The sequence below is a fragment of the Eutrigla gurnardus genome, assembly GCF_963514095.1.
Source record: "Eutrigla gurnardus genome assembly, chromosome: 16".
NCBI lineage: Eukaryota > Metazoa > Chordata > Actinopteri > Perciformes > Triglidae > Eutrigla > Eutrigla gurnardus.
This window is the reverse complement of record NC_139927.1, coordinates 15081512-15356394: the sequence shown is the minus strand read 5'-3', so window position 1 is coordinate 15356394 and position 274883 is coordinate 15081512. Positions and strand designations below refer to the sequence as shown.

At 41.7% G+C, this 274883-nt stretch overlaps 4 protein-coding genes, 1 long non-coding RNA gene and 1 pseudogene across 8 annotated transcripts; 2 read left to right on the top strand and 4 right to left on the bottom strand.

Annotated features, from left to right (window-relative positions):
• Positions 1–12: 12 nt before the first annotated feature.
• Positions 13–4626, top strand: LOC311026790 (uncharacterized protein; the record flags this gene model as incomplete). The annotated part of the gene is made up of 8 exons (XM_084030488.1): positions 13–156; positions 1830–1916; positions 2707–2847; positions 2954–3090; positions 3661–3797; positions 3906–3999; positions 4341–4440; positions 4538–4626. Exons 2-8 carry the CDS (start codon positions 1835–1837, stop codon positions 4624–4626), a joined length of 780 nt encoding a protein of 259 aa, XP_083886614.1. The 5' UTR covers positions 13–156; positions 1830–1834.
• An 8286-nt stretch (positions 4627–12912) lies between these two features.
• On the bottom strand, positions 12913–14794 carry LOC311026835. 2 transcript variants are annotated; one of them, XR_014598530.1, is made up of 5 exons: positions 14656–14794; positions 14469–14562; positions 14121–14274; positions 13651–13715; positions 12913–13134 (listed from the first exon to the last, which is right to left on the bottom strand). It is a non-coding gene; the product is annotated as an uncharacterized lncRNA (long non-coding RNA). The 2 variants fall into 2 exon arrangements; XR_014598531.1 differs by having other exon boundaries at positions 14469–14788.
• Positions 14795–68840: 54046 nt separating this feature from the next.
• On the top strand, positions 68841–74574 carry LOC311026789 (protein unc-93 homolog A-like; annotated as a pseudogene). Its single transcript, XR_014599342.1, has 6 exons — positions 68841–69012; positions 70384–70613; positions 72551–72676; positions 73044–73255; positions 73985–74113; positions 74336–74574. The product of XR_014599342.1 is annotated as a protein unc-93 homolog A-like (transcript).
• Positions 74575–76411: 1837 nt separating this feature from the next.
• On the bottom strand, positions 76412–132120 carry ncoa1 (nuclear receptor coactivator 1). The gene is made up of 22 exons (XM_084031128.1): positions 131492–132120; positions 113270–113514; positions 101707–101809; positions 99299–99465; positions 98779–98885; positions 98504–98681; positions 96868–97047; positions 95845–95937; positions 95322–95462; positions 94217–94364; positions 93145–94132; positions 92763–92990; positions 89870–90338; positions 89229–89411; positions 88687–88801; positions 88031–88199; positions 87394–87714; positions 86990–87091; positions 85897–86320; positions 85115–85283; positions 84802–84991; positions 76412–83800 (listed from the first exon to the last, which is right to left on the bottom strand). The coding sequence occupies exons 3-22, from the start codon at positions 101790–101792 to the stop codon at positions 83618–83620; spliced, it is 4641 nt and encodes a 1546-aa protein (XP_083887254.1). The 5' UTR covers positions 101793–101809; positions 113270–113514; positions 131492–132120; the 3' UTR covers positions 76412–83617.
• A 4595-nt stretch (positions 132121–136715) lies between these two features.
• On the bottom strand, positions 136716–138024 carry ptrhd1 (peptidyl-tRNA hydrolase domain containing 1). The gene is made up of 2 exons (XM_084030351.1): positions 137795–138024; positions 136716–137365 (listed from the first exon to the last, which is right to left on the bottom strand). Exons 1-2 carry the CDS (start codon positions 138002–138004, stop codon positions 137195–137197), a joined length of 381 nt encoding a protein of 126 aa, XP_083886477.1. The 5' UTR covers positions 138005–138024; the 3' UTR covers positions 136716–137194.
• A 1035-nt stretch (positions 138025–139059) lies between these two features.
• On the bottom strand, positions 139060–255315 carry fam184ab (family with sequence similarity 184 member Ab). 2 transcript variants are annotated; one of them, XM_084031129.1, is made up of 22 exons: positions 255080–255315; positions 210038–210157; positions 208561–208719; positions 207214–207453; positions 207010–207093; positions 206011–206262; positions 202285–202420; positions 197116–197297; positions 192329–192514; positions 185433–185555; positions 184256–184417; positions 183366–183487; positions 173745–173895; positions 168380–168592; positions 161394–161547; positions 159371–159498; positions 156415–156599; positions 153341–153487; positions 145361–145478; positions 145152–145256; positions 143735–143991; positions 139060–140109 (listed from the first exon to the last, which is right to left on the bottom strand). In XM_084031129.1, the coding sequence occupies exons 1-22, from the start codon at positions 255239–255241 to the stop codon at positions 140028–140030; spliced, it is 3468 nt and encodes a 1155-aa protein (XP_083887255.1). In that variant the 5' UTR covers positions 255242–255315; the 3' UTR covers positions 139060–140027. The 2 variants fall into 2 exon arrangements, with proteins under 2 accessions (XP_083887255.1, XP_083887256.1); XM_084031130.1 differs by lacking the exon at positions 143735–143991 and having other exon boundaries at positions 255080–255303.
• Between the last annotated feature and the right edge of the window lie 19568 nt (positions 255316–274883).

Genomic DNA, 274883 nt, shown 5'->3' with positions numbered 1-274883 from the left:
CAATTAATAAATAAATGCCCCCTAGTGTTGGTGAAAATTTCCAGAGTTATACGACGTCGTCGATTTGACTCTGGAAGGCCCCGCCCACCTCGTCCTCGTTGTTCAAACCGGGAAAGATTTTTCTGGAGGCCATTCTCTCCCCGTCGAACGGCTGCGGTAAGTTTCTTATTTTCACATACTAACCCAATTTTATGTTGGCATTTCAACAGAAATGTTGTTTTAGAAGAACATTGTGTTGTTGGTCCCCGTATTTGAGCGGGTTTTGTATCTTAACAACGAATTAATTAAAGACGGCTAACGTGACCGAGTGAATACCTAGCTTAAAATGCACGCGTGTCCAGCTTGACCATGTCCGCAAAAGGTAATAAACTTAGCAATATGATGTGGAAAGATAGTTTTGTTTTATTAAACATGACTTAAATTCTGTTGAAAAATATAACGTTAACCCCCACAGTGGCTGTTCAAATCAACTGTTGAGCATGTCTACTGTATTTTGTGTATATTTTTATTTATTTTTATTATTCACATTGTATTGTATTGTATTTGTTTTACTGAACTGTACAGCACTTTGGTCAACCATTGGTCGTGAAAAATGTGCTTTATAAATAAAGTTTGATTTGATTTGATTTGATGTGCGTTTTTTTTTTTTTTTAATCAGCATTTTCCTGTGTTGGTGTGGGGAGTTGCTAAACTAGCTAACGTTCGTGTTAGTTTAACCTTTATATTAGTCTGAAATTACTTTGCTGCATAGCTTTAGACATATATTCTGTCTACGGTAAAGGATGTGATGTAACGCAAAGTTATATTCGGGTTTTGGGAAGCAGTTTGCACATGTTTGAAAAAATTGACAGCGTGCCTCCCCTTCGGCTTGGTCTGACATCAGACAGCTCGTAATGTTGTTTCAGCAAAACGTAACGTGGGACCATATTTGTTGGAGTGATTTTTCGTCTAGCCTCCGGTAACGTTAAAGGATAACTACCGTTTTTTGCAACCTGGACCTTATTTCTAGCATAAAATATGATCATGTACTCATCCAGATGACTTTGGTGTCATTTGGAGTCGTTCGGACGAAATTAGATCCAGTGGAGCGCCGCTATATCCATATAATGCGAGTGATCGGGGCACTGAAGCGCAGCCTCTATATAACGTGTTATCTGCTGGAAACTAGTTCATTTCACCAATATTTTGTTATGATACTCTAGTGCTAAATGAGTAAATGATCGTATTTTTTGCTAGAAATAAGGTCCAGGTTATAAAAAACGCTAGTTATCCTTTAACACCACAGACTCGGGTGTTTTATTTTGAAGTAGAAAGGGAAGTAGTCCGTGTGAAATGCTGCTAACTGTCGCAGTGCGTGATGTACCGTCAGCCGTAGCAGCTGGTGTCTCCGACTTTGTTTTCTCATTTGTGTGCTCTGAGGCACGTTGCTGAAATCACAGACGTTGTCTGTTTGAATTGTTACAGTGGATGCAGGTGACGTGAGTCCCAGGCCAAGCTTTTATGATGTGATTTGACTAGTTCATAAGCTCACGTGATTAAACATAAGTAGAACTGATCCCTGCTTGTCATTTCTGCAAAGAGTTTTTCCTCAGTCGATGTGAGGGTCTAAGGGCAGAGGATGTTGTTATAAATTAAACTTGCCTTGCCTAGCTGTCATTTGTTTGGTGGCCTGAAGCACACAACTTATTAACTTATTTTCAAATTTAACATTATTCATAAAAGTTGGTCTTGTTGGCTGCTCTGTTGAAAACCATGCACTTGCTGTTATATTTGTGTTTTTGCTATAATAAGCATACTCCGTTGTGACAATGACAAATTATTCTCTGCAGGAACCATGTTGATCAAGGCCAGGCTTGGAGATATCCAAAAATTTGTGCGAGTAACAGAGCCGCATCTGAAGGAATTTTTGATTGCAGGTAAGAAATTGTCATTGGAATTAGGTTTTCCACCAGAAGCTTTAAGGTGCTAAGAGTAACTGTAATGGTAACTTTTGAGTACAAATGTTACCATCTCACATTGAATTACTCTGAATGCATGCTTTGCTTAAAACGTAGTAATGAGTAGTTTTATTTCACACTAATTTATTTATGTTTATTCAAAAGTAATGTTCAAGATTCATTGAATATTTGTGAGTATTAGGCCAACATGAACTAGGGATGCACACGATTATCCGTTTAACCGTTAACCGATAACAAGAACTTTTGACCGATTTTTTTTATGTCGTCAACTCATGGGGGTGTGTCAACACATGCAGACTTCCATGTGCCTTCAGTCATATTTCCCAGCAAAAAGTTACACAGGAGGACTGACAGTAGCCTATGTGCCGTGCAGTCTCCGTGAAGGAAGATCAGACAACAAATGTTCACCTCCACCTCAATCTGCTGTTCCTCTCTTCAGCCTGGTGTTTGGCTGCACTTCGTATAAAAACAGTTCAACACTGGACGATCTAACCTCCATATGAGCGTGATCAGCTGAGGCAGAGCACAATGGATGTGGTGCTGATCAGCTGTTGCAGCGCACTGTCGCACGTGTGTTTAACGGCAAAAAAAAAAAAGTGATCGCCCCTGCAAGCATTGTAATCTTGTCAGTTAACGGTTAATAATTGGTTAACGAGCGTCCTTTATTGGTCAGAAAAAAATTCAAAATGTGCATCTCTAACATGAACTCATGAGTCTGGTTTACACAAGCATTTGTCTTTTCCTCTAGCATTTGCCAAGTTTGGTGTGCCAGCTGTGACAGAAGGTGTGAAGGTTGTTGACAGTACGGGGACTGAGTTGGATGACGACGTATTTGAGGATGTTGTTAAGGATCCTTCAGTGGGAGTGCTAACCATCAAATATGACACTGGTTTGTCTCAGTTACATTTGTAATTTATAGTACAGTATTTTAATGGACATACTAGTTCCTTATGGTTAATGTTTTTCCTTTCATCTGCTTCTCCTATCGTGATCAGAAGAATCTGTCTCCATGGCACAATCTCCTGAGCAGTCGGACCTACTATCCCTTGATTTGTCTGATTCTCAAGATACAGACATCCTTTCAGAGAGTCCTTCCGCTAAACGGCAGAGGCTGGACACGGAAGCCAAGAACGTAAGAATTAACACACAAACACCAGAGCACAAAGGGAATTATTTTTAAGGCCACCAAGGCTGTAAAAAAGAATACAGTGTCATTTTAAAGGGACTACGAGGAGTTTTGGAAAGTGAAGTGTTTACACTACGATTCCCATGAGCCTCCGCGTGCACGGTCAGTGAAATTCTTGGACCGGTGCAAGACAGGTGAAAGCATTTGCATCAAGAACGAAAGTCAGAGGTTCAAAGACGATCAGATACCGTTGTAGTTCTGACCATAAACGATGCCAACTAGCGATCCGGTGGCGTGATTCCCATGACCCGCCGGGCAGCGTCCGGGAAACCGAAACTAGGAAATGCTGGGTGAGTCAACCACTAAATAATAACAAAAATAACTATAAAGACAAAACAATATATTTATCGAAAATGGATCCATTAACAAGTGTGGGTAACGTAGATTCATCCACATTAATATGAGACTTTTGTATAACCAAATACAAACTCCTCAGGGTCTCTTTAAAGACCATTTGTTTACTTATTAATGTGATGTATTCTCAACATGCTAAATTGTTTTGCTTTTTGTCTGAAGTTGGTGGAATCCATTCTTACCAAGAAACCTGGTGGGGAACGCATAGTGAATGAATACAATCGAAGCAAGTCCCTGACAGATGAAACCAGGAGGAAAATGGTGAACATACTGGCAGCTGACATGACGGAAAAGAATGGGTAATTTGTAAATAGTTTTTAGTTTACTCACTGTAGCTTTTACATTAAATTCAAAACTTTGTTAAATCCAGTGCATATAAGAAATCTTTACCATTTTATATCTTGCAGTACATCAACACCCAGACAGGTGAAAGAAAAGTATGCCAGAGGAATTGTGAGCTTATTCCCCTACCTCAGTGATCCGTTCTCCGGGACTGGTTATGTAAGTCACACACTATAATGGCTGTGATAATGTTAAATGCGACATCGAAACACTTTGATTTCTTCTAGAGCATATTTTTAAAGGTAATAAATAAGTGATATAATTGCTCTGCATACATGAGTCCTTTCAAGTTGCAGTTGTGGAACTATGGCTGGGATGGTGGTTTTTTCACACTCTTTTTCAAAAATGGGGCTACAGGAAGAACGAGGGAGGAGTGGTGAATTCATATTCAAAATGTCCTTCTTATTTTGTTCACTAAAATCACTTGAGTGCACCTTAACTTTAAAAAACAACAACTCATGAATGGAGTGTCTGTTTTTGTTATCCTTTCACCCTCCAAGGAGCATTATTATGATGAAGAGAGTGGCACTGGGTACTTGGCCTGGAGGATTAAAACTATTCAGAGATCCACTGCTAGAGACAGACGATCATCGTATGGAGGTAACACAATAATAATACTAGAAGATCTGAACTGAATTTTCTTTTGCCTGTATGTTTATATGGTTCTCAAAATATGGTATTTTTCCATATTGTGCAGCATCATCTGAAGGAACATCTCGTGAAGATATGGACTTGGAGGACCAGCTGCCAGACGAGGGACCCAGTTTGTTCCAGAGACTGTCCTGAGCGAAGATGAGTGTAAAGGCCCCTACACATCGCCCAGACGTCCAACTGCCTTATCCGACCACTCTCCGCCCACTCTGTTGGCTCTCGTCTGACCCGTTCGGCAGAAAAGTTGCGTTTTACACACCGCTTCGACGTGCTTCCGACACCACAGCAGCGTGTACGTTCTGCGCTTGCGCGAGATGCAATAAGCCTCCTTAACAGTGGGTGGCGCTAGTCTCGTGCCAGTACTCCAAAACAGGAAATGACGGAACGGAGTGCAGATAAAAACAATGCACACACAGTCTTGGTTCAGTATTCGTTCGACTCGAGAAGACCTTTGTGGACTAAATACTTGGCATTTCTGGAAAGATGACTCTGGCTAGGGTGACACTCGCGTTGTGTGCTCTCGGGCTCATTATTTTGGGAAGACGTCGTCTCAGTAGGGAACGAGTAATACGGAGTTTACCATCGTCACTTCCGCCCCGCCCACACACCGCCATTGGATACTCTGATTCGCTAGCACACCGCCAATCAGAGTATCCAATGGCTCAGACGTCCAACAGCCCACCTCCTCAGACTTCGCATGCTCAGTCTGATCAGACAACGTCCGCGCGGCTCCGAAAGCTTCCGACGCAGCTGTACACACCAAACATATGTGTTCCCGACCTCGTCCGAGCCTCTCCAAACGCTTCAGACGTCCAACGGTTGGGCCGGTGTGTTCCTGCCTTAAGGAAGCAGTTGCACTGATGAAACATTGTCCTGATGAGGACACAATCAAGAAGAAGATGAAGCTGACATTTGACTTCCGCCGCAACATGGTCCTCGACCCGCAGCAGTCAAGCAATGTACTGTCTGTCTTTCCACGTTTCAAAGACGTCAAAGGCTTGGTAATTGATTTTCATTATTTTGACAGTGTTTTGACAACTTCATAATTATTTAAAAAGTATGTGTGTATTTTAGTAACAGTCAAACAATTAACACAATTCATCTGGCTGTGAAATCTTGAAGTTCTCCATTATCCTCACCCTAGATGGAACAGGATTTTGTTCTGATGTTTGGGGAGGATGTCTCTGGCAAGTTTCTGGAGAAATGGACGACCACATTCAAGAAAAAGATCATCCAACAATGCAGAAAGCTTCCATCCACCAGTGAGCTTGAAGATCTCCTCCTGGCAGCTGATACTCCTGAGGATGGCACTGAAGTGGATGACGACATTGGTAAGTATGAATTGCTATTGAAATAGCAGAATCACTGAATTTTGCTGATGGTCCATATAACATTAAATTTGTGTATTTACAGGCTGGGACAGTGACCTCATTGATTTTGCTGCTGTTACACCTGATTCCCCCCTCTGCCCAGGGTCGTAAAAGACCAGGAAAGGTGTCTGCTTCCCAAGCAGAGAAGCATCTCGTGGTCTTCAAGAAGGTTTGTATTTGTTCTTAATTTTATTTACCGTTTTTTATTCAAGGATGTTTCACTGAGGGAGCCTCGGTTTTTCAGGTCATGATCACATACACACACAGTTAAATACTATACAAATACACATGGAAGCTGATTTTCTTGTGCAATATTACCACCATGTAATTGTAATAGTCTTGCCATGTGTTTGTGTTTTTTGTTTTCTCAGACAGGAACCAACATCCAGCAACATCTTGATTCCATCACGACAAGCACACAACCCTACCTCCTGGCTTTAGGACGAAAGAAGTAAGAGGTCCACCAGTTCTTTGTCGTACTTGACAAAAATGCCATCAGTTGCAGGTCGGCCTCCTCACTTGGTGCCTTCGACGAGCTGTTTAAGGTGCATTACGTTTTTGCCACCACATACAACCCCATGCTGAACAACATGTTCACGTTCATCCAGACCACTGTGTATAACATAGATGTTGGCAAAGTGAAGGAGAGTCCCCGTGTCGCAGAAGTTCGAGCTAGGTTGCTTCATTAGTACTTGAACAAATCTGTTTGACATGAAGTGTTTTGTTTGTCAGACTGAGTTAACTTGCGCAAATACACTTGTTAGGCATTTACGGGTAGTTCATGGTTACTTAGATGGAAAAAATCTTCGCCTTAAATGTGCTCAGTCTGGATGTGGCCGTGTGCTTGGAACCTTTTCTGGATTTAGGAAACATTTAAACACCAAACACACTGACAATATCGACCAACAAGTTAATAGGAGTCAATCTATGAAAAAAAAGGGCTTAACCCCCAAAAAATTGATACAAAAGGTTTTTCAATGGATTCTAGTAGTATTTGGTGTGCTGAAAAACATACTAAAAGTATACCAAAATAAACCTCCCAGAAAGCCCTAATTTCCAAGATGGTGACCGAAATGGTGGCGGGGAGCTTGAAACTGCTATATCTCAAATTGAAAAAATGTTGCAAAGGAATTTTCAACTGATTCTGGTACCTCTGGACAGGGCTTGACGCTTAGCATTTTCCCAAGTAGCACGTGTGCTACTAAGTTGAAAAATCTAGTAGCACACAAGTAATTTTAGGGGCACAATGAAAAGTTACCAACTAATGTGTTTTTCTTTAATAAAGTGATATGAGGTCAACGAGAAGGCATTTATAAGCAAAACAATTAAATTCATAGCTTTTTAGTTATATTCTCTAAAGAGTGCAGAGAGAATAATACTGTAACAACTCATGTAGTTATTTATTGGTGCAAATCTGCACAGTGCAACTGAGACGGTATCAAAACAGCAAGTAAAATCAAAAAGTGCATAGAATAATATTGTAACAACAAGTACTCACAACAGACTTGAACTTATTTGGCCTGTGTATAACATATAACAGAACATTCACAGAATGTGCTTGGATTTTAAATTAAATTAACCAATTAGTATCAAAACAAGTAAAATCAAAAAGTGCAGAGAATAATACTGTAACAACAAGTACTGACAACAGACTTGAACTTATTTGGCCTGTGTATAACATGTAACACAGAACGTTCACAGAATGATTGAAATTAACCAATTAGTTACAACCCAGTAGTAATGCACAATCAAAGTCTGCTCAGTCTCTTTAAACACAAAGGATATCGTCCCAGCAGCTTTTGTAATCTGGTCGTCTGGCCCGTTTGGAGGTCAGCCAGCGGTCCACTGCAGGAGTTGGATCGAATTCCTCGACCGAAGGCCCCTCCAAGCTGATCCTCATCAGGTCTTCAGTTGTCGAGACCGCAAGGCTGCTTCTTTTGGAATTCTTGATCCGGTTTTGGGCTGAAAAACCTCTCTCACACTGGGCAGCTGAGATCGGCAGCACCAGCATGATCTTTACCAACTCCAGTATGTTCTAAGGGAGAAGATAACATTTTAAATTAATTTCAACTCACCTTTAATTCATCAAAACCAATATGCAACTATACAATGCTTAAATTGTGATTTTGTAATGTTTAAAGGATGTGTTTTTTTAATCATCTTCTAAAAGTTCTCTATTATGCCAGAGTGCAATGAAATGCCTATTTTTAAATTAGAAACATAATGTCTAAGAATGAATATGTCTGGACTATCCGGCCTTACTTTGTATTCTTGCTTGTAGGGGTCCTTCGTTAGCAGCATCTGCCACAAGCCAGTGTAGGTTTTGTCCCAGAAGTTCTGGCTTACCAGGACTTTGAGCTGTCGCCATTCATCTTGTTCTGCAGCTGTATTGCACCGTGCATTGAAGGATAGAGCAGAGCAATTGAGTTTGCACGTATGCAACACGTATTTCAAATAACAATACAGTGTCTTATCAAATACATTCTTACCCTGTTAGAGGCTTCTCAAAATGCCCCAGCAGCTCTTCCACGCTGTCATCCCCGAATGTGAGAAGGTTGGCTGGATCTTCTGGCCATGTGTCAGGGTTTAGGACTCTGAAGCAGTCCAGTGTTGTATGGATGGCATCATCCTTCACCAAACCACCGAACCTGGCTTTGATAGCATCCACACTGATGTTCACGGCAGCTTCCACGTGATGCTTGAGCTGTGGATGTGTGAGGCTGATGACATCCCCCTTCAGTGTCATTCCCTTCAAAAGACAAGTACACACTTGAATCATGGCTGTGATGTCATTGGTATGTGCATTTCCCTAATGCTCAAACCCATCTTCTATATATCCAATACACTGATTCTGAAGGTCCCTGCCATAATCCTTAAGACACACACCACACTGATTTATGCTAAACACACCTGGAATCTCATCTCATCTCCCTGCTGCTGAGCAAAGGCAGTCTGGATCTTCTCAAGCAAGCCACCTGGCTTTGGCTTTGTCTTGAGTGCCTCCAGACTGGTTACAGTCTTTTTCAAAACTGTGGTGGCTTGGGGGAGGATCAAATCATTCCTCTGTAGTGTGAGGCTGAGGGTGGCTAGCTCCTCGAACAGGTCACAAAGAAAGTGGGAAAATACACAGAAAAGTGTAGTCTCCATTTCTTTCTTTATCTGTTGTGTAGTGAGTAAAGGAGTAACAATACAAATTTAGTTCAAAATATACTCATTGGCCATCTGTTATTGATTATAAAAGTTAAGTGTGACATTTGCACCTCTTCTTCTTCATCTAACTTAACTTTAAGTTAATTTATGTACCAGTTCAGCTGTGGCTAACAATCATCACCAGAAAACAAACCTTTTTTGCCCGCCCTTGAACTTCAGCAGAATTGGACTGTGAGGCTGCCACTTGCTCCATATGTTGAAGTACCACAGAGTATTGATCATGGTCACTGGCGAGGTCCTTTCCCGGTCCATGTCGCAGGAACACCTTCAATGCTCGGTGTATGTGTGGGATCCAACGGGTTCCCTTGACACCGCTGGGACTGCACATGTTCACTCCAAGTAGTTCTCCGAGAGCATAGAGCTCTCGTTTTAACTTGCCACTCATGTGGTAGGTCTTCCAAATAAGATGAAGGAGATCATACACTACTGCCACTTTAGCTTCCTTCTTCTGTAAATTGAGGATGGCCAATTCCAATCTGTGCAAGAACCAGACAACATTGATTGCACAGTTAATAATCCTACATATTACATAATCTCTCTCTCTACTCATTCACAAATACTGTGTGTGTTGAGAGACAGACACACACTGAGCAGATGTTTTTTTTTTTACTAATTTGGTGAGAGAAGCAACTAACTAATGCTAATAATACAATCTGAAGACTTCAGCTATCCTGCTCAGCTTGTGTTCCATAACTCCATTCAGTTCTGTATTGCCTTTTATTCCATTCAGTTATATATTATTTCTATTCAGTTAACTGTGAGTAGGAATGCTGCATTTAAATGTAACTAGTTAACTTGTGATTACAAACCTGTGTGGCATACAGTGGATTGGAATGATGTGGCTTCCTGCCTCGTTTTGCAGGTGGGCAATCACACCATTACGGATGCCCATGTTGACGCTGGCCCCATCAGCACCGAAAGCGACACATTTCTTCATCCATTCATGTCCTGGGCAGTCTACTGCATCAAAGGCAGCCTTGGTAGCATTCAAGACTTCTGGAAAAACCATAATTAAAAAAGACACTGAATTCTCTTAATAAAAAATGCTATCATATTTACAGCTTTACAATGTTACACGAAATTGATAAAATAATTTCTGAAATTTCTGAAAAAGAGAAACAACTTTCTTACCAAGGGCATGAGAATGTTCCAGTGTCTGTTGGCCAACCAGAATGTTAGTTGGCTTGCCATTCTCTAATAGCCGCACATAGACAATTTCACATTCAGTGTTTGAGATGTCGCTGTCTCCATCGATCAAAACGGCCAGGTACGGTGCTGCTCTCAGAGTCACTGCAAGGCTTTGTTTCATCGTGTCTGCAATCTGTCCTATCGTTTCTGCACACCTTTTGTCATTGTCATATGTTGGATTGATGTCCACTCGTTTTTTTTGTGTAGGACCATCAGCGGATGAAACTTCACAAAGGGCAGCTCTTCTTTGGCAATATGAAATGCAATGTTAAATTTGATCTTGAGCTGTCTTCTTGTATCCTCTTCAGAGAGCACGACCTGTCTTCTTACAGCCGCCTGCAAGGGTGTTTGTTGTGACGCTATGAATGCGTCTCTGGACGCGGTATGCCGATGCGATTTACTGTGCTTTACTACAGTATCTCGTTTAAAGTTTGCGTTGCCTGTAACAAAAACGGACTTGCCAGCGACTTGCTTCTGCGCTTTGCAGTACTTACAGTACATTAAATCATGTTCAAAAAGGAGCCACGGGAATGTTTTCTGCCAGTCCGAGTTGAATCTGTACTTTTTGCGGCGGGGAATGGCAGCGCTATCACCTTCTCCTCCGGTTTCTTCAGTCGCGTTCTCGTTTGCTTCTTCATCCAACTCTTCCTCATCCTCGTCCTCGTCCACCATTTCGGCCTCGGTGCCTGGGTTAAGAGCTTCTGGCTCTGTCGCCCTTTTAGAATATTGACTAATACGCTTCATAGTTATACCGTTGTGTGGTCTTTGTTTGATTGGCGCGTTACCGTTACCATGGATACTCCCCATGGTCTTTAACCGCCTTCCGCACTACGTCGGCAAGCACGCTCACTACGTGAAATCACGTGGGGGTTTTTTTTTCCCCCCAGCTGAGGCTGCATTCAAGTGCACAACCGGCCGCAACCTCAAAACATCAGCAACACATCATTAATCATTTATTGAATGGTAAAATTCGGTAGTCGCACACGTGCTACTAATTGCATTTCACAATTCGCACTGGACTATTTTTAGTAGCATTTGCGACGAGGTGCTCGCACTGTCGAGCACTGCCTCTGGACATGCTTACGAACATACTAAAAATCTAGGAAAATACACCTTCCGGAAAGGCTTCATTTTCAAGATGGCGTCCAAAATGGTGGCCGGCCAAGCTTAAAATGGCTATACATCTCAAAAGAAAAAGATTATTCGAATGATTTTTCACTTGATTCTGGTACCTGCAAATATGCTTATGAACATACTAACAATCTAGGAAAATATACCTCCCAGAAAGGCTTCATTTTCATAATGGCGTCCAAAATGGCGGCTGGGAGCTTAGAATGGCTATATCTCAAATGGAAAATGTTACAAAAGAATGTTTCAACTGATTCTGGTACCTCTATAAATTAAGACCGTGCGACAAATCTAGGTAAATATAACTGCTAGAAAGGCATCATTTTCAAAATGACTGCCTGTAAGCTTACATTGGTTAAATGGTTAAAATTGGTTACTATATAAACTAGAAAGGTGGTGTTGGTGTTGAACAACATAAATGCTACACTTATTGTGGTCTTTATTCATCATCATCATCTTCGGGCTCCTCTGGAAGAAACTTGTTATGTGGATTGTCACATTCCTTAAATTGACATGGTCCACAGACAGTAGTACAAGGTAGTCCATATTTTCTGCAAGAGCAGCGGAGTGTCTCGCAGGCAGTGGTACAGTTACAATGAATGACCTTCAAGAGACTGTCTGGAGCAACATTCATTGTTGACATGAGTGGGACGAATCTAGAGTCCTTAAGAGAGAGAGTGGCGACAACGGAAGTTCAAAACGCCGGCCGATCACGTGGTCCATGTAGCCTCCAAAAGTTCCCGGAAGTGCTTGGCGGGCAATTGAAAAACACTAGGAAAACCACTACGATCGGTAAATAATGGTCAATAAATGCTTTGCGTTGCAACATGTATATTCTTGTGTTAATTGATTTGAACTCCGTTAAGTTTATCAACTTAACTTTACTGTACAGTCGTTGAAAAGTCGTTATATTTTCTCTTTTTCTTAACTTTCAGATTTGAGTGAGGAGAAAGGTGACTAACAAAGATTTGCCCATTGACTGCACATTAGGTCTGGACTCGTAACAACATTATGATAACTGTATTCTAATATGAAATCCATGGCAAATAAATTACACTTTGATTTGAATTCACTATAAATCACTATTTCTATCACTATGTGTTAACTATTCTTCCTCATCTCAAACTTACTCTACTCAGTGATGCACAATAAATCAGTAGCACAATAAATCACAGTCTTGTTTTTCCCAAAAGCACTTAATACCACAATAAATTCCTTAAAACAGTATGTAAAGAAGTGAAACAGATCAGCATGTTAAGCTGTTTGTGTCCTTTTCACTATGTAGTCCTTGACAGTCTTCACGATGGTGTGCTGTGCTGCGTGGGGATGCTCCAATCGCTCTGAGAGGGGTGTCCGCATGTATGGCTTCCCCAAAGACAGGGACTGGCGAAAAGCATGGGTGGTTAAAGTTGGAAGGAGCCATTTAACCACCTACAAAGACACTACTAACAAAAAAATATGCGAGGTAATCATATTCAAACAATGCATTTGCACTTTCGCACACTTTCAAATACCACACCACTGGGAAGTTTAAGATGTTTTTAATTAAAAACAGAACAGAGAACAGGAAAAACAATGCAAAAACCAAGGGAAGTTACGTTGTAAATATAACGGGGAAGAAAAAGAAAATGACAGGAAAAAACACTTGAAGGCCATCTTGGAAACAAGACCCAAACCAAGAAGGTGAACATCGGGCAACCCAAGAACAGCTGAAGGTGCTTCAGGACAGTGCTGGACAAGGGTAGAGCTGAGCACAGAGACAACAAAAAATATTTTAGCTCCTAAAAGAAGTCCCACTTCAAATTCTCTCTTTTTCTGTGTCTGCACTCTGCCTTCCTCCTGCAACCTGGGAGGGTGCAGTCTAGTGCAGGAAATGCAAGGCAGAGGGACCTCATACAACAACCCAATCACTTTCAGTTATAGAGATTCACATTTTCTAATCATCAACAGCTTTTCCTGCTCATGGTTAATTAAGTATAATCAGCCACTGATGTGTTACACATTTTGTCAAGTTGCCTCAGGAACTGGATGTGTTTTATGTGTGCAAAGATTTGAAACATATCTACTAAGTGTAATGTGCCATCTGATAGTGTGTATTCAACCACTATGGGATATATGCTAGACATGTTCATAGTGCCGGATACAAGTGAGTTGTTGAGTGCGAGAACTAAGGTGAAGTCACTCTGCAGGCACATTTTGAGGCTGACCAGTTTTTGAAGACCAGCAAGGGCAAGACTAGGCTGAGAGAAGATGCGATACCCACCATCTTTGTGCATCGGCCAGTAGTCAGAAAGAGGAGGGCCCCTACTCCACGATGCCCCCCTTCACCTGCAAAGACAGGGTTCTTAGCTGCAGATCACAGCTACTGTATTTTAAATGACACAGGTAAAATGTATATCAAATCTTGATAAATATACCAATATTTCTTATTTAAAGTGAAACTCTCGCTAAATGCAACCTAGGCTTTTTTGTGAATGTATACGAGTCAAACCTTTGTGTAAAAGCATAATTACGATGAAAGAGGCCCTTTTAAGATTTACCGTATTTGCGTTTTTGGTTCAAACTCATTTTCAATGGGAGTGCTACAGACACTTTCACACTAGCATCAAATCGCTATTTTTAAAACACACGCAAGACTTTCGCCGTAATTATGCTTTTGCACGAAGGTTTGACTCAAATTATACATTCACAATTCAATATTTGAAAATAAACAGTTAAATGGCTTCTACTTACACCAGATTCCAAGACTGAGGAAAGAAAGGATGAGCAGAGTGAGAGAAGGGAAAGTGAGATAGAGGAAAGAGAGGACATGGCAGATGAGGAGAGACAGGGAGAGCACACATCAGCCATGCAGAGCAGGACGCCACCGCTGACAGAATCACAGCTCCTAAAACAATTGAAACGACAAGAAAATCTAATTAAAAAAACCAGGGCAGCACTGAGAAAATTAAAGAAGGAAAATGCAGTTCTGAAGAGGACAATGAAAATTAAGGACAAAAACATCAAGAAAATTTTAACAAAAGATCAAATTGGAGCATTAAGCAGGCCAACCACAAGAGGGATGAAATGGAGCAACGATACCGTCAAGAAGGCGTTAAAACTTAGGTTTGCTGCTGGTTCCTCTGGCTACAAGGCCTTGCAGGACTTGCAGATTCCCCTGCCAGGAATTAGGACCCTGCAGAGAAGGATGCAGTCAGTTAGGTTTGAGCCTGGTATTTTGACAGAGGTGTTTGACTTCCTCAAACTGAAGGCAGATGGCTTTACAGACCTGGAGAGGGAGTGTGTGTTGACCCTGGATGAAATGGCGATAACACCAAGTGTGGAGTTACACATGCTGTCAGGAAAGCTGTATGGGGATGTGACCTTGCCGGGTCACACAGGGGTAGCAACACATGCGTGTGTGTTCATGTTGGCTGGAAACATTATGGCTTTATTATGGGAGTCATAGTAGATGCTGCTGTGCTGGGGGTGCATTATATTCATCAGTGTTCCTGATATTTTCCCCTCTCCATTAAAATACTATAAGGAAAAATATACGGTAAGCAACAATTGTTGAGATAATGCAGTCCAGCACAGCACCACAACCTACAATAACATACATACATACAGAATGAACATACAGAATGAACACCTCTGATTATGTCAACAAAAACTGAACATGTATAAGATTTATAAAAGCAGAATTTATGGCACAGCTGTTGTACTGCACTGCACGATGTTGCACAGGTGTATCAAATAATATGACTAACAGCAATAGTTATGTTTAGTATTATTCCTTTAGTAATATTGCAAGGCAATACCCATCTAGTATAATTTATAATGCCTGACTATTGTGTTTTCAGTCTCACTGTGGTCCACTCAGTACTCCTGGCCTGCAGCATCACTGACGCTCCACTACAAAGTGCTCCTACTGTAGGTTCCCAAATATACGCAAGATGATATCACCTGTTTGATACACATTTGTTTAGTATGACTGCTTGAAAAACATCGCATTATGTCTTTTCAGTCTCACCACTGTCTGCTCAGCACTCCTGGCCTGCAGCATGCAAAATTAAGTTATGAAGAGGCATCACTGCTTCTTGACCACACAGCACCAAGTGCAGGTAACTGATATACACTGATATAGTAGATATATCGACATACACATACATGTATGAAGAGACTGCTATGGTGATCATTCGCTGTGCATGCAGGGCCCCCCCACACCCCTGGCAAATAAATAGTGGGGGTTACTTTTCCAAAATGTGTAAACACAGGTCAAAATCAACTGGAACCTAACTAAATAAACTGGTAAACAGTGGCTACTTGTAGTTTATTCTTACCTTAACTCCAAACGCTTAATTTCTCCTCACTTTTCCCTTTGCCTTTTCCTCTGCTCGACTGCTCTGAACTAATTAATCAATTAGGGACCGCTGCAGCTAATCGTGGCGAAGGATTGAGTGGAGAGGAAAGCTGCGTGCACAATGAATGATCACGTCAGGAGTCAACATAATACAGTCTCCACAATATTCACAAGGAGAATTAGTAACATGATACATATGCATGAAAAATATAACCATGCCGGTATAAACCCAGTTTGTGTTCTCACCGTCCAAAATCACAACAGTAGACGCACCAGCTTTATAATATACACTATACTCCTATCAGCTTTTTGAAAAAAAAAAAAAAAATCAAGTTGCCCAATACACACACGGTAATTATATTAACACAACCAGAATAACCCCGGTTTTTTTTTTTATTATTATTATTTGCAAGAAAGTTTACCACCATCAGGATCGGCGGATGCAGCTCAGTTTGAATTTAATATTCAAATGTGAACTTTTTCACCCCGCACTCAAACCTATATATATATAGCCTCAATTATATTAAATTGATGTTTATCTACAATCACACTCCCTGCACATTAAGCTGGCTATTGGTATAAATTGACAGTGTTCGATTAAGTTATATTTAGTGAACAGAATTTACATGCGTCCGCCTGTTGCATGTGTTGCTATCGTTATCCAGCGTGCTAGCTTAAACTTTTATCCGTTAATATTCTCTAATCTTCTAATCTAGACGGGGACAATCCGCCAACATATTTAATATAGCTAATTACTCATGTCAATTTAATTCCAATGAACTACTGATGTGAAAATGTCATTCTTTAAACATTTTACCTTGATCAAGTGTTGCTCCGACCGTGTGCTCCATAAGAATTACGTTGGGCGGAAGTTAGCTTTTGCTAACTTCCGGGAACTTTTGAGGGTCTCCATGCTCCGCCATTGCTGTGAAAAAAATTAACCATTGCAGTAAACGTAGGTGGCGCCACTCTCTCTCTTAAGGACTCTAGACGAATCTATTGTCCTGCAGGCTCCACCCCCAGTTCAGGGCATCCATACCATCTTCTGTTCCCATCCAGACCATGACCTGGTAGTATGCTCTACGACAGTGAAATTTGGTCGCAGATTCAGTTGGTGGCAGACGTTCAGGCGTTACAGTTGATGAAGCTGAGACAACCTTCTTGCTGAAAATGTTATATCGCATTGCTGCAAGGGAATCTGTGCAGTTTCCACCAAAGAGGACAGCCATTACTTGGCACCCAAGGTCATCGATCACCTCTGTGGTCTTGTTTGGGACAATGAATGCATTGGCACAAGATCGAAGGACAGGATCCCCTTTTACAAGCTTCTGGAAAGCAGTCTTTTTGCCAACCCCGAAGATCCGAGAAGTTGTGTCACAGCCAGTAAGAGCATGGATGAACATCAACTGAGAACACACATCATGTCCAAGTACTTCTTTTAAATGGTTTACGGCATACACTTTAAAACTGCCATCAGCTTTTGACTTGTCTGATCTGAAATAAACACCCTTACTATCTCTCTGTGCATAGTGAAGTAGTAAGACAAGGAGATCTGTATCTTCTCCAATCAGCGTAGTGGTGTGAAGAGGAGATGATTCCACTGCGGCCCTTACAATGTCTACATCAGCATCTCCAATTGAATTGACAACAGTGCAACCCCTTTCTTTCAGTTCATCGATTATCATTTGGATCAGCCTCGGTTTATACAGATCTCTTGACAGGTACTCCTCCTTCTTACCTGAGAACTCTGTCTCAGCAGTGAAGTTGACAATGGGATGAATATTGTTTCCTCTTCTTTGATGTGTGTTGTCTTTAATGGATGGCCCATCCCCATAGCCATCGAACACAATGGTTGTAGCTGAGCCATAATGCTGGATGGTGAAGTCTGCATATGACTGCGCAATTTTACCATAGCTTTGTCCGTGCTTCCATGGTATTCGGTGAAGGAGTGAACCTCCATCAAGAACATAATGATCTGTTTCTGGTACAGTATCTAGGATTGCATCACTTGCATGATCACAGATTGCGTGTGCAAGTTGTGGTTTATCAGCCTTGCGGAAGATGTTTCCAGCTTCAAAGAGGGCCGGAGGGAAAGGACTGAGTTCGTAACGCATAACCTCCTCCAATGATACCTCTCCAGTTTGGGAGACAATCGGGAAACGTTGAAAAAGAAGTGCAGAATCAATTGTTCGATCAGGAGCAACCTTGATAGACGATTTTTGTCCAAGGGTTATGGCTTTATCCTTTCTACTAAATGAGAATGTGAATGCAGGCTGTCCAATCATTTTGTGCATGATATTGCGTCCAACAGAGTCATAATCATGCACGTTCACTCCGTCGTCAGCAACAACACCTGTAACAACATTCCTTAAAGAAGAGTCTGGAGAGAAAGGTGACCATATAGCAAGTTTTGAAGTGATCTTCTCCAGGGCCCTCATTTATAAAGCTTGCGTACGCACAAAACGGGGCTGGAAACGTGCGTACGCCACTTTCCACGCAAATGTTGTGATTTATAAAAACCAAACTTGACGGGGAAGTGTGCGTACCCGTAAGCAAACTCTGAGGCATGCGTACCGGTACGCACATTCTGGAGACTGGAAGGGAATCAGCGATACAGATGTCAGATTGTAGGAAGTAAACGTGAGAAGAACTATTATAGTTTTGATGACTCGCACACATTTAATTTCACTCCATATCATACGTTAGATCCGCGTTATCATGAGGAACTCCAGCAGTGTTTTTGACGCTTTTACCGAGTGATATTTTTTCATAAACACCGTCTTTTAAAATCCAACTCGTATCGTAAATCCAAATAATTTCGAAATATTGAATCAGCGCTGTCACCGCAGGAGGAGGAGGAGGAGACGGCCCGACTGCATGTAATACAGGATACAACACTACCCCCCATTAGATCACTGTAGAACACAGCGGGAATAACTTAATATTCTCCTTATTTACTATGCATATGTCATCAACACATAAATACAGCCACTACGCCATCGTATAATTGTTACACTTTATCCTCGTTATCAGTCCTTACTATAATTCTGTCCATAACAAACCGGCATGAATAAACGTGTTCGCCTATTAAACTTTTGTTCAAATTGCATCTCGGGGTGGGAAATACCACCAATTAATTGGCAAGGTGTAAACAATCACTGTAATTGCTGTCAACCTATAAATACTACGGCGACCCCCCGTGCGTAATGCTGCATGATGGCGTTGCTGGCACTGCTGGAGGACCATGCCAATGGCAGAATCAGGAGAGGACGAGTTTTCAGGGACCGTAATGACTTGCTGGCCCATGATGATGACTGGCTAATAAGCCGTTTTAGATTCCCTAGAGCCTTGCTCTTGGAACTATGTGCTGAATTGGGCCCAGTATTAGAGAGGGTGACACGCCGGAACCATGCCATTCCGGTGCAAATTCAGATCCTGACGACTCTGGGGTTCCTGGCAACCGGATGTTTCCAGCGGGAATTGACAGACAGGTACGTGTTTTACATACATATTATATATAATCAATTTCGTTAAGACCTTTTGATCTAATATATTTCTTTTTTATCCAATTCTATAGGTCTGGTATATCACAGCCCTCCCTGAGCAGATTAATGCCTGCCGTTTTGGACGGAATTAATAATATGAGTCATAGATATATCCGGTTTCCCTACACTGTGCAAGAACAGGCCGAAATTAAAATGCAATTCGCAGCAATGTCCGGTTTCCCTAATGTAATCGGTGCAATTGACTGCACTCATATTGCAATAAGGGCTCCATATGAGAACGAGTTTGTGTATGTTAATTGAAAAAATGTACACTCGATTAATGTACAAGTCATATGCGACTCGAATATGACCCTAACCAACATTGTGGCATGCTGGCCTGGCTCAACACATGATTCATTCATTTTGACACACAGCAGTGTAGGGAACAGACTGCAGGCAGGCGCAGGACGTGATGGCTGGCTTCTTGGTGAGTTTAACATGAAGAAATTGTAACCCTTCGTCCTGATGAACCCTATATTTATGCATCAACTGTAACCTGCAGGGGACAGTGGCTATCCCCTAAGACGCTGGCTCCTCACCCCGTTTTTAAACCACCAGAGAGCAGAGGAAATGCACTACAACGAGTGCCACGCTCGTGCGCGCTCAGTCGTGGAGCGTGCCATCGGCCTCCTGAAAAGCAGATGGAGAGCGCTGGATGCCTCAGGAGGCCGACTACTCTACCACCCTGTAAAAGTGTGCAAAATAATCAGGGTGTGTGCAGTTTTGCATAACTTGGCCCTGAGGAACGGCATCCCTCTTCCTCCTGACCTCCCCCCTCCCCCCCAGCATGATGACCCTGAGCCACAGCCCCCTGCAAGACTGGAGGGGTATCAACGGGGCGCAAGAATCCGCGAGGATGTCATGCGGCGTTTGTAAGGTAAGGAAGAACAATCTATGTTTATTTTTTAACGGATTCTTTTATTAACATGGCAATTTCTTGTAACACACTGCGCATTTGTCGTAGCTCATCAGCAACGTTGTTAATTGCAGTTGTTGTGTCTTGCTGCATTTGCAGGACGGCATCAGTGAGCACCCGACCGCGTGTGCCATGCGCCCGGGGTGCGCTGCTGCTTGGCACGCTGTTTTGTGCCGGACCCGGACGCTGTGCCGAGGGCTCGTCACCGTCCTCGCTGTCACCCTCCTCACAGTCACCCTCCTCTACGCCCAGCGCTGCAAACGGAAGGACAAACTATTTAACGTTGTGTGTTTTTTATTTACAATAAAAGTATAAAAACTGTTTACCCTTCTACCTCTGGTCTCAGTCGCGTCTGTGTCTCCCTCCTTTTCGGACACAATCCCGGACACGCTGGCCTCCCCAATTATGCCAGCAATTGTGCGGTGGAGTGAAGTGAGCGCAGGTGTGCTTGGCCCCCCACCAGTTGCAGCCACGCTCCTTCGGTTGGAGGACAACATTTTCTTGGCTTCCACCTTGCATGAATGACATTAATTCTCACATTTTAAATAAATCGCATCAAAGTCAAACTTCCTCAAATACTCAAGCAATACATTTAATACATGTTGGTAAAGGAGCAGACAGATGTAATTTACCTTCAGATCGGACCACTAAATAAAATTATTTTTCGGGCCTCCACCTCCCCAACAAGTGTCTCCATTTCAGCTTCGGAAAAGTTACGCTTCTTCGTTTTCCTCTGACCTGTCGCCATGATTCACCACACAAACGATTGCATGCCGGCTCATTAATATAGTAAGAAGTGGGCGTGTACAGGGCGGGAACCCAGGTGCGCACACTTGTTGGTGATTTGGGGTTTATAAAGGGAACATTGCGTACAGCTTGCGTGCGCACAGTTTTATAAATCAGATTTTTTTTTGGCGCACGCAAACTGACTTTTTGCCGTACGTACACTTTTAGTAAGGATCCTACGCACAGTTTTATAAATGAGGGCCCAGGTCAGCAGCATCCCTTTTCATCCTTGCCTCTGTTGAGTCCTTGTGCTGTTCTGATGTTGTGTATGTCTGGTTTGTGAACTCCTGCATTGCGGTGTTGTACTCTGATGTTATGCACTTTGACATGGTCCAAAGGGCTCTCTGATTGTCAGTCATTCCACTTCCATGCGTCATACCACCGGTAGTCTTCAATGACCTCATCAATGTCGTCTCGATGACAAGATCTGAGCTGAGGCCTGCCCATGACTGGCTGCTGCGACGGATAACATGAAAACCCATTTTGAATTTTCTGAACACATCTGGGTGGTCGATGTGAAGCTGACTCATCTCTTGGACATAAAAGTGTACCGATTTCAAGTACTTGTAATGCCCAGCCGCAGCGAAAATCGGCATGCAGTCAGAAACAGCGCGTAGGTGCAAAAGCCAAGAACCTGTGCGATCTGCCGTTATCAGTGACCTAGCAACTTCTAACATGTTTTGGTAATTTAGCCACAACTGACTTGTCTTGGATCGAGCACACAGTTCCATCTTCCTTTTCCCCAGCTCTTCATTTATTCTAATGAGGGTCTCTGATATAAACACTGTTTCTAATGGCATTTCACCCTTAACTAGTGAGGTATACATAGCTTCAGACTGTTCAACCATTGTTGCGAATCCATGACTATCATCAATCATCTCTGACACCAGCATGTGGTTAAGACATTTGTCTACAAGAAGATGGCCACGGAATGCTCTCTGAATTGATTTGCCAGTCATCATATGGGCTACTGAATTCTCCCCATAGACTACTCCTAGAATTTCCTTAAGTCCTGTGCCATCCATCAATGTTCCAATCGCTCCTAGCAAATTCATAAATGTGTGAAATCCTCCTAGGAGCAGGACAATGGACTTGAGGTGACTACACTGTGGTGAATCTATGATTATCTCTGCTGCTTTCCAGTACAGCAGCTGGTCGAAGGTAACTACTGGGGCAAGGTGGTGCTTGGATGCAAGATCACAAATGAACTCCAGTGTTGAAAGAATGCATGTTTTGTCTCCGGAGTACATGTCTATCATGGGTAAGTATCTCACTGAAGACTGCCCTGGATGTTGATTTCCCTTGTGCACAATGTGCATCATCCCCGGCCAACTTGGTGTGGCCTGTTTGAAATTGAATGATAACTCCCAAAGCAGATCAACCATCTTGTTAGATTCTGTGAGTCTTGGAAGTTCTTTAAATGTTGTGTCTCTGCAAAAGTGTTTGGCAAAGTGATAATCTATTATCGCAACTTTTGAGCTCTGTACAATATTCAGTTCATTCATTTTGAACCTCGGGATCCTTTGGTTTGTCTTCTGTCCTGGTGTCAAGGCAGCTATCATGCCCATCCCATGAAATGTCCCCTTCCCATCAATTGTTAGAATGTTGTGATCTACACTGTCTGCTGCAAATAAGACGGTCGTGTTCGACACATCAATATCGTTACCAAGCATGTTGGGAGCAGTACAATTTGCAGCATTCGCTTCAAACCTCTGCAATTCAGCATAGGAAGAGCAGAATCCCATCTTATTCAACGTATCTAAAATGAACCTAGATCGGTTTAAATGGTGCATTTGCACTGCAAGGCCAATTTGCAAAGGGGCAAGTACAGCTCGCGGTCGGGCTGCTTGTACAATTGCGTGGCCAATGCTAGCAATTTTCTGCTCTGTCTCATTACCGACAAACAAAGCTTTTAACACAATATGGAGTGATTTTGGAATATAATCAAGGGCATTTTGGAGTGTGAGTGTGTCTGTAGTCGGGTACTCATTAACAGGTGGGACATTTGTCATTATGTCACTTTGCAGCTGTTTTGCAGCTGTTTCAAGTAAGCGTCCCTTCTCAGACTCTTCTGTTTCAGGTAAGCGTTCATCCCTGTTTTGTTTTGTGTTGTTGAAGTAGGATCTGAGGATGTCTGATGTTTTCTCTGTTATTGTAACAATACAATCTAAGCCATCTCCTTCTGCAATAAATATGCTATTCGCATACCGTTGCATCAGCAGTGTTTTTAGGTATTGATTACCGTATGGGGTGGAATCAGCATTAGACAAATACTCTTGCATTTTACACCTAAGTGCAGAAACAGTCAGCTGTCCATCATCATTCAATTCAAAGTAAGCACACATTTTTGAGAATGCTTGTTCTTGGTCCTCATTCTTTGGCCTTCCAGCCTTCCTCCGCTTTGGATGACAATCAGGTTGAAATTGCGTGGGAACATCACGGTCTGTGAGGGCCGCAGTAGCAACCGCACACTGAGTAATGCGCAAAGGCTGGTAACTCCATCCATCCATCCATTTTCTACCGCTTATCCTGTATTTAGGGTCACGGGGGGGCTGGAGCCGATCCCAGCTGTCATGGGGCGAAGGCAGGGTACACCCTGGACAGGACGCCAGTCTATCACAGGGAGACATGTAGAGACAAACAACCATTCACGCTCACATTCACACCTACGGGCAATTTAGAGTCACCAATGAACCTATCCCCATCCTGCATGTCTTTGGACTGTGGGAGGAAGCCGGAGAACCCGGAGAGAACCCACGCTTACACGGGGAGAACATGCAAACTCCACACAGAAGGAACCCGGGCCGACCCGGGAATCGAACCCAGGACCCTCTTGCTGTGAGGCGAGAGTGCTACCCACTACACCACCGTGCAGCCCGGCTGGTAACTCATTTAGTTTATTTACTTGTTAAAGTTTCTGTACACATTTATCAAGATAATTAACTGGACACAGGTTTTTAGTTTCATACAACACTTTTTATTAGTAGTTTTGACAGAATGGTTTCCTTTTGTAGTGCACACATTTAGGTAACTTTTCTTTAGTCAATTTTGCTATTCGTTTCAATAGTTCATGAGAAGCTAACATTGTATTCTTTGAGTTACCAGTTCCTGGGAGTTGGAGTGGAGTTCCTGGCTAGCCAGCAAAAGGAGGCCAATCTGGATCAGCTGGGCTTAAATAGTGCTGTCTGCTAATTGGACCATACCATGGGCCTCCTGCATCATGGGGGAGTCCTCTGCTTCATACCTTAGATTGTTGCACTGCATTTTAGTCAATATTATTGTTAATAATATTAATGATGATTACTTTTCCCCTTAAAGACCAGGTAGACTAAATAGTTTGATTTGTGTTTCTTTTGTAGTCTTGTTTAAGTGGTATGTCTTTGTCTATCCCCCAGTGTGTCAAACATGGCCTGATCAGCCACTATATATGTGAAACCCGTATGTCTCAGTTGTTGGTTGGTTGTTTGTTAGTCTGCCCTGAGCTACGGTTGATCTGGTTAGCATTAAGTTCTGTTTAGTTAACCTATTTTAGAGGCCCAGAACTTTATTAAATGTTTTGTTAATCAGGTATTTTTCATTTTTTGTTAATAAAACTCACTTTTTTGGAAATTCCACTGTGCCCTCTCATGCTTGCCAGCTCGGTCCCTGACATATGGTGGCAGTGGTGGGATCAGCCAGTAGAGAGCACAGAATGTTTTTTTTCTCCTTCACCCTCGACCCCAGTATATGAACAATGCAGCGTGGCGCTCGAGGGGGTGTCAGAGGTGGAAAAGGAAGAGGAATTCAGGTGGAGCCTAGAGAGGAGGACCAACTAGATGACACGGACACTGGAGAATTGGACCCGGGAGACTCGGGAGGGATCACAGGCACTGAGGGTGGAGGCAGCAGAGAACCGACAGTCGCAGATCTAGCTGGCATTCTTCGTGCCCACATGGGCCAGCAAGATGCCCGGGATGCTCGACTGAGGGAGGAGTCTGAACGCCAGGAGCAGCGGTTCAAGTCGCTATATCATCAGTTCCAGATGCTGCAACTTGAGGTGCAGGCTCGCACATCCCCAGTCCCCGAACCCACTATGGCTGGGCTGGACACCCTGGGCCTTGGAAGTCTAAACCCAGAGGAGGTGAATGCACCAGCTCAGGCTGTACAGTTATCCGAGGACTCTCCAGCCATTTCCTCTTCAGGTCAGTTGCGGTTCTCCCGAGAGCCCAGATTAGAAAAGCTGACGGAGACTGATGATATTGAACACTTTCTTACAACATTTGAAAGGATTGCAGCAGCATGTAAGTGGCCTCATGGTGACTGGGTTTTTCGCCTCATTCCATTGCTTACCGGGAAGGCTAGAAGTGCATATGTGCATATGGACATGGACGATGCTCACAATTATAATGATGTTAAGAGTGCCATTCTTAAAAAATATGATATTAACCCAGAGACCTATAGACAGAGATTTCGCTTCCCAGATGTTGAACCTGGTGAAACTCCCAAGGAGCTGTACGTGAGGCTGAAGGAGCTGTATGGCAAGTGGATCCAGCCTAAAGGTAAAACTGTTCAGGATGTCGGTGAAATAATTATCTTGGAGCAGTATCTGCGAATGTTATCTCCTGAGCTTCAGGTATGGATCCGGGAACATGATCCAGCTTCGGCGGCAGAGGCTGCTTCGCTGGCAGATGTTTGTTGCTGCCCGTAGAAAGGGACAACCATGGAGCTATACGACCTGGAAGGCTGCAAAAGACACCCGCCGGCCCACAAACTTCCAACCCCAGAGAGGGACACCAGGTGTGGGTAAGGCTCCCATGAGGGAGTACCAGCCAGCTAATGCACCAACAAAGCCATTTAACAGAGTGCCCATTTGCTACCTATGTGGACAGGAGGGTCATACGAAACCCATGTGCCCAAAGAACCCCCCTAAGCTCACTCAAATGTGTGTGGTACCCCTGCAAACCGACTTTAAACCTGAGAATATGCAATCAATGAAGCTAACGACTGTTAAAATTAATGGTAAATCTCTAAAAGCCCTAATTGACACGGGCAGCGATCAGACTCTGGTGCACAGGCAATTTGTGCCCTCTAATGTGATCTGTACTCAAGAGACCATCCCCATCTGCTGTGTGCATGGGGACAGAAAGGCTTACCCCACTGCGGACATCTACATTGAGGTACAAGAGCAACCATTCCTTTTGAACATTGGCGTTGCTGACAATCTTCCTTATCCAGTGGTGTTGGGTAGTGACCTGCCAGTCTTGTTTGATTTAATACCCCAATATCAACGTTGTAATGTTGCAGTAACTAGAGCCCAAGCGAAGCTGGTGGATGAGCCCTCTGTAACCCTCAGTGCCCTGCCTTTTTACGAGGCAGTCCTGGATATCCAGCCTGAGAAGTCCCGGAAGACACGCAGACAAGGGAGGCGGGAGGGATTCCAGCATAGTGTGGTAAAACCATCGGAAGTAGCTCCAGAATTGCCATTGGGTTTTAAAGTGCCTGCAAATATGGTGCAGTTGCAACATGATGACCTCAGCTTAGCCACTTTGTTGCAGAATGCTAAGGAGAGGGACGTGGAGAGTGAGTTGGAGGACAGCTGCGGAGAGAAGTATTTCCTACGGAAGGGTATTCTCTACCATCAACATGGTCCAGCTATGCAGCTAGTGGTTCCTAAGGTAGCGCGAGACACGGTGCTTGTCTTGGGCCACTCTGTTCCCTGGGCTGGCCACCTAGGGAAACACAAGACTCTGGCTCGCATTAGACGACACTTCCACTGGCCCGGTTTGCGTGCAGATATCGCCCAGTTCTGTAGGACGTGCCCTCAATGCCAGAAGACCTCAGGGAGAGGACCCGCTAAAGCCCCGCTCCAGCCTCTTCCCATTGTCAATACGCCCTTTGAGCGTCTGGGTATGGATATAGTTGGCCCAGTTGAGAAAAGTAAAGCAGGAAACCGCTATATGTTGGTGATTACAGACTATGCTACTAAATATCCAGAAGTGTTTCCCCTCAAGTCTGTCAAAGCAAAGACTGTAGCTTTCTCATTGGTGCAGTACTTTTCCAGGGTTGGTTTCCCCCAGGAAATTTTAACTGACCAGGGCACTAACTTCATGTCTACACTGTTAAAACAGGTTTATCAACTGCTGGGTATCAAGACTGTGCGAACAACTCCTTACCATCCACAGACCGACGGCCTTACGGAGCGGTTCAATCAGACTCTCAAGCAAATGCTCCGTAAGTTTGTAAACGACACTGGTTCGGACTGGGATCAATGGCTACCCTACCTACTTTTTGCATATCGGGAGGTACCTCAGGCCTCAACTGGGTTTTCCCCTTTCGAACTTTTGTATGGTCATGAGGTGAGGGGACCTCTGACCTTACTGAGGGAAACCTGGGAGGGGAGCCAAGGGAGGGGGGAAGATGTTAACGTCATATCTTATGTTGTTCAGATGAGAGAGAGGTTACAAAGGATGACTGAGCTGGCCCAGCAGCACATGGCAGAGGCGCAGGAGTACCAGAAAACCTGGTATGATAGGTCAGCACGGCAGAGGACCTTTATACCAGGTCAAAAGGTCCTAGTCATGCTGCCCACCAGTGACAGCAAGCTCCTGGCAAAGTGGCAAGGGCCATTCGAGGTGCAGAAACAACTTGGACCAACCACCTACCAAGTTGCCACACCAGGGCGACCACGTGGGAGCAGGGTGCTGCACGTGAACCTCCTCAAGGAGTGGGCTGAAAGACCTGAGAAGGAAGTGGAGGTTTTGCTGATCAGAGCGGTGGAGGAGGAAGAGCCCGTAGAGGAATATCTTCACCTCACCATCCCCCACCGAACTCGATCTAGGACATCTGGCAGCCGATCAACAGACTCAGGTGAAAGCTTTATGTGATCCTCAAGTATTTCAAGAGTATCCAGGTCGCACAGATATGGTTAATCATAAGATTGTGTTAAAAGATGAAGCTGCAGTGAAACGGATGAGTTACAGGATACCAGAACGACTCCTTGTGTCCCTGAGAAAAGAAGTGGACCTGATAATGTCGCTGGGGATCATCGAGTGCTCGACAAGTGAGTGGTGTAACCCAGTGGTTTTAGTCCCCAAAAATGACGGTACAATCCGGTTTTGTGTTGATTTTAGATACCTGAACTCTGTGTCAAAATTTGATTCCTATCCCACACCACGGATTGACGATATGCTGGAGCGCCTGGGTAAAGCAAAATATCTGACCACCATTGACCTGTGCAAGGGCTACTGGCAAGTGCCTCTTTCCGAGCAGTCCAGGGAGCTAACTGCCTTTCGGACTCCTTGGGGGCTATTCCAGTTTTTAGTCCTGCCATTTGGTCTTCATGGGGCCCCGGCAACCTTTCAAAGACTTATGGATCAGGTATTGAGAGATTGTGATGACTATGCCTGTGCCTATCTTGATGACATTGTTATTTACAGCTCTGCTTGGGAGGAGCATCTCCAGCATCTAAAGGAGGTTCTGATCCGGGTCCAATCAGCTGGGCTAACCATCAACCCGACAAAGTGTGCCTTCGCTAGGCCTGAGACTGAGTATCTGGGTTTCATTATTGGGAATGGAGTAATCAAACCACAGATCCATAAGGTTCATGCTATTGAGTCCTGTCCCCTGCCTCAGACCAGGAAGCAACTGAGATCCTTCCTAGGCATGGCGGGTTTCTATCATCGATTTATTCCTAATTTTTCAGCCAGAGCTGCGCCACTCACGGATATGATTGGATCAAGGTGCCCCAACCAGGTCCAGTGGACAGATGAGGCAGAAGCAGCATTTCGGGACATTCAGCATGCTCTGGGTAAGGACCCAGTCCTTTATAGTCCTGACTTTGATAAACCTTTTATTCTACAAACGGATGCCTTGGAGAGAGGTATTGGAGCGGTCCTTTTGCAGGGCCCATCAGAGGACCAACATCCAGTGGCGTTCATCAGCCGCAAGTTGTTTCCAAGGGAGGTTCGTTACTCTACAGTGGAGAAGGAAGCCCTGGCAATCAAGTGGGCCCTTGACTCTCTAAGGTACTATCTCCTGGGAAGGGAATTTACTCTGCAGACTGATCACAAGGCTCTCCAATGGATGCAGCGGATGAGAGACACCAATGGCCGCATCACACGATGGTATCTTGCCATGCAACCCTTCCGCTTCACAGTTGAACACATTCCCGGCAGACTCAACGTGACGGCAGATTACCTCTCTCGCTGTTTCAGCGAGAGTTCTGAAGGGGGGGGAGTATGTGAGGGCCGCAGTAGCAACCCCACACTGAGTAATGCGCAAAGGCTGGTAACTCATTTAGTTTATTTGGTGGAAATGCTTTCAAGCATTTCCAACCTATGTTATCCTAATCTTTATTGGTGGAAATGCTTTCAAGCATTTCCAACCTATGTTATCCTAATCTTTATTGCAACCTATGTTATCCTAATCTTTATTATTATTTGGTGGAAATGCTTTCAAGCATTTCCAACCTATGTTATCCTAATCTTTATTATTTTTTTTTTTCTTTTTATTATTCTTCTTCCGTACGTTTTTTGGTCGCCTCTAGCTTCTGCATACTTTCAGCTACAAAAACCATTCAACTATAAAAATGTTCAGCTTTTTCAGCTCTTTCCGGGACATCTTCAACATTTTTTCAGCCTTTCATACTTTTCATATTATTCAGCTTTTTCATATTTTTTTTTTCAATGCATTCCTATGGAGATCAGCCTAAAAACCTCTTTAACATCATCCTCTTTGAACTCCGACTAGTTTCACATACTTCCACCTACAGACTCCATTTAAACTTTAAACAATCTACAAGACTTTGAACTATAAAACTCTTGCTCAGTTTTTTGATATCTTTTACAGTTTTTATATAATCACAGTTTATGTTTTATGGTTTTTTCAGACCTCATTAGAGTTTATAATGGGTGTGTATTGCGCCTGCTAGAGTGCGTGACATCATCGTTAGAGTGTGAGAGCTCCTCGTCATACTTCAGATTTTTTTCCTTTCCAAACTCCTCCCGGCCACAATTTTCACTCTACACACGTGATCTTTTCCAATTTTGTAGACAAACTTGTCTTGTCTCTCACAATGTGCTCAAAAACTCTGTGACAGTTACAGAATTTGAACTAGCAACCTCTAAGCGCGGCCAAGTCCATTTTTTTCGTCATCCGCTCCAATGTTAATTGAGAAGCAGATTTTCAAAGAAACCTGAAACGAACAGCATTTCTAACTCGCCCTAGCGTCCACATTTCTGACACTAGGAAAAAATAAAAGTGATCAGTGTCTTCAGCAGAGTCTTGTGGCGCTAACGGTGCGAACATTTTGGCAATACGACTTTCGGTGTGAGCGTGAGAAGCTTTTGTTCGGACCCTCCGAAATGGAGGAATAGAGACAGGCTCTAGGCAGTTACACAGGCGCGTAGATGGCTTTGATCTCTGTGGCTTTGATCTTTAGAAGTGACAGCAGGTGTGCTCTGATTGGCGGAAAGGAGCGGCAGACAGGAGCAGTCAGTGGGATTTGTAGTTTTTTTTGTCAAACATCGTCTGCTCAAACATACTTTCACCTAGAAACTCCATTTAAACTGTAAAATGTATACACAAGTCTGTCTATCTCTCTCTGTCTCACTCTCTGTCTGTCTGACTACTACTACTACTACTACTTCTACTACTAGCCTACTACTGATACTACGTCCACTTCTTGTACTTGTACTAGTACTACTACTACTGCTACTACTAGCCTACTACTGATACTATGTCCACTACTTGTAATAGTACTACTACTTATACTACTAGTACTAGCCTACTACTGATACTACCTCCACTACTTGTAGTAGTACTAGTACTACTACTACTACTACTACTTCTTCTACTAGCCTACTACTGATACTACTTCTATTACTTCTACTACTAGCCTACTACTGATACTTCCTCCACTACTTGTAGTAGTACTACTACTACTTCTACTTCTTCTACTACTGGTACTACGTCCACTACTTGAACTTGTACTAGTACTACTACTGATACTATGTCCACTACTTGTAATAGTACTACTACTACTACTACTAGCCTACTACTGATACTACCTCCACTACTTGTAGTAGTACTAGTACTACTACTACTACTACTACTTCTTCTACTAGCCTACTACTGATACTACTTCTACTACTAGCCTACTACTGATACTTCCTCCACTACTTGTAGTAGTACTACTACTACTACTACTTCTTCTACTACTGATACTACGTCCACTACTTGAACTTGTACTAGTACTACTACTGATACTATGTCCACTACTTGTAATAGTACTACTACTAATACTACTAGCACTAGCCTACTACTGATACTACCTCCACTACTTGTAGTAGTACTAGTACTACTACTACTACTTCTTCTACTAGCCTACTACTGATACTACTTCTAATACTTCTACTACTAGCCTACTACTGATACTTCCTCCACTACTTGTAGTAGTAGTACTACTACTACTACTACTTCTTCTACTACTGATACTACGTCCACTACTTGAACTTGTACTAGTACTACTACTGATACTATGTCCACTACTTGTAATAGTACTACTACTACTACTACTAGCCTACTACTGATACTACCTCCACTACTTGTAGTAGTACTAGTACTACTACTACGTCTACTACTGATACTACGTCCACTACTTGAACTTTTACTCGTACTACTACTCCTTTTGCTACTAGCCTACTACTGATACCATGTCCACTACTTGTACTAGTACTAGTACTACTTCTAGTTTACTACTGATACTACCTCCACTACTTGTAGTAGTACTAGGACTACTACTAATAGTACTTCTACTTCTACTACTACTAATACTACTAATACTTGTACTAATATTACTAGTACTAGTAGTACTTCTACTTCTACTACTACTAATAATACTAATACTTGTACTAATATTACTAGTACTACTGCTAATACTACTGCTACTACTAATACTACTACTATTACTGCTACTACTACTACTACTGATACTACGTCCACTGCTCGTACTTGTACTAGTACTACTACTACTGCTACTACTAGCCTACTACTGATTCTATGTCCACTACTTGTAATAGTACTATTACTAATACTACTAGTACTAGCCTACTACTGATACTACCTCCACTACTTGTAGTAGTACTAGTACTACTACTACTACTACTGATACTACGTCCACTACTTGAACTTGTACTAGTACTACTACTGATACTATGTCCACTACTTGTAATAGTACTACTACTACTACTACTAGCCTACTACTGATACTACCTCCACTACTTGTAGTAGTACTAGTACTACTACTACGCATACTACTGATACTACTTCTAATACTTCTACTACTAGCCTACTACTGATACTTCCTCCACTACTTGTAGTAGTACTACTACTACTACTACTTCTTCTACTACTGATACTACGTCCACTACTTGAACTTGTACTAGTACTACTACTGATACTATGTCCACTACTTGTAATAGCACTACTACTACTACTACTAGCCTACTACTGATACTACCTCCACTACTTGTAGTAGTACTAGTACTACTACTACGTCTACTACTGATACTACGTCCACTACTTGAACTTTTACTCGTACTACTACTCCTTTTGCTACTAGCCTACTACTGATACCATGTCCACTACTTGTACTTGTACTAGTACTAGTACTACTTCTACTTTACTACTGATACTACCTCCACTACTTGTAGTAGTACTAGGACTACTACTACTAGTACTTCTACTTCTACTACTACTAATACTACTAATACTTGTACTAATATTACTAGTACTAGTAGTACTTCTACTTCTACTACTTCTAATAATACTAATACTTGTACTAATATTACTAGTACTACTGCTACTACTACTGCTACTACTAATACTACTTTTACTAATAATACTAGTATTACTGCTACTACTACTACTACTCATACTACTCCTACTACTTCTATTAGTACCCTACTAATACTAAAAACAAAAAGAACATTCAAATATTAAAATGTTCAGCTCTTTATGGACATTTCAACATGTCTTCAACATTTTTTTGCCTTTCATATTCTTTTCAAATATTCAGGTTTTTCATATTTGTTATTATTATTTCATACATTTGCAGATATTAAGCTTTCTTAATATTATTTTCAAATATTTAGCTTTTTTCATAATTTTGCACATATTCAGCTTTTTCATACTTTTCACATATTCAGCTTATTGAATATTCTCTTTAACTATTCAGATTTTCAAACTTTTTGCATATTCAGCTTTTTTTAACATTCTCTTCAACTATTCAGCTTTTTCAAACTTCTTGCATATTCAGCTTTTTTAATATTCTCTTCAAATATTCAGCTTTTTCATACTTTTGCACTTATTCAGCTTTTTGAATATTCTCTTAAAACATTCAGCTTTTTTAATATTTTCTTCAAATATTCTGCTTTTTTAATATTTTCTTCAAATATTCTGCTTTTTTTTCAGTGTTGCTTCAGCATTAAAGCATTTCCACGTATTTCCGCAGGAAATGCATTTTCTAGTTTTTTTATTATTATTCTTCCGTACGTTTTTTGGTCGCCTCTAGCTTCTGCATACTTTCAGCTACAAAAACCATTCAACTATAAAAATGTACAGCTTTTTCAGCTCTTTCCGGGACATCTTCAACATTTTTTCAGCCTTTCATACTTTTCATATTATTCAGCTTTTTCATATTTTTTTTTTCAATGCATTCCTATGGAGATCAGCCTAAAAACCTCTTTAACATCATCCTCTTTGAACTCCGACTAGTTTCACATACTTCCACCTACAGACTCCATTTAAACTTTAAACAATCTACAAGACTTTGAACTATAAAACTCTTGCTCAGTTTTTTTATATCTTTTACAGTTTTTATATAATCACAGTTTATGTTTTATGGTTTTTTCAGACCTCATCAGAGTTTATAATGGGTGTGTATTGCGCGTGCTAGAGTGGGTGACATCATCGCTTAGAGTGTGAGAGCAGCCCAACACACTTCAGCTTTTTTTTCTTTCCAAACTCCTCCTGGCCACAATTTACACACTACACACGTGATATTTTCCAGTTTTGTAGACAAACTTGTCCTGTCTCTCACCATGTGCTCAAAAACTCTATGAGATTTACAGAATTTGAACTAGCAACCTCTAAGCGCAGCCACGTCGGTTTTTTCTCCCAATGGGCTGCCATACAAATTGAGAAACAGATTTTCAAAGAAACCTGAAATGAGCAGCATTTCTAACTCGCCCTAGCGTCCACATTTCTGAGACTAGGAAAAAATAAAAGTGATCAGTGTCTTCAGCAGAGTCTTGTGGCGCTAACGGTGCGAACATTTTGGCGATACGAGTTTCGGTGTGAGCGTGAGAAGCTTTTGTTCGGACACTCCGAAATGGAGGAATAGAGACAGGCTCTAGACAGTTACACAGGCGCGTAGATGGCTTTGATCTCTGTGGCTTTGATCTTTAGAAGTGACAGCAGGTGTGCTCTGATTGGCGGACAGGAGCGGCAGACAGGAGCAGTCAGTGGGATTTGTAGTTTTTTTTGTCAAACATCTTCTGCTCAAACATACTTTCACCTAGAAACTCCATTTAAACTTTAAAATGTATACACAAGTCTGTCTATCTCTCTCTGTCTCACTCTCTGTCTGTCTGACTACTACTACTACTACTTCTACTACTTGCCTACTACTGATACTACGTCCACTTCTCGTACTTGTACTAGTACTACTACTACTGCTACTACTAGCCTACTACTGATACTATGTCCACTACTTGTAATAGTACTACTACTAATACTACTAGTACTAGCCTACTACTGATACTACCTCCACTACTTGTAGTAGTACTAGTACTACTACTACTACTACTACTTCTTCTACTAGCCTACTACTGATACTACTTCTAATACTTCTACTACTAGCCTACTACTGATACTTCCTCCACTACTTGTAGTAGTACTACTACTACTACTACTTCTTCTACTACTGATACTACGTCCACTACTTGAACTTGTACTAGTACTACTACTGATACTATGTCCACTACTTGTAATAGTACTACTACTACTACTACTACTAGCCTACTACTGATACTACCTCCACTACTTGTAGTAGTACTAGTACTACTACTACGTCTACTACTGATACTACGTCCACTACTTGAACTTTTACTCGTACTACTACTCCTTTTGCTACTAGCCTACTACTGATACCATGTCCACTACTTGTACTTGTACTAGTACTACTTCTAGTTTACTACTGATACTACCTCCACTACTTGTAGTAGTACTAGGACTACTACTACTAGTACTTCTACTACTACTAATACTACTAATACTTGTACTAATATTACTAGTACTAGTAGTACTTCTACTATGACTACTTCTAATAATACTAATACTTGTACTAATATTACTAGTACTACTGCTAATACTACTGCTACTACTAATACTACTTTTACTAATAATACTAGTATTACTGCTACTACTACTACTACTGATACTACTCCTACTACTTCTATTAGTACCCTACTAATACTAAAAACAAAAAGAACATTCAAATATTAAAATGTTCAGCTCTTTATGGACATTTCAACATGTCTTCAACATTTTTTTGCCTTACATATTCTTTTCAAATATTCAGGTTTTTCATATTTGTTCAGCTATTTAGCTTATTTCATACATTTGCAGATATTAAGCTTTCTTTTATATTATTTTCAAATATTTAGCTTTTTTCATAATTTTGCACATGTTCAGCTTTTTGAAAATTCTCTTCAACTATTCAGCTTTTTGAAAATTCTCTTCAACTATTCAGCTTTTTCAAAATTCTCTTCAACTATTCAGCTTTTTGAATATTCTCTTCAACTATCCAGCTTTTTCAAACTTTTGCACATATTCAGCTTTTTGAATATTCTCTTCAACTATTCAGCTTTTTCAAACTTTTGCACATATTCAGCTTTTTTGAATATTCTCTTGAAATATTCAGCTTTTTTAATATTTTCTTCAAATACTCTGCTTTTTTAATATTTTCTTCAAATATTCAGCTTTTATTTCAGTGTTGCTTCAGCATTAAAGCATTTCCACGTATTTCCGCAGGAAATGCATTTTCTAGTTTTTATTTTTCTTCTTCTGTACGTTTTTTGGTCGCCTCTAGCTTCTGCATACTTTCAGCTACAAAAACCATTCAGCTATCAAAATGTTCAGCTTTTTCAGCTCTTTCCGGGATATCTTCAACATTTTTTCAGCCTTTCATACTTTTTCATATATTCAGCCTTTTCCATATTTTTTTTTCAATGCATTCCTATGGAGATCAGCCTAAAAACCTCTTTAACATGCTCCTCTTTGAAAAGCATGGCAGTCTGCATACTTCCACCTACAGACGTCATTCAAATTTTAAAACATTCACAAAACCTTCAGCTATTTAGCTATTACTTTTCATTGTGATATCTATTACAGTTTTTAAATTATCAGTGTTTAAATATGATGCTGTTTTCAGACTTTTTTTGAGTTTTCAATGGGTGTGTATTGCGCGGAACCTTCTGGGCTAGAGTGCGTGACATCATCAGTTAGAGTGTGAGGGCTTCTCAGAGTTTTTTCCTTTCCAAACTCCTCCCGGCCACGATCTTCACTCTACAGACGTGATATTTTCCAATTTTGTAGACAAACTTGTCCCGTCTCTCACAATGTGCTCAAAATCTCTGTGAGTTTTACAGAATTTGAACTAGCAACCTCTAAGCGCGGCCAAGTCAGGTTTTCTCGTCATCCGCTCCAATGTTAATTTAGAAGCAGATTTTCAAAGAAACCTGATATGAACAGCATTTCTAACTCGCCCTAGCGTCCACATTTCTGACACTAGGAAAAAATAAAAGTCATCAGTGTCTTCAGCGGTCCGAAAATTTTGGCGATAGGAGTTTCGGTGTGAGCGTGGCATGCTTTTGTTCGGACCCATGCGCAGAGGGGGAATTGAGCGATAGAGAGAAGCAGAGAGACGCTCCAAAGCAGTCATACACACGCAGCAAGGGCCGTTGCCATGGTGACAGCACTGTGTGGCACTGATCTTCATAACTGACAGCAGGTGTGCTCTGATTGGAGGACAGGAATGTACTAAAACTACATTAGTAGTGGGATATGTAGTTTTTTTAGTCAAACCTCTTCAGCTCAGCCATACTTTCACCTAGAAACTCCATTTAAACTTTAAAATGGAGTACTCGGTAGTACTTGAGTGACAGCTGAGTTCAGTGACCTGTACCTAGTAGTTCTCAGTACTTGAGTCTCAGTAGTACTCGCTAGTACTCGGTAGTACTCGGTAGTACTCGGTAGTGCTCGGTAGTACTTGAGTGACAGCTGAGTTCAGTGACATGTATTGGCTAACAGTTGAGTGCGAAGCACTCAACTGTTTTACAATACATTGTACCTAGTAGTTCTCAGTACTTGAGTCTCAGTAGTACTCGGTAGTACTCGGTAGTACTCGGTAGTACTCGGTAGTACTTGAGTGGCAGCTGAGTTCAGTGACATGTACTGGGAAACAGTTGAGTGCGAAGCACTCAACTGTTTGACAATACATTGTACCTAGTAGTTCTCAGTACTTGAGACTCAGTAGTACTCGGTAGTACTTGGTAGTACTCGCTAGTACTCGCTAGTACTCGGTAGTACTTGAGTGACAGCTGAGTTCAGGGCATATTTTCACCTAGAAACTCCATTTAAACTTTAAAATGGAGACACGAGTGGTGTGCTCTGATTGGTGGACAGGAATGTACTAAAAACTACATTTAGTAGTGGGAAATGTAGTTTTTTTAGTCAAACGTCTTCTTCTCGTCAATACTTTCACCTAGAAACTCCATTTAAACTTTAAAATGGAGACACGAGTGGTGTGCTCTGATTGGTGGACAGGAATGTACTAAAAACTACATTTAGTAATGGCAAATGTAGTTTTTTTAGTCAAACGTCTTCTGCTCGGTCATACTTTCACCTAGAAACTCCATTTAAACTTTAAAATGGAGACACGAGTGGTGTGATGAGCTGTGATGAGTGGCTGGTGAGATCAGCCTAAAAACCTCTTTAACATGCTCCTCTTTGAAAAGCATGGCAATCTGCATACTTTCATACTTTTCACATATTCAGCTTTTTGAATATTCTCTTCAGCTATTCAGATTTTCAAACTTTTTGCATATTCAGCTTTATTAATATTCTCTTCAAATATTCAGCTTTTTCATACTTTTGCACTTATTGAGCTTTTTCAATATTCTCTTCAAATATTCAGCTTTTTCATACTTTTGCACATATTTAGCTTTTTCAATATTCTCTTCAAAATATTCAGCTTTTTCATACTTTTGCACATATTTAGCTTTTTTTAATCTCTTATCAATAGGAGTTTCGGTGTGAGTGTGGGAAGCTTTTGTTTGGAGGGTGCGTCGAGCCAAAATTCTGACAGGATTTACAGTCACACAGACAGAGGGTGTGGCTTTGATCTTGAGAAGCGCAGCAGGTGCGCACTGATTGGTGGACAGGAGCAGTCAGTAGGGGTGGAGTGCTTAGCTATTTTTTTTTAACTCTCTGTCTAATAACAATGACTGTCAATAATAAAGTTTGAATGTCGGCCATTTTATCCTTCTCTGACAGAAGACAGACAGACAGACACACACACACACACACACACACACACACACACACACACACAGACACACACACACACAAACAGATAGAAAGACAGACAGACAGAGAGAGAGAGAGAAAGCGGGACAGACACAGAAAGAGATAGGGACAGACAGAGACAGAGGGACAGACACAGAGACAGAGGGACAGACAGAGAGACAGAGAGAGAGAGGGACAGACACAGAAAGAGATAGGGACAGACACAGAGACAGAGGGACAGACAGAGTACGTGATGGACAGATAGATGACATATGACATCATGACATATGACATCGTCAGCGTGATGGACAGATAGAGAGAGGGGGGGACTGACAGACAGAGAGACAGACAGACAGAGAGTGAGTGAGACAGAGAGAGACACAGAGAGAGAGAGAGACAGACAGAGAGTGAGACATTAGAGAGAAAGAGAGAGAGAGAGGGACAGACATTCAGCTTTTTCATACTTTTCACATATTCAGCTTTTTGAATATTCTCTTCAGCTATTCAGCTTTTTCATACTTTTCACATATTCAGCTTTTTGAATATTCTCTACAGCTATTCAGCTTTTTAAAACTTTTTGCATATTCAACTTTTTGAATATTCCCCTCAGCTATTCAGCTTTTTCAAACTTTTCAAATATTCAGCTTTTTTTAATATTCTCTTCAAATATTCAGCTTTTTCATACTTTTGCACATATTCAGCTTTTTTAATATTCTCCTCAACTATTCAGCTTTTTCATACTTTTGCACATATTCAGCTTTTTTTATATTCTCTTCAAATATTCAGCTTTTTTAATATTTTCTTCAAATATTCAGCTTTTTTAATATTTTCTTCAAATATTCAGCTTTTTTAATATTTTCTTCAAATATTCTGCTTTTTTTTCAATGTTGCTTCAGCATTAAAGCATTTCCACGTATTTCCGCAGGAAATGCATTTTCTAGTTTTTCTTATTTTTCTTCTTCCGTACGTTTTTTGGTCGCCTCTAGCTTCTGCATACTTTCAGCTACAAAAACCATTCAGCTATCAAAATGTTCAGCTTTTTCAGCTCTTTCCGGGATATCTTCAACATTTTTTCAGCCTTTCATACTTTTTCATATATTCAGCCTTTTCCATATTTTTTTTTCAATGCATTCCTATGGAGATCAGCCTAAAAACCTCTTTAACATGCTCCTCTTTGAAAAGCATGGCAGTCTGCATACTTCCACCTACAGACGTCATTCAAATTTTATAACATTCCCAAAACCTTCAGCTATTCAGCTATTACTTTTCATTGTGATATCTATTACAGTTTTTAAATTATCAGTGTTTAAATATGATGCTGTTTTCAGACTTTTTTTGAGTTTTCAATGGGTGTGTGTTGCGCGGAACCTTCTGGGCTAGAGTGCGTGACTTCAACAGTTAGAGTGTGAGGGCTTCTCAGAGTTTTTTCCTTTCCAAACTCCTCCCGGCCACGATCTTCACTCTACAGACGTGATATTTTCCAATTTTGTAGACAAACTTGTCCTGTCTCTCACAATGTGCTCAAAATCTCTGTGAGTTTTACAGAATTTGAACTAGCAACCTCTAAGCGCGGCCAAGTCTCTTTTTTTCCTCATCCGCTCTAATGTTAATTGAGAAGCAGATTTTCAAAGAAACCTGATATGAACAGCATTTTCTAACTCGCCCTAGCGTCCACATTTCTGACACTAGGAAAAAATAAAAGTCATCAGTGTCTTCAGCCGAGTCTTGTGGCGCTAACGGTGCGACAATTTTGGCGATAGGAGTTTCGGTGTGAGCGTGGCAAGCTTTTGTTCAGACCCAACGCAGAGGGGGAATGGAGCGATAGAAAGAAGCAGAGAGGCTCCAAAGCAGTCATACACACGCAGCAAGGGCCGTTGCCATGGTGACAGCACTGGGGGCACTGATCTTCATAACTGACAGCAGGTGTGCTCTGATTGGTGGACAAGAATGTACTAAAAACTACATTTAGTAGTGGGATATGTAGTTTTTTTAGTCAAACGTCTTCTTCTCGTCCATACTTTCACCTAGAAACTCCATTTAAACTTTAAAATGGAGACACGAGTGGTGTGCTCTGATTGGTGGACAGGAATGTACTAAGAACTACATTTAGTAGTGGGAAATGTAGTTTTTTTAGTCAAACGTCTTCTTCTCGTCCATACTTTCACCTAGAAACTCCATTTAAACTTTAAAATGGAGACACGAGTGGTGTGCTCTGATTGGTGGACAGGAATGTACTAAAAACTACATTTAGTAATGGGAAATGTAGTTTTTTTAGTCAAACGTCTTCTGCTCGGTCATACTTTCACCTAGAAACTCCATTTAAACTTTAAAATGGAGACACGAGTGGTGTGATGAGCTGTGATGAGTGGCTGGTGAGATCAGCCTAAAAACCTCTTTAACATGCTCCTCTTTGAAAAGCATGGCAATCTGCATACTTCCACCTACAGACGTCATTCAAATTTTAAAACATTCACAAAACCTTCAGCTATTCAGCTATTACTTTTCATTGTGATATCTATTACAGTTTTTAAATTATCAGTGTTTAAATATGATGCTGTTTTCAGACTTTTTTTGAGTTTTCAATGGGTGTGTATTGCACGGAACTCTCTGTGTTAGAGTGCGTGACATCATCGCTCAGAGTGTGAGAGCACCCCAACACACTTGAGATTTTTTCTCTTTCCAAACTCCTCCTGGCCACAATTTACACTCTACACACGTGATATTTTCCAGTTTTGTAGACAAACTTGTCCTGTCTCTCACAATGTGCTCAAAAACTCTGTGAGATTTACAGAATTTGAACTAGCAACCTCTAAGCGCGGCCACGTCGGTTTTTCTCCCCATCGACTTACAATACAAATTGAGAAACAGATTTTCAAAGAAACCTGAAATGAGCAGCATTTCTAACTCGCCCTAGCGTCCACATTTCTGACACTAGGAAAAAATAAAAGTGATCATTGTCTTCAGCAGAGTCTTGTGGCGCTAACGGTGCGAAAATTTTGGCGAAAGCTTTTGTTTGGACCCTCCGCGAAGCCGAAATGGAGCGATAGAGACAGGATTGAAGACAGTTACACACGCGCTTAGAGGGCCGTTGCTATGGTGACAGTGGGCTTTGATCTTGAGAAGTGACAGCAGGTGTGCTCTGATTGGCGGACAGGAGCAGCAGACAGGAGCAGTCAGTGGGATTTGTAAACTCCATTTAAACTTTAAAATGTCTGTCTATCTCTCTCTGTCTCTCTAATACTACAACTGCTTCTACTACTAGCCTACTAGTGATACTACGTCCACTGCTCGTACTTGTACTAGTACTACTACTACTTCTACTACTAGCCTACTACTGATACTACGTCCACTACTTGTACTTGTACTACTACTGCTACTACTAGCCTACTACTGATACTATGTCCACTACTTGTAATAGTAGTACTACTACTACTACTACTACTACTACCACTACTAGCCTACTACTGATACTACCTCCACTACTTGTAGTAGTACTAGTACTACTACTACGTCTACTACTGATACTACGTCCACTACTTGAACTTTTACTCGTACTACTACTCCTTTTGCTACTAGCCTACTACTGATACCATGTCCACTACTTGTACTTGTACTAGTACTAGTACTACTTCTAGTTTACTACTGATACTACCTCCACTACTTGTAGTAGTACTAGGACTACTACTACTAGTACTTCTACTTCTACTACTACTAATACTACTAATACTTGTACTAATATTACTAGTACTAGTAGTACTTCTACTTCGACTACTTCTAATAATACTAATACTTGTACTAATATTACTAGTACTACTGCTAATACTACTGCTACTACTAATACTACTTTTACTAATAATACTAGTATTACTGCTACTACTACTACTACTGATACTACTCCTACTACTTCTATTAGTACCCTACTAATACTAAAAACAAAAAGAACATTCAAATATTAAAATGTTCAGCTCTTTATGGACATTTCAACATGTCTTCAACATTTTTTTGCCTTTCATATTCTTTTCAAATATTCAGGTTTTTCATATTTGTTCAGCTATTTAGCTTATTTCATACATTTGCAGATATTAAGCTTTCTTAATATTATTTTCAAATATTTAGCTTTTTTCATAATTTTGCACATGTTCAGCTTTTTCAAAATTCTCTTCAACTATTCAGCTTTTTGAAAATTCTCTTCAACTATTCAGCTTTTTGAAAATTCTCTTCAACTATTCAGCTTTTTGAAAATTCTCTTCAACTATTCAGCTTTTTGAATATTCTCTTCAACTATTCAGCTTTCTCAAACGTTTGCACATATTCAGCTTTTTGAATATTCTCTTCAACTATTCAGCTTTTTCAAACTTTTGCACATATTCAGCTTTTTTGAATATTCTCTTGAAATATTCAGCTTTTTTAATATTTTCTTCAAATACTCTGCTTTTTTAATATTTTCTTCAAATATTCAGCTTTTTTTTCAGTGTTGCTTCAGCATTAAAGCATTTCCACGTATTTCCGCAGGAAATGCATTTTCTAGTTACTTGTTAAAGTTTCTGTACAGTTTTCAAGATAATTAACTGGACACAGGTTTTTAGTTTCATACAACACTTTTTATTAGTAGTTTTGACAGAATGATTTCCTTTTGTAGTGCACACATTTAGGTAACTTTTCTTTAGTCAATTTTGCTATTCGTTTCAATAGTTCATGAGAAGCTAACATTGTATTCTTTGAGTTACCAGTTCCTGGGAGTTGGAGTGGAGTTCCTGGCTAGCCAGCAAAAGGAGGCCAATCTGGATCAGCTGGGCTTAAATAGTGCTGTCTGCTAATTGGACCATACCATGGGCCTCCTGCATCATGGGGGAGTCCTCTGCTTCATGCCTTAGATTGTTGCACTGCATTTTAGTCAATATTATTGTTAATAATATTAATGATGATTACTTTTCCCCTTAAAGACCAGGTAGACTAAATAGTTTTGATTTGTGTTTCTTTTGTAGTCTTGTTTAAGTGGTATGTCTTTGTCTATCCCCCAGTGTGTCAAACATGGCCTGATCAGCCACTATATATGTGAAACCCGTATGTCTCAGTTGTTGGTTGGTTGTTTGTTAGTCTGCCCTGAGCTACGGTTTATCTGGTTAGCATTAAGTTCTGTTTAGTTAACCTATTTTAGAGGCCCAGAACTTTATTAAATGTTTTGTTAATTAGGTATTTTTCATTTTTTCACTTTTTTGGAATTTCCACTGTGCCTTCTCATGCTTGCCAGCTCGGTCCCTGACACGGTCACACCGGAAATGTGTGCTACAAGCGTTATGATACACGCAGTCTGCAGCATGTAGATCACTACGATAGTATTCAATTCTACATTTGACTTTCAATGACCACTCATCATTTCGTTTATCACAGCTTTGCAATATAGTCCAGGCAAAATAGCGTTTTTCGTAGAATAAATTGTAAAAGAATTTTTTTCAGCTCAGATAATTTCTATGAGGTGTCCAGAACAACATACTAAAAGTCCTAAGAAATCCTAGTTGGGGAAATATGTTTAATTCTCATCAATCCGAGATGTGTGCCAATAAGGCGAGACATCAATACACCCCAATGGGGCAATTTTTTCCTTTAGTCCTATCAAAATGAAACTTTACACAATGAAAGTAACCATAAAAATAAACATTTTTCGTATTACAAGTTTCTTTGAAAATACATTTTAATATGCAAATGAGCTATACACTAATCGTACATGCCCACAATACACCCAAATAGGCTAATTTGTTTTCCTTTGACACTCTTGCCCTGGTCACCTATCTAAAACAGAAAGACCCATTCACTGAGAACCCTTCCCTGCACAACATTGCTAATGGTATGACAGCCCAGCAGGGAGTCAATGTTGAGAAATCAAGGGAAATTGGGTGCAAAATTTTGGAGTCTATGGTAGGGAAAACAGTGGACGAATTCACCTTCAGGAAAGCTGACCAAGCAGTGACACTTGCATCTAGATCAACTGTCAAGATCAAAGGAGAGACAGTGGTAGTGGATCCACAGCTGTTATTCCAGCGGCTTGTAGCAGTGGGAGACCGTTGTGAAGATTTACCATCACTGTTCCAGTATGAACTCTGCAGTCACCCGCCTGCTTTGTTTGAATCATCCTTCCTCCCCCTACAGGCAAACAAGGCAATTCTTGCCGATGTCCTCTGGAAATCTATTGAGCAGCAGCAAAGACAACCCAGCAGTGATGTCCAGCATGTCCTTGATGGGGGTGCATTACTACATCGTTTACCATGGCCACACGGGTCCACTTATGACAGTGTGTGTGACATGTATGTCAGATATGTCACACAGAAGTATGGTATGGCTACTGTCATAGTCTTTGATGGCTACACAGAAGAACTCACGATAAAAGACGCCACTCAACTGCGTCGAACAGGTGTTGCTCCCGGTGTGACTGTACACTTTTCTGGTGACATGATCATCCAAACCAAAAAGGACCAGTTCCTCAACAATAAGGAAAACAAACAACGGTTCTTGGTTTACCTCAGGGATAAACTTGAGAGGGCTGGGTGTATCACAGACCATGCAAAGCACGATGCAGATGTGCTCATTGTCCAAACTGCCATTACCTCTGCCAGAACAAGAGACACAGTCTTAGTAGGTGATGACACAGACTTGTTAGTACTCTTGTTGCATCATGCTGATCTGAATGCACAGGAGCTGTTTCTGGCACCAGAACCAAAGAAAGCAACAAAAACAAGACGGATATGGTGCATAAAGCAGACGAAGGAGTTACTTGGTCCCAAGGTGTGTGACAATCTCCTCTTTCTCCATGCCATTTCAGGCTGTGATTCTACGTCTCGTCTATTTGGCATAGGAAAGGGAATGGCACTGAAAAAAGTAAAAAATGACACTAGCTTTCTCGAACAAGCTACGGTGTTCAGCCAGTCAAAGGAAAATGTGGAAAAAGACATAATCTTTGCAGCAGGTGAAAAAGCTCTAGTAGCACTGTATGGGGGCGAAAAAGATGAATCACTGGATATGCTGAGATACAGGCGATTCTGTGTTAAAGTAACTCAGAACTCATCTCCAGTGGAACCTCAAACTCTCCCCCCAACGTCAACCGCTGCAAAGTTCCATAGTCTTCGGGTCTTCTACCAACTGATGGAGTGGAAAGGGGGAAGTGAACATATGGACCCAAAAGACTGGGGGTGGCATGTTTTGGATGGGAGATTAATGCCAATAATGACCGATCAGCCTGTGGCACCATCAGAACTACTAGATGTAGTCCGCTGTAATTGCAAGAAAGACTGCAGCACAAATAGATGCACATGCAAAAAACATGGACTCCCTTGCACTTCCATTTGCGGAGAATGTCGTGGTACAAGCTGCACAAACTCACAGTTGCCTGATTTATCAGATGAATATGACCCAGAGGGGAAGAACTAAGCAAAGAACAAACCAGGAACTGATATAGGGGGTTCCAGAACCAAGAGCCATAGAGAAGGGGTCGAGGATCCCGGCTGGATTTTTTTTTAACTTAAAAAAAAACTTTAAAAAAAACGTAAAAAAATAAAAAATAAAAAACACCAACAAAAAAAATACCTCCCCTGTTGTTGCTACCTTGTCGTGGTGGGGAGGCTTGTGTGCCTCCGTGACCCTGAAGACTATACTGGCGGGGGTTATACCCCTGGTAGGTGCTACCAAGCCAGGCAGTTTTCAGGTTAGAGGCCAGTCTAAAAGCAGCATTGCATTGGCAGTAGGATGATTGGATATTCAATGAGTATGGAGCTCATGTACATATTCAAATTCATATCAAAACAAACTTGTAATACAAAAAAGTTACTTTTCATGGATACTTTTACTATGTAAAGTTGTATTGTGGCAGGAGTAAAGGAAAACAAATTTGGGTGTAATGTGGGCATGTACGATTAGTGTATAGCTCATTTGCATATTAAAATGTATTTTCAAAGAAACTTGTAATACGAAAAATGTTTATTTTTATGGTTACTTTCATTGTGTAAAGTTTCATTTTGATAGGACTAAAGGAAAAAATTGCCCCATTGGGGTGTATTGATGTCTCGCCTTATTGGCACACATCTCGGATTGATGAGAATTAAACATATTTCCCCAACTAGGATTTCTTAGGACTTTTAGTATGTTGTTCTGGACACCTCATAGAAATGATCTGAGCTGAAAAAAATTCTTTTACAATTTATTCTATTTTTGGCCCCTAAATGCCTTACTTTGCCTGGCCTAATATAGACTTTGCAAAGTTGTCTGTTTTCACATAACTGTTGTCGGCACTTCATTCATGGACATTTGTGCCGCAGAAAAGGCAATCAGGAATCACTGCTCTCTTTCTTCTGTAAATGTAAATAAATCTGTCGACTATTTGTGTACAATCTGCGGCACTCTGGATGTACTTTCATGCCAGCAGTAACAACAATACTGTCACCTCTTTTAACACTAGCTTCATTGATTCCATCAGCACCCTTCTGACGAATCTCAACTAAATCACTTCCATCTTCCAATTTGCAGATGGGACAGATCTGGTCACTGAATGCACTCATCTTGAACCTAGCGATAAAGCAAGGCAAGGTCTTGGACAAAATCTTCTCTCTAAGTGAAACTAAGCTGACTCAAAGTAAAATGACCACCCCTCAAAAGAAATAATGATAATAATAATTAATGGGTTCAGTTAATTGACACCAATGTAAGTCAATCTACTGTTTGGAAGCCTTTAAAAAGGCTGTTTGAATTAATCGAATATGCTGCTGCTGCTCAAGTTACAAGTTAGGTCTTTACTCGAAGTAAGTCTAATGGGAAATGAACAGAAAATGAGAAGCAGAGCAAGTCATATAAAGAAGACACTCCCCCTTCCACTGTGTGTGTGTGTGTGTGTGTGTGTGTGTGTGTGTGTGTGTGTGAGAGAGAGAGAGAGAGAGAGTGAGTGAGTGAGAGAGAGAGAGAGAAGCTGTGTCCCAATTCAGGGTCTGCAGCCTTCGGAGGACCCAGCCTTCGCGGTCTACGGAGGCGACACCTTCGGAGACTCCTCCGAAGGCTGGGTCAACCGTCGGTAAATGGGACGGTCTAACCTACGGAGCATTTCCTGATTGCGTCGCAACGTCATCACTTCTGCCGGCCAAGCCCGGGAAAAACACCGGTCAAAACAAAAATACGACAGACGAACATGATGGAGAGTTTTTAATATATATATATATATAAATATTTTTCTTTTAATTTAATTAAATTTTTATTTTTTTGAGCAAGAGGAGAGGCGGCTGCGGCGACACCGACGGCTTGTTTATCTCCGGCTGGGAGCGGTGCATCCTCTGAATACGGGGGAAAGGAGGACACATTTGGAGGAGCCTTCGAATTAAGACGAATTGGGACAGCCTTCGCGCAGCTCTGTGACGTAAGCGGCCTTCAAATGCAGCCTCCGAAGGCTGCAGACCCTGAATTGGGACACAGCTAGAGAGGGTGCTTTTCTCGCACAAAGCACGGGAACCTGTCCGTTCCCGCATCCAAGCACGGGAACCTGTCCGTTCCCGCAGTCTAATGGCAAATGAACAGAAAATGAGAAGCAGAGCACGTCTTATAAAGAAGACACTCCCCCTTCCACTGTGTGTGTGAGTGAGTGAGTGAGTGAGTGAGTGAGTGAGTGAGTGAGAGAGAGAGAGAAGCTGTGTCCCAATTCAGGGTCTGCAGCCTTCGGAGGACCCAGCCTTCGCGGTCTACGGAGGCGACACCTTCGGAGACTCCTCCGAAGGCTGGGTCAACCGTCGGTAAATGGGACGGTCTAACCTACGGAGCATTTCCTGATTGCGTCGCGACGTCATCACTTCTGCCGGTCAAGCCCGGGAAAAACACCGATCAAAACAAACATACGACAGACGAACATGATGGAGAGTTTTTTATATATATATATATATATATATATATATTTCTTTTAATTTAATTAAAAAATTGTTTTGAGCAAGAGGAGATGCGGCTGCGGCGACACCGACGGCTTGTTTATCTCCGGCTGGGAGCGGTGCATCCTCCGAATACGGGGGAAAGGAGGACACATTTGGAGGAGCCTTCGAATTAAGACGAATTGGGACAGCCTTCGCGCAGCTCTGTGACGTAAGCGGCCTTCAAATGCAGCCTCCGAAGGCTGCAGACCCTGAATTGGGACACAGCTAGAGAGGGTGCTTTTCTCGCACAAAGCACGGGAACCTGTCCGTTCCCGCATCCAAGCACGGGAACCTGTCCGTTCCCGCAGTCTAATGGCAAATGAACAGAAAATGAGAAGCAGAGCACGTCTTATAAAGAAGACACTCCCCCTTCCACTGTGTGTGTGTGTGTGTGTGAGAGAGAGTGAGTGAGTGAGTGAGTGAGTGAGTGAGTGAGTGAGAGAGAGAGAGAGAGAGAAGCTGTGTCCCAATTCAGGGTCTGCAGCCTTCGGAGGACCCAGCCTTCGCGGTCTACGGAGGCGACACCTTCGGAGACTCCTCCGAAGGCTGGGTCAACCGTCGGTAAATGGGACGGTCTAACCTACGGAGCATTTCCTGATTGCGTCGCGACGTCATCACTTCTGCCGGCCAAGCCCGGGAAAAACACCGGTCAAAACAAAAATACGACAGACGAACATGATGGAGAGTTTTTAATATATATATTAGGGCTGTCAAAAGATTGATTTTTTAATCGCGATTAATCGCATTTTGTCCATAGTTAACTCGCGATTAATCGCAAATTAATCTCATTTTTTGGCAAAAAATGTTTTCTTCTTCTAAATGTACCTTAATGTATTTTTTTCATATTCTTGATACTTTTAACAACATAAGGGCAAATATACTTGATTTATGAAAATGTTTATTTAACACTTCAAATATCCCCTTACCAAAACATGGGATCAAAACAGGGTTATAAGAATATATCACAAACAATTAAAGTGAACATGTCACAGGAGATAGTGTAACAGGAGATAAGTACAGTTAGGATATAAGTGCATTGGCTTGCAAGTGATATCTCAGACTGGACGTGCTTCTATGGTAGCTCATTTCATACCCACAGTACGCGCAGATGACTTTGGTCTTATCGACTGAACCATCTGGCAGTCTTTTGAAGGTGAATTTGCCGTTCACAAATCGATTTTAAACGCGTGTGGACGCGCCGCTTCCCAGTATTGCACGCTTGGTGGGCTGCCACTAGAGGATGATTGACAGGCGCTCTCCTTCAAACAACACATTTTTGCGAGCGTTCGCGAGCGTTCGCGAGCGTTCCCGAGGCGGCGAGTCGAGCCCGGCGCCTCTGATTAGCATAAAGTAGATTCGACTTATACTTTAGGCAAATGAGGAGCGGCCAACTCGCGCGCCGTCTCTCGACATTCGCCGCAACGCCACCAGAATGCATTGCACGGCTTTTCACATAGACAATGAATGGGACGCGGGGAAACACCGCTGCCTGTGGACAGGCACCTTCCCTCTGGATCAAGACTACAGGTGCCACCGACGGCCATAAATCATACAATGCGCGTTTTTTTTTTTTTTAAATACCGAGCGTTAATCGCGCGTTAAAAAAATTAACGGCGTTAAGAGGATGTTGCGTTAACGCGTTATTAACGCGTTAACTTTGACAGCCCTAATATATATATATATATATATATATATATATATATATATATATAAATATTTTTCTTTTAATTTAATTAAAAAATTGTTTTGAGCAAGAGGAGAGGCGGCTGCGGCGACACCGACGGCTTGTTTATCTCCGGCTGGGAGCGGTGCATCCTCCGAATACGGGGGAAAGGAGGACACATTTGGAGGAGCCTTCGAATTAAGACGAATTGGGACAGCCTTCGCGCAGCTCTGTGACGTAAGCGGCCTTCAAATGCAGCCTCCGAAGGCTGCAGACCCTGAATTGGGACACAGCTAGAGAGGGTGCTTTTCTCGCACAAAGCACGGGAACCTGTCCGTTCCCGCATCCAAGCACGGGAACCTGTCCGTTCCCGCAGTCTAATGGCAAATGAACAGAAAATGAGAAGCAGAGCACGTCTTATAAAGAAGACACTCCCCCTTCCACTGTGTGTGTGTGTGTGTGTGAGAGTGAGTGAGTGAGTGAGTGAGTGAGTGAGTGAGTGAGTGAGAGAGAGAGAGAGAGAGAGAAGCTGTGTCCCAATTCAGGGTCTGCAGCCTTCGGAGGACCCAGCCTTCGCGGTCTACGGAGGCGACACCTTCGGAGACTCCTCCGAAGGCTGGGTCAACCGTCGGTAAATGGGACGGTCTAACCTACGGAGCATTTCCTGATTGCGTCGCGACGTCATCACTTCTGCCGGCCAAGCCCGGGAAAAACACCGGTCAAAACAAAAATACGACAGACGAACATGATGGAGAGTTTTTAATATATATATTAGGGCTGTCAAAAGATTGATTTTTTAATCGCGATTAATCGCATTTTGTCCATAGTTAACTCGCGATTAATCGCAAATTAATCTCATTTTTTGGCAAAAAAATTTTTCTTCTTCTAAATGTACCTTAATGTATTTTTTTCATATTCTTAATACTTTTAACAACATAAGGGCAAATATACTTGATTTATGAAAATGTTTATTTAACACTTCAAATATCCCCTTACCAAAACATGGGATCAAAACAGGGTTATAAGAATATATCACAAACAATTAAAGTGAACATGTCACAGGAGATAGTGTAACAGGAGATAAGTACAGTTAGGATATAAGTGCATTGGCTTGCAAGTGATATCTCAGACTGGACGTGCTTCTATGGTAGCTCATTTCATACCCACAGTACGCGCAGATGACTTTGGTCTTATCGACTGAACCATCTGGCAGTCTTTTGAAGGTGAATTTGCCGTTCACAAATCGATTTTAAACGCGTGTGGACGCGCCGCTTCCCAGTATTGCACGCTTGGTGGGCTGCCACTAGAGGATGATTGACAGGCGCTCTCCTTCAAACAACACATTTTTGCGAGCGTTCGCGAGCGTTCCCGAGGCGGTGAGTCGAGCCCGGCGCCTCTGATTAGCATAAAGTAGATTCGACTTATACTTTAGGCAAATGAGGAGCGGCCAACTCGCGCGCCGTCTCTCGACATTCGCCGCAACGCCACCAGAATGCATTGCACGGCTTTTCACATAGACAATGAATGGGACGCGGGGAAACACCGCTGCCTGTGGACAGGCACCTTCCCCTCTGGATCAAGACTACAGGTGCCACCGACGGCCATAAATCATACAATGCGCGTTTTTTTTTTTTTTAAATACCGAGCGTTAATCGCGCGTTAAAAAAATTAACGGCGTTAAGAGGATGTTGCGTTAACGCGTTATTAACGCGTTAACTTTGACAGCCCTAATATATATATATATATATATATATATATATATATATATATATATATAAATATTTTTCTTTTAATTTAATTAAAAAATTGTTTTGAGCAAGAGGAGAGGCGGCTGCGGCGACACCGACGGCTTGTTTATCTCCGGCTGGGAGCGGTGCATCCTCCGAATACGGGGGAAAGGAGGACACATTTGGAGGAGCCTTCGAATTAAGACGAATTGGGACAGCCTTCGCGCAGCTCTGTGACGTAAGCGGCCTTCAAATGCAGCCTCCGAAGGCTGCAGACCCTGAATTGGGACACAGCTAGAGAGGGTGCTTTTCTCGCACAAAGCACGGGAACCTGTCCGTTCCCGCATCCAAGCACGGGAACCTGTCCGTTCCCGCAGTCTAATGGCAAATGAACAGAAAATGAGAAGCAGAGCACGTCTTATAAAGAAGACACTCCCCCTTCCACTGTGTGTGTGTGTGTGTGTGTGTGTGTGTGTGTGAGAGAGTGAGAGAGTGAGTGAGTGAGTGAGTGAGTGAGAGAGAGAGAGAAGCTGTGTCCCAATTCAGGGTCTGCAGCCTTCGGAGGACCCAGCCTTCGCGGTCTACGGAGGTGACACCTTCGGAGACTCCTCCGAAGGCTGGGTCAACCGTCGGTAAATAGGACGGTCTAACCTACGGAGCATTTCCTGATTGCGTCGCGACGTCATCACTTCTGCCGGCCAAGCCCGGGAAAAACACCGGTCAAAACAAAAATACGACAGACGAACATGATGGAGAGTTTTTTAATATATATATATATATATTTTTTTTTTCTTTTAATTTAATTTAATTTTTATTTTTTTGAGCAAGAGGAGAGGCGGCTGCGGCGACACCGACGGCTTGTTTATCTCCGGCTGGGAGCGGTGCATCCTCCGAATACGGGGGAAAGGAGGACACATTTGTCGGCCGCATTTGGAGGAGCCTTCGAATTTAGACGAATTGGGACAGCCTTCACGCAGCTCTGTGACGTAAGCGGCCTTCAAATGCAGCCTCCGAAGGCTGCAGACCCTGAATTGGGACACAGCTAGAGAGGGTGCTTTTCTCGCACAAAGCATGGGAACCTGTCCGTTCCCGCATCCAAGCACGAGAACCATGCTCCCCTATTCCATCAGGCACTCATTTTGAAAATGATGCCTTTCTAGCAGTTATATTTACCTAGATTTGTCGCACGGTCTTAATTTATAGAGGTACCAGAATCAGTTGAAACATTCTTTTGTAACATTTTCCATTTGAGATATAGCCATTCTAAGCTCCCGGCCGCCATTTTGGACGCCATTATGAAAATGAAGCCTTTCTGGGAGGTATATTTTCCTAGATTGTTAGTATGTTCATAAGCATATTTGCAGGTACCAGAATCAAGTGAAAAATCATTCGAATAATCTTTTTCTTTTGAGATGTATAGCCATTTTAAGCTTGGCCGGCCACCATTTTGGACGCCATCTTGAAAATGAAGCCTTTCCGGAAGGTGTATTTTCCTAGATTTTTAGTATGTTCGTAAGCATGTCCAGAGGTACCAGAATCAGTTGAAAATTCCTTTGCAACATTTTTTCAATTTGAGATATAGCCATTTCAAGCTCCCCGCCGCCATTTCGGCCGCCATCTTGGAAATTAGGGCTTTCTGGGAGGTATATTTTGGTATACTTTTAGTATGTTATTCAGCACACCAAATACTACTAGAATCCATTGAAAAACCTTTTGTATCAATTTTTTGGGGGTTAAGCCCTTTTTTTTCATAGATTGACTCACCTATAATAATGATGTCAATATAAGCAGAGCAGATCTTGGTGATGCAGGAGAGCTGGTGACGGCTAATGTAGAGGAGACAGCCACAGCATCTACCCAACTGACAGAGTCGAGTAGCAGCATTTTAGATATGTGCGCTACTGCTATTGCACAACTCAAAGCAGCTGGATTAAGTCAGTCTAATGTTAAGAGGTTTGTCTCATCCATGGAAGAAGTGATTTTTGAGATTCACAATCGGGCTAAGGATGTAGCTTTACAGTGCTTGTCTCCACAGGATACCGTAAATAGGAACAAAATAGAAGAGTCCTTCCAAACTTTAGAAAATCCATTCACACCTTTAAATTCAGAAGCAAAACTAAACAAACACATAAGAGAGAAATGGGGACTTGTTGAGCCTGTTCAAAAAGTGCTTGGCACAAGATTCGACAGCAGAAGAAACAAAACTACTGGGACATATGACCAAGTCATTGTAACCGATATGTTTGCATATGTTCCAATTTTGGAAACACTGAAGAGTATTTTACAAAAAAAAGAATTTGCAGACATGATCAAGCCCAGGTATAGTCCCAAGGACGGTGTGTATGCAGACTGGAGAGATGCCAGCTATTTTAAAGAAAGTCCCCTATTTTCTATTGAAAAAGATGCCTTGCAGATTCAGCTGTTTTATGACGACTTTGAAACTGCAAATGCCTTGGGATCCAAAAGGGGTTTACATAAATTAGGTGCTATATATTTTACTTTAAGAAATTTCCCCCCAATCTTTAATTCATCTTTAAATAATATTAATTTGTGTGCTCTATTCCATGCACAAGATATAAAGCGATATAGTTTTAATTTGATACTTGAACCACTTATTAATGATCTGAAAGTGCTTGAGACAGAGGGACTTCAAATTCCAACTTTGGAACATGCGATTCATGGTACTGTAGTTCAAGTCACTGGCGACAATCTTGGTTTGCATGGTCTATTTGGCTTTGTAGAGTCATTTGGGGCACGATATTGCTGTCGTTTCTGTCTCCTTGAGAAACACTGTTTTCAAACTGTATTCTGTGAAGATGATCCAGAAGTTGTTTTAAGAACTGTTGATGCACATGCACAGCACTGTCAGACTGTACAAACAGATCCTAGGCTGCCTCATGTATATGGTGTGAAACGCAGTTGTCTGTTGAAATCACTGGAGTATTTCAAGACAACCAACAACCTCTCTGTAGATATAATGCATGATATTTTAGAGGGGGTTGGTCAGTTTGAGGTGAAACTGATTCTGAAGTACATTCAAGGCAACTTCCTAAGTGCTGAACAAGTGGCTGGTAGAATACATGCATATGACTATGGTTTCAATCAGCAGCGAAACCGTCCACCTCTGCGAACAGATAAGTTGATGGATGGAAGTAATGATTTGGGGTTGAATGCCATACAGTCTTGGTGCTTGTTACGCAATATGCCTTTACTATTTGGTGATTTGATCGAGACAGATGATAAACACTGGCATCTCCTACTTTTGCTTCTACATATTGTTAACATTGTATTTTCACCTGTCCTGTCAGAAGGCATGACCATATACCTCAAACATTTAATCATTGATCATCATCGGCTGTTCAAGCAATTATTTCCTGAAATAAATCTCTTGCCAAAGCATCACTTCATGATACATTATCCTCGTAGCATAAGGTACATTGGTCCGATTTTGCATACATGGTGCATGCGTTACGAGGCCAAACATAATTTCTTCAAGCAACAATTAAAAAGCTTTTAACAACATTAGCCAAAAAGCATCAAAATTATATGGCAATGTATCATGAATCTTTTAGCAAGGAAAAATGATGACACTTTATGAGTTAAAACAGGGTGCAGCAATTGCTGAAAAACTTGGAACTGTTTTGTCAACCAGTGTGTTTTCTGCCAAATGGATAAAATATCACGGTACAGAGTACCGTTGTGACTTCATTATTGAGGTAGCATGTGAGATGCCTGTGTTTTGTAAGATCAACACAATTGCTGTAAAGGATGACTTTGTTTTGCTCTGTGGACAATTGATGGAAACGATGTGTTTTGATGACCATTACCACTCCTTTAAGGTCAAGCTACATCCAGACAAGGTTCTAAAAGTGTTGCACATAAATTATCTTTTTTACTCCAAACCATTTGATGTTCAAATGAAGTATGGTACGACAGATACCGCCTTATATATTGTTCCATATTGCCATTTTATGCAGACTTAGGGTCAATGTTCTCAAGTGGTGGCGTTGTTAGGCTGACCAAAAGTTAACAGTTGTTTTCTATGTAATGTTTTTATGCAGTCTTGAGATCAGTTGCTTGGCACGGCAGGCACACTTGCAACCATCTACCTCATGAATGTTGTATTTACAGTTCACTTGGAGCCCTGTAATGGCACGGCAAGTACACTGTTACATGACCTTACTGTAACTGTTAGATTGTGGCATGTTTTTCCAAAAGTGAATGTTGTTGTGTTGGGGTGCCTGGCACGGCAGGCACACACACACCCATTGCACAACTATTCACTTTTTTTTTTTTTTTTCTAAAGTGCAGAACGTGAACAGTTAAGTGCTCTTGTACAACTAAAGGTTGATTACAAATGTTAAATACATCTTCAAAAGGTGCTTTTGTACAATAAAAAGTGAGTTGTACAATAAAAAGTGAGAAGTTAAATGCATTTTTGTGGTAACTTGTTTTATTCAATGCTACATTTTCAAAATATTTAATTATTATGGATAGAGGCAATTTGACACTACACAAGTGTAAAAATAACACTACATATTTATCTGTGCAGTGTTAGGAATTGACTGAGTTGTTTTTTCACTGCAACAGAGTAAATCATCAACACATTAGTGTGTAAAATTAACACTTTTCTGAGTTATATTAGCCTCCAGTGTTAACCTTCAATAACTCAATGCAGTGTTAAAAAGCGTTAGAATCAGAGTTAAATTGTCACCACAGTAGAGTAACTTTTCTACACTCTCCAGAGTTATTCAACCTGTAGTGTTAAGTTTCATTAACACTGTCCAGTGTTAGCCAGTGTTAATTTTTTACTCAATTTTGAGTTAATTTTACTCTGAAATTTTAACACTATGGAAAGAGTTAGTTTAACACCAATTCTGATAAGGACCAAATACACTCGGACACAGTGTTAAATTTAACTCTTTAAGTGTTGATTTAACACTGCAAAATTTACTGTGTAGTGATGGTGTGTTTACTTTATGTAGAACACAACACACACACCTGCACCTGATGTAGCATCTTGTTTCTTCTCATTGTTTTCTCACTATTGTCTTAGAATTTTAATTCAAAACACGGTATTGATCTAAAGAAGTCCACGTTTTCTTTTTCAAAACGGTGTGTTGTTAGAAAGTGTCATAAAGGCGTGATTGTTTAAGGTATAATGAGTTGAATGCTGTTATTATAATAATTATGATCTTGCAAAAACACAGATACATTCATGCATGTCTCATCTTGTTTCTGTAATTTATTTACTCCAATCAGATTCATCACGTGATGTATGCATCTGCTCTCATGTGGTCCACTTCAGGTTTGACCCTTTTCCTGATTCAGCTCCTGAAAGCATGACTGTCAGTTTGTTCTGCTGCACCCTCAGGTGGTGGTTGACTGCTACTACACCTTCCTCAAAGACGAGACTGGAGGTCCACTTTGCTCCATCCTCTAGAGACATCCCATCTTTCTCATAGGATTAGTATGAAGCCCATGCAGTCATGGTCACATTTACCTGTTGAGGTCACATTTACCTGCTGCCTCCAAGTTCCCATAAAAAGAACACAATCATATTGAATGAAGGAATACAGAAGAGTATTTCACCCTACATGAATTCAAAGAGACAGGATAATTATACATTGTAAATATATAGTTCAAAATCGGTGAAGCCACTCCTGAGGGAATTCTCAGCCAGGGTCAAAATTGTCTCGAACCATACAGTCATGAAATATGAACAGTATGGAAGGATTAAGGTCAACCCATTACCCTGATCTTAATGAGGATCTTGATTTCAGTCATTTCCTGTAAGATTTGTCCACTGTTATAGAGAGATATGTGTAGCTATAACATCACTGTCATTTGATGAGGTAGGATGTGTTTACATGACATTTAAGGTGTTCTTTCTGTACCTTTATAATGTACATTCTTTGTCTTAAGAGGTCATTTTTTTACTTTTGTATTTACTTTTGTTTCTTGGGACGTCGCCCCCTGCTGGCGACATTAATTAATTGAAAAGGCGTAGACTAGATGACATGAAGTGAACACTTTCTCAGAGTGGTTGACTGATTGTCTGCACCTCCTGATTTGCTCACACCTGCTGTAGAAGATATTTTCACGACATGCTTCCTCTGTAACTTCCTGAAGAAGGCTGGATGCTGAAACACATTGAGGTATTGTTTGTATTTATTTTCTACCTGTGGGGGATGTGATCGTTTTAATAAAGGCATTTTAAAACCTTCTTGGAGACGAGTGTCTGGGTTCCATTCACCACCGCTGTATTTGGGTGTTCTTGTTGAGATTGTTTTGTGCATCAAACTGAGAAATGTGAAGAGACTTCAATGATTTAGGCTAGAAGTCAGATGAAGAACACATGAAGTTTCATGCAGACTTTTACTGTTTAAACCCACTTCATCACTCAGACGTACTGCAGTGGAGACAGAGATTATTATTAATGTAACTTCTACCATTACTATTCTACTAAACCATACCACTGTGATGTAACTTCAGATGTGACACACCTTTGACCTTTTATACTTGTAGTATGGGATTAATCCTAATTATTGTTGGTTAGACAGAACAGATCACAACAAACACACAGTGGTTCAAATGGACATTATGGAATCAGTTTTCTCCAGATGTGCAGAGAATCAACACAAACACACAATGTCGCTTCATGTTATTTTATTTTATTTATTTATTTATTTATTTCGAACAAAAATAAAAATAATTGTAAAAGAAATTAAACAAAAAAAAGAAAAGAAAAGCATCAAAAATAAAAGACATTCACAAGTCACAGAAGTCATGATACACACATTCTAATACTCAAATAATAATAATGCTGAATTAAATGAAATAACATGTCCAAAAAGGAGGAGGAAGAAGTGTAAAACTTATTAACTCCTAACCCCTGTCACCCACTTTAAATACCCATTATAAAGTGCTTTCCTATTTATCAAGTTCATCTGGATTTTAACCAGTGAAATATACATATTCATACACATACACATACATACACATATAGCCTACACACACACACATACATATACACAAACATACACACACTATTATCATTGGGTTTTTTTCTCAGTGCAAAATTTAAACTCAAAGAATACTCACACATACATACCCACATACAACACACGTATATACAAGCATAAATACACACACATATACATATACGCCTACATACACACATGAAACAATGAACAGCTGGTGATATTTAAACACCTTCCTCACTCCTATATTGTATACAAATATATTCCTTGTATTTCTTTTTGAACTGTTTTATGGTTGTGCATTCTTTTAACTCCACATTCATACAGTTCCATAGACTTACACCAGCAACAGAAACACAAAAACTTCTCATTGTGGTGCACCCTCAAAGTTTAAAATGATATTTTCCACTTAAATTCAATCAATCAACTGTATTTGTATGGCACTTCAAAGTGCCTTACAGAAAATAAAATAAAAACAAAAATGAGGAACAAGGAAACAAAAAACCCAGACGTCCCACCCCCACAAATATACACACAGAGATACACCAAGACATACACACCCACACACATACACTAGCTGTTGCTGAGGAGACATGGCTGGGCACCGAGATCTGAGGTGAGGAAGAAGCTACCTTTGGGGGTCGTGCACACCGAGAGGAATCATGGTCCATGACTGCAGGGGGCGCCGCCACAGGGACCACCCCAGCCCAGGCAAACAGGAGGCTCCACACCACGGTGTAGAGCTCTCCAACCACCCGGGCCATGGCCGTCCACAGGACAGCGCCCCCAACGGTGGACCAGAAACAACTCCTGGTGTGGTAGACCCCCAGGAGGAAACACTGGAAAACCAAGGGGCTAAAACAGCAAAATAATATACAAGGTAGAAGCTAAAAACTGAGGGAATAAAAACAGTAAAATGTATCAAATTAGTAAAATAGAACCAGTAAATGAAACAAATAGAAGAAATAAAAAATAAAACAATAAAACAATAAGACAGGATAAGCTGAAATAAATAATATAAAAATGAATAATAATAAAAAATGTGAGAAGCATAAAATAAATTAGAAAACATGTCAGTTAAAAGCCTGATTAAAAAGGTGGGTCTTGAGCCTCTTTTTAAAAACATCAACATTCTCTGCGGCCCTGAGGTTCACCGGCAGGCTGTTCCACAATCAGGGGCCATAGTAACTGAATGTGTTTTAGTTCTCACCTGTGGTATGGTTAAAAGGCCAGCACTGGAGGACCTCAGGTTCCGTGAGGGTTGATAGGGTAAAAGGGTAGGAGATAAATAAGAAGGCCCAAGACCATTAAGACATTTAAAAATTAGTAAAAGAACCTTAAAATCGATCCTGAAACGCACAGGGAGCCAATGCAGCGATTTTAAAACTGGTGTAACGTGCTCCCGCCCTCTGGTCCTCGTCAGCGCGCGTGCGGCTGAGTTCTGCAGTAGTTGTAAATTGTATATGTTCTTTTTGGGAAGACCAGAGAGCAGGGCATTGCAATAATCTAGGCGACAGGAGATAAAAGCATGCATCAGCACCTCCGTGCTGGCCTGAGAGAGGAACGGGCGGAGTCTCTATAACCCCCTTCCCTTTCCGTGAATAGTTTTTGAAGTTTTTCCGATAATAGATTATGCTTTGCTTTAAATATTACTTGTGCTGTTTGAAATGCCACTTGGTCTATGAATTTTAGTAGTTTTGACTGTAGGAATAGTGATGTTGATCATGTGACGACATAGATGATCTTATTGGACGGATTCATCCATTATTGACTTCAGGAACTCAAGAGAGGTCTGGTCTGGTCTGGTCTGGTCTGGTCTGGTCTGGAGTGGTTTCTTCCTCATTTCCTCTCCTCTCTCTAAGAGACAAAAAAACAAACAAACAAATAAACAAACAAACAAGAGGAGACAACAGAAAATGAACACATTTGGCAAAATTATTTAACTATAAAATAATTCTGAATATAAAATGAGAGTAAAGTTACCTTTTTAGAATGGAGGGGTCTCAGTGCATCCTGTCTCCTTTGGTCATCTGGTCTGGTCTGGTCTGGTCTGGTATGGACTTGTTTCTTCCTCGTTTTGTCTCGTCTCTCTAAAAGACAAAAAAACAAACAAACAAATAAACAAACAAACAAGAGGAGACAATAATTAATGAACCAAATCAGGAACAAACAAATATTTAACTGTGTAAGAATTCTGATAACATAAAAATTGTATATTTGTCTTTTTAATGAGAGGGTTCCCAGTCCATCCTGTCTCCTTTAGTTGTCTAGACTGGTCTGGTCTGGTCTGGTCTGGAGTGGTTTCTTCCTCATTTCCTCTCCTATCTCTAAGAGACTAAAGACAGACAAGAAGAGACAACAGAAAATAAACAAATTTGGCAAAATTATTTAACTATGAAATAATTCTGAATATAAAATGAGAGTAAAGTTACCTTTTTGGAATGGAGGGGTCTCAGTGCATCCTGTCTCCTTTGGTCGTCTGGTCTGGTCTGGACTAGACTGGACTGGAAGGGTCTGGTCTGGTCTGGTCTGATATGGACAGGTCTGGTCTGGTCTACTCTGTACTGGTCTGTTCTGGGCTGGACTGCTCTGGTCTGGTCTGGTATGGACTGGTCTTGTCTGGTCTGGTCTGGTATGGTCTGGTCAGGTCTGGACTGGTCTGGTCTGGTATGGACTGGTCTGGTGTGGTCTGGACTGGTCTGGTCTGGACTGGTCTGGACCGGACTGGACTGGTCTCGTCTACTCTGGACTGGACTGGTCTGGTCTGGTCTGGATTGCTGTGGTCTGGTCTGGTCTGGTCTGGTCTGGTCTGGATTGGTGTGGTCTACTCTGGACTGGACTGGTCTAGTCTGGACTGGTCTGGACTGGTCTGGTCTACTCTGGATTGGACTGGACTGGTCTAGTCTGGACTGGTCTGGACTGGACTGGTCTGGTCTGGTGTGGTCTGGTCTGGTCTGGATTGGTGTGGTCTACTCTGGACTGGACTGGTCTAGTCTGGACTGGTCTGGACTGGTCTGGTCTACTCTGGATTGGACTGGACTGGTCTAGTCTGGACTGGTCTGGACTGGACTGGTCTGGTCTGGTCTGGTCTGGTCTGGTCTGGAGTGGTTTCTTCCTCATTTCCTCTCCTCTCTCTAAGAGACTAAAGACAGACAAGAGGAGACAACAGAAAATAAACAAATTTGGCAAAATTATTTAACTATAAAATCATTCTGAATATAAAATGAGAGTAAAGTTACCTTTTTAGAATGGAGGGGTCTCAGTGCATCCTGTCTCCTTTGGTCATCTGGTCTGGTCTGGTCTGGTCTGATATGGACAGGTCTGGTCTGGTCTGGTCTACTCTGTACTGGTCTGTTCTGGTATGGACTGGTCTTGTCTACTCTAGACTGGTCTGGACTGGACTGGTCTGGTCTACTCTGGACTGGACTGGTCTGGTCTGGTCTGGACTAGACTGGTCTAGTCTGGCAAGAGGGGACATATTTGTGATATTTTAGGACATCTCAGTTCAACATGAACACAATCTATTTCACTTGTAGATTTCCTGTAAAGGACGACTTACCAATCAGTTCACTTTGGTGACGTTTCAGTGCAGAGCTGATCTTTAAAGGTCAGAACATTTGGCTCCCAGGTTTTACTTGTCCTGCCTGTCATTGGTGGATCAGTTGGAGGTCTAACTCTGTTCCTGCAGCTCTAATGTTCCCTAGTTTGAGTCAGCAACATGAAATCCCGTTGGTGGTGTTTCAGTTAGGGAGTCCCCCTGCGGTCCCCCGTAGCTTCACTGTGTCAGGTCCACAGGCCAGCTCCAAGAAATAAAGAAATGTGCAAGACGCACCAAAACACTGGCCTGTGTGCTGAATCCACCATGAATAAACTATTTACAAATGTACAATATTTACCCCTCAGACACCCATATCTTTCATATGGTGCAGTATGTCCCGGGGCCCCGGTGCAAGACGCTACCAGGGGCCTCACCGGCCCAGCCAGACGCACAGGCCGGCTCTGAGGAGTAAAATCCAAATGTCTCGTATGAATCCTCCCAGCAGGAGGATAAAAAGGTGGATTCCCCGGTGCAAGACGCTACCAGGGGCTTCACCGGCCCGGCCAGACGCACAGGCCGGCTCTGACCAATAAAATCCAAATGTCTCTCAGCGAGGATAACGCGGTGGACAGTCCCAGGTGCAAGTCGCTTCCTGGAGGATCCTTTATAAGAAATCCCTTCACGCCATCCAATCACAGTCTGAGGCATTTCTTTGCTGGAGACAGATGGCTGCTGCTGCTCTCCTCCTCACGGTTCTTTCTCTTTCGTCCCCGAGTCTTTGAACACTGAGCAGACTCTTTGGTGAACCGACAGAGGGCTGACATGAGGACTTGTCCATCTGCCTCGTAGTCGCTCACCCTCCAGCGGTTTGTCAGCTTGGTGCTGGCACAGCGGTAAACTGGAGAGATGACTCTGGTAACAGTCCTGCCATCAACCTCCATGCGTCGGAGACAGTTTCTGAAGTCCCCCTTCAGGGCTCCCAGGCTCGCCTTCTCAGGAAGAGGTGGAGTCAATATGGGACGAAGAGAAGGAATGGAACCTGCAGGGGGCTCCACCAGACCTGATGGTGTGATGCCCTCTTTCTCCTCCTGCTCTGCATCGTAGAAGAAGGGTGTGGCGGTCAGCTGGGAGCGGAAGTTTCCCTTGTAGTGGATAATAGGGAAATCTCTGGAGCCTGTGATGAGGTTGTGGTACAGGCTCAGGATGGAGACCCTCATGGACTCGATGCTGGAGCTGCTCAGAGGACGGTTCCTCATGTTCGTTAGGATGAGCTGAAGGTCTCGTCCTGGCCGAGGCAGAGCAGCTGAATGGAGGGTCAAGAACAGGAAAAGGTTAGTGACATAATCAGGATGACATGATTGGACTCATTAAGACCAAGATTAACGAGTCAAAATAGCTTTAAAGACACACAGAACAACATAAAAGATTCTTCATGAGGAAAACCTTATTTAAGATGATTTATGTGGTTTAAGTCCAGCATGAATAATGTAAAGACTTTACCACACTACATGATGTTAAAGAGCATCCTAATTCTGGTTATTACAATTCAAACTAAAAACGGAGATTATGACGCACACACACGCACACGCACACACACACACACACACACACACACACACACACACACACACACACACACACACACATGCATACACACATACATACACACGCACACACACACATACACACACACACACACACACACACACACATACATACACACACACATACATACACACACACATACACACGCACACACACACACACACACACACACACACACATAAACGCACGCACACACGTACGCACGCATGCACGCACACACACACGCACACACACACACGCACACACACGCGTCCGTCTCCATGGCGCGTGCAACATACAGAACTTTTAGCATTTTACAAACAATGGCGCTGGCGCCGTCCTTGTCCTCTACACTCAACGTTAAGTTGGTCTATGCTTCCCCAATAAAAACACTTTCTCTCGGTCACAACTTCAATATTCAAACGTATTCGTTCACTCGGTAAAATCCATCGTCTGTCGTGATTTTATATGGAGATAACAACTTTAATAATTGTATTCTGACATGGTCATGTTCCCTGAGTCTGTGCTGTGATTTACCATCACGGTCATCCAGCAGGCGGAGGATGCTGGCAGTCAGCAGGTGCTTCTCCCGCAGGAAAACCATCGTTCACTCTCTGATGTCAGGAGGTCAACACAGATGTTTTACGTTCACAAAGTTTTCTCTTTCAACAATTCAGCACTGGCTCGTAACAAGTTGAACTTCACTGTCAGCGTCCAGGTGCAGAATGTAATAGAACGATGAGGCTTCAGCTTTTAAATGAGCGGCGGAACGCGTCATTACGCATCACCATGACTACCAGTGGAATATTAAGGCTTTGTTTTTTGTTTGTTTATTTCTTTCAAACCAAACCCTGATTATATCAGAGCTGAAACTATGATACTCATGAAGTGAGCAGGAATCAACAGAAATGAATCGGTGGATGAAATAGGTGAAATATTCGTTAACGTGTAGTAAAGCTGCTGACTTTGATCACGTAGAGGAAAAGAGGTCTGGAGAGTTACTTTATGTATGAGAAAAGCTCCGTTCATAAAAGGCTAGATCTATAGTTATAGAATAGAAAGACCTTCATTAAATCAAGTCGGAAGACTTCAATGAATTCAAGTCCCCCGCAGTGACAGCGGTATACGTCACAATATCACAACTGACTGCAGATATAACATATTATATAAAACTATTATTAGATACAACACATATTATGTAGATATAATACTTTTTATGTTTAGATATAACACATATTATGTAGATATAACACTTTTTATGTTTAGATATAACACATATTATGTAGATATAACACTTTTTATGTTTAGATATAACACATATTATGTAGATATAACACTTATTAGATTTAGATATAACACATATTATGTAGATATAACACTTATTAGATATAGATATAACACATATTATGTAGATATAACGCTTTTTATGTTTAGATATAACACATATTATGTAGATATAACACATATTATGTAGATATAACACATATTATGTAGATATAATACATTTCAATGCTGCTGGATGCTTCTATATGGATATAAATGTGTTCACCAGAAAAACAGATCGATCAAAGTTAAAGACGCATCGAAAGTATTTTTTCCGTTTGCGGAGTTTGCGTCCAAACTACAATAAATACTTTTCGGTGTACAAATACACACGGAGGACACTCGGGTCTCCACAACTTGCCTCGTATCATCGCTTTATTAGGTTGTCTTTATTCTTTCTGTCAAATTAAGTATAAGTTAATACATGAATAGATCTTGAAACATATCATATTTAAATGAAAAATTAATTTAAAGATTAAATTAATTTTCATTAGAAAATAAATAGGTTTATATATATACATTAATATACATTAACATACTTATGTTATTATTATTGTTATTATATTATTATTATTATTATTATTATTATACATTAATAAATAATGCAATTAATAAATAAAGGTTATTAATCATGAAACAGACATTCTCAACTCAACTCAACTCAAACTTTATTTATAGAGCACATTTTTCACGACCAATGGTTGACCAAAGTGCTGTACAGTTCAGTAAAACAAATACAATACAATACAATATATGTGAATAATACAAATAAATAAATAAAAATATACATAAAATACAGTAGACGGGTGTCATGCTCAGCCTGAATTAAAAGCCATGGAGAACAGGTGGGTCTTCAATAGGGACTTAAAAACCTCTAGGGTCTGGGCTGATCTAATATGCCAAGGCATGCTATTCCAGAGCCTCGGGGCCGCCGCCGCAAAGGCTCGGTCCCCTCTGGTTTTAAGTCTGGTCCTAGGGACTTTCAGGAGCAGTTGATCTGCCGACCTCAGCGCTCTGGCTGGATTGTGACAGTGTAAAAGTTCAGATAAGTATAGTGCTGGTGCCAGTCCATTTAAAGCTTTAAAAACAAATAGCAAACGTTTAAAATCAATCCTGAAGCGGACAGGGAGCCAGTGTAGTGAGGCCAAGACTGGTGTAATGTGGTCGCGCTTTCTTTTTCCAGCCAGGAGACGAGCGGCAGCATTTTGCACGAGCTGCAGGCGACGGAGCAACGACTGGTCGACACCAACATACAAAGAATTACAGTAATCTAGCCGTGAAGAAATAAAGGCATGGATCACTCTCTCTGGGTCTTTGGGAGGAAGATAGGCCTTCATCTTGGCTAAGAGTCGAAGCTGGAAGAAACTCGTTTTGACAACAGAGCTGACCTGCCTGTCAAATTTAAAAGCACTATCTAGTGTTACTCCAAGGTTCTTGACATGAGTGCGGGAGTTTGGTGCATTTTCATTTTTATCAGAAAATAAATAAGTAAATACATGAATAGATCTTGAAAGTAAAAAATGATCTACTTAATCAAAAATTAATTAATTTTCATTAGAATATATATATATATATATATATATATATATATACATATATATATATATATATATATATATGTAATCTATTTTTATATTAATCTACTTACATATTTCTGTGTTTACCTTTAACTAATCACTGTAAGGCGGGACCAATTGGGCTCTGTTATTGTTATTCTAACACGTTTCGTCTGTTTTACACATGATGGCAGCATCTTGTGGTAAAATTTAAAAAACAGCAATCTAGTAAAAAAATACATACAATAAAAAGCAAATTCCCATTTAATTTCCAACAATTTCCATGAAAACGTAATAATAACAGGTGACCTTAAAACATAACGAACCATCAGGTATCGCTCCTCATTCAGTCCATGTAGTGATGGTGTGTTTACTTTATGTAGAACACAACACACACACCTGCACCTGATGTAGCATCTTGTTTCTTCTCATTGTTTTCTCACTATTGTCTTAGAATTTTAATTCAAAACACGGTATTGATCTAAAGAAGTCCACGTTTTCTTTTTCAAAACGGTGTGTTGTTAGAAAGTGTCATAAAGGCGTGATTGTTTAAGGTATAATGATTTGAATGCTGTTATTATAATATTTATGATCTTGCAAAAACACAGATACATTCATGCATGTCTCATCTTGTTTCTGTAATTTATTTACTCCAATCAGATTCATCACGTGATGTATGCATCTGCTCTCATGTGGTCCACCATCACCTTCAGGTTTGACCCTTTTCCTGATTCAGCTCCTGAAAGCATGACTGTCAGTTTGTTCTGCTGCACCCTCAGGTGGTGGATGACTGCTACTACACCTTCCTCAATGACGAGACTGGAGGTCCACTTTGCTCCATCCTCTAGAGACATCCCATCTTTCTCATAGGATTAGTATGAAGCCCATGCAGTCATGGTCACATTTACCTGTTGAGGTCACATTTACCTGCTGCCTCCAAGTTCCCATAAAAAGAGCACAATCATATTGAATGAAGGAATACAGAAGAGTATTTCACCCCTACATGAGTTCAAAGAGACAGGCTAATTATACATTGTAAATATATAGTTCAAAATCGGTGAAGCCACTTCTGAGAGAATTCTCAGCCAGGGTCAAAATTTTCTCGAACCATACAGTGAAGTCATGAAATATGAACAGTATGGAAGGATTAAGGTCAACCCATTACCCTGATCTTAATGAGGATCTTGATTTCAGTCATTTCCTGTAAGATTTGTCCACTGTTATAGAGAGATATGTGTAGCTATAACATCACTTTGAAAAAATAAGACACGGTGTGTCCACATAAAATTATTATTTTATATATTTCCACAATAAACTGCATTCTTGCACTACTGTTATTTTTTTTTTTAAATCACCTTTCGCTTCACTTGGCAGCACCTGGCATTTTAGCCTTAAAGATGGGGTATGTAATCCTGTTCAGAAGCACTTTTTGTTATACTGGGTGAAATGGCCCGTCTAATTTCAGAGGGATCAGTACATTATGTCATCAGGAAAAGGAACGGAATTAAACAGAGCTCTGTGGCCGCCGTGGGACTGAGAAAACAAACAACCAATCTGCGCCCCTCGCACCGAAGGGCCCCGCCTAAGTGCGAGTGCACAGCCTTCACGTCTTGCTGATTCTTCCGGAATCAGCTTGGACGGACTCACTGACGGGGGGGGGGGGGGGGGACTTAGAGGAGGCAGGAGGAGGTGCTATTTTCAAATCTTGCTAGCTCTCTTGCTAGCTTTCCAACATTACATACCCCAGCTTTAAATCTTTAATCACCTTACCTCTATTAGCACACAACATAACATGACACGTCAGTTTTAGTTAAATGAGAATAACGTCTGACTGCCATGTGACATGTTATTGTTATATCATTATGTTTTAATGAATGTTTACGCTACAACTTGATGCTACTTCCTGTCATCGTGAACTGAACTGATTGTGAGTCCCGCCCCCGTTGTGTGCAGAGCAGTCTGAATGCAGAACAGGGGATGGGTGTGGCCTCTCTGACCGTCATCTACGCCTCCATCATCATCCCCTCCATGTTCCTGCCTCCCATCATGATCAAAAACCTGGGCATCGTTGTGGGCATGGCCTGCTACGTCTCCTACTCCTTTGGAAACCTCTACCCTGGATGGTAATCAATCAGCCAATCACTTCAATCCTCAGGCTCACTGTTTGTAGGCAAAACTATCCTTTCAGATTGTATTTGATAACAAATGAGAAAAAGTGAATAATGATAAAATGAAGACCAGCTTAATATATTTGAATAATACTTTAGCGCAGTGTTTCCAAAAACAGGGATGAAAACCGTGGCACCTCCAACTCATGCAGGCTTTGGTTTCAGGGTTTGGGTACATTTAAACCTCAGGTCAAAACACAGCGTTGCAGATGAATTTAGACTTTAGTAAAAGTACTAATAGCACACAGTGATAGTACTTCACTACAAGTAAAAGCATCCAAAACTACTTCAGTAAAACTATCATCAAAATGTCTTTAAAGTGTGAAAAGTAAAATTACTGATTATGCAGGAAAATGTTCTCTGTCAGTGTTTTATTGTAGCGGCTTTTAACTCCTATATATTCTGTTGGGAAGTTGAATTAACAGCAATGCATCATATTCTTTCAGATGAGAAGCACGTATCTCTAAAAGGAAAACGTTTCATCAGCCCTGTTTTCAGTTTTGATTTCTACAATACGATACGACGCGCATCACATGATGCACGATATAATACGATATACAATATGATACGATACACAATACACTATACATGATGCACGATATAATACGATATACAATATGATACGATACAAAATATGATACGATAAACAATACACTATACATGATGCACGATACAATATGATACGATTTATTTTCCAGCTGATCAAAGAGGATTTTTAAAGCAGTTATTTAGCCTAAGAAGAAGACGAAGGATTTTCTCAACACATAAACTTCATCCATCAGTTTATCACACATCTGGAGATACGTGGTTTTCATTGGACAGGAAAGGGCTGAAACATTACTCAAAATGAAATTTTAAAAAAGTAATTAAAGCTGTGGAGTGAAAGTAAAATATGTATCTCTGAGATGTGAGTAGAAGTAAATAGGAGGGTTAAAATACTCGAAATGAAGTACAAGCACCTCCAGTTACTGACATATTGTATTTGTCGGTATTACTGTATTTTGTTCCCTTGTAACCTAGAGGCCTTATCAATCAAAAGCTTTAAAATACTATTATACTATAACAGCGTTGCAACTAATGATTTTTTTTTTCATTCAGAAATAACCTAATGATCATTTAGTTTGATAGTTAATCCATTTAAAACTAGAGAAAATCATGTAAATTGTCCACCACAGTTTCCCCAAAGTCCACGGCGACATTTTCAAATTATTGTTTTATCCAAAAAGCATTTTTTTTCATGGTACTCACAGTCGCTTTACACTTTAAATTGTTCATATTTTTCCATAATAAATGACTGATTTGATTCCCCTTTGCCGTCACCCTCAGGTACACCCTCATACCCACCTCAGTGATCCTGGGTCTGGGTGGCTCCCCCCTGTGGTCGGCCAAATGCACCTACCTGACCATATCTGGGAACAAGCAGGCTGCCATCGATGGCAACAGGGGATCCGACGTCATCAACCAATACTTTGGCATCTTCTTTTTCATCTTCCAGTCGTCGGCTGTGTGGGGAAACCTCATGTCGTCGCTGATCTTCAGACAGGACGCCACGATAGGTAGGAAGACTGCCAAAACCTGAGTCAGGTAGAGGACGTGTCACTCATGGATGTTAGTTAAACTTCGAGTCATCTCAGAAATATTGTACTTTTCACTTTGAAAGAACACAAATGCAGCTTTGCACCTCTAATCCACTCAATACAAAGTACCTAAAATCAGCTTTCCCCCCCGCAGCTCTCCACAGTTACCAAGCAGTAAAATCTTGTTCCTAGTTCTTTCTTTCCTCAGTTAAGCACCTGAGTACTTCATCAGTCAATGGACTCAGTATTTTAAGACGAGCCAACAGCTTTTGAACGTAGTGTCACATGAAACATGACTGAGCAGCTGCCTTCAGAGCTGCAAACAACAACAAACGAAGAGTTGACATCTCCAAGCACAGCTTATCATTGGCTGTCACCTCCATGCATGGAACAAAGATGAACTCTGACCTTTGAGTTGGCTGATGGTCGCACCAAATCAGGAAGGAAATGTGACGTGATCGTGCCATTGGCTGCGTTTCGGATCGCATGCATTTGCGCCTATGCATGCACGAGACTTGAGAGGATCCACCGGAAATCGTCATAAACACGTCAAGTTCCCACCACGTCAAGTCGGACACAGGTGCACTTCACGGACTTTGCACAAAGAATATGGCCAGTGGGCTGGCTTTCTTCGTCATGGACGAATTCGAGGCATTGGAACTCCCCTTGTTGATGGAGGCTGAGGAGCAAAGGTGAGGAATTTTCTCATGTGGTAATTCTAACCAACTAGGGCAACGTTGAGGGGAGTGTCTTATGTCCGCACTTATTTGAGACCATCTGCACAGAAAAGCATGCGGAGGGAGGTACCCTGGAGATCCCGCGACATTTAAAGCCATGTGACATGTCGCAAAGGGAAGTTATCACCAGCATTTCTGACGTTTTTATCCCAGAATGCCTGGTTATGCAAGGCAAATGCATGCGCATGCATGATTGGAAACGTGCCTACTAAAAAAAAATAATTAAAAAAAATTGACACTTCACTTCCTGGAGAGCTTCTTTTACTTCCTGGTCCATCTTCATTGGGGCTGCACTGACCAATAGAGTCACAAACATGACAACAGCCCCGCCTTTCTGCCTTTTCCTGTCAAATCCAGCTGCCCATTGCTCCACAGCTGACGGCCCATCGGTTTAACGCCCCCTGTTGGAGAGTTCGATATCTAAGAGTTCAATGAGCTGCTCTTTCTGACTGAATCAACCTATAGACAAAAAGTACTCACTATGCATAATAATATATATTATACTATTGGATTATGATTATTGATGCACTATGTTTGTTGCTTTAATGTTACAGCTGATATGCACAAACCCATCACTGGTCTAACTACTGGATTACAGCCCTTTTATGGGCTCAATTTAAAGGGGCGTGTGCAGTATATCATTTTATTGGTGTTAATGCTCTTCAGGTTATCAGTTCACATGACAACGGACACTTTGGAAACATTTCCAGGAAAAAGAAGAACACGACAAAGCTGTTTGTTCCATTTTTGTTTCTGTGCTGGTTCGAGGTCAAAGTGTTTAGATGCTATTTTAATTATGTTTTGTTATTTTGAATTGTAAAAGCATGTTTTCTCTTTTATAACAAAGAAACACTTGCAAGAACATTATATTATATATATTTACCGATACAACAATCATTAAAAAATGCATGAGAATCCAAAAAATGCATTAGAAATATTTTATACAGAATCATTTATATAAATTCGATTTTTTTTTCTTTTTTCTTTAATATTTTTAGTATTGTTTTATTTTTTATCGTCATGCTTATCATCCTTCACAAGGGCTGAAATACATTTTGTCATTTTGGTGGGAATCTTTTGTCTTCAAAGGGGCATCGGATACTACAAATAATTATTAATTATATTTCTTTTCTTGTTGAAGAGATGAAGCATTGTTGTTGTTGTCTTCCATTCTGACAGCTTTCATCCCAGAGGAGCAGCTGCAGATTTGTGGAGCGGCTGACTGCGGCCTCAACATCAGCGTCAACAGCACGACCACCAGACCTGCTCAGGAACTGGTGTGGACGCTCGTCGGATGTTACATCGGTAACGTCGCTGCTTCCTTTGGCATCAGTGACCCATAATACTGTGGAGCTTCAATTTGATGCATTCGATTTGAGATTTATGCAAAAAAAGTGCTACAAAAATGGATGTAAAACGTCATCATTCAAGTACATAATAATTGGCGCTTCTTCCACTAAACACCTTCTGCTTTTTATAAAAGTAGCTAATATTGTTTCACACGTTTTGAGATTCTCTATCTGATATGCTGGTACATTATTGAAAACAACGCCATGAGTTGCCTTTAACAGCATCCAAAGGGGAAACAAGAAACAGACTCCCAAGACCTTGAACGCACCAGTGCATCCCGCCGTTGCTGCTGTCTAACAGTCAGTGTCGGTTGTTGTGGCAGGCGTGGGCGTGCTAGCCATGATCATCGTGGCCGTGTTTCTGGACAACATCGACCAGGAGCAGTCCAGTCAATTTCGAGGGAACCGGGAGCCGTTCTGCCAAACCTTCCTGGCTACGTTCAGACTGCTGAAGGACTGGAGGCTGCTGACCCTGATCCCTCTCACCATGTACAGCGGCTTCGAGCAGAGCTTCCTCTCCGGGGAGTACACCAAGGTGAGGAGATCACCACACGGGAATTAGTGACACCCTTTTTACCGCAAAGAATCGCCAAAGCTCCTCCTGACCCTTCGCTAAGCCCCGCCCCCAATGCCACACCGTCACTAATGGCCCTCCCTGAAAAGATTAGAGAGAAGGATGTAGCCATGAAAGCAAATTAAAAAGATAGAGAGAGCTAAGATAACAGATAACGGTGTAAAAGTGAAACATCACCACATGAAGATCGATGAAATGAATTAATGAATTTACACGACAATGTATTTAACGCAATCATTTTAGCGAGACGGTTGTCGTGTGAACGTAAACGTAGCCTAAGGAGCAGCGTCGTTATTCACATTCAGTATACCCTCTGTAGCTAGCATAGCATAGAAGCGCTAACTCTGTTTTTGCGCAGAAAAAGTTTTACAAACATTTATCTCCTTCCAACCTCTCCGGGTAACGACTATGTTCCATGCGCAAACCGTGAATAGCTCGAAATCCACAAAAACAGCCTGAAAGTGAAATAAAATCTGAGTGTACAGAGCTAAGCCGGATGCCGCGCTATGATTGGCCAAATCTGCATTCGATTGTGGGATTAAGAGTGGGGCTCAATTCTCGCTGTCCTTTTAGACGTTTGTTTTTTAACTCTTAACTAAAACATCTGGATATGCGTAAGAAATTTAGTATTTATTCATGTTCGAAATATTTAAATAAGTAGCTAAATTAATCCAGACTGTTTCTTTGCAGAATTACGTGACGTGTGCTCTGGGGATCCAGAACGTCGGCTATGTGATGATGTGCTTTGGAGCCAGTAATTCTATTTGCTCTTTGCGAGACTCGCTCGTTACACCGGGAGAGCTGCACTCTTCTTCTTTGGTAACGTCGCTTAGTAACTTAACTTAAACTGTCAAATAAACATAGTAAAAAAAGGTCACATACACAGCGGAGGATTTATGAAGTAGCATATAAATGTAACTCAAATTTGTACAGCACAATGTACTTAATTACATTGCACTGCTGCTTTAATATGAATAAATATACAATAAATGGATGCTAAACATGAGTCTGATCTGCCGACGTCTACCCGTTGATCTCCAGCTGCACTGGCCAACTTCGCCTGCATCATAGCGCTCTTGTTCTGGAGGCCTCATCCCGATGATCTGCCCGTCTTCTTTGTGTTTCCTGCTCTGTGGGGCATGGCTGACGCTATCTGGCAAACTCAGACCAACAGTAAGGAACTCCCACTTCATGCTCCCCAGTGGATGAACCCTCAGTTAGCTTCCCCCCAGCCTGTAACGCCAAAATCACTCCAACCTGGAAACCGTTCAAACGGATAAGAAGAACATAATTCAACAGACAACATTTTAGAGGCTGGATTTTGTGATGCAATTGTTTTTTCGCCCCGGTCCGCCGTCCTGGAAATTATGTGGAACCTGGCAAAATCTTCAAATTGTATTGCCTCTTTCACGTTGTTTTAAGGGAAGCAGCATTGTATCGCGTCTTTATAAATATTTCTCTACCGTAACTGAAAATCATGCTGTAAATTTAAAGAGTTGAAAAATGCTAAATAAATGTATTACTATTTTAAGCTCTGTCAGAATGCTTTACAATTCTCCGCATGCTTTTGTCGAACATACAGAATATTTTATTTGATACTACCAGTGGTGGAATATAACTAACTACATTTACCCAAGAGCTCTACGCCAATACAGTTTTGACATACTTGTACTGTATTTGAGTACCGGTATCTCCATTTGATGCTAATTTATACTTTTACTCCACTAGATTTTGGAAGACAACATTGTTCTTTTAGCAGATGCTAAATTTTAATGCAAAAATACAAATCAACTAACAAATGATATGTCTACCTACAGAACTGAGTACTTATTCTGCTGCACTAACAACTGCTGCACTACAGTTGTCTCGAAGGACCACTGCAACAAAGTGCTTACTTTACAAAAGTAGAAGTAGTCAGCATGTAAAGTGGTCCTTTCCAGAATAATACATATTTTATATTTGTACACAGACAGTTGAGAAGCTTCATCTATAATAATATATCCATGTTTTAGTTGACTTATATTTAGAATTAATAATCAGACATCAACTTTGTTAAATAATAAGTAGTGATAATGAGTCCTGCATTTAAAAATGTATTGTTTTTTAAGTAAAAGAAAAATGATATGCAGGAAAAAAAAACTTAAAATACTAAAAGTAACCATTATGCATCAATGTTTTCATCATTTTAATGCTGAAGCTGGTAAAACATTCACATTTCCTAACAACAATTTGTTTTAACATATAAAACATTTTATCCTGTAACCAGGGATGTGCTGTCACAACGCTTCACACTATATTTCAAATTATTAGATCATACAGTGTTTTTTTTTTTTTTTTTAATTGACATTCTCTCTTTTTATATATTTAAAACTTCTGGTAATGATTGTTTGGATGAGGATCTGGAGTTAGATTTGGTGTTTTACCCTCTGTAACCCTTGGTTTGCAACAGGTGACTCATAAACAACACCATCATCTGCAAAGTTGTTGACATCAACAAAACCTGACATCGACAAAACCTATCACCAAAATTCAGGGTAATAAAGGACGTACAGGGACATCACGATGCATTTCAAATGGTGCTTTTATTGCAATGTGTTGCATTCCCACATTCATAGATGTTATAGATTTGTTAGTCAAAGCATCATTTCCTCAAGGTTGGCATCCTCACCTTGGAAAAAAAAAAAAAAAAGCAGAGGGATCAAATGCACGAGGTGTTTGTGTTTTGAGTGTAGTAGAGAAGTGTGTGTTTCTGTGTGTGTGTGTGTGTGTGTGTGTAAACTTGAGCAGCCATGAACATATAAATGAACAAACCTCAAAATTTAGACTTTCCAGTAGATGCAACTAAAGAGTTTCTTAATCGTTTGTCTATCAGCCTACAGGGCTCTCACTCCCTGCAGGGACTGGACCCGGCCCGAGACTGATTGTCTACAACATTCCAACGGTTGATTTCTTTATATTTCACGTTACACACCTGAACAGGGGGGTTGGGGGTCATTAAAAGAGACAGACAGAGAGAGAGAACGAGAGAGAGATAGAGAGAGAGAAAATATAACATGCATAAAATTCTCCCAGAACATTGTCACTCATATTGTCTTGTAATAGCTGCTCCGATGCCTCTTTTAAAAACAAACTTTACATGAGTGTAATATACAAAACTGGACAAAAATGAGTAAAATGTATAATATATATTTATATATTTATTTATATTAATTTGTACAAGGGAGAAAGTGGAACCTTGGTCATTTTTCTCTCAAATTCTCCAGAAAAAGCATCACCGCCCCCAAACAACAACACAAAGTGGTGAGTTAACAACAAGCCTTCTGGTAAAGTCTCACATCCAACCTCAGTCCCGATACGGCAGCACATACAATACTTAACTGATGCTGTTTACATAGAGATTAGTTCTGAACACCTGCAATTAGGAATGAGTGGGAGATTTGAAGGACAATGGAGAGTCTTAGCTGTGCACAAATACCAGTTTGGACCAATGACGAGCTAGCATGCTTCATATTTTTGACTACGCTTCAAAAAAAAAAAAAAAAAAAAAAGACAAAAGCTGATCAAACTGTATCCTCCTTTCTTTTGTGGAATATGCTTCATTCTTGGGCTTTTCTCCCCAGGCATTGCCCCAATCCTGCACCATGCATTGGCCCTATCCTGCACCAGGCATTGCCCCGATCCTGAACCAGACATCTGCCTGATCCTGCACCATGCATTGGCCCTATCCTGCACCAGGCATTGCCCCGATCCTGAACCAGACATCTGCCTGATCCTGTACCAGGCTTTGGCCTTGTCCTGCTATCGACAGCGCACCACAACATATTCCACAAGACAAGCAAAACAGAGAAGACGAGCCACACAGCTGGTGTGTTGTTTCTACGTCAGTGCACACATGTTGCTAGATTGCAGAGATTAAGTCTCACACAACCAGAGTTTTACGAGTAAAAAGCGAGTGTCCACCTTGGTTTAAGGAAAAACACGTTCAAGCTGCGGGGAAAGTGACAGCCGAGCGGTGGCGACGGCAGTTACAGAGCTAAGTGTTGACGGTTGCTAAAACTGCGTTGTGAGCAGGAATGTTCTGAGAGTTCAAGCTGGAGGTTTTTTTGACAGTTTGCCAGGTGTCAGCTGACAGCGCAGAGAGGAAGAGGAGGAGGGTGGGAGGGGCATCACCTGAAGAAGATTGGCATAGTATTTATACTGAGGATCGGTTGGTGTAGACAGAGAGACATTACAAAGAAGGTAGAAGGTGTGTACAATTTGTAGTCGTCGTTTGGATGATGGGTATCTACTACTGTCAAGCTCTTCATGAAGAACCTGAGCGATTCATTAATTTTCTTGGTACATTCAGGGGACTTATTCTATCTCCAAATACAATACTGATCTGATTGAGACAGTTTCTGATGGCCTTTTCACTCCAAGTAAATCTGATATAAAGTGCAAAATTAGATTGTATTTGCAAATTCCTGGAATACTTTGATTAATCTATGTGTGTAAAAAAGTCATTTAAAATACAATAAACTTCTTTTTTTTTTTTATAAAGGTGAAAAAAGGTTTTAAAAAAACCCTGGTTAACAAGGTTATTATTGTTAAACAGCAAAGGAGCAATCTTTACTGCAGAAAGTATATACACGAGGCACCTTAAGTTTGGTATAAAGTATTCAGTTAATGGAAAAACAAAACAAAACAAAAAACCCTTTTTCTTTTTCTGAGAATGAGATTAAAAGGCTGAGAGAGGTCATCAGGTATCAACTAAATTCACTAGACTGATGGGGCTATTTTTTTATTTTATTTTTTAAAATAATTTGTGTTGTGTATAAGTAACTATAAATACTTTGCTTATGAAATTAATGTTTTCGTGTTGTTCCAGTGTTAATTACACATACCCAAGTCAACGGTAGGAAATGCTTGTTTCAGTAAGGTGCATAGCTATCGGTTGCAATGTTTTTCTTTTTCTTCCTGTAAACGAGTGATAGCACTTCAGGCACACAAAAACAGAAAAAAAAAAGAAGAGAGACGTCTCCGAAGTGTCCCGACTTCAGGCCACTTCAAAAGGACAGATTGTGTCTGGAAAATAGCGAGCGAGGAGAGACGAACACGCGGAACAAACCAACAGTCACCGTGTGAGAAATCCAAATCAACAACCACTAACTAAAGGGGGGGCCGCTACATTATGTCTTGTCCAGTGATGAAGAGGTTTTGCATATGATATCCATCAAACATCTCAAAGCTTTGGTCATTTACTATTGACAAATGCAAAAAAAAAGAAAGGCTACATCAGACGGGCAGTTAGAAAATAAAAAGCCCACTCATACACGACACTAACAACAACAACAACCAGGCAATGCTTCTCCATAAAACCAAGGCTCCACTCTCCCAGATCTGCTTAAACTTTTGACAACAGAGAAAAAAATTAAATAATATGGCCTTTTTCTTTTTTTCCTTTTTTTCTCTCCATTTTTTTTAAATTAACCCGTACAAAAAAAAAAGCCAGTCCACACTGCTTCTCTCTCAGTAAAATCACATTCAGCAGTCGCTAAACCATTCTCTGGCATAGTTATCTGAAACACCCACAGGTACTGTGCAGGGTCTAAAGAGTAAAAAGAAGAAAAGAATCAAACCAGGACATCTTCCACTTTTCCATCTTAGAGAACACCAGATATACAGTATTAATCACTTACACACATACATACGCACTCACTGATAGGAATATACATACATACATCATCGGAAACATAAAAAAGTAGAAAAATCAAAACATAAAATAAAAACATGACGGAGGCGAGTAGTTTTTTTTTCTTTTTTCTTCATTTTTTTCTCTTTTTTTTTTTTTTACCACAAACTCGGAGCACTACTTTTTTTTGTTGATTCTGAACAAATACATATTCACATTTCTCTGTTATATACATTATGTTAACATCTCGAAACCAATGTTATAAAAGAACCTTGTACCTGTTAAATGTAGTGAGGAAGGAGGGACTGTTTTCCATTGAATGGCTGTTCCATTAAAAAAAAAAACATTACATTGGTTGTATTTGGCATGTTTTATAAGCTGACAGTTGCCGTTTCTGTAGTTAACAAGAGTTGTAGAGGAAAACCGTTTCCATAGGAATGCCTATTCCACGCAGAAAAGTGAACAGGAAGGAGGGTTGTCAATACTGCATGTGTGAAATAAACAAGTAGGAGGCTGAAACTGGCAGAATCCATCCAGAAAAATACATTCTTCCACTTTGTGCAGCTTCTGGCTCTTCTGGAGTATTTTACATGGAACCAAACTGTAGCGTAGGAGTGTCGGACCGGTGAATTCACACTGTGAGAGACATGTTTAAAAAAAAAAACAAAGCGGCAAGACGGATGATTTTTACGTTACTCTTTCCCTGACTGATGGCCTTTTTTCTTTTGTTATCAGAAGTGCTGCCTAGTAAGTGCAAAATCTACATAAATCTAAGTGCAGGCAATCAAAAGCCTCACGGTCTCCATCGATTTTAGTTCTGAACAATATCGTAAACGACGGCTTTCTCTGGGTCTCTCAACTCTTTCCTGATCCTCAAAACGGGGCACAAACGATAAAAACCATAAGTGGTTTTGTCTCTCTATTTAAAAAATAAAATGCAGGTAGGATTCAGTTTACTACTGCCCTCTACTGTTCATGGCTTATTTTGATTATCCACAATGCCAAGTGTAGAAATGGAAAATCTCAAAAATCTTAAAACTGATCTAGAGTAGGGAATCACTGATGTTTTATTTTGATAATACATGAATGTCCTGTCATTTTAAATGAAATATCTTTTGTTTTTTGGGGGAAACTGTAATGGACCTTTCTTTAGAGACATTCTACAGTTAATCAAATTGACACAAAAGAGAATCAATGGATTATATAATGGAGATAATGTAAACCGTCTAAGCCTCCGAATACATATTCTATAAAACGTAAGTGCTTGAAAGCCAGGATTGTTGAATCAACGATGCCAAAAGATAAAGGATAAGTGAAGCAGAAAAACATTTAGGATTTTTCTGATCAAACAAGCTCCTTACAGTGTGAAAACATGGTCAAAAAAGAAAGATCATCAGACAGAACTCTTGTCTGATAAAACAGCAATGAGGTAATAAAAAGGTGCTCTACTGATGGTTACTAATAAATATACAGAGAGAGAGAGAGAGAGAAAAAAAAACACATCTCAGAAAGTCTCGGTAAATCAGAATATGTTTGAGTCCAGGATAGAGTTTCCTGCGTTTCGGACTCACTATATTATAAAGATTTAAAGATGGCGACCGCTCCAGGGCCTGTTCGGATACGTCATCATGTCCAAATACACTCACTGAGCTTTTCAGCTGAGCACAAAGTGGTTCTCACATCATACAACGGAGGCATTGGTGGGTGGAATGTTGACCTTGCATACAATCCCTCTATATCTGTTGCATACGGTGAAGTATCGCTGTGAAAAAAATAAACAACAAACAACAACAACAAAAGTACACAGGAAAGCCCTATTCCACTGAAGTAGCATCAGACTGTAATGGTGTTGACCTAATGTGAGCGATGAGTTAGGTAGTTGCATTTATAGAATGGGTAATGAAACGTCCTGATGTGTGAATGTGAGGTCTGCGATGTGTGCAAAACGAAAACAAATCAATGAAATAAAAACGCTCCACAGATTCCACTGCTGTCTCAAAAGCTTCCAGGACACAAGGAAGATTAAAAAAAACAAAAAAAAAAACAACTAAATAAAGGATTCACACCGGAGCAGTTCTATAGGGGAACGCCTGATGTTGTGCTGGAGTTGAGACGTGACGAATCGCTGGACGTTCCCCCGATGAACTCGATGAAGTGACCTCAGTCCTTAAAGCATCGTACACTTCAAACCTCTGGTTGTAGCGCGGCGGATATTTCTTATGCTTGATAATTCATTTAGTCGTGTGATGATAGTAATATTTAGAGGCTTTACTTTTTTTCTAACTTCCTGGTAACGTGCACTTCAAGCAGCACATCTTGGGGTTTTTTTATGAACAAAGGTCTGTCATCACTGAGAGAGACAGTGTCTGACTGAGCAACAGTAGTCAACAAAAACTGTATGTGTGTTTAGCCAGTGGAGTGAAGTTTTCATCAGGGGAGGTGGAGGGAGAAGAGGGTTGTCCCCCACCTCCCAGAAAGAACACTGATGAAACAATTTTGCAGAAAAAAATAAAATAAAAATAATGTATTTTATGACTCAACCCATCCTGTTTTTGATTTAATTTCATGACAGCTTTTAAATGAATTATCCATCACATCTTAGTTAGGAATTTCTGTTACTAAAGCCTCTACGTAAATGTCATTATATAGGAACAATATCCAAAAAGCGCGTCGTGTTTTCTTCCTTTTTTTTGTTGCTGTGACAACGGGTACGAATGTCGATGCGGCCCAGTACCGTTAGCATCAATAGGTCACGTCATCACAGCAAAGAACACGGATTAAGGTATTATTATGCTTCTTTTTTTCTTAAATACAATGGTTACAAACACATGTACTGTCTGAAACATTTTCTTTAAAGTATTGTACATACATAAGAATTTTAAAAAAGGAGGAGAAAGCAAGAGAAGATGGCTAACTAGCTCCCTGGTAACCACAAGAGAAAGCAAAGAGATCAAACTCCGTTTTTTTTCCCCGTTCTTTTTTCCCCCCTCGAGAAGTAGTGTGGCGTCTTGGAGCGCTGAATGGGATGCCGAAGGGAGCGTAGATTTCTAGCTATAGTTTGCGATCAATTGCTTTAAAATTTCTTTTCACATTTCAGAGGATGCAATAACTTCCTCCTCCACTGCAACATGTAAAAAAAAATATATCTCCCACGAGCTGACATTATCAGGATTTAAAAAAATTTAAAATAAAAAACCTGGATCGAATCACATCATACATAAGTCTTGCTGTTCTGAGTAATTACACTTTTTCCCCACTTTAAAAAAAAAGGAAAGTAGTTACAAGAGAAGAGTGAGCTCATCCCCAAGTCTTTGTCCTTCTGTACTGTACAATACTACCCGCCTGCATGGTGCACATGGCAAACAACACTGATAGGCTGAGAGATAGCATGAAAGATACACAGAGAGAGAGAGAGAGAGAGAGAGAGAGAGAGAGAGAGAGAGAGAGAGAGAGAGAGAGAGAGAGAGAGAGAGAGAGAGAGAGAGAACCCAACAGGGCTCTGTATTCACAGCTGCTGAGGTGAGGGGTAAAATGTGACGGACAGACAGTTAAATAATCACAACAGTCTCTTTTTTTTAATACTTTGAAAAAATTGAAAATAAAAACCTCCTCCCGAGGGGAGAAAGACACATAAGTTCCAAACTGAGCAGCATCCCGTCTGTCTCCCATCCATCAATCCATCCAATCCATTCTGACTGTTGTCAAAGCTTGTTCTGATGATCATGAAGATGACGATGATGATGATGGTGAGAGCAGAAGATTTTAAACAAAACAATTCAACAACAACAAAAAAAAACAAAAAACAAGAAGACGTTAATAGAATAATATGTAGAAGAAGAAGCAGAGCTTGGGAAAAGCTCAAACTTCCACCAGGCACTGTAGCTGATAGAGAGAGACAGTCACAGAACCAGCTGATACTGAGCTTCTATCCCACAATGCCACAGAGGTCTGAAACCTTAACATTCCCACATCGCTGAGAGACAGGTAGAAGAAAACAAAAACAAACCAAAAAAAAAAAAAAAAAAGCCAGAGGTGCTGCTGTGTGGGATACCCCCACACTTTAATGATGAGCTCAGCTGTATGCTGCAGCTCATGCTCCCAAGATGCACTGCTGCTGCATCGACAACGGCCTGACAGATAACCGTCTCATCAGAAGAAACCAAAAAAAAAAAGAAGAAAAAAAGAAGAAAAATAAAGGAGGCCGGCCCTGATTTGACAGTGACGACAACTTGGCAAATCTACAATGATGTCGCAGTTGTTTTCTTGGGTCAGGAAGCAGGAAGTAGGTCACCAAGGAATGAGCAGCAAGACAACACTGCCTTTAATAGGCTGAGGCAGACAGACAGGTTGTCAGACAGATTAGACAGGCAGGTTTAAATACACTGCTGCTCTGACTTGAGTCTTTTCTTTAAGTACTGGGCGGTAAAACAACCAGCCCCGAAATCCCCTCCGCACGGAGGCGGTTCGGCTGTGAAACTCCACCGGCAGCCAAACCCCTCTGCGCCTACTCATGTGGTCGTCCAAACATCCATCAATCCATCCAGAACAGGTGAGACAGAGACAGCAATGGGTCTGGTGCACCGACCTCCGTGGAGGAGGCGTAGAAGTGAGAAGTAGAGGGAGTATAGGAGAGCTGAAGGGGCCGTGGGTCGTCACTCGGTGAGCAGCTGTTGGAGGAGGCTCTTCTGCTGGGCCTGGTTGTTCTGGGGGCCCTGCGTTCCGCCGGGGCCCTTCTGGGAGGCGGTGGCTCCGATGGAGCCCTGGTTCAGGTAGGAGTCACTGCCAACCAGGTTCACTGTGCACTGGACATCCGCAAACACCTGAACCTGCTGTACCTACGGCAACAGACGCAACAATGACACAAGGGCCTAAGAGTGCTAGTTGTTTTAGGGCCCTGGCTGCATCAGAGCCCACAGATCCTGGAGTTTAGAGGCTGATGCCGATAAACATTTTAAGCTCAGCCAAACCACATTAACAAAAAAGTATAAGGGTCCCTTATCTAGAGTTGTGATTTATGCACAAACTGATCAATTCCATTCATTTGAGACACATATATTGAACGGAAACGTTAAGTTATTATTATAACCACCATCAACTCACACACTCAAACGTTTTGGTGGCATCTTAACAAGCTGATGGATGTGTTTCTTCTTCTTCGTCTTTCGCAATACATATTTTCACAGTCTTATACCTCAATGGTTACATGAGAATATTGGGATCAAACCACTGAACATTGAGTACGGTATGTATTTTTCACAAAATAATGTCTCTAAGGGACACCGGAAGGGGCGTAACTTAGCCTCTCTATAGTCACTGTTCTATAGATCTGGGCACGGTAAGGATAAAATGCGGGTTTCGTTTGACCGGATTAAATTGGACACTTATTGGTGGTGTTTTTTTTTTTTGGAGTAACAATACCCGGCCCTATTAAAATCTGTAATTTCTGTACTGCAATTTACTAATCATCAGATATACACACAGATACTAAATATTTATCCAAAAGAGAGACCCAGAGACTGGGTGTCTGCTTTTAAGAACAAAAAGACCACTTCTCATTAACCGTGGTAATAATCATAATGCATGATAAAACCAGAGAAACAGAGAAGTCGGTGATTCATCTAAATAACACTATTCTTGTTTATCAAACAAACAAGCAGATGCCACTGTAGTGGTGTTGTTTCCAACATGGCATATTCCCAGGTAGGATAAAGGATACAATAAAGTCTACTTTATATTTTACTTTAAACGTCACAGAAACGCACCACAGAGTGAGGTGGAAAACACAAGACAGCAACCCATCAAGACGATTAGGTCCTGGAGCTTCAAAGTGACAAACCTGCTGGTCGCTGCACACTGAACCGACGTTGCTGAGGTTACTGTTGCTCATGCTGACCGGCTGCCCCATGGGAGGTAACGAGCCGACACTCCCCGAGCCCCCGGCCATGGAGACGGTGATGCTCATGTTGTTGTAGACCCCCTGCTGGCCAAAAGCTTGGCCTGCACTCTGTCCTGACTGACTGAACAGGCTGTTGTATGCAGAAACAATGACAGAAGACAGAACGTTACACCGGGGACAAGTGACATTCAAACGCAGCTTTCTACCCAACGGAACGTTTGCATAAGCTTTACAACTGTATTCACTTCCTCACCTGTTGCCGCCAATGCCCGTCTGTTGCCAGCTCTTCATTTCTGGTGACTGGTAGCCAGGGGGTGGGGCTTGCTGAAGCAGAGGACTCTGGGAGGTGGGGTTTTGAGGTGACAACAACGGGCTGGTTGGGCCCAGCTCAGGAGGGAAAGCCGGGTCTTGCTGGGCGACAGCTTTTGAAAGAGGACAGGCGTAACAGTTAATTGCTAAATCCTTGCAGAGATAGGGTTTTGGTGAGTTTTATTTCCGCAAAAAGCTCCGAGTGAATTTAAGTGACCTCTCATAAGCAGTCTGGGGCTTTTTTTGTGTACGGTAAGAATGGAAAGAGTGATGCTGCCGGGAACAATAAAGAGTTTGCTGTCTTGGTTCAGACGTACTGAGGATCCGTGTAATTACTTATAAATTCAGGTGCAACGCATAACCCTCGACTACAGTACCGTAGTGCCATATTTCACTGCAGCCGCACAGAGATGCAACTTATAAACAACACTTATTAAAACAGCATCATTACTATTATTACTTATAAAATATAATAATTAAAGGTCAACGTTACAGCTAAGTGTGAAAGTCATCTTAGTAGCAACCTGCATTGGTAGCTTTATGATCTATTTCACTCTAAATGGACCGTGGATCGTGCCGAGGCACCGGTACAGATCGAATGGCCCTGGTGTGAGTGCGTCCGTAGACTTCCATGCTATCAGACTTGCAACTAGAGATGTCGCCTCCTGATGGCCAGCAGAGAAAATGCAAGTATAATGCACTACAGCGTTGTTTCCTTGAACGTACCTGTCCCTCCAAACTGCTGAAACAGGCCCTGCTGCAATGAAGAGTCCACGGTGCTGCTGAACTGGCCTTGCACACCACCCATCAGCGTCTGGTTATTCAAGGCAACTCTGCCGGGCAGCTTGTTGTCCAGAGGGCCCCCGGTCATGGGGCTGAAGTGACTTGGTGAGGTAGGGGATTTTCCCGTCAAAGGGTTGTACCCTGGTGGGAAGGTGAACTGCTGCTGTTGCTGTTGCTGCTGAGGCGATGATGGTGGACCTTTTGGGAGTCTGGCCGTTCCGGTGGGCCCCACGGCTCCGGTCGGAGTGCCTGCCATGTTCTGTCTCATCAGCATGACCCTCTGCTGGAAAAGCTGGCGCTGGCGGTGCTGGATGCTGTAGAGTTCCCTCTGACGCTGGGCCAGCATCTGGGCGTTCAGCGGAGGTTGCTGAGAAATATGATGTAAGAGAGCATGTTACAGAGAACCTGCTCATTTTTTAAGGTTACACATTTACAGTACAACAACTACAATGCACAACAGTTGAATGTGAGTTTGTCCTATAATTGGAAAAAAAGCAAATAACTTCAAAAGTCTATATTAAATAGTCCAATTCATTTTTAAATTAATTCATTTCAATTTGATTCATTCATTCATTTGTGGCCACTTGCCACAGCAACATTTTGCTAATTTCTGACCACCCGATAAATATGGAGTCATTAATATTTACTCTCTTTGCTCTGTTTTTAGTCTAAATCAACTCCTGAGGGAAATATCTGACCTTTTTTTTTTTTTTTTTTTTACTGAAATCAACCGCGTGTGAATGCTGGAAATGACGCAAATGACGGGCGAACCAAAACATCAAAACTGCAGGCTGTGAAGAGCAAACAACAAACTAGGAGATAATGAAATGCTCGGTAGAGCTGAGAGGACACAGCTGATAATTATCTTCCTGCACATAGATATTTCATCCATTGAGAACAGAGAAATGATGATTACAGAGGCTTCGGGCACTGCTTTGGCAAAGTGGTTGAATCCACGTAAACAAATTATTTTGGTCCTCTTTCCGGCTCGGCAGAAAAACAGCAGGGATTCTCATTCGCTTCTACAGTGACTCACCTGTGAGGGCATTTGAGGTTGTTGAACCCCCTGACGAAGCCCTATGTTCACATGCTGGGCTCCTCCAGGAAACGGATTCATCCCCGCCATCCTGTTCTGGAGCTGAGACAGAGGGATAGAGAGAGAGAAAAATAAGCAGAGGTCAGACAGGTGTTGAAGGGTGAGCGGGTTGAGGATGATGATTGGGTGAAGGGAGGGCAGTTTTTAATAAGACAGAGGGAAAAAAAAGGTTCATTATATCTGAGGGTTCAGACGAACACAGAATGCTTCAGGTCAATACTGTGCTCTTCTTTACACCTCCCAGCACTTTCACAGTCAGGAGCAATGAGTAGAGATGCACTGATGGCAACTGATTGGACAAACCAAAAACAGACAAAGACAAACCACCACCTCCGTGTCCTCACCTGCTGCGGGCTCTGGAGCCTCTGCTGCAGCTGCAGGCGTAGCTGGTTGGGTGGCAGTCTGAGCTGAGTGCCCATCCCCTGCAGTCGCGTCATGCCCGGCCTCAGCCCGATGCCCGTCGTCCCCCCAGGGAAAGCCCCCCGGGGTGTTCCAAACCCAAGACCCTGTGGCCCCACCACCGTTGCCAGCTCTGGAGGAAACTGAGCTGGTGGAGCTGGTGTAAATTGGGAAGGGTACGAGGGGAGTTTAGGGTCCAAGGATCCTGGGGTGGCAGTGGATGGCTGGGTTGGGAGGTTCTGGGGCCCCGGGTCAAAACAGCCACCCTGGGAAAAGGCAGATACAAATAGGACAAAGAGATATCGATGATTGGTCTCTTTTCTTTTGTATAAGTACACATTCTGAACAGGCTGTGCTCTGAAGCTAAAATACAGTTGGAAGAGTTGTTTAAAAGCACCTCGGGTTTAACAGGAAGGCAGTCCAGCAGGCTTTTTGCTACATGCAGCTTAATGATCATTCCCTAATCTTAAAATAAAAATATGAAGAGCCATTTCCGAACTGCACTCGAAACACCCTTCATACTTTGTGATACTCCGAGAGAGCCGGGCAGCGGATTTGCACAATCTTTAATCACACACTAACCTGCACCAGTTTGTCGATACCCAGGGCCTTATCCAGCTCTGCCAGTTCACTCTCATCAGTCCCACTGAGGAAGGAGACGAGCTGCTCTAACAGAGCCTTCTCATCGTTTCTGCCCTCAGGTGTGGTCGGAGGACCCAGCACTTCATCCAGCGTACAGGGCACACACTGCCTGTTCACACAGAGAAACGTTGTACATTACCAGCTGCATCACACTGGCGTGTCAGCGTCACTTTTTAAAAGCATTTTTCTTCCACAACTTCGAATTTCTGTACAGTTGGTGGCTGATTAGCACATATTTTTGCTGACTGAATCTCATAACGGCTCCCGTATGATCCAAACATTTCTAATAAATCCAGAGAGCTGTAAAGTAGTTTAGTCTTTTAAAAAAAACATTTTCACTGCAATCAATTAACTGTATAAAGGGAGGCACATACCTGTATTAACATGTGGTCTAAATATAAATTACATTTATATAGCAGCAGCAACAAATAATCATTTTAGGGTGGTAATGTCATAAAATATGACGAAAGACATTCAAAGCTTAATTCGAAAACCTCAACAGAAGCTTTGAAAAGAAAGAAAGAAAAAAAACTGAAATAGGGAACAGCCCTATAATGACTGAATGGATTGGGCATTGATGGTACAGTGATGCTTACTCTTGTGGTGATGCCAAGGGAGCTTGTAAAGACGTTCCAAGACCATCAAAGGACAAAGTCTCAGACAGACTCAGTGGCTGGAACTGGGAGTCTCCCACATCCATCTTGGATAGGCCTGAAATACATTTCAGTAGTTATATTGCGATTGAAGCCCTTAAAAAAAATCTATTAACACTAAATTTGGACTCAAAAAGATAAAAAAACAATTTAATGTGCGTAGCACTTCGCTATATATTTAAACAATCATTAAACATCAGCTAAAAATTCAGCTTATGCCTTTTTTAAATGTTTTACCTCGCTTCAATGACTATTGATTAGTAAGAGATACTGCTAGTTATCACGTGTGGGGTCATATATGTAACGCAATACAATCTGAACACACCCAGTGGTGATATGCGTGTAAGCATTGAAACTTGTACCTATAGAGGTCAGCTCAACAATGCTTTACTGCTACAGAAGATTCCGTGTTGAGTTACGACCAGAGTTCCCACAGTGGTCATTTTCTTTGAGTGTGTGTGTGTGTATTGTGTTTTCTTGTATACCAGTGCTTGAGCTGAATGGGTTGATGACTTCTGCCTCTGGGAAGAGACTGCTGTCTTTGGATGTCTGGAAGGGGTCTCCCTGTCCCTGGTTTTGTGTCTGGCTTGGAGTGGGGGGACTGCAGAAATCAAAGGATGACTGACTCTGGAGGCTGCAGCCGGATGTTGGGCCGCCATCGATGAGTCCTGGAAAACAAACACAAGCACATTAAAACATGATGAACAAACCTTTAGTATTTAATATTGATACACAGACTCATAGTGAAACAGTTGCAGTTGTTGAAGTATTTTGGTTTAGGTATGTGTGGTATGTTGACACTGCAATGCCCCCCTACAGCCACTAGGGGGCACACAGACTAACAATGTGTAGGTTAATAAATTAATTAATAAATAAAGGGAGCTTTCTGCATCATACTACTAGACTGGATACTACTAATGACGAAAAACACAAATTTGTCATTTCTGGATATATATGTACAAGCACTCATCAGTTTGAATTGAATATTGCTACTTCACTGAGGTATCAATATTAGTGCCAGGCATATGACATTTTTTGTTTTTGTTTTTACATATCGAGAAGAAAATCCAAATTTTGGGAATGAGGTTCTACGAAGGTAGTTAATATGCTTCCCTTGAAACTGTACCTCTGTTCGGAGTGCCGGGAGGCTCTCTCTTTACATTTACGTTACGGGGAGTGCTGGCCTCGATGGGTTGGAGCCGAGTGGGTGACTGCAGTTTGAGCTGAGGTGAAGGGGAGTGGAGCTGGGGTGACGGTGACTGCAAATGGGGAAGGGACTGGGACAGGGGGGACTGGAGCTGAGGCATTGGAGACTGGAGCTGAGGCAGGGGAGACTGGAGCTGAGGCAGGGGAGACTGGAGCTGAGGCATTGGAGACTGGAGCTGAGGCAAGGGAGACTGGAGCTGAGGCATTGGAGACTGGAGCTGAGGCAAGGGAGACTGGAGCTGAGCTGGGGGCTGGGGCGCTGGTGAGTGCAATTGGGGGCCTCCGCCAGGGGTTGTTGGATCCTCGCTGCCCTGTTTGGCCCCACTCGGGCCTCTCAGGCCAGGCAGCAGCTGGGTGAGAGGGTCCATGTCAACAGGGCCACTAGACATCTGAGGAAGGGAAATGCAGAGTGGAGCAAAAATAAATGAAAAGGGATAGAGATGCGGACACAGTCGTGATGGAAGAATAAAGGGTGTAATGGCGTGGAAGGGTAAAGAATTAAAGAATAATGGGTGACAGAGGATCAGTGACAGAGAGATGGAGAGAGACAAAAGGTCAAAGGCCAGTGAGCTTCAAAGGCTGCAGCTGGTAGCTGAGCCTACAGTCAAGACAAAGTCCAAGAAAATAAACATTAAACATGATTTACAATGGCTGTCAGGCAACTGCCAATGCAGGAGCAAAGCTCACTAAAGGAATGCTTGATTGTAAAGTATTCGGCCTGTGTAAACGGCAACCCTGAAACAGGACACACATTTTAATAATTTCAGTCATGAGGTGGGTGTCACAGTTGGACAGAATCTGGTGTAGTCTGAGCCTGTTGCTGGCTGTTGACAGCTAGGATGGTCAGCCAGGTCTGCTGAATACAGGTTGAAGCTATTTTAACTAATACAGCACCGCTGTCACCAGTTATTTGCTCGTCACATTGGTGTGTATGAGGAAACAGCTGTACTGGCGAGACGTTATTGTCCTTCCAAGGATGGAAGTGTTGCTCAGTGGCTCAGTTCAGATCACTTTAGTCTGGTTGTGAAGATCAGCAAGGCCCTGACGAGGGTTTAAAACTCTCGCTCATCTTTCTCCCAAACTGATATACATCCCAATCCATACTTAATGCTTGGGTTGGTTATTGTTTTACAAATTTAGATTATAGGATATTAAAAGGACACAATTTTGCTACAAGCAACTTTTTAACTGGTTATGTAACTGGTTATGTAGTACTGATGCCTCTATATTAGGGCTGCAGCTATCGATTCTTTTTGTAATCGATTAATTTAGCACTTTATCGATCGATTAATCGAGGAATCGGATAAAAAAAAATTGCGTTTTTAAACAACCACAACAAATAATGCATAACGAAAATTATGTGGCTGTAAAATGATCAAGCATTTCTAAAAAAAATAAACAGAGGTATTCATTCCAACTACAAAATTTGGCTCCAAAACTAAGCCCATTTATTAAGTGCCAGTGAGAATTTAACAACAGTACAGTTAAATCAACTTGGATAAAACATGGATAACATTTAATTTACGTTTTGTTTTGCCAGCAATGGCCCTTTCCTCTCCCTGCCCTAAATATGTGTGTATATAGTGTACTTCTTCTGTGCCATTTATGTATTTAGCTTTCTCTATCACTACAGTAACTGTTTGACCATTCTTTTCTCTGCTTTGAACTCCTCCGTCCGTTTGGGCAAACACAACAACTCACAGCCAAGCGTAAATCAGGCTTTCCGATTGGCTGTAAAAGCTGCTACGGGAGCCAATACGAGCGTCCGATGCATAAACGTAACTCTATACGTCACTCGCAAGATGGCGGATGAGAAGTGATCGATATACAACAAAACGGATAAATGCGCCACGGAGACGAGGAGACATCTAGTCACACATTTTACAACTTTACGCATTCGTTTTGTTGTCAGAAATAAATCGCTCACATGGGCAAGCAGGATACCGTTGTTTAGCCCCGATACTCTCTGTCGTTTACGGACATTCTGAGTCTGACTTTCCACCATCGCGCCAACTAAATTCAGAATGAATGACCGTGTATGACGCGCTGGTGTGCTTCCTGAACAACGGTCCGTGTGGAACAATCGGATCCCTGCACGTAGGCGCGTCATAGGAATTTAACGAGGCTTCGAGGCAGATGTTTTGCCTCGAGGAATTTTCATAATCGAGTTAATCGAGTAACTCGATGAATCGTTGCAGCCCTACTCTATATGACATAATCAGTTAACGACACCATCAGCGAGAAAATTGGCTATTTCTATTTAGTTCTTCTTCTTCGTTAGTTCTTTAGTTGTTCTTTCTGAGTCCAAATGACCTATTACCCCCCCTGGCAGAGGACTTCGCCTCACTGTACTACCGGCCCCCGCTAGGAGCCAACACCAACACCAAACTGCTGGGCCCGCTGATGGAAAGGAGGGCATGGGATAACCAGAACCAGGACTGGGGTAAAATAGGAGAATCTTTTAACAGATTCTGGTGCTCAGAAACACTACCACTTTTGTCCACAGGGGCCGCCAAAATCAAGGAAATAAAAGTTACTTGTAGTGGCTTTAAATGAAAAAATTGATGAGGGGGGGTTAAGGGCCTGCATATCCTGACTAGGGCTTCTAGTTATACTGGTTGATATGCGCTATGGTATCAGGAGAGTCCAGGAGAAGCCAATCTAGATAAAAAAAAAATAATGCTGATAATGGCTTCTAAATGACCTCAAACATATTCTGCCAAAAAGAGAACATTTTTCGAACTCTTTACCGGGATAAGCAAAAGATTCGGCCTGGTTCGAGGTATTATAGATAACCATGGAAACAATCGTACCGTGGAGTCCCGGCTGTCTCTTCGGCTGTCTCGGCGGTTCTCGCCGACGGGGCTTGCTTTGGGGCTGATGCAAGCTGAGCTGTTGCAAACTCCTAGAGGTTTGGATGCACCTCCTGTTGCAACGGTAGACACGGCACAGGCCACTCCCTCCACGCTGGCTCTCTTCTCCACTTTCACCCTCACTGTCTGCAGGCTGAGAGCAGATGGAGGCGGCAGGTCTCCCAAGTCCTTCAAAAACAAATTACGCTTCCGTTTGAGTTTGACGGTGAGTCTCATTGGTCAAACAACATGCATTTTAGTACTTTTTTACAGACTGAAAATAATGACTCCTAAATACACACAAATGAAACACATAAAAACTTAAGGACTGTTTAATGGTAACCTTTTCATCTGTGTCCAGGAGGAAACGGAGTAGTTGATGGTCCTGTGGCTCTCTGGAGCTGGACTTGGGAGGTGCTGCGATCAGAGCCGGACTGGCAGGCGGCTCCCTCTTGATCTCAACATTGTTTTTGTTTAGTCCTTCCTCGTTGGTGGCGGAGGCATCGTTGGGACTGGTGTCCTGGAGCAGCCGGTGTAGGATCTTATGCCGTTCTGTTAGAGTACTGTGAGAGGCAGGGCACTGAGGGGCAGGATGGGGGTTAGGGGGATGAGGTGATGAGGTGCAGTGGATTCTGTTTCTGTTGTTGTTAGATTCAACTCCTGTCCCATTGCTATCCAGGAGCTGATTGAGTCTGTTACCACCCAGCTGTGAGGCAGAAGGAAGGGGGGCTTTAACAGAGTCCTCTCCCCCTCCTTCTCCTTCCTCTGGCGGCTTTGCAGATGGAGACCATGTAGAAGGGGCGGTGGGTGTACTGGCTTGTCTCTGAAGGACAGGAGACGACAGGGAGAAGGACCCCGTTGACCCACCGCTGGCGCCACTACTGCCGTCACCGCCAGACTGCTGCCTGTTGAGGCTGCCTCCACTACTTAGTTCCCCGGCTGGGGAGTGGAGACCTGGTGTGGAAGGAGAGAAGGGGTTCCCCGGTAGCCGAGGGCTTCCCCCTAACCCAGGACTGGCCTGTGGCATCCTGGGTGACATAAAAGAGGTAGGGGTGGCTGTGAGTGGGCTGCTCAAAGGAGAGGGGCTGTTGACCTGTTGAGGACAGGTCCGATTGGGCGTCAGGTACCCTGTGGGTGTCGCTGGATTATGTCCGTGGGGGGAGGTGTTGGTGTTGTTGGTGTGGAGGCCCGAGGTGGCGAGGCCTGAGCCTTGGGTCCAGTTGCTGCCGGGAGGAAGGGAAGTGGAGCGGGAGGGAGTTTGGGCAAGGCTGCCAAGGGTCGGTGGAAGGCTGGGGTTAGTGTTTTCCTGAGAGCTAGCAGTGTTGTGTTCCCTGGAGGAAAAGAAAAGATAACTGTGACCTGAGGAGACCACACGGTGGAGGAAAAACAAAAACCTGCTCCAAAAAGGATCGTACCTGTCAATAGTGTGAATGCCCATAATGAAGGGCTGAACATCAGGGTTGGGGGGGCAGCAGAACTTGCAGCGTGTTTGAGCGCTGAGCGGGGTGGAGTCACTTAACGTGAAACGGTACAATGGGCTGATAGCGGTGCCATGGGTCATCACTGATGGGGATACCAACACACACACACACACACACACACACACACACACACACACACACACACACACACACACACACACACACACACACACACACACACACACACACACACACACACACAGAGGGAAAGAGAAAGAGGCAAAGACAGGGTTAAGAATTTGCTCCTGTCTCTTGTTTGTTTTCTGCCTTTTTGCTTTCACAGATGCATCCAGGCTTAAAGAGCTCCGACTCCCCCAAAGGACTACATTATACTTCAGCATCAATGAATTGCGTTAGCAACTAGGGATTCCAGTGGCATAATCCAATACTGGTCTGTCAATTTACCCTATTACCTACACATAAATCATGTTATTATCCTCTCACAATCACCTTGTAAACCTGAATGGTAAAAAGAGGGTTAGAACTGAAAGAGCTTACCTAGAAGAAGTCTTTTGTTTTTCTACAGCATTACAGAGAGACAAACAAATGTGTCGCAAGAGAAGATCCTCATTGCTTAAAGTCAAAATATATATATTTTTTTCAGAATTTAGATTTTTTTATATACTGTTTTATATATTGTTTAATAGGTGCACAATGTGAATGGGGATGTGATCCAACAGGGTTAAAAATGACTTTTTTATAATATTTTATATTTCAGTTTGACTTGACCTTTGGTTTGGATTGACAGGATTCATATCTGACATGATGTTAAGGGATAAAAACTTTAACTTGAGAACATAAGATTTTGATGGCAGCGAGCCAGTAAATAGTGAAGCTGTTTGTTTCATAATAAACAAGCAAATGTAAATTTGATGGTGACCTGCATGAGATATAATTATCATCCGCTTATAGTGACCATTTGACCCGGACAGACGTGATCACTGTGGTTGCTCAAACTCTGGTAACCACGACAACGCTGGCAGCGAGTGTGTCAATGATTTCTGGGAGTGAAGCTGAACAATCACTCGTGGCTACTCACCCTCATGCAGCAGCTTCTTGGCGTGGGAGGGCTCTTTGCCCTGCGGCTGAAAAAAAGCGTAGATGCACTTCCTGACCAGGTCCTCCCAGCCTGGTCGGCCTGTCGCTCGCAAAGCACTAGTTTCTATGGAGATGATCTTCCCTGGAGGAGACACACACATACAAACACACACAAACACACACATGGTCAGTCGACATAGGTTTCAACATCCACACACGGATGAAGAAGTTGTTTCTTGAGTTGGAACGTTAGCTAAAATGCATTTAAATCCTGCTTTTCCAGTTTTCAGGCCACCTGGACATAAATGTTATATAACACAATACAATCACTATTTAAAGTATGATACAAGTATGTGTATATTCTGCAGCTTTCCTGTACGTATAATCAATTTGAGATAATTGTACACCTCTCACAATCCCATCCTTTTGCCACAATAAATTTACTTTTGGGAATCCCGACTTTTATAGTACATCTCTGTTTGTGAGTGAGCGTGTGAGTGTGTGTGTTTGCGTGAGTGTCCTACCTGTGGGGTCCTGCTTCGTGATGAAAGACTCAGTGCTGAAAGGCTGGGCGCGAGGTATCCGACAGGCAATACAGATCAGGCAGCTCTGCAGGTCTGCAGAAAGAGAGGACGCAAGTGGTGAGGTGTGTGTGTGCGTGTGTGTGCGTGTGTGTGTGCCTGACACTGTATACCACAATGAAAGAAAAATAACAGTGACAAAGAAAGGGGGGGAAAAGGTAACAACAGATGTGCCTGTCAACGCTGCGATGGAAAAGATGCACAAACAAAAATCGAACCTAATTATTTGGTTTTGCTGTGTTAACGAGAAGCTGCAACAGCCAATCAGAGCTGGGCAATGTGTGCATACGTAGTATACTGTGAGTACAATTCTACAATATGCAAGAGCCAGTTCTTATCAAAATCAGTAAAAGCAAGCAGGACTCAGCAGCACAGCAAATACAATGCAGGAACTACATCATACTGTTTTATCAATGCCATCGCACCAAAAGTCTAGTCAACTGGTCAGATAATGGAAGTTGTGATTGTGGAAGATTGCTTGGATACTATTTAAAACTTTCATTTAAGTAAAAAGGCAACTAAAATAGTCAAGTTGCAGTTGAAATTGTCAGTAGCATATGAATACTTGAGTCCAAAGAAGTGCTTTGTGGGGTCACAGTGACCTCTGACCACCAATATCTAATCAGTTTATCCTTGTGTCCAAGTGGACATTTGTGCCAGTTAAAAAAAAAAAAATAGCTCCAGGTGTTCCCGATAGATCGCGATGACAAGAACAGACGAACGGTCAAACTGAAAATATAATCTGTCGTCAGCAAGGAGGCATGAAAAGTGAGAATATTTATGAGTTATTCACCACCCTTTTAAAAGGACACAGCTCATATTTACAGTACACAGAAAATATTTTCTATGTGATAAATATACAGTATTCATAGGCCTTAACAAAAATAATGGTAAAAAAAGGTAACATTGTAGATCAATCATATTATAATCAGCCGTGTGTGTGTGTGTGTGTGTGTTTGCTCATACCCTCTCCCTCCTCCTGCATGGTCCGTGGTTGGGACACGGTGAAACACTGCATGATCTCATATTGCTGCCGAGCCTCGGGATTTTCTGAATCCAACTCGTCCGGTGGCCTCTTCAGCATGCGACAGTTGAAGGTGTGGCTGTTCCTACGGCTGGGTTCCTGTGGCCACGGCACACCGTTCACTGGACGAGAGGACAGTAAAACACAGAGGTTAGCATCGATGTGATCAATCATATGTTGTCATTCACACCAAAAAGTAACACATCCCTTGGGAAAATGTTCCCTGTGGGTGTGGATTATCGTTCTTTTAGCCGGTCAGTGTTAATTTTTGAGTGAGGCAATAAACATTATGACTTAAAGGCTTGAAAACGTTTCATGAGGGCAGACAGGGAACTAATTCATGTGATACCTTGATATTAATCGAGTAGACAAGACCACGAACCCCAAAAAGAGATCAAGATTTAAAATCTATTTTTTTCTTGATTTAAAAGAATAAACTTTTAATTCAATAATCCATTTGCACTCTAACCTTTCTGGGTCTGTTTCACCTAATTAATTAGTTACATAAGATAATCTCCCCGTGCGCTCCTTTTGAACACAAAGCTATCTTTCTGTGCCATAGAACCCAGTCCAACACGGTTCTTGCCAAATCATCCTATTGTCTCATTTTCTATTTTTTCCTCACAGCTGCTGGAAGATGACAATCTGGTTGAACGAGTAATCACTCCAGGATCATACTGAAAGAAGCAAATCTGCTTGCTATGTGCTATATGCTACAAACAGTATTATGAAAAGTGTGTTTCCCTCATTAGAATGGTCCTTTTTGGGCAGTTATAGCACCCTAAAATCCCACTCAGGCCCTCCTAGAAGAGAAATCTCAGGTTGCTAAAATGTCATTTGCATTTAGTTTCTGGGTCTAAAAAGAATAACTATATCAGAACAGAAAATACAACTGCTTTTACGTGTCGTCTATGCACTCCTTTTCTTTGGTTCTGATAAGAAGCATCTCCATTTTCATTATAAGCTCAAAGTTGTGACTAAAGTTGTGATACACTGGGTAATCAAACACTGTCATGTCTGAGTTCATAACATCACCCAGAGGTGATCACTGCTAGCAAAACACACTTCAGCTGGTTTACTACAGTGTTATGAAGCCAAAATTTACTATTTTGTTGCAATTCAATTGCAGAAAACGGCTAAAAAGGATGGAAAATATGCATAATTGGCATCATTCACACTGCCCGACGTTCCTTTGCGTCTTTGCATTAACTTTGTATTCAGTGTCGCGAAAAATTTGCTTCACGTTTGATGTCAGTACACCTTGATGCTACCGTTCCTTCCTTATCCTTGCACACTTTGTAGCTTCATGAAGCAAAGAAACTAAGTTGATTCAAAAATGTCCATAGTTCGTCACTCTGCCTTTCTCCATGGCTCTAGCTACAGGATTTTCATGTATGACCCAGGTTACTCTGTACTGACGATTGTACTCTCATTTTACTGCCAACTCCTTTTGAAGATACTGAAAATAAATGTACTCAATATCTTTTTAATAAAGAACAATTTGCAACTTAAACCTCAGATGTAAAATGTTAGACAGCAGATGCTTGCACACTCAGTTTAGAGTCCCAGCTCACTCACCCAGGCTTTTGGGCAGCAGATTGCGAACAAATTCATTGTGGTCTCCCACGTGGAGCATGCTGTATACACTTGAGGTCATCAGCTCCCCCTGGGCATATCCGAGGTAACTTGTCACGTTCTCTGAGACAAAGATGATGCGGCCCTCCCGGTTGACGACAAAGAAAAACCCATCAAGGGCCTAAATGAGGAGAGGAGTAAAATCAGATCAAATTGTTGGCGGAGCTGGAGTAAAAATCCCAGATGTGGAAATGTGTGATTGTGTACGGGTAGTTCACCTCTAGCAGCATGGGCCCCAGCGCCTCCTTCTCTACCAGCCCCTGGCTACTGGAGGAGATGTCGCTCTTCTGTACCTCGTCGTCTGGAGACAGAAGAGCTGCTTTCTCTGTTAGGAGAAAACAAGTAAAGCTCACATTCAGCTCACTTTTTTCTGACCTCTAAAATTCCTGTTGTGAGTCGGAATTTATGCAATTTCAAGACATTTTTGATAAAAGATTTGTCCCCGACAGAGGTGCACAAATATGCAATTTAAAAAAAAATGTTTATGCGATTCATCATAAGTTTAATTAATTATTTTTTTTATAGTTTGCAGGTGGAAAAATATTCAGTGAAGAATGTTCTTTGTAGCGCAACAAAAGCAAGCCAACTTCTTGACAGCAGAATATCTGGTTAAGGTGCAAATCAATGCATCTACGTGTGTGTGTGTGTGTGTGTGTGTGTGTGTGTGTGTGTGTGTGTGTGTGTGTGTGTGTGTGTGTGTGTGTGTGTGTGTGTGTGTGTGTGTGTGTGTTCCCTCACCCTGCTCACGCCGTTTCATCTGCTGGATTTGGTCCACAGTGCTCTTGAGGATGTGGCACTTGTCAGGCTTGACACTGAGACTGGCAATGTCGCCCATGTTGGATGACAGCAGCTCAGCCAGCTCCTCGATGTAGTGGCACTCCAGCTCCCGTCTCCGCTTCTCCACACTGCAGGGAGAGACATTTGGAGACAACCGAGTGTGAGTTTTAGACACTAAATTTGCACTTGCATTCGGTCCTTTTGTTTGAGCTACACAAAGAAAGTGAGTGATTCCACATTTCAGGGTTGCAACTAATGATTTTCTTAAATGTCTCTAAATCTACTGTTTATTTTCTCAAGGAATCAATTAATCTCTTGGGCTAACTTACATCAGAAAACTGTGAGTGCCATAAAACAGATATAGATTGACAGTGAAATCGATAGGCCTAATCATAGAATTTAGTTGATTTATTTTTTAATTAATCTATTACGATTTTACAGGTCCATGCAATCATTTTTAATACGTGCCATTCTTCTCAATTAGCCATCTGTACATTTACATTTGTAGCCAATAACAAGGCATCACTCAGTGAGACTCTGTAAATAGTACAGAAAGGAAGGACATTATTACATACATACTGTAATTATAGACCTAACCGTATTTTATAATAAAGTCAAATAACATTAGAACAGAATTTAATTTCTTTTCAGACATGGTGAATTTATGAATATTATTATATAATTCTATTCTACATAACATTTGAAAACAGATCTACTTGTGTAGTACCTGATTCAAATGTTGATAAATAGATTTCTTACTTTTATTTACTACGCTAGTCATCTCAGTAGGTATTAGTACTTAATCGATCTGATATTAACGAGGGATAAACGGCTGTGCATCAGGGATGTTCATTCATGCACAAATTTGCTCTTCTAGCAATTTATAGATAAGTCCTTTTGGGATTTTGGTCAAGTTTGAGAAACACTGGTTTAAATGGTCGAGCCAGAGGTGGGAAACATTTAAGTGACATCACAAAGTGCTGTGTAAGTGTGGTGGTTTTTCACCCAGCTGCATGTAATAAGCTTCCGTTATATGTAAACAAGAAAACTGCCACAAGTCATTCACACAAAATATTATAAAAGCAACTTAAATCTGCCTTTAACTTGAGCCTCTCCAGAGTCAATCTTATTCTTCAGATTCATTAATATACTTTCAGACCAACCAGCAGCAAGGTATGTGGTAAACATGAAAAAAGGAATGTGTGTATATGCGAGTGTGTGTGTGCATGTGTGTGTGTGAGACGACAACAGCAAAAGTAGGTCAGTGCATTGGCCAGCCAGAAAACACAGGCGTGGTGACCGAGGGAGGGAGGGGTGAGGAGGGGGAGGACGCTGCTGTGTGAATGCGCAGGTCGGTGGCTCAGTGTAGTTGCTGTAGAAATGTTAGCTGGGCTGTTACATCAGCTTACATCAGCTATCAGGCCTAATGGACCCACACACACAAACACACAAACACACACACACACACACACCACTGACTACATTTGTTCCTTCACCATGACCGCGACCCACCTTAAACCTGACCCCAACCTAAAACGTTAACCCTAAATCACAGCCTTCTAGACCCGGAGGATTTTCTTTTTTCTCATGACAGTGGAAGAAGTACTCATGTCCTTTACTGAAGTAAAAGTACTAACACCACACTGTAAAAATTCCCTGAAATTCTCTATGAGTAAAAGTCCTGCATTGAAAATGATACTTAGGAAATGTGTGAGAATATTGAGGAAAATGTACTCAAAGCAGAAAAAACATCCTGTGAAATTTCTCATAACTCGGGGCAACACTTTCCTTGTCATTATATTATCTAATAATGTTTGGATGACATAACTAATGATCTTTGATTTACAGAGCTAATAGGTTTGTTTTTTTTCCTTTCGATTAACCTGCTGATCATTTTCTCCATTAATAGATAATTTATTTGGTCTCTAAGAAACACATTTGATGTTTTATTTTGACCAGTAGTGCAAATTGGCATTTACAATATAAATAGCAGTAAAAGCTTACATTCAAGGAGAAACATGGGAATGTTTTGTGAGAGAAATCACTTACAATTAATGATCAAAATAGCAGGCAATCAATTTTCTTTATGATCGACTCAATTACATGATTGTTTCCTTATTTGGGTTAAGATCTACTTGGCAATCATTACTGATGACCATTTATATTAATCATTTATGCATCAAAAAACACTCTGATTTCTGTTACATGGCTATTTTGTCACAAACATGTACTTTTCTGAGAATTACTCCTGCATTGGCGCTTGGCAGGTGTTAATTCCGGACCTCAAATTCACATTTTAGAGTTTGATATCTGCAGTATCTTTTTGCCCAGTAATGTTATGTTTGTCATCGACGTGGCAGGGTCTTTACCTTTGCCCTGATGTGTCGCATGGTGAGCCCTTCCTCTTGCGAGACTCTGTGGCAGGGTCCAGCAGGTTTTCCCCCACTGCACTCATTTTCAGCTTTGACTGACCTGTAGACACGGAACACAAGGTAAAGAGAGAAAAGGTCATTAACAGAACTTGTGCAACTTTTTTAAATTTCATTAGAACAAGTGATAATGCTGTTTGCCAAAGCCTGAAACCCAAGTGTAAAGTGGCTCCTGGAAAACGACACTGCCACCAATAAAACTCAAGTGATGCTTAGTAATTATCCTTTGAATACATTTGATGTGAGGCAGGGTTAGGTTCACAGTCATCACTTGTTTAACAGCTGTTTCTGCCATACAGTGATTGTGACTGCATTTTATTATGTGGCATAATGCCCATGGTGAGGTTCGCAAAATTCACAACTCAAATGAACCTCAGTTTCCTGTTACAGTTGGCACATGGACCACCACTTTACAAGAATTACATGAGAGACAAAAATATTTGCATACAGTCCATACTTTTACAAAACATAAATGCAGCAACAAATAAGTATCCCCATAAATAAGTAAAAACATCACAACATCTATTTAAGGTGATGATAAAATATGATGATAGAAATTCACAGCTTCCTTTGAAAACCTCAATAGAAGCTTTGAATGTAAAAAAGAGGCTTTATGGTTAACATTTAAATTTTGCTTTTCATTTGGATGACCACATAAGGCATCACAAATTGACATACGGTAAATTCCTGTACAGCTCTGCAACAAACCAGCCTCCGCAGCAATTTTTCAACGCTGTAGTTTGTGGTAATATAGTTGCAGATTTTCATTGTGTGAAAAAAAGGCTCCCTAATATTTTGTCTTTTAATGTTTCTGACATCTTCAGTTTCCGTTGATGAACTAGTGCCTTGTTCTATATCTGCGAAGGCTACTGCCTCCACCTCTCTCGCTGCATCGGAGGGGTAACCATGGCAACAGGAAACGCTGCAACATTTGCTGAAGCACAATGTGCAAAGGCACAGGTAACAGGGCTCCTGCATGATCTATTAGGCCAAATATTGAAGTCAAAAACCCTTTGACGGTATCACAATTTGAATTGAAGACCACCCTATTGATACAGACAAAGCAGCATAAAGCAGCAAAGGATGTGAATTTCTGTCATTTTTAGCAAACTGCAGAGACAGGCAGGGTTTAATATTGTATTACTTACCTGTATCTGAAAACATTTTAAATAGATTTTTGAGAACTGTACACGTTAAGGTACACAGAATCTTTAAAACCATATCCATGCTGCATCTAAATAACAACCCCTCAATCATGGACTTACACATACAAGCTACAGAAACACACAAAGTGTTTTAAATCCATGGGTAAACCACAAAAAACAAGCAGCCATTGTAACGGTGTCGGGTGCTGCCGCAGGGCCATGCAGCTCACAAGATGCTAATCCTTTCTGACTAGCCTCGTTTACATTTCACCTCAAATCACCCCCGCTCTTCCTCGGCCCTCCTTATGTTGCTCACACGCAGCACTTAAAAAGATCCCTCCGTCACAGTGAGAAAGGAGAAACCTGCTCCGCATCAGTGAAAAGACAAATTAGCCTGGTTTCTCGGGACTGAATTTAGCATTTGTTTAACAGCCGAAACTGTAGAGTACAGTAAAGCCAAATTATTACTTGAGAAAAAAAACCCTGATTTATCATACAAGCTGTGCAGGAAACCACATGCATCACACATTTTTTTCTCACAAAGAGAACCTGGGGTTTACATGTATGTGTGTAAATGTTCAGGCTTGTGTGCAGCAGGAAATAAAGTACTAACCAGCAACATTTTCATTAAACCAACGGTTGTTTTGACAGTATGTGTTGCAGTCCAGTGTTCCCCACACTCATAAGACAGAGCAGCAACTAGTACTAGTGATGTGTATTATTACACTACCCCACTTTAGATCATATGGATATATTACAATAGCTCTGAAAATAGCGATAAGGGACACCAAATTTACTGTTTAACGGACCACTAATGAGACAAGAATTAGCTGGCTAGCACCCCGCAGTCCTTCCATCTCATTCCCCGGTTTTAGGAGACCATGCAGTTCGCCAGGACGAGTGTGGTGGGCAGCGCCATAGTCTCCAAGAGACAGAGGAACCCTTTAAACCAGTTCCTGCTTCTGCCCACCAGCCTGGCTCATGCTCTGTAACTGTTGTAGCAGGAAAGCATGGTAGAATTAGCAAGTTGCTAACTTAATGCTTTATCCGCACGGTGTTCCTCATCACAAGGAACATCCAGGCAGCAAGTATTAGCCAATCACAGCACGACTGACTACTGTGGCTGCTGTGTCAGGTTTTCGTCACATGGAAGAAGGCATGGTTTCATCTAAATAACAACAACAACTAAAAAACAATGGCGGCGACCTGGTGAGCACATCTCCTCTCACCATTACAAAGGCTTACAAACCTGCAGATATTCACTTTAATATCACTGAACATGTAGAAACCAGCAAATATTAACATCTGAAAAACTGGAACGGAGAACTATTTAACTTTCTTAAAAAAAAGAGGATTTGTTTTCTGTCCTTGCACTAATCTTTGTAGCTCTAATGTGAAGTGACAGACGCTGTAAACAGCCGAGAGTGGCTACATATTTCCCGAATGACCTTGGCATCATAATTCTGCTCATTTATGATGTTGACGAGTCTAAATTACGCCTGTGCATTTGTGGCAATAAGTCAACACAGGTATCAGCTTATTGATGCAAGAGAGAATAACAGTACATCAGTTGTATTTCATCACGCACCAGGCAACACATCTGCTGCACTCTGACCCTATATTGTATTTATATATTTAAATAAAACACTCTAGCTGTGAAAACAAGCCAGACAATCTATTTAGCTAAAAGCAACAAGGGAAACCTGGCTGAATGAAGTGTGTGCTGTCAATAAGCTCGGCAGCCGTGCAACACGACAAGACATTAACAGTCAGCACTGAAGAGAATAGAAAGAAAAAATGCCCTATCAAGAACATAGATGATTAGATGAACTTAATGAGTTCAATAACATATAACAGTACAGTCCACATGGATACAGTTGGAGTCTGGCATTGCAAATGACAATAAAGAAAAGTCAGTAGGTTCCCAAAATAATACACTAGCACATTGCTACAGGAACAATATAAAAATGTAAGATATAAAGATATTAAAAAATGTTTGGACTCTGTCACCTAACTTTTTTTTTCTGTGTGTTGGAACATTTCAATTCTGTGGAACTTCTTTGTTGATACTCCTGTGGAACGGGTACATCGTGTTTTCTAGTCAAATATTGATTTAGATTTATTGTATTTACACCGATGCAACAGTTGCCCTGCCCTGCCCTTCCACCTTATTTGCACTTGCACTAGTCTCTTTGTGCTCCTTGGATCTAAAACTGTAGACGTTAGTTAAAGTAGTAAGTCCTGCATTCCATTTTTACTTAAATAAACGTAACATCTGTTCAAGTTTAACCTCTCAACTTATAATGCTGTGTAGTTCAATGAATTATAATTATTTTTGTTGATTTCGTTTAGTTAGTTAAATCTAAATCTGCAATGTAAGCAGTGTCTCGTTTCAGCTAAATGTAGTTAAACAGTATTTTCATATAAAGCAGAAGTACACAGTAATCAGTAAGCAGTTGCATATTTACAAGTACTTTGGGGCCTTCTGTAAATTACTTCAGGATAAAACAATTTAAAATAGTAACATAATTCAATATTTTCTCTATCTAAATCATACTAAATCTATATCTGCCTCTGGTGTTTTTTCCTGTTCAAGCGGTTCAATAAAAGCAAAGGTAAAGATGAGTGAGGATAAAAAATCATCACAAAAGGTTTAGTATTATATTTACTTAGCTTTCCAGGTACACAGATGTACCGTTTCACCACAAACTACAAAGCAAGGTATTGAAGTGTCGGCTTTTGCTGATGAAAACAAAAACAAGATGCGAGCCGTCGGTATCCAGTTACATTCATTCACTCAATGCAGTCTATGTATAATTTGCTGTTCTGTATTTGTGACCATCTGCCTGCAGTCTCTCACACAACACTGTCACTGTGAGGGGCCCTGCTGTTTTCTGCTCGGCGACATTCGTTTGCTGTGGTGACGCTAATGTTCGCAACATTTGTGCTTTGTGCAACATGAAATGCATAAAGAATAAAAAACACAAATGCGACTTCAATGTGAAGGCAGCTGTCAGTCTTTGCTATAAAACCTCACTGGAAGCGGCAGTTAAGTACAAAAAGCACTGCAGGAGTTATGAGGTCAAGTGGTCACAGAGAAGAAATATAAATAAGCAAGGTACAATGTTTAAATGCAAAAGGCACAGATGATGTCTTCTCCAGTGTGTACCTCTGACCACGGTAGCACAAAAGCATGATGGGCCCTAATCTTAACTCCAAAAAAAAAAAAAAAAAATCATGCATGATAAATTACAACTGCAACCTCTAATAAACGAGTTGAACATAATGGCATTTCCTCATGACTGAGGTAATGTGCACTGAACTTAAGAAAAGTTCAGAATCATTGTATCTTATTTTCTAAAATGGGCTCTTTTCACACAGATGAACGAATGCACTACAAAGGGAAGGCCAGCACCTGCTCCACAATAGCTGCCGTTTCAGTTTTCACAATTTATACTCAGTAAAGTGTGAACTTTCACACACACATGAACAAATACTCAGCAACCCATGTACACAAACATAAATATCTCATAACTAATCGTCTCAACAGCCAAATACTGAGCGTGTCGTTTTTAAGTGCGCCTCCTCTATAACTATGACTATGATCACTATTACTATACAAAAGACAGCAGCCCCCCCCCCCGAAAGCAATGTTTAGGTCAAGCCTGGTGGTACCATCCATGTAAAAGAATGATCCCATTCACATCCACACAGTGAGGCATGAAGTGTATTAATTAAACACTGGTATGGGATTGGTACTGGGTATCCGCCAATAACCAAAACCCAGGTATCAATATCAGCCAAGTAGTAGAGTAACACGTGAAGCTTAATAAACAATCTGTCGCAAAATTGACATCCTCAGCTGATATATTTGCATGACCATTCAAAAAAAAGTATGCACACAAACCACAAGACATTAGTATTTAAAAGACAGAGGGCAGCTTATTATAACATTTGGTTAATTTAACATGTGACTCGTGTGACTGATTAAAGCTGTTACCGCTGCAGTCACACATTCACATGTAGCAGCATGAGCATAAAAACAATCTAATCCACACACCTGTAGACCACCAGGTCAGCCTCCTGCACCTTCTGACCTTACCCGCCTCCCCCTCCCTCTCTATCTGACGTATGGTGGAGGGATCGAGCCTTCAGTCGCCAAAGAGGAAGAAGGAAAAGCAGCATCGACAGCGCAGCAGAGCCAGACCGCTGAGAAATACAACACAATGCCTCCACAGGCTCTCCATAACAACCGCCTGCCGTCTCGATATCTTTGGGGCTGTCTTTTTTTTCCCTCTCAAAGCTTTCTCCTCCTTCGGTTTCTCATTCCACAAGCTATACTGATACACATGGAGGAAGAGACCACCAGGTGGGGAGTAGGGAGAAAAGGATGTGGATAAGCAGGGGAGGGAGGAGAGAGTAGGCCTAAATGGGGGAGGGGGGAAGGGACCAAGACAACCTCAGTCAACCCTAATGTACATAAATATTTATATTCCTTTCCATTTTTTATTATTTGGGCTTCTTTAAGAACCCAGATAATTTTGGGATGAATGTACAAAACACTTCCTAGATTATTTCCAGAGCTCCACTTCTCAGACTTCATATCTTCGTCAATAAAACTACAAATTCTCAAGCAAAATGTCCCATAGAAATTCTACTTCTCCAGAGATTTTAAACATTTTCACCAATTTCTCACTCTTCAATATGGCAGGAATGTCATGACTAAGAGGAAGCCCTTTGAGGGTGGAGTATTCACCGCATAAATAAACAGCTAAAAGGTTAAAACAATATATAAATATAAACAATATGAACATTTATAAAACAGATATCAAAAACGAAACCTACTGATAAATGTTTATTTGGGACTCATTGTTACCTGACAGATTTTTTTTCTTAATGTGTGAGGAACTTCTTTGTTTCATCCTGCAGTGGAATGTGTTACATAATGCTTTCAAGCTAAAATAATGATTGTTATTTACAGCAATGCAAAAGTTTCGCTGCCAATTCACCCTATTTAATACGGGAATATTAGTTGATATTTAATGCTGTGCTTGCAAATATAATGTTAGTTTTAGCCCCCTGTCTTTAATAATAGGTAAAACAACTCATGCAACACAGCATGGCCACCCCTCTCTGCTGCGCTGAGTTGGTACAGCCCATGAGAAGCTGCTCAGTCACTGTTGCTAAGGCCCACCCTCTTGAATATAGGACATGACCAAGAAAATGTACACAGCTTCAGTCGAGCGGGGCTACAATGCACCCACTGACTGCTGGGTATATTCATACATGTTGTGTGACATAGTATTAACATAAGAACAGGTAGCATCATGTCTACCAGAGGCAAATGCTCATTGTTGGAAGTGTGCAGCAGTGGCATCCAGCTTAGGATTGTTCCTCTTTTGTTATGAATCTGTCTGCATGTGGTTTAAACATGAGGTGCAGTTAGCCTCAGTTTACTCATAATCAAATCAATAAAATTACTCCGCTCTTCATGCGCCTCACCACTTGCATCACTTAATGTTTATCTACAAATGTAAAAGCCAGCAAGCAGCACACTTGTTTATACATTTTTTATTAAAATATTATTAATAGTATTAATCATCTGCAATCTGAGGATATGATTCGCGAATGATCTCTTCTCAAGTCTGTAAAATATGATGTGTATGCCAGGACATCTCTGCCGCATCACAGCATTTCATTTAAAATTTCACCTTTAACAAATATTGCGCCCCCTGACCAATGTTGCAATTGCAATAAAATTACATTATTATTACAATTGAGCAGACCTAATTCTGACATTACCACAGATTCTATTTGCTTGATTTGCCGCAATATGACTTTCTAAAACAAAGTTATGGCCAGTCTGTATGCGTACTCTATCTAAACCCAATTTATCCAATTGGATTTAACAGGAGTTTTCTCTGTTTTGGTTAGGTTCAAAAGTGAACAAGGTTTACAACTTAAGTTAGAATGCAGCCTCAGTTATAAATAATTTAACTGCTTTCACATTGTTTCTTGGAGAAATTAGGACAGCAGAAATGGGGAAACATTTTCCACCTCTGTGCATTTTGTTGCACAAAAAAGACAACAATTTCCACCCAACTAAAACACACAGGTGCAACCGTATGTTTTATTTACCCATGAACCACATCAAATGATGTTTCTCTCAGTCTCAACAAACATATGCAGAGTTTCACTGCTGTGCCATCTTCAGAATACTGCTGCAACAACATCCCACGCTGCTGTATCCACATTTATTCAGAAAGGGTGCTCCCAAATTCTGATTTGGCCAGCAACACTACGAAGCAAACAACAACCACCAAAACAAACCAATTAGACCGAATTAAAGAACCACAAAATCCACCATGGAACAGTTTGAAAGCATTACTTATGCATGAAAACTCTCACAACACTCACATCATCAACAGTATTTCAAACCGCTGTCAATCACTTTAATGGTTTCTGCATCTGCCTCACCTTAACGTGTCATTGTTGGGTATTAACACAGACAGGGCAGACTCATTTCAAAGTCTGAACGCAGTAACAAAGACGTGATTGGGGCTGCAACAAACAGTTTCATTATCAATTCATCTGTTGTTTTCTTGACTCGAATATTTGCCTTTGTGTCTCGAAAATAACTTTAAAGATAACTAGCAAAAACTAACAACAACTACAACAAACAACTATCCAAAATAGTTAAATGAGAGTCCAAGGTGTCATCTTCACATTTCTTGTTTTGTCCAACTGTCCAAAACCCAAATATAATGAATTAACTGCTCTATTCGCACGGGACTAGTATTACCCGGGGACTTCTAGTCATTTGTAATAATTCCGAAGGACGTCTGGGATTTTAATCCTGTGCAAATCGGCCACGTCTGTAATTCCAGCGAAAATTACCTCCCATATTTGGGCAAACAGTGGTCATCTGATAATTCCAGTCCTGTGTGAAACGGCATCTCAATAATTCGGGGTCGTTTTCATTTTCATGCCCTTTTCCCAGTTAAAAATGATTGAGACTGCACTGGAAACTATATAGAACAATGTTTTGAAGGCATTTCAGGTGCAAATTCGGGAGGCTCATCTCGCCAACATGGAGACCCACAAACAGACAGAGCAAGCTCAAATCCATCAAAAGAGTGAAATCTGATGATAGGATGGATAACATGCATGGCAGCATGGGATGAGAAACACTTTTCTAACTTTCAACAGGCTCAATAAAAGCACTGTTAGTGTTGAGTTATTTCTGTACGTGGTCGCCTCACGTCACTAAAGAAAAAAGAAAGCAGTAAACAGGAAACGGATGTTACGCTGGCCTTGATATTTTCAATCATATCTGGGGGCAAACATCGGTAAATTCAAGTAAAATACAGGCTTTGCTTATCAAAATGATAAACATTCAACTATTGCTCTTCGACCATAATTCTTACTTAATCCGACAATGTTGAGGTAAATTAAATGTTTAATTTAATCCATAGATGCACTTGACTTCAGTCGAGCATTGACAGCATACAGTTTGACATCAATTGTGGTCCATTGATCTTAATTAACCCGGCTAACCTGGCTAAACCAGATAACATGCTACAGCTCACAATGACTGGTGCGCTGCAAAAACCTACCGGGTAAAACTTGCACTTGATACTATCTCATCCATCACACGATCAGGCAGATCACATGCTGAGGTGGCCTGGATCACAGTGAGGTGAGGACAGCATGTGTTTAAAAACTCAACATTTTGCTACAAATTACATAATAATGGGGGACAAATTATGAAGAACTGAATTAGCGCAGCTTTGTTAGCGATTCTTCAATAAAACAGGTCTTCTAAGCGGCAAAAAGAATGATTTGATCACAAAATGTATCGGCTCACTATCCGATCAGGTGGGTCTCATTGCCCAGTGTCAAGTGTGGACACATAGACACAGCTGAGGTCTGATCACAAGAGCTGCATTATAAGTGTAACCACGGCCGTAATCTATAACTCTATAATGGATCGTCTCCAACTCTGGTCGTGACATTAACAGGAATCAACTGCAGCTTGGAAAAAAAACACTACAAAATGCAATGTAAAACATGGTAACGTATGTACACTTGGACTTGTAAACATGCAAAAGCACCGTTGTGGTCCTTTAAGAGACCTCGCTTCTCAACTGAAAACCTGTTAAGTTCCAGTCCATTGTTTCCAACCATCTGTGTACACCCAGATCCAGGATGTTTACCAGGAGTAAGAAATAACCTTGGACTGCTCACACACACACACACACACACACACACACACACACACACACACACACACACACACACACACACACACACACACACACACACACACACACACACACACACACACACACACACACACACACACACACACACACACACAACCATACTGCTTAGTGTATATAATACACAGCCAGTGGACAGCTGCCCAGTCTCACTTTTCCCATCTGGGAGCAGAAAAGTGCCATCTTGTATAAGATACAACCCACTGGAAGGGGAAAATGTGTCTAAATCCTTAGAATAGAGACAATATATATATATATATATATATATATATATATATATATATATATATATATATATATATAAAATCTCTGAATATTGTTAAGATAACACAAAGTGTTTGAAGTCATCCGTTTAGACAGGCATATCTGCCTCTCTCAGTGCCCATGTGTTGCATTGCTCACCTCATTTTTCACTGCCGAAGTGGTAATTTGCACATGAATATTCATCATTTATTGAACTCAACTGGTCTCAGTGTAATTTAAAATGTGAGCGTGGGTGTGTGTGTGTGTCCTCATTTCAACTCGTGAGACGGCACAGGAGGCCGAGTTAGACGTGCTGGGATGTTCAAAGCCATGCAGCGGGTTTGGGAGTGCAGAGCGCAGGGGGGTAGTACATAATGGCCAGTGAGAGAGAGAGGTATTATCTTTCTTCTCTCTTAACTGGCCCTCTTCAAAAATGAAATTGAAAGACTATTAAGTCTTTAATGAGACCGTTTCAAATGCAGCACTTTGCAGTTTTGTGTGCTGAATAACTACAATGGTGTATGATGACAATTGATGGTGTTGTCACTGTAGATCTCACAATTTTAATTTGCTCTGCAAAATGCACATAGGGGCAAATTAATGTTGAACACAAATACTAAATACAAGGTCCTTTTTACACCATTTACTGATCCAATACCAAACAAATATATATATATATATAATTTAATATTATTATACTAACCCTGTGTGGATGTCATACGATTGCTATCATTGTTGTATGGCCTCGTTCAGGTTAAACCCTTTGTAAAACATAAAGAAACACAAACTGAGAATGAAGCTGTTCAGCTTTCCTAAAATCTATTCTGACAGATTTTCCAGTGCAAAATATTGCCACGTTGCTGACATTTTGCTCGCTCTGGTTAACGTGACACTCTCTGCTAGCACATACATAACACATGCCCGCTCTGCCCTCCGTGTGCAGCTCTCAACAGAGATGAGAATGAAGCGAGACGTCTCATTCGTTAGCTACATCCATCACTTATTCGAATTTCAACTACGATGGCACTGACTTCTCGTGGCACTTCTCACACGTTTGCCTGCTTCTGGTCTGTTTCAAATTAATTTATCTTCTCTTTTAACAAGCTGCATTTCGGAAAAGTCATTATGGAAATATCTGCAAACCCTGAGGGTAAAAAAGAAAAAAAAAGAAACGCAAATTCAAATTAAGTTTAAATTTGTGCAGAGGTCCGGTTAGTTACTACCAATGTACACAGGGTAGATGTTAGTATATATTGATGGTGGCATTGATAAAAACAGTCAAGGGCTAGCTATTAACTACCTGATTAGTCAACAGAAAATCAACTTTGATAATAGACTCATTTGATAAGCCTAATACCAAATATTTGCTGGTTCAAGCCTCTCAAATGCAAAGATGTGCTGCGCTTGTCTTTTATTTTAATGTAAATGTAATTATTTGGGGTTTGTATTGGCGGTCTCAAAAAAAACCCATTACATATGATGCTGTACTTCACATTTGCACTATTTGTAGACTAGACGATTAATCGAAATGGACAGAATAATAGATCAGAACAATCGTTAGTTGCAGCCCCATTGGCAACATTGTGAAACAAGCCTGGAACCTGTCCAGGCACATGGAGCACATTAAGTCCACGGCTTAGTTTCAGCTCAATACAGCAAAATTAACCAGCTCCCGTGTCTTGCTTTATTGCTGAATATGAAATCTGCATGTATAATAAGCATGGCCTTAAGCCTTAGTGAGAGGCTCGACATAAACACACAACAATAATAAATGTTTTTTTCAGTGGATAAACGAAAATAAGGTCCCAAAACACAGTCTTAACTTAAACTCACTTGATCTAGGGCTCCAGTGGGAGAGTCATGTGGTTGGATGTGGTTGGACTTGTCCAGGGCTCCGAGCAAAGATTAAGATAGGAAGTGGAGACTGGGGTGGGTGAGGTGAGATCTCAGCGGTGGGCAAACGGCTTGGGGGCGAGGTGATGGAGCAGTGGTGGTGTTGGCAGTGGGGTTATGGCTCCACGGCCCCTCTGTCACATGGTAACATCCTGGGGTGCAGGGAGAAGCCTGTTGGCTTCTGTCTAGGAAGAGTTAAGAAACAGAACAATGTTAGGATGCAATGCACTAGACTTGTTTTCATTATCTGACATTGTAAAAATTACTGACAAGATTTTATTCATAATGGAAGTTACCAACAACAGTCACACCGGCTCTATTTTTCACTTTTCTATCATGATAGGAAGCTACCTCGCCTTTTCAAGTCACTCGTGATGATATTTACAATCAACCCTAAAATGAAAATTCACTATGGTCAACTTTAAATTGCACTTGAGCTTCCCCCATATAAACTACATGAAAAGCCCAAGGCATAACGTATTGCTCTAGGTCAGCGATCTTCAACAGGGTGTCCCCTAGGGGGTCCGCAGAGTTACTGCAGGGGGTGGTGAGGATAACGGTGCAATGAGGCGTTTGCGATTTCATCAAATATCTAAACTCTAACTTGCTCATCATATGGCGATTGCCGGCTCACCTGAAGCACATTTTTATTAAATGTTTTGCTTTCCCTTTTCTTAAGAGACTGAATAGGTCTAGGGCGTGTGGCAAAACGATAAAATCCTTTGCTTGGGTTCAGTTTAAAATAAATATTTATATTTCCCTGCAAAATGCGGTAGGACTAAAACACATGTTTTCAGAGTAGAAAAGTAAATCTCTACACCACCTGCAGGTAGGCATATTCAAAACACATTGGCACGTTTTCCCGTACAGCCATAGACTGCCAGTGCTGGATGTTTCAACAGAAGAGCACGGACTTTAATAATAAGCTGCAGCACATGCTTGTGTTTCTTGACGAGACGTCAGCCTGTAGGCAACCAGCTAGTTAGCCACCCAGCAGGTAGGGACACACTGAACACTAGGGGTGTAACGGTACATGTATTTGTATTGAACCGTTTCGGTACGGGGTGCTCGGTTCGGAACGGAGGCGTACCGAACGAGTTTCCATACGGACATATTAAGTAGAGGACCGCATTTGTGGAGCGTGCTGCAGCCGCACATGCGCAGTTGCGCACACCGCGACACAATAAACAGCAGTAGTAGCGGACGTCATGGCTAATGCCGCTAGCGTTGGCAACAAGCCAGAGTTGGAGGACCCTCCCGCGACATTAAGGTCTCCCGTTTGGGAACACTTCGGCAAAGCGGTTTGCCGACATTGTTCATGTGAGGTCGGGTATGTTTCTGGCAACACGTCAAACCTGTTGACGTATTTGAATACGGCACCACCCCCACGTGAACATCGCTACAACGGGGAGAAAGACGAGCGTAACGTTAGTGCAAACACAGCTCCCCACCGCATTTAAACAGCCTCTCCCTGCCCTGTTCAATTTTGCACATCAGATGGAGAAAAGATTTGTTTTTAAAAAAACAGTCTGAGCCTTATTCATGTTATTTAATCTGAGCAACAACTTGAAACTATTTAGTGTTGCAACTGTTCAATTTTGCACATCAGATGGAGAAAATATTTTTTTTAAAGAAACAGTCTGTTATTTTTATTTTTTAAATAAATATTTTAAATACTTGTATTTATATTTTTGAGCAGCATTCTAGCTCCAGTGCATGTTCCTACTGTTAAAAGCACAAAAGTAATAAACAACTAGCACATTTATATTTTGCATTTTGTTTTCTTACTGTACCGAAAATGAACCGAACCGTGACCTCAAAACCGAGGTACGTACCGAACCGAGATTTTTGTGTACCGTTACACCCCTACTGAACACAGTAAAAATCTACACTGTTCTGTCAACCTCTGTGGCCTCTCTAATGAACGCCAGGACCATAAGGACGGGTCTCACTCCAGATGTAGACATACGCTCAGGAAAAGCAGTGTGGACTGACAATATATAATTCCATCTGTCCTTCAGTGAGTTTGGTCCAGCCGCAGCCTCGGCTTCAGTAGCCCAGCTGACACCGGCTTGTTTTGGAACAGTCGGACAGTCTTTACGTCGCATCTATCAATGCTTGTAAATAAGAACAAGGACTATGTGACAAATGGTGCAGATGAAGGAAGGTCAGCCAGATTACACAAGGGCATGTTATAAGCCGTATGTTTTTTTGTATTACATATTACAGTATCATATGTTACAACTCTCCATACTAGGGGTGTAACGGTACATGTATTTGTATTGAACCGTTTCGGTACGGGGTGCTCGGTTCGGAACGGAGGCGTACCGAACGAGTTTCCATACGGACATATTAAGTAGAGGACCGCTTGTGTGGAGCATGCTGCAGCCACACATGCGCAGTTGCGCACACCGCGACACAATAAACAGCAGTAGTAGCGGACGTCATGGCTAATGCCGTTGGCAACACGGCAGAGTTGGAGGACCCTCCCGCGACATTAAGGTCTCCCATTTGGGAACACTTCGGCAAAGCGGTTTGCCGACATTGTTCATGTGAGGTCGGGTATGTTTCTGGCAACACGTCAAACCTGTTGACGCATTTGAAACGGCACCGGCACCACCATCGCTACAACGAGGAGAAAGACGAGCGTAACGTTAGTGCAAACACAGCTCCCCACCGCATTTAAACAGCCTCTCCCTGCCCTGTTCAATTTTGCACATCAGATGGAGAAAAGATTTGTTTTTAAAAAAACAGTCTGAGCCTTATTCATGTTATTTAATCTGAGCAACAACTTGAAACTATTTAGTGTTGCAACTGTTCAATTTTGCACATCAGATGGAGAAAATATTTTTTTTAAAGAAACAGTCTGTTATTTTTATTTTTTAAATAAATATTTTAAATACTTGTATTTATATTTTTGAGCAGCATTCTAGCTCCAGTGCATGTTCCTACTGTTAAAAGCACAAAAGTAATAAACAACTAGCACATTTATATTTTGCATTTTGTTTTCTTACTGTACCGAAAATGAACCGAACCGTGACCTCAAAACCGAGGTACGTACCGAACCGAGATTTTTGTGTACCGTTACACCCCTACTGAACACAGTAAAAATCTACACTGTTCTGTCAACCTCTGTGGCCTCTCTAATGAACGCCAGGACCATAAGGACGGGTCTCACTCCAGATGTAGACATACGCTCAGGAAAAGCAGTGTGGACTGACAATATATAATTCCATCTGTCCTTCAGTGAGTTTGGTCCAGCCGCAGCCTCGGCTTCAGTAGCCCAGCTGACACCGGCTTGTTTTGGAACAGTCGGACAGTCTTTACGTCGCATCTATCAATGCTTGTAAATAAGAACAAGGACTATGTGACAAATGGTGCAGATGAAGGAAGGTCAGCCAGATTACACAAGGGCATGTTATAAGCCGTATGTTTTTTTGTATTACATATTACAGTATCATATGTTACAACTCTCCATACTAGGGGTGTAACGGTACATGTATTTGTATTGAACCGTTTCGGTACGGGGTGCTCGGTTCGGAACGGAGGCGTACCGAACGAGTTTCCATACGGACATATTAAGTAGAGGACCGCTTGTGTGGAGCATGCTGCAGCCACACATGCGCAGTTGCGCACACCGCGACACAATAAACAGCAGTAGTAGCGGACGTCATGGCTAATGCCGTTGGCAACACGGCAGAGTTGGAGGACCCTCCCGCGACATTAAGGTCTCCCATTTGGGAACACTTCGGCAAAGCGGTTTGCCGACATTGTTCATGTGAGGTCGGGTATGTTTCTGGCAACACGTCAAACCTGTTGACGCATTTGAAACGGCACCGGCACCACCATCGCTACAACGAGGAGAAAGACGAGCGTAACGTTAGTGCAAACACAGCTCCCCACCGCATTTAAACAGCCTCTCCCTGCCCTGTTCAATTTTGCACATCAGATGGAGAAAAGATTTGTTTTTAAAAAAACAGTCTGAGCCTTATTCATGTTATTTAATCTGAGCAACAACTTGAAACTATTTAGTGTTGCAACTGTTCAATTTTGCACATCAGATGGAGAAAATATTTTTTTTAAAGAAACAGTCTGTTATTTTTATTTTTTAAATAAATATTTTAAATACTTGTATTTATATTTTTGAGCAGCATTCTAGCTCCAGTGCATGTTCCTACTGTTAAAAGCACAAAAGTAATAAACAACTAGCACATTTATATTTTGCATTTTGTTTTCTTACTGTACCGAAAATGAACCGAACCGTGACCTCAAAACCGAGGTACGTACCGAACCGAGATTTTTGTGTACCGTTACACCCCTACTGAACACAGTAAAAATCTACACTGTTCTGTCAACCTCTGTGGCCTCTCTAATGAACGCCAGGACCATAAGGACGGGTCTCACTCCAGATGTAGACATACGCTCAGGAAAAGCAGTGTGGACTGACAATATATAATTCCATCTGTCCTTCAGTGAGTTTGGTCCAGCCGCAGCCTCGGCTTCAGTAGCCCAGCTGACACCGGCTTGTTTTGGAACAGTCGGACAGTCTTTACGTCGCATCTATCAATGCTTGTAAATAAGAACAAGGACTATGTGACAAATGGTGCAGATGAAGGAAGGTCAGCCAGATGACACAAGCGCATGTTATAAGCCGTATGTTTTTTTGTATTACATTAGAGTATCATATGTTACAACTCTCCATACATTTCTAGTCACACACCTTATTATTTAACAACCAAACAATGCCAACATTCACACCCAGGGGGAAAACCAGCTTGATCAGTTGCAGGCTGCAGATTTATGACAGCATGGGACCGGCACAGAGAGATCGTTCCCTTGCTGCTTTTTACATACTTGTCGTGTATACATATATACACACTATAAAATTGCATTTGATTTGCTGGCTGTATTTGAAAAAATGTAACGCAGTCTTGGTCTTCTTATCAACAGCATGCAATTAGAACACATTAGTATGTTGAGGATCACATCCACTGGTGACCCTCAAGACAGCAGATAACAATTAGCTACAACAACATAACTGATGTAAACAACCGTCCACAATTCAAATCAACCCCAACATGCAGAGATGTCTGCGGTGTCCTTAGCTCAACCTGCACTTGACGCTTTTCTCGAAATGTTGTAAATGTCATTTTGTAAATCCACAACTTGGCTTGCAGTTAGCATGGAATCTTTTCTAATCGACTTGGACACTGGTTGTGCTGAAAAACTGGTTGCAAATTACATGTTATGGCTTTCCAGCTTCTTGAAATGATGCTGTACTTCAAGGTAACATTCTTGTTGTGTGACAGCTTCAATCATGTCTCAGTTAATTATAGCTGATTGCGAGTTGAATAGCTCAATAATTTCAGGTATGCGCCACCGTGCTGCTGGCTCTTGCTTTCATCGGGAAATTCAATGGACCCCACCTTATCTTTTTACATTTGTTTGTTTAAACATGGCACTTGACACTGGATGTTCGGCAAACATTTAAAAAACAAAACAAAATACAAAGTGCAAACATGCACACAAACACACTCTGCACTATCCCTCTGGTAAACAGAGTCATAGTCTTCCAGGATGCATTTTAAGGACATCAATTTGACTTCTTTAGACTCGTGGGGGTCACAAATAGTACAACAAGCAAACACAGTTATCTGAAATGTTACGGTGGCTCCCTGTTACACTTCTTGACTATTTGATACCTAAACACAGAGTTTTGGCTAATGGAGAGTAAATTATAACGTTTTGTTACCGTCAGTTCATCAGTTACGTACCGACATTCTACCTGTGCAAGTTTGATTCATACAGTTTCAGAAGGTTAATGAAATTGCGTCGTTCAAGTATATGATTCAATTTTAAAATGAGTAATGATTTCAAAGATTTAATAGAACCTAAATGAATCTGAAATTATTCGATTTACATTTTTAAAACAATTTTAGCCATTAATTGAGACAACAATGAGCATCGCAATGCAACCATAATTAAAAAAAATGTAATAAAAAAATGAAAATGCAGCCCTAAGTTTAATGTGGAATGCTGATATCTGACAGATGCGAGAGCAGTTCAAAATCAGCGTTTTCACTGTGTGCTTAAAAACACTTAAAATGTCACTTAAACATACTGGTATCTGTTTTCATGTATCTACCATGATAGCATGTATGTATATATATATATATATATATATATATATATATATATATATATATATATATATAAAATCAAACCCATGCACACATGCATGGATTCTCCCATTGGGTTAAAAATCCTTGGATAATTAAAACATTCAATGGGATCTCTTAAAATCAAGGTCAAAGTTCTGTTGATAATAAGGTGAGAGGAAACGGAGAGATCACTCACCAACGGCGGGTTAACTGGGGATTAAAAGTATTCAGACCCTTGCAGAACAGGTAAACAATATCTCTCCTCGTCCCGATTTGACAAAGTAAAGTGCTCTCCCGTGTGCAGACGGTGACATGATTCCTTTTGTGTCGACATTGCAGTCATCACGAGCTCTATCGCTAAACCAGTTTTTACATATTATTTACTTGTTAAACGCAGCCAAAAACGCTGTGGTGCCAGCGGGCTGGTGAAAACCACACCTCAGTAATCCCAGTGTTAAATGAGAGTACAGGAAGGTAGGACAGGGGATATATAAAAGCTAAATATATAAAAGCAACAACACAGTGCGCAATTGCATGTAATATCTAAATACACTCGGGTTCATATTTTACCTTAATGCGCTCTCTGTCCTCCATGAGCAAGATGCTTCATTTCTTATTCAGCATATTACAAGAGTAAATAAATACACAGAGGGACAACAGGAGGAGACAGAGTCACTGAGGGAAAAGACTGGACTGAAATGATCAAGTTGAACTTTCACTTTCACAAGAAACAGTAACAGAAGTAAAGCCTAAGTTATGCTTCCGCGTTGACACAACGCAAGGGGGCTTGCGGACCCCTTACGTCCTTGCGGACCCCCCTTACGTCCAATGCAAGGGCCTGACGTGCACCTCCCAAAAATCCTAGATGCGCGTCGAGGCAACGCAACACCAACGCAGTGGCATTGGCTGTGATTGGTCCGCTAACTACTTCCGCTGGAGACCGCTTTTCAGGTTTCCACTCATAAACACCGCCATTTAAACTTTTAATAGGCTGCTTTTATTGTTTGCACCTTCTTTTATTGTTTGCACCTTGTCGCTTTTGCACAAAGAAATAAAAGTTCTGAAAAATTGTGGATGTTTAAAGCTGGAAGGTAAACAAATACGCTATAACGAGGCTAACGACGAAATACGTCAAGAGTCTCGGGCGGTCGGTCAGTCTTTACAAAAAACATAGCGCCCTTTACCGGTGTGGCATTGAATTGCATTTCGACACTTAAACCCAACGCAGAACCATCACGGTCTCCAAGCAACTGCTTGGCCATTGCGTGGCCGTTGCGTGATCACTACGCGGAAGCATAACTGAGCCTTAAGTCTTCAGTCACACTACAAGTAACGGTTACCATCTTAAATGGGTCATTCCGTGTCATTTAATCAAATTTCTGAAAATCTTCCCACCTGACCATCTCAGAATGTCCTGAAAAAATTCAAGTACAAAGACACACTTGTTAATAGGACAAATCCAAAATATTAGGTCTCTACTGTCAATAGTTTTCTCATGAAACATCATTGAATGAAGGGTAGTTTAGACGGTTTTTGGCATCATGCTCTGAAAAGCCATTTTTAAACAGCAATATCTGGAAAACTATCTCACCTGTGGCCTTCAAAATTTCTACAGTGTATACCTGTTACTAATAGCCTCCAGACATGGAATATCAGGGGTGTCGCTCAATGATAACCTAGTATGGTAGGTACTTAAAATGTGGCTTGTTGAAATAAAGTAGTACATTTGAAGAGTGGCTGAGCTCCCATTTTTGCAGATAAAAGACTTCTATCCCTTCTGCCTCTATCTCTGGTGTTAGCTCAAACATTCTACAAAATATGGTTTCTCTCAGATGATTAGTTTCACAGATATTAAGGCTCAAAAATGGAAGTAAACACATCTTTGCCCAAATTCAGAGCCATATTCCAAAAAACTGACAAGTATCAGGTCCAAATGTACTTTTTTTGAAAGATCATATTCTTGTTAAAATCATATTAAAAAATCAGGAGGGTGTTTTGCCTCATTTTGTCGCAGTGATTTTTTAAAATCCTGATATTGGTGGGATTTTTGTGGCCGTTTTTGGTACTGCATGTCCTAACAGCCCACTAGCAAACATCACAGCAGGGCAATTCAATTGTGTTTTTTTACCATTTACCAAAGACTTACATGTGACTAAATGCTACTGATAAATTTAGCCTTACGAAAACATTAAAATATAGCACAGTTGTAGATACAGAGGCAATTAGTCCTTGAATGTGAGTTAAACATGCTGAAAGCAGCTTTTAATGTCTGTGTGTCTTTGTACTCAAATTTTTTCAGTACATTCTGATGGTCAGGTGGGAGGCATTTGATGAAATGAATGACCCAAAGCTTCACAGGTAACATTAGCTTATTGGTAGACCTGTCACAATACTTTCATTGTCTCAGAGATAATTGAGGCAAACAATATAATTGTCATTTTAAGACCACTTGATGAAACCGATATTATACAAAAGCAGTAGGCATGGACGTGTGACAATTATTACTGGCCAAAAATAATTCTTCTTCTCCTGATAACCACCAAAATATGCTTGAAACGGTTAAAAGTGGTACTAAAATATACTGGAATCAATTTAAATTTAGTTAAGAAACAATATTGTTATTGTGCCACAGATAAAACACAATGATCATAAATCATAATAATCAAAAACGGGATACATTAAATTTTTTTAGGGGCGTAACAATACATTTATAAAACAATACGATACGTATCATTTTCTATGGTTCCAATATGATTCAAGGACAATATTTGGCTTTCTAGAATGATACGATACAATAATTTAATTGAAATCGATACAGTAACTTTTTTTGGCCAAAAATTAGGGTGGGCAGAAAGATAAGTAGTGTTGCGGTTGTATTTGATTTCACAGCGACATTTTCTACAAACAGCGATCGACTTGTCCAGAACATCTCCTTTTTCCACACGCTGGATCTTAAAGGAGTCATCACCTGGAAATCGCAATTTCTCTTGTTAAAACATGCATATCTGTGTTTGACCTCAGTTGAAACTTGCCTGAAAGGCTGGAGTTTGAAAGTGGCGCCGTTTTTTCGCTTCTGCTCTTTTTCCGAACAGGAATAGCACACAAGGGTGTGCATTCCTAAAGCACGAGATTTTGATTCTGCGCCTTCGGTGACGTCACCGTGGCGGCTACTTGCATAAGCCCAACCCTCTTTCACCACCCAACCCCGCCCCGTCCGCTACCTGAAATCGCCGAAGCGCCGCCATTATGTTTTGGAGTCTGCATGCAGGCAAGCCCCCCCGGCTCTGTCCTTCCTGCGGCGAATCAACGCGCGCCTCATTACATATTATACAATGCACATCCGGACCAGTCAAAACCTCGCGCGTAATCTCGCGTGATAAAATCGCGGTACGAAAAAGGGTCAGAACAAGCTCAATGTTTGATTAAAATTTTTTTTTTTTTTTCTAATAAGTTTTACGAATTGATCCAAAGCGATCCAAGGGGGGCTGGATACGTATAAAACCAGGTGATGACTCCTTTAAAGGTGGATTAAAAATCTCTCGCTCTTCTCCGTCATCAGCCCAGTCTATGAGCGTAATTCGAATATTTATTATTTACTAAAGTATAAGTGCTAAAAATACATTCATATGAAATTCTTGGTGCTAAAATACAATGTGCAAATTGTTGATATTGATACAATCGATTATTACGTTGCAAATCGATTTCATATCAATATTTGTCCCCAGTTTAGGACAACATGCCGAGCACCTAGCGATGTAGTTGGATCGGAGGAATAAAAATTGATACATCAATATAGTAATCTTTATTTTTGTATCCTGTATTTTCTTTAGTCAGGCTCTATTTTTCATTTATCTACCATGATAGAGAGTTCAACAGCTCTGCTGCTGGCATGGCTAAAAAGCATCTTTATTGTCTGAGGTGGGTTCGGGCAGACCAATGCTCAACATTTCAAACAAGCCAATTGGATTCTCCACAGTGAGTCATCACCAATAATCCCCACTGCAAAGTTATTCCTGTAAAGCAGCTGCACAGTTGTTTCTGACAATTGTTGTTGGCTACTCCCATTTTCCGGCAGCTCTTTGTGTCTGTGGTTTTTCTTCCCTGGTTCAACTTGGGTTAGGCAGCCATAAAAAAAAAAAAAAAGGTTGGGTAAATCCTTGCCATTTAGATTTGCATAAACTGGTGTTTACACTGAAAAGGATGCACACAATCAGAATACTGGTGTGAAAACATCTGATGCATGTTGCCGTGAGCCTTCAGCCAGCATCTGAATAGCAAGACCACAAACAGTAGTTCTTTGAGCCGCATTAACCTACACACGAAACAACACGACCACTTCCTTCCCTCTTTGCGCATTGTTTCCCTCCATCAATAGCCACAGTCTAGACATCACTGATGCAGTAGGTGTGCTGCTTTGCAGCCTTTCTGCTGGGCAATAAATCAGGCTGCTTTCGCTCTGACTCCTGAGCGAGGCAGAGGCCTAACGCATGGTGTTCACCAGCACTGATGATTCATGTGGCGACACCCAGAAGACAATGTACCAGTCCTGAACCAGTAGCGGATCTCAGAGACACTTTATATGAAACGAAAGTGAAACCGACAAGGATAAGGCTTGTACCATATTGTTGCACAGTCTCACAATCCAGTTCAAGCAACTTCAAAAGGAATCCCTGAATGCACAAGGGGCTACCACGACTCTTTGAAGCCGTACAATGTGGGAAACAACACATAAAGAACATATTATCCATGTGAAACGGTGCTAAATTAACTGCAGCTAAATTATACCTGCATGAGAGTAGCTTTCAGGTGAAATGGAGAAGTGAGAATTGGTCCGATTTGTTATGGCAGCACCTGTACAGTATCCTTCAGGTAAGCTTGATTACAGCAAAAATAATTAAATTGATTACTTGTTGCTCTTTGAAATTTGAAAAACCCTTTCCACTGTAAATGTCTAGCTTCTCCATCTGAATCGAAAAACTCCAGAAAAACAAACTGTCTTACACAACAGTGCAAGCGTAATACCTTAAGTTAAAGCATTCTCAAGTGCAGAAAATTCTTGCGTTGTCACAGGAAAACTTAGAAAGTTTCTCAACGCCCACCCATTTAAAACCCAGACACCTTTCCGCTCCACTTCACAAAAGGTGTTCATACCACCATATGTTCATATCACACCTAAGGTGAGATACCCACGACTTTTTAACTTCCTCTAATTTACCTGACAGTGTCCCCTGGGCACAGACACATCCAGTCACAGCGGATCAGAGGATAATTAGGGCCCTATGAAATCCGTTTATATTGTTTCCAGATTCCATTTTATTTTTTCTCGTGGTTTTAATTTTTTCCAGGTTCAATTTTATTTGTACCCAAGGTTTAATTGTTTTTCTAAATTCTGTGTTTTAGGATTTAGAAGCATTTTTTTTTTTATCAGATTTCGTAATCATGTGGTAATCAAAATTTACCAACCCAATAAGAATACATGAGAAATGTATTGAATAAACATACTAGTAGTAATAATCTTTCTTAACCTTCAGAGTCCTTCAAATATGAATAAATATGCAAATGTATGACTAGGGCTGGATGATCATGGGAAAAAAAATAATCACGATTATTTTGATTGACATTGAAATCACGATTAATAAACACGATTATTCATTGATTTCAAAAAAGTATTTATTGAGCCACAAAATCTCAACTTTAAACTCAACTTTTAGAAAAACAACCAGAAATAAATTAATAAGTAAAAAAGTAAAATTATAATAATATAATAAATAATATAAATAAATGATGATAAAAAATAAATAAAATAAATACCCAGTGTACATGCACTCGACTGTTCTCCCTGCAGTTTGCTTCCTACAAACTGAGGTTTTTGGCAGGAAAACCAGTCTTTTCACTTCAGGCTTCAGCGATAAACGAATAATAGCAATACCAATGTAAAAATAATGAATACAAATAAATAATACTCGGCAGTGGAGACAGCGCAACAGTGTTGACCGGTGTTACAAGCCTGGTTGCTAACTGTACTGATGGGGCACAAGTCCTTAGCTAGCATGAATGTCGCAGCCTCCGTCATCGCACGCTGACACCGGGAGCCGGAATACGGAGCAGCATCGTAAAGAGTGTCCTCAATGGAGGACTGGGTTGCGGTGGCTGAAGTGGACGCTCTTGCACTTTTTGGGTGTTTTGCTCCTTCAATACTTTGTCATAGACCACTTTATGGCGGAACTTTAAATGGTTAAATACCGTTATCGTGTTGCCCTGGGGTGCAGACACGACGGCGCAACAAACTTTGCAAACAATCTCCTTCTGCTCCACGTCCGAAGATTTGAAGCCAAAATGTCTCCAAATGACAGTTGTTGTTGTTGACGAAAGGCTCAGGCTGCTTTTCTGCCATGTTGTCAATCACTCCTTCCTCGAGGTGTAACGATTCATTCAATGCATCGATTGTCAATCCTATCGATTCAACTAAATAGATCGTTTTGGCTTCACCTATAATCGATATAAATGCGTTTAATCGTATGAATCGTGTTTCTTAATTATGATTAATGTTTTAATATGTTTAAGACACTCTCTCCCCTGCCAGCATGTAGTCTATTGAAAAATGTTAAAAATAAAATTTTTGTATTCAGCATAAAATATTATGCAGGACTACTTTTTTTATAAACATGTTACATTTCAGAAGAATACAGATAGTCTCACTCGCATTATTGCATGTTATTTCATGGATATAAAATTTTGGTTACAAGTTACTGAATCGAATCGTGGTTTACAGAATCGAATCGTTCCAAAAAAATGTCCTTGAATCGAATCACCATCTACTGTATCGTTAATTGAATCGCTGTGAAGCCAAAGATTCACACGCCTACTCGTTACACAATGACACACACACACACACACACACACACACACACACACACACACACACACACACACACACACACACACACACACACACACACACACACACACACACACACACACACACACACACACACACACACACACTGCTGCAGCTGCAGGCGACAAAGGTGCGTTCACTGTGCTTTTACAGCGCAGTATTTTGCATACACGCTGCGCGGCGGCACATTAATCGATTTTCTTCGATTACAGTGTTTTCATAATCGTGAGAAGCCAAAATCGAAAACATAAATACATTCCAATAGTATTAAAATATGCTACTATTTTAATAGGGGACAATGTCCCTCCTATAAATTATATCCAGATTTTGACAAATAGAATAAATTGCTCGATTCTGTCTGTTTTCCACAAAAAAAAAGTTCTCTCTGTTGCTTCCCAATTTTATAATACTGCTAACCAGGAATCAAAAACAGCGACAAAATCCTGACATGAAAGTAAAAGCCGGTGCTCTTGACCTTGCTCAGAAAACTTGAGGCAATGGGACTCGACTGTTAACTCAATCACAACACCACAACAACCGCTCTCCTGGCTCTGCTTTCTCGCTTGCCTTTCAATTTCCTCCTGTACATGGTCTTTCTGTTCCTCTCATTCTTCAGCCTTTACCTTTCTCTATTTCCTCCCAAACTCTCACAGTCTGCTGCACAAGCCTTTTTTTTCTTTTCTTTTTTTTTCCAGGCGAGAATGTAGGCCATCGCTGTGACAGCAGGAAGGCAGCGAGGAGTCGAAGCAACGCTGCTCTTCTCTTCTTCCCCGCATTCTGCTCGCTTGCAGCAGCTGAAGACGGTACAGATGTATGTGTGTTGCTGGCCCGCGTTGACTCAGGGCGCCGGAGTCGAGGAATGGACCACAGCATGCAGCGGCCCACACTGCACAGGCTAAATCTGGCCGACCTGTTTCAGCTTTGCAGAAATGAGAGCCCCGAGATAAGACTGCTCTGGCCAATCGGCCAATGGTTGTTTTATCGGTAGACTCTATAAGGTCGATCAGATGAGGCATCAATTCTGAATTTAATTAAATTGAAATGTCTCCAATACTCATACAAGTTTTATCGCAGGATCACTTGTGTTTATTCAGCTATAAGTGCCAATCATGGCTGAAATAACCTCTATTGCTGCTTTGTACATGTTGTGAAGTCTGCGCCGGATAATCGAACTGCATCCTGTCTGAGTTCACAACATCACCCAGAGGTGCTCTGTGAATTTCACTGAGCTGCTTTTTCTTTGAATAGCAAGACATACCTGGTTTACTACAGCTGGATGAACCCAAAACAAACTATTTTGTTGTGATTAATTGAAATAAATGGATGCCAGAGTAACTAAATAATGACAACGATTTGCAGGGTTTCAATCCAAGATAAGCAAATAACTTTTAAATTACTTGTTTTCTGAATGGAGTTTGGATCGATCACAGCTAGGCTATGCTAACATTGTAGCCGCTCCACCAACACTTAAAATAACATCATATGTTTACCACTGAGCCAGCACCGAGTCTGTTTAATGCAGATTCAGTGTTTTCTATAATTTGGTCAGCATAGAAAGACAGACCAACAGGGTTAATGTCTAAGGCAAGCCTATTATATCAAGACATCAAGACATGAAATGTCAATGCTATTTATTAGAGCTGGTTCAAATACGTCAGGCAATATTAGCTTACTGCAGAAAAATATGCATCAGTAAGCACATTGGCCAATAAAGAACAAGGTATGTCAGTACAGAAATGCCTCATGAGTTTTTTTTACTTGTATATCAGTATCTTTATCTGTAGTACAAAAATACTGCATCATATCATTTTAAGCCACTTTTTTTCAGCATATTGTTGAATCCCACTGATCCCTGCTCCAAGCATGACAACATGGCTGATGGCTTGACAGTGATGTTAAATTGCATCTTTAAAAAAAAGCTTCAGTTTGGCTCCATTTGGGCTGCACCTAACGATTATTTAACAATTGTTTTCTTGTTTTTATTACAAAATTAATCAAATGACACATTTTTCAATTACACTAAACTATAACCTTTACCAAATAAATACAAAACAATCGTCACATAGATTTAATCTAATCATTGTATGTCATAAGAACAACCCTGAAATTCTCTGACTTGGAGAAGCAATATTTTGATTGATGAACTCAGACAGGACGCCAGGCCATAATCTCATTTAGAAATTTGATAAAGACAAAATTTACGAAAATGTTGAAAGATTTAAGACCCCTCCCCCCCACCCCAAAGAGAGCCAGATGCTGATTTATAGATTTAAAGAAAGCAATGTTACGTATCACATCTTGGTGTTTGAGTAATAAAAGTTCCATAAGAAACTTCGTGCTGCTATCAGAGTGAGATTTCACAAGAACACTAAGATGCTGCCAGACACTCCCAACTGCATGTGCCGAGACATTCATGTGCCGAGACATTCATGTGCCATCCTCCTGAAGTAGTGGTTGTGGCAGGTGAGCCTCACTGATCCATCTGCCACCACACACAACACTCATCAGTGTTTGCTGGGTATTCTGACCCTCAATCAAAAACACCAGAGTAACATGTACACAGGTTGGTTGCAGGTGTCCTTTTGGGGGGGGGGGGTACACATACAGCAGGAAAACCTACCACAGCTCCAGCAGAAGAATGCTGTGACAGTGGCAGGCAAGCTGCAACAGTGCTGAGGGCTAAAATGGCTGCTCGTTCTCCATACAGACGCAGAGCTTAGCTGAGAGGAGGGCTCCCACTCCCAACAATTTGCCTCGAATGTGGCTCATCCCTAGGAAGGCTTAATAGCTTGTGCGTAGAGCTAATAAAGGAACTACCATTGCCCTATAATTAATATAATCCAGATGGCATTATACACTAATCAGAGACTTATAAGCAGCAACAATCTCCTCCGTCATCTTCCCCCACATCCTCATCAGTATGCACAAACACTTTTTTTTACTAGAGGTGAAGGTAACTACAGTGCTGTTCACCAAATCTGTTTTTCTTTTTGCATTTTGGGTGTAGAGAAACAGCATCCATCATTGTGTTTTGCACGCATTTTTTTTAAATCTGTCTTCAACACAATTAAAGAGTGTGTGGAGAAACGATGAAACCGTTGTTTTGTTGTTTACAGTTAGGTTGCATTCGGTGAGCCAGCGGAGTCGCAAACTTTGAACTGAATAACTGAGGCCTGCGTTGAACTCTATAATCTGGCTCTTATCTGGGCTACATCTCAGCCTAAAGAGGCCCCCGCTACAACGGCAAGGTCTGCAACACCAATACTACACAAACATACCGCACGCTATCATCTAGCATTCTCAAGCAAAACAATGTAGTCAGTTGCAACATACATAGAAGGTATATTGGACTTCAAGACTCAATTAAACAATTAAAACAACGACAACAACAAATATGATACACATCATTTCTGTCACTTAAGACTGCACAAAGCTTACTTTTATATTAAACATTGTGTGTTAAAATGATAGTTTGATAGCAGTGATGTCTGGGCATCATCTATGTTTTTAAAAAGTGAAGATTTGCCTGTCAGTATCAATAAAAACTCACCTAATTTAACATTACGTAAGGTCACATAGCTTTGAGTTGTTGCTGCAGTTGCTTTGCGCTAAATTGCATCCCGATTCACAGACAATAGAAAAGCCTAAAAGAAACTTTACTGTGTTAAAACAGGTTCCACTGAAATACCTTCCTCCTCAATCGTAGACGAAACAGATTTATGTTGTTTCAGCCTCATTATCAGAGTTTTTTGTTTACATTTCAAAGCCGGAACTCTTTCACGTACGTGTCCACCATTCACCCAAAAAAACATTCCGTATGACCCTGTAGCACATCTCTCCCATAATTCAAAGTAACATTAATGCATACGGCCTTTATAATCTACAGTACCAAGTCATTTTGTCAGTACTAAGTCATTTTGTCATTCAAGGCTATGCACTGAAAACAATCAATAAAATCATCTGACATTGAACATTCAGACTAACTGCCAGAGTTTAAGAACTGTTGTTAGCTCATAATAAGTCCTTCGTATAGGAAGCTGGTCCTCTATATGGAGCCATGTTTCTACAGTAGCCCAGAAGAGACAGATCAAAGATTGTCTCTACAGAGAGCCTTTCCCATTGTTACCTTACAGGAGGGCCACCACAGCTCTACGACACGCTTGTGAAACTTCGGTAATGTGACCGCAGAGTGCAAAAACCGCTGTATCTCCAGCCACAATCTGACTTCTGCTCCTAAAAAAAATACTATGGTATGGATGGTATCCGAACAAGGCAAACGGGTCTTACCACGATTACATACCAAGGTTTTATGTAATCGCAGTCTTGGAAATGTGGGATTGAGCAGAGGGGAGGGATTCAGTTGGTTGCAATCTGCAACCACACTGCTAGATGTCACTAAATCCTGCACACTGTTCCTTTAAGATTTGTTTTTATATTGTGTTTTTCTATTGTGTGTGTGTGTACACAAACACACACAGATGGATAGAATGCTGTCAACAAACACTTAATTACCGAAACGATCACTGCTTTTACTCAAAAGGTGTGTGTGAATTTTACCAGAGTATTTAATGCCTGCAAGAGCACGGGACAACAACAATGGCAAAGGAAACTATAAAACGGGGTCAAATAAGGTGAATTTTGTCCATTATTCAAAAGGTAATCATGTATGTTCTCTGGTTTGAGCATTTTTTCAAAACATGTTTACTCATAATACCCTAATGAGTTGTGTGTGTTATTCATGAGGTCATTGTGTCCTCTAAGTTTTCGCGTGGAAGGGACGCAACTTATATAAAACGAATGAACTGCAGCGACACCTAGAGGCCTGTTCACGACGTCTTACATAAGCAACAGCCTCGACGCGTTTCTACGCAGGTGGCGAAGGAGCTCCATGTCCCAGCGAGCACTGCACGCGTTGTGTGCGTTTTCAGCTAGAGAAGATGGTGTCGGTGGGTTGTAGCAACGTTGTGTGGAAAAATCAACAATGAGTCAGGGATGTTTGGAGGCCCTCGGCATATTCTCCGCCGCGGCGGCCAGTTAGACCGTGGTCTGCGTGGATGACATGTTGTCACGCGTTTAACACCAACGGCTTCTCGGTTGACTTACCTGTTTCGTCGCCCCTTTAACTTGTGAATAAAAAGATCCTGCCCACGGGGTCCCGCTGCGAGTTGTCACGCAGGACGATCAATTCCCATGCAGTTAGCTAACTTTAGCTAACCAGCTTAACTTGCTGCCTGCTCGCCTCAGATGTCATGACTTTTTTTGTTTTTTTACCTCCGTTACTTTGGATTAATAATTTTGCGGTGAGCCGTGGCTATCATGTTGTGAAGCCGAGTAGGTTAGCTCGTAAATCGTAGGGGGTAGGGGGGCAAAAAAGTTGTGCGTTAAGGTGGCTCGCTGGCAATTTAACGTCAGCGTGTGTTGACAAACAAGCCTACGTAGTTAAACAAAAATCAAACACACGACTCGAAGCTAGCTAACGCCAGGCGGCTAGCGCGGCTAGCTTAGCTTAGCTAACCAGCTCGCTGAATCCGATCCTCGTTCCGAAAATCCCCCTTTATCGCCGCGTCCGACTCGTGTCCCATCGGTGGAGGCGAGCCGCGGGCAACTGCGAGAGCCAACTCGTGGGTGGTATCCGCGTTTCAAAGACGGTGCACTCGCGTTTGCAAACCCAAGTTATCGCTTTGGTCTCTGCTCTCCGCCATTTCCAATCTCTCAACACAAACAAACAGGGCTGCTCGTGCGCACGCCGGAACGTCGAGGCGCGTTCACGGAGGGGGAGGGCAGCGGACACCGGCTTCTGCTGTGTTGATGGAAACATTATCATCATTATGATTATTGAGGCGTTTGTATTATCATGTTGACGACGCTTTAGAGAGTAAATGGGTTAAAACTCCGTGTTAGTGTTGATGCACTGTGCGGAACCCATAATGTGTGGTTCATAGTGATGCATACAGTCTGATGCTACATAATTCATAAGGGTACAGTATGTTTATTTATCACTAGGATCGTTGGCGTCGTAGAAAACACAATCCTTTAATGAATACCTTAAAAAAAAAAAAATGAATACAGTTATAAACTAGAGCAGACACTGAGGTGATGTCCTCTGATTTCCTGGAGAATTTTGGGGGGAAGTTTCTTCAGTTAAAATATTACATGTTTTATTATTTATTTTTAGTGCGTTTCTTTTCCACACCGGTATCCAATATTTTATTCTAAGCAAGGTTGTAAATGTGGGAAATAAAATGGCAACACTGTTAGAATAGGCTTTTACTTTGTTTACTTTAGACTTGCACTTTTTCAACTGAACTCATAAATCACTGGTTGTGCTCATTAGAGCAGTGTGACATGTTAACCTGATAAGCAGGAACCCGTTGTATCTTCAAGGCCCTCTTTGATCTTACAGTTAGATTTGCTAGAATACACGCCTGAAGGACAACATCCATACATGTTTCATATTACATTTTGGTAAGTTCACGTCAGAGATAACTGACCTGTGAGTGAGAAAGTGCGTGAAATTCTGAAGATTTGCTGCTTAATATGGGCTGCACGGTGGTGTAGTGGGTAGCACTCTCGCCTCACAGCAAGAGGGTCCTGGGTTCGATTCCCGGGTCGGCCCGGGTTCCTTCTGTGTGGAGTTTGCATGTTCTCCCCGTGTAAGCGTGGGTTCTCTCCGGGTTCTCCGGCTTCCTCCCACAGTCCAAAGACATGCAGGATGGGGATAGGTTCATTGGTGACTCTAAATTGCCCGTAGGTGTGAATGTGAGTGTGAATGGTTGTCTGTCTCTACATGTCAGCCCTGCGATAGACTGGCGTCCTGTCCAGGGTGTACCCCGCCTTCGCCCAATGACAGCTGGGATCGGCTCCAGCCCCCCCGCGACCCTGAATACAGGATAAGCGGTAGAAAATGGATGGATGGATGGATGCTGCTTAATATCATGATTGATATGAAATTTTCTTCAGGCTTTGGGTCACAACCAAGCACATTTGGGGAATTGCGATTGGTAAATTTTGCAAAATTTTGACAAAGTTGGGGACTAAATGGATAATCGGTTAATCAGAACAGTGGTGCTCAGAGAACAAGCTGCTCAATGTCAGTAAACGCAAGGAGCTGCCAGCGGTGAGACCCGGAACTGAAGCATGAATGTATTAAATAAAAAAAACGTATTTATAACTGAATGAAACCAGTTCTTTAAAAACAAAAGTAGTATCGGTATCCATCAGACTAATATTGGTGACGAGAGGTGCCTGCGAAGAGCCCAAGGGCTATTAAGGCCAATCCAGACACAGCATATTCACCCTTCTGCCGTCTGGAAAGAGATACAGAAGTATCAGCTGCTGAATTCAGAGCAGCTTATTTCCTCCTAAATCCATCCTCCACCCTCCATCATATATAATATATAGGCTATAACATAGTTTGGGTTTTTTTGTGTGTATTTCTCATGTAGCAAAACATTTTTGGGCATCTGTCAACTTATAAATATCTCCTGAATGTATTGTTTTCATTTGGGTGTTGTCAGTTACCAGTAGAGGTTTGACATCTGATCGCATCATGCCTCTTTGAAGTTCAGTTAATGTGGTGAGAACTATTTCCTGTTAATACATCCAGGAGTTGGCATTTGAATTGCATTCCTTTAACTGCCGAATGTAAACCACAACATTCACTCTTCTATTAGCTCCATTTTGGTCTCCATGAGCTCCTGGGAGAAATATCTGGCTCTTTGCTGCAAGATGCTTCGCTATGTTAAAGTTCGCCACCTTTTACGAGGATGTCCATCAGTGTTGATGGTCGTCAACGGAGGCAATCAATTACTTCCTGAATGATAAAGCTGCAAAATAAGTCTTGGCTGACTCTGTGGACGCCAAAGTAACGCGGCGGAGAAAGGTCGGGCCTGCAAAGTTGGCAACACAATCGGAGAGAACGAGGAAGTTGTGTTTTTGAGTGGCGTCTAGAGCGCGCCCTTCTGCAATCCTTTCTCAGGAAAGCACCTGCCGAGGAATTTATTGCCTCATTCGACTAGCTGATCGGACATCCTCATAAAAAGGTGGCAAATTTTACCTTCAACCAGGTAATCGCCAACTTTGAGACTGAAATCTCAAAGGTTGACGGGAAAGACCTCAAAACCCAAACACAGGTGATCATTCTCTGAGTTCATCATCGCAACACACAACTTCCACATCAGACATTATTTTAACCATGAAATATTGATGGGTGCAGCTTTAATCACACAGTGCCTTTTTGGAGATTTAGATCCTGCTGTTTGCTCTTCCTGGAATCTCTGTGACGCCTGTCAGCTGCAAGCGTGTACTATAAACGTTGTATACCCCCTCAGCTGCAGTGTAACTCTTCTTGTGTACATCACACCCAGAGCATTGTGACGGAATTACATTTCGAGAAGGAAAGTAGCGTGAGTATGGGCGCGTCGGTGGGATGTATTCTGGGAAATACTCCGAGAACTAATTACATTGTGTGTAATAAGTTGATTGGTTGGTTGCATTCCTTCAGAGCTTTGAGAAGTCTTCAAAGTTCAAGGTAATGACTCATGAGAGCAGACGCTTGGATCTATGGGAATGCTGATTTATTATTGTTTGTTTGGGCTTTGTTTTCTCCTTCAAATGTAATAATTGTCGGTAAGCACCTCATTAAAGCATGCCTGGGAAGGGTGTTGTTGAAGCTGAAGATGAGTCACACATGGTGTTGGAGGCTTAATTTAACTTAACCGCCCAGATATACTATGTGAATGCTGGTTTATTCAAATCACCCACAATTAATTTGGTGCCACTGTAATCACAGTTGACTCGACACCAAGATATTTTATGTCAGAGCTGAGATAACTTGCCAGTCGAGGAAACGGACGAGAAAATACCTTCTCAGTGAAACAATAGAAGAAGAAATCCCCCAAACAAGTGAAGTCGGCTTTTAAGACAAATTGCTTTCTGTCAAATGTAATTTGTCTGTAAACTCAGCCAGCCATCACACAGTGGCGCCTGTGAAGAAAGGGCAGCGTAGCATGAATAAATCCGCCTGCCATTTCGATAAAACTGCACCCAACCAGCAAACGCACGCTGAAAATAAACACAGCACAGTCGCGTTTGTGTTAAATGTGGAGCTAGAGCGAGACGGCACGACGTGACCTTTTCGGTTATATCTGCATTTGTAGACATTTGCTCCTGTTCAGAGCTCAAAGCAGCCGGTTGAATGACAGCCAACATTTTGGCTTGTCATAGTAGGGAATGCACAGTCATTTATGAGTATATTTATTAACACCTGCTTGTCAAAATGAATAGGTTGTATTGTTCTCTGATGTGACAGCTAAATCACTATTAACATACATTAGGCTTCAAGAATTTATAGGAGACATTTCACATTTTTCTGACATTTTACAGGAAGAACCAGAAACCCACTTTTATTGCAGATGTAGTTGGCCTTTGACGTGTACAGGATATACGTGTATACCTTACACAAGATAAGAAAACGTCTAAATTAAGTATGTTCTGTGTTAGATTTATCTTAATAATGCCCCACTGGCCCTACATGGGCAGTCATGTCTTTCCTCCTTCAAGCTCGGGTCCTCTACCGGTATCTTAGCTGCTCCTAGAACTGCCCGCTTCTGGGCTGAGATCTTGCATCTTGATCCTGGACCCTGCTGGAGCCACTGTCCCAGTGTGGGGGCTCCCAGCCCCAAGTGCTTTGATTGCCACCGGTACCACTGATGCCTTAACTCCCCACATCTTTTCTGGCTCCTCGTCCCACCCTCGGTATTTCGCTTCTTGTGTTCCTTCCTCCTGTCTGGTAGGGTAGACCCCGGCCTGCATCTAGGGTCCTGTCTGGTGGGGTAGACCCCGGCCTGCATCTAGGGTCCTGTCTGGTGGGGTAGACCCCGGCCTGAACCGTGGGTCCTGTCTGGTGGGGTAGACCCCGGTCTGCATCTAGGGTCCTCCTCCCCCTCAGACTTCTGCTTTCTGGGTTATTCACTTAGCAGGTCATCACTTGGGGCCATCTTCGTGACATGCTCCTGGATCTTGTTGGTTTCATCCTGGATAGTGGCTCACGAGTCCTCAGCCTCCCTCCTTCCGCTTAGTGTACAATCTCAGTGTTGAAACCCTCCATGCGGGACGAGGTGAGGAGCTCCCTTGTACTTGTTGATGGTTAAGGTCTTCTCTTAGAGGATGAAAGAATTTGGAACCCTTTATTGTCCCTCATAGTCTCTTTGGGTATAGTACCCGAGGAGTTAGATGGCAGAGCCCTTTTGATTTGTATTCATCTCAATATCACTGTATTTCTCACAGTTCTCTATATTTGTCCCTCCATTATTTGATTTTCCCCTTAGTGTGTGTTTAGAGTCCTCATTTGTTGCATTTATCACTCAGTGATGAAAAAAAGGTGATACGTTGTATTATTGATGCTCAATAAAATGTATTAACCAAAACATGCTAATATCAATGTATAGCACAGGTATGATTCTTTTCTGTATGTGTCAACAAATTATTAAGTTAAGAGCTGCAATACATTTTCTGTGACTTCTGTGAAGTCAAACACAAGGCTAATTGTTTTATTTGCATTATTCAAATGTTTACTTTATTGTGTCAACACACTTTGGCAAAATGAATTGCCAAAGCTGTTTTAACATAATTGCAAAGCAAATGCTACCGTTGTTTTTCATTCTACCACGTGACCAATGTAACAGAAAAAAAAAAACATTGTCTCTTTCCGAACATTAATCTTGGACTTTACAGGTGTTTGGATAAGTTGAGAGGAAGAGTGCAGTTACACTGACATGCACTGTAGTGGTGGACAATGTCTTTCAGTCATTTGAAGAGTTTGAACTTGCGCATCAGCGGCTGGACAGCCTCTTTAGGACACGGCTTCAGAGCCAAGCAGGTGGGGATGTTCTCTGGTTGTTCGATCCAAAGCTTGTGGGCCACACCAGCCTGTGTGAGAGTGTCTGACAGTCCGGAGAGGGCGGCCTCGTCTGGAGCCTAGAGAACAGTTAGAGATGAGTACAGTAAGACAGGCTAATAAAGATAATTTACCATCCAAGTCTGGGCCACAGCTGCAATAGTAAATCAATAAATTTTCATTATTCAAGTAATTATTGAGTATTAAAATGTCTACTATGTCCTATTTAACTGGCAATAATTAAGCAAGGAGTTTTTCAAATTATAATACATTATACATTATATTTTAATTTGACCCTAAATAAAAAAAAATCTCTTTTGAAGTTGCTCTGACGTTAGAATTTAACACATTATATAAAAACATTTAGACTGTTAGTGTTCCCGAATAAAACCACGACCCACAACAGATTTGAATATGTAGTTACATACGCTGTGATCAACGATATAACCGCTGTACTACCTAAAGTGACACTTATTTGAACGGAGTTTGGCGTGACTCGGCTAGCTCACCCCTAGCAGCACTTTGTGCATGGAGTCCAGCTCGGCCAGGTACCGCTGTGTGTCCGGGTCCCCGTAGTTAAGGTGGATGGCGGCGGTAGCGGCATGACAGGCCTGAGTTATGACGGCTCCCAGGGGCCAAGACAGTTTATGAACCAGATCCGACCGGACAACAACATACTGGACCAACCGGCCAGGAGTTCCAACTCCCGGAGCCGCCATCTTTCCCCCTTCCAGTTCCAGGAAACGATTCGTTTGTTTATTTTCCGGTTCAGCCGTTTAGCTTATTAGTAAAGGATTGTATATGTTACCGCCCTCTGCCGGTCACTGTTAAAACTACATGGCCTACTTGTGCTTTCAGCAAATAAGAGTCTCTTTTAATTTGAACAAATCCATCACGTGGTGTATATTCTGTTAAAACGTTTCAAAAAATTAAGGAAACGAGCCATGTTCCAGCTTCCATCATCATCCATCCAAAAAAATAAAAAATAAAATAAAGATTAAACTGTAATAATAAAACAACTATAACTTTTTTTTAATGTTTTAACAGCTGTTACACCATTGTTGTTTCTGTAACTTCTCTTTCCTTCCTTCATCTGGTTCTTCGTCATCGTCATCATCTTCTTCTTTTATGCTTCTCTCCTGGCTACCCATTGGCCATCAGTATTTTTCATTCTGCCAACACTGATTCATAAAAGATCCAATAAAACATGCAATAATGATTTAAACGGCCTGTTGGGGATTCCCTATTCACTTCCCCATCACCAACCACTGTTATATTTTATATTTTGAGTCATCTTGAATAAAACAGTCTGTGTTTATAACAATATATTTCTTTGTAAATCATGAAATGTGTTTTAAAGTAGCCCACACTAGCACTGTAGAACAGAAGCACTAGAACTTAAGCATGTGTGAAGGAGCTTCAAATGAGAAATAGAAACAATTCAACTCATCTTTTTATTAATCTGCAAATTAACATTTGAGAGCACTCAGATATACATGTAAAAAATCCTTAAAAAGAAAATACATAAATATGAATATTGAGCGATGTTGTGTCGCTACTTATTGAGAATTAGGGCTACATTTTTAAAGCTTTGTACTCTCAGGAATTACTTATTGGATTTAACCATAAAATGAAATGTTAACCCGGTTGGACTCATCTTACTAGTTTGAGCCTCTTTTATATGCTGAAAACACTCTAACCCCTTGGTCAAAACTGTGACAAACAAAATGTAAACCGCAGTTTCTTCCAAATAAATGACAAACACACGCAACTTAATGTCACAATAATTATTTATTAAGCATACACATTATAATATAAATATAAAATATGCTATTTTTGTTTTTAAAATTGGTGAGACATCATTATATCTGTGTTGAGACAGACAACCATACAAACAGGTTTTAATATTCTACCAAAATCTGCTATGCAGCTGTAACAAACTTGCCATGATGGTGCCGTCCTAAAATCAGAGCCTGTATTCATGGAGCACATCAGACAGGTGTGACTGATCTAGGATCAGGTTTCATGAAAATGTCACCATAAATGAGGAGGCAAACTGGTCTTAGATCCGTGCTCCTAGTCTAAGATGCTGTATGTAGTGGGCCCACGTACAGAGAGAGAGCACAATAAATAACCTACCTATATATTTCTTTGTATATATGTATATATACACACACACATATATATACATATTGTATATATATACGCATATACATATATGTATATATATTTCTTACTGTAGTCCAACAATGGCAATTAGCAGCATGATGACGCATCACTCATTATTTTTTTTCTAGTTCCAAGAAACTGCAAAATAAGTCAGGAGGTAAAGAAATTAAATAAACATCAAAGATACCGATCGTCACTGTACTAAGAGAGAAACTCGTTCACAGCGAAACAATCAGAGAGAATCAAACAATCAAATCAGATCAGAGTGATGACATTTTGATGGTCAGGATTCGGGTTCAATTCAGTTTGAGCTCTTGGTCAACAACAGTAAGTGGATAATCATTTACATTCCCCCCCAACAACGACATAGAATTCATTCTCAAACCCTGAAACACAGCTTCCAGTTGACTGAACCGAAATTGAATTGATCCTCAGACCTCTCAATGACAATAAAGAACAAATCGTTTTTTTCTCTTCTTTTTTTTTCTACGTTTTTTTTGTTGTTGTTTTTCTTTTTCTTTTAAGTTTGGTTGACATGCTGACTCCTTGTGTTTGCAGGTGGTTTGCGGTCAATCAGAAGGAGAAGTATTGAGCGAACCACTCCTGGCGCTGAGCGTCCGGCGACACGATGGCGGAGTCCTTCGTTTCAGGAGGGCTTCAGGACAGGAAGCCCAAAATAAATAAATCATAATCACCACAACAAATATAAAAAAAAGAAATAAATAAAGACAGGAAAATGTCAGAGGAAGAAGCCAGAGTTTGTTGCAGCACAGACTTACTAACGTTACAACAAGTAGATGATGTTAAAGCACAAACCGCCGTTCTGTGGGACCGCATGTCTTTCTGCATTAAGTGCACATGACATAAACACAGAAAGAGATGCATTGATGAAGCTCGGCACACACATCAGTTACAACTCAAGCTGGGTTTTAAATGAAGGACTAATCCGTTGTTCTGACCACAAGGGGGCAGCAACGCCATTGTCAGGATCCAGCAAAGCACTGTGTCCCGATTCCACACCACACAGTCATTGTGTGTGTTCTGAACTCATATTGATTAGTAATGACTCAACAGATTTATTGGTAATAATGCTGAGATGTGGATGGAGGAAATAAACATTGTGAAGGTGTCGCTCTGCGTTTTCTCAATCAATCAATTGATTATTGAAGGGAAGAAAAACAATCAGAAGATTAAGCCATAATACAAATTATGAATGGTTAGTTAGCTCCGCCTGCTGCTTTTACATGAAAGCACTGAGGCCAACAGGGTATTTTCAGTGTGGTATTAGTACTTTTACAGAAGTAACGGATCAGAATACTTCCTGCACCACTGTGTTTTAGCTCGACAAAGAAACGATGCGTGTACTCGTGTTAAAGGACGACCTCCACCAAACCTCATTAACCATTTAACATGTTTTGTTTGGTCATTTACAGGAAAATGCCAATCATGTGTGGTGTCTGTACGACGGGCTACTTCCACACTCGTGTCCTTCACATCATTCCCAAAAGTTCAAACTAATTAGTGTTGGCGTCTAGCAAAACAAACACCCGTTGGAGCTACTTCTGCTTTCGTAATTGGCTTTTTCCTAAAAGTCCTGTAACCCCCAGGTGACATTTACATTTTGAGATGGTGCTGCCATTGTTGTTGTTTTCTCAGCCCCAGAGAGTCAATTACCTCCCAAAAGGGTTCCCTTGTAAGTGTGCAACATGATAGATCATGTTTATACTGTGCCTGGTTACAAGTTCATCAAATATTAATTCTAATATATAAAGTCGTTTGCATGCAACACGTAGCCCGTGATCATTTGTGGTCTGCTGACCTTGATCCATGAGGGAAAGTTGGGTTGTGACAAAATGTGACAAGTATTCATTAAAGTGAATAACGTAAAGAATATTGATCTGTCAGAGAGGATTATGGGATATGGGTAGATGGGTGATGAGAACAGAGGGAGGAAGTCAATGAACACGCATGCGTGTTGTGATCTTGAAATAGGGGATTCGGGGGACGGAAATGTGATGGCGAGGACACGAAAACAGGATGAGGTGATGAATGGAGACGAGGAAGCAAGGAGACGAGAGAGAGATGCAGGAAGGAGAGGATCGGAGGATGTGAGGCAGAACCAGAACCAGGTCGTCTGGCCCAACAGTCCCATCAGGATCAGTAGAGGAAAAATGTGTTTTATTTACATTGTGCTACTGGTTTCACCCCAGTATGTTCATTTTACTGTATATTATCCTGATTAATCCTCTACAGAAAACATATGATTAAGCATTATTAGCTGCAGTAACAAATCTAAAAGTTAAAATTCAGAAGGTTGCCTCCATGCGTCAAAGCAGCGGGATTTTGTTGTGCGGATCAAAAATGACTGATTGGGATGCAAATTACACATTTGTCTCGTTATCGTTTGGGTGCAAAGACTTGAAACTGACTTGTGACTTGCAAAACTATGACTCGGTCCCACCTCTGCCATTTGGTATTCCGAAACAACTGGAATATTCCTGTTTGGATTCATGCCAAGAGTTCATTTTTGCCTGATAATTGTCCGATTTTGTCTTTAAGACATAATATCACGGGACCCATTGGTTTAAAGGGCTCGGGTTCACAGATCGCTGCTCCGTCCAACTGCAAATGTTTGTCAAGAACACAGAGTGCAGAGGAGAGACACATCGTTTAATAGAGTCTGAAAACATTTCAAAGCAGATCTATAATATCTGTCCTCATACTGTCATTGTTTGGCTGTGTGTGTGTGTGTGTGTGTGTGTGTGTGTATGTGTGTGTGTCTGCACTATTGGTGCTCCTGCCATCCCATAATAACAGGTTTGTCCCAAAGCTTTTGCAAAGCAGCCACCACATCTCATTCTTTAAATAAATGGCAGCAGAAACATGCAGCGAGATCCAAAATAACCAAATCATGCTCACACACATACACACTCACACACACATACACACACATGTACACACACGCTTAATACCGGAGAAACACATTTCTTGACATGCGACAAACTGCATGTATACATGATAAAAGCATGTTACATAATTCATCATCATATCGTTTCACACCACAGCGACCAATCACAGCCGCCGTTGAGAAACCAGAGAAGCATTTATTGGCCCGTAGAGTTGAGGAGTAAAGCTTCACCGCCACACACAGAGAGGACAGTCCACGACAGAGGAAGACAATATCTACTTCATTATAAACGGAGACGCCAAAAAGAGTTCTATCTACTTCCGAGCGGAGGAGAATAAAGTGCAGCCGTGTGCAACATGCTGTAATTCAGATGAAGATGAGAGAATGAAGAATCACAGAGTGAAAAATTGCAAACAACAAAAAGGCCACAACAGATATAAACAGCAAGTTTTATAACTTCCTGAACAGAAGAAGGAAACCTGTTGGCATGCACACGGTGTTCAAACTGACGGACACGTGGAAAGGACGATAAAAAATAAAAAAAATAAAATACAAAATAAAAAAACATGCCCCTTTTGCATTCCAAGGCCATTCTTTGAAGCTTCAGCTGGGACTCTTGTGTTCGTGTTTATGATCATTTCTTAATATCCATCACTGCGATGCTGCTGATGTCTCTCGGTTTAAATGTTAAATGTCCTTTAATCTCACACAGTCATTGCTTGAATCGCAATCGGAAACAGGACACGTAAGCGAGTAAAGAAAGTGTAAAGTACGTATTAAATAGTGTTTATCTGCTCGATATTTATGTGAGACACCCTAAAAGACGTTTCTTATCATAGTCATAATCGTAGAGAGTATTTCTGGTATTTAGTGCGACAACATTTTGTGGAACATTAGCAGCTCTGTTGTAATCTGGTTTGGATTCGGGGACGTTAACGCTCTGTTACTTTGAGATGGCGCTACACACGGGTTAGTCCTCATCCTTAAAGACTTTTCTCTTTTAACGTTAAAAGTAATACATCGGTAAAGAAAACCTGACAGGCGTAGCAACATGAACCTGAAGGAGCTGGCGAATAGCAACACATTAGAGTGTTTGAAAGCTTCTACTTTACATTCTGCAGCTCGGGATGACAATGATTTCGGCTCGGCAGGGAGGAAAATGTCAAACAACCGCTGTTTCTTTTCCACACTTCCGGTGGGTTTGCCTTAAAGTTAGAGGCTTTTATAGGTGAACATAAAATACATCTTCTACATTGCCCTCTATTAAAAGTGCTTTAACCCGCAGGATTTTCCAATCAAACCGAGCCCTGTGATTGGATGACTGATGCGTGGACTGACCAGCTGCTGCCCGTCAGGGCTGAAAAGGTCTCACCTCATGAATTTCTTGGGTTCGGTGGGAGGGGTCGGCGGGGGAAGAGGTTTGTTGGAGTTGAGTTCAAGGTGGTGGAGGGGGGAGTTGGGGAGGGGCTCTAGGCGGCTGGGCTGGGCTGGGGGCGGGGGTGGGGGCAGTGGGGGCTGCCCACTTCCTGAACCTGCCACGCCCACGCCCATACCTGCTGCCTCCAGAGCCCTGACATTAGGAGAGCTGCTGAATCTGCTGGCTGCTGTTTTCTCATTCTTTTTCTTTTGCTACACAGAAGAAAAAAAAAAGAAAAGGAGGGGCACGGGGGTCAAAAAAGGGAAGTTTGAAAGAAAAATAATGAGAAAAGATAGGAAGAAATGGAGGGGAAATGGAGAAGAGGGAGCGCCCTAGAGGTCGCGACAGTCCACCCAGCGAGAGACAGGAAGAGAGCGGCGTGCTAACTCGTTCCTATTTAAATGTTGATCGAAGCGGAGTGAATCTGAAGGCCGGCAGCACTCAGTCTCGGCGTTTAAAAGCAGCATTCGCTCGGAGCAGAATGGAAGTTCAGATGAGGAGAGATGTGTCAGAGCAGAAAACATCTCCCACTAACAAATGGCTTGGAAAGCAAAGGAGAGCTGGAGGGGAAAGAGTCAGGAAGAACAGTCGGACCGGGTGGAACACACAACATACACATGTACAAATACGTGGGGAAAAAATACACGGAACAAGAACAAAAAACAGCGGAAGTTATAGAACCCGAGAGATGCTGTCGTGACATAGTGATCATGCAGCGGGGGCCATTCAACTCAGACGTACTGTGAGGAATGGATGTTTTCCAGGAGCACTGGATGGATCGTGAATGAACACAGTTTCACTCCAAGAGATTCACTTCCATTTCACTTCAACAAACAGAAAAAGTACTTCAATCTAGCGGAATCGAGCGTTGGATTTTGGGCGGTGCATTGAATTTAAGATCACATTTTGACCCTTGGTTTAATTGCTGTAAAGAAATGAGACCTGAGTATGCCATTTCCAGTGGTGCTGGAAAAAAACAAAAAGAATGAATCAATCCTATTAATCACGTTGTTCCTGTCCTCTTTCATCGTCCTTGGACACTTTATTTGCACTGAAAGGAACAAACTTGTTAAAATTGATTTTCCCCCTCCACCCATTGCTGTAAACCTTCACCTGATGTTCAACCCCGTCCAGTTGAAACAGAACGGCCTCATTTGTTTACAGCGATCACACTGATAATAATGATCTAAAGTGGTCGCTACGATGCAACGGCACCTTATTTGCGGGACTTCTGATCGATCAGCACTGATGGATATGAGATGAGATGGAGTGGATATCATCTTTGCTACGTCGTAAGAGTAAAGCGGTGAGGAGCTCATCACAGCGCCCCCGTGTGTGCCGTGTGGTGCGTTGCAGGACACCGGGGGCCTACCTTGATGAGCGGGTTGATGACTCCTACGTTGGGACTGGCGTTGAACACTTTGTTGAAGTTGGTCTCCCTGTTGACGAGTTCCAGCTGGTAGAACTTCTTATCGTCCTGGAGGAGAAAACCGTGTTACCCTACTGAAGAAACGCAATATTGCATCTGAAAGCGTATGAAGCATATGTAGCACACACTTTACCTCATCAGCAGTTACCTACCACCAGTTTCTTGACGAGGGATTCTCTCTCGGACACCATGTCCTTCAGCTCGGCGATTATCTGCAGATCCTCGATACGACTCTCCCTGTTCCTGAACTTGTCCTCTGTTCCTTCCAGCCTGTCAGACAAAAACATGATAAAACCATAAATGTTTTGCACCAGAGACCCACTGAGCACCATTCAGGCGTACGCCCAGTCCACACCGCCTGTGTTAGCATGGCTGCATCTCTAAACGGTGGTTTCCACAGCGACGGTGTTTCTGCTGCCAGACCAAAACATCTGACTTTTTACTATAATTTCAGTTATATTTATTATTATTATTTATTATAAGAGTTTGGTCATTTGTTAATAATAATAATAATAATAATAATAATAATAATAATAATAATAATAATAATAATAATAATAATAAAGGCAGAGTAGATCATTTGGAAAAACCACAGAGATTTTGACTTTGAATGCATCGCTGAACCGAAAAAGTCCCGCCCCCTTCGTTCAGACCTCTGTTCAAAGCCATACGAGCTCGAGATCGGCAGAGTGCGCGCAATCAGGAAGTAAGTATTGACAGACAGGCAGGCCGTCCACATTTTTTTGTTTGGACAAGGTCTTTGCAGTCCTGCCACGGCCACAGATGAGATATTTTGTTAAATGTTTTATGTCAGAGCATTTAATGTATTCATTGCTATCGGTATGTTACGAGGATTTCAAGTAATATAACAGAAAGTGTTTCTGAATAGAATCACCTATTCAACCTTTAAGCTGAATAAACAGACATAATGCAGCAGTAATATGAATCCAGAAACATATAACAGTAAAACATTTTACTGCACAGTGAATACTTTTACTTGTACTTGATACTTAGGTGCTTTTTTCTGGCAACACTTTCACTTTAGTAAGACTTTTAACTTGAAGTAGAGTATTTGATTAATTATTCCATCATGTCTGAAAATGTAAGAAAACACTCCCAATTTCTTCCTGGGGGTAAAAGACCAACGTCCTGTATGCAGTTTCATCAGCATAAAATATACAACATCAAATATCAATAACGCATCAAAAAAGCAGGTGAACTTGTTAGAACCTGCACTTTGTGTATTAGATGGAACAATTTATGAGTTCAGAGAATTAAAGTCATGTACTATAGGGAGCAAAAAATATGAGTGATGAGGCTCTCTTTTTTATTAGCTTTAGATCAATAAAACAGTCATTGTCCCTGGCTCCTTCCCTTTCCTGCTCTCCTCTCTTCTTATTAAGAAAATAAGTGGTAAAAACAAAAAAAACACACAGTTCCTCTGGAGGTTGTTTTTCCTCTGTGAGTTATGAGAACTTTCAACAACAACAACAAAAAAAAGTATAATGGATTTTTGTTATTTTATGAATGCTGAGTTCTCCTCAGAGAAATCACCACTTGAGTAAAACCTCTAATTCATTTCATATTTGGTGACGTTTTCTCCAAACGCATTACATTCATTAGTTGGTTCAACCAATCACAGGTGACACTGTTGGAGGGAAACTTAAAAAAAAAACATGTTTTTTTTACATAAAAGAAAAGTCTCCAGAGAACATACAAGCTATGATGTTAATGTATACTGAGCAGTTAGTTTGGTGTATCTATCTTTTTTATAATTATATTGAAATCATTTTTAATTGTGGTAATTGCAATAGATAATTTGTTTTTTTTTTATCACCCCCAGAGATCCAAAAATATAAGTTTAAAAACAAGAAAACGACGTTTGGAATCTCAGTGAGTTTCTGTAAAACACAAAACAGTCCCTGACTTCAGTTACAAGTGTCATCGCTTTAGATGTTGGAGAGATTTAGAGATTTTATAGTTTTACCTTACATGGCAGCGAGCTAAACGGCCTTTCGTGTCAATGCCACAGTACAAGCCACTGAGGGGTGACATTCACGCCACACTGAAGTCACATTTGGCGAAGGCTGAGCATCTCCCTGATAAAACGGCGTTCTGTCTGAGGAGGGTTCGCTGCAGTTCGCTGCTCAGTGACACTGATACATACTGATCTGCACTTTCATCAGATAGATGACTGATGCTGTGCTGCTGCTTCTGCTCGCCTCGGACGGCCGATTCATCGGGCTCCTTCTCTTTGTCGGACATTTATTGTAGCCCAAGTGTCAGTGTGTTTGGCAGGAACTCAGTGGGCCAGTGGAGTAAGATTTCCATGTTTAACTATTCGATGTTTCTGGATTCATATTACTGCTGCATTATTGTTTTACTGCTGTAGATGTTAACAGTTTTGCTTCTCTTAAAGTGATGGATCGGAGTAAAATGCACCCTAGGTAATTTCCACCAAGATATCCAGCCAAATACCCCCTTGGAAGCATTTTTAGCGATGGTCAGCATTGGTCAAGATAGGGCTATCAGCCGAATGGCTTAGTACTAGCGCGATGGTACATCTTGATTATCTCGTAAATGTCCCCACTAATAATGCATGGAATGTTACCAAACTTCTGCAGTAGTACACATAGGGTCTGTACTCACAAAACGAGGCCTTTTAAAGTTTGTAAGTACACCAGGAGTTTATTTAAATGAACACTTGCCTGATAGCTTATATCCTCGGCTACTAACACTACCGCAGCGTGTTTACCCAGCCAATTCCCGCAATAGTATGAAAAAGTTTCGCTGAATTTTTATAAATGCTTGTATTATCAGGTCAACACATTTTTATAAATGCTTGTATTATCAGGTTAACAAGTGTTGACCTGATAATACAAGCATTTATAAAAATTCAGCGAAACTTTTTCATACTCTCGCGTGAAACTCGCGTCACGGCATCGGCTGGGTAAACACGGAAGTGCCGTCTACGCTGCGGTAGCATAGCAGCCGAGGATAGAAGCTATCAGGCAAGTGTTCTTTTAAATAAACTCCTGGTGTACTTACAAACTTTCAAATGCCTCGTTTTGTGAGTACAGACCCTATGTGTACTACTGCAGAAGTTTGGTAACATTCCATGCATTATTAGTGGGGTAATTTACGAGATAATCAAGATGTACCAATCGCGCTATTACTAAGCCATTCGGCTGATCGCCCTATCTTGACCAATGCTGACCATCGCTAAAAATGCTTCCAAGGGAGTGTTTGGCTGGATGTCATGGTGGAAATAACCTAGGGTGCATTTTACTCCGAACCATCACTTTAACCAGAATCCACATTACAATCATCTGATATGATTTTACGCACTTCATATATACAGTCTATAATTGACAAGAGGATCTGACACTAACACGTCCAGAGAGCTCATTTCTTCAGTAAACTCCACAAATGGAGGCAAGACAAATCATATCTTCCCTCGTGGAGTTCATGACTGGATCCAAATATTCAGATGGTTATTTTCTGCTTGATGTAGGACGTGTTGTTGCAGCAGATATTTATGTATATTCGTACTAGCTGGTTGAACTTTGGCTGAATTTCCTCTGGGCAGGAGCACACTGGGGCCAAATGTTTGGTGTCCAGCTATTTTACGCTTGACTGCTGCAGCATCAGCAACCCTTGGCTGGGCAGGAAGATCCTGTGTGTAACCCAGCTGTGTCTGGGTATCTGGTGTCACCCATGGCATTCAGTGAGTTTTGTCTACGATCACTTGAAGAGAATACTTCCAGGGTTTGGACAAATGCGCCTGCTATTGCTCTGCTTACATGCAAGACACCACACCGATTTCTTTCAATAAAACCAATAAAACATATACAGTGTGTGGTCAAGTTAATAAGAGTAATCGGACCACTACATCCACTTTTTATCTACAGTCTATGCTTCAAACAAGTGCAAAGGTTTAAACACAGCTTTTCCATTGATTAAGTGAGTTGTCTCATAAGTGTGATAACGAACTCCGAGGTGTACAGGTAGAATAAATAATGGACAATAATGGATGGCGGACTGTCCCCTGCCAAGTCATTTGCTTTCTTGTAATAGAAACCTCATTATGCGTGATGACATTAGGGGATGATTATCAAAGAAAATGGTGGTGAAAGACAAAAGTAGACGACTAGAAAACAAGAGAAAGAAAGCTGTAAAAGGTCACATTAAAATTATATCTGATGGCATTTCTCACAATACACAAACGTCAACAAGAAAGTTCAGTCTGCATAAAGACTATAAAGGCAGCACAGTATTATCTACACATACCAGGGACGGCGACATCCTTCAAAGGGCTGCGTGATTTGTGCCGTGGGAGAGTACTTCGTAATAAAGAGAGACATAACGCTTCCTTTAATTTCCATTACTGATCCATCACTTTCTTTGTTGAATTCTGGCTCTTGGACTTTGCCGTCTACTTCTATTTAAGAAGAAAGAGGTGTTTTGAGTGTTGCAGAGAGTCTTTTTTTGCGGGGAAGCATTGCTGCAATGGCTACCTGCAGCATGATATACCAAACACACCGATTTCAGAGCTGTTGTTAATTGTGATTCAGGTGTCTGGATGTAGAATTTAAATAAACACTTGCAAGTTGGAACATTGCTGATGTGACGCAACGACAAACTACATCTCTCATTGGCACGATGACCAAAACCCAAACAAAACACAGAGACACGCACACAGGACCAACCAATGGGGCACAGCCGCAGGACAAAATATTTAAATATTCATGAAACTTCAATGATGGAGCATTCTCGTGGCTGCTCGGGGAGAGGGATTTGTAGAGAGGCTGTCGTCAGCGCGGTGATTAATTGGGAGGGAAGAGACAGGGCTGGTGGTTAAGACAGATCTGTGTTTTAGTTAATTAGACGGAAGACGATGAATTATCTCTGGGGACAGCCGCAGTAATGCCTCTTTCGTGTGTAGAGCGAAAAAGCAGTCACAAAATAAAAAATGCTGACCATTGCAGTACATTTGTCCCAGAAAACTGGTAAAAATAACACAGAAAGTAGACTGTTCAATGACATGTTTCATCTGGAAACGTCCTTCTCTGTACAGACTGTAACAGAAAAACTGCTATTTGTAACATGATGATGGCGATACATGAAAAGTTCAGTGATCAACAAATTCATCCAGAAGGAGCAGAGCTAACAGCTAATGAGACTTATACGGCTAACAGAGCTAACAGCTAATGAGACTTATACGGCTAACAGAGCTAACAGCTAATGAGGCTCATATGGCTAACAGAGCTAACAGCTAATGAGACTCATATGGCTGAGGCTCATACAGCTAACAGAGCTAACAGCTAATGAGGCCCATACAGCTAACAGAGCTAACAGCTAATGAGGCTCATACAGCTAACAGAGCTAACAGCTAATGAGACTCATACGGCTAACAGAGCTAACAGCTAATGAGGCTCATACAGCTAACAGAGCTAACAGCTAATGAGGCTCATACAGCTAACAGAGCTAACAGCTAATAAGACTCATATGGCTAACAGAGCTAACAGCTAATGAGGCTCATACAGCTAACAGAGCTAACAGCTAATGAGGCTCATACAGCTAACAATGCTAACTGCTAATGAGGCTCATGCAGCTTACAGAGCTAATAACTATTGAGGCTCATAAAGCTAACGACTAATGAGGCTCACACATCTTACAGAGCCAACAGATAATGAGGCTTATATAGCTAACAGAGGCTCATACAGCTTAGAGAGCTAACAACGAATGTGACAGCTAACAGAGCTAACGGCTAATACAACTAAACATACAGCAGGACTGACTTTTTCTGTTCAGAGGAAACATTAAAACAGTCAACATGAAGCGTTACAGTGAACTGCATCTGTTGAACCAGATACATGAGTGGAAAACGTGGCCGGCCTGCGATCTAATAGGGGGACAATGGACGTTTGAGTCCACTTTTCTAGTTACGTTGTATATTTAGGACTCCTGTCACATTCTTACACATTCTCCTTAAATTGTGCAAATATAACAAAAGAACAAAAAAAGAATACACCCCAAATCTATACTCATTGTATCAGCATCTGTTCATTTGCTTTACCGTAGCATTTTCTTTGTGTATGAAACGGCCAACAAACATGCTCTATTTAGATTCACTTCCTCTTGTGTCCAGCAGGTGGCGCTTTGCTTCCAGCTAATACAAACTAAAAAGGAGGTCAGCTCTGAAGAAGCAGCTCACACACACACACACACACACACACACACACACACACACACACGGCTCTTCTTTCTTTATCTCATGCTGTTTTTATCCGTCGTCTTCTTTCTCTCTCAGAAACTGTACTTGTAGTTTTCTCTTGAGCTTTGGTTCATTTCCCTCATGACTTAATATCCTCCGCTGCCCACCGGCAAAAATAAACCTTTCAACTCCTTTTGCTTTTCTTTCTCTGTCCATCCCGTCTTCACCTGCGGTGGTTCATGTCACATCACAAACACTGTCTAAACCTTAACATACCGCATCTCCTCAGCTTTCCCTTATATTCCTTCACTCCAGAGAAACACTACAGCATTCGCTCGCTGCACTCTTTCCGTCAGTAACCTCACTGCATGTCATCAATAATAAAATATCCCTCTTCATATCCAGTAATAAAATACTTTTCATCAGTACTTGCTGAGCTAAATGTCTTTGATCCTTATTTCACATATCTACACATCATCTCTGAGCCCTGCACGTTCTCTTACCTAAGGATATGTGTGGACTGAAGTTACTGCATAGTACATTTGGGTTGAGCTCATATTGTTGTTACTGATACCAGTAGAGTTGAATTCAAGACTTTTAGATGTTGGTAGAAACTAGCTGATTTATTTAAAGGTGAATAACTCTGATGTTCTCGCAACGGCCTTCACAGGAATACTGGAATAACAAATGACGATCCCTGCCTGGCATGCTACATAATAAAATAATATTCATGCACAAATGATCCTGCATAAGGAAACCATTACCATTTTAAAATACTTTCAATCCACTAAACAACTGAGACAGCGAAGCAAATCATGCACACCGACCAGTTCAATCAATGAGGCAGAACAATGTAACTGATTCAGCACCGAGGTCATATTAAAGATATATGACATATATGAATATTCTTTGTGAGAACAGTTTCAACTTCAGTTAAGATAACCTGTCCATGATAATGTTCAGATGAACACATCGGCTTCTGCACAACTTCTTACAGCATGAAACTTCACTCATACAATGAAAGCTTTTCATATAAATCTTCTCTGTCTGAAAAACACCTACTTGTCACACAAGTGTGGACAAAATGTATAAATGAAAGACTCCATACTGCAGAGCCATTTGCATCAGAGCATGCATAAAGGCACATTATGCCACATGAATATGTATTGAGGAGCATGAGGCAAGGCTGGCATTTGTGTCTCTATTTGTTTTAAATCTTTATTTCATGGAGTAATTTTCTGTTTTTCTTTGCTTTCTAAAGGGAAGCGCATTGTTTCCGGAAAAATGCGGCTCAGGTACAGATTCGGGGTGCCGCGGTAAATCTCTGTTGGTGCTGCCTTTCATGGTGAGCCAGTTTCGTTATGCACCGTCGTGCTCGCTGCAGCTGTTTATAACGTACGACACGGGCGATGTGATTAGCTGAGAAGAATATAATTCATCACGGCCGCCTTCTATTCACCTGACGCACACGAAAATTAAAATAGTCTGCGTGGACGTGTCTGCTGCTGTATGACTAACAGCGTAAAAGTGCTGTTTAGATATGCCCCAATTTATGTGGTGCAGTGAATGTGTAGGTTATCGCGTGGAGAAAAAGAAAAGCACAGTGTTTAACTTGTTTCTCACATATTTGATCATCTGCTAAACCAGAAGACCTGAAGTGCAGATGATAAAAAGAGCTAAATGTGTAGAATCAGGGATGTGAAAGCATCATCTGTTACTCTCCCCAGGGAAAACCTGTCGTTGCTTTAAGCTTCCGCTCGGCACCTGACGACACTCAATTACATTATCTAGGGCGGATAAGTTGACCTGCACACGAAGCAGTCACGAGTTAAGCGTTATATAAATGTTATTCCTGTGTCAGCGTTGATGCATAGCTGTGTGAAGACCACGTGGTGCGTTTACAGTGTGTACATACAGGATCTGAAGGGCGGAGATCTTGTCTTTGAGGACTTCCTGGGCTTTGTTGAAGTCCGACAGCATGTTCTGCGTCTCTCTGCTGTGGACGGAGATCATCTCGGCCAGCTCCCTTTCGTGCCTCTTCGTCAATTCTTGTTCATGAGCCCTGAAGACAGAAAAGTTCATCACTTAACTGGACACCTCAAAACGTGGTTCTGGTTAAAAAAAACAACAAAAAAAACAGGTTAAATTGGCTACAAACCATCAGATCTAGGACAGAATGAACGACGATGTAAACACAGCTGGCTGTGGTGTGACAGCGACAGCTGATATGGAAAATAAAAGTCGATGCTGTGCAGTGAATAAGCAATCAGATCCTTGACTTAGTTAAAAGTAGCAAATCAATAATGCACTCGATTAAATATTACATTTCCACAAGTACAGTAAGATTATTGTTGCTGAGTAGAGATTTTATTTAGTGAATTATAAATTAGCATCAAGTACAGGAAAGTATTTTCACTTAGTTTCAACCACTGACGCCTTGAGACAAAAGTTATTTATCTGTATCTTACTTTTTATTTTTAATATGAGGACACATTGTTACATATTCTACACCCCAGGCTATAAGTTGCCATATTTTTGATGAAAGACTAATATTTATATGTGATGTCAGGTCAAATCACAAACACAACAAAGATCCTTATTCATGAAACCAATGAAGCCTGGTGTGACAGCACAGAGTGAAGCATGTTGAACACACTGCTCAAGAATAACACTTTTTTTTTTTTTTTTTTAAATAGGTGACATTTCCCTTTAAGACTTAATCAGGAGCTGCAGACTCTCCTCTCCCCGTCCCAGGAGAAGCGAACATAATGGATCGCTCTCCACAGAGAAAACGTTGGCGAGATAAGAAAAAGGGAGATAGATGCCCAGAATGAATTCCTCGAACATAATTGCATGAAAACATAGTGTGAATGTAATTATAATAGAAATGTGACTTTTGCACAGAAACAACAGGAGAACACAATAAAGCAACACAGAAATGCACCATACTGTGCTTATACTTGATGTACGATATAATGTGAATCATATGCACATAAAGTGTGTAATTAATTCTGCTTCTTATGAAATGTGTTCAGTTTGCACATGTAGAAGGTTTGGTATGGGAGGGAAGCAGCTGAAGAAAGAGGAGGAAGAGGATGGAAAATGGGAATAAAAGCTGATCATAATTAAATGAGGAGGAGAAAAAGAGGCTGATGAAAGGGACGAAGGAGAAGCGTGGATGTCTGTCTGCCTCTCACTCTGACTGGGCCGACTCTCCCCGAGGGCCACACATCTTATCTCTCTCTCTCTCCCTCTCTCTCTCCCCCCTCTCTCTCTCTGCTTCCTCTTTATTTATTTATTTATCTGCCTATTTTTATCCCTGTGACCAGGATTCAGACGGGGAGTTACGTAACGGGAGGGAGAAATGTGCTGCGCATTGGCCTGCCGGCAGAGAGAGAGAGAGAGAGGGAGAGGGAGAGAGAGAAAGAGAGAGAGAGGGAGAGAGAGAGAGAATGCATATACAGAGAGATTGAAGCACCATAGCAGCAATCATCAAACATACACACACACACACACACACACACACACACACATCTTTGATTGATTCTAACGAGTAACCATACAGCACTTTAAAAAATTCATAACATGCCGAGGGGAACAACATGATTATAGATTCCATCTTGCTTTCACCCTAAATAACCTTCAAGCTGATCAATGGGCTCCTGGCACTGTTCCAGAGAGAGAGAGAGAGAGAGAGAGAGAGAGAGAGAGAGAGAGAGAGAGAGAGAGAGCTTTTCTTGACCTCTCCTTAATCTGTGTTTTCGTGAGGACTGAAAACAAATTCCGCAACATGGGGTGACGTGACACAGAGAGCCGATTCGCCTAAAATAACCATTCAGCGATTTGGGGGAACACTCTCATTGGCTTTCTGTCTCAGAGCGAGATGAGAAGACGCCACACTTGTGTCTGTTCGTTACTTACGGAGCTGGAGCCAGGAGGTGATTAGCTTAGCTTAGCATAAAGACTGGAAGCAGGGGGAAACGACTAGCATGGCTTGAGAGTTACCGATGCAACAAGAGAACAAATGCGTGTATGCTAGAAGCTCTCCTGCCACATAACATGATGGATGTCCTTTGTTTTAATCCATAAACAAACAGTCATGTAGAAAATGACAACCAGCACTAGAGCAACAAGCTAGCTGGATGGTTAAACAGTTGTTCATCAAGAGACTTTCCCGAAGCAGCCAATAACCAACCGTGCAGATGTTAGCTGTAAGCTAGCTAGCAACTCACAAGGAGCTCCAGTTCTTCCTGCTATTTCCCTCCAGTCTTGAATTTACATCTAATCTTGTCCTCCCATTAACTGCTGATACAGTCACGCCACCTCTAAAATGTCCCTCCGGATTGCTATTGGATTTTTTATTTTTTTTTACTTCCGACACAACAAAGCTAGCACTTCCAGTTATGCTAAGCTAATCTTGTGTTGAAGCATTCACTTAACAGAACCAAAACCTAAATTCATGGTTCTTAAAAGAGTCAAACTTTATCAACGGAAAAACGCTGGATGACGTAAGTTAAAGTAACAGTAAATGGATTTATTTCCCTCCCTATCTGCCTGCCTTTCATTGTGGACAAAGAGGTGATAGTGTTGTGCTATATCTTAGAGATAAGTTTTGATAGGAAAAACGGCCAGAAAGAATAAACCGTTGAAGATTTTGAGGGACTTTTTCCCTCAAATTTTCCAGGTTATAGTATATTGAGATAAACTGCATTGTGATCTGGTCTAGAACCACCAGAGATCATGAATATTTATAATATTTCAGGAACCAGATGTGACACACAGAGAAGGAGATGCATCTCGTATCGGACGTGGATAAGAAGGAATGTGTCCGTTTGGCAGCTGCTAGCTTCAATTGCAATAACTTGCAATTCAACTTGACATCTATAAAACAAAATGACACTTACTGTCTAGTCTATCATCAGAATATTCTCTTATGAGCTCACGTTTGCTTTCATTTCGGCATTGTTTTGTGTCGCGCTTCGGTCATACCTGATCTGCTGATTGGCTTCGCTGCGGATCTTGAGCACCTCTTTGCCCTTGAGCTCCAGCTCTTTGGTCAGAGTGCTGATGTTCTCGTTGAGCGTGTGGATCTGGTGGTCCAGCTGAGCGATGTGGTTCTTCCTCCTGGAGACCTCCTCCTGCAGCTCGGTGATCCGGCCCAGCAGCTCACGCTCCTAGAAAAAGAAGGGGGGGAGTCAGTCTTCAACTTCATGGTTTACAGAGTTGATTTGTTATTTGCCAAGTAATGATTTCTAATTAAATCTTGACTACTGAAATGTATCTTTCTCTGTAAAAACTGGTGTATGGTATAACATATTAATGCTGTGAGCATTGTGAGTCGTTTAAACACGTGTTGGGCTGTAACACATTACTGTAATATAATTACTTTCCCCATCACTTTCACAACATATTAGGTGCAGTTTTGCCAGAAATGTAGAATCCCAGATTCTTTTTCAATTTATTAACGGAGGTTTAAGGACTGAACTGCTGTTAATAAAATCTGCAAATACGATTTGTAGCTGTGAAACAACTTTGTTGATATATTATCCCAATGTTCAAACCAACTTTATTAGTCATTAGGGTCGGCCCTGTTTTTCCAAATTGATCATAATGATGAGAGGCTTAAATGAAGAGGCAAAGGTGCAATCTGAAGACTCCTGGTCTAGGACCACTTAACTCCCCCACAATCAGATTTAATATCGTCCACTAATGATTCGCCACAAACCTCATCTCATCTGCCCCAACAACAAATGCTTCATATATCCAGAGGCCATAATCGTGTATAATTGCCTCTCGGTCACAACCTCCTGTCTATGTGTCCTCCATCTTAGTCTCCCTCAAAATCTTAATTTAACGTCGTCGGATGATTATTTAGCTGTCCATAAACCTAGCAGCACAATTAAACACAATGGAGGCAGGGTAGATTAATCTTTACTGACTCATTTACTAAATTCACTCCCCATCTCGTCAAACTGATTGCTTCGTTCTGGACAGAGAGAAAAAAAAAAGAACGGAACAAAAGGAGAAAGGAAAGCCTTTAGATTGCATTCAGGATGATTTGAAGCATGTGTTGCATGGGGGTTTGGGTTTGGTTATTAGATGACAGATTTCTGTATTTCCTTTCAGTATGTGCTCTCCTCACTAGTTGTGGGTGGACTTTTTTTCCCCCTGAGCTTTGCCTCACAGCTACTTACAGTCCACTCTAGCTTCTCATTGGAGGTTGTCAAGGATTCATGCAGCCCGAGAGGGAGACGGCAGTCATTCGCATTATTCCAGGTAAATATCCCCCCCACGTAATTGGAGGTATAAAAACATTATTTAACACAGCGTGATGACTGTCTGCAGGTGAGCTCTTCCACTCTGACGACTCATTTCCCTCAAATTTGTTTGGTGGGTGATAGTTTGTGCTGTGAAATCTGATGGATTATTATTAATGCACAAAGGGAGATGGTAAAATGGACAAACTCTTTCAAATTAGGGTGAGTGAACAATGACCTATCCTGCCCGAGACACATAACATAACTGCAATGTTCTCAATCCTTTGATTCTCTGCTGTACCTGATCAAATCAGCCTAAAAAACACGTCCGAAATCATAAAAAAACGTTGCTTTTGCTGCATTGTTCATTTCTGATGAGAAAAAAAAGCCAACACTATAAATTTACACTTGTATAGTTTAAATATAAACAGTCAGCCTAATGCTTTTATTTAATTATTCCAACCCACACACACACACACACACACACACACACACACACACACACACACACACACACACACACACACACACACACACACACACACACACACACACACACAAACACAGGGAACAGAAATACAGATTTCTTCCCCCATCACTGTTTTTCATGCCTTCCTATATAAACCTTCCAATATTACAGTTCAGACTTATCGATACACACAGTCAAATTTCTTATATCTAGACAAACAGAAACAATGTGAATCTACTTGGGGGTCAAAAAGAAGCCATAATACTGGAACTGTTTCCACTGTTTCTACTGTGACTGACAGGCAGGTCAGAGCATAACACCCGACCATTAGCTCGTATTGACTCCCGATTGCCTTGGCAACTAAAGATGAGAGGGACTGACGGTGGAGTGTGTGTGTGTGTGTGTGTGTGTGTGTGTGTGTGTGTATAGGGAGGGTGCGGGTACACACTACCTGCTGTGTTTCTCTGCTACAACATCTGTACAACAAGGCAATGAGAGAGGAACACATGGAGTTTGGGGTAATTAGGATGATTTACAAGAAGATGGTAAGAGGGTATCCTGCCGGGTGGTGTTTGTGTGTATGTCTGTGTGTGTGTGTGTGTGTGTGTGTGTGTGTGTGTGTGTGTGTGTGTGTGTGTGTGTGTGTGTGTGTGTGTGTGTGTGTGTATGTCTGTGTGTGTGTGTGTGTGTGTGTGTGTGTGTGTGTGTGTGAGGTGGTATTTGAGGCACGCTGGCTATTTAATTTCTCTGTGACAGCGTGACAGCCGGCACAGAGAAATCTTGAATACAAATAATGAAACAGGACAAATCTAATCATCTAAACAGTTTTTCCTGTTTAATCTCTTGCTTTTTGATAAATACTAAAAGCTTCGCCTCACAAGTGCAAGATTTTGTCTTCAAACAGCTCCATTTGTTTCAAAGTCCCAACAGCCAAAAATGGTTGTAGATTCATTTTCAATTGATCAAACCACACTAGTAGCACCTCTGACTGAATGTACTCAGTGTGGGAGAATGTGTTAGTAGAGATGATAACAATGTGTACGCGAGGTCCTTGAGGCCTATTCAGTGTTGTGGATTAATCTTAACCACAAGATCTCACATTTGACTAGAAACTCATTCATCCCAGTAGATTGATGGCGACTCCACGGCGTTATAGTTCATTCTAAAGACACAAGCTATATGCGTGCATGATGATCCAGATGCCAAACGGGTGTCCTACCTGTAGCCGGTTGTTCTCCAGGGTTTTCTCCAGCTCCACCTTGGCAGCAGCTGACTCCTGTTGGTGGGTTTGTCTCAGGTGTTCGATGGCCGACGCGTGGATGTGGTTCAACTCTGATCGCAGAGAGGCTGATGGTAAGAAAAGGACGTCTTTCAGACTCAGTGGTTTTAAAGCTGGTTGAAAAAAGCTTATTTCAAGTCCACTCCCAAAAAAAGCTCATTAGAGGCATGTCTTTTTATTACTAAATAAATAAATAAAGTATTTTTTTCGTTAAACCTAGCACATAAAGCGAGAGTGCTTCAGCTGCCTTTGCCCAAGTGGCCTTTAATCCTCAATCCGATGAACAACTTTCATTGCAAACAGTCTAATGGTTTAGAGAAGCTCATAGAAGGAACACACACTCTTATTAGCTCTTCTACTCGAATGTGAGACACATATATAATATCAGAATTAAGAAATACAGCAGAGAACCTGACCACTGCAGGGTTTTTTTCTTACTTAGGAAAATATCAAATAAGAAAAAGGCATAATATTCACAATTACACTCCCACATGTAGGTAGGCACACATTCACACACAAGGAGAGGATGAAAGGAAGTGAGAGTGGGAGAGAGATAAAGAGAAGAGAAAAAAAGGGTAATAAAGGGATGTCAGGATGTGGGAAGTGAGAGATAGATGGGAGCAGCTCTCCAGTGTCAGGACCATGACATGAAGGTTAATGGAAGACCATTTATCACAGCACAGTACTGTGTGTTTGCACTGAAAAAAGAAAGAGCCTATTTCTGCACTTTCCAGTGTTGGTCTCTCGCTCATTGTCCGATCTGCTGTTTCTACATCATATTAATGTATAAACTATACTATTAATTATTAATGGAGGGAAAATAGAGAACAAATGGTATATACGTTCTCTGTTAGACAAAGGTGAGGTGTTGTTGAGGGTTACTGCTTTGGGAAGGAAAGATTTCCAAAAATCGCTCCTGCTGGAGAAGGAGCACCGCAGGAGGTGGAGAAGGAGGTCAGGAAAATCCATGATGACAACTTCAAAGGTGGCCGGTGTCGTGCCAAGTACAGAGCCGGCCTTCTTAATCAGTTCATTAAGTCTGACGACAGCGTAGTATGGAGACCTGGACCCAACAGGCCGATAGAAGACTACCAACAACTCACTGCACACAGCTACCTCCGGAAATTCTGAAATTAGCCTCATGGCGTTCTTGCTTTTTGCTCGTCGCCAGCAACCAGAATTGACACGAGAAGCGTAGAGCTAAGATAAACAAGCGCTGAATAATCTTTACAATTAACTTTCCTGGACTGAAATGTTAAAGTCGTATAGACGAAAACACGGACAATTCCCAGAAAGGACAATGTTGTGGTCGCGGCCTGTCAATCACAGGGTAGCCCCGCCCAAAAGCATCCCCTGCTATATGGTCTGTTTGACTTTCAATGGACCATCGTTTACTCAATGAACATCATGCTGGATTGAAGAAGTCTTGAAACTAGAGATTGAGACCACAAACTCATGTGTACAATGTTTACCGAGATAATACATCAAGAGAGAAGTAGGGTCAATTCTCATAGACTTCCATGCAATCAGACTTATTTTTGCAACCTTAGGAGTCGCCCCCTGATGGCCAGTAGAGAGAATGCAAGTTTAAGAAACTTGGCTACACTTTTCAAATGAAGCAGGCATGTATTAAGTGAGGGTGCTGCCTTGCCTGGTGCAAAGTGATCAGGATAGATAACTCATATACAGAGTTTCCCCTCAAGAGAGATAATGCATCAGTAATTATATTGCAATAGTAATTATTCTGACGTTGGTCATTCTCCGTGAGAAACACTTACTTTTGATACTAAATATATTTTGGTGCTTTCTTTTTTGTAATTTCACTAAGGTTACATATTTAATGGTGGACTTTTACTTTACACACACACACACACACACACACACACACACACACACACACACACACACACACACACACACACACACACACACACACACACACTATCCCCCTCTAAGTCCTTACCCAGCATGGCTTTGCCCTCGTCCTCCAGCTCAAAGCGGAGTGTTTGCAGCTCTTGTTCAGACTGCTGTTTGAGCGTCTCGATGCTGTGGCGGTGAGCCTCTCTGAGAGACTGCAGCTCTGCATGGTGATGATGGCGGAGACGCTCCTCCAACTCCTGGAGAGACAGGGGGGGGGGGGGGGGGGGGGGGGGATGAGAGAGTGTAACGGTAAGGAACAGAGATACAGGAAAATAGGCAGAAAAGGGGGATAAGAGAGTAGGAGGGGATTTTAATCAAAAGTGTGTGTGTGTGTGTGTGTGTGTGTGTGTGTGTGTGTGTGTGTGTGTGTGTGGGAGGGGTGTGAAGAGAGGGAAAGAAAGAGGAATGGATGAAAAGTTTAAGATGTGGAAGGAGATGATGGAGTGGGATAGAAAAGCAGTAATGGAAAAATGAAGCAGGAAGAGGGAGAGAAGTATTTGAGCATCATTTTAAATCCTCTATAAGGGCTGAAGGAGAAACCACACTGACTATGACTGCACTGAGATCAGTCAAGAAGAGAAAAATAGCCATAAGATCACTTCCTACGTCAAAGTGCATTGAAATACTCATAAAAAAAACTCAAAAGCTTTGCTGGCAGTTTCAATTCATTCCTGTGCAGAACGACCTCAACTGTGACGGAAATCTATTGAAAGACGTTCTCACACCTTTTCACCTTTCATGTTGTTTCGCAGAAGGATGAAATTCTAGTGGATTCCTGTTGAGAACGGCCTTGACTGAAACTCATTATAAATTAAATTCATCCTGACAATTAAACAAATTAAATTCAGATTGCTTTTACAAGTTTGTTTCGCAAGGTCGTAGTTTCAGCTGCAGAGTGAGACCAAAGGTGTTGGTCCAGTAGAACTATAGAAAGGGCTGGATGGAGGAAGAAAAACATGATATTTAGGTTTATAATGGGCAGATGTTAATCATCATTATGTGCTCAAAGTTTCCCATAAGACAGAAAAGTCCACATACAAGTTTTCCGTCAATTAATAATTGTGTTTGTTGATGAATAAACTACTTTTTATTAAAAGAAAAAGTGTATTTCTTCCTGTAAAGTTCTGTTCAAGCACTCCTATACACGGTACTATCAAGTGTCTTTTTGCAGTGGGCTCATCGATCGGACAAAGTTGGCCATCATCTGGCTGGTTGGCAGAGAATGTGAGACCAACATTACATTTGACCAACAACTGTAACTAATATAATATAGCATCATAAAATCACTATAATACTGTAATTGATTGATTGATGATTGATGGGCTCGTCCCCCATGATGGAGCCGATGCATCCCGACAGACGGCTTCTGAATGTGGAGGTTAAATGAGAACGCACCCAACATCTCTTTGGAACATTTTCCAGGAAACGACAAACTCTAAAATATTAATAATAAATTGCAGCCGTGAATCACCTGTGTATCTAAAATGACATCCAGATAAATCACAATCTAATTCCGATAGCGGGTCACACACGCCTTCGCAGACTGATTTATCGAATGAAGGAAATGTTGCATGTCAAAAGGAGAAGACGAAGCTGCTATTTCCGTCGGCTGATCTCATTTTCATTATTACCCGAAAGCAAGAAAACGGCTCTTCTCTCTTTGTCGGTAAAATATTAAGATACCATTTTGCAATCTGTGCAAGGACCATCTAAAAATGATATTCATGTGGAGGTTGACTGCAACAACTGTGGCATTTTAATTCCCCAGTATGTAATGCATTAGGGAGATGACTCACGGAACTGAAGAGAGCCCTGAATATTTAAATGAACCTGGCTCCGAGCTGGTGGACGGCACTCTCACATGACGAGGCGACCTTGCTGTTTTTATGGTGACACTTAAAACAAAAGTGTTAGTTTGTTATGACTTTGTGAGCGGGCGGATAATAATGTTCACACATTATGTATCTGTGTGAAGCCACCAAGTTTTACAGCAGGCCTGAGCTGCACTCGTTCCCGCTCAGCACCCCTTAATAACCCCCAAGTAGAGTAAATACACACCTACCCCTCAGCCTTGTTTCCTCGCCCCATCATAAGCGCTTTGAATCTCAGAGGCAGGAAAAACTACATTTTTAATCCTGTTTGAATTGTTCAGTCATTATTTGTTAAATGGTAATGTTCAGTTAATGAATTCCCTTGAATTTGAGGGTGCAAACATATATATTGAATCACAGATGATTTGGGGCTACGAGCTACATCTGTCAGTCATGTAAAAAGTTTGTGAGGCGTCGTAGATAGAAGAGCAACACTACATTTTGGATGTCAGCTTTGTAACTTTGTAAGCATTTCCAAAGAATGTGGTTGAGTTTGATTCATTTCACCCCATTTCTCCTTGTGTTGAATGAACAACGCAGCGGGAGGTGAGCCCTGTAAAGCTCCCTATGCTGCTGCGTTTACGAGGAATCCCCACAGAAGCTGAGAGGACTCTTAATGTCCGCAGCCCACATTCAGTTTGTAAAAGTACAAGTAGATGTTTGTCCAAACCCCTGTGGGAGGTTTTATCGCAGTATGAGGAAGTGGGTTTTAAAAGCCTCTAATCTCTTTTCTTCATTGGTTTTATTGATCATTGGTCTGCTTTGTACCGCGGGTTGGTAAAAACATTGTATTTCATTGTATTTAATTTAACGGAGCACATTAATTACTCCTAATCGCAGGGAGTTCTATATGTACTGTATTGTTGTGTGTGGAGGCCTGGTAGTTCAGTCCTTATTCCATTACTGGGCGGTCAATATGTGTTTGTGGTGGTGGGTGAATCCATTTAACTGGGTAAAAGGGGGCAAAGGGATGCACACACAGAGACATGAGGTGAGACGGTGGCCCTCAGGTCCTCTGGAAGGCTGATCCAGTTGCTTTAACACAGATCTTAATCCTGACTCGATGGCAATATTAACGTAAAGCGGGTTACTGCACTCTTGCAACAATTGCCGCATTACGCCTACCTTTCGTTTACATCAGCTCTGGTTCAGCACACATGAGTCATCAGCGTAGATACACGCTGTCGAAAATGATCCATTTTAGATTTTTTGGGGGGATTTGATTAAGAATGTAACTAAGGGGACTACTCCCGTCTCCCGAGATGTTTCCGTAAATTCAAATGCACCACAACATTTAGACCAATCACAGAACAGTTTTCTCCCCGAATCGGGACAAAGCAAACCCACTACAGGACTGCATTCGCCCTTTATTCCTACAACCTGCATTTATCGCATCGACTTTGAAATAGGCGTATGCCAAAATGAGAATCAAGATTATTTAATCATGATAATCATACATTACAATGTTTAATTTAACTTACAATGTTTTATTGCGCTTCCACGTTTAAATTAACAGCTCTGCTTTCACTTCCATCAAAATAAGACCTGAAATCAGCTCATTCTTCACTCGTGTGTTTTCGTTTTGCCCGTCTTCTGTTAATATATACTTATCTTGTACGCTGGACTGCAGCCGCAGCATTCAGGAACGTGTCAAATGTGATATTTCAACATCTCGGTCTGTTAGAAGACTGCACACTGGCGAGATTCCACAGTGGGAATTTTAGCGATCGTTTATTTTTTTTTCATGTGGGCTTTAAATTCAAACGGATGATAAGAAGGAAAATATAGCTACATTTTGGCTTGACGTGTAGTGCTTAAGATTTCAAAATTATTTATGGCCGATTTGTAGACTTTATCCATTAGTATTTAGGTTTTATTACCTCATAAAGAATTAACAAAACTAATAGTCAGCCATGCTGGCGGTTCTGGGAATCTGCTTACATCAGCAACATGCTGATACGAACGCAGCAAAAATGTTTAACAGGCTTATGTTTCCATCTTAGTTAAGCATGTTAGCATGCTGACACAAAGTGCAGCTGAGGCTGATGGGAAAGTCTGGGTCAAAAGTCATACAGGTGCATCCTCTGGGAACTATGAACGCCTGTACCACATTAATTGCCCATCCATCACACAGATGTCAAGATATCTCACACGGAAATGAAACCTCGGACCTGCTGGTGGTGATATTTTGGTCTCATGGAATATTCAGATAACCTGATAGTCAGGGGGAACAGGAAGATGATTGGCGAGGAGTAATTAAAGTTAAAAACGTAAAGCCATTAAGCAGCCACCAACCATTATGATCACTGATACCAGCATGCCTATAAGCGATTCAAACATTCCTTTTTATATGAGCAGTAAAACAACTGCAATTGTACTAATTTGCATCATCTGAAGTTTTCAGCAAGACCATTCCTGTTTCATTGCCTTGTTTCTTAAACCTATTGGTTTCATCTGTTTGATTTAGGTCACTCCATTTGAGAGTCACTCTTTCTAATAGATTTGTTAAAAATGATATTGATTCTCTTAATTAGCTGTTTTGATGTGTCACAAGATAAGATAAAAAATACTAAGGGAAAACATAATATAATAATTCAAATAAAACACACACATATATATAATACTATATTTACATATTTATATATGCATATATATGTATATATAAAGGATTCATCCCATGAATGTCCGTACGACATGCATTGACCCTGATTGTTGAGATATTTCTGTCTGGACCAAACACAGCGACCCCTGCTGGCCTGCAGCAAAAACGTTAAACATACCATCACAAACTGCACATTTCTTTTTTTACGCCTGTAATCTTGCCATTGCTTTGACATTTTGTTTATTAATATGTAGAGTAGGCAAAACAATTCTTGCTGCAGGCGAAAGAAAATGAGCTGGAGTCTGGAAGCAAGCAAGTCCAAAGATGATCAGCGAACCAATAAGCTGTCAACTGCTCCACGCGCGCTCACTGCTTCCGCTTGGAGCTTTTTGGTAGCGAGAAGCCGGAGAGCTAAATTAGGTTATGTGAGCGCGTCAGTGTAGCGGGGATTTGTACCAACTTTATTACTCCCTGGATGTAAATGTGTGCGAACAGATAACACAACAGCTGAGACAATCTGAATGTACCTCCCAAACCCATAAAAAAACCCACACATAAATCATCCCACTAATGCCTCCACTCTGGATAATTGAGTTTTCACTCCCTGCAATGATGACAGAAATATATACACACAGTGATGCCATAAAAGCCCTCTGTGAAGCCTTTAACACTTTACTCCCCGGCTTATGAACCACGACTGTGAGTTTTTGACAGAAAGGGCGCTGTGAGTGGCGCTGCTGTGTGCGTTCGCTTCAGAGAGGAAACAGGTGGATGAGGAGGGGAAGATAACGGGGAGGAGAATGTTTGTTCCAGCAGTCGGCTTGGTTTACAGGAGATATAATGTGTGTGTGTGTGACTCAGAGGTGAATTTATTTCTCCACGCAAGCACACACTCGCCCTCGTACGCATTTGTACTCAAGCATTGGCCAAATATGCATCATAAGGAGGCCGTTTCCTGACCTCCATTCTGCCTAAAGCCTTAATACAATTCCAGCGTCCAAGTCAGGAAAAAAAAAAGAAGGGATTTGGGGATTGTGATGTATGGCTGATCCAAAGGGACCTTGACTGTGAAATGGGAGGATTAGCGTTGAAGAACATTTTCTTGGCACCTCGAGGGAGCGCGTATGTTGGTTTGCACGTGCATATTTTGACATTCTAAAGAGGAAACACAGAGCTGTCAGCGCAGCTTGATATAGAAGCTGTCTGCTGTCAGCGAGTGAGTGGTGACGGGGTGATGACTCACCGCCGGTCTAACCTTGACTCTAACGACAGGCTCTAGTGCAGAAAAATGTCATGGGTGGCTTCACCCGAGGAGCTTCTCTAACCATCAGAGAAGATGACATAAACGCTGCAGCTTTCAATAATGATTTAATCACACTCCAGCTTTGTGAACTTTTGCCTTTTGCAACGGGACAATGTATCGAGGGAAGTAATGTACACTGGGATGAGGGAGGTGTTATTAAATATACAGGAAGTTATGTGAAAATGTTGTGATACAGCCGACCTCTGCACCACGTTCGTTTAAATTTAAAACCAGCACGATGTACGATATATAGACATGGGCAGATTGTGTGCTGCTCCAGAGGAGGTGCAGGCGGTTTAACCACTGCTGCGGGTGGGAGTGGGCAAACCAGAAGGATGGAGTCTATAAATGAAGTTGAAAAGAAGATTAAAGCTCGACGCCAGCACAGTCCCGCTCAGAGCTGCCGTCTGTAACTCCGTTCAAAATAACAACGCCGCTCTAATTACCGACAAAACAATTAGATTCACCATCTTTTCAAAATCTGTTCGAGCGTCTCATCTCCCAAGTAATTTGGCAAAAACATAATCCATCAAAGAGCATGTGTTGAAGTAGTATTTTAAATCTATCTGGATTTCACCTCTCTTCACACCCAGACACCATCCTGTTTCTCGTCAACGTGAGACCGAAGTCACAGACACTACTTCTACACGTTCTACGGTTACTGTGGTGCCTTCCTCTTTTTAGCAGCTTTTCCCTAATCAACTCCTCACAGGACTTCATCTGAATTTATTATCATTTAGTGTTTTTTTTTTGCTTTTTTGGCAGGCGCTGCAGTACCTCTCTCCGCCTGAGCTGTAACTGAAAGGCCGACAGGGGAGCTGTTTTACAAAAAAAGGACTTACTAACGCTGATTAATTAGGTGACTTGATTGAAAAAAAGGAAAGGGACATTAGATTACTGCATACCATGAACATTTTTGAATCAATACATGTTTACATTTTAACATTTATTAAAAAAATGTTTTACTTACTGCAGATGTTTCAGGATGATATACTCCCATATACTACCAATAAATAACAATACTTTGCGAGACCACAGATATATATATATATACTGAAATACTGCCCGTTATCTGATTTTTTTAGATTCATAAAAAAATGCCATAAATTCACAAATTCATGAACCGAATTTGCCCAAAAAAATTGGCAGTAACTTCGAAATATTTTAAAAAGTCTTCACAAGAAGACAGCACAGGGCAGATACTTTTGAACATCTTGAGACCGTGCTGTGTATAAATGTCCGCCACCACCGACCTTGAGGTCCCTCTTCCTGGCGTGCTCCATGTCCTGCATGGAGCAGCAGTGGACCTCCTGCAGACGCTGCTGCCGCCTCTGGTGCTCCGTCTGCAGCTCGTCCAGCTGCATCCTCAGGTGCTCTCTCTCCTGGCTGAACTGGTGCTGCAGCTGCTGCAGCGATGACTGCGACTGGGACAGCTGCATCTCCAGACTCTGCTTCAGCAGGGAGATCTGGAGAGGAACCCACAAAATGCTAAACGTCAGACTGGGAGGGACACCCTTCCTCGGGCACCTCTCCATACATACATCTATTATACGTATTCAAAGTAAAAGTGAGCGGATGTTGAGGAGAAGAAGAGCGAGGAGAACCAGGATGTTTGCGGCGTCTCTGGGGAGCAGCATCTTTATGCAGCACAATAACAGAGAAGGGCAAAGAAGGAATGGTAATCAATTAAGCTCAAACAACGTTTGCCATATTAAGATGTTTGGAATTCCTTAAAGCCTCGAGCAATACTGCATACTTACTTTTTGTGAATAAATTGTTTGCACTTCACTGCAGTACATAATGAACTCTGGCTAATGGTGTAGTAGCACTAGAATTGATTGTGGGAAGGATGCAGCATGATTCACCAAAATAGTTGGTCTAGACGACTTAAAAATAATGAGTACAAACAAAAGTACAACCATGTACAACTTGCTTTTGATGAAGAAGCTCAATAGAAGACTTGAGAAGATAGAGGACTACATGCGTTATTTGGAGAACCTGTGATGTGAAGTTCCCATGTGTCCTCTCATGTCTAGAAACGGCAACACTCGTTGTCAGGATGCAGAGTTACTCTGGAACGGTAACCTTGTACTGTTGAAATCCCTCAAAAGGAAACCGACAGGTGAGACCAGCTGGACCCTAAATCATTTATTTTATTCCCAAATAGCTGGAATAAATAAATGAATTACATTTTGGAACCACTTGCAGATCACCATCTGAAGGATTGCTACGCATAACAAATAAAGATTCTCTGTGAACCAAACGGCTCAGTCTCAATAGCTGCATCCTAAATGTGGAAAAGGCATTATGACTCAGATATGAGTCATACACCGTGTCCTATGTTTGGAAAGCTTTATTAACACAAAAACATATGGTTATATATGCTGAAGGAGGAGGGTGACTGTTATTTTATGATATTATATATTATAAGTGGGTGACACTGGTGGGCTTCACAGCATATTCTAGTGGTCAGTACAGCAGATGATTGATATGTTGTGTTTGTTTTCCCATTTTAAACCGCTTTTAAACCGTCTTATAACTGCACATTACATCTTTTTAACCATTTTTAACTTCACAGTATATCTTTTTAACGCAACTTATTTCTTAAGAATAGCCTGCTTGTTTTTAATGCACGCACTTGTAGCCTGCCTGTTTTTAATAGTACTTGTTTTAATTGTATTGATTTTTTTATTATATGTAAAGTGTCTTTGAGAATCTTTTAAAAGCGCTATACAAATAAAATGTATTATTATTTATTTGGGAAGGTGATTTATTTTTAACAATCGTGAGATACAGACAGGAACGCAGTGCATGGAGTGCTTCTTGGGTGTTGCAGAAAAGTGTATCCCTCAGGTGCTCTTCAGTTGGGGAGATCCATAAAGAGTGGGTTGCAGACAGAAAACCGTGGCACTCGTGAGGGTACGACCAATTAAAATGCCTTTATTGGTACATGGCTAATCTATTAAAAGCGAGTCAACGCGTTTCAGCCAAACTGGCCTTCATCAGGACAAAAGTGAAATGTTTGTCAGTCTCAGTTCACAGTTAAGTAGGTAATTGCAGACAGCTGCTCAGTGTGAGCAGGTAGGAGGTCACATGACCTGAACAGCAAGACCTGCAAATGACAAGCAGACTCTGTACAAAAAAGAAAAAAATAATAAAATCACAGAGTCAATAAATCAGCATTGCACATTACATAGGCTAATCAATTAAACAAATCAGAAATGCATACAATATAAGTATTGAGCCTAATAAGAGACTGAGGAAGCATCATCAGAGTCAATCTTAAAGGACAACAAAACACACCAATAGTCACAAAATACACTCACAGAAAAGGAGAAAAATCGAGTTCTCCATTCAACCCTGGATACTGAGTGGCCTTTAATGTATAAATCCAGAATGACTCTCTTTGCAGGAGTATTTTGAGTCTATCTCCTCCCCTGATAGAGTCTTTAATATGTTCTATGCCTGATATCTTTAAAGAGTCGCAACTACCATGACTTACATCTTTGTAATGGACAGCCATGGGGTACTGTGGGTTACTAGTTCTAATGGCATGCTGGCATTTATCATATTGCTACAGTGATTGCAATGTCCACACCTGTGATTACCCTTTAAGGTTGAAAGCCAGGTTTTCTGTGATACAGGAGGGAGATGACTCTTAACAAGTTTGTCTTTCAGAGTAGGAGCTCTTCTAAAGCTAATAGTTGGTGAGTCTGGAAGGGCTTCTCTAAGAAGACTATCACTTTTCAAAATGCCCCAATTGTTTTGAACAATTTGTTTAATTGCATTTGCATGGTCACTGTATTGTGTCACAAAATATACCTGATCAGAATTTTGTTCTTCTTTCTGTTTAGGGGCTAACAGTTGTTCTCTAGGGAGACATTTTGCTTTGTTGTAAGCTCTGAATATAGTTTTATGTTGATATCCTCTTGCCTTAAATCTCTGGGTCATATCTAAAGCATTTTTTTCATAATCTTCTTCTGAATCACATATACGTTTAAGTCTCTGAAACTGACCAAAAGGAATATTATCTGTTAACCAAGGAGGATGAAAACTATCTGCTCGAAGAATTGTGTTGCGGTCAGTTGGTTTTCTAAAGATGGAGGTATGTAAATCTCCATTGCCATCTTTAGAGATTTTTAAGCGTAAATTGAAGGCAAGATTGGCAGAACATAAGCATGCCATTAGAACTAGTAACCCACAGTACCCCATGGCTGTCCATTACAAAGATGTAAGTCATGGTAGTTGCGACTCTTTAAAGATATCAGGCATAGAACATATTAAAGACTCTATCAGGGGAGGAGATAGACTCAAAATACTCCTGCAAAGAGAGTCATTCTGGATTTATACATTAAAGGCCACTCAGTATCCAGGGTTGAATGGAGAACTCGATTTTTCTCCTTTTCTGTGAGTGTATTTTGTGACTATTGGTGTGTTTTGTTGTCCTTTAAGATTGACTCTGATGATGCTTCCTCAGTCTCTTATTAGGCTCAATACTTATATTGTATGCATTTCTGATTTGTTTAATTGATTAGCCTATGTAATGTGCAATGCTGATTTATTGACTCTGTGATTTTATTATTTTTTTCTTTTTTGTACAGAGTCTGCTTGTCATTTGCAGGTCTTGCTGTTCAGGTCATGTGACCTCCTACCTGCTCACACTGAGCAGCTGTCTGCAATTACCTACTTAACTGTGAACTGAGACTGACAAACATTTCACTTTTGTCCTGATGAAGGCCAGTTTGGCTGAAACGCGTTGACTCGCTTTTAATAGATTAGCCATGTACCAATAAAGGCATTTTAATTGGTCGTACCCTCACGAGTGCCACGGTTTTCTGTCTGCAACCCAATCGTGAGATACAGAAGGTTGAGAACCCCGGATCTAGACAATTATAGTTTCTATTCACCTGTATGAATAGGTTTTTATTTACCTGCAGTTGTTTCGGTAAAAATGTCAGTGAACAGAGTGCTTATTCACACATTCTGCAGATTGTATGCAGCGTTTACATGAATTGATTATAATAGAGTAGTGCGGTGCCCGTTTGGGGGCGCCAATTGGAGCACATGCCTGTTGGGAGTGGGGTGGTTACTTGGCATCCTGAAAAGCTTTGTCGAGAACCGAGCATCCCTCGTTGACTCCGGGGAAGACATTCTTCTATAATGCTGATGATAATGAAGTCTATAACTATATTCAATGATGTCCCACGGGAAACATTTCCTCTTAACCTGCTCAATGCTTCTCTGTGTTCACCAGCTTGTGCTTAAAGTCATCAGGGATGTGTTAATATATTGATCAGTGTGGCTTTAATAGCTACAGGGACGGTGGTGTTTAATGCATTGCACATTCATCACTTATGATGCCACTATGGCACTAATATTTATGGACATGGTTTGACTCTTTGAAAACATACTGTGAGGTCTCAGTCTGTAAGCTTCATCCACATCAAGGCATCGCGGGCACAGGGAGACGATGGCATCTTAAAACGCAGGCCATTAGGAAACATGATTTGATTTCCAAACAGCCATCTTTTCCCGCAGCGCGAACCAATCATGAGGTTGACCGCTGCTCTGATTTGACATCAGAGTAAATACATGTGGTTCTGCTGATTGCCTAGGCGTGAAGCGGACACATTAATCACCGGGCTGGCAGCTGATGGGCAGCGTGGCGACGGCCGGCAAAGGCGGCGTGCAAACAGTGAACACCGATGAGGCCGCTGACACTGTGCGTTCGTAGGTGAACACAGGAGCACTTGGTCACGCTTGGTTGATATTACCGGACCGGTCATTAGCAGCAGCTGCCAGCTCCCGTGGATCCACCAAATAATAAACGTGTGAGCGAGGAAGAAATAAGTCAGCCTGGTGTAGACAGGAGGTATTACAAGGAGGGCCTCTGTCATCCACCCTCTCCCTCCCTACTGCTGTCTTACTGCTAGAATTACAGCCGCTCCATGATTTAAACCACCTTTAACCAGTTAATGAGGGAACCTCCCCTTATTCTCAGTCTGACTGTAACTCAGTACATTTACTAAAGTACAATAGTGAAGCACAATGTTGAGGTACCTGTACATTACCAGAGTATTTCCATTTTATACTTAATACTAACTTAAAACTACATTTCAGTTTATTTATTAAGTCATTAATAATAACAATAATAATAATAAATATATAACATTTATTTAACAACATGAATTACTTTGCAGATTCTATATATATTATGATATATTATGATAGATTACTGTAAACAGTACTGGATGGTTACTCCTTAACCAGCTAGCAACATTAAAGCGATGCTTGCACATTAATGCATCATAATTTAGTATATCTAATGATATCATATAAGTTCAGCTGAAATGGCTCTTTGTGCTTAATGAGCACTTTTACTTTTGGTACTGTAAGCACTTCTTTTACACTGTGGTTTTGCTAGTTTTACCGAAGTTAAGAGATCTTCTTCCATTACAGCTTATCCTCTACATCCTGGACTATTGATAAGCTCTCTTTGCTGGCACTTTTTGAACTTTGATTTTGTACATTGTATCTTGTATTCCCAGTAATTTGATTGCAGAGAAAGACCAGGAGGGAGGCTGGTCGTCACCAACAACACTCATGCAGCCAACACACCTGTTCCAGCAGGTCCTCCACTTTCCTCTGCCAGCTCTCCCTGGCGTTGCTCATTTCCTGCTCCTTGCTCTGTGCCAGCTGGTTCAGCGCTGAGGCCTTGTCCTCCGCGTGGTCCTCTCTCAGCTCCTCCCGTAGCTTCTTACACTCCTGTCTACAACACAGAAATCAAATAATCAATACATGAGAAGAAAGAAGGTGATATATTATTCATGTGTGGGTGACGTGTTTGTTCAGGTTCACTGGGCAGCAGACATCAAGGTCTTAAATTAAAGTAGGCTTTAAAAATGATCTACAGAAGTGTTTTGCTTTTGCTGTAATGCCTGTAGATTATATATATATGTAATTTAAAAAAAAGCATTAACACAACATATATTCATTCAGTGATGTGTAGGAATCAATCAATAAATCAATGTATGACATTCCATTTGGGAGTGAATGGATGAACCTGGGTCACTTGGGTTGCAGAGCTCTGAAACTACATATTCACCACTGAAGTTTGACATATTATGGCTTCATAAAATTGACATCGCTAATGTGTTAGAGCTTCATGTTTCATGTAACCTGATGAAGACCAAGATGAATTCTCCTCAAAGGGCCAGTAGGATTTAGGAACATCAATTGGCAGAAATGGGATATTATATTCATAGGTATATGTTATCATTAGTGATAATCACTTGAAACTAAGAATTGTTGGTTGTGTCATCAATACATATACATATTACATACACATAAAAACATATTGTGAGCCAATTTGTTGGAATCTCAGTTCCTCTGTTAAGCATTGATGCCGCGTTTATGGCTTTAATTGTGAAAGGTAAGAATGAAAGAAGCGGTATCTGCTGTTGTTGTCAATGTGGAGATAAATGTGCTGGCATGAACTGAAACCACTGGCTTCCAGACAAATACAAATAAATCAATCTTAAAAGGTTATGGTGTGCTTTGTAAAAATAGCATAACAATTTAGAGTCAACGAGCTAATCTCCCCAAAACGTTGTTGTTCATGCCTGTATTTGTTGACTCAAGGTTTTATTATAGCTCACAAGCACAACAACAATATCTGGTGAGAGAAGAGACTCATTCAAAGGGAGATGAAGGTAATTCAGAGAGCTCCATATTCGCCTCGAGGGGGAAAACAAATGGCCCTTTATCATACCTCAACACTGAGCGACCATCACTCTCATCACACTGCTGCTACCAGCTGTTTGCATGGCTGTGTGTGTGTGTGTGTGTGTGTGTGTGTGTGTGTGTGTGTGTGCTGTCAATGTAGCTATGTAGGAGTTGAAATGGCAGCTGTTAAATGAACTATCGAAGCATTTTTGTCACTTCAGAAAGTGTCAGACTGAAGGCGGACCTTCTCACACACACACACACACTCTCTCTCACACACACACACACACACACACACACACACACACACACACACACACACACACACACACACACACACACACACACACACACACACACACACACACACACTCTCACACACGAAGTAGTGCAGTCACACACCAGACATGTTCCTCATCAGCATCATCATTCATGTCCTCAAAGCATCCTGATAAAACGTGGGCTAATTGGCTGGATTCTACCATCTGTGCTATGAGATATAAGGCACACGTGTTCCTATAAGCTGTGAAACTTGCATGTGCCATTATGCTTATTGACTTAGAGCTTTGGCTAGGCAACACTGAAGAAATCAGTAAGAGTATTTTAGGAATTATACAACTGAATAACCCGGCCCGGTTTTCACAACTCTTGATTGCCATAAAAGCAACTTGCAGCACTCCACCAAAAGTCCCTATATCTAGCGAGAAAGTTGCCAAGTCGGCAACACTGACAGCCTGTCCATTCAGGTCTCCCTCCAAAGCCACTCTTCCAATATGATCATTATGAGTGTTAACAATGAGCAGCGATTGTTAGTACTCACAGCTGTCAAGCTAGCGGCTTGTGGAAGACTCTGCTGCCGAGCAATGAGAGCACAGATGGAGTCGGCGCAGGCTGGCAGGTCCAATCATTTCATGAGGGATGAATAAAATGGAGGGTTCGGTATAGACCTGGATAGACCGCCAAATACCAGATTTGTTCCCCCTTTGTTGTCATTTGATTTCTTAATTGCTGTTGGAATTTTCTAAACTACATTAGCAACCCTCCATTCATCCCCCATCCATCCATCCATCCATCCATCCATCCATACATCCATCCATACATCCAACCAACCCTCTATCCATCCATCCATCCCCCATCCATCCATACATCCATCCATCCATCCAACCAACCCTCTATCCATCCAACCAACCCTCCATCCGTCCATCCAGCCATCCCCCATCCATCCATCCAGCTATCCATCCATCCCCCATCCATCCATCCATCCAGCCAGCCATCCCCCATCCCCCATCCATCCATCCATCCATCCATCCATCCATCCATCCATCCCCCATCCATCCAGCTATCCATCCATCCCCCATCCATCCATCCATCCATCCATCCAGCCATCCCCCATCCATCCATCCATCCAGCCAGCCATCCCCCATCCATCCATCCATCCAGCCAGCCATCCCCCATCCATCCATCCATCCATCCATCCATCCCCCATCCATCCCCCATCCACCCATCCATCCATCCAGCCAGCCATCCCCCATCCCCCATCCATCCATCCATCCATCCATCCATCCATCCATCCCCCATCCATCCATCCATCCATCCATCCATCCCCCATCCATCCATCCATCCATCCATCCATCCCCCATCCATCCATCCATCCAGCCAGCCATCCCCCATCCATCCATCCATCCATCCATCCATCCATCCATCCATCCATCCCCCATCCATCCAGCTATCCATCCATCCATCCATCCATCCATCCATCCATCCATCCAGCCATCCCCCATCCATCCATCCATCCATCCAGCCAGCCATCCATCCATCCATCCCCCATCCATCCAGCTATCCATCCATCCCCCATCCATCCATCCAGCTATCCATCCATCCCCCATCCATCCATCCATCCATCCATCCATCCCCCATCCATCCATCCATCCATCCATCCAGCCAGCCATCCCCCACCCATCCATCCATCCATCCATCCATCCATCCATCAATCCATCCATCCATCCCCCATCCATCCAGCTATCCATCCATCCCCCATCCATCCATCCATCCATCCATCCATCCATCCATCCATCCATCCATCCATCCATCCATCCATCCCCCATCCATCCATCCATCCATCCATCCATCCATCCATCCCCCATCCATCCATCCATCCAACCAACCCTCTATCCATCCAACCAACCCTCTATCCATCCAACCAACCCTCCATCCATCCATGCAACCAACCCTCCATCCATCCAACAACCCTCCATCCATACATCCAACCAACCCTCTATCCATCCAACCCTCCCTCCATCCATACATATGTATGCACTGGACTTCAGCTCTCTGGACCACCTACTGCTGTAACATGTTATGTCAAATGTCACAAGTAAAAGAAAATGTTATGTCAAATGGAAAATGCAAAAGATAAGATAATACTATGATGACGATTTTATCCTGTGGGTAATGGGGGCGGGACTAGATAAGCCTTGGCTTCTCCCGCTTTCCCTTTCGGCCATGTGTATTGTATTATTTAAACAAAGATGTGTGATGATGATGATTTAACTGACCAGCCCGAAATAAATAAATAAATACATCCAACCAACCCTCCATCCATACATCCAACAACCCTCCATCCATCCAACAACCCTCCATCCATACATCCAACCAACCCTCCATCCATCTGTCCATCCATTCAATGATCCTACCGTCCATCCATCCATCCATCCATCCATCCAGCCATCCATCCATCCATCCATCCATCCATCCATCCAGCCATCCATCCAGCCATCCATCTGTCCAGCTATCCCTCCATCCATTCAACGAATCGTCCGTCCATCCATCCATCCATCCATCCATCCATCCATCGCCCTCCATCCCACCATCCATCCATTCATCCATCCATCCAACCAACCCATCTTGGGAAATAAGTATTCCAGACGTCCCTCTCTCCAGCATGTTTCCAGGTCTTGCCCGAGGCAGTCCCAGGCCCAACTATATATAAAATCTCTCCAGTGCGTTCTGGATCTACCCGAGGGCATTACCACTTGGATGTGCCCAGAAAACTTTGTTTTAGGGAGTTGTACGGCTTGACCCTTTCTACTTACTACTCCTTTCTCTAAGGCTGAGCTCAGCCACCCTATGAAGGGAGCTCATTTTGGTTGCTTGTATCTGCGATCTCATTTTTCCGGTCACTACCCAAAGCTCATGACCACAGGTGAGGGTCTGAACGTATATCGACTGGTAAGATGAGAGCTTTTCATTCCGCCTCAACTCCCTCTTCACCACAACAGCCGGGTATAACGCCTGTCCATCTCACGCTCCATTTGACCCTCACTCGTGAACAAGACCCTTAGGAAATCCCTCCCTTGAGACAGTAACTCACTCCAAACCTGGAGGGCACAAACTGCCCCAGTACATGCTGAAGTTCTGTGTTTAATCCTGTTTATAATATAAGCCAATCAGTACCATCATCAGTACCTGGCAACAGCATGTGCTTTTAGTGAATATGGGTGCTACAAAATAAATTGCATATTAAGTTTACAATTTGTCTAAATCTGCAATTTAAGAAGCTTTTCAAGATTTAAAAAACCCACAGCTTCCTATGTTTTGTACTTTAGTACACTGTCTACTTCTATCCTTAAAAATAACATTTGACTTGCTCTTTGTCACCAATGTTCAACAGGATTTCAAGGACTTACAGTCAGAGCCTACTGCATGCGTGCCTTATCACTACAAGTCATTTTATATTAATTTATGTTCTTCAGGGAATATTTTTTGTCAATGTGGCTAATTTCCATGTAAGTCGATTCTTGCTTCTTAGAATTCTTGGTGCTTAGAATTCTTTGACAATAACTATTTCCAAGGTCAATGACGAACCTTGAAGCCCACATTTCCGCAGATATCTTTTGAATAATAATATTTTTGCAGCAACCCTAAAAATGCATGACTCGGAAATCATGTATCGCAGCATCGTGGTGCAACTTTAAAGGTGAGACATCAAAGTTCAAAGTTACTCTGCTCCAAACACTAAAATGGGATTAGAGTAGACTGTACGTGGTAATGAGGGTAATTAAATATTAGCTGTCTGTCTGATATTTACCTTGTCAATGTCAAATTACAGGCACAGTTTAGACACATATTCCCAAATGTAAATATCACTCCACTGCTGGAGGCTTTTTGTACAAACTCTGTTGTCTGCGGATAACGCTACTGGGGATACTGTTGGATTACCAGGGTCATTTCATCCTCTGGGGCTCACGAGTGTACGGAATTTCAAGGTAATCCATCAAACAGTTGTTGAGATATATCAGTCTGGCAAACTAATCACCAACCCCAGATCCACGGCGCGAGGGAAGACACACACTAACTGTTACACAGCGACTGACTGCCTCAAGAGGCAAGAGAAATTCCCTCTTGCACACTCTACAAGGTCTTCTGTAGGACCAGGACAAACTAGCGTAGTACTGTCCCCGCTTTAGTCTGCTGATCCGCTCAACCTCCTCTGTTCATTTGGTAATCCGGGGAGCTCTTTCCATGATTATGCTATCACAGAGAAACCGTCTGTTTCCACTGTGAAACAGGGATTAAAGCCAGCCTCCTTAATTCAAATGGCTCAATAACCACAGTGTACTCACCCCGGCCACCAAATGAATAGACGTTCTCCTGAGAATAAAGAGCTGTGCGCAGAAATACAAAGGAAGGTGAGTGAATGCTATTGAAGAGGAGTCAGAGAGGAGGGGAAGAGTACACGAATACAGTGTCCAGAGTATGGGGACCTCGGCTCCCAAGACCAACTCATGCAGAGTTCTCAAACAGTACTTGAATTAAGTTTGACCTCAAGATTACTTGTGTTATATTTGCTAGACGCACCAGGGAGTCTTACGACTTGTAAAAAAGCCCAAAGTCATGGTTTGTTAGGTCTGTTTCCAAGACGATAAGCAATCCACTTACCAAATAACAGGGTCAGGAAACAAACAAAAAACAACTTTTTTTTAATATCTGCTATTTATTCAGTTTCTCTTTCAAACTCTCAGTCCAGAGCTGATAATTGTTGGAACAATGGATTAACCAAGAGGTTTTGATGAGCTTTATTTTGTTTGAATAAAAAGTGTTTTATTGCATTCTTTGTTCATGTATCATGTGAAACCATGATCGAGCTTGTTACGCAACGTTGTTGTGCTTGTTACATTACCTAAAGAAGTTCGCTAAGTGCTTTTTCTTTCATTTTAACCATGTGGCATGGTGTGTTTTTGCAAGCATGATATCAGACTGAATGAGATACGTATGCATTTATTCCGGGGACTGTTTTCTTTTTGTACGGTTAATTTTGCCTCATGACCCTCTCATTTCCAAGTTCAAGGAGAGAAAAACTCAACAAAAATAGAGGACCAATAAGTGTCAAGTGTTATGTCAAATAATGAAAAGAATTGATGTTAAAATAACAGGAAGCAGTTTGGGAACCTTTAGCATCCCTCTCCTCCTATCTCGGGAATCATCACAACCTAAATCTGTCAGCAGCCTCTCTCTCCCCAGACGGTTGCTTTCTTTTTATATAACTCCCTAGAAGTATAAAGAAACACAGACTTCCTTCTACCAGGGACACATTTGGCCATGCAAATGTGTCTGAGTTCACTGCTCTACACTTAATATTTCTACCATTTCAAGCAGCAGAAATATGGCCCGTAGCGTCTAATATTTTATCAGCTCGGAAGTGTTTTGAATTAAAAGTGACAAAGACCAAACATGAAAGACAATGACGTTGTGACATTAATGACTAAAAAAGGCAGATTTGGGAATGCCTGTAGTAATTGTTCTGTCTGCCGTGCTCGTTGTGAACGAGGCTACAGAAGGGCTGGACACAATGCAGGACACCGGGCTTGAGACAGGCGGGGTTTATTCAAACGAGCAGAGGTCGGTACACAGGTGATCAGTCAGCACAGGCAGAGGTATCCAAAAACGTGAGGCAAAAAGGCGAGGTCGAGGAAAGGCAGGCAAGGTTCAAACACGGCGTGACTATGACTATGAAAACGCTGGGACGAGGACTTGACATACAACGAACTGGCGACGACACGACATGAGGTTAAATACAAGAGGTAACGAGGGTGATGGGAAACAGGTGGGGATGGCAGACGATCAGACCAGGGGAAGCACACGAGGAAGGGGGTGTGACCTGAGAGGAGACGAGAGGTAAGTAACACAGTAAACGGAAAATTACATACGATATTCATAAAATAAAGTAACAGGGGCAGCCCTCCAGACCGAGACATGACAGTGCTGACAAGCTGAGTGTGGCTAATTCAGTTGAATCACTAATAAATCGCAGTCCCAATAAAGCCCCTTTCCCTCTGGACATAAAGACCTGCTAACATCTGGCTGCTGTCGTCAGTGGGAAGGTTACAATCAGCATTCGCTCCTGATGGGACAAATGGCTCTGCAGCAGCCAGCTCCAGCTCCAATCAGCAGTGATGGAAACATGCCACCCATGCTAATATCAGTCCCTTTTCCAACATGATGCTTTGGGACAGTTTTGTAACATAGAAGACATGCTCGCCCTTAAAGCCACCAAACTCCAGACAAACCCATCATATCTGTCCCGGCCTGACTTTCCACTGTTCCAACAATCAACAACATACTTTAAATTCACTGAGTTAGATGTGGAAAGAAAAATGTGTTCATGTGCTTCTCAAAGCTACCAAACTCCACTGACTGAGAAACATTGTAAAACAGGTGTGAGTCAGAACCAACTAATACAAAGATATTGCACTGAAGCACAAAAGAGAGATCAAGGCGTGACCTTTACAAAAAGCAGAGGCATTAACTGATTAAACAAAGTTGTGGATTAAGATGAAGCTAGAGCAGACTCGAAAAAGGCCCTAAATGTAGAAGTCAGTGTACGTGACAAGAGAAAGCAGCACAATAACTTCATTTTTCCATCTAGATACTAAAATCTCATAATGATATATTCTTACATAATAACATTATTTCTTGATAAGGCTCCTTTAATATGGTCATTAGATTATTATGATCAGGAAATTAACTGAATGGAATATTATATAAAAACAACAATAATAAGCAATGTAATTATTACATTGTTTTGGCATTTTTATACATTGCAATTTATTTTACTTACCAATACACAAAAAATATCAACTGACATCAAGCTGACCAATTTATTATTCATCATCAAAGATCAAATATGAATGACTAAGATACCAATACTGCAACAAGAGTTGAGTATTTTGGAGGAGAAACATCAGACACTCTGTGCATATATTATAGATTCATCTATTATATATTATATACTGCATAAGTGACTGAAAGTGAAAAGTTTGATGTCAGTTTGGTTGTCATTGAAAGGATTCAGCTGAGAGGGAAACGCAATAGAGAATAGGACATTCAAGCCCAACCATTCATTTAAAACCAAGCATTAGATGCAAAACCACTGCAAATGTTTTCGTTTCATGTGGGAGAACTTCCTCGTGATGCATCCAAATGGATGTCAGACTTCTACCGTCACCCCTATAAAATGGATTTTAGGGTTTAAAAAAAAAAATCCACAGCAAATTCTCTTTGCAGAAACAGTGTCCCAATTACACTGGATAATCCAAAGACCTCACTGGGAACAGCTTCCATCACAACTACACTCAACTGAAAAGAAGAAAACAGTCATTTTGAAAACAGTTGACATTGTGTTCTGTGGATTATCCGGGTAACTGGGACACCGTTTCTGAAAGAGAGTTATTTATTTATTTTTTGTCATTTTGATGAACCCTGGTACAGTTCTTAAACCGTTTAAGCCATGTTTGTGGTCACATACATACCTCAATGTTCAGTGTTATACAACTATGCCCACTCATTCATTCAGCTGTGATTGAAAGCAACTTCAGCACTTCTTCATTATTATAGATGAGATCGAACAGTAGCCAGACATCCGGCACCGTCACATTCAAAAATAAATGAATAACTGGAGTGGAAAAAACTTTGACCATCAAGACACAATTTAATGCGGAGATTAACTCTAGTGCAGCCGTTTACAGGCTGCAGGCTGCTCTACTGTGCGATCAGTGCTCCACTTCACTTTCATTCTTTGCAGTTTTTTTGTATAATAACACTTCAAGAAGTCTGTGGACGTTAACGAAGGCCATGAAAAGATGCAGAGCCCTCCGAGGTTAATGCGCTGTCACGGTCAATGTTGCGAGCCGGATGACATGTTTTGTGTGTGTGTGTGTGCGTGTGTGTGTGTGTGTGTGTGTGTGTGTGTGTGTGTGTGCATGCGTGTGTGTGTGTGTGTGTGTGTGTGTGCTCTAGCAAGTGTGAAGAAAATAAATTAGAGAAACAGAAAGACTTCCATTTCCCATCCATCCCAAATTTCAAATTTCATGGTCTCTCTTTGTTCGAAGACACGATAAAGACAGTCAGACTCAGACACACACACACACACACACACACACACAGACACACACAGACACACACAGACACACACACACACACACACACACACACACACACACACACACACACACCTACCTGAGTGTTTCGGTCCATTTGAGCTCCAGCTCCAGAGCCATCTTGTCCATCTTAAGTTTTTCTTCTTCTTTGGTGGTGATGATTTTGGCTTCATGTTGACGCTTTTGGATCTCCAACTCTCCCTGAAGAAAAGACAGACAGGCGGCGGGTCAAACTCAGAGGATCGGAGGGACAGACAGGCGGTTTAGTAGAACTTGGTTAGCGTGCAATCCTAGTCTGAAAGTTGCTCAGTGTTTTTTCCACTTCTTTAGGCAACTGAAAACTATTGGCAGTGTCAACCCACGGTGACAACGTCCTTCAAAAACCCATCTCTGGTCAGACAACACATCTACATCACATTTCAAAAAACAGAAAATAAATAGGATACATTTGATAACTGATTAACCGTCATTTATCAGCCAATTAAAAAGAAAGAACTACTTACTTTCACCAACTCAAATATGAGGATGTGTTGCTTTGCTCTGTTTTGTATCATTGTAAATTGAATATTGTTGGGTTTTGGACTGCTGGCCAATCTGAACAAGTATTGAGAACTTGCGGTGGTAATTTTTCCACCAATATAAGTTCATTTTAAACGATTATAATACCTTTTTAATATCAGTTCAGCGCCAAACTACAAGGTCACCCATGAAGTTGGAATAATTTGCAAATGTCTTAACATTTATAGCGCCAAACAAATGTAATGCATTGATTAATTTCACCTTTGTAACACATAATGTAATAATTACACCTGGTCAAAAGTGATTACTGATGCATTTAAATAGGAATAAACAGAGGATTTTGTCTGAAAACAAAATATTCCAACTTTATGGGCAAGAGTTTAAATTGTCTGCATGTTGTCTGGTAACTTTAAATGAATTCTAGTGCCTCATAAATACAGCACAAACAACCTGCAGTGCAGTCAGCAGGTTGCTGGTCTCTCTCAGGCGGGCCCTGGTGGCGTCCAGCTCCTCGTGCAGTTTGTCCTGCGCCTCCTTCAGGGTGGAGATCTGCCCCTCGGCTCTGCCGATGTCCTGCTCCCCCTGCTGCACCTCCTCCTGCAGCCGGATCAACTGCGGAGAGGAGAGACAGACAGGCAGACGGGGAGTTAGACGGAGAGGGAAAAAAGCACATTGACACCTCGCTGTTGCGCTTCGGGCTGTATCTCAGCGTGGCAGCAACCTTGAAACTTCATCAGCATTTTATGCTCAAGGGGATGGAATTTCCATCAGAAATGCATTCAATAACCATTTCTATTTTGAATTCTTATATGAACCAGGCCCATATGCTTTTTCCCCAACGTGGCAACATCGTTTTGCAAACCGTCAGATATTAATTTGCCCCGATGTTAAATGTGCAGTACAACAAACAGCAACCTGGCAGACAGAATGTTTTCACAGAGCAGGGACTAAATTAAACAAAGGTTTGCTCTAAAACGACCCTGTGTTTTTACCAACATGGCAACATAAAAATAATAAGAGCTGATGGCTTAAAAGGATATTATGAGCTATGAACCTGCAACGTTTATTTCCCACAGATGTCATTTTAATGCGTCCTTGAAGAAAGGAGCCTCACCTCGTTTTTCAACCGGTAATTTCTGGCTGGAAAATACAGTTTACTTCATCGTTCCGATACTATTTATCATTTATTTTTGATTCAAGTCACGCACATAATTAAGGATTCAGACTGCGTGTTCTCCAACTTTTGGAGGTCACATTACCGACAAGAAGTTAGTAGCTGATTAGATATTCCTCACAATGAACACAAACCATGTTTACAAAAGGATCTCGCCTTTTAGAAGCTGCTCCAGAGTTTTCAAGCACATTGCATGATCTTCATCAACTGATGGAATTTGGAAATTCAACTTTTAAGTCAACACGAATGAAGTTCCTAAAGGGTTTTTTAAATTGATCTTCAAATTAAATGACAACTCAACAAACTCCATCCATTGATGAAGATCAATCAATGCGCTTGAAAGCTCCACAGCAGTTACTAAATGGTCAAGATGTCAAGAAAGAACTTTGGACTTCTAAATTCATGCGATACGCGTTCATCAGTGGTTTTAAACATGTAAGTGGTTTGTTCTACCTCCTCGCTGGCGGTGGCGAGTTTTGAGTTCAGCTCCTCGCTCAGCTCGTCCAGCTGCTGCCGGAGGATCGTCTTCTGCTCCTCCAGCAAGAGGCGCTCCTTCTCGAACTGCTGCTCCAGCTCCTGTGGAAACCAATCAGATATAATCCTTCACACCATCATTTTATATTCACAGAAATCCCTGAGCTATACAACACAATAAAACAATACACACTACAGTTATGTTTTTGGTGCACTGTGTCAATTCTCCATTCTATTCTCTTCATTTTTTGGTATCTGAAATGGTATCGAGTATCAAGTATTTTCTTGGGTATCGGTACCGAGTTTGAAATTCTAGTATCATGACAACCCTATAAGAAACTCAGCGCTCAAAGGAAGTATTAAAGGAGGAAAAACACATATCATGGGTCCTCATTGGAAAGAGCTGAACGAAGAGGACGCTCCAGTCCAGTTCCCTTTCAAAACGGGCCCTTATGTGCTCCTGGAGGCGGGCGGGGGAGGTGCAGCAGGCTCACAATCACACATCATAGCTCCAGCCAAATGGAAATAAATTCTCTGTGACTAATTGCACGTGCAGGTGAAACAATTCATGTCCGCAGCCAGTAAAGTCATGCAGCTTTAAATGGATTTTTATCAGTTTATCACTACGACGGTTCTCAGTGGCAGACAAGCCAAATGGATGTGCTGGAAGGTGTGAACAGATTCATTTCAAGGCAGACATTGAAGATGGAAATCAACCCTGAAGTAGTCCCTCAGTTGTGGTATAGATCCAGAAATGTTGCCTCCTTCACTCCTCTTTTGTTTGACATCACATTCGCTGCATTCATCCGCGCAACGTTTCTAAAAATACTTTTATTGTCCTTGACAGGGAGAGAAAGAGGTCTGGCATTGTTACAATAATAAAGCCTATTATGCTTTCTGATGAATGGGGAACGATTTCTTTTACAGCATGCAAGCATTGCTGCTTTCCAAGGACAATTAGAGCTGAAGCAAATTGCCGTAATGTCGAATGAAATGTGCCACCATTATTCATTAGACAGGAGGATGGAGCTTTTTTTTTTAAAAAATACAAAAACACATTCCGTGTATTGACTGCTGTGTTCCATAAAAATGAATGGAACCTCACAGAAATGTATCTGAATGGAAGAAAAAGCAGCAGAGTGGAGGAAGCTTCTCTTTTCCAACTATGCAGGGGAATAACTGTGAATACTGCACACAAATATGCATCTGTAAATCACAATTACAGATTGGCCTCAAAAATGTCGACCTTCTTAAAACACTCGCATGTCAGTCTGCTGCCGGCTGTTGCTTACAATAGTTTCAACACCGTAATGCAACCGTAGAAAGAAAAAAAAGCCAAGAATGGGGCCCGTGCAGTGCTCCCACAGGTCCTCACAAAAGCTTTCCTGATGACTATGGTTTCAGGCCAAAATCAGGATACTGACTTCAACTGACTTCAAACTAGACTCTATTTCTACGTGTTGCATAGTCTCATTCCGGGACTTTTATCAACTAGATGCCTTGTTTTACCTGCTTTGCTAACGTTTTACTCATGTACATGTAATCCCAACATGATCTATCGTAACCAAGGAGTAACCTCTGGTTCTGAAAAGTGAAGCCCATGCAAAAGTGCCTTACTCAAGCATTGATTCTAATGGCCAGCAGGGGGCGACTCCTCTGTTAGTGAAAATAAGTCTGATGTTTAAAGGGGGGGGGGGGGGGGTCTTGATCCACCTGATGACTTTATGTTACATGTTTATCCTCAATTTAGTTATGTCTCTTTAGCTTGCTGAATGCTAATCGCTATCGTTGCTTGTCTGTGGTTTGGTAACGGGCAGGTAGCATACAATCGGATTATCACTGGGCTTTTTTTTTTTTGAAAACAGCCGTAGCGGGATGATAGCAGTTAATTAATGAAAACATAGACAGGCAGAATTTTAATTGAAAAGCTGTTTCAAATAAACAAGCCCATTATTTGTGATACAATCAGCTTAGTACTGGGATGATATCAATGCTAACGATACCTCAATCATGAATACCACTGTACAAAAGCTTCATCTCTTGTAATCATCCCCAGGAACCCCAGCCACAAAACAGGAAGGCAAAAGAGGAAGGTAAGCTAAATCTAGTTTGGTAACAGTCTGATGGTATCGAGGAGATTGGTGGATTCAGAAGCAGAGTAAGCTGGGGAGGAATCTAATACAACACATCAGGATTCCTGTCACCTCACCGCTCGATATGGAGGCCGAGATGCTGCAGACTGTTCATTTAAATTCAGAACCCAGCCTCCTCATGGGCAACGCTCATTATAATTCAAAGTGATGAAAGAATAGAGGTGATGAAAGCAAAGGTGATTAGCCAGACATGACGAAACTGGGATCAAATGGAAGGATGATCGTGTGTCTTCCCACATGATTTTACAGAAAATGTATGATAAAGTGGAGCGAGCGACTGAGAAGCCGCCTCCTCCCTGTCACTCACTCGCCGTGGACAATTCACAGCGGCGGCATAATCATGAACAGGAGTGAACAATGGCGTATTGTTGTGCATATGAGAACACAGACAGAATACAGGGCAAGAGAGTCCGCATATGGAACACGCATCTAATAATTATGGAAATTCTCTTAATGCAGCTGTCAGCTGATCGGGTCGACAGCGGAAAAGCATTTAAATCACGTCCTCATTATGCAACTTTGATGCGAGGGAATATTTGATCACTTGCCTCCATGTTGCTGCGTGTGACTGGAATAAAGGAGCCCGTGGAGATTGGGCATCATCGCGAGGCTATTTCAGGCTGATGGAGCCGCCGCGTGCCTCGGCTGCAGTCAAATTAGTTGTAGGCTATGGTTCGGAACAGGTAGTGCTCAGGCTCATTAAACGAGTCCCAGGGCCCTGTTTGTAATCCTCGGGGCCAATTTCACTGTCTCACATCAGATACAAAAGCCGTCGTGATGGAGGAAATTGGGTGTTTGGTAATTTGAACTCCAGGCAGGAGAGGGAACTAGTGCATGATTTGTGAGGAGCTGCAGTCGGAGCGGTGCGGGTTGTTTTGTAGAGTTAAGTGGGAGAGCAGAGCAGTGATCGGGACACAACATTCAGGCTGACACCATATGAACCTGACTCTTGTCTGGACAGTTAAAAATCCAATTTTAAGACAAGTTTAAATATTTAAGAAGCTGTAGATCCAAACCCTGAAGTCAAATAAAGTATTTTCAATGGTTGTAAAACACTCGTGACACTAACTCTGTTTTCTCCAACTTCTCCAACCAAAACCCCAAAACTCTCATATACCATAATAAAGATTGTATAACATTTCTCCTCATTAACAAGAGTCTGCTGAGCCGGTGACAATATTCATATGTGGTTGAGAAATTGGGTTTTACTGATGATAGCACGAAGTGTTCCTGCTCTTCTGAAATAAAAGGAGCCAGTGGATAAAAATGTATTGAAAATGAGGATTACAGAGTATCTAATAAGAAAACATTTATGGCTTACCGACCTATACATCAGGATGGACATTTCTCATGGACATTAAATTAATCTGTGCTTTTACAGAAGATGAACTCTTCACTAGCCATATTATCTTGTATTCATAGCTGTAGAGAGATTATGTTGTTGAGGTTGTGGCTCTTAAATTCTCTCCCTTTTTATTTATTAATGTTTCATGGTGTTTTACTGTTCTTTAATGTCTCTGTTCCCTTTAGGTTAAAGTTAGAAGCACTTAGTGTTCTGTTCTTGAAACGTGCTTCATAAATAAACTACAATATGTTTAGTGAGTATCCCAAAAAAACAATCGTGTGATGCAATAAAAAATATTTGTTTCTAAAGAAAATGTTACCTGATACCAGCATTTTTTTTTTGGTGCCATTTTATGGGTTTTTAGCTAATTTTGAGGTATCATGAACTGCAATTATTTAGGTCATGTGACATGACATTTCCAATGCTCACATTCACAAAGTCACACTTACAAGCACATGCAGCCGGGCTATGTCAACAAAGCACAGTGAAGCTCCGATCACAACACACACAGAGGGAGAGCGGCTCCATTCTCTGCTCGGGTACACATTACTACGCTATATTTATTAAATTGGCAGTTGCTTGCGGCTATATTAAAGCTCTGAATGCTGAATTGAGCACCTTTAAAAATAAACAAGGTCGAAATGTTCGAGATCACAGGTATAATAATAACATGAATCAGCTGTTTTCTCTGAAGTACCTTCAAGAAAAAGAAAATCATAATAGCACATAAAGCTGTTTTGACGTGACTTCAGCTGCAGAAGAAGGAATAAAACACAAACCCTCCTTCCCAAAGAGTAAAAATACATACCATAGAATATGCAGTAGACGAGCAGCGTTAAAAGCGCCATCTAAGAAGCGGGTGTGTACTGTGTATGTATGAGCTTAAGCCCCGTTAGGGTCGCCACACACCGCGCTAAGTAAGTAGCAGTGAAATATTTATGCTTCAACTTTTATAAAAACACACACACATGCATACACGTTGTGCCACTTGGCTGCCGAAGTCACGTCCCTCAGCCAAAGCTCACATTCATCTCTTTCACCGTCATCATTTTGTCTTATGTCGATGACTCTCCTCATTATTTATACCTGCAGTTTTACGTGTAGCGAGTGTCATTAGCCTACAAGCAGAGCTATGAATTTAAATCTAAGGGTCCTGCACCCATTTAATTGTCACAATCCCCCACAGCTCAGCATAAACAGTCATAGTCATTTTGCCTCCAGGACATAGATCTAGAACTATGGGTTCAATTTCTGTGCAGATTTCCTAAGCTCCGACTGTGCATTCCCACAGCTCCTCACATGTGTAGGCAGTGTGTTAATCTAATTAGTACTTAACTGCTTCCCTCACAATAGCGTACTCAAGCAGCTGTCTGCCTACGAGTGTGAAGAGGAGTAGCAGTTTTAGCGTTTAGCCCCAAAATAGCACCTTTTATCACCTGTGTGAGTCATCGTATCCTTCTCCCATCAGCCGCCACGGCTCCAAACTTTGTTTTCGTTCACAATTTATTTATTTTTGCCTTTTTTTGGGGATCACTTTAGAAGCTCCAGCAGGTTCCTCACCTTTCAACAGCCCAGGTAATGTGAGCTCAGTCGTGTTCCAGATGACAGTGATCGATATAACAGTGATCAATATAACTGTACTGCATTTCATGACCTCCCATTACAAACACGGTTAGGTCTCTCTTTCCGAGGCTCTCTGTGGTCCCAGAGAAAGTTTTCTATTGAATGGTGTTTAAAGGAGAGCAGAAAATGGGACAATATACGATTTTATTGTGGATCGGAATAAAAAACACTCACAATAACTTCATTGTGGTGAATTTCTGTTATCAGGAGTGGCTTTATAAGGCTGTCTAGCTTGTAATCATTGTAGAGAAGTGAAAAATAGAGCCCGGTTTAAAAAATGCAGGTTCAAAAACAAATTTGTTTTATTTATTTATATTTAAACAAGACGCCTTATTAATTCTGATCATCTCATTTAAGATTATTTTTCACTAAAAAAGATGCGTTTTACTGCTGACACAATTAAATGCCTATCTTAACAAAATGTAAAGTTTATGTGCTATTTTAAGAGTTTTAAGCATATTTTGATGATTACCGTCGTCACATGAGATTCCCATATGGCCTAGACAATATTACCTCCATACACACAAACAGTAGGACTATGGTCTGTGGTGTGGTGTCGCTCAAACAAAACGTCTGTCATCCATAATCACCACTCATCCATTAAAAATACTGTAACATCAACAACAGACTGAAGTGGCGTGACAGGTCCAAATCCTTTGGCAGGCGACAAATCCAAAACACAGAGAGACAGCTTGTATTTTGACTGAGTCATTGCTAAATATCAACGCCATTCTATTTTTTATTCGGGCAACAGCGAGTGAGGAAATTGTGCAATTATAAAAAGGTGTTTGTACTTGTCCAGTAATAAAACAAACACATTCAAATCCATGACGTTAAGCTGTACATATTAACAATGACTAAATACACAGCACACAACCTGGTCAGCACCAAGCAGCAGACAGCAAGACTACCTGGTGGACATGGTCGAGTCAGTTTAATAGAAACCAAAAGTAGAGCTGAAAGAAGGAGTAAAATACTGGCTGTATATTTGCCAAGTGTCCAGAAACACCAATCCAACATACTGCTAATGTTGCCAATTGTTGCTGGACGCATAAATATGCAACTCATTGCTACCATTTTCCGCAGTAACAACTATGAAAGATATGTCAAAGTTAGGCAACTTTGGAGAAAGCAATCCACAAGAAAACTTTCCCAGCTCCTCCTCTCAGGTTTCCCTCTTAAGGCAATCCCTGAAAACACACAAACACACAAACACACAGCACCTGAAGTGGCTTATAGCCCTGCTACAGCCAGACGCCATCGTTCCTTTATTTTCTCTCTTCTTCTCACGACATTGATGCGTGACTTCAAAGCCGTAAAGTAACGAGTGACGACAACAATCTGAAGAAAGCAGTAGGGTAGATTACCGACAGTAATCCATAAAGAGAGTAATATTTCTATCACATGCATTATGGCTCGAGATGAGCCCCGAGCTTGATGATGCAAGATCAATTCAACACATACAGCTGTTCGTTTTTCTCTGGCTTTGAGCAACAAACGCTGCTTCCATATTTATTCTGAAAATAAATCTTTCCGTTCATTGTGCCAGGCGAGTTCGCCATCTGATGTGCCTCCGTCAAACATAATTATCATCTGGTATTCTTCCATGGGTTCTTTAGTTTTCATGGAAGCAGGAACACGCAGCATCATCACATTAGAGATGGACGGCACAGATACAGGGTTACCCACCAAGGGCAAACATCAGCCGTTTTTATCAGTGGAACCTTGGAGTCTGTGTATACATGTGTACTCACAGCCAGCATGCGGTTCTTCTCCTTCTCAGCGTTGTTGAGGGCGTTCTCCAGGGTCACTCTGTGCTTCTTGGCCACTTCCTCCAGAGCTCGAGTCTGGCCCTCCTTCATCTGGCTGGCGTCTTCTTCGGATCGAGCTTGCATGTTGTTCATCTCCTTCTCGTGGGACAACTTCTCCTCATGCAGGGTCTGACGGAAAAACAGAAAATTAATAGGCATGCAAATGTTGAAAACATAACATTTTTTTAAGTGTTTAGAGGTGGGTGTTATGATATTTTATTATTCGTCAACCCAACAGGCTGGGAACCCATCATATTGTACGGCACTCCATGTGGGCCAACAGTCATTCAGCAACAAACCCCAACCAGTCAGATGTGTTCCTAGGTTCACCTTTCTCTAAGCCCTTAGTTACCGTTGCTACACCATCCTTTTTTTTATTTTTCAAACGATGGATCTTTGATTTCCCACTGCCAACTGTCCATTTTGTTGCCTGAAATGACCAATAGCTAGCTGACTAAAGCTACTTCCATGATGTTTTCAGGTGAGAACAGTGTAAACTTTAAAATATTATCTTTAATACGCTCTTGATGGCTGCATAGAGGGGTTAAATTGGGCCAGGGCTGTTCAGGCACATAGGTCTACACTCTTCTGTGTTTTCACAGGGTTTTTCTTTTTTCTGTTAATGGGTTTCCAAACAGATCAGCCACCTCTGTCTAGGTGGCGGTAACCTCAGTGCACCGTGGGTGTAGAACGAGAACTCAGCATAGGAGGTGGTGCCTTGTCCATTCCAATGAAAGTTGCTCAATGAAATTAAAAAAGTGTGACTGTCTGGTATAAAATGATCTGCATCATCCAGGGATCTTCTGCATCCAACTATCTATCTAATGCTTAGGAAATAACTTTTTAGGACCTAATGAATTGCTATTTAGGTGTTCGTACTGGGAGGTTGATTTATCTAAATTAATAAGAAACCACTAATTTACATAAAATTTAAGTGGGGGAACATGTTTTTGGCCCACTTGATAGACCTGGAAGTAGTCATTGCAGGGTTCTGCCACTATATAAACTTGGCTTCGAAGCCCGGTGCTCTTCCTGGGGGAATGCAGTGCACTTGTCCGTTGGTCACCCATCACAGCGGGCTGTTGGCCAGCAGCAGCACTGGGTCTAACCTGTGTAATGGCAGCAACAGAAAGTTTCTAGCGGTCCAGGGTGACCCCCTAAGCAATGGGTTTGCGTTGGTTGAAGAGTGGCAACAGCTACCGACTACCAACTCTACGGCATGAATCAAGGAGAAGGTCACAGAAAAAGAGTGATGGTCCTGAGAAACGGAAAATAAAAAATGTAATCTATTTTTCTTCGGTTTTTAATCAGGAGAACAGCTGTTTCTTCATTGCATGGGTTGTACAAAAATGTAATGAGAAAAAAAAACTGCACCAAAGAAGCCACATGGGAGCAATAATATTGATTACTTGAGCTGACATTGGGGACAGTAAAGAACCGCTAAAGGAAGCCAAGAAACCGTGTGACAGTGTCCTGTTAGAGTGTGTAATCTGATCATCTGACTACGAATGAGACCAGATTCAAAATCAGTCGCTCATATATATTTTTTTCTTTGTTGTGCTTTACACTTCTGGCATTCTGCTGACAATACTTTATGCATAAAGTTGTTACTCATTGCTCTGAGGCAGTTCAGATTGTTCAGCTTTCTGCTGCACTATTAATCCCTTTATCGCACACGGAGGATGAATAAACAGACGTGATGCGAGGGATGTCCTGCTCTAGTTGTTTGGCTCCGCTCCAGGGTGTTTCACTTTGGGCATCTGTTTATGTGGAGTCCAGGATAGTACTTACATTTACCGAAATGATGCGGAAATATAATAACGGGTGTAGCACTATTATTTTGAGCCTGGTCACAAAACTCAAATATTATATATCGTATAAAATTGTAGTGCAGCTTATAGTACCATCTATAAAAGTACTTTGTAATGATGTATGTGTACAAAGCTAAGCCGTTTGTCAACAAAAATAATTGTTGACAAACGGCTCCCAGAGGACCCCCTGCAGTAACTCTTCGGACCCCCTAGGGGCCCCAGACCCCCTGTTGGAGATCTCTGATTTAGGGGAACAGTAAAGCACGGTAAAGAAAGGATCCGATATTTGCATTATGTGACAAACAGCTCGGGACATCTGACTAAATTCACACATTCTGGATGAAATCCCCGACATGGTGTGACGTGTGTTAAAAATTCAGTTAGTTGAAATCCTTGGGACTCATTGACGACATGTACAGCTGCTTGCTGTAGAAGAGTGTTTACTACACAGCCGTTAGCAAATATTTTAAACCCAGTGAGCATCCAGCAGATTATTGATTATATCAGACAGTAGCAACAACATGGAAAAAAACAAATAATCATTTCCCACCAGGGACCACTATTGGTGTGCAATAATTGTTCCCAACCAGAGGTCTGTTTTGGAAATCTACCAAGAAACATCCATCAAGCTGGTCTAACTGAGTGGAACTGCTTTGTTGTTATATGGCCCAAAAAAAACCCAGAGGGGATAAAATGAACATTAAAGCATGAAACGATCTTGGGAGATTATTTTCTCCTTTTTGTACAGAAGGGGAGAAAAAAGGCAAAGATAAAACAAACATAAATGAGGAAAAAAGAAAACACTAATAAGAAAGAAGGACAAAGAAAAGCCCCCCATTAATGTAATGACTGTTCCCACAACTATTTGATAATTAAGTAAGACCACCAACATTATCTGAAAGGTTCTTTCCCTCCCAGCTTGCTAATGTTGCTTATTTTCAAAACCAATTAATCCAAAAATCACTCCTTAATGTCAACAAGTTGGAAACACTTCATTGAGAAAACCCACGTTACCAGATTAGTTGTTTGAACGACTGTTAAGTGGGAGAGCCTCCAGCATCGGTGCTCACACCAGCAGCCAGTTCACTGCGAGTAACTACCACTAATATCAGACATCGGACGTTGCATGTCGCCTTGACGACGGGAAGGTTTTAGGTGAAGGTGACGTTTTTAAGGGGTACGAGATCTCCCGTTACCCCGAGGAGGAAATTCAAATTCACGGCGGCCTGGCGCAGTGAGAACTCCCCCAGCTCCCAGAGGATTACACTGCACAAATGTCAGAGATAAAGGGGAGGGCAAAACACACATGAAGCGGCAACACTTGACATTTAGCGCCGGCTGTGGTTGGTCTGCTGACTACACTGTTCCTTAAAGGAGTCATCACCTGGTTTTATACGTATCCAGCCCCCCTTGGATCGCTTTGGATCAATTCGTAAAACTTATTAGAAAAAAAAAAAAAAATTTTAATCAAACATTGAGCTTGTTCTGACCCTTTTTCGTACCGCGATTTTATCACGCGAGATTACGCGCGAGGTTTTGACTGGTCCGGATGTGCATTGTATAATATGTAATGAGGCGCGCGTTGATTCGCCGCAGGAAGGACAGAGCCGGGGGGGCTTGCCTGCATGCAGACTCCAAAACATAATGGCGGCGCTTCGGCGATTTCAGGTAGCGGACGGGGCGGGGTTGGGTGGTGAAAGAGGGGTGGGCTTATGCAAGTAGCCGCCACGGTGACGTCACCGAAGGCGCAGAATCAAAATCTCGTGCTTTAGGAATGCACACCCTTGTGTGCTATTCCTGTTCGGAAAAAGAGCAGAAGCGAAAAAACGGCGCCACTTTCAAACTCCAGCCTTTCAGGCAAGTTTCAACTGAGGTCAAACACAGATATGCATGTTTTAACAAGAGAAATTGCGATTTCCTGGTGATGACTCCTTTAAATCATCTGACCTTTCAAAAGAGGGGCAGCTTGCAGTTTTGTGTGTGTGTGTGTGTGTGTGTGTGTGTGTGTGTGTGTGTGTGTGTGTGTGTGTGTGTGTGTGTGTGTGTGTGTGTGTGTGCGTGTGTGCGTGTGTGTGTGTGTTCAAAGTTTATAAATGCGGTGATCGACAGGTTTGGACCTTTCAACAGTTTGATGATTGCGATCCATTTTTGCTCGTAAGCTTTTAAACGTTGTTAACTACTCTGTAACAGCATGACTGGAGGGCTCAGAAGGCTACAGAAAGACAAAAACACTTTCTATTCAGCTATGGGCTCATGCCTAAACACTGGGTGTTCTCCATAATAGACTTATAAAGCAATAATTAAATTAAAATAGTCCTTTTAAATCTATAAAGACAGCACATCAACCTGACCAGAGTACACAGGGTTATTACTCTGTAAAGTCACAGAAATGTCAGTATTGCAAAACTAGGCCTACAATAAATAAGAAAAAAAACAACTAAATACCAAATTGAATTGAAGCAGCAGCTCGAATTGCTTCATGGTTCCATTTAATTGTCTTTTACTTTTGGGGCTTTTTCTCTCCAAAGGGAAGACTTTTGGGGATTACTGAGGAGTTCAGCTCAAAATGGAAAGACAGAGAACACAAGCTTCCTGCTTGAAATAACAAACGTCATCCTCAATGCTCCTCCGATTCTGAAAACACCATGATCAAAAAAAGTGTGGAGACCAATGTCAACACAGTTTGTGATCTCTGAACGCCATGATCCCAAAATAGATGCTAATCACTTGCTTTGCCTTCTCTCTGTGGGATAAATTGACTTGATTGTATGCAAGGACCTATTCTCCAAAATATGAGCAGTTTTTCGTACCTGTATTTGAAGGATAAAAAAATGACTTCAGTCACAGCATCTCGATGGGTTATTGCCTTTTTGCAACAGTGTTCAAGTGTGAAGTGAATACAAAATGTCACACACACACCTTCTCCAGGGACTGGAGCTGTTGTTTCTGTCTGTCGTCCAGGGCTTGGCTCTGGCTCTGCAGGGACTCCCTTTCTTCTTCCATCCTCAGCACTTTGTCCTTGAGCCGGTTCCGCTCGTTGTCCAGGTCCCTGATCGCCGCTTCCTGGGTCATCTGAGTGGCCTGCAGGCTGCTTATCTGACCTGTGGCAGGACGGAGCAGAATGCAAAGAGTAGAGCCATGTCATCTGCGTATTGTCATTCTTGTGGGTTTCCTTTTGACTCAACCAACACACACGATAAATAAATAACCTCATTCATTCATTTGACATTGTGCTTAAGTATGTGCTTTAGAGGCAGTGATAAACTATCCTAATGTTGTCATTTTGAGTCCAGTTGGAAGCTGATGCACCAGGTTTTATTTATTTTATTTTAACATTGAGATAGCATATCTCTTCTGCTAGGGAGTCCTGCTAAGGAAGCAGCAAAGTAAAAAGTACAAACGGGGACAGATAACATCACAGGAATCACTGCATGAAAAGTCGGATTTTCGTCCCTGTAAACGCCCGAAAATCTCCCTAATTTTCGGGAGTTAACGACAATTTACAGGCTGCGAACGCCGCGTTCGTCTGTGCCGAAAATTGTCGGAAACGAACCACAGCGAAGGCTCTAATTAGCATATGAATAGCGGCGAAACCCCGCCTGGCCAGAGATGGCTTGAATATCCTCACTCAGGATTGGATGAAACCACTAGTTTTAAACAAGTATAATCGCTCGTGATTGGTTGGCAGATCTGGTCATTATAAATGTAAAGCCAACCCACGTTGGTAGATCTGTCACTATTGGTCAACCTGATGAGTCATTATAAATGTAAACCCCACCCCCGTTGGCAGATGTGTTACTATTGGTCACACTGGGTCTTTTAAACAAGAATAATCACTAGTGATTGGTTAGCAGATCTATCACTATATATATATATATACATATATATATACACACACATATATATATATATATTTATATATATATATATATGTATATTTATACATATATATACACATTTATTTTTATTTATTTATATATTTATAAATATAAATATTAATGAATTTATTGAGGAAAGGAAAAATTGCCAGGAGGAAGTATTCAAAGAAAGAGCTTTATTGACAACACAACACACAAATGAACTGGCGACATTCTGTCCGAATTTGGTCAGTTTTACAGCCGCCTGCGGTGCGTGGCCCTGTACTTGGGAGTCTTCTCTAATCCCGACTGTAGAGTCGCACAGAGCTCGGTGAGCTCCTGGCTACGAGAGGATGGAGGTCGCACAATCCATCCAGACACCCCGCCAACGACGCCGTCCTCCTCATCAGACATCATGTCTGTGGTGGCGCACTTCCAACGGTCCGCCTCATCGCCAGCAAGCACACTCCGTCTCGCTTCCAGCAGCTGTAAAACAATCAATAAAGACAATCAGTACTGCGCGATGCACTGCGCATGGACACAACACATCTATTAATGCACCTGAAAATAGGTTTAGGTAGGTTTGGTCACATTGACCAAAAACGGATCTAATAAATCTAATAAGTCTTACCCTCTTTCTCCTGGAACGACTCCGAGCTGACGTCTTCACAGCTTCCGCCTGCGATGCGAGATCAGGCTGTGTGTGTCTGAAGCTCCTGCGTACCGTTTCATAGTATGTCCTACAGGCAGCTGGAAAACAATTAAATGAGTGGTATGAATAAGAAAACTTAAGTCACAGTAAAATTAAAACAAGGAAGAAGAAAACAGTAAAAGTTACTTACACACAATGGCGTCGTAATTCAGCGTCATAGAAATCCGGACTTGCGGACAAAGCTCCGAGCAAGTAAGAGGTCACAGCTTCGTTATGAGGCGAGGTTCGTCTGTGAAAACAAAATGAACAGTTAAGATCGGTATCTACTGTTAACGCATCTATTTCCGTATACAGCAGAATGAAAGCATATTCTTTAAATCGTACCCTTACTCCGGTTCGTAGCGCCTACAATTCGTCTCCGAGTTGTGAAGACGGCGTACTGCTTCCTGTAAAAGACCAACAACGTACACTTAACAAAGCAACTTAACGTTACACTGGTTCCTCTCTCTTGTTCTTTTACAAGGCTACTATGCTACTTTTAGCTTGGACTATTAGCTTTTAAGCTACTTTTAGCTTGGGCTTGCTTTGCTAATTTTAGCTTAGCTAGCAGTCACCGAACATATTCTTACCGCAATCATCCTGAGAGTCTCCAGCAGTCCTGGGACATCCTGAGAGTCTCCAGCAGTCCTGGATATAAGAATTATAACATTTAAACCACATTTTCTTAAGTGAAGCCTCTCAGAGCAGCATCCCTGCTGCCGGTGAACGTGAACGTCTCCGCCTCGTTCCCCCCACTGAATGAGGCGCCCGGTGTCTGCATCAGTCCCTTTAACGGACAACGGTGCACGGCGTTATTAATCACCGTTAGTAAATATATTATAACCACGGTTTAACATAAGCACTATATTATTAGTTAACGTCGGTAAAAACGGCACATTTTCCGCTTCGCTTGCGCTCGCTAACCCCTAAATGGTAAATTAGCGTCAGTAGGCTAGCCGGCTGGAAGGACCTTCGATTCGTAACGTTAACGTACAATGCCAACAACAATAAAGTAACATTCATTATCAATACGATTTAAAAGTCAGCTGGAAACGTAAAAGTCATGTTACAGTATACTTACATGTGTACGCGGTTTGTGTCGGGCTCCTCGCCAGAATCACCGCAGTCGTCCGCCATTATCCAAAACTTGTGAAGTCAGACGAGCCGCAATGCATTTTGGGAAGTTGAGTAGATTTAGCAAGGTCCGCTGTACTCAGAAATTCTTGCCAATGCAGTATACATCCGGGCATTTCTCGCGTGCACAAATTCACATACTATTGTATGTGAACGCACTACGTACTCAAATTTACGTCACAATTAAGTACGAGTAGGACGTTAGTATGGCATTTCGAACACAAGCCTATGATCTATGAACCCATCCTTGACCCTCTAGCAGAACTACGACCAGCCATAATAAAGCAGTTTATAGTTGTTAATGTTGTGTCAAAAGGTACTGCATTTAAACATGTTACTGCGCAAGTTTCCTGGCTTCATCCCCATCCGGACAGACATTTTTATGGAAAGCCAATAGAAGTTTGGAGCTTGCAGGGAACAGACACGTCATACCCAGCATCATTTCTGCCTGTTGAGCGCATTGCTGGGAGATGTGTGGTTAACACATCCACTGTGCATTTAAGCACAGAAAGGGTCACTGTAGTCATGCCACTATGCACAGTGGTTGAGCTCTAGGAGACGGTGATGTTGTTTGCATGAATGTACATTTTACCTTTGTGGCAAAGCCTGATTAAAAGTAATTGTTGAAGCAAATTGTTTTGTGTATCTTTGAATGAAGATGAAATTAAGTTATATCTTTGAATGAAGATGAAATGAAGTTAACACCTTTCAGAAAAATGTCACCTGGGGGAAAACTCCCCCTGCTACCCTGATTTGCATTTGTATAGCTCACAGCATTTTCATTTACATGTTAAAGCCTCCCCTAGGATTACGGGGAGGGGGGTCATGGGGGGACAACTGCCAAGCAAGGCCCACGTCAATTCCCGGCAATTTACGTCAGTTTTCGGTGTTTCCTGCAAATTGCCGTTTGCAGTCGTAAACCTGAACTTCCACGTCAATTTACAGGGCCGCTAACTGACGAAAATCCCACTTTTCATGCAGTGAATGGTAATATTACATTATCCAATCAAAGATGTTTTAGGGTTGTTATTTCTGTAAATGGACTTACAGCTGCATCGGTCTCAACCCTGCTCATCGCCATGTTTGTGACTATTTTCCACTGTAAGCTGGTCATGTAGGAAGATGATGTCAACATTCTTAACAAACAAAGCTGTGATTGACTGGCTGCCTCTCCGTTAAACAGAAACAATTTAAAACTTCAAAACGATTTGAATCACTGAACTTTTCAGAGATACTAGGCTAAGATATACAGGCTTTAAAGTATAATTACAGTTATTTATTCTTTTCATCATTTTTGGCATTGTTTACATCAATTATTGTTCAAATCTGATGTGGCAAGAAACCATAAAATAAGTTTGAAACAAGTGCAGGTTAGATCAATTAATTTATCATTAACATCTTTGACCTGTGACAATGCATGACATTTCTTCAGATTGCAATGGGAGACAGAGATTTTTAGCTAAAAGCTGTTAACATTTCGCTTTATTACGTTTTAGGCCAGAAAGTAACCATTTAGATTTCCAACATGTGCTCAGTTTTTCCAACTAACGCCTGTTTGGAAATTTGCTGCAACATTTTCGGCGATGTGAGTAAATGTTTCATTTAGTCGTCGGCCTGCAGTGCATACTGACTGAGTATACAGTACATTAGTATACAACTTGGAGCCACAGTTATGACTGTTCTTGAACCTTAAGCGATGTTGTCACGATTTCAGACATCAGCAATGAGGACAAATGTTACAAAGACTAGTGTCAAGTTTTTATTTACCGGAATCTACCTTTCCACCAACACAAAATACTTTTGATCCCTTTACAGTTTAAATAAATGAGGAGCCGTGATCTGCACTAGACGATAAATGTGACTGTCACAACTCCATCCACCACCTGGATGTCATCCGTCTCCCTCCCATGCAAACAGCTCCAGTGGAAAGCCATGAAGCGTTCTCGTTGTGCGCGACGACTTCATGGGAGCTAATGGGCCGAGCGTAACGCTGCACTGCCTTCCTGCTACACGTTTCAGACAGATACTGTATATGTATGCAATGTGTGCTGATGGAAAGACATCACTGGATATTCTATCAGATTCTAACACGCAGGCATTTACCCGAACATGAGTGCACACAAACACACACCTTAAATCGGGCATACTTGATGTGAGAAGGGGTTTCTTCTGCCTCTGAGGGACAGATAATACCATTAGCTTGGATATATATATACAGCACCACGCCATTAAAATGTCCCAGGCCATGATGCCTCAGACAAGATGAGAGGTGCTGTTAGTGGATATGTTTGATGCGTTTGCACAAGGGGCCCGGGAGGGCGGGTCTTGCTAGTAGCGGGGGGTGAGAATGTACAGCAGCATTATGAAAACAAGTGTGTACAGTGTGGGGGAGGAGGCGGGTCTCACTGGCTTTGAGCAGGATCTCCGTTGCCTGCTGCTGAACTCGGTCTCTGGCTGCCTCCAGCTCACACTCGGCTTCCTTCTGACGGATCTCCACGATCTCTGAGTTCTGGGTCACCTCGTCCAGCTGCTTGGTTAAATCCTGGAGAGGAATCATATCCACGCAGATTAAAAAGTCAAGCAAGGAAACGCTGGTAACGCGTAGTTTGGAAGCCATAACTGACTACCTGTCAATCAATACAATTATGGAGCTTTAGATTTGGCAATGGAAATTAAACTTGGCATTGAAAAAAACAAATGCTGAACTGAATGAGAAAACATTGGCATTGAAACATTTGTAGTTGAAATGTTGTATTGACACGGAAGAATTAAGCGTTGGCATTAAGAAAAATATTTCATCAAGCTTGCTATAAAGAATTAATGTTAATGCTTGTTACTTTTCTGTGCTTCTTTTTCTTATTACATTTATTTTGATTGTTTTAATGACTAATGTCAAACCAGCATATTATCAGTTTATCCTGATCAGATAAATATATATATATATATATATGTATATATATATATATATATATATATATATATATATATATATATATATATACACACATGTTGCTGTTTCACATAACTACAGAGGGTTTAAAAACTAGGCTACAAGGTCAAATATTCATATTATTTATATTCTCTGTTTCTCTCATAAACACATTTTGATTTGATTTTGTAAAACAAAAAAGCGCAATACATCCATATCTGAAGCAGTTAAAGAGACTTTGAAGGACAAATAAATCCAAATGACAGAAAAGGTATGAAGTATAACAAATATATATAATATATAAAGCTACCGGGATGAAGGAAACATTCACATGCTCTTGATTCATTTTTAATAATCATGTTATAATTGCATCAGTCGTGGATGTATAATCTGATGTCAACAGTGAGTTTTCAGACTATGAAATGAAGCATGGTAGCGTATTACTAATACTGAGGATCAAGACTGGAAATGCTGACTGCTGCTTAATTTATAACAACTAGACTTCAAGATGGGATTGACAGGCTGACACACACACACACACACACACACACACACACACACACACACACACACACACAGTAGCTGTGTGATTTAGTAGGAACTCATAAGAGGCAATTTCACATCTTTCAATCCCATCAAACGGCCTGCCTCAAACTTAATTACTGCTGCTACGGCAAAGACAAAGACAGTTCAGTGTGATAATAACCACTGAGGCGTGTGTGTGTGTGTGTGTGTGTGTGTGTGTGTGTGTGTGTGTGTGTGTGTGTGTGTAATGAGCCCAGATCAGGCAGCTGCACTTTGATCTTGACCTTGATGATTATCTTGGTGAGGACATGTCCGTTCTTCTCTCTGTGTTTTTAGGGTTCAGGGTTGATGTGTGTTATGTGAGGACCAATATTAGTTTTAAAATACAACTTTTAAGGGAAGGTGGGTATATTTCGTTCACTCTTCACTTTATCAGGGAAAGGCAACATTTTTTGTATAGCACATTTCATACACAAGGCCGTCTCAAAGTGCTTCACATCATAACATGTCATACAATAAAGTGAAAAAAATAGAAGAAAGCTGTTAAAGGTTGGTGTTACTATTAGGCCATTTGTAAGGATTTAAACCTTAACTCAAACATATACTTACATTTCATCTGTTTAATATAATGAAGCAATGTCCTTAAACACCTGGGAACTTTACTTTTCACTACATAAATTACTGAAACAGAAATTACAAGTATTTGTTGGGATCTATTTTCAGCAATGCACAGGGAACATATTCTCACAGCGGGGGCCCCACAAGTACTGTTACAAATGACAAAACTCAACAAATTTAAACAGGAAGCCCATTGTTGCCGACATTTATTCATCCCCTCTGATTCAGCCCTCATCATATTATATCCACAGTAAAACAAATCACACGCATATTCTCACACAAAGCCTCACTTCTGTCAATCATCCTTATTGGACGAGGCTGAATCCTGCATGCACATTTAAATACAAAAAGGCATTCAAAACTGTGCTTCAGATGATATATTGTCTTATCGTGCTAAAAACCTCCCTCATCCAGTCCAGGAAGACTTCACCTGAGAATGAAGTATTTAGTCCAAAGACAGTGACAGCTGCAATTTACCAGAGCTGCAGCGGAGTATTTCACTTGGGGGATGATTTGTAAATTTTTGGCGCGCGATTAATTATGTCTGTCTCAGTTACACCAAGCGATCATTTGCTTGCCTTTCTCTGGAGATTTGCCCACTCAATCCTGAGCTAAAGGAGGATGACAGAAGCGAGCAGCTGTAGCATCCAACTACATCAGTCCTTTTGACGGTGTTACGTCGATATTTGATGCTACCGTTTCATCCCATGAAGTACACCGGCACAGTAATTACGCCTCCCGAGGCTAGGGAACATTTTGATTGGTTCAACGTGTTTAATTTTCCAGAGTGAAAAAAAAAAATTACTTGAAGAGAGTCTATAAATGTCACTCTGCTTTAGCAAAACGCTACCTTATGGAAACTAAATGAGGTAGGAGGAATAATAAGAGGAAATGTGTAACGTCGAGATCAAAACAAAGATTTAAGCGTCTGCTGTGAGCTTGTTCTGTTAAATTAAAATCTTTTATCTCACAGCGGGGGATGGTGGATTAACAGATATGTTCATAGACTGAGGCTGTTATTAGGAGATTATTGTGATATCTACTTGGTAACAATACCATATATCAGCTATGCACTGTATGAAAGGCTGAAAAAGACAGGATCAAATTGTTTCTACCCTCTCATATCTGTTTTCCTGCCTTGAATCTTGAATCCAGCCGAGCTGTCAAGTAAAGTTGGTTTCAAGCTCTCTGCTCTGTTGCTCTGTTTGTTTCTTTATCTGGGTTACAGTTAATTGCTCTGAAGAAGGAATGAAATGATTAACCCCGGGCACACCAGCCATCGTTGACCTTGATCATGTTCTCAGTAACGCTGGGAAAGAGGAGGACCCCTTCACTGTCCTCGCTGAGAGTTTCACACAAACTTCACAGCACATCACAACAACAAAACAGACCTACTTAATCAATTCCCCTGGAGCACATGTCATCTTTATTTTCAGCGGTGGAGATAATATCATATGAGTCTACTTCCAAAGGCCTAACAGAACTCAGAAAGTAGAAACATGAACATAGCATTGCTATTTTTTGCCCGGAAACAAAATGCACACAATCCTGCCGGAACGGTCGGGGGGGGCGATGGTAACAAATTAAAGGCGTGGAATAGTTCAAAGCTTCGTTCGTAACATTGACATTCTGGTTTAAGGAGTTCTAATTTCAGAATATAACAAATACTTTAGTGTTTCTATATATATATTATATTTTTAATTAGAACAATAATCGTTTTAATGATTTTCTAGGGGGGGGGGGGGGTGTCACCTGGACCTACTGACCTATTAAGGATTTATACATAAAAGATATTGCTGAATGAAGTATATTTTTAATCAAATGCATTATTATAATACTGCTTAAGCATCTTTTTTCATTTTATGGTTAATTTTTTTACATTTTTGCTGCTGACTGCATTACTTTGGTTTATTGTTTGCTATTTTTCCATTATTGTGTGCACTGAACACCAAGGCTGTGTATGTGAAAACATCCTTGACAAATGAATGATATATGTGATATATGATCAATAATTGGAAGCACATAGTGTTATCCTTGGAGCTGCAACAATCAACACTCACCTTGACGCTGCTCTCAGCCGTGCTGAGCGACGCCTGAAGCTTGTGGGACTTCTCCCGGTTTTCCCGAGCCTCCTCCGTCACCCTGACCAACTCCACCCTCAGCTTTCCGAGGGTCTTCTGCAGCGCCGCCTCCTGAGTCTGGAACTCCCGCCGCAGCTCTGCCTCGGTGCGTTTCCATGCCAACAGGTTGTCGGCAGTCAGCTGCTGGGTTCTCTTCATGGCCTCCAGCTCGCGTTCGTAAAAGGCCTGAGCCTGGGGACGGACAAACAGACTTAATCCAAGCAGATTAATGGGAGTATAAAACAGAAAGCCCCGAGCGTGAACACTGTCATTTTACTTCTTTACCTACTTTTACTTATCCCTAATATTTCTTTACAAATGTTTGGAAGGCAATTAGTAAGCAAAGCTTTTTCTCATCATTTCTCATCTCATGCAAAAGTAATTAACACGAGGGAGACTTGAAGCCAAGATGTCTTGGCTGACAATGTTCGCCGTCAGTGAGGAGGGTATTTTATTGGATTTAATAGCTTTTAAATGCAGTGGTGCCTTCCATTGTACACGAATCTACAGATCATAGCCTTCACTTTCAGCAAGGTCAAAACAATAGTGCCAATAAATGTAATTGTGCTTCTTTTCTAATACACACTAACTTAAGCCCAGCCAGCTTTTTAGCAACAGCTTTGAGGCTTTTCTTTATTATATTCCAGATGAGACATTTTACATCACAGCATAAAAGTTAGCCCTTAAATCTTGGATCTTGGATCGTTTGCTGTGCTATATTATTTATATATTTCACAGCTAAAGGAGGGATTAAAATTCATAAAACAGGAGCATAATGTGAAGCCTGAGGTTTGTGACCTCAGAAATTAATAACCATACTTATATTATTACATTATGTATGAATGTATTTACTTGATAAAATACACCAGTTTAGAACATAATTATTATAATCCGCCCAGAAAACATCAAAAGTGTGCAAGCAATGCTACGGTCCTGCACCTTGCTGAGTTTGGCCTCATACTCCTCCACCAGTCTCTTCTTGTCCTGTTTGAGCTCCTCCACCCGCTCTGACAGAGACTCCACCTGTAACACATCAGCGCAGCATGAAGAGGACGGATGGATAGAAAGAATACGAGTTGTTTTAGCAGGTTAACTGACACAGTAATCACAGCTGTCCAACTTTTATTCGGTCATGTCTGTTACCTCGGCTTTATGGAGCTGCCCCAGTTTCTCCTGGTCTTTACTGTAGTCTGCGTTCTGACTCTGGTGGCTGCGGAGGAGCTCCTGGACCTCCTGCCTGTGCTGGCCCTTCAGCTCCTCCAGAGCAGCCTTCTTCTCCTGCTCAAACTGGGTCTGGGCCTGGCTGAACGTACGCAGCTTCTCCTCAAAGGACCGCCGCATCTCCTCCACCTCCCTCGACATGGACACCACGCGCTGCGTGTGCTGCCAAAGACGAGAGGAACAAAAAGCTGCTGAGCCGGAGGGAGGCGAGATATGTGGTTCTGCAGGCAAATTACGCTGTGATCAAACCTCTGAAAGAGTTCCAAGCCAGGTAGGGATGATCTGGCCCACGACAAAACAGATCATTTTGTGAACATAAGGTTGCTCCAATCAACCGGGTACATATTGATATTATATACATGTACATAGTTACAGGTTGGTTCATTCACAGTTCCCTGAAGCCAGACTTAGACATGCAGTTTCACGCCTTTCATTCTATTTGCCTGCACGCTCTGAAAAGAGCATTTCACTTTTGAAGGCGGCAGATAATTACGCAATCAGCAACTACTCGGTGCATTTTTGTACCTGAAAGTTTAAAAGTGGTTCATTTAAATGCAACACGGAGACCTCAACCAGGTTTGGAATCAAAAGACTGAGAGAACTTGATCCGATAATAAAACTGTACTATTGATAAATGATGTTACAGCCATACAATCAATCAGTCATGACACACACTTGCATGAGCCTTAATGTGGCTACACGTTTACTCTTTGAGCATCAATCAAAATCATACATCCAGGTTCGGGTTGTTTTCCATCCCTTCCCTTGTACCTCCACTCTTCTGTATGTCAATCGATAGAATGTCATCCATCTTTCTAGTCATCCTGGTGACTGCCCGATCGATTTTTATCAGTGTTCACTGTCCGACATACAGAGAGAGAGAGAAAAGGTCTGGCTGACAGATATATACGATAACCGCCTTGTTTCCAATCGACCGTCAAGCTAATTTTAACTTTTGATATGTCACAAAAAAGAAATGCTAATGAGGCGCCTTTCCTTCCTTCATCGGTTCAGGGAATAAAATTGATGTTTTTTTCTTCTTCTGATTTTTATTTAGCAGTTACCAAACAACTTCAGGTGCCTGGGAGGACCAAGATGGATTGAAATCATATTTGTGATCTGGCCAACTGAGACGCACACACACAAAAAAAAGTGTATTAAATGTCATCTGAATTTGACACGGATACAAGGCACTCTAAATAAGTGAAAGTTATCACGCACACGCACACGCACACACACACACACACACACAGTTACTCCTCGGTCTACCTGAGCCTCGGTGCAAAGCTGCATGTCCTCCACCCTCTGACGGTAGCTCTCGAACTCTGCCAGCGCCTGTCTCTTCATCCTGTCGTGGAGCTCCATGGATTCCTCCAGAGACTGGATCCGCCTCTTCAGGTCCATCTCATCGCTGATCTTGCTCTTGTACTGTCGATTTAACAACAGAAGTTATGAGGAAACTTCATGCAATTGGGCACCAAGATTGGGATAGATCGGTCGTAAGATCCACATGCCAGATTTTTCATGGATAGTGAAGTAGAAGTACAGATACTTGTGTTCAAAAAGTAGTGGTCGAAGTACAAGTACTGATTCAACTTCTTCACCAAAGTAAAAGTGAAAACGTGCAGGCTCTGAAATGTACTCAAAGTATAAAGTCAATAGCACTACTGGCTACTAACTGAATCTTTTGCATCATTAGAGGTTGACTTTGTGGAAACGTTATGTATGTAAATGTCCGTGTATATGTGTTCTGCTGTTCAAGCTGTCAGGGAAGCAAGTCATTCCCATAAGGAGGGATGACATATAGACCTAAATAATTCATATCGAGTTGGTTAAATATTGATGAGTTCGTTTTGGATGTGATCTGGGCTCTCTGGAGCTCCAGCTGCCATGTGATAGTGTGCAGCTGCAGCACAGAGACACGCAGCTCTGGATGACTGTAAGATATACAGCCTCATCTTGACATACTGACCTGAACCTGCCAGCATGGAGTCCATTTCTAAAGAGCCCCTTCACCCCTTTAAACCCTTCAGGTGTTGGATCAATAGTCAAAAAATCTAAAAGTACTGCTGGCATATGCATTTACTTATTCCTGTTATTTAACATGTTTATTAACAGGAAGTGGTGGAATGTACATTTGCTCAAGTGCTGTTAACCTTAACTGTCAATTGTACATTTTGACGGGCAAATATTGTACTTTTTACTGCACAACATTTATTTGATTAATTTAGTTACTAGTTTATTTAAAGATTCATATTATTTATACAAAATATTGTAAACAAATAACACACAATAGAGTATTGAATATTAAGCTATGCAAACGTACATTAATCTAGTTCTAGTTGAATAACAATTATTATTATAAATAATAATACTAGTTATTAGTAGTAGTATAACTTATAATAATAGTTATGATTATAATTATGATGATGGTGATACTTATGATTATCACCAGTATTATTATTATTATTATTATTAATAGTAGTAGTAGAAGTAGTATTATTAAATGGGCCAGTCTACATAATTACTACATTTACTTTTAGTACTTTAAGTAAATTTTGATGAGAATATTCTTATACGGTCCCAAAAAAACTACTTTCAAAGATGAACTTCTTGAAACACAGCCACAAAATTACTTTTTTCTCCTTGCTTGTATCTTCGTCTCATTAACATACGGCACATGAAAGAACATCAGCTTCATTAAAAAGTCAGAACTTAGTGTCTTTTTAATGAATCACATAAAGACCTGTAGTATCTTCTCTCTGGTCTCCGACAGAATCTGCTGCACCTCCTCCTCGTGGGCCTCCTTCAGTGTGGCGATGGCCGCCTCGTGTTCGTCGTTTTTCGTGTTCAGTGCATAGATAACCTGCAGCAGAGAGGAGAGAGAAGCCCATCCACTGTTAGACATAATTAGGAGTTATTAAAGTGCTGAAACTGGTTCGAGGATCAACCGCACCCTAGTAGCTCAGGTTCCACCAGCACAGACTGTGGGACTGCTGGGTTTGATGTTGTTTAAAAACTCAAGCGGAGACCAGAAATCAAACAGTGGAACTTAATAGCATGAGGTGAAGTAAGGAAATGTGAATTATGAAAGGATGGTTTCTATGGTTGCAAACGCTCAAGACAACCTTAGTAATGAATTCTGCTTGGGAAATAGTTGGTGCTGTATTTAAGCTGGGGTAGGGTTAAGATATGCACTGATATACACCAGAAACACCTGCAATTGAAGAATTAAAGATGTATAAAATTCTGCCCGTTCTCCAACTTAGATCCATACATTTAATTCCCAACACATTCCCATGCTTGGTCAGCGTTTTGATTCCGAGGCACAGAGGCACCCATTAGCCTCCGTATGAGACACCCTGGGCTTCCAACTAAATTCAATCACATCCATCTTGTTGCCCGAAACTGAACCAATTTGTTTTGTTGTGCAAGTAAACTTACAAACGGAATAACTCGTTGGAAGTTTATTTTGAAAAGAAAGAGACTGTATACATGTAACAAGGAGAAACCACACATTCCCTTTGAACACTGAAGTTTATTTTGTAAGTGTAGGGCCAAGTTGTGTTGATCATTTCATTATTGTTGCCCAATGTAATTTCTAACCAGTTGGAAAGCACAAAAAAACCCCACCTTGATTAAATCAATTATTGCAATTGTTTTTCCTCTCCAAATCATCTTACAGATCAAATGAAGCAGGCAGAGAAATGCAAATGACTGCTGCAATTATGATGTCATGATGCTATTGCATTGCAAATGAGCCGACAAATAAAAGAGCTGTGGCAAGTAGCCGGAGCAAAGCTGTATATGCTGTAAAAAAAAAAAAAACCTTTCAGTGCTGTGATGTTTCCGGCATCAGCTCGGAAGCACCATTGATGATCCACGGTTATAAATCAGAGATCGGTTAGCGCCTCGTATTGCCGGGGACAAAAATAGCACAAGCAAACTGTTGTGCATGAGATTGACCTTTAAATCCGTCCCAAAAATACATGCAGCCATCCAGAGAGCCATAATCTGACAGCACAGTGATCCCCTGCTCACAGTCAGGGGGAGTTAGGGGACAGAAATGGGTTTTACATTTCCACATAAGAAACCATGGGACACGCCTGCCGCCGTGCTTCTCTCTCCGTGCCGTGAAAAATAAACGTATGTGGTGCCTCGTTGGAAAAAAGACTAAGTCAATCATTCAGCACGTTGAGCGGTGCATTTTGTTTACTCCAGACCGAAGTCCGTCAACAGAATTAGAAAAGGAAAAGAAGAGGAGAGAAAAAGGAGGGCAAAGCTTTCTTTGAAACAATGTCATCCACTTTTTATGCCTTGCCATGCCTCACTGAGAGATGAAAGGATTTAGTTTGACAAGTGCTGGTGTTTTTTTTAATTCCCATTTATTCCCCCCTTCCCCCCAACACACACACACACACACACACACAGCTGACAGCCACAGAGTGTTTTACTGAAGAAGAGAAGAAACTAAGACTATAATAATCAAGGGGTACTCAACCATGGGAGCGTTTCCCTTATTTGATTTTACTGACCTCTTACTGTCAAAATGATTATCCTCGTTTTTGAGATTTATACATATATATTTTTTTCCATTGTTTGATTTCAAGCCAAATGTTTAATTGTTTCATGTAAACTTTTTTCTTTTCCTTCACCTTGCCTTGCAAAAAATCTACAGCCATGCTAGCAGACCTGTTAGCCTTAGGCCCAGCGGTGCCTTGAACTAAATGCTAACTCACTATGCTCACCAACTAAACTAAACTACAACTAAACTAAAAGTAGCCCATGAGCACAGAACAGGGGAGGCTTAGTTTGACAGGTATCTGCTCATAAAAAGAGGTGTTGAATTATGAGAATTGAGCTCAAGGAAATGTTGAGGAATCAACAACGTTCAATTCATCCACAGGGGAACACTATCTGAATTTAGACCGAATTAATCCATTCAAAAGCTACTGGGACATTTCACTCAAAACCACAAATATCAACCTCATAGTGGCGCTAGAGGAAAGGTCAGAGGATCCCCAGAGTCCTTAGGTTTTATCCTCTGGAGAACATGAATGTCTGTGCAAACTTTTATAGAAGTCCATCCTACAGTTGTTGTAATATTCTGAACATCATGTCACGCAGCTTCATATGTTGAGATCAAATGGAAACAGTAAAAGTGAAGTAATTTATTTATTCAGGTTAAAATCACAAGTTTATTTCACAGGGTTTCACAATCTGAAGCTTTTATTTCTACCTCTGGTTTCAAGTCTCTTTCTCTACACTTTAAAATGAGGAATGAAACGTCGACTGTGAAGAGCCAAATAAAGCGAAATATTCAGTTTACTCCGAAATAAAACACATTTTCCTCTCTGCGTCTAAATTATTCAGTCAGCTATGTCGCACATCAGCTTAGGAAGGGAATGAAGCAGACGTAACGGTTAGAGGAGCTAAAATCTCCATAACATCCCGAGAGTCGCCGGCAAACTTCTGCAGATTAAATGCAAAAAAATCAGAATGCTGTGGGGTTTGCTGATACACATAAGTGCACACACACAAACACACACCCACATGCATACAAGTAAACACACATACACCAGCAAAGACTGTGAAGATTCTCATCAACCAACACACCCACGTCCACACAGTGTAATTTGCGTGAGAAATGGTCAGAAAAATGTGTGTGCGTCAAGGAAAAATACATTTCTGCCTCACAAAAACTGCCAATGTTTGTCATCAACACATATTGGATTTCAAGCCGGCAATGTGCTAAAAAGCAGATGGTATTCTAAATAGGGATTGCAGATATCAGACAATATGTTCGGCCAATATTTTAATTCAACCATATTCATTGAAGAAAAAAATTATTAATTGAAGTAAAAAAATATATATAAAAAATTATTATTATTATTAATAATAATAATAATAATAATAATAATAATAATAATAATAATAATAATAATATATTTTATTTATCAAGCGTTTTTCAGGATAGTCAAAGTCACTTGTAAAACAACAAAACAACATAAATCTAAAACTATGAAAAAAGATGTCCAATAGACAGTATTAAACCTTAATCACAGGTTAAAAGCTGTTCTAAATCGGTGGGTTTTGTTTTGTGATTTAAAAGCAGTCACGGATGTGTTTGGGGAGAGACTTCCAGAGGGAGGGGGCAGCGATGGAGAAGGCTCTGTCGCCCCGGGTCGGGTGCTTGGTCCTGAGAGGTGGAGAAAGGAGATTGGCATCGGAGGAGGAGCGGAGGCTGAGTGAAGGAGTGCGATAGAGGTGAGGTAGGAGAGGGCCTGGTTGTGGAGGGCTTTGTGAGTGAGGAAAAGGATTTTGAATTGGATCCGTTGAGGGACGGGGAGCCAGTGAGGTTCTGGAGGACAGGGGTGGACACTGGTCAACCACCTGACCTTTGGGGCTTTATTGGAGTCGTCCAATACAAGCATAGGAGACGTTTTAAACTCCTAGTACCACATGAGGAAGAATTATCTCCATTGAAGTGTTGTGTAATTACATTTAACCGTTTGAACTGTCACAAAACAGCATTGTGCCGTGTACATTATCATCTTATAGTGAAGAAACATGATGAACGATCACAGCAAAGGGTGGAGAAGTTAGCACTACAAAAACTGATTTGTTTTCCTCTCATGTTGGTCAACTATCTGAGGTGTGAATGTGCGAGGAGAACTGATGGAGAGAGAGAGAGAGAGAGAGAGTGAGACAGCAGAGAGTGATCCTCTTTCTCATTTCCTCCGGTCGATCGGGTTCACGTCCTTGGAGGAGTTTGCATAACTGACAGCGATGTGAGGCAGATCGATAATGCGACAGCCAAATGCCACAAATTTCCTCTGCCGGCTGGGAGAAAGTCACAGCTGAGAAAGTCACCAAGACTTTCACAGGCGTGAGTCCCACGTTAGCTGCTGGATGGATTACGACTCTGCTGTCAGACACAGGAACAGCTGGAAGACGAAAGAATAAACTTCCTTCTGCTCACCTTTTTTGTCTTTTTGTGATTCTCGGTAAAAACCGACTGTAAACACTTCAGAACAAAAGAGACGTAGGTCAAATTGTGAATATTCTGCATTGCACTCTTGCCATTTGCTTGTCAAAATAAAACTTCAGGAGGACAGCTTCAATAAACAGACTGTACTGTCAATAAACACCAGACGGATGCTCATGTCTACAAACACAGCTACATTGTCTACATAGAAATACAAGTCAAGCTAGAAATAGACTGAACCGAATCAGACGTTCAAATCTCACTGCAAACGTGTTTCATAATATCAGGTAAAAACACTTATTTGAACCTGTCAAAAGAAATCATCGTTTCTGTTTTCATCAGAAACAAATATACTCATTGCACCTGCAGATTTATTTACTTATATTAAGAATTAATAACATTTTAAGCACTCAATCACCGACCAAAATGAGTCGACAGGAAAAAGATTTCTGCAGCGCTCAACATACAAATTCTAGAAATTTTTCTCCTGCAATGATCTTATATATTTGAATTTGGAATCAAGCGACTTTAATCTGAACCAAAACAAGATCTCTGCATTTCAACAATAGCAGTGTGAGGTAGTGTGACAGGGGAAGTGAGTCGTAACGTCTTAATTAGGTTATAAAAGACAAGTTTCTTAATCCAAGCATAACATGCCGTTTCATACTCACTCCTCCAACACATTTTGTCACTTTAAATTACTTATAAGTTCCATTATACAACTCTTTTTGTTGTTGCTTTTGCCCAACGGCAGCATCACATCACATACTCAAACATGGCCAATATACAATCTCAAGATACTGCTCTCTGTGTTATTGTAGTTTTCTGATTTGTTGCTCTCTCTCTGAAAGAAGAAAAGATAAAAGGAGATTGATACTCTCGCTTGATGTCTCTCTGCGGGTAAATTAAAGTGTTCGCTCGCAATCCAGAGTATACCTTCCTTCAGTGGTTTGCTAGCAATGGGAATGCAATGGAAGCCACTACTATATTCGACATCAAGAAACAAGCATTTATGAAATTATTATTGACTTCTGATATCCAGCAGAGCCTCATGCAACTTTAAAAGCAACTGGGAATGAAAGCAAACAGGTACAAGTATTTCAAGGGTATGAACACCACCAGATAAACGATAAAAACATTCATTGTTGCTAGAATTTAGACTCCAATGTGCTGCAGAAGACGGAGTGCTTTAACAGATCTAACTGCTTGACCAAAAAGACAAACTTCAGCTGAATGGGGAAAAAACAACAGCAGACATCAAATGCTGTTCCTCTTTACAAAGGATCAACAAAGAGAAGTAAAAGATGCTGATGCTCTGAGGTTGGTCAACTTTGTTGACGCAACGGGTCTAATGCCTGCTCCTGCTTATTTCACTTTCACAGGCCTGAACACTCACATACTCATCTCTTAGCTGAGTCTCTCCGTCCGCTGATGGGACTTTGATGATAATGTCGGCGACTAATGGTGACCATTTCACCACCTTAACTCCAGCCGGTAGTTTCCACCCTGTGGCAGTGGATCTCTGTCTTACGAGTGCAGCAGGTTATGGGCACAAACGGGAGAATATGCAGGGTGATTTAGTGGGTGCTGATGGAAGTACCGTAGAGCATCTATAAGACTGGGCACCCAGCTGATATGTATCAAAGACATAATAGCTCAAAACAACTCTTGTTCCTTTTCGATATAACAGCCAGCAGCTTGTTAGCTTACAGTAGCTTTGCATAAGTGCTCGAAGAGAGAGGAAAACGGCTCCAGCAGCAGCAAAATCCGCTCACCATCACCTCTGAAAGGTCAGGTTTTAGCATCTTGTTTGTATAATCTGTACAGTGGTCAGGAGGCTCTTGGCTCTGAGCAGTTCCCAGGCAACCAGTGGAGCTATGGAGAAATAGCTCAGCTCACATCCACCCCTAGTATGTGAAATGGCCTAAGAATTTTTCCTTTTTTTTTTGTAGGAATTTAATAAAATGGCTGAAAGAAAAAATTCATGTAAATGTCAAACTGTATTCCCATGACAGAAATCACATGTGGCACATCATAAGAATAATAAATTCACATTCCCAAAGCAAGCGGAGAGCAAAGAAGAGCCAGCTGATTTTTAAAAGTAAAGCCTTGCAAATATCAACGACTGTGTTTTTTTAGCGGCGTATTGATTTTTTTTTTGCACTCGAGGGATGAAATTGTTAACCAGGTGTTAGAAGGGCAACAGGGTGCTGCAGCAGTTAATCGCTTCAACAGCTATTGATGTGTCATTTCACCGGCAGAACCCTGTTACAGAGGGTAGTTAGTGGAAAACTGCTTTAGCGATCAATTAGACTCATCATTACTGCTCCATGCTGAATAATTGTTGCGTTGCTGGAAACCAGCCACGTTGCCTCTCTTTTCGTCCCTCGAGTTTTTACCATTCATCCACACACTGGGGTTAAAGCTACAGTCTCCCTCAGTAACCTACAAGAGATGTCCTTTCAAATGTTCTTTCACTTATTTATCCATTTATTGAAACAAAATTAAATTGTGACTAAATATCAGGTCTTCATCAAATAAAATGTGATTAAATTGAAACGTTGTCTGACTAAATTACTTGCTATCACGTTCCACACTTCTCTGATGACGTTCACACATGAATGATACACATTTGAGAGTGTTATAAAGACTAAAAAGCATTAATGTCAAAGATGTGATTATTATTTGTCAGTAACAAAAGCCATATTAATCAGGTCTGGTGGATATAATGGTTAATAAATATCATTACCTTCTCACGGTCATTCACATTCAATGATTGCCCGTTGGATATTTCTTTAGAATCTAGAGTATGTGGTAACAGAAATATCTGGTTTCATGGATTCCTTTTCTTTGCTCTGGCACACTAAGCACTTTCTCCCCCTTCTTTGTTTAAACCAACATCTCCAAGCAGATGTGTTACTAAGATACCAAGTATCTCTGCTCTTTAATAAGACTCATATATTGAGTTTCTTTATCCCACCTCTAAAGCCTGTGGCTTTAATTTTTAAAGATCTCTCTAATTTGTATAGATTTTTCAGGGTTACCATGTAGACGCCACCTTTTTGTGAGATTTTGCTTGCAGCCAATCACTGCAAAAGGATTCATTTGCCGTGCGATTGGCCCACCCACACCCCGTGCTGCGTGTTTGATGGAGTTGGCAGTCCAGTGAGATGAGATTGGACAGTATGTCTATACTACATGCCGGTGATGTCTGATGAATACAGTGGTACATTTTACACAAATGAATGCTTCCATTTACACAATGGATTTAGAATTTTAATCGAAGTCGGGGGGGAGGGTTCCATTAAAAAGGATCTGTGATCTGGTCTAGTACCACCCGGCACACATGGAGTGGAGAAGATGGAATTTGACTGATTACTTTATCGACAATTTATTTTACACAAGTACCCATATACATGATTTGTGCGTTATATTTTGGCAGCATCATAACAATAACTTTTCTTCCTAAAGTAAATAAACACCAGCAATTTGCAGATTAAAACCAATACTGGTATCGGCTCTTCCTCTCATCTCTAATGTGCTGCATCATCATGGCCACCGCCATCTCAACGTTTCATATTCCTAAATCAAAAATGCACAAACCGAGGCAGACTGCCAGCTCATTTCCTCAGCCTCAATGTTATGCGTTTGCTGGGAGTGAAGTTAACGAAGCAGGGAGACGGATAGCAGGCCTAATTGCTTTAATTATAATATGTGCCTGTGATCTGCTAAACTGTAAGGTGCACCTTAATCCGTCAGCTAATTATGGGATGCTCCATAGAGGTGTAAGTGGCGGTGCGGTTGAGATGGGGTTGAGCTGATGAGCAACGTGCAAAAGATTGGCATCAATTAAATGCAGGATCTGATCGGTGGATCAGCTGGTTTAGTGCGGTACCAAATGAAACGGCATTAGCATCAGGGTTTAAATGAAGGACCGTTTGAAAACAACGCCTTGACTTGCTTGTTCGAGTCTGTTCTGTCGACTGAGGAGGGGCTGAAAACCAAACGAAGCGAGGCGCACTGGGGTTTTTTGGGGAAAGCTTTTAATGCAAATGCCTTGCTTTTGAAGACTGCTGAATAAATCAAGAGGCCACTCCCCGCTGGTGTTTGAAACCATAACGTTTGGTTGACAAAGGCTTTGGTCTTTGACTAATCCGTGTGAATATTTACTTATATAGTTACAAATAAAATATAAAGCATTGAATAGGGCTCTAGACAAATATGTAAATTGACTTACACCACAAACTAAGAGCCTCAGGGACTAGAAGTGCACCACATTACACTATTCTAAGGGAAAAAAGATTGGACTATCATTTGGATGCTTATTTTCCCAAAAATATAAGAAAAAAAAAAGAGGTAAAGACGTGCAAATTGGACAAATAAAAGTGCTTCTTCCCAAAAGGTGTCCTGCATGATCGTCCCAATGAAATCAGACATTATGACGTACATTTGGCAAGGGAAAGTCCTTTGTTTTCATGAGATATACACTTAATAAATCATAGTCATTTTGCAGAGTTATTACTGAAACATTTAGCAGCAGAAATAAATATTTTTGTCACACCGCAGTGGAGATGAAAAGTCCCGTCACAGATCAGGCGGAATATCAAATCAGCGTGCTGTTAACCCACTTTAAATATTACATTTGTTCTGATGGGGAAGATAATATTCCAGTTTATTTACTCGGTGCCTCATTTTTTTCATACCCTGTGTAGACAGGACAGGAGCAGCAAACTTCCTTCTCAATATCAGATGTTAAATCAAACAGAAGTCATGGGTTTTTCAGATTCTACTTGTAATGGCTTAATTGAAGAGTTGATGCATGACTGAATGAGCATGTTTTGATTTAACGCAGGAACCAGATTAACCGAGACGTCCGCATCTTGTTTGAGGCAGAAATTAGTGTTTTGTTTACAACAGACAGGCTCACTGGAAGGGAACCGCACTTCTGTTTGTCATATTTGTGGTGGGCTGAATGCGATGAACACATCTCTACCAATAAAGAAACATGCATACGTTTATTAATGGAAGCTTTTGCAGGAAATCTGGGCCTCAGAGATTCTATTGAACGGCACAAAACACAGGTGGCATAACGTGTGTTTGGCATAAATCTAAATCCAGTTTAGCCAGTGAGGGGAGTATTTTGAGTTTACCAGCTGTTGGAAGAAAGCTACAGTTTGGCACTCTGGTTGGATATTTAACCAGCTATTCTGGCCAGCGCTGCCAGTACACATGTAACCTAAAAGCATAGGCTTCTAAAGTCTGTGTGTGTGTGTGTGTGTGTGTGCGTGTGTGTGTGTGTGTGTGTGTGTGTGTGTGTGTGTGTGTGTGTGTGCGTGTGTGTGTGTGTCTTGTTACTGTATTATGTAACCTAAAGCAACGACTCTAATTGAATAACAAGCACCATCTGGAGCCATTAGTTTACTGTAAGTTCAGACTGCATTTAATTGTTCTTTCTGCCTCTGTGTCACACACACACACACACACACACACACACACACACACACACACACACACAGACACACACACACACACACACACACACACACACACACACACACACACACACACACACACACACACACACACACACACACACACACACACACACACACACACACACACACACACAGACGCACACACACAGTTGGCACCAAGTCAGACCAGCTCCCAGCGGGTGTTAGCCTCCATCAGGTTTGTCCCTTTATCACCGATTCTGTTTGTGATTTTCATGGACAGGATGTCAAGGCGCAGCCGGGAGATCCTAAAATTGATGGACAGGTGGTTTCGGAGTGCGTCATCAGACCTGTGGTCATGACTTTAGGGTAGTGGAGTTTGCTTTGTATGGTGCTCAGTTTTAGAGCTTCCACATCCCGAGGGAGAGACGCGGCTCCTTCATTAAAACACAGGGTCCAGCTGAGGTGGTTCAGGGCATCTGATCAGGATACTAATAGGCTTGCCACGCATGTACAACTGGAGACACGGTACACGCTAATGAGCCTGAGCCTGCTGAGAGGGGCGTCTGGAATGCCCTGCTGAGCCAACGGGCCCCAGATAAGGTGAATGATGGACGGATGGACCCACATCCGGACGCAGTAGTGCACGTCCGATCTGTGGTTGGGTCAGTGATTTTATATTCTTATCATCATAACTCAACATTTCTGCTGGCATGGCAGTCACTGAGACTTAAGCCGAAATCAAAGTCAAAAGCCAGAAACACATTTGGACCCGAGAGGTTTACTGTGAGCCATCCTGACACTGGATAAGATTCTGCTCCACTTTAAATGCACCTAACACAGCCAGCATGGGATCCATATGGTGATCCATTTCACATGCTGAACAGAAGAAGAAGTCAATATCGGTGCTATGAACTGGCCTAATTCTCCTAATTTTGGTATATTTTGGGAGCAGATTTAAATTTTCAAGTTCAAGCAGCTTAAAACACACATTAACACAGTCAAAGACAACCGCAGCAGGAAAGGTGAAGTGAGATGTCAGAGAGTCTTAGAGCCGCATGAAGAACAAAGTCGGCATCTTTTCCAGCTTTCAGATCTTAACGATACAACTGGGATTCTGTGTGTGTGTGTGTGTGTGTGTGTGTGTGTGTGTGTGTGTGTGTGTGTGTGTGTGTGTGTGTGTGTTGTGGACACCCTGAGTTGATTACAGCCCATCTTCTACCCACTTTCATCTGTCCACAGGTCCCGGCAGTGTCCGACTTCTTTGCTCAGGTTTCATTAAGGTGCAATGAGCGCTTCATCCCGCTCTGTCTCTCGTTTATCTCCTAGGACTACGTTTACTCTTGAAGGTAGCTGGAAAACTATCAGCTTTACTTCTTTTCTCACATCATCCAGCCTAGATTGTGCGGGACAGCGCTTAAAAAAAAAGATGCATGTGCACCAAACCCACTTTCCCTGTCAACATTGATGCCAAATGTAAAGCAAACATTGTTGAAAGGTACCCAGGTGTCAATTAATGTCCACCTTCTTCAACCCGAACTACAATCTTTCCCTAACCCTAAAGATGCTAAAACCATAGGTTATGCCATAACGCTGTAACACAACAAACTGTATTGCCATCTTTCAATATCTACATGAAAAAATGCACGTATACCATCATTGTCCAATAATTCAGCGATGACATGGATGTGCTGTTTGTAAGTTGAAGCTGTGACATGACCCGAGACGCATAAAACCACAAGTACAATCTCTCCCTCTGTATTTTACTGCCTTTGTAGGAGAATAACTATAAATTATACCTTGACCTTGAGAAAACAGGAGTTGGGCGAAGACGGCCGCCGCCTCGTTAGACTTTCTGTTCATAAAATGGTTTTTGCTTCTTAAAGTACTCGACATCAGCACAACTGTCATTATGCTGTTCTGCATCTGCAGCTGTTCTTCCAGCAGAACAGATGAAACGCGGCCCGCTGCCAGACGCTGGGTCGACTTGGTTTTTATTTCTACTTTTATTTCCCATCCAGTTATCGCATCTCTCCGATCTGTTGGCTCACTTCCATCTCATTTTCCTGATCGATCACACTGGATCCACTCAGGCTGCTAAGCTATGGCTTTGTTTACTTTTTTGCAATCAGTGAATGCAAGTGACCGTATCTGTGGATCTGACAAACACAACCAGAGCGGCAACTTTACTGCATCTGGTTTCTGGTGTGAAAGTTAGCTTCCTTAATTCAAGCTTAACTCAAGCTGAGTTTTAAGGTTATCGCAGCTAATTGGTAGCAACTAGCGATTGCTTTATAGTCTATTTGACTCTAAATGGACCATCATTTACTAAATGAACATCATGCTGTACTGAAGAAGACTTGAAAGTAGAGATTGAGACCAAAAACTCAAGTTAACAATGTTTGCTTGCAAAAAGATGACAGATTGCATGGAAGTCTATGACTATTTTCTCAGCAGAGGAGTCGCCAGTAGAGAGAATGCCAGTCTAAGGTACTTCAGCTAGGCTTTTCAGAACCAGAGGTCGCGTCTGGTCTCAAACAGACGCTTAAGTGTACAGAATGTTAGTGTTGGGGAGTGAGGCTGATCAAACTTATATACTTTTATACACTGATAATTAATGATCCTCAAACAGCGTCTACGTGGATAAGAAATGGCTTTAAATAATTCATATCAGTAAAAGATGTTGGATATAGATAACTATTATGGGTACTAATAATGACGATGATGATAGTATGTATGATTTAAGCACAGCTTAATTCTTAAAGGGGTAGGATTAGATACGGTTATACTTCTTCCTACTCCTTTTCGTTCATGTAAATTTAATCTGTTTTCTCTGACTTGCTTTCATTATTTCTGGTTATCTATTTTTTAATTTTGTTTATTAACTCCTTACTTATTGTTCCTTCATATTGTACTATTTGTTATTATTATTATTATTATATTTACATGATCGAAATAAATAAATAAATAAATAAACAGGCTGATTTTTTTTTTTTAAACAACAAAAGCGCACACAGTACACTGGAGGGCCAATACAAGAGCTGACAAGCATGAACCTGCAGTATAAGACTGCACAGCAGGTAGCTGACAACATTTATCAGGCCTGATTCAAGTATTGTAAAGAGGGATGAATGCAGACACGAACGGCCACATGAATTTACCCTCCTCCTCCTTTACTGCTGGTTCCATTTATTTGACATCAATCATCCGCTGACTCTTTTGTTTACATCCATCCATATGAGAGGGAATCAGGATGGGATAAGTGGAGGGAGTTTATCATTTATCCATCCACCCCTCTCTCTCTCCGCGCTGTCACCGACCGGCTCAGGAGGGAAATGCGCTGATCTGATTTGTGAATGTGCGTGAGTGAGTTTAGGAGACGGAGAGCTGAGATGTGTGCATTTAAATTATAGACAACACACTGCAGCGTCGGACAGGCAATGTAGTAGAGGCTTAAATCCCTCGCAAAGGCAGTGTGACCGACTGATGGAACGTGGCTTTTTGGAGCTGCACTGAGGTGAGGCTTTATATAAACTGCAGGGAAAATCCTGGCTGTTAAAGCAACAGGAGTTAAAGCAGTTCCCTTTTTTTATTTTGTTACAAAATGTAGGGAATTGCTCTGCGGTATTGACACAGATGCATGGGCATTAGGCCGGGCGGTTTGTTGTGGTCAGTAATCTCCCAGCAGACCCACAGACAAAAATGAACAGCATCACATTTGAAAACTAAAGCACCAATACAATATACGTTGCATGTGGTTCAGAAGCTGCGGCGGTGCTCAAAAACGAAACGGCATGTTGAAAATGTTTGCAGCTGTAATTGCATTTATTAAATGTGCATTTGCAAATTAACTGTGTTAATCTTTCCTGAGCCCCAGCCTTTAGCTTCTGTACTGTGAGTATTCCCCAGTGAATGTTTGAGCCGTGTAGAGTTACAAGAGGGATTTAAACCAAATAAAGTAGTGCAATAGGGAGCTGCAGAGGACGGACGGTACATTCATGTGCAAAGCGAATTTTAGGCATCCTGATATTGTATACAAAGTCTATGCAAAGATGCCTTTCAGCGTTGCCACTGCATCAGAAATACAGACAAAATGTAGCAGCCTGTGGTCACCCAGAGCTCTACAATAGAAACTTATAGTACAGAGACCAACAAAACTATGTGGAGAAACCAGAGACTGTCTATGGTACGAACAACAAGGTCCCTGCCGTATTAATGCTGAAGTGACTTGATTTTAAGTGCAGCTACATTGCAGTTACTTTGGCATCCTTTTTATCCGTTTGTTGCAATTAAATCACAACATCATAGTGTTGAGTATTTTGTGTTCTGTAGTGAACCAGCCAACATGTTTCTTGCAATTCGCAGTATATACAGCCCAGAGAAATTCACTGAGCACCTCTGGGTGATGTCGTAAACTAAAGCCGTTTGATTACCCGGCGTATCTGGGACTTCAAAGCATGTACAAATCAGCAAAAGTGGTTATGTCAGCCATGATTAATGAAACATCGTTGGTGTTAACATGGAGGTAAGCCCCGCCTCCGTCTCCGGTGCGTCACAAGTAATAAACGCAAAGTAACGAGAGGCATATAAATTTAGCTTTACAGGATCAGATGATAAGATTGATGTAAAAATACAAAGATAACAGTTTAATTTCATCTGGACTTTCTTTATAAAAAGCTGTTTGATGTATCTATTTTTTCTGCATCACGTCTTTCATCCACCTCTGAGTGGTTTAATGAGTGAGGAGAAAAGAGGAGGAAAGATCCTGAGTGAGGATGGAAAGAGATGGAAGAAAATGGCTCCAACACTACGTTTGTGTGGGCAAGTGTGTGTGTGTGTGTGTGTGTGTGTGTGTGTGTGTGTGTGTGTGTGTGTGTGTGTGTGTGTGTGCGTTTCTATCACTACCTTGATCTCACAAAATGTCCATGCAGGAGTGGAGAGCCACAAGTACAAAGTGGGTTTTCAGTCTGAGCCCTCTCTGTCATCATACAGAGATATGTGTGTGTGTTTGGTGGGTAACACACAAACCTGAGAAGATGAGAGGGGAGAAGGTGACAGAGTCTGGACCACTTTCAGCTGACTTATGGCATCGGGGCCACTGCTGCCCTCCATGTGCCATCACATCAAAGAGCTCATCCTCCATAGGTACCACCACAACTATGTGTTCTCTTGATCAGGCTAAAAGCCCACCGAACACCTCCACTGGATTTTCCCGTCACAATCAGAGCTGCCAAGAAGCAGATACTCTTACTGGTCTCTGTGCAATCGCTTGTTCCTGCCAAGACGCCGTGTGCTGCTTCTTCTGCCCGAACATCAATAGCCGGGAATAATCCTGGGATTTGGGGCTTTCCCGCTAAGATTCCCTCCATGTTTGGGAATCTAGTAAATTAAATTCAGCAAAATCCTATTGAGGTATGTAACATTAAATCTCTCATATACGTTTAAAAAAAAACTAAAACAAATTTGCAATCAAAGTGAAAGGTAACATCCAGCCCAGGTACTGCAGGTTTTTTTCTCAATAAGAACAAGCTCCTTTGTTTGCATTCGTCTTATTGCATTTCAACACAGTCTCACATTGTAATATATTTCACTTACAGCTGCTGTAAAGACATTTCTGGACCTATATTCCAGGCTATAAGCACAATCACAGTTCATAACAAAGAACTGCTCTCTGACTCACATTACACAGCAGGACCTCCGTGCTTGCTTTAGAGAATGACGAGGAGCAGTGCACTGTTTTAACTTTAACTGAGCACCGTGGCCCGATTGAGCCAGACGGCAGCAAAGTTAATTGGGTCTGTGTCTGCTGATGGTGTTTCATAGCCAAGCAAAGGTTAATGTACTCAGTGGTGAAATGTAAATAAGAACACCGACTTTTTCTAAGGTAATAATTCAAGGTACTTTTACTTTACTTGAGTATTTACATTTCTACTTCATAGCTTACACCTCGACTCCAATCCACCCAGAGAGGAATACTGTACGTTGTTTACTCCACTGCATTCGTCTGAAAGCATTAGTGAACATTTCATACCGTCCTGTCCAATGTTGTGATATACTGAAGGTACTGAAGGTGTGCTACTTTATGTGCCGAGAAAATCCTCCTTCTAAAGCCTCCTGCAAAACGTTACAAAGTTTGAAACAGGGCTGCTTTTCTAAGATCATAAAAAGTTGACTTTATAGAGATACGTGGTTCGCACAGGAAAGACATAAAGTATGATGTGTTGCTGTAGATTAAAGTACCCGACAGTATATAAAGGAGTTAAAGTTAGCACAACCTGAAACATCTACAGCAGTAAAATGCAAGTAAAAATGCAAGAAGTAGTGGGGATGGCTCACACTTAAACGATCAGGCTAATCCATTTTAGTTGCTCGATTTACTAGCCTGACGTGATATTTTACTAGCCTCGGGCAAACGGGCATAACAATGAATATTTGTACTTTCAGTAGCTGAAGTAAATCGGATAATACTCGCATACAGCACATTTACTTCTAGGTTTTGAACGCAGGACTTATTAGTGCAGTAGTCAGCTTGGATGAAGATTAAGGGTATGGCCGAACCAACAAACACTTCCTTTGAAGCATGCCGACGCCTGAACACCGTCCTTCTCCACTCACTCTGTGGAACTGCAGATGGGTTTTACCGTCGGAAATCTGAACCTCTTCCACTGCATTTTTCAGAGAAAAACACCCACTTTCATGTCTCATTCACTGCCTACATAAAAGCATCTACTCATTTCAAAATGATCCGACCTGCCTTGTGTTCTAACAAGTCATGACGTAGACTGGATGCCCCACAGGTCCTAAATCCTGGCTCAGTAGTACTGCAGCGGCTTTTGGAATTGGAACAAGTGCAGGTAATGTTTGAACACAGGTTGCTGGGCTGGCAAACAGGCATCAGCTTCTGAAAAACCACTGTGTGATAATATGCAGTTGTACGTCAGATTAATAATGAAAATGTGTATGTTGCACATTTTCCATCCAGCTCAAAGATGCCGGCATACTTCGCATCCCAACACTTCACAAAATTCCTTTTTGTTTTTCCTTCAAAAAGGTTCATCTGGTTCTTTGTCAAGTTGAATCTATTTGCACATTAGTTTGATGGTGAAATGTTTTCACCCATCAGTTTCACAAACTTTTCCACTCGACAGTCAAACAACTTTATCGACTTCCCCGTTGTGTCTACAACAGATGCCTGTGTGCACGCAGTCTGGTTCTGGTTGTAACAGCGATATTTAAACAAACAAATGCAAAAAAATATCAAACATTGAGTTATTTTGCTCTGCTGTTCAGTGTAAAGCCCTGTAAAGGGAAGAAGGAGGTTTCATTTCGGCTATCGTTCAAGGGTTTGTTCCTGACACCAGAAGTTAAGCTGGGGAAATGGGCTGCATCTCGCATCTCAATTAAAGAAAATGGCACAGTATGCGTCCTCATGGTGCGATAGGGATGTGATTGATTTGTTTTTACAGAATAATCTCATCCGGTGAACCTTTAAGCAAATCAGCTACAAATCAAAAAAAGGACAATGGCGTTATCGTATATTATCTATATGCAGCACTTGGTTTTTGGTATTTGTTTTCACTGCTCACAGGCTGGCAGAAATATGACTTTTATTCCTCTGAGATCTTTTGTCTTTTGAAGCTAACCTTCATGCAGGCAAGTAAAAAATGGAGGGGAAACAATTTGTGGCTATTTAAAGGTCAGATTTCTCGAAGGCCTTATGGTTAAAATGAAGCTGTTTTCATATTATTTTTCAGATTCTCCCTGGAAATAATCCCACACATTTAGCAAACATGAGCTGTGGTGGGAATAGCCACATTAACAAAATTAATAAAACAGGATGCAGAGGCAAGATCTGTATAATACTTCAGCAGATATGGTCCTTGGCTGTAGCCTGGTGTGATTGTCCTTCCTCAGCCAGTTGATCGTGACAAATTAATGTTACAGCCAGTCACAACAACTGCATGCCGGCTGATACCGACACTGGTCCTCATAGATCACAGTGACATTTCATCATTGAGGTCACGGCTTTGGCTTAATGGCTCTACAGAGTTAAAGACGGGCAGAGAGAACAGGAAGCATGCAGTGTATAGTCCACATGCATAATGAGGAAACGGAGGTTAGCCTTTTGTAAGATTTTAGAAAGACACAGCGACGAGATGAGCGGTGTTGACAGCCGGTCCGCTGCTTGGCAGCAGATCTAGATAGTAGACGCCAAGTTTTACGGCTGAGATATTGATTCGAAGCAAGCAGGTAAGTGCGAGTGTCAATGTGTGAGTTTACGTCTCAGCTTTGTGCTTCAATTGGCACTGAAGCATTTACGTTTGTCCCAACAACTCTCTGATGTAGTGCCTTTAATTATTTAACAGTATATAGACACTAGAGAGGTTGGCATGTTTCTCGAAAACAAGATTTTCCTACTAGATGTGGTAGCGATTCGTTAACGTAATGGACGTCATTAATTACAAAAACAATGTCAATTACGTTTTAAAAATCAAACATTACAGACTGTTGCTACAATCTGTAAATCGTTTCAAGTAATTCCCTTTAACAAATTAATTTGATAATTGCAAATGAATATTACTCCAATAATGAAATCAATCCAATCCATTCTACTTGTTATCCATCAAATACAGTGAACTTAATCTCTGTCAGCAATACTTTTGAATTTGAGGCCCAGTATTTTGGATGATGGACTGGAAGATCGAGTCCATCATCATGCTACATTTTTTTGTTCTGAAGAGGTGACTGAATGAAATATTGAAATATTAATCGGACAAATTTTGGATCTGTATTCTGGGTAAGTTATTGTTGTGCAGCCCTGGTTTCTACATTAAAAACCTGTGTTTCTTACATTAGCAGAGTGCGTTTCCACATCATCAACTAGCTTTAGCTCTTCCATGCTACGCGAGCTACTGAACACATGCCGCTTTTGCTTTTTAATGATTGAACAGGGGGCTGCAGGGTGGTGTTAAAGGTTCCTTCTGTGTGGAGTTTGCATGTTCTCCCAGTGTCAGCGTGGGTTCTCTCTGGGGTTCTCTGGCTTCCTCCCACAGTCCAAAGACATGCAGGGTAGGTCGGATGTGTGAATGTCAGCGTCTGTCATAATGTCAGCCCTGTGATAGTCTGGCAGCCGGGTTGCACCCCGCCTTCGCCCGATGTCAGCTGGGATGGGCTCCAGCCCCCCGACCCTGAATGGGATGAGCTATGGATGGATGCCTGTATCAGTGGATGATGACGTACCAGGCTTTGCAGAAACAGTGTCGTTCCTCAATGTCATCGTCTTCTGTCTCGATCGCCAGGTGACGTGGCGGGTTCACTTTTAAACTGTGATCTGTAGCTGAATAGCTTCTATCTATTTATTTTAAGCCGTTTTTGCTGCTGAATCAGTTTGACATCCTGGATGTATCCTTCAAAAACACACTGTAGACCCTCTTCTGCCTGCTTCTCTCTAAATTTGCTTTTTTGAAATTTTCCAAAAAGTAGACAATTCTTCAGGGAGTGCAGTGACAGTGTGGGCTTGCTGGTAGCTCTGACAGCTAGACGGAGTTGCAGCGGGGGTGCGGAGCTGAGCTAAACTAAGATGTCGAACACATCAGGATGTTAGCGAGTTAGCACGGTACGGCAAGGTAAAGTGTGTGTGTCAATCTGAAGCATCGAAGCTAGAAAATAGGACAGGCACATATCCTGACGAGCTGCCTCGACGCCACCGTTTTGTCAGGTTCCCTCTAAAAATGTGTCACACGCTGACAGTGTTTCACACCTAAGGGTGCAGGAAGTATTTCAGTGACTCTCAAGGTGCTCAACCCTCAGCGTGAGAGCCAAAAACTTTAAACCCTTACACTAAGCGTTAAAATTTAAATCCTTCAAAGAGCTCTTTCCCAAATTGCGGACCACCCTTCATTTTATGTCTCTCAACACACAGACACACACACACACAGCACACCTCATCACCCTGAAGTGTTTCAGATAACACCGACTGAGAATAACTCTTCTTCACTTCCTGCTCTCCCACCCCACACTCATCCCTTCCCACCATTCCTCCTGTCTCAGCAGATCTCAGAAGAGGGAGGGGAGACGGCTTTCTTGCTTTTTGAACAGAAAATGTGATGCTCTCGGGAGGTCCACGTTGCAGCAGGCCGGGTAGCAATGGGATGGAGGACGAGGAGGAGGAGGAGGAGGGGGGAAAGGAGAGGGCCTGTGGAGAGTTGTGCTGACATATCTCACTTTCTTTCTAGCCCAGTTTTTCCATCTTTTCCGTATCTGATTCCACACACACACACACACACACACACACACAGTTAGCCTGTAATCTCCTTGGTCTGCCAGTCTGCCTTTTATGTTTTCCCCGCGGTCCTCCCAGCATGCTGCAGTGGGCTGTGTGCTGCTTCAATGAGGAGTGGAAAATCAGAGACAGACTCCATCATTGTGATGGTCCTGTTCTATCTCGGCTGAAGGTGGACTACGTTCAAATTCAGCCTCACTGCTGAATGCTAAAATGACCAGCTACCAATAAGGCTACGACAAAAACACTCATCCTGTCACAAAGCTGCTTTCTGAAGGTGGCGGTAAGTTGCAAACACAACATTATCATCTTATTAGGATCACAAACATATTAGCATTAGCAAGATTTCACTATTTACAGCCCTGAACTACCGGATGAAATGATGTTTACACTCTGCTCTTATTTAAGCTCCGTTTTGTTCGACACCAACTGGACTGTTTTGCTATTGAAGGCTCCACTAAGGCTACATCCGTCACTACATGTTCATTTTGACACGTTTTAAAACAAAACCGATCTTATTTCAGAAAAGCAGTTTAGCACCATTTCATGAATCATCTCCATCCATACTAGCATGCCTGACCCCCATATAACATGAGCGTTCACTTACACTGGACGTGCCGGTGTGAACAGGAAGCAATACACCAGATTTGATTAATGCAGCTTAACCAGGTTAACTGCAACAAATGTAGGGCTTAGACCAAATCATTGCCACACATAAAATGTAGGAATTTAAGAAGGAAGATTTGGAAAGAAATACTATAAAGATGTGAGACAGTTAATGCTTAATGAGCCAAAGGTTATTTGCTGTTTCTGACAGCTAGTTCATCACAGTTCAGCTCTGACAGGAGTTGTCAAACTACCAAAACAGGACGTGGAGAGGAAATTCAAACTGAATGCTAATGTTGCACCGCGTCTGCAGATTGTGTAAACAGGCAACGGTCTGCTACCACCTCAGCCACAAGGACTTTATTTAATGTCAGGGACGTTGCACTTTCCAGGTTGATGTGCTCTCATGTGCACAAACAGAATCAATTATCGGGGCTCTGAAGAAAAGATACAGCCGAACTAACAGGACAGCAGCTCCATAGATCAACAACCTCCACATCGGACTACTGGTTTGCTTTGCACAAACAGTCTGTTCCTCATTTGTTCCTAATCAAAGATACCCTATACTATTGCAGACATTACAATGGTTTGAGATGTTATACACTTCCTGTCTCGTAAGTGGATGTGGCCATGATGTGTTTGTCCCCATGCCTCATTTGGAAGTGTGACTTAAAAGGACACTGGGTTGTATTTGCCGAGTGTATTTATATATTTCCATACAGCCTTAGTTAGCATTCTGATGCTAGACGTTCGTCGCCAGATCTCCAAAAAAGCCATTTCATTGTCAGAATGTTGGAAAGATATGTGGCTTGTGTAAAATGGGTCAAATATTTTATTTAGGTGACTATTGATGGAAAGAATAGGTTGGTCTGCTGGTCTCCTAAAGGGGCGGTGGTGAAACGGATACAGGAAGAAGTCTCTGTTCTAAAGTGCCAATGCTTGAACCTCGGGGACATCTAATTAGCCCGTGTGAATGGCAGAATCAAAAATATAGCTTGAAGCGAGTATTTCCTTTGTATTCCAATTCTGTTGCAGTCAAAGATATCAGTGAAAGACTGAACAGACCACACGGCTCAGTGCATAAAATCCCAGTTTAATAAGCTGCGCAGAACAGCAAATGATCTCTGCTGCAGCATTCATTTATTCATCTACAAAGAGAGAGAGAGAGAGAGTGTGTGTGTGTGTGTGTGTGTTTGTGTGTGTGGACTGGTATTTTTCTGCTAATTGCAGAATTGTGGTCCCATACGTTCAGTTCACAGGCAGAACAAGCCGGGAACATTTGACTCTGATCAGCCGGCGCTGAAGTCAACAGAGCACACACACAAAGTGTGTGCGTGCATGTGTGTGTGTATGTGCGTGCATACAGTAAGCGTGTGTTTATGTGCAGATGTTCCCTCTGTTGTCTGTCTTTAAGAAGGTTGCAGAAGATGGGATAATACACCAAATGTAAACTGAAAGTCCCAATTTCTAACATTATACATTTTCATGTGGAGTTGCAAATTAACTAATGATTATTTCTATAATGGATTAATGTGTCAATTCCTTTTTTTTTTTTTTTTTGATTAATGAATTGGTTGTTATGTCTACTGTGAAAAATGACCATCCCATCTTCCCAGCACCCACAGGAATTGTTTTATCAAGCAACGATTTTTTTAATTATGTAAAAATATATATATTTTTAAACGATGAATATTTGTCATTATTGCTTGTGATATTACTGACACCATAAATCAGTCATCAAAATTGATTCAATAATTTGCCTAATAACTATAGCATTGATGCATAAATTCATTTTTGTGTGATGAATTTTTCTTAACTGAGATTTATCATGTGAGGAAAAAGCTGGGCACTGAGGTTTTTAGCAGAAGAAAGTAGTGCTCGAGATGGGGACAACTTTTAGCTGCGGACTAATAACACTTGGCGCCTTGGTGAGTATTTTCAGTAGCCAGATGGGGCCGACTCAGAATAAACCCCAGTGTGTATTGTAATGAAAGAGCATGACACCGAGGACACAGTGTGGCTACATGATATCGGACAACGTCTTTATCAGAGTGAAACAACATCAGGCTTTGGCCAAACATTTACATGCAAAACATCCTACTGTATATTTCCTTTCATTGCAAAGACACCAGGTGCATAATTAACACCGCATGAAGATGCAGCGGAGTGGTGTATTGCCCGTTTCCTAGTGTTTCAGCAGAAGGAAAGAAAAACCCCCACTATGTGATTACAGCCTCAAGAATGTAATCACAGCACAGAGACTGTATAGACGCTACATCTCAGACCACTGTTGCTAACGATTCGGCCGGCTCCTAATCTCAAAGTCTGTCCCTCCTCCTCCTCCTCCTCCTCCTCCTCCGTGGGCTGGCAGATGAAAACACGCGGCTCCTAGAAACGGGCGACAGGTGCCTCAGCCAAGCTCAGATAAAACTGATGAGAAGGCTTTATCTGTCTTCCACTGAGCGTCTTTTCCCTTTGAGGCACACGGTCTGTTGGACAGGGACAGTTGTAGCTTGAGTGGATCAGTATTTGAACTAAAGGTGAAAGGAGCTCACAGAGAAAAAAAGTAATTACGTAGGGGTTGTGAAAATGTACGACCTCAGCATTTTGTCATTTAAAAAAAATGAAATTCATCACTATACGTGGGGAAAATGCCACTTACTGTAAACTAGTAACAGTGTTTGGATTGATTACAACGTTCTAACTCTCTTTCATGTAAAAGACACAAATAACAGCTGCTAATTGTAGGAAATCTCTGATCTAACAAGGTGATCACGTAAGAGTGTTCATGTGCCAGGAACATGATCTAATATACGAGATGGATCTGTTTTTTTGCCTTGATCCTATAAACAACAACTCGATCACTTAAAACGTGACTGAATTAGATTAGTATCGATGTAACAATCCTACTGTGAATCATGCCGTCACATAAAATGAAGATGCTGAACCAAAAGCATTGCCATGTAACCCTGCTACGTTACTTCCAGCTTCAACAATCCTTCCGTGACCCTTGAAGAGACAAAAAAGTGTAATACTTTGCATTTCCATCACGAATGTCCAACCCTCACCCAAACCCTTTCCTGGGAGGCAGGAGAGTGTGCATGTGTGTTTCAGTTTTATACCAGACAGAGACACAGCCGACCAACTGGCTCAAACAGCCGATTCCTCTCTGAAAGACCCACGTAGGAGTGTGTGAATGAATGTGCATCACCTCCTCACCGGTCTGCAGGCTCTCTGGGTTTCCTTTTCATGTGGGACTCGAGCCACGGTTGGAAGGAATAAGATGCGCGTGGGCACAGTCTATCTGCCAGTGCGAAAAGCAATATTTGCACAACTTTGATTATGAGCAACAGTGGCAGAACCACAAATATGCTCGTACATCTGTTGGCAATGAATGCCATTAAAATACAGGAGCGCCATGTTTTTTTTTTTTTTGATAGCTCGAGGGCAGGCGGTGCATCCCCTCCAGCAAATACAAGAGTGTGCGTGATGTTATGTTAACAGTGCAGCAGCACAGGCATTTTGCTTATTTAAATAGGAATACTTGGATGAAAAATGTATGTTTTGCAAAGACATTCTGAATATTCTTCCATGTAATCACTACAGTAGACAGAAGTGCATTTCATTTTTTTTTTCAAAAAAGCTCCTCAGCTGTCTCCACACTTGACACTTCAATGAGGCCTGATTGGATAGAAATCCTTCGTGGTCAAAGGAGTGGCTGTAAAATGCTGGATAAAGACATTGTCTTGTAAATCCTTCACAGTACAACTTTTAGAAGACTTATTTTACTGAACAACAGCAGTTACCAAAGCTCTGCTAATTTGTTGATAAAAAACATTATTCATTATTTTGTATATTTAAAAGCTTTTATGACGAAGCATTAAAAGGAATTGTTGGGTTTTTGCTCCCCTCTTCTCCCTTATGGGAGGAAGATGACGCAAGACGTCCTTTTGACAAATTGTCCGGATAGATGTAACCTTGGCTTGTGGTCTGGCTGATCAGATCGCCATGTGAGCAAGTTCCCAGATCAGAGTGTACAGACTTGACAGTTAAGGCGTGATGGGATGACAAAAGTCACATTGAAGAGACAAGTGTAACCACGACCTGACTGCAGTCCTTGAATAAATATCACATTTTTGGAAAATTGAAAAAGTGATTTCAGAGACGAGCAGACAGCATACATAATGTTTTTGAAGGATATATCCCAGATGTCAAACTCATTCAGCAGCGAACGGCTTAAAAAGATGAAGACGCAAGCTACAGCCTCCTCATCACAATGTAAAAGTCAACCATGGTGATGGAGACGGAAGACAATGAAATTAAGGAACAACACTGTTCCTGTAAAGTCAGGTACGTCTTCACTGTTACAATCATTAAACAGCAAAAGCAACATGTGTAAAACTTCAGTATCTAGCATCCATCAGTAGCTAACGTAGCATGAAAACGTGCATATTCTGCGAATGTTAGCTCCACAGGTTTTAGGAATTTATATTCCCTGGTTAGAGCCGGCCAATCTGCAATCAACGGGTTGTACTTAGCAAAGGGTCAATGATAATGGAATCAGACTTATCGAATATAATTCCAAGACCCACTGGCTATAGGCTATTTCAGTTGCACATGTACAAGAGAACATTAGCTTAGCTTAGCACAACCAATGCTCCAAACAGACATGGGCTCACAGGCAGTTCATATATCGCCGCCTTCAGAGCAGAAACGGGGGAACGGCCCTGCTAGCCACACCCTGTCCATCGTAGAACCAGAATTTCTATCCGTACAATTGTATAATTGTATTAGCACTTGACATGTTCAGTTTCCATAGAAAGCTACTAAATGGGCCCAATGAGCTCTCATGTACTGTACAACTGAGGATTAAGAATAGACTGAATTAGTATAAAAGTATGCAAACAAACAAACAAATGCAGTGTGTGAATTATTGCATAAACAACTTTTTATGATTTGTATACGTTCTATTTGTCTTGCATTTGACCAATCAAAACTGCACACTATAGACAGCCATGGGCTCTAAGAGATGGAAAGCAGAAGCAGCTCGTGTCAGCTCTGGTTGCCGTGGCAGCTGGTGAGTTGTTGCGGGCATTTCTTTTTCTCTTGGCGTTAGTATAGGCCGGGAGAAAGAGCAGCCTGCAACGTATTATTTAGACCTGAAACTCCTGTAGCTAAAGTTTCCACAGGTGCCTGTTGAGGATTGAAGTATATTTAGAAGTGAGTGGGTCGACACTAATTACACACTGCATGGACAGGTGAGGAGGGAGGGGAGAGGTGGAGGGGGGCTAAACTCTCCGCACTCATATACATGCACGGACATACCCACGTCTGATTGGTGAGGCTTGTCAAGGTTGCCATGGTAACTAGACAGCTGCCTCTATAAAAAAGGGAGGTTGGGAAAAGGTGGAGAGAGTGTGTGGGTGGAGGGGGGGGGGGGGGGGATACTGGGGTTGTGTGCAAAAGAACGACCGACGGTCACAAAAAAAAGAGATAAATGGCTGAATATAATTTTAATTCAAACCCTGCCATTTTTGCCTCGGCTGGTGACGCACGTACCAAAAGCAGCGACTGAGTTAAGGAAGTGATGTGGGCAGGTTGGCAGTCAGGTGGTGCCTAACTAGCCGGGGGAACACAGCTCACAGTAGAAGGATGATGATGGAGCCGACGGGAGTGATTGTGACAATTAAGCCACCCACCGATTAAACATAATTGCACATCGAATTTCTGTCCGTCTTGCCCGTCACAGAGAAATTATACCCTTCAGGTAAAAGAAAAAAATGCATATGCATTTTCTGCCGCATTTAAAACAGTCATGACACAAGCTGCAGTCAGCAAAGCATTCATTTTCAGAACAACAAACATGTGATGCTTTAAGTCCAGATTTCAGTGTATAACCAAAATAAATATGCTAATTTGCATCAGAGTTCCTCTCCTCAGTCAGTGTGAGATAAGGTGCATATGCAGTCCACCCCCCCACTGTGATCCGGTAATGGACACATGAAGGCTGCTGATTGTCCATATTCAGCTACAGCAGCCTTTGAGCTTTTATGCACCTCAGTTTTGTTGTACACCATGGCAGCCTACAGACTGGGCCTTGTGACGTTTCAGAAAATGCAGCTGGTGTTAAGAAATGTAAAACATTATTCATGGTTAAAATTTGATTCCAGCACAAATATGACAATTATAAGTGACAATGTTCTGAACAGACCAGAGGGCAACCTCTGGTCTGAAAAGTGAAGACAAGGCTGGAGTGCCTTAATCTTGCATTTTCTCTACCGGCCATCAGGGGGCGACTCCTGGTTGAAAAAAGAAGCCCGGTTGCATTGTCAATAAGAAATTTGCCCTACTTCTCACTTACTGATTTATTACCTCAGTAAACATTGTTAACATGAGTTTACAGTCTCAATCGACTTCAATACAGCATGATGTTCATTTAGTAAAGTCACTGCATTGACTAAAACAGCACTAAAATAACGTGATTAAAATTATGTTGAAAACTATTATCTAGTCCAGTAACAGATTTAAATTAATCTTTAAATATGGAGTATAAACTTCAGGAACATATTTGAGTTTGTAAGAAGGAAGTTCACAAAATGACAGATGGGAGTGGAAGCCAGCTGATTGGCAGGATCTAAACTCTATATTCTTACTTTTTCTTACTCATACTCTCCCCACCAAGACTTTACACAGGTTGTTAAATGTTCCAGTGAATGCAGTTTTCCATGTGTTTACTAGTGCTAAATCAGTGCTATATTCAAACTAACTGTGCTATGACGTCCGTTATGTCAAGAAAACAAACAGAGCTTTGTATTTAGAGTATCTGTGCTATTTATGCACAGCATGTGAAAGCACAACGTCCCACATATGGCGACATGTAGGTGATAGATGTGCGTTTCATTGCGATTCTCTGCCTCTTGCTGCTGTTCAGAATCAGGTCAGATGAGTCACCGGCAGCACAGACCCATAGCTACAATCTCTCGCTCTCTAATCCACTCTCAGCCTGATGTGATAATGTGATCTCGCTCAGCTAGCTCTTCTGTTGTCAGCTAATGTCTCACAGTGTGTGTGTGTGTGTGTGTGTGTGTGTGTGTGTGTGTGTGTGTGTGTGTGTGCGCGTTGGTCTACTGCATGGCCATTTGTCTGACCAATGCAGGTTTCTTAAGGTTTTCAACCCCGTGGGACTGAAGCCGCCTCGAGTCGGTATTCAGTGTGGCTAACCTTTACCATTTTTCTGCCAAACAAATGAGAAAACCATTAGCGGTCCTGCAGGTAGACTTCAGTTTAGTCTCGTCTCTTTTATAAGTCTTGTCTCAGTGTTATTAATCCTTCCATGTTTTCTACTGCACCATACTCGGCAAGTATCTCAGTATTTCAAACATATGAATCTGCAACTATTTTGATCACCAAAGCTAGAGCACAGGAATGACATCATTGACAAATGATCGTCCGTTACATCCGAGCCCTCGCCCAACGAGTTTACACAACGGTGATCAAGCGTACTGCCCCAGGGGAAGTTCTCTGTTTCTCAGTAGGGATGGGACGATATAGGATTTTATCGCTTATCGGGATAAAAAATACTTAATAATCAATTGTGGTGAATTTCCATCATCGGATTGACTTGAAAAAGATATCTAGCCTTCTATCAAGTGAAAATAGGAGCTGATATAAAAAATACATCTTTAAAATGTATTAATCCTTTATTTATGCAAGGAGACCTTATGATTCGTGTTTATCTTATTTAAGATGATTGTTTTTCACTAAAAATGATGTTCACTAAAAGAAAGTTGTCTTATCTGTGATGCAATGAAAACATTGATTGAAGTGATTCCTGTATGTTTTGTGCCATTTTAAGATGTGGCTAGATCATCTGCTGCCTACGTTTTAAGCATGTCGACAGTGTTTGTATCATTAAAATAACACAATTTTGTATTAGTGAAATTTGGACACGGTACATCCTCATCCACCCCCTCTCAACTCTTCCTGTACTGGCTAAACTGGGTTAATATGTAATTCCTGGGGATACGAGGCTGATTATGACAATGTATATTGCATATTCCTAATTTAACCCCTTCAGCTCTTCACCTCCCACCATACACAAAAAGGTTTGAATCTTAGATGGACAATAGCATCGTCTGTTGTTAGCAGAAGCTTCAGTGACATTCAGTTTATGACTCTTTGTTCCTGTTTTCTTGTGTATGTGCATGCATGTGTCCAGGTGGTGGCCGGCTTGTCCAGTCAACCGTCTCCCTCCAGCTGTCTCCCTCACTGCATGGGCTAACCCTGACTGACATCGACCCTGCCCAGAGGCTAAACACAACAAAGCAGTTTCAAATCCATCCAGCACACACACACACACACACACACACACACACACACACACACACACACACACACACACACACACACACACACACACTCTCTCTTTCTGGTCGGTTGTGGCAAAGACAGCTTGATCTAAACTGACCTCAGCCTCAGATGCCTGGGTTTAGGTGTTTGTGTGTGCGGGTAAATGTCCACAGCTGTTGAATGATGAGGTGCACTCCATCACCGGCTTCCCAGTCAGTCTCCAGTGAAATAGAAGATGACTGCACACACACACACACACACACACACACACACACACACACACACACACACACACACACACACACACACACACACACACACACAGTGCTGCTTACTCATGCCTTGGCGTATCTCATCTGTATCCCGTCTTAATCTTTCTCTCCCTGTCCCTCTCGTTGTCCCTAATGTCTCCCTCTTGTCTTCAAAGTGTCTGTGCTGTCTCAGTACAATGACTGAAAATGTAACACTCAAAGTAAGGCGTGTATAGGATGCTGCAGGTCCAGTATGAGCCTTTTATTACATGTCAGACTTTAATAAACACATAGGACCTGCACTGGTAATTAAATGCTGTTTAAGTGGGCTGGCTGTAGTAAGTAAATAGTAAATATAATTTCAGTGATGGCTTAGAAGAAAAATCTGGATAGTATTTGGGGCATTTTTAAGTTAGTTCTGTGATAGAAAATAGCATAAAATAAATAAAACATTTGCTATTGACCGCTTAATTGCATAAGCAACATCACATTTTGGTTGAATCCTCTTTTGGAATACAGATCCGGGGTCTCTGCAGATGCTTGAATGATTTAAATAAATTCACGCATCTTTTTGGGAAACCAATGGTGTTTTACTTTTGCAAAGAGAATCAATGATGCAAATTGAGAACAAAACAAGCTGAATTCTCAGGGCTAACCAATGCCATATAAACAATCTTCAATAAAACCAGCGCTGGAAGATAGGGCTCAAAGTTGCCATGGTAACAGTTTGCATTTCACAATAGTATGTGTATGCAGTTTCTGTTAATCTTGTTTTTTCAAAGAAACCAATTATGACAAAGAATTAATAGGTAACTGCTTCTAGATTAAAATGCATTATGAGTGCATGATATCAAACACATACAAAGTATAGTAGAGCAGAGTTTCCCAAACTACTTTTCTGGGGACCCAGTTTTTAAAAAATGACAAACCATGCGAACCCGATTTAAAAAAAAAATCTATAAATCGTGAGAAGAGTGAATTTGTCTCATTTTCCGCATCACCTTATACCTTGAATGGATAAACCAGCCATTTAGAAGAGACAAGCATTCACTAAGTCACAACTTTGTTTCATGCATGTTATTGAAAACATTAGTTAAGCATAGATGGATCAAATAAATACATTCAGGTGGAATTAACAGGATGTCTCGTTCTTGTCATTTCCTCTCATCAGTAAAACAGAATGAACGCTAGCCTTTCATATTAGGCTACAAAATCAGAACAATAAACACATGAAGGCATGTGGCTCAAATGTTTAATGTTTAAATTAAAGATGATGCAAATTTATCTGGCAAATAAAATCTCCAGTGACCCACTTGTGTGTCCTGACCCTGTGTTTGGGAATGAATGACTGCAGTAGAGAATGCACTACTACCACAGGCCATATAGAGATGAGGGCAGAGCCAGAATTAACCGGTTCAGTAGGTTATCTCTCCCTTACTGTTGTTTGATTTACAGCCTTATCCTTGTCCTTTGCAAGTGTCAGGTCGGCTGTTGGAGTGTGAAAACCATTTAAAAAAAAAAAAAAAGTGTGATCAATTTCTGTCAAGTCATTCTGTAGCTCACAGCTGCAAACCTGGAGGTCATCCTCTAAAACTGCAGGGTCTACCGTCTCATACGGCTTCAATTAAAATGCATTCATTAAAAACCGTGGGTGCAACGATTCTGGTGCGACTCGGGGATGTAACCGAACGGAGACGTCGGCTTCGGAAAAGACAGGAAAAGATGTTGATGCATGAATGGGACGATCATCATGGAGAAAGTGTTAAGTATAGCACACGGTCCCTCCGGGAACAGCACAGCTCTCCCTGTCCCCGTCTTTTCCTCTCTGTTTTGCTCACACTAAAGGCACACTGAATGCCATTAGCGGCGGCATCAGTGTCTGTAGCACTTGTAGCCCGCGGCCTCGCGGCTTGGCGTGCGTAGGCGGAAGTGTGTGCGTCCGTGTGATCTCATCATTTGTTGTATTTGGGATGCAGTGGGAATGAGTGAACCCTATCTAAACAGAGCGCGGGTACGTCAAGCCGGAGAGATCACTGGCCCACTTTCCCCATGTACGCTGGTAACCGCTCCATCGAGGCGAAGGCACGGAAAAATAACACACAAAAGAATCACTTGGCAGCAGCATCGAGGCTGAGATGCTGTGCACGCGAGTCTGTGGACTTCTGTTTAATGGGGTGATGAAAAAGACAAGGGCACGATGTCATAGCTCACCTGCAGAGCTGTCATACAAACAAGTGCGCGGATGAAAAAGCAAGAGAAGCCAGGAGGAGAACTAGAGATGAGCTGTTAACAGGAGCTGGTCGAACATTCTGCTGAAGTGGTAATGAGCTGCAAATGCAAATATTGTGTAGACTGAAAATTGAGCTGCATTAACAGGAAGAAGGCTGGCATGGTGGTACAGGCTGTACTCAGACTAGCAGCACAAATGTTGGATTCACACTGCTTTGATCGAGTCAGCACAGCCCAAAAAAAACTGAACAGTGTAGAGTCGTCTATGGTCGTCTACGTGGTTTTCTGTGTCTATGGTTGTCACATGACTTGAGGGTCCGACAGACCGCTACGCTAAAACCGTGTTTCCTGGGTTTGGGATCAAAATGTAATTACAGCTGTAAATTATTTTCTCCAACACTTTTAGAATTTCCTAAATCCTAACGTTTCTTATTCTTCAAATTGCATTCAAAATCCAAATATATATTCAGCTTACTATGAGACAAAGAAAGCCATGTAATTCCTCACAATTGAGCGACTAGACATGGGACATTTTTCTTTTGCTCGAAAAATGAATTAATTCAATCATTTATTAAAGGACATGCCAATATAATATCAATATAAACGTTGTGCTTAATTATGTCACATTTGTCCGAAGAAACATTTTGTTTTACGAAAGCCACTACAGACTTTACAGTTTCTATTCATTTTGCATAATGTTTTAGCAGTTTATTTCTCGTTTTGGATGGTAAAAGCTGCAGGAGAACCGGTATTCTTTGTCATTTGACTCACTGGCACAACTAACTAAATGGTGCGATTCACTTTAAATGTATGAACAAACTGGTGATACTAGGTGATATAACTTAACATTAACAAAAGACAAGGGTGACCTCACTCTTTATAGCTCTGCAGGGGAAACGTTATCTCTACCAAGGCTGGTTTATAAAGGAAACCTGTTTGCTTGTTAACAGCTTCCTAAAGCCAGCCAATAAACGTCATCCAATATTTACATGGCACACGGTATGACATGTAGCATGACTGAATAGTGAAACTAAAACATAGTTACCTACATTACGACAGCTTATCTCCGCAGCATTGTATAAGCACTAAAGAAAGTCAAACTTTATCAAACTACCTGATACCTTCTTTGCATTCTAAATGAGCACCGGTTGACTCATTTTTGCAAAAGAACAAGGACTATTCCACTGTGATGCCTGCTTGTAATTAAACATAACTTTTTTTTTTTTAGGAGTTATAAGCTGCTGTGAGCGTGCGGTTTAATAACTCCAAGAAAACGATTTCAGCATGGGAGGAAAAATTCAAAAGCTATACTCGGCTACAGCTGCGTGGGGCTGATAGTTTGCTTTTGGATTTAACATTGTTGAACGTTCATTAAATTCATCCATTGAATCTGGGAGCTGTGAGAAGGTGTTTATCTTTCATTTCCCAGGATCAGTTTCTGATTAGGAGCAGAACACTGCTCGACTTTTCTGAAACAAACTTTGTATGCCATCCTCCATACTGAGCACAAAGACACCGGTAGCATCATGGAGGTTATTAATCTGTATAAGCCTTGAAGTTAGGACAAGTACAACATGAAAAAAAAAACAATGATATTGGACACCATAATAGTATTACTAATATTACTTCCCATGTTAAACATACTAGGTATAGATTTGCAAATCAACATTAATTTGTGAACAACAGAATGAAACAGAATGAGAAACTATGACATCAAACGAACTGTCACTTAAGTACTCTTTGTGTTGGTCAGAGGAACCGGCTCACATGCTACCAGCTAGCAGCACTGTTATCCGGTCAACATGAGTATTTGCATCTTTCGTATCTTGCATCACAATTGTTATGATATTCTCAATAATCCTTTGTGTCCTCTGCACAAATCCAATTCTTTTAAAAAAGCAGCCTGTTCCTCTGACATCGGTTGACATATGAATAATCAGCTGATAGCACAGCCGGCTGCAGCTGCATGGCTGATTGAGCTGCAGGCAGAAGTCTATGTATTGTCCGACTGATTTGAAAAACGCATAGACCAGTGAGGCAGCAAGATTTTCTAACCTGCAGGGTTTGGGTTTGGGTTCATCATTTCCTCTGGGCGACGAGGTGACCATATCAATAAAATCATTTAATTTGGACAATTGGGGTGAAACTACAGCTCCCTGGTTACTGAAGCTGGGATGCTGTCCTTTGTTGCAGCCCTACTATCTGATCAGGCTGATTAGACAGGCAGATTTCAACATGAAATTAGAGCCTCGGGCTGCTCAATTATAGATAAATGGGCTTAAACCTCAAAGTTGGATGCATGTTTTTTAAAAGCTCTGGGCAAGCATATTAATTTTATGAGCCACTACGGCAGTGCTGATGTATGACCTAAATGAATGATGAACAGCTAAACTGGACTGCCTCTAAGGCTGCAACATGCTTTAAAAACAAAAAAGGAACAACAATGAAGTTAAAAAGGATCATCTAACTTGCTGTCGGTCAGCAAGAGGCTCAGAGAAAGCAAGGTAGGCATTTGTGGAGAATGAGCCTTATTGATTGGACATAAACCACCACTCGGGGTTTAAAAAGGAGGAACGCTGAGTCATGGGGTTGTCAAGCACTCAGCCACTCAGGGTATAGACAGGTCAGAGAGCTGTGTGGATAAATAGATATTTTGGGTATTGGTCTGCAATACCCCAGTGAGTTATGACAATCCCTCTGGAAGTTGCAGTTCCTACTTTCACCCATCCAATAACGTCAACTCGGGGTCAGGGACTTCCTAAAGAACTTTGTGATATAAAACAACTGCCAAGCTAGGAATAACAGATAATTGCTATGGAAGCAGTTCTGATGGTACGAGAGAGGGTACTATTTTTTTTTTGTGGAAACAAAAACAATACTTTTTAATCAATATTACATTTCAAATAATTGATTTCTTCAGTAAATAGTTGTTTGATAAGTGGGATAACCTAGCAGTGTATTATCCCTTACATGGCAGGACTGCATGGCATGAATTGCAGAAACTATTGTGTCTCCATGGTAACAGATGGAGGTGAGGGTATGACTCTTCTATTTCAGTTTTTTTTTTTTTTAAACATCTCAGCAGAATATATTCAATTCACACAAAATGTCCTTTATATTTTATAAGTGTCTGGCGATACTCCCATAACTATTTATATTTTCTGTTAGTTGTGTCCTGTCACTGTTTGCTGTTATATCGACCATAATATATCCCCTTAGGGAACAATTTCATCTCATCTTAAAAAAGGTATAATGTGTAGTCACATTGTCAGTTGCTGTAACATCATTCAAAATTCTCCCCTCCTCTCCGGCTCAACGTGTGAACGTGCGAGAGAGAGAGAGAGACCGAGCAGTGGTGGTCGAGCTAGAGAGTGAACGAAGCGAGGGGTCGGAAAATGTGAGAACAAAGCCACGAGTCGGAAGAATAAACACATCCCAATCTCACCACAAGCCTAAGGGAATGTGCTGGATTTGAAATGACAGTAGCCCAAGGCCCAATTCATCCCGCTGTGGCCTGTCTGCTCTCTCTGTGCCTACGTCAGGCATGTGAGGTCTGTGGGCCTGGCAAAGCGGCGGTGTTTGACCTGGCGATGGGAACGAGCTGCACACCCTGCTATTTTGCCGGGAGTTACAGATGCCGAGGAGAGTCCCGAATGTCAGCAAAATAATAAGAAAACTAGTAAATACTGGCATAGGCCAGGGTCTCTGTTGGTATAGACACCAACACACACATCCAGCAGCTCAGAAAAAAATGATTGAGGGGGATCATTTTTTTTAACCAGTCTACAAAATGTGTTTTTAGGAAATTGTAGCATATTATACCTCAAATAGAAATACAGAGAGAGGGAGCTGGTGAAATCGGAGAGAGCCTTTGTTGTTGTTTGGATGTCCTTTAGCTAGAGGGAAGGACATACAGATAAACAGGGATATGGAGAGAGGATGTGATGGAAAACAGGCCCTTCTATTTCTAGAAGGAGCTAACACTGACATCGTCTTCTTTCTTTTAGTTTAAAGAAAGGCAAAAATAGTCAGCATCAACCCATCAATGTGATCATGACTTGTGACTGCGATCAGCTGCGTCACAACCGGGATATGCTGCGGCTGCGGCCGGTGGAATGCAGGTCGTGCCCAAGCAGCCTCTCAACAACAGAATATTGAATCCGTCTCAGCTTAACAGAATGACTTTGAAAACGCCAAATTACTTGCTTCAGCGAAGTCAATTTCCTTACACGACGACAAATCATCAAACGTCGCTTCCATGAGGCCGTCCTCTCCGCAGACGGATCACAGGCAATTTCATATCCCTCACAGCGACGGTGAGGCAGAAGCTGCATGTTGTCAATCAATCGGTTTATTGGTTACATAAAACTTACAAGGTACAACTCCAGGGAAATGAAAAACCCCATCAGAAATATATAAAGGGCATTTATAAGTGGTGTCAGTGATCAATACCTGCCTATTGCTCTGCATACTGTGTTCTTGGTGCAAAAGGCAAAATTGGTTTTCCACATGGATGATTGCAATCAGATGCAAATTTATTTGCATATGAACAGATGCAAAACTTTCTGCTGTGTTTGTGTTGCAGTGGGATGGGAAGTGTTGCGCAACCAATTTTTGGAGACTTTACCTGCGAGTGCAAAGGCCAAGCAGTCCGTCCAATATACAGCATACGTTTTTACAACCAAAATAACGACAGGCTATAAAAGTCATCGTCTTTGAATTTGATATAGTTGAAAGGTGAACTGTTAAACATTTACAGCTTAAAAGTACATTAATTCAGGAAGCCCTGCTGAGTAGACGAGCTGAATAAATGCAAGGACAGCGTTCCACCTTGCTCAGCAGGTGCATGTAGTGTAAGTGGCTACTGCATGTAGCTGTAGCTGTTCCTCCCAGTCTCAGAAATCCACTGGAATGATACTAAAAAGGTAAAAAGAGGGTTAACTGCATTATGTTGGATGTCTCTCCCATCAGGAAAGAGAAACACAACCCAGCGAGCGGACAGTTCCCCGGTGGCCGTTACACTGCTGCCAAGTTAAGCAGAGAAAGTCAAAGAAGGCTTTAGGCTCCAAAATCCTGATGTGCGCCACCGACAGCGTCTGCCAAATAAGCTCCCTTTTCTACTTGAATGTGTGGGCCGGTGTCAAGCTGGGAGGTCTAGACTCTGCAGTGACTTTCAGTCAGAACAGTTGTTTGATGGCTGATTCAGAGGTTTACCAAATTAAAGGTATTGACAGTTAATACCGGTGTATACTGTAGAGTGTTAAAAAATCAATATGGCACCACTTAATGCAAATAGACCATACTTTCTGACATTATGTGTATGTTCTCTAGTGCGGTGAAGAAAATCCAGGCAGGTTCCTCCTCCTGAATAAAGCAGCTGTAACGCTTGCTCCTGGGTGATGTCGGGACTTTGGGACAACAGTTTGTTGTGATATGACACATAAAATGTAACTGAAATTAAATATATCAGGGCAGAAGTATGATTGGTTGTAAAACTAGGAGAGGAGCGTGGTCCGCGGTTGATTAATGATGGATTGATTGTGTTACGTTTGTTTCCTTTTTCCAGATTGAGGCTATATATGTTTTAATTTTCTATCATTCAGTCATTTAAGCATGCAGAATGATGAATAATATAGCTTGAAAGTGGCTTTTGAATCTGTAAGAGTTAAATAATTAAATATATCAAATGGTTTTGCAGATAGTTCATGAATATGGCAGCAAGATATGAGCAAATAATGGGTAACATATCACAAGCTTATGAAATGAGAAAAGGGCTCGACATCAGTTGTCTACATGTTTTAGGTTTCTATCTAGAAATTTGGAGGTAACAGGACTGTCTTTCTATGTGCTTTCTGACCCAATCAGAAAGCACATAACGTTAATGCACATCATGCTGGCCCCAAATCAGTTGCATGGATGAGTAATGAACCAATATTTTCTTGTTCAAAAGCAGCACTCGTGCAGGAAGCAGACGTGGACCAACACCCCACTCTTTCTGTTCCAACTCTAATCATGTGGATACGTTATATCTACATCTCTGCACAGCTGCCGTTGCCCTCAAGCTGCTGCCGTTCAATATGGTCACCAGAAGTACTGTTACATCACCTGAAAGCCCCTCACCGTTAAACAATCCTGTGCAGGGTGAGGCTTGTTGCAGGCAATTTGCGGCAAAGCGACACTTTGTTACGCACTGCTGCTCCATTACTGGCTGAAGCCAATGGAAAAAAATCCTGTTTTAGTGCAAGTCATCTTACTTGAGGTTCGAAAATCCCAGATTCCTCCTCCTCTACAGGACAGCCATGAACACATTGAAGAAGGATGTAAAACACCAATAACTTGCTCACTTCCTGTGTGTCTTATCCTATACACACCTGCTGTTTCCCTCCGGTGACCAGATGGGCTTTTTAAAAGGTTTTTAACATTAAATCTTTGATTGAATCGGTTGATCGGTTGGGGCATTTTTCATTGTGGGTTTTACAGACTGTCGAGCAGAATCCCACCGTACCACACTGGAATGAGTTCTCAGCTCACACCTCCCATAACAGCAATAACAACAACATACCGGCTACAGACAAACCTCCGTCAAGCTGGAATTGGAAGACAAATAAACTTAAGGATGATCATGAATCCTATGGTCTCGCTGCTTAAATACATTGTTAAAATGTATTTTTGTCTCCTGTATTTTTATAATCTCCTGTATTTTTCACTTCTCTACCATGACAAAGAGGTAGACAGCTATTCTAAGTCACCCGTGACGATATTTTCGATTATCCCAATGATAGAAATTCACCACGATCTATTATTGTAAGTGTTTTTTCATCTCGATGCACGATGAAATCCTATATCGAACCGTCCCTAGCCTCACCTGCTGAAAAAAGAAGAGCAGCTAAGTGCTTTCTGGCTGTCCGACGGAGACATTCAAGGTCAAATTAAGAATGACTCATCGAATCATCCTGCATAAAACACTTCGAGAATCTATGAGCCGCTGTGTGTATGTTTGTGCATCCAAGCGTGTGCGTGTTAAGTCAACAGGCATGTCTGCAGTGTTTTATTTGTACTGGATAGTGCTCAAGGCCAATATGCACCCCCCCATCTTTCTCTCTGTCGGCGTGTGAGAGTGTGAGTGTGTGGGCGTATCTTAATGAAATCTGACAGTGAATTGTGACAATCAGTGGAGGAGCATCCTGCAGAGGTTAATAAGCTCACACACACAGACACACACACACACGCACACACACACACACACCTCTGTGTTTTCATTCTCATAGATTTATATTTAGAGAATACAAAGCTGAAATTCATGGCCCGGCAGCCAAGCGCGTCACCTGCAGAAGAGATACTCAGGACCTAAAACAGTGACATCACTCCTGCTTTCTGTTTTTTCCTGCGATAGATAACAGCTTGTATTGCGATGTCACTCACCATGTTTTGTTGTCTCTCTCACGCTGCACCTTGTCCAGTACTCACTGGTGGATGGGACGATATTTTAATCAAGGATCGGGATAAAAAAAAAAGGTCACTATAAGTGTATAGTATATAATAAGGTCCAACATTCTCTGCAGGAAAACAAAATCATGTTTACAATAAATGCTTCTAATCAGTGTGTTGGAAGTATATGCTTGAGATGATTTTTGTTGAAGAGGATATTATAAAGGTTTTAAGGACCCAAATTTACATTTGTTGGCCAGATTTAGACAAGTAGTAGCAGGTGGAGAGGTCATAGTATGAGTAATATGAAACACATTAATTACATTAAAAATAGTAATAGGAGGTTTATTTCCCAATGTACCAGGAGTACAATTCACGTCACATCTTTTCGGGGTATTCTAATATTTAACTTGTTGGATAGTTTTGTTTTAATTTGAAAATGTGTAACTTGGGTTTTGAATTAGCGGTATCAGCCTTAAAAATCCCCATGAATCAGCCCTACTTTATTCCGAAGTCTGGAATCATGTTGCTCAGACCATCTGCTGTCTAACCCTGCCCAATCCCCCCCCCCCCCCCCCCCCACACACACACACACACACACACACACACACACACACCTCGGCTTAAACGTTGTTGCCAAGCGATGACAGCATATTTGTGCGTTTTCAGCAGTATTTTCAGCCAGTCCCTCAATGAGCAGGACTGGTGCAGACACATTCACATTTCTTGGCATAAAAAAATATATTTCTTCAATTACAGCCAATACAAAATGGTCAGGGTTCTACATTAATAGGTCTTTTTTTCAGAAATCTCCCTGCCAGTAGTACAAATTTACTATGCTATTTTACCCGCGGTTATCAAATTATAACAAAGACCAAAGTTAATTGTCAGTTTAATCTTTATCCAAGTAAACTGACTGGCGTTTCAGCCACATCCTCTAATGCCACCCATCTAAACTCCTGTCTCAAGGAGAACTGAAACGCTCGCTTGCGCTCATGAACTTTGTGTTATCCTGCCACTATATTCTCCTCAGTGCTCAATCGGTCGATCGATAATGGTTAAATCGGAATATGAATTACCAGGGGATTACCACCATTACCGCCCCATCCTCTCATTATCTCAAACTGTTTGTTTTGTGTCGTACTCATATGCATACATTAGTGGTTCATCATGAATAAAGATGAATGAGATGTTGCGTCCGAAATCGATGATGTAAGCAGCTTCTGCACATGCTCAATACTGATGGGGCAGGTGGTAGTGGAGGCTTTAACATTAGCCAGAGCTAGTAAATTTAACACTGGAAAATCTGTCGAACTAGATAATAAGACAGTCCTTTGGCATTAATTCTATGTATGTATGTGTTCATGTTTTACAAAGGGTTGAAGCCGAGTCAAGCCATATAGCAACCATGTCATCTTAGTACAGACCAAGGAGCATGCAGCTGTTGAAATAAATAATAATAACTATATATATTTTTGTTTTTTATCCACTGGTATTTGGATCGGTTCAGGCATCAGAATCGGTATCAGGAAGGGAAAAAAAACATTTTTAGTGTATTATATCTTACACATATTGGTATATCTGTCTGCTACATGATATCAGAAATAATTGACAGGAAGCCGACAGGAGTTTCCAAATGTATCTACTATGTTGTCTAATAGTTTATGTATGATGCCGTAGTGATGCCTGCAGCACTACAGAATATGACTTGTACACACACACACACACACTACAGTATTTCATTATATCTGTCTCTTTCAATCCCTTCGTCCGCAAATACATGTAGAGCTCAGAGGTCTATTTCTGACTCACTTTGACACTAAAGTCAGTCAGGCATTGCTGATGACACACACACACACACGCACGCACACACGCACACACACACTAAGCGGCTTGGGCTCGCCGGTGTCCAGTATGTATGCATCACAGGCGGATGAAAACTCCGTAAAAGTCGCTACGTGTTTAGGCGTTTATGTCCCGCCGCGGCGGTTATAGTTTTCAAAATGGCAGAACGACATGGAAGCCTGCTGAGGACTTACCCGTCCACTGTGAATACAAATAAGAAATGTTTTGCTTACGTGGATAAATCAGATTATTGACAGAGGTAATTATACACTTATGAAATTAGTGTATAAATTAGTTTAACATAAATTACTTAAAACGTTACACACTGTCCTTTTAAGGCATTCTCCCGACGATGCAAAATGACACGTTGCCCGCTCCGTTTCCCAGCACTCCTTCTGCAACTAAGACATTTCCACCCTGATTCACTGTGGACAGGTTACAAAATCAGGCTTATTTTTTTTTTTTTTAATCCTCAGCTTCCTTCTTACATGCCATTGCCCTGAATTATAATTTATATAAAACTTGTTGCCATAGCAGCAAAACCCCTACATTGCCTTCTTCCTGACAGAGGCTCTACAATAAAAAAAAGGCATAACCATCAGGGAGTATAACTTGTGAAATACGGCGTTCCAAAAAAAAATTATGACAGCAAAATCCTTGCAGAGCCTGAACTCCACAAAGGGCTGGAAAGCAGCTTTGTGGGATTAAAAATTACTGCAAGAAGTCTTAAATAACAGTGGCAGCAAACAAGTCCTGCGTCACAAATCGTGAAATTCAATCCCACAGGAGAATAGCAATCAATGACTGATTTACTGACAGTGCATGAAGTCCCTGCAAACGCGTACAGAGCCAATGTCTGAGTCAAAGCTGAGCCGACAACTCCGCTGCACACTGTACTATTGTACCGGTGCATTACTAAAGAGCAGATAATCATCAGAAATCAGGAGATTCAGAGGTCAGTTAAAATGCCCTGAAATATGGAAAGGAACTTGACATTCACAAGAGTGTCGGAAGTAAAACCGATCTTGATCAATCATAATATTGCAAAGTAAAAACACAAAAAGACACTCAGGATTAAAAGTAGGCCAGTGGACGAGATGAAAAATTCAGATGCCTCGATCACTCTCAAGTCATCCTCCTCAGACACAGTAAGGTGGAATTCAACCAGCCTGTAATGTGTCAGAGAACTGCTCAGAGAGGTTTCAAGGTTGGTACGTGGTCCTGAATGCAGCTCCGGCCCCTCGGAGATCAGCGGGTCGGCATGAGCAGATGGCCCCGCATGCTATCAGCCCATTCTCCTGCTTTGTTGTGGCTTAATACGACAAGGCACGGGAGATAGGAGGCTCAGATGTGATGCCCGTGGGAATCATGTGACTTCACATGGAAAAAAAAACATCCACTATTGTTTTAGTTGAGGAACACTAGCTGGAAATGCTGCTCATCTCGACCTTTACCTGCATATTATATCTAGTGTATAGGTTTAATATCTTATCGTCTTTTTTAAAATAAAGCAGATAAAATTAGGACATTTCATAAGGAATTTCATGATCTATATGCTGGAAATATTTTAAAATTGCAACTCCGTAATCTACCCCTTATGAAGTGACATATCACATTCTTTACACTGCAGTTAAACTTTGCATGATGATGCATTCAATGTTAATATTTTGACTTTTCACAATGTTAAAATCCTCGGCAGAGGTTTGCAAATGCCACTGTCTGCTTGGCCTTTCCCCCCAAAGAAAGAAAGAAAGAAAGACATTCATGTATTTATGCGGATTTAGCACAGCTAATGAGACAATGTTTGGTGCATAATTCTTTTCCAACAAATGTTATTTTTAGCATTTTTTCGTGTTGTTATTTGGTATTGTTCCGTGCCCTTTTGGTAATTTGCAGGTCAAAATATATCTACATATAAAAGTGGCAGGCTACACGGTGGTGTAGTGGGTAGCACTGTTGCCTCACAGCAAGAGGGTCCCGGGTTTGATTCCCGGTTTGGGTTCGGGTCCCTTCTGTGTGGAGTTTGCATGTTCTCCCCGTGTAAGCGTGGGTTCTCTCCGGGTTCTCCGGCTTCCTCCCACAGTCCAAAGACATGCAGGATGGGGATAGGTTCATTGATGACTCTAAATTGGCCGTATGTGTGAATGTGAGAGTGAATGGTTGTTTGTCTCTACATGTTGGCCCTGTGATAGACTGGCGTCCTGTCCAGGGTGTACCCTGCCTTTGCCCAATGACAGCTGGGATCGGCTCCAGCCCCTTAATACAGGATAAAGTGGTAGACGATGGATGGATGGATAAAAAGTGGCTAAAACAAAGTACTTTATTGTGAAGATAAACTCATTAAATGCTCAACCGACGGATAGACAGTTTTCAAACTAATTTAAGCCAGAATTTGAGCCAAATCTTACCAGCTTTACTGGATTCTGATAAATACATGTTATGTAGTCACCACAACACAACAAATTATGATTCCTTTAATGTAACGTAAATGAAATGATTGATTAAGTTAAAGAGCCAACCTGCAACTCTGAAACGTCTATGAAAATCCCAAGTTGTGAATTAGAATTTCAAGCACAAAATGACTTCTATAAAAAGGGTGAATTTGATAAGCATTTGAAGTAATAATAATAATACACCAATAGGTGAAAGCTTAAACATTTCAAGATCATAGTGGGCTAAATAGGAAGGGCTCAAGACGTGTGACTGGATAAAAAAAAATCTGTTTGGTAGAAACAGATTTTTGTTATTTATAATTGTTACTTTTAATATGGCTACTGGTAAAATAAAAACACAAAAGTAACTTGATAAGAAAATATAATGCATGCAGTTTCTAGGCGTGCATTGATTATGAAGAGAGTTGGTAAACAAGGTGAGAAGGGCTTCGTTTTCATTTCAATGTGACTTTAAAGAGCCCATTCTGCACTAAGGCTCGGCACAAACCTCGCCCGCAAGGCTGCTGAAGTATGATTTTTTTTTTTTTCCACTCCACTTCCTCAGCAACAAAGAGAAATAATACCGAGAGCACAAATCTTACATTAGTGTCAGTCGCACATCCTTGGAGGACATAGCCAAGTTAAGGTGTAAAACCTTCAGAGGCAAGGAGGAGGCCTCTCCAACAAAGCTAGCTTGAAACACGTGTGCGGCTCCGTTACACCTACAGCTTGATGATAATGACATACACAGCTACAAACAGGCTTTGACCCAGGCTGAATGTGGCGGAGAGGTTGCTACTCTGTGATAGAAGTTTGAACCCTGTCATTTTGGCAAGTGAGAGATGAAAGCGCTGCTCCTCGGGGCAAAAAAGAACAGAAAACATTTGAAATGCCCTTCAAAGCCCGGCGGGTGTAGAAATGCAACATCCCATAGTCAGCTGGGTCAAAATAAATACAAGGTTTAGCTGAAATAATTCAGTTAATGAGCTACTGAATCAAATACATACTAGGAACAGTACACATTGAATAAATATGCATGCAAATATTCAACACACATGACAGGGGAAATGGAAAAGAAAATAATAAAATATTCTAAATACACGAATAAGGGGAGAGCATGGGGAATTGTATATAAAATGCCCCGTTATCAGCAAGCCTGTGTCTTATTTCCAAGTACTGCTCCTCATCATGAAGGATCAAAGTTTGTGGGTGCCTTATTTAGCTGCATCTTTATTTATAAAGCCCCCCAGAACAACATTAACATGGGCAAGTCAAACTAAATGCCAGCACAGCCTGTGCTGCTACAGGTGATTCATGACTGATCGGATTATTGTGGCTATAATGAGTCGGTATTGATGGAACATCCGAACAGACCGGGTTCGCCTTCAGGCACCTCGATCCTCCCAAGTGTGCCGTTCTTTCTAGTGAGAACGGAGATTTTTATTTTCTCCAAACTCCGTCGAGGGACTTCATCGTTTTTAAGGGTTTTTATTGTGCCGTTTGACTTTAATGCCTGCTTTTACAAAGATTACAAAGATATTGAAGAATAACACAGTAGCTGAATTTTAATTCGGCGTATAATTAAAATACAAAGCAGCATCACCGTATTCCTTACACCAAAATGTGGCTGTAGTGAGCAGTCAATTATATGATTTAATTATTTTATCTAGAAAAGTACTATTTGTGTTTTACGAACGCCGAAAGTACTAGAAGAGTATTGAAATTCAGGGGGGAAAAAACTAAATCTTGTTGGAACCGAATCGTTCATCAGTCAGAGATTAATGACTAAATAGGTAAAAATCCGGACGGAGTTCGGTGCCCGGTTCATACGCGAACGGTGGGTAACGTTCCAGGGTCTCTTACCCACGGGTTGGTGACAGTGCTCGGGGAGAGTGCAGCACAGGCCTCGCTATAACACTCCTTACCTTTGTTAGCTGGGCTATTTTCTTGCTCATCTTCAGGTGCAGGTCTTGGGTATATTCCATGGTGATGCCGGTCTGAAAGGACACGCCGGTTGTCGAGGACGAGCTAAATTTCCCCTGACTGGCAGGGCAGTAGTACTGCTGCCAACCCGACCCGGTCGCCATCTTCACGATGATGCTCCAGATGCTTAGCAGAGATATGAGCTGTGATAATAAATCGGACTTCGCTGAAGGGGGCGGGGGGGAGGGAGACTACCGGCTGGAGAGAGGACCGGGACGGTGTCGGGGACACAACGGAATCAATCAAAAAAATAATAATACACGAAACCGTTTTAGTCCAGAAAACTGCTAAAAAATGGGTTTCATTTTTGGTCGAGTCCGGATAATAGTACACACCGAATGGTGGTTTTGTGGGATTTTAAGCTCCAGAAACGTTAGCTACAACCATCTTGTGTCCGTTTTCAGCGGGTCCTGTTCGCTGTCACCTGGCGCCGATGTAGAGCTTTTTTCGGGCTGTCGGCGGGCTCCTGGTCGGTCACCTTGATGACAGAATTGCTCAATGGGAGCCGTTAAGAGTGATTTGTCCTCGGTGCATTCCGGCTACATTCACGGGAGAGTGTGTGTGTGTGTGTGTGTGTGTGAGAGAGAGAGAGGGAGAGAGACGGGCTCGGCAGTTAGTTGCTGTGCTTCTGTTGCCATGGATCACCTCAACAGTTTATGCTGCATTCACGTAGGATGGGAGTAGCGCTGCCTTCAGGTACCGTCGGAAAAAGAAAAATGTGTAAATGGACGCGTGAGCGTGTGGCGTTCGAGGGGGTGGGCGGTGTTGTTCGGCAAATACCTTGGTTTAAATTTAAAATTACACTTTGAAGGAACTAGTCGTTTCCGTAGCTGCCCTTCTTCAAAATAAAAGACAGACAGATCTATTATATAGACTACATCAGCTGAACTAGCCTAATTAATTGGACTAAACAACTAATTGGCATAGTCTCATCACATTGCCCACCCATCATGTGCTGTAACAACAATATTTTTTAAAAAGTTTACTGTGGTTCTTAAAATATCTAATTAAATGATGTGAAACAAATGTTTTGTTTGTTCTTTTCCTGTTATTTCTGTGTTGTTATACTATATTGAGTGACATCACTCCATCCATCCATCCATTGTCTACCGCTTATCCTGTATTCAGGGTCGTGGGGGGACTGGAGCCGATCCCAGCTATCATTGGGCGAAGGCAGGGTTCACCCTGGACAGGTCGCCAGTCTATCACAGGGCCAACATATAGACAGTGCTACCCACTACACCACTGTGCAGCCCTATAATGTCACTCAACTTCTAATTACCGGTAGAATTTAAACTGTATATGTGAACAATTCTTGTCTGTTGAAAAGCCCAACAAAAAAAAGTTTAAAAAAACGAATTAATAAATAATAATAATCCAATACAAAGAATAGTCTATTAGGGGTAAGTCATGGTCTAAAATAACATTTTAGAATCAACAACGCAGTTGAGAGCTTTTAAATTACTTAGCCATGAGGTTCACTTCTCAGAGATACATTTCTATTATCCCCTACTTTCTAGGGACGTCACAGTTGTCATATTGTGGTGAAAAGCCTGACTGCTAAGTGTGGCCAACACCTAATAATGCTGAGATTTTTTGACAAGACGGGGAAAAGTCTATTTTTAACATTCGGTCGACTGGCAGTCTTTCGGGTGCATATGTATGCCCATATATCATGATTATTGAAATCAATACTGGTTATCTCCTTGACAATTATAGTTTATCTATGGATTTGCTATAATGAGGGTTTACTGTGCGATGTCTTCATTTGTAGTGATATATATTCACAGTTGGGTAAACTTAGCTTCACAATAAGTAGGCTGTGTGTAAATATACATTGTGCAATGTATCTAAATCAACAGAATTGCATTGCGAGGCAACAGCATGGGTTCATCTTTACTTCCTGGCAGCTGATGTCATTCTCAGACTGCAACAAAAGAATATGTATGTTTTTTGTTTTGTTTTGTTTTTTTAAAGGAGTACGTTCTTCTGATAAATTTTGTGCACCACCTCCTCAAAATGATAAAAAACTTTGACAGAATGTTCACCGTTCCTGAATATGATTAAATATGTTTTATGGTTGTTCACAAAGATGCTCCATCACAATCAAATACATGTAAAATACGACCAGCTTGGCACCAGTGTGTTCAGTGACATAATGACCCGTGTCAGCATTATTTCACACATGTACTGTGAAATGGTCTATATTTCAATTGATTAATCAAGTATCTGTGTCATATTATTTAGGTACAATGCTTGAGGCACATCATATACAAAGAATAAAACCACAAAATGACTGTTAAAGTGCTGTATTGTATTCCCCACATATTTTGTTTGTGCCTTGGCTAAAAGTATCCTGGCTGACCTGAACCATCCATCATCATCCAGCGCCACTTTATTTGCACAACATAAATGCATCACCTTAGACAGGTTTTCACACTTAATCTTTGTCAGAATTATTTTTGGTAAACATCAGCTGTCAACCATAAACAGCAGTCGGGGTCCTTTAAATGTTGTATAGGAAAGATGATATATGAGCATCTGACGCCGTTCTCAGCTTGCATGCTGTTGCATGTTTTCATCAAGATTAAAACCTTGCCCACCATCTGGTGCGCAAATGGATGTTACCTCAACAACCGTGTCGCTTCCTGTTTGAAGATTATAAAACATGACAAGCAAATGTTTAATTTATACCTAAAACGAAGGTGCACATCGTCAAAATCCAAAATTTTTCTTCTAAAAATAAGTTCTTGGTTTAGTCCTGGCATCCGGTAGTGTTTTCAACATGAAAAGTAATTTGTGAAAAATAAAAAGACATTCTCTTTTTTCTCTCCTCATAGTTTTTTGCCAGCGGATGTGAACAGTAATCCCAGTAGGGAGGACATGTGAAGTACGTGCAACATGAAGGCACCGAGTTGAATTTCAGTGGCGTCACTTCTTCTATCAAAGCTTCACTGAAATAACATTTTTTTAAACTGGCTGAAATGGCAGCTGCAGGCAGAACTTTCACAGTCATAATTACAGGGATGACGCAGATTTGTTTTATATGGTTTCTATTTCTGCCTCCACAGGATTTTTGTAACACTGTGGGAGTTCACTGCCTGCGTGTCTGCGTAACTAAATGGTCCAATTTCACCAATGACGGATTCAAAATGTTGCAAATTCATGAATAAGTGGGGCATTGCCATGCCACGTTTAACACCTTCAGCCTTGTATATACATTATGTGTGCCGCTATCAAAGATGTATAAATGTGGCCCGGTTGTCATGACAAACTGGATACCTACAGCAGAAGCAACGCTACAACGGGGGTTAGAGGAAGGTCCATTTTTTCAAGATTCACAAACTGAGGAGATGTGAAATTACACACACACACACACACACACACACACACACACAGTCATTCTCCTTCACTGAAGCTTGAAGCCAATGAGTGAATTAATTGTTGTCTAGACTTTGTCTTGTTGTGGGTCAATAGCTCGTTAAACCACAGAGGACAGTGAAGACGTATTGGCGATGCTACAAACACAAACGGATGAACAAGTTTAGTTGTCGGAGAAAAGGCAAGTCAGTATTCATAGAGTGCATTTAATATGAGGTTAAACAAGAAACAGCCTCAAGGTCCATCAATATAAAGGGATTACGCTCCCAGATGCTGAAACGATTCATTGCAGCGTTCAAGGTTATCACACAAGGCTCAGTTGTTGGTTTGTGTGCATCTACCCACAGCAGAGGTAGGGGGGCGTCAATAACAAATCCCACAACATCTACAATCATTTACCACCAAAAACCTACAAAGCCTCGACTTACAAACAGGATAAAACATTCAGGGACACAATCAAGCAATAGCTGATGACTGACAGGATGTCATCTGGTCGGCGAGATGTATCGCTGTAAAATAATATCTCAGGGGGAAGACTCTGTTGTAAACGCTCCCTGGTGTCTTTTTTTTATAGCAACGCTAGCAACAAAGGTCTACTTATGGAAGTGACAGTGGGTCCATCTCATCTATAGTGGGATGAATTGCGATGAAACTTGTTGCAGACATTTATGGTCCCCGATAGGATGATTGAATTGTTTAGTTGATCCCATGGCTTTCCATCCAGCGTCCCGACACGTCTCTTTCTGCGTGTGTAGCATTATTAAGGACGCCCATATGGGCCTGCTAATGGGCCAACGTGTGTTTAAAAATCATTACTGCATTATGGGACAACGGTGTGACATTGCGAGAAATGCATTTGTTTGCTTCCTTGCCAAGAATATACCACTGCTACGGCTGTGTGTTGAGCCACAAGGCTATATGCCTAGCTTGGCACGAAGACAGGATCTGTCTAAAAGTTCAAAGTGCTAAGTATAGCTACAAGGACAAAGTAGAGAACATGCTCAGTACTGGTAATTCAGAGCCTGCATGGGAGGGTGTGATGAGAAGTGTCTCATTTTCCTTAATGGAAATCCTGACATTAATGAACTGAACACATTTCATTCTTGTTTTAATGGCCGTGATTTTTAGTGAAGCGAAGGCAGTTTTAAAAAAAATGCAGTTCCTGAGTTCCCGAGTGGAAAAGTGTGCATCATAATAGATGCAAGGTCCTGAAAGGAAGGCTGTAAAGGAAAGGAAACGTCCCAGCCCAGATGGAATCGGAGGTGGTACACTTAAAAGTTGTGGCGATCAGCAGGCAGATATATTCTGTTTTTAATTTCACTTCATAACTCCAACCCGGCAGGGTTCCTCTTCTTTGGAAGGATTCCACAATCGCACCAGTGCCAAAAAATAAAGTTCCAAAGTCACCTAATGACTATCGGCCGGTGGCGCTTGCTCCTTTTATTATGAAATCATTTGAGAAGATTGTGAAGGATGTGCATTTGAGCAAAAGTTCAAGCAAATTTGGACCCGCTTCAATTTCCTTAAAGGTCAGGCAGGTGTGTTGAGGATGCGACAGGCACCCTATTAAATTTGATTCTGGCACAACTAGAGGGTGCACAGACTTTTGTGGGACTAGCTCTTATTGATTTCTCCTCCGCTTTTAATTGTATCCAGCCTCAGATTTTAACAGGAAGGTTAGAGAGCATCCACAACATTGATCCTGGCCTGATATGCTGGCTGATGAACTTCCTAACTGATAGGTCACAGTGTGCGTAGGTCAATTGCGTTTTATCCGATGTTCTTTATATCATTAAGTTTGCTGGCGATTCTGTGATGAGCCTGATTATAGCCCTGTAGCGGCGGCATTCACAGACTGATTTAATTCCTCCTTTTTGGACATGAATGTGTCCAAAACTAAAGAGATGATAAAAACGTAAGGGGAAGAATTCTACAGTAATCACTCCTGTGGTGATTAATGGTGATTAATGGTGATTAATTAACCGCCTGTTGACATGGTGCAGCAGTACCCATCGTTTCACTTTTATCAAAAGCCTCGAAGCGTTAATGTCAACAATAGCTTCATGAAATTGTTTTATTCCTACTTCATTGAAGCAGTACTCACATTTGCTGACTGACATCCCTTAAAAAATCAGAACAGAAGGGTATTGTCAAAGTGTGCAGCAATATTGCACAACCTTGAATGGACCTTCATCACCTGCTTAAGGTAAGGACTTTGGGGAAGACCCAGTCAGTCCTGGTTGATACAAGCCTCCCCTTGTCCAGGGAGTTACAGTTGCTTCCGTGTGTCCAGAAACAAGACATACACCAATATACTTAAAACCCTATTAGTCTCTGTTCCAGTTGGCCTTTTAAACAACCCAATGTGATCTTTATGTCGTATTTATTGTTTGTTTGATTGTTATTTGGTCACTGCTAGCTGTACAAGAAATTCACCCATGCGGATAATAAAGGTGTCCATGTTCCTTGATACCTCTATACCTTTTTTCCTACCTCTTGGCTAGAAACTAAGAAACATAACAAATGTACAAAAGACACAGCTTCCAAATAGACAAATATTGATTTTGCTTGAACTTACATTTCGGGTTTGCCAGCAGAGTCCGATAGATCACAGGATGCTTGAGTTTGTTCTGGCACCAAGTGACCAAATGTGACTGGAGTCTGGCCTACACTGTGAATTGATGCCAGGTTTGGTTCGATTTTCCAGCTCCAGTTTGCCGTGCTTGTGCCAGACTTTGGCCAGATACCGGCCCTGCACACAGCCGAGTGCACTTAGACCAAATCTGGTGCTAGATTTAAGCCACTGTTGGGTCAAGTTATTTTGACTATTTGGGTAATAATAGAAGATCACATATGCCCAAGTACAGCAGCACTCATTCCAATGCTGGGCTATAAATTATATTCAGTATTGTTAGAAACAATGAATTTATTATAGTGAGAAGAACCATTATATAGTGAGACCAGGCCCTCTGAAGGCCACTCTCCTTTGGCATCATGCGTTTGTCATTGAAGTGTGCTGCCAGGGGACATTTGTTCCTCTATCCTCATATCAGTAAATCAATAAAACTAAAATACACTCAGAGGGAGCAGCACTTTGGCTCACTTCCTCTGTTTTTCAACAAATCCGGTCATCTTGCTGAGACAGGAACAGAATATCAGCCCCATGTCCTTCATTTATTAAATCCTGTCTTCGGTCACAAAATCAAATTAGAAAAACTGACCGTGGACGTCAGGTCCTGGACTATCACTAACAGATACTGTCATCTCGGTAAATACGTCTTCTTGCAGGTAAGTAACGAATAAAAGATGGAATGAACAATTGTGACAGTCTCCAGTGGACCCACCTATATTATTGCCTTCTTTCTGAGAAGATTTTTTTATATCTATATATTATATTTTTACTGATTTAAAAGGATTACAAGTTTGAGCCAAAATAAATGGACCTGTAAGATTGGTCACTATTGATCTTCGTGATTAGAAATCAGTAACATCGGTCCATTAGCTTGGTGTTATAATTACGGGAGATGTTAAACAGCAATCCCATATTCAGAAATATTAAAGAACATTATATATTTGTTGGCCAACATAACTCACAGGAGTTTTAATTTGGTGTAATGCTTTGTAAACACTTGTGTTAATAGGTCACCGTTCTATGCGGACTGAAGCAGAGATGGATTTTAGTGCCCCAGCTTTGCTTTTTCTTTCCGAGTTGGTGTTCCATCACCTGAAATGATTCCAATGCAAACACACAAACACAGAGAGTGTCGGCGTTTCTCCTGAGACGCGGGTTTGCAGTCCTGTATGAAAGAGGTCGTCAACCGAACCCTGCAGCAGCTGCAGGTCCTGATTAACACAGCTGCTGCACTGTTTGCTTGGAGTGAAATGGAGAGGAAATGGAAGAACGTTCAGAGTAATGTAGCAGCAGTACTGTAGACAAGGGGAACTACTTTTAATGGAAGAAGAAGTATTCAGACTTTAAAGTAAAAGTCCTGCATTCAAACTCAAACTTCAGTCAAATGTATCAGCATCAAAATATACTTTAAAAGGTTTGACACTCTGCATCGCACTGTAGTTTCCACTGTTATTGATGTTAACACCGTTAGCTGCGAGCCACTGGCTCAGCTGTCACCATTCTGATAGCCATGGAGAGAATAGATAGGCTTATTAGAATAGATCTCACTCACTACATTCCCGAAGTTGCACCCTATTTTAACCAATCAGAGCAGACTGGTCTTTTTTTTTTTTAAAGGGAGCCGCCAGAAACAGGCGGTAAAACAGAGCTTGGCTTTACCAGCAGAGTTATATTTGGACGTACTGACACAGTTGTGGATGTCGATGTTTTATTATCTCTGTTGACAGCTTGTGGTATGAAAAGGGAAGCACTTTTACTCTGAAATGGAAAAGAAAACAAACTTATCCCACCGGTAGCAGTGAAATACTTAACTTAATCGCACTGTTAGCAACTACAGCTAACAGTCATTAATATGTGATGCCAGTGTATATGGTTGATTGCAACGATTTCCAAATGGATCTAAATTAACGACTAACGTTAAGGGACGTGCCGGCTCAAAGCAAAGCGAGGCTAATGAAGATATATGTGTGAAATCCACACAATGTGTTTGTATTTCTGACGCATATTACAGATGACTGTGGCAAAAAAGGAAATTTAAAAAAAGTAGTTTTATTTCAGAGAAATAAAGCTGTGGGAGGGAGCTGTGGGAATATGTATTGCATCTGGTGCAACAAAATGATGGACTGCTCTCTATTGTTTTCTATCGGGTTCTGGGGATTGATTCGGTTACTACACACACACACACACACACACACACACACACACACACACACACACACGTTTGTCGTCCATCTGGGTTTCTATTTTTAGCGGACCGAAAATTGAGGCACACATTCCGCTTCGCTTCTTCAAGCTTAATAATTGGAATATTTTATAGGTTTAAGCTTCCTCTCGCCGAGGGAATACAGACTACCACAATCCAATTAGGTGAGCCCGCCGGCTCGCCCCAAAAAGTAATAAAGTTGACAACATAATAACCACAACAATCTAATCTCACTTTGCTCACTGAAATACACAGCAAGCAGCGTTAACACTGGAGGGCAAACGATCAGATTGAAACATAATTGCATAACTGTGCGGAAGGCTATTGTGTGAGCACGTTTTCAGAGAGGAGACGATCAGCTCAAAGCAGATCAACTGGTAAAAAAACAAAGTCATACACACACACACACACACACACACACACACACACCGGTGACACATATGATGACATCAAAGTGTGTGAAAACAGAGCTTACATGCTGAGTGTGCTTTTTATCTGGACTCTGCTCACCTCTAAAACGCTGTAGAGTTTAATATTTGGACATTTTAAAAAGAGGCAATTTTGCAGTTTACAAATATAAATGATACCATTAAAAGTAGGGCCAAAGGATATACAGGATGTATTATATAATGTAATACTGTGGCTGCAGTGACAGTAAATTCATCCATCCATCCATCCATTGTCTTCCGCTTATCCGGGGCCGGGTTGCGGAGGCAGCTGCCTGAGCAGGGACGCCCAGACTTCTCTCTCCCCGGACACTTCCCCTAGCTCCTCCGGGAGGACCCCAAGACGTTCCCAGGTCAGCCGGGTGACATAGTCACTCCAGCGTGTCCTGGGTCTTCCTCGGGGTTTCCTCCCGGTGGGGCATGCCTGGAACACCTCCCGAGCGAGGCGTCCAGGGGGCATCTTGTGCAGATGCCTGAGCCACCTCAACTGGCTCCTCTCGATGTGGAGGAGCAGTGGCTCTACTCTGAGCTCCTCCTGCGTGACGGAGCTCCTCACCCTATCTCTAAGGGAGCGCCCCACCACCCTGCGGAGGAAGCTCATTTCGGCCGCTTGTATCCGGGATCTTATTCTTTCGGTCACGACCCAAAGTTCATGACCATAGGTGAGGGTAGGAACGTAGATTGACCGGTAAATCGATCCGCCTGTCAATCTCACGTTCCATCCTTCCCTCACTCGTGAACAAGACCCCAAGATACTTAAACTCCTCCACTTGAGGCAGGAACTCTCCCCTGCCTTCGAGGGAGCAAGCCACCTTTTTCCGGTCGAGAACCATGGCCTCAGATTTGGAGGTGCTGATCCCCATCCCAGCTGCTTCACACTCGGCTGCAAACCGCCCCAGGACATGCTGGAGGTCCTGGCTCGAAGGAGCCAGCAAGACCACATCATCTGCAAAGAGCAGGGATGAAATCCAGTGGCTCCCGAACCAGATCCCCTCCGGCCCATGGCTGCGCCTAGAAATCCTGTCCATAAAAATAATGAACAGAACCGGTGACAAAGGGCAGCCCTGCCGTAGTCCAACATGCACCTGGAACAGGTCTTACTGCCGGCAATGCGAACCAAGCTCCTGCTCCGGTCGTACAGGGACCGAACAGCCCTTAGCAGAGGGACCCCGACCCCGTACTCCCGAAGTACCTCCCACAGAATGCCATGAGGGACACGGTCGAATGCCTTCTCCAGGTCCACAAAACACATGTGGACTGGTTGGGCAAACTCCCATGAACCCTCGAGCACCCTGCGGAGGGTATAGAGCTGGTCCAGTGTTCCACGGCCAGGACGAAAACCGCATTGTTCCTCCTGAATCTGAGGTTCGACTATCGGCCAAATTCTCCTCTCCAGTACCCTGGAATAGACTTTCCCAGGGAGGCTGAGGAGTGCGATCCCCCGATAGTTGGAACACACCCTCCGGTCCCCCTTTTTGAATAGAGGGACCACCACCCCGGTCTGCCAGTCCAGAGGCACTGCCCCACGACTGCCACGCGATGTTGCAGAGACGTGTCAACCAAGACAGCCCCACAACATCCAGAGACTTGAGGTACTCAGGACGGATCTCATCCACCCCCGGTGCCTTGCCACCGGGGAGCTTCTTAACTACCTCGGTGACTTCGGCCCGGGTGATGGGTGTATGAACCTCCGAGTCTCCAGCCTCTGCTTCCTCTATGGAAGACATGTCAGTGGGATTGAGGAGATCCTTGAAGTATTCCTTCCACTGCCCGACGATATCCCCAGTCGAAGTCAACAGCTCCCCACCTCCACCGTAAACAGTGTTGGTGGAGGGCTGCTTCCCCTTCATGAGGCGCCGGATGGTTTGCCAGAATTTCCTCGAGGCCGACCGGTAGTCCTCCTCCATGGCCTCCCCAAACTCTTCCCAGACCCGAGCCTTTGCTTCAGCAACCGCCCGCGCTGCAGCACGCTTGGCCTGCCGGTACCTGTCAGCTGCCTCAGGAGTCCCCCGGGCCAACCAGGTTCGGTAGGACTCCTTCAGCTTGACAGCATCCCTTACTTCCGGTGTCCACCACCGGGTTCGGGGATTGCCGCCACGACAGGCACCGGAGACCTTACGGCCACAGCTTCGAACAGCCGCGTCCACAATGGAAGCGGAGAACAAGGTCCATTCGGACTCAATGCCCCCAGCCTCCCTCAGGATCTGGTCAAAGCTCTCCCGGAGGTGGGAGTTGAAGACCTCCCCGACAGAGGGTTCCACCAGATGCTCCCAGCAGACCCTCACAACACGTTTGGGTCTGCCAAGTCTGTCCAGCTTCCTCCCCTGCCAGCTGATCCAACTCACCACCAGGTGGTGATCAGTTGACAGCTCAGCCCCTCTCTTCACCCAGAGTGTCCAAGACATACGGCCGGAGGTCAGATGACAAGTCGATCATTGACCTCCGGCCTAGGGTGTCCTGGTGCCATGTGCACTGATGGACACCTTTATGCTTGAAGCACAGAAGTCCAATAACAGAACACCACTCGGGTTTTGATCGGGGAGGCCGTTCCTCCCAATCACGCCCCTCCAGGTAACACTGTCGTTACCCACGTGAGCGTTGAAGTCCCCCAGTAAAACAATAGAGTCCCCGGTTGGAGCACTCTCCAGTACCCCTCCCAAGGACTCCAAGAAGGCCGGGTACTCTGCACTGCCGTTTGGCCCGTAGGCCGAAACAACAGTGAGAGACCTATCCCCGACCCGAAGGCGCAGGGAAACGACCCTCTCGTTTACTGGGGTAAACTCCAACACATAGCGGCTGAGATGGGGAGCTATAAGCAAGCCCACACCAGCTCGGCACCTCTCACCGCGGGCAACTCCAGAGTAGAAGAGAGTCCAGCCTCTCTCGAGGAGTTGGGTTCCAGAGCCCAGACTGTGCGTGGAGGTGAGCCCGACTATCTCTAGCCGGTAACGCTCTACCTCCCGCACTAGCTCAGGCTCTTTTCCCCCCAGTGAGGTGACATTCCATGTCCCCATGGCTAGTGTCACCGTCCGGGGATTGGGTCACCGGGGCACCCGCCCAGGACAGCCACCCAAAACACATCGCACCCGCCTCTTCTGAACACTTCTGCGGGTGGTGAACCTACTGGAGGGCGGGACCACATTGCTCATTCGGGCTGTGCCCGGCCAGGTCCCGTGGGCAGAGACCCGGCCACCAGGCGCTCGCCTGCGAGCCCCAACCCCGGGCCTGGCTACAGGGAGGGGCCCCGGTGACGCCATTCCGGGCGACGTGCACGTCCTTGATTGTTTTTCCATCATTGGGGGCTTTGGAACCGCTCTTAGTCTGACCTGTCACCTAGGACCTGTTTGCCTTGGGAGACTCTACCAGGGGCATTAAGCCCCGGACAACATAGCTCCTAGGATCATTCAGGTGCTCAAACCCCTCCACCACGATAAGGTGTCGGTTCAAGGAGTAGACAGTAAATTCACAGTTACATATTTTCCTCAGACAACTAGTGTCTACTTGTTGCTAATAGCTTGTTGCTAATTGAAGGAAACTAAAACAACAAATCACAAAAGAAGCCAGTTATGCTCCAACAAAAACATTTTCAAAGATGTTTGCCGATATGTGTACGACCTCTGAGAAACAGCCAGGTTGAACCCCAAAGCATGACTCACAAACAGACAAGTTGAGACAAAAGTTCACTTACTTGAATCAATTAGAAGCCGGCGGGCCGTCCAAACAGGCAGAAGAGGATTCGGCAGACCGCAGACTGGAAAGCTTGAGCTGATCAGGGAAACAGGGAACAGGTAAGCAGGTGGGCGGAGCTTGTCAGGTGATCCAGTGGTTGTGTCTCGATCTCTACTCCTTCTTAACTATCCCGTTCAACACGGAGCACGTCGGACACAACAAACCTATGACTTACATTAACTATAATGTTACTTTGAACACTTATCTGTATGTCATCCACTCTCGTTCATGCTGGTGATTGACGCTGAATCATCTGTGATTGCCTTAAATATATTTATTTGTTATTATTATACCCATGTCATTTTTTGTGATTTCAATTTCTTTTAAAACTATTTTTCGAGGGAGAATGCAACTTAGTAACCCTATGAGAAATTATAGTGTATTCATTCTAAATAAATAATAATAAAAACATAATTTACTTGCACAATCACATCCCTAATGGTCAAACAAATATGCTAAATAATATATAAAAAACTGATTAATATCTATGTATTTTCACTGATAGCAGTGGGGAAAGTGGGACCTTTGCTTGCTCCCTGTTCTACTCTTCTTCACCTTTTGTTCTTCATCTCTTCAGCGGCGTCCCAGGAGGAACTCCACTGACAGTCTCCTTGACAACGCGGCAAAACAAGCATGCATATGTATGTGTGGCCTGTTTAGGGATTCAGGCCTGTGTGAGGAAACGGATTCAAAGACAGTGTGTCACCGCTGTCGTCCCTCTGCTCTCCTGCCAGCTTCTGGAGAACGCTGCAGACTCGAGCCACATCCAGCCTCTCTGACTCTGCATCCATTATTCAGCTTCGCCGTGTCGTCCGGAGTGATTTAACATGCGACCAAAGAGCGGTGGTGAACTTCAAGCTCCTCAAGCTCTTTAAATGTTTGCTCGTCCTCACGGAGAACTTTCAGGTTCCATGCTGCTGTAAGGACTTTTAACGATTGTTGGCGCTCAGTTCCAACTTGTGTGTTTTACAGGGATTTATAAGGAATGGCATTCTTTTATTCACTCTTTATTTAGGGAGAAAACTATCAGAAACAACAACTACTTAATCTACTACTCAAATCTCACTCTCTATTGTTCCAAAAATCAGATTTAAAATAACGTTGGTTGTTATTTATGTACGGGACAGATGGAGAGCAGATGCATATTTATTTAAGACTTATTCCTCTTATAATTGTCTTCCATATGGAGGTGCATATGGACAGCTTGACGGAAAAACAAAAAGCGGGAAATATACAGACGTAATACCTAACATCTTTCAAATCTTGGAAGAAGAAACTGGCTGAGAAAGAATACATAACGTTCACAAACTGGGAACATTTGGACAGCAAACTTTATTTGTATACATTCTCCTCCATTTAGTGAGTTTAGTGAAGTTTGTTTTGAACTGAACTAATGAAAGTGAAGGATTTTCTATAAACATGGAGTATAAACATGCTGAATTTGTAATATTTGTCAGAAAAAAAACAGCAGTGAGAAAAGAAATAATTTGATAACTGCAGGATCTGTTTTTATATCTCTTATGTAACGTGTACTTTGCATTCTGTGACTGAAAAGCTGAAGTAGTTTCAAGTTTTGGGGTTGATCCCTGCAGACACTTGACTGTTTCTTTACTCCCCAATTAAAGGAGTAAAAAGCACAACACTGACTCCAAAGTAGCAGCATCACATGGACGAAGAGCTTTTAATATGCTCCTATTTTACCTTGAGGAAGAGCAGGACTCAGCGGACGCGTTGTTCTTGGCCTGTGTGTGAATACTGTGTTTTATTATGGGGCCCCGGTGTCCTCTGCTGTGCCCGGCAGACCCAGACCTGCAGACTGCTGAGCACCTGCTGCAGCTTCAGTGTGGACTCGCTGCAGGAGCTGTTTTCTTTTGGAGTTTGAAGTGTCGGTGCAGCCTGGGTCCGGAGGCGGACTCAGACCCGGCAGCATGAGATCCAGTGGGCGAGGAGGAGGAAAACATTAATTAGCCCTCAGACAACGACGCACGCCGGGACTCGGAAATCTCAACTCAAGATGCACAGTGAGATTATTGACTGTGTTCCTCAGCCGGAGCTCACAGGAGTCGATATTTCTGTATCATTTTGCTGCTTCAGAGCTTTTTTTCTTTCAAAACTTTCTGTCAAAAGTAACAACAAATGAACCAAGGCCGATCATGCATTAGGGAGTAGGAGCATCTTATTGTACTGCTCTGTTGTGATGTATTAGAGTTAAAGGGCCAGTTTGTAGTATTTGGGGGTGTTTCTATTGGCAGAGATGGTGTATGATATTCATAACACAGGAGAAAGTCTTCAAGGTCCACCTGTCAGATTTTTCCAGACATTTATGCTAAAAAGAATTTGCTTCCACACTCAATAAGAAAGTAAAGTGCCGCTGTGGATTTTAGGGAATGTATTGGCAGACATATATTATAAAATTAATAACTATGTTTTCATGAGTGCATGTTGTGTTTTCATTAGTGAGCTTACTGGGCATTTCTTCAAAGTTTTTTCACATCCTGGATTTCTTTCCTCACATATTAGGCCTTCAGACCGCCAGCTGAAATACTTTTTTTTTTGGGGTAAACGCAGGTTCTATCCAGATTGATTTTAAAAATAACCCCACATGAAATACTGATGGAGGTAATTTGAAATGCAACTCCAATCAGCCGTTTTGCGATGCTCCCCGGTTGGATTTCACCGAGTGTAAGCGTAAACGGTCTGACCATTTTACTTAGACTTGCTGCTGCTTCTCTGCTACGACCGACTGGACATCAAAACCACACACTCATAGTGATCGAGCCGTTTCTCCTCAGCTCAAGATGAAACAGCATCTTTTCTAAATGTTCATATACTGCATATGAGCCATGCAGCTACTATATACTGTAAGTACATGCATTTTCATTTACTGATGCACTTAAATGGACATAATCAGGCTTCATAATCTCTCTGAGAGTGAGCTACAGGAGAGACAATAATAACGGTTACGTAATGAATAAGCTCTGATATGGCTCAAACCTGGAGAAAAAAACACGTAGTCACAAATAAAACACACACACACACACACACACACACACACACACACACACACACACACACACACACACACACACACACACACACACACACACACACACACACTATGGTTAGACTGATGTGGGATTAAAAAGCTCAGACCACTATAGGGGTTTTAAAGGTGATTAAATGTAGATATTTTAGAATCTAAAAGCAGTTGAGTGTAAAAATGGTAACCGGCGTCCACTAAGATGATAATGTGTGTTGTATGTGAATATGAATATGCACAGGTGAAGAAGAAAAATCCATTTCCACTCCACTTTGCTGCATTCAGAGATCATCTTGCTGTTTTTGGATGGTTTATCCCTTTTTTCCTAAATGAATCTGATGTGTGCTGTTGGCTGGAACTGGAGTCTGTCGATGTGCTGCTACGCGTTCTTGTGCTCTGAAACTTTGTTTTCTAGTTCACATGTCACCTCAACTGATCTTTGCATGACCTGAAAGTTCAAAATGTCCTTTGTCTTTCCCTCTTTTTGTCTTCCCCCCTTCCAGCTGAGTGTAATTTAGGCTTTAGAAACTGAATAGATGGGAAAATGTCAGATAAAAGCTCCAGGATTCAGGATCAGTAACGAGGCTGTGGAGGGAAGCCGGTGTAGCTCGTTGAAACAGCAGCTCCTCTTCGATAATAAATCACAAGGATGCTGATACCTTTTATGTGCACGAAGATTCACCCTTAGAAACAGTTTGCACCGTCCATTTGTCCATATATATGTATACGCTACATCCATCAAATCGTTTACAAGAAAGTCAAAGAACTTTTTTCAATGAGAGAATTATTAGGAAGAAGTAAAAAGCCCAAATACGAGGAAAAACCCCCGAAGTCTATTTCGTGTTGTTCAATAAAGGATGAGCACAAGGGAGAAAAACAGTTCCTCCTTTGGGGTTGTTGTGGCTCAGCAGATTTACTCTAACGCGCGCACACACGCGCACACACACACACACACACACACACACACACACACACACACACACACACACACACACACACACACACACACACACACACACACACACACACACACACACACACACACACACACACACACACACACACACACACACACAGGCAGAAGCAGAGGTTGTGTCCTCCAGTGTTCTAATCTATGCTGCTGAATGAAAGTAGTTCACTATGGTAAGCTCCGCTCTATTCTTCTTGTTTAAACGGAGGATAATCCGAGTCCTCTGTGGTTCAGCAGGTGGACGAAAACAACGGGAGGAGTGAAGGAAGGATGGAAGAAGAGGGAGAAATAAGTGAAGTCAGAGAGGAAGGTGGCAGGATGTTCCAGTTACTGTGTTCATTTGCTGTTTAGACATTTGCATTAACCAGCAGGTGAATAATGTGGCCATTGACTGTAGCTACCATTACAAGGATCAATCAGATCTGCAAAATTAATTGTCATGGATCACAATAATTAATATTTTAGCTACAGAGAATTAAGTACTTATTATTAATAACTTTCTTAGTCAACGTTTCTCTTTTTAACTCTGCGTATACATATTTTTCATTTTAAAAAGTGAATTAAATGATGCCTTCACTTCACTAAACAAGTGCATTTTAATAACCAGAATGAGATAAATCGCACTAAAAGTGGATTTATTCTGCTAAACAAAGTGCTTTAGCATCAACAAAATGCAATTAGCTTAATGGTTAGCATAATATTTAGCACAGTTTACCACCAACAAACTAGCAATATGGGTGTTAGCTGCTATGTTCACGTTTCCAGAAAGCATGTTAATCGCTTTACCATTATTATTATTATTATTATTATTATTATTATTATTAATGATAATAATTCTCTAATAGAAGACCGTTGAATCCCCAACAAAAGCACCCTGAAATAAAACCCTCAGATCTTTCAAATTAAACTCACGTTGAGTAACTTCACCAAGTCTATTCTATATCAGAGATTTTTTTAAATGCCGTTTATAAACTGACGTTTCTCTGCGATGTGTGAAACGAAAAGCTCGGCTTTCTGCTTCAAGGCTCCAGAGCGAGATGAAGACGTGTAATAAAGATCAGCAGCGTGGAACATTGATCTGCCTTTAAAGAAAAGTTCGTTTTCACACCACACCACACTTCAAGTACCGGGCCGAGGACACACTGCCGGGCCGAGGAGGACACACCGCCGGGCCGAGGACACACCGGATCGAGGACACACCGCCGGGCCGAGGACACACCGGATCGAGGACACACCGCCGGGCCGAGGACACACCGGATCGAGGACACAACGCCGGGCCGAGGACACACCGGATCGAGGACACAACGCCGGGCCGAGGACACACCGGATCGAGGACACAACGCCGGGCCGAGGACACACCGCCAGATCGAGGACACACCGCCAGACCGAGGACACACCGCCAGATCGAGGACACACCGCCAGATCGAGGACACACCGCCAGATCGAGGACACACCGCCAGGCCGAGGACACACCGCCGGGCCGAGGAGGACACACCGCCGGGCCGAGGACACACCGCCGGACCGAGGACACACCGCCAGGCCGAGGACACACCGGGCCGAGGACACACCTCAAGGCCGAGGACACACCGCCGGACCGAGGACACACCTCAAGGCCGAGGACACACCGGGCCGAGGACACACCAACTTTGTGCCGTGAGTAACAGGAGGCTGCGTCTTCTGGGTGTTTAGACATCAAGCTAAAGTGGTAATGTTGCCAGAGGCCAGGCTTTGTCCAAAAATACAACACAACCTTTTAGAGTGGAAGAGGCTACTGGAAGCTGCTTGGGGGCTTAAATGGAACAAGGACTTTTTATTTTATTTAAAAATGCAAACAAGGTTAAGAATTTTAAATGTATAACGAAGCATTTAAGATTTCACGTTGATATAAATGTGACTGTGATCAGAGAGTCGGAGAGGACGTCTGTTCTGTGGTCCTCTGCTGCCCTCTGGTGGCCATCAGGACTACAACGCAACTACAGAACTCCACAACCTTTTGACCCCCGACACGCCCCCTCATTGGATATCAGTTATTGATTAGACGCTTCAGTTGTTCAGATCCTAACATCAGTGTGACGTCATTTAAATCCCCCCTGAAACGCTTATAATAACAAATCATTTCCAGTGCTCAAAAGACAATATCATCATATTCTAGATGATTGAATATTGAATTCACAATCAGAATATCTAATAATCCAGAAGCAGAATTATCTGAATAAATATTATAAACTAATTCTGCCAGCAGAAATACAGAACGTAGGTTGTTATTCACGATCAGGTGTTAGACAGACGAACACTGCTGCTCCGCCAGTGATCATAACTGAGTACAGGTACATGAATACAGGTCCTGATGATGTGGACACGTGTCGGGCTTTCAGTCGGTTAGAATGTCTTCATCAGCTGCAGCCGTCCCCGTTAGTATGAATGCATCGGTGTGCAGTCTGAAGCGTCTGTTTATTTATTAACGCCTACCGAGCAAATAAAAGAGGAATCTTTGACTTGATTGGTTTCAGTCCTCTGGAAGCAATAAAGGATGAATCGAAGAGACGGGCCGTGTTGTTTTTATCTCTGTGGGAGATAACAGAGGTGATGAAGATGAACAATTGGGCTAAACTAAACTCGTGTCCCGGAGCGGCCATTCGGCCAGATAAGAGAACCGTTCTCAATCTTTGGGCGGAGAGATAAAACGTCTGAAAGGAAAGAAGCAGCCTCGGCGTCCGTGATGCCCATCTCTCTTATATTTCCTGTGAAGGCAGAGTGAAGCGTTTCACTGGCTTCTGCTTTTCAATATACTACACTTTTTATATAAAGTGGTCAAATATATTCAAACGAAGGACTTCATTTTGGTTTTGGAAAAGGCCAAATAAAAAGAAAGGCTGTCTAGCAGCTTTAAATGTGGATTGGAGATGTGAAACAGTGTCTAAGAAAGACCTTTACACTAAACCGAGAGATGATTTTGAATTAATTTGAGCGTGTTGTTGAAACTGAGTCAAAGGTTTCACGACACACAAGATGAAAAGTCTCAAATCAGAACTCAAGGTTCCCAAACCGCTGTTACCAAGCAAAAAGCAAACAAGGAAGTCATATTTAAAGAGCCAGTGTGAAGGGTTTTAGAGAATCTATCACGTTGATGCAATCTGCACCCTCGACACTAGATGCCACTAGATCCTCCACACTGCTCCTATAAATGCTCTTTCAGGGACGTTACCTTGTTCCCATGTGTACCACAGTCTGATGCTTTTATTTTGGAATTTGCTTTGTCCGTGGTTGATGTTTTCATGTCACAACTCGTTATTTTTTAACTCATTTGAACACTAAAACGAGTCGTGTCGTGAGTTTTCTATTCTA

Coding starts and splice junctions, on each gene's coding strand:
- ptrhd1 (XM_084030351.1), bottom strand. CDS start 138,004: ATGGCGGCTCCGGGAGTTGGAACTCCTGGCCGGTTGGTCCAGTATGTT. Junction 137,366..137,794: donor TGCACAAAGTGCTGCTAGGG/GTGAGCTAGCCG, acceptor ACTGTTCTCTAG/GCTCCAGACGAGGCCGCCCT.
- ncoa1 (XM_084031128.1), bottom strand. CDS start 101,792: ATGAGTGCAGTGGGGGAAAACCTGCTGGACCCTGCCACAGAGTCTCGC. Junction 98,886..99,298: donor GATGAAACGGCGTGAGCAGG/GTGAGGGAACAC, acceptor TTCTCCTAACAG/AGAAAGCAGCTCTTCTGTCT. Junction 84,992..85,114: donor ACGGGCATTGGCGGCAACAG/GTGAGGAAGTGA, acceptor TGCATACAACAG/CCTGTTCAGTCAGTCAGGAC.
- fam184ab (XM_084031129.1), bottom strand. CDS start 255,241: ATGGCGACCGGGTCGGGTTGGCAGCAGTACTACTGCCCTGCCAGTCAG. Junction 202,421..206,010: donor CGGCTGAGAGCAGCGTCAAG/GTGAGTGTTGAT, acceptor ATTCCTCTCCAG/GATTTAACCAAGCAGCTGGA. Junction 185,556..192,328: donor AGAAGAACCGCATGCTGGCT/GTGAGTACACAT, acceptor TGGTTTCCACAG/GAGCTGGAGCAGCAGTTCGA.